The following is a 277,500-nucleotide window of genomic DNA, read 5'->3' on the forward strand; positions in this document are numbered from 1 at the left end:
TTATTATTATTATTATTATTATTATTATTATTATTATTATTATTATTATTATTATTATTATCAATAATAAGATATTATTATTATCATTATTGTTGTTATTATTATTATTATTATTATTATTATTATTATTATTATTATTATTATTATTATTATTATTATTAATATTAATATCAATAATCAAATATTATTATTATTATTATTATTATTATTATTATTATTATTATTATTATTATTATTATTATTTGCTAAGCTACAACCCTAATTGGAAAAGCGGGATGCAATAAGCCCAAGGGTTCCAACAGGGATTTGAATAGTCTATATTGTTCATTTCCAATCACATCTCAGTGAATGGATATATGTCACTTAGGCTATTTATATTTATAATGTGCACTCTTTGTGTGTCATTATAAAAGTTTTTTCTTTTACGAAAAGTCTCTGTGCTGATATCAGTGAGGCTTCATTGATGTCCTTTGTGAGAATGGGGACATTTCATACCAAGGTCAACAAGGCACGTCACTTACAGCCAACTATGCGCCATGCTGGTGCACCGATCGGTGACACCTCTTCATGATGTCAGTTAAGACTTTTATAACTACATTTACCATAATAAGAGCTACTTGTTTTCTCATAAATGGAAGTTGTTTTAGTTTTTGCATATATTTTTTTTTCTGATTTCCTGTCAACTTTCCTCTTGTTTTCAATATTTAAACTACGTTAAAATACGATCACATTAATGTTTGGATGCTCGTAAACAAATTTAGTCTTGGCAATCATCCTGTCCACTGTCAACATGCACTCGATTGCAGTAGAGATTGGAGTGGGTGATATTATTAATAATAATAAAATTATTATTATTATTATTATTATTATTATTATTATTATTATTATTATTATTATTACAAGCTTTGCTACAACCCTAGTTGAAAGCAGGATGGTATAAACCCATGGGCTCCAACAAGGAAAGTGCTCAGTGAGGAAAGGAAATAAGGAAATAAATAAATTACAAGAAAAATTATGAACAATTAAAAAATTATAAAAACAGTAAGATAAATATTTCATACATAAACTATAAAAAAAAAAACTTTTTAAAAATAAGAAGAGAAATAAGATAGAATAGTGTGCCTGAGTGTAACCTCAAGTAAGAGAACTCTACCCCAAGACAGTTAAAGACCATAGTACAGAGGCTATGGCACTACCCAAGACTAGAGAACAATGGTTTGATTTTGGAGTGTCCTCTCAGAAGAGCTACTTACCATAGCTAAAGAGTCACTTTTACCTTTACCAAGAGGAAAGTAGCCAATAGTTAACTCCCATGAGCGATGAAGAATTGTTTGGTAATCTGTGTTGTCTTGGTGTATGAGGACAGGAGAGTATGTAAAGAATATGCCAAACTATTGTGTATGTGTAGGCAAAGGGAAAATAAGCCGTAACGAGAGAGAAGGTTCCAATGTAGTGTATTACTGTCTGACCAGTCAAAGGACCCAGTAACTCACTAGCCATGGCCAACCTACTACCATTAGTGCTCAAACTACTACAACCCTAGTTGGAAAAGCAGGATACTATAAGCCCAAGGGCTCCAACAGGGAAAATAGCCCAGTGAGGAAAAGAAATAAAGGAAATAACAATACAAGAGAAGTAATGAAGTATTTTACAGTTAGTCGTTGTACAAATGGTTTTTAACAGTGTATTTAGTCTTCAAATGTGTTCATATAAAAGCATCATCGCTTTTCTCTAAGTTCTTAACAGTTAATTATAGGTTTCAGAATATTTTATTACCTGTTTGATTTAACTTCTAAATAGTGCGTCTTCATTGTTTTTCTTTTTTGCGAAATAGTAATGTAAAAGACAGGCATTTTTGCTTAGTGTGAAAAGGTAATTTATACTGTGTATACAAAACAGGTAAATCTTCTGATTCATTAAAAAAACTTTTACAAATTAGTTCCTTAACCGTTAAATGCCTTAATGTAGATACAAATTTAATATGAAAGTGGAGTAAACGATGAATAGTGAAGTATTGAATTAAAAGCTCATGATAGAGACGAGTGGCGAAATTTAACAGAGGCCCTTTGCTTTAATAGGCGTAGGAGGAGATAATGATGTTGAAATTTAGTATGAATTTATTACATTGAATTTATCCTGATTCACTGATAGCCTGTCCTATTTGATCCTGTGTGCATACAAGAACTCTTTTCTCAAATTCTAATTCAAAACAGCTTGATGTACTAAAGCAAATTCGTACAATTTAACTATCACAGACAGAAAATGGTTAAGTTTGACACTTTTGAAATAAGCTAAAAAAATAGATTTTTACAATATGTAAATATAATGACATGTATTCAACATCAATCGTTCCTCTGTAGTAGTGGCTGTTTGTTGATTTCAGTCCATATTTATATAAAGTAAACTAACGAGATTGTAAAAGAAATAGTTTATAAATAGTTCTACTGTAGGTTTACTTTTTTGTACTAGTTTTTATTCTTATTCTGCAACATGTATGCCCCCCAGCAAGGCAAATACCCTTGTTTGAGGGTACACTCGGGCACTCTATTCTATCTTACTTCTCTTCCTCTTGTTTTGCTAACGTTTTTCATAGTTTATATAGGAGATATTTATTTTAATGTTATTGTTCTTAAAATACTTTATTTTTCCTTTTTTCTTTCCTCACTGGGCTATTTTCCCTGTTGGAGCCCCTAGGCTTATAGCATCCTGCTTTTCGAACTATGGTTGTAGCTTAGTAAATAAGTAAGTAAGTAGTAGTAATAATAATAATAATAATAATAGTAATAATAATAATAATAATAATAATAATAATAATAATAATAATAATAATAAAATTTTGTTTTTCTTTAAAAAGATGGGTCTTGAATTACATTCACAGTATATTGTACTTAAGATTTTTTTCTAAAATTATTCAAAGTCATAAGAATAGAGGGTATAGTGTACATGAACCTATTACGTGGATATGCGAATCAAAAACTTCGATAGATTACTTTGATTCATGAAAAATGTAGGGCTATAGTTTTTGCAATTTCAAAAAAACTTTCTAAATATTCACACATTTGATTTCGTTATGGTTTTGAGTCACGTGGTCCAGGGCTGTGACCAGGGAGGAGTTTATTTATTGTATGCTAATCTATTTTGCTAATAAACAAGTTGTAAATTCTGATGTCACATCTTTCAAAATTACCAGTGTCGATGGTACAAGGTTTTAGGATAATTCAATCAATTAAATTTTGAACAAAATATATTATCAAATATTACAATGAACACTTTCGCATGAGTCCATATTACATATAGAGACTAACTTTGAACTATGTTCCTGTATCATTATAAGAGAGAGAGAGAGAGAGAGAGAGAGAGAGAGAGAGAGAGAGAGAGAGAGAGAGAGAGAGAGAGAGAGAGAGAGAGAGAGCGAGCGAGCTTACTGGAAACGATTAGAAGCCGAAATTCCACTATTACTCTCCGAAACCTTGAGTCAGTTCAGTAACTGACATCTAATTGCAAATTAACTAAATAAAAGGCTATTCTGAGTAGGCAGTCCATAGATTCACAGCATTCCTACGATCATGATACCCAACATTTGTAGGGCGGTATGTGTGTTGGATGCCTTATAGGGTGAGTAAAACTGAATATGATACCATGATAAAGACTATAATTGTTAAAGACCTATCGCCTTGGTTTGATGGAGAGACTTTTGGAGAAAAAGAACGAAAAAAAAAACTTAAAGAAAGTGGAACCGGTTAAAAACTAAAAGTACATGGGTAGAATACAAAACTGCTATGGGCCAGTATAATTGAAGGGAAAAAAGTGAATACTATAAAAGAAAGATAAGCAACAACAGACATAAATAAGTTATACAATCTCCTAAATGGTATAATTGGAAATGTAAATGAAAAAAAGGCTACCAGAGGGGTACAGTGACCAGGAACTAGTAAATAATTTTCTAGGATTCTTTAAAACCAAAATAAAAGATTTAACTAGGTCATTTGCAAATACTCAACATCAGAATAATGCTACACCAGATACACAAATAACATTAAAGAGATTTAATAATATAACGAGACTATATCACCAGGATTATCAAGAGAGCAAATAAAACAAGCTGTGCGATCAATCCAATGCCGATATCTGAAGTAACTGGAGAGAGAAACTAGCCTAGCTGATATAATTATGAGGATAGCATATACAAGGATCGACGAGTGTTTCCCAAATCTGAGGAAATGGTTATAATCACACCTGTTCTGAAAAAGGCTCTAGAATATCAAGAATTTTAAGCTCTTTTAGATATATTTCGAATTTTTCCTTTATTTCAAAAGTGCTAGAATACGTAGTTCTCGAACAACTAGTTAGTCATCTAGAAGAATATAAACTTGTCAGACAACCAATCTGCTTACAGAAAATTATACTCAACGGAGACTGCTATCTGTTCTGTTGTAAATGATATGCTGGAAATGATGGATGAAAATAAATGTGGTATTTCAATAATACTCGATCTTCATGCTGCTTTTGATACAGTTGTACATGAACTGCTACTAAATTATCTACGGTCCATCGGTATTGAAGATCAAGCTTTTGAATACCTAAAACAATACTTGGTTGGCAAAAATTACTATGTGTAAATTTGAAGCTCTTATTCATTATATGAACCTTTAAACAGAGGAGTATGGGACTGTACTGGGCTCAATCTTATTCTGTATCCATACTATTGGTCTATCAAAACTATTACACAGGCATGGCGTGAAGTTCAAACTATTTGATGATACACAATTTTACTTCTCCATAAATGATATAGACGATACTACTGAAACTCTAAACCGAATTCTTGCCAGTGTTAAGGAATGGATGACAATCGGACAAATAAAATTAAATGAAAATACAACTGAGGTAGTGGAAAAGAAAAACTGTAAGAAACTTGGGTGATATTCAAATAAAAATAAATAACGACTCTATCCCGATATCTAGCAAAGTTCGTGATATAGGCGCATCTTTACAATAATTTGACTTTAAATGTCCAAATAAATAATGTAATAAAAACTGCTAGATGATATCTTAGATACATTGCTTTTATAAAGAAGAACCCGAATGACCATTCTGTAAAGAAACTTGTGATAAACTGTGTTATTACCAGGATTGACTACTGTGACTCCATCTACTACAATTTACCAAAGTACAACTTAAGAAATTACATAACACAATAAACAGAGGAGCAAGACTGATAAAGATGTCCCACTTCGATAAAGAATCACTCCTATACTAAATGATATACACTGCCTGCCTATTAAAAGTGAGGATAGTTTAAAACATGTACAATAACCCATCAAGTTATCAGAACCGGGCGTCTAAAATATCTAAAAGAATTGCTACATATCATGCAGCCAACATTCATGTTGATAGGAAAATAGATGGTTTTAAATTATTAGAACCTAGATATATGTCTGTCTACTGTAGGCTCTAGAGGCTTTAGATATGCGGCCCCAAGATTATACAATAAGCTCCCACGAGACATCCGAAAGATTTAAGATGTTAAGGCTTGCAAGAGGAAACTGAAGACTTTCTTGATCTGTGAGTGCTTCGATAGAGATGATTTAACAATAAATGAGCAATATGCTGTGTGAAATGTTGAATGCTTTCGAACGAACATGATAAAATGAATGTGGAGGTCCTGTAGAGAGTAGGGTTTCCCTCCTGTATAGGACCAGAAAAAATAGCCCTTAATGTAAAATGCGTAAATTCTACACCTGTGTTGGCTAAGACCAGACTAATCTCTGGAGTAGACCAACCAAAACAAAACAAATAAAACACTTTTGAATGGAATACAATATAAGTAGATAAGTGCGGAATGTGTACAAATGAATTTGTCCGTAGTTTTGTTTCATCTCCTTTACTGTTACTAACAGAAGTTTTAAAATTAATATTAATAATGAATCTAACTCGATCTTAGTTATTACAGTAACGTGTTAAACATGATAAATTCTTAGACTTCTAAACTCAGCTAAGCAAATGCATTTATACGCGTAAGACAAAAAGATAAGTGATGCCAACACCGTGTTTTAAAACTGTTGAGTTTATGCCTTACAGATTTTACAAATGTTCAAATCCCCCGAAGAGGGAGCATTGGATACAGCATCAAACATTATTAAGAGAAACTTACATCCTAGCTCTCCTTCAAGAATTAAAGATGCTACAGACATTTTCAAGTATCGAAAATTTTCATTTTTCATATCTTTTGCTTGAGCCATCCTCTTTGATGCAAGATGTTTTTCCTTTAATTCGTCAACATTGTTGTGAGTATAGCCTACCTGAATACAGATCCTGCATTTCTTTCTAAGTCACTACTGCCAAGACAAAACTATTACATTGTCTTCATTATATTCTTTTAACCAACTTTATTCTGATTGTTAAAAATAACATCCAACTCATTTTCTATCAACATTCTAAGAGTCAAGATTGCTTCAACTCGAATTGATTAAAAAGCTGAATCTGCTTCTAAATCTAAGTTTCCCCTTGCAAGTCCTTTTCCTCAACTTGTGTTATTTAAGTTCCATTGGTTGCTTCTTCCTTTGCTTTCCTGTCTAATGTGGATAAATTTTAGATAATCAATTTCACTTACTTGCAATGGCCTCAGAGTTTACCAGGCCCCAATATCTTAGGGCCGTTATTTTCCCTTTACTGCCAAAGTTTGACATTCGTTTGTAATTTCTATTTTCAGATTCTTAATATCTGACAGGGTTCAAGTGACAGGTCTATTTTCTATAAGGAATGGTCTCCTTTGTTTCGTAAGCCTGAACTATGCAAGGTTACACATTTAATCATCCCCTTGACTTTTGTATGGAAAATATAAATTAAAGATTGTAAATCAATTATGCATACTTTCCCTATTACAGTAATTATATTCTGTGTTTCCTGTATCAATCATGACAATAATGGGGCTTTAATTGTACACCTTACACTGTGTTGCAAATGTATAGTACAAATCTTTAAAGCCGTTAAATGACAAGTCTATTGAATAACAACACTAAAGATAGAATTCACATCCAGACCTTATTGGTGGTAAATTTCCCGAATTGGCATCCACGCTCCCTCTTGAAGTTCTCTGGGAGATCTAATCATTGTTTGTATGATATACGAAAAAAATCTTTACTTCTCAAAGGCTTTGCTATATCCCAATTGTACTTGGTGGAATACTCAGAGATAATACCGATGTCCTTAAACCTTCTTTATTTCTTTAGCCGAAGTTACAGTTATCCTGTTAATCCAATATCTATATACAGACTCTTGAGATAAGTATTTACATATCCAGAGGTAAATGTTAACTGCTTTGGTAAATGATCAACAACCCAATATAACAACATATTTATAAAACTGATGTACTTTAAACTAGCACTTTGTTACATTACAAATAACAGCCAGTTATACTCTCTCGTTCTATTATAAATAAATATATATGTAAAGTATATCAGGCTTATTTTCTATTATCCAAGAATAACCCATCACTAATGGCTTCCAGTTATTTGGAAATAATAAAGGCTGGTTAAACGGTATGCCCGAGAGAGTGGAGTATTATATTTACTATCTCCTATAACTTGTATTTGTGAGGGTTTAAACAATATATTTTACTTATCAAAATCAGATTTTCTCACTACTTAAAGACAGAAGACTTCACATTTTTTCTTGCCTGTATCGTTACCATTACAATAGTACCTTGTTATATGTCTTACTCACTTGACTTGTTTAACACTTACCCTTGTGCAGCGAGCCCCTTTTTTCGTTTGAGAGCGTAAGTTTTTACTGTATATAAAAGTGGAAAAAGAGAGTAAATCATCGGCAAAAATTAAAGTGTAGATGTTTTATCATCTGAACATACACACATAAATGATAAGTAGGAAATTCAATGTAATTTCACAATTAAGCTGAATAAAGATAATTTCCATTTGTATATAGTTTTACACATTCACAAAACTTGTATGTGTAAGCAATTGAAAACTTAGACAACATTCCTCATTATTTAACAAGAAACTACATTAAAATTTTCATTAAAATTTTTGTGATGACTTTACGATTTTACTTTGGAGTCTTCATATAGGCTAGGTCTCATGTTAAAGCTGATTAACTGAATGCTATTCTACACTAATCATATAAACACTAAAACACAAAAATATGAAAACCGACTAATTAAATGGTTTCAATAATGAAAAGAAGTTTATGGTATATTACTGAAGCATATTCACAATGAATTAGCTTTATATATATATATATATATATATATATATATATATATATATATATATATATATGTATATATATATATATATATATATATGTATATATATATGTATATATATATATATATATGTATGTATATATATATATATATGTATGTATATATATATGTATATATATGTATGTATATATATGTATGTATATATATATATATGTATATATGTATATATATATATATGTATATATATATATGTATATATATATATATATATATATATATATATATATATATATATATATATATATATATATATATATATATATATATATACTGTATATATTACATGCGTAAATGATAACTGAGGATGTAAGGAAAATGACGGTGGCGACTTTAATTAAATTAGTTTTTATTTTTATCTCATTCTGCAACTAGATAAAATTGTAAAATTACACAGCTTAACTAAAGTTTCCCTAAAATATGTACAAATATTTGACGAAACAAAATGGCGTCAAATTGTTACGAGAATGTAAAAGTGTAGTTTCTTAAATGGTACAGTATTTGCAAGTATATCGTAATTCCAAAGACTATATATATATATATATATATATATATATATATATATATATATATATATATATATATATATATATATATATATATATATATATTTCCTTTAGCTGAGTAAGTTAGCTTTCAATTCTTTTATAGTTTTTATATACTTGATAAATATTATGAGTAAATAAAAAACTAACAGAAAATTAACTACTGTATTTTTGGCTGATAGAAAGGTGGTTGAAGGAAGAATGAGAGCAGTTAACAAGCTAACCATGGTAAAAATATAAAGGTAAAGTTTTCATTTGGTCTTGAAGTTAATTCAGTACAGTAATTGCTTATTTTTCTTTTACTTTTATTTTCTCTGGTATTCATAGCGACTGACGAAGTATTTTCTGTTACTGAAGCTGACCCATGTGAATTTTGATAAATAGTAAGATTTGGAGAAACCGGGGAGGCTTTGTAGTAAGGCTTGTATTTCTCCTGCTGATTGATGCTGTGTTCTTGCAAATTTCTCATGTCTCCTGGTAGAGGAATAGATGAGTTTGAGTCCGAATTAAGTTCATTTCCGGGTGTGAGGTCATCTGATGAGTTGCCTGTTGAACTTTATGCTATGCTCTCTTCATCTTGTGTGGAATCCTGCTGTATATTCTGAAATGCTTGAAATTCACCTGCTCTGCATTGACGGTTCTTTTGCCTTTTGTTCCTCTTCATGATGCTTTCTACCTTGTAGATTGTTACTTCAGAGAAATGCATTGTTGGGAAATTGCTATCTTCTTGTATGCTGTTTGTTATTGAAGGGTAGAATCTTCCTTGACGCAACCCTAGTTTGTTGCTATATTTGGTATTGTGGCAATTCCTGTCTCATTGCATGTTGTTTAGTGAGCTATTTGCATTAGTCTGACAATTCCCTGTATACTAGTTACTCTTACTTTGGCGTAACTTGTACCGATTATTATTAGATTGTGATTTGCTAAATTGACTGCTTGATTATGCATGCAAATACTTAAATTGAAATGATTCTGTCATCTTTAAATTTTACTTTGAACTTGAATATTTTTTTACGATATAAAATTTTAATAATTCCGTAAAAAATCCATAAAATCTAGACAAATATGGAAAATATGGAGTCAAATTGCAGAGACAATAAAAAAAGCGTAGAGAGTGTTACCTAAGTGGTATTTACAAGAATTTCGTAATTAAAAAAAAATATATTGCTTACTTTTTAGCTATATATATATATATATATATATATATATATATATATATATATATATATATATATATATATTATATATATATATATATATATATATATATATATATATATATATATATATATATATATATATATATATGTATATGTATATGTATATGTATATGTATATGTATATGTATATGTATATGTATATGTATATGTATATGTATATGTATATGTATATGTATATATATATATATATATATATATATATATATATATATATATATATATATATATATATATATATATTAATATTATCATTATCATCTCCCCCTACGCCTATCAACGCAAAGGGCCTCTGTTAGATTTCGCCAGTCACCTCTATTTTGAGCTTTTAATTCAATAATTCTCTGTTCATCATCTACTTCACGTTTCATAGTCCTCGGGCATCTAGGCCTGGGTCTTCGAACTCTTCTAGTGCCTTGGGGAGCCTAGTTAAGCGTTTGGTAAACTTATCTCTCTTGGGGAGTACGATGAGCGTGCCCAAACCATCTCCATCTACTTCTCATCATGATCTCATCCAAATATGGCACTCCAGTAATCTCTTATAGTTTCATTTCTAATCATGTCCTGCCATTTGAACTCCCAATATTCTTTTGAGGGATTTTTTCTCACATCTACTAAATCTGTTGGAGATTGTTTCATTGACATACCATGACTACTATCTATACTGTTAAACCGATCTCACTAAACTTATATTAACCCGATTTTATATGTAATTTCAGGAGATTTAGATTTCCAAATTTTACTTAACCTAATCACTGTCTGATTTTCTTTTTTTCAATCTTTCATTAAACTCCAATTCTAAGGACCCTGTATTAGAGAGCATAGTTCCTAAATACTTAAATGATTCCACCTCATTTATCCTTGCTCCTTCCAATGATATTTTATCTTCCATTTCATTTTCCGTTCTCATCATCTATGTCATTCTTCAGTTCATCTTGAGCCCAACCTCCTGTGATATTTCATGCATTCTGGTAAGCAAGCATTGCAAATCCTGTGGTATTCTGCTAATAAGGGCAGCGTCATCAGTATATTCTAGGTCAGCTAATTTCTTATTACCGTTCCAGTCCAATCCTTCTCCAATTGTTCTACGCATTGCAAAATCCGTGAGGAAGATAAACAACATAGGTGACAACACATTCCCTTGGAGTACTCCGCTGTTCACTGGAAATTCATTAGATAAGACTCCACTAACATTAACTTTGCACTTGTTATGCTCATGAACAGACTTAATCAAATTTACACATTTAAAAGGAATTCCATAACGCAGGACTATCCACAAAATTAGCCGGTGCACACTATCAAAGGATTTTTCAGTCCACAAATGCCATCAAACGTGGATTTCTATATTCTACGTATTGATGTACAACATGTCTTAAAATGAAAATTTGGTCAGTACAATGCTTGTTCATCTCGCAACATTTCATCACCTTCTCTCTAGTCTCTTTAGAATATGCATACTATATATTTTCATGATAAATGACGTAAGTGTGATACTTCTGTAATAATGGCAATGCGTCAGATCTCCTTTTTCTCTTGCCATTTTCACCAACACTCGAAATTCCCATTCATCAGGATTTGCTTCTTCAAGCCACATTCTACAAAATGATCTTGTAAGTATTCTGAGGTTACTTCATTTTCAGCCCGTATCATCTCAGCAGTTATTCCATCGTAACCAGGAGCTTTCCATCTCCTGAGTTTTTAAATGATAACTTCAACTTCAGACATACTGAATTCATTCATGGGCACATCTAGGTCTTCCTCAGGTCCAGGTATATCAGTCAAATTATTCCCTTCATATCTCCTGTTCATGACCTCACTAAAGTGTTCCATCCAACGTTGCCTTACTTCATCTTCCCTTGTTATAGCAGATCAATATCTTTTTGATGGGTATATGATGCTTCTTTGCCCCCATAGAGAATTCATTAATAATTCTATGAGCTATTCTTACACCATAGCCACTCCCTGAATTCATAGATTTGTCAACCTCATCTGCTTTCCTGTTTAAAAATTCTCTCCAGTCATTCTTAGTTTTTCTTTTGACCTCACTATCACTTCTGGAATACTTAGCACGCTCTTCCTTGAAATTTTTATTACTTCCTCGAAAACTCTCAACAATCACTTTCTAAATTTATCTTCTCCAAGTACCACACTAGTCTTGCATTGACCATCTTCTCCATGATCTTACATAGACACGATGTTTGATGCTTAAAACTTATATCCTTACCAGGTTTTAAAAATGCTAAAATAAAGGCTAGTTGCAAAATACTTGGATAACTGGGATCATGCCATATTCTGTTAATAATGCTGAAACTAAATAATTTGGTATTAACAGGTACATGTTTAATCATTGCATATAGAATTACATCGGGTCCAGGGGCTTTATCACTGCACATAGCAATTGCGGAATCAAAGTCTCAAATTCCCTTTCAGTAAAAAGAGCATTGTAAGATTCCTTTTTTTTCCATTCTTCAATGCTTCTATAGTGATACCTAAGAGCTGTTTAACACACTTGCATGATACGGTAGAGAAATGCTCAGCCAAAGCGTTGCTAACCTCAGTTGCTCCAGTCACATACTGACCATTTCCCCTAAACACAGACGGTGGGTTGGGGTTAAATTTCCCTACTATCTTTTTCACTTAACTCCATACAACAGATAGTGATATTCTACTATTGACAGAGAAAACAAATGATGTACAAGACTGGCGTCTAGCTTCTTTCATTGCACGGCAGAACTGTGCTCTACATATCTTGTACATAATTAAATTCTCATCAGTACAGCATCTACACAATAAAGTTAAGGATCTACTTGTGGCTCTGTGAAGAGCAGTTAGTTCTGAAGACCACTAGGGGACTGGTCATCATTTGAATAATCCTGTTATTTTGGGAATTAAATTGATTCCTCGTGCATGAAGAGCTCCATTTAGTAAGTCTATTGCATCATTAATACTTTCAAATTGTTCTGCACTCCCTTCAATTTCGCTGGGTTCCCGAAACTTATTCCAATCCACCTTGTCAAAGTTCCACCATGGCGATCTCTGTAAGGGTGGATGATTGTTGGAATTTATAATAATTGGTTCATGATCACTAGCATGCCAAGCATCTAATGTTCTCCAATCAAAATTGAGAAGGTACTTGGAGCTTGCAATTGAAAGGTAAAGGCACAACAAGGTACCTGTCTGAACATGAAAGTGTGGGGGGTCTCCTGTATTAAGTAGTCCCACATCTTCCATTTTCCACAATTGATGATATAATATTTCTCTTTGTTTGCTAAAACATGGCCTCATAAAGGATATATACTATTCAAGTCTCACAAGAGAAAAGGTTAACGGAGTTGTTGAATCACCTGTACTAAATCATCATACAAGAAGTTGTCATTAGGAGGGAAATAAAGAGCAAATTGTGTATTTTCTCCCTATATGAGTTTGTACAACCAATGTCTGCAAATGGGTACAATTGGGTAAAGAAATTTTGGGGGAACACATGGTTAAGGCTAACCAATTTAAAAAAAAAATGTCAAATTTAGGTATGTAGCACGAAAAGCCCAAATTTGGAGTTTTTTTGGCCTGAAAAGGGCCAACCTGGCAACTGTGTCCTATAGCTAACATGCTCTCAAGGATATGGAGAGCATCAAGCTTGCTCACCCGTAGATATGCAATTATAGGGAAGTGCTCGTGAATGAGGAGGCTTGGAGCACAAGTTCTTCATATTTGGCCCTTAAACCCTGACAATTCCATTGCAAAATGGAGAAAACTATGGATTATTTCTGGGCGATGGAGGAGAAAACTATGGATTTCTGGGCGATGGAGGAGAAAACTGGATTATTTCTGGGCGATGGAGGAGAAAACTATGGATTATTTCTGGGCGACGGAGGAGAAATCTATGGATTATTTCTGGACGACAACTTGGATGAGGTCTTCCGATTGGCAGTTTTTTTTTTTTTTTTTTTTTTTTTTTTTTTTTTTTTTATCTAACATTATCTCCTGTATGCTTCTTTAGAGAGGGTCATGATAAATTAGGTTTTACATTTGCCTTTTCAATGTTCTTTTTACCTAATTCTTGAGGGGGATGGTGAACCTCAATTTGAATTTTTGATTGATTAAAGTTTGTTGAAGGTTCATAATCTTTTTTCAGATAAAATATTGTACCCATTTGCAATAGGTATTTTTGCATTTCTCATTAGAGGGGAGAAGGATGGTGGTCTTGCTCTTTTTCGATTGAAAGATGAAGAGCTATTAGGATTATGAAGGTGCATCCAATAGGTCTCTAGTATGGGATTCCTCCCCTAAATCTGGCAACGATGCTACCCGAGATTAAACACCCTTGGGCCTTGGGGGTGTTTATCTGAGGTATGGCAGATTCAGAGGAAGGTGGTGAGTTTTGACAAGTGGCACCGAATTTAAAAGTGTGAGGCATGTTAATAGCCTTGGGGGAGGGGGGTTAATTTAGCAATAGGCAATAGGATTTTTAACATTACCTGGTCTAGGTGGCGTAATTTTTTCTGTATGTCCTGCACCCTTAGATTGTAAGGCCTTGCCATAACTTGGTTTTTTTAGAAGTCGCCTAGCATATCCTACCCTGATATGCTTTGCATCCGACTTCTGAACAGCAGTGTCTTCTATTCCATACTGAGGCCATTTCTTATTAATAGCTTTATAATTTTGACTACAATTAGTGCACTTTGTAATAGAAATGCAGGGCCCATGCTCAGGATCCAAACAAGTTTTGCAGATCTTTTCCTTTTTGCATACCCTTGATGGATGTCCAAATTTATAGCAATTAAAGCACTAAAGGTTTCTGTTTATAGACAATTTTAGACATGAACTGAAATCCTGTCATTTTCCATATAAACATAAGAGGGTACGTCATGGTCTTGAAATGTTATAATAATCATAGTGGTTCTTGGAATCTTATGAACCTTCCATATTTCTATAGGGCAAATAGCTAATATTTCTTCTTAATTAAATTCATAAAGGTATTTGTTAAAAATAACCCCTCTACCATAACTGAAAGTCAAATGCTGCTTGATATCTATCTACCATTAAGGTTTCTTTTATCTTTATATTATTTAGCTTAATAGACTGTTCAAGATTTGCTGTGAATTAAAATGGACATTTTGCCAAATCTAGACATGTCTCTATGTTCTATAATGCCTACTTTCTGATATATTAGTTTACTAAAGTTAAAATAGTTGTACAGTATTCTGGCTTTGATGCTGTTATAATCCACATTGGTGGTTTAGGCTTTCTTTCTCTTACCAAGTTTATTTTTTGGGTCCATAGACTAATTTCGATGCCAGTCATTAGGGTCATGTATGTCCAGGTTTCTAGGAGCAGTATTGCATAGTGCTCCAGTAATATCGCTATAATCTATTTTAACGGATTTTGAGCGAAGCGAAAAATCTATTTTTGGGTGAAAGAGCCATGTCGTCCTGATGGAAGTTCCTTCATTAGTAGCTTCCTAAGTTATATATGACTACAGTGATATATCCCAGAGAATTTACCGAAGGTACCCAGAATTCTAACTCCTGGAGCGAGTATCCCTTAAATTTCTCCAAGGGATATCGCGTAAGGATGTATCTTGACACATCTCATAGCTATTTAAACCCCGAATAGCCTTTCACTTCGAGAGGGAAAGTGGCAAGAAAAATATGAGAGTCGTTAAAGAGGTAAACAACTCAACTCTCCTAATGTACTGTAAATAGTTCGGCCAATCGCCACCGTACGGCGCCACCAAAACATTCTCCGTAGTTTTGTAAGTATTACAGATACAGTACCAAAAGGGAAGGATGAACATCCTTTTACCAAAGGAGGGTGGGTCCATCAGGACAACATGGCTTTTTCACCCAAAAATAGATTTTTCGCTTCGCTCAAAATCCGTTTTTTGTGCTTAGGCCATGTCGTGCTGATGGAAGTTTACCAGAGCATTAATGTATCTGTGGATTTAATAGTGCCGTTATCTCGAATTGACTATTTCCTAATCGGTCATAAAGACCAAAGACACTTGATGTTACCGTAATACATCAACCAACTGTGCATACCATATGCCAGCTCTTCCTGCCCCCTACAGGGAAAAGTCTGTATAGACTCTAAGAAAAAACCCGAGATTGTGAGTTCAAGGAACAATAAGCAAGCAGAAAGTATATTGTGTCGTATATACGTAAAGCGTAGCTTGTATTAAAGTTCTGAATAGAGTACTGTACTGTACCTCCCAGGTCTGGATCAGGCAGACGAGTTTATGTTCACGTAGGAAACAAAATACAGTAAACAAACATAGCACAACCAAACTTACCTGTTTGCATGGTAAGGGAGACTTTGTCCCACAAGGTCCATAAGAGGATCAAGGATACTCTGAATATAATCTAATAATCTTAAGGCGAGAGAGACGCAAAGATTCCTTCTATAGTTTATTTACAAGAAACACAGAAGTTATGAATAAATAAATAAAATATTTATGCTAGACATAGACATAACAAGCATAACAGTAATTACAAAATAATAGGTTTCATCTGAAAGAGAAACGTTGCCACTCCATGAAATTAGGAAATTTCAAAATATATGTTACAGTATTACTAAAAGACCTTATGCATAAACATGCTGGCACTCATGTCAAAATATTATGCTTAAGGTCACTTAACTATGGAAGACAGTTTATAATGTTCATATCAACACTAAAAAATATCATGATAAACCTAAGTCTATCATGTACACCCTTCACTAACAGTCCCAATTAGTGCACTGTCCTTCGCAGTAATCAAACTACAGGCTTCATTACACTGCCTGCATTTGATTTCTTGTAATTGCTTCGCATAGTACTTAAAAAATATTCTGGAAGACTTCCAACCAGTATAGGCTAAGCACGCAGGTTATCAAACGACATAGTCTGAAAAAAAGTTTAGAGACGAGGCAACCTTTCTCAGATCATGACCTGCGGGTGTACTGTCAGGATCCGCTCTGCGAATAAAGTAAGTGATTTTCGCCCTTATCTGTTTCAAGGATAATGTCGAACCAGAAGTTTCTCCCCTAAAAAGCTGACATCCCTTAAAGTCTGAAGTTCTACGAAGATAGACCTTTAGGCATTCCTCCACTGGGCAGAGGGATGCTTCTTCCTTCAGAGGGCAGATTCTCCAGGGACCCCATCTCTTAGTGGGTAGCTCATTCTTGGCGAGAAACGTCGGATCCGGAAAGAGATTTAGTTCTCCATTCGGTGTAAACTGAATGTGGCCATCATTCCTCGAGAGGGCCACTATTTCACTAACTCTGGCTCCTGAGGCTAGTGCAAATGAAAATATCACTTTCCGAGTCAAGTCTTTCAGCGAGCAATCATTGTTCAAGGTCGAGGCCAGATGAAGAACCTTATCCAAAGACCATGAAATAGGCTTTGGAGGGGCTGCAGGCCGAAGTTTTGCGCAGGCTTTCGGAACCTTGTTGAAGATTTTGCTTGAAAAATCCACTTGGAAGGCATATAGAATCGGTCTAGCTAAGGCAGATTTACACATCGTGATCGTATTAGCCGCTAGCCCTTGTCCGTGAAGATGGATGAATAAGGACAAGCAGAAATCTGTAGAAATCTCTTGAGGTTTCTTCGCCTTAACAAAGGCCACCCATTTCTTCCAGGAAGATTCGTATTGTCTTCTTGTTGACTTTGACTTATATTCTTCTAAGAAATTAATACTGTCTTCAAAAATCCCAAACCTTTTCTTGACCGCTAAGGCGAGATAATCATGAGATGAAGGTTCTGGGTTTTCTCTGATGAAGCGTAGACAGTCGTATTCTGTACTAGCCGAGTCAGAACTGGTTCCGGCAATGGGATCAGCTTCAGGCGTAGTTCTGTTATCAATGGAAACCAGACACTGCCTGGCCACTTGTGTGCCACTATCGCTGCCCTCCCCCGAAAGGATCTCAATTTGTCGAGGGCTTTCAACAGTAGGTTGGTTGGTAGGAACAGGTAAACCCTGGACCATCTGTTCCAATCTAGGGACATCGCGTCCGTCGCTTCTGCTAGAGGATCCTCGTACGGGGCTACGTACCGGGCCAACTTCTTGTTGTCGCTCGTTGCGAAGAGATCTACTTACAATCCTGGGACTTTGCTCAAAATGAAGGAGAATGACCCTGCGTCTAGGGACCATTCGGACTCTATCGGGTTGAACCTGGATAGAGCGTCTGCCGTCACATTGCAGAATCCTTGAAGGTAGACTGCTGATAAGTGCCATTTCATCTTCTTGGACAGATGAAAGATGGCTATTATCACCTGATTCAACTGAGGCGATTTCGAACCTTGTCGATTTATGCATCTCATAACCACTTCGCTGTCTAGGATCAGACGAACGTGGATTGAGCGGCGAAGTTTCAGTTTCTTCAGGGAAAGAAACACTGCCATGGCTTCCAGATAGTTGATGTGGAAGGTTTTGAAGAGGGGAGACCAAGTTCCTTGCACTTTCCGAAGATGAGAATGACCCCCCCATCCTTCCTTTGAAGCATCCGTGTGGACGGTGACTGCAGGAGGAGGTGGTTGCAAGGATACTCTCCTTCTTAAGTTCTTTGTTTCCGACCATGGCTTGAGAATCGATCGCAGATGATTTGGTAACGGTCTTAGTAGATCTCTTCGATCGTTGTAAGCGTATTTTCTCCAGATCCCTGATGCATTTTTTAATTGTGCTCTCAAAAGTGGGTCCGTCAAAGAGGCAAACTGGAGAGACCCCAACACACTCTCCTGTTGTCTTCTTGAAATCCTTCGTGATTGAAGCAGACTTTTGACGGCCTCTGCTATCTCCTTTCTCTTTGCTTTTGGCAAGGAGAGGCAATGTGACTGTAAGTCCCAGTGAATTCCCAACCACTGGAACTTTTGAGCTGGAGACAGCCGAGACTTCTTCAGGTTTATCTTGAATCCTAGGTACTCTAGGAATTGGATCACTTTTCTGGAGGCTTGCATGCATTCTTCTTTGGATGGTGCCCACACCAGCCAGTCGTCCAGGTAGGCCATCACCTGAACCCCTTTGAGGCGTAGTTGTCGAACAACTGCGTTCGCAAGCTTTGTGAATATTCTCGGTGCAATATTCAGACCGAAGGGCATGGCTCTGAAAACGTATTTTCTTTTCTGGAGCTTGAACCCTAGCTAGGGGGAAACCTGACGGTTGATTGGCACATGCCAGTACGCTTCCGTCATGTCTATGGAGACTGTATATGCCCTTTTGGGCAGAAGGGTCCTTATGTGCTGAAGCGTCAGCATTCTGAACTTGTAGTTCACAATGAACTTGTTGAGTGGTGATAAGTCCAGAATGACCCTGAGCTTTTCCGAATCCTTCTTCGGAACACAGAATAGCCTTCCTTGGAATTTGATGGACTTTGCTTTCCTTATGACACTCTTGTCCAGTAGTTCTTGAACGTATTCTTCCAGAACTGGGGTTGAAGGTTGGAAGAATTGAGGAAAGCATGGTGGAGTTGAGTTCCAACCCCACCCCAGTCCCATCTTGATCAGGCTGTGGGCCCAAGGATCGAAGGTCCACCGATCCTGAAAGTGTCGAAGTCTCCCTCCTACTGGCAGCATCTCACTTTGAGTGCTGGGTGGAGGACTTTCCTCCTTGGCCACGATTACCTTTGTTGCCTCTTCCTCTGAAGGGGCGTCTAGAGGAGCCCCGAAAGGAGCCTCTAGACTTCGGCTTAGAAGAAGCCGACTGTCTTTCGTAAGCTGGGGTGAAGACTGGTGACTGAGTCGCCAGTGTTTGGGGCACCAGTTGAAAGGTAGTGGTGGGTTGTGCCACTGTCTGGGACACCGTGGCCACGGGAAGCTGTTGCTGTCTTGGTCGAGAGGGCAAGCGAGGCCGCTTTGACTTATTCTTCGGCTGGGGACCCCCATCAGCGGAAGATTTTCTCTTGGAGGACAAGTCCCATTTAGAGAGGAGATTCCTATTCTCCGAAGCAGCCTTGTCTACGACCTCCTTGACCACATCACTAGGAAAGAGGTCTTTTCCCCAGATATTAGAAGCTATCAGCTTCCTAGGTTTGTGTTTTACGGAAGCGGAAGCAAACACGAACTCCCTACAAGCCGTCCTGGCTCTGATAAAGTTGTATAGGTCCTTAGTTACTGTAGCCAAGTGAGCCTTGGCAAAGACCATATACATATCTGGGGTATCAGGAATGCTAGCCATCGTTTCTAGCCCTGTTTGTAGAAACATGGATGCTGCCAAGCGTTCCTTCGTCTCATGTTCTCTCTTCAGGAGAAACTCTGACAGCTTTGGGAGGTCCTCGTTGAACTGACGTCCAGCGATATCGGCCTCCAGCTTCCCGACTGAGAAGGTAACATGAACGTCCTTCCAGTCTTTGTCATCTGAAGGGAAAGCAAGGGAGAAAGGCTTGCTCTCTTCTAGCGTGGGGCAGGGTTTTCCTGCCCTTACGGCCTTCAGGGCTGCTTTAAACCCTTTATCCATAAAGGGAAAAGCACGTTGAGGGTCAGCAATGAACGACGGATGTTTCTTGCTTAAAGCCGGCACCTTTGAGCTAGTGAATGCCCCCTCTTTTAGTTTCGCTGAAAGCATAGCTTGTGCTTTAGCGAGCTCAAGGACAATTACTTCCTTGGGCTCCGTCTCTTCTTTTGATGCCGGTTCAGTTCTGAGCCGGACATAACAATCCGGGTAGGACGCTCTGCTGGGCCAGAACTCGACTTCCTCTACTGGTACGGTACCCAGTTTCTCCGAGAGGAAAATCTTGCCTGCTGACATAGGCATGTGCTCCGCATACCTCCACGGGTTAACGTCGGAGAACACAGGAAGGTCCTTCACATTTAGTTTCTTCGGGGCTAAACGCGAGGAAACTAGCTGTTCAATTTCTGACCGGAAAGTAGTCTCTTTCTCGGTAGACCTCTTCTGCAAGTCATATACCATCGACATCAGAGATTGCAGAGTGGACGTAATTGCCTCCAAATGAGGCGGTTGCGAAGAGGTTGAGGGTGCTGGTTCAGCCGCAGCTGCTGAAGAGACCGACACTGCTTCAGCGTTCTCAACCTCGCTAGCAGGAGGGACAACTGCCTTCTGTTCTGACTCTTCCACGAGGAGATTCTTCTCGGTCTCCTCGAAAAACGACAGACATATTGTAGTCCAGGTGGATACTTTCCAAAGTATTCGCAATGTCAGGGTCTCCAGGCTTCTGAACCTGGATCTGCACCAAGGGGATTGAAGGTTTAGTCTGGGGAATGATGGAATCATCACGAGCTCCGGGGAAGAGACAGTCCCTCATCCTAACATTAGGAAGGTATGGGCCCAAGGTATTCTTCTGAAAACCTCTTACTCATTTACGCAGCATAATCCTAGCTGCATCCCTAGACTCAGCAGACTTTTGATCATCAAAAGCCTCCTTTACCAACTTGTCACACACAGTACATACCTCTGGGTCCCAGTACTTGAGGGCCCCTTTGGTGACAGAACAGCGGGCGTGAGACCTACACACGCCATGTCCGTAGAAGTCCTTGCTGCGGACCCTATAAAAGTTGTTCCCGCACTCGGGATGCTCCTCCTGTAAAGAAAAGAAAAGCAAATGAGTTTTCTGTGCAATCTTCAGATTTCAACATAACAAAATCTATTATATTTACCTCGGATAGGGTAAGCTATAGAGTAGGAAAGACACCCACATGTGTTTCCCGTCCAGCCATTTGCTATGAGCCCCCCCATATTGAACCATGAAATGCACAAAGAATTAAATAACAGAGGGAATATCCAAGATATATAGTGTCTTCTTGACACATCCTCTTATAGTGTTCAATATAGTGGATAAGTTTAATGGACATAACCATTAATATAAGAGAGAATCAACCCTCTATGTGATGGTCTCATAAATGGCTGCTCAAGAACCACTTGCAGGTTGGAAAATTTTTTCTGGATACAGCAGTTGCCGACGGCAGTATGCCGCCAGCATTGCCGGCCACGCCGACACTCCCGGCCCCGCCGACACTCCCGGCCCCGCCGACACTGTCAGCATGTAGGCCCAGTCGGCATATGTCGGCAGGCAGGCGTCTGCCGGGCCCGCCGGCAACTGCCGGCTAATAAAAGATGGGTATAGTGTCGAGCTTGCCGACACTGTCGGCATGTTGGGCTAGTCAGCATATGCCAGCAGGCCGGCATCTGCCGGGCCTGCCGACAACTGCTGGCTATTAAATATAAAATTATGGATGGAAGGCATAGTCCAGCTGCTGACAAGCTACTCAGTTGCCGGCAGACAGGCCTAAAAACTCGCCAACGGCCATTGATCAACGATGTCCAAGGTGAGGGATTACAGCGAACTGTTAGCCTAATCATCCAAAATTGTTGGCAGAATTAACTGCCCACTATAGCCCATGATAGACAGTAAAAGGGAAAGAGAAGGATAGAAGACGGTAAAGGATCATCTATGTCGTCCACATCCTGAAAGAGTGTGCCAGTGGAAGAGGGAAATAAATTCGGGCTTCCACTCAACCATATCCCATCTTAAGGCATATGGAAGGCATTCCAAGAGAGGACTCTAAGGAACACTCAAAGATATGAGGTTATCTGTCAGTGACCTAACTAGTCGCAGACAGAAAAACTCATGCCAGGTCTACAGACATCCACAGGAGCCTATGTAGGACCACGGCTATAAGGGTGTTAGATCACTCAACACGAAAGAGATAGCGGGGAAGGGGTGAATAGTCCATAAGTAAAGCAATACCCTAAGGCATTAATTAACCTGAATGATTCTGTCCTCATAGTAACCTCAACTAGGGGAAGTCAATTCCCCAGGTTGGGTTAGGCAATGAGAGAATGTCCGAAAACGAACTCATGAGAACAGAATCTCGTACCAGGGATCAAAACAAGGAAGAAACCTATCCTCCCGTTAAGAACCCCCAATACAGGACTGTCTGCTAGACCCATAAAGAGGAAATTGTAAAACAATAGCCTCTACAAGATCTAGGGAGGCTAGCCTCCTGAACAGCAACTAGCCCTACTGGAATACCGACAAGCTACTCAGTTGCCGGTATAAATCCAGGTAGCCAGATGCCTAACACAGACTTACTCTGATGTCCCGTCCCCAACTCCAAACTCAATGCTGACAAGCTACTCAGTTGCCAGCTCAGAGAAAAGGAGAGGGAAACGAAACGCCCCAGAAAATTTACCCAACCACAGGTTACGGTAAATTAACTGAGGATAGCCTAGGCTAATCAGAGGGACAGGGAATTACTCTTAATTCTCATAGAGAAAATATCGACTTAAAGGGGGAAAATGAGATATCTATCTCCCCCCAAAAAGACAATATAAGAGTAATGGGGGCATATAAAGTATACTAAAGCTATTAAGCTAGAGAGCTTAGAGAAACGTTCTACGTAACTCTAGTACAGTATACTAGTATGGAAGAGGAAAATAAACAGTAATATCTTAATTGTATAAAATATTGCCTGAGCTTGAATAAAACCTTACCAGGAAGGTTATATCATACATGAGCTGTGAAAGTGCCTAGGCTAGAAGCCTAGCACTTGTGAGGCTCGAAATAATAGCTAAATTCACGACAACAATGACATATAAAAATCCCTAGCTAAAATACTAAATAGCTAAAGTTATTAAAGCAAAGATTCCGGGAATATCGTTCTTGCTAACTAAATGAACAAAAGAACGATCGCGTCATGACGCCATCCGGCCGGCAGCAGCTCTTTTTACGTTAATTACGATCGCGTCATGACGCCATCCGGCCGGCAGCAGCTCTTGTTACGTTAATTACGATATCAATCGAAAAGCAAAACTGGCAAGAGCTTACATTTACACAATTAAAAGATATTACTTAACTTTCCAGAAGCTGATGAGGCTGGGGAATCCATAACAATGAAGAAAAGCTTCGAAAATAGCGAGATAACACAGGGAAAATACTGGTCAGCAAAGCTACTAACGAAAGAATGTTTTGGTGGTGCCGTACGGTGGCGATTGGCCGAACTATTTACAGTACATTAGGAGAGTCGAGTTGTTTACCTCTTTAACGACTCTCCTATTTTTCTTGCCACTTTCCCTCTCGAAGTGAAAGGCTATTCGGGGTGTAAATAGCTATGAGTTGTGTCAAGATATGTCCTTACGCGATATCCCTTGGAGAAATTTAAGGGATACTCGCTCCAGGAGTTAGAATTCTGGGTACCCTCGTTAAATTCTCTGGGATATATCACTGTAGTCACATATAACTTAGGAAGCTACTAATGAAGGAACTTCCATCAGCACGACATGGCCTAAGCCCAAAAAAATTTTTGGAGACTTCACAGACTGCTTTAAAAGCGGTCTCGTGATTATCAAAGCAGATCGATGTTTCCCATTTTTCATTTTCCCTAAAATTCATACTTATTTCAATGATCTTACCATAAGCTTTAGAAGTCATCCACAATACTTCATAATAACAGCTTATTGTCAGATTGCATATATGAATGATTTTTAATTTGTGAACATTAGAGTGGTCCTTTTTTGTTCGTAACTCAGCAACAGAATTTCCTTTAATAGAATTGCCAGAGATCATTAACAGTGCCTGGGGGGGGGGGGGGGGTAGTCAGCATATCCAGGGAGGTGGGGGGGGGGTTGTCGTTGTCAGCAGGATCGATAACAAAGGGCCGTGTTTAGTTTGTTTTTGTTTGGTTTACCTGCTTGAGAATATTAAGAAAGTATCATACGTTGGAAAGAAAATTTGCATTCTCCACTATCGGCACAATTAGACTATACTTCCCAGATGGTCCACTCCACACCCTACCCGAAGTATAACACCAAAACTGATGTAGAGGTACAGGTGTAAGCTAAACCCACCTATTAGTACTGGCACCAAGAGAATATGGAATCATCCTCCTAATATCTGTAATGATGGGCTCCCAGCCAGAAGCCAAGAGTCCCACCTCAAGGATTGGATCCCCCCGGATTTCGATGACCCAACCCTTAAGGATAGCTCTTCCAAAAAGGTGCAAACCATCTTCGGGATGGCTGAAACCATCTTAGGGATGGCCGAGATCATCCAATACACTAATATTTAGTTTTGAATGCAAATACCTCTCAACAGTGATCCCTTCTCCCATTTATCTAAGCAGGCAATAATAAAGAATGAGGAAATATCCACGCCATTAAATAACAAAATAAAAATAAATGAATAAATGAGCAAATATATATATATGAATTGGAGGTAAATCAGTTGTTGTTTGCGGATGATACTGTACTGGTAGCAGACACAGAAAAGAAGCTTGACCGACTAGTGACAGAATTTGGAAGGGTGTGTGAGAGAAGGAAGTTGAGAGTTAATGTGGGTAAGAGTAAGGTTATGAGATGTACGAGAAGGGAAGGTGGTGCAAGGTTGAATGTCATGTTGAATGGAGAGTTACTTGAGGAGGTGGATCAGTTTAAGTACTTGGGGTCTGTTGTTGCAGCAAATGGTGGAGTGGAAGCAGATGTACGTCAGAGAGTGAATGAAGGTTGCAAAGTGTTGGGGGCAGTTAAGGGAGTAGTAAAAAATAGAGGGTTGGGCATGAATGTAAAGAGAGTTCTATATGAGAAAGTGATTGTACCAACTGTGATGTATGGATCGGAGTTGTGGGGAATGAAAGTGATGGAGAGACAGAAATTGAATGTGTTTTAGATGAAGTGTCTGAGGAGTATGGCTGGTGTATCTCGAGTAGATAGGGTTAGGAACGAAGTGGTGAGGGTGAGAACGGGTGTAAGAAATGAGTTAGCGGCTAGAGTGGATATGAATGTGTTGAGGTGGTTTGGCCATGTTGAGAGAATGGAAAATGGCTGTCTGCTAAAGAAGGTGATGAATGCAAGAGTTGATGGGAGAAGTACAAGAGGAAGGCCAAGGTTTGGGTGGATGGATGGTGTGAAGAAAGCTCTGGGTGATAGGAGGATAGATGTGAGAGAGGCAAAAGAGCATGCAAAAAATAGGAATGAATGGCGAGCGATTGTTACGCAGTTCCGGTAGGCCCTGCTGCTTCCTCCGGTGCCTTAGATGACCGCGGAGGTAGCAGCAGTAGGGGACTCAGCAGTATGAAGCTTCATCTGTGGTGGAAATGTGGGAGGTTGGGCTGTGGCACCCTAGCAGTACCAGCTGAACTCGGCTGAGTCCCTGGTTAGGCTGGAGGAACGTAGAGAGTAGAGGTCCCCTTTTTTGTTTTGTTTCTTGTTGTTGTCGGCTACCCCCCAAAGTTGGGGGAAGTGCCTTTGGTATATGGATGGATGGATGGATATATATATATATATATATATATATATATATATATATATATATATATATATATATATATATATATATATATATATATATCTATATATATATATCTATATATATATATCTATATATATATATATATATATATATATAGATATATATATATAGATATATATATATATATATATATATATATATATATATATATATATATATATATATATATATATATATATATATATATATATATATATATATATATATATATATATATATATATATATATATATATATATATATATATATATATATATATATATATATATATATATATATATATATATATATATATATATATATGCATATTTAACGGATTTTGATCAAAGTGAAAAATCTATTTTTGGGTGCGAGGCCCATGTCATCCTGATGGAAGGGTTCCTTTAGGTAGCCTTCTAAGGGATATTTGCTACAGTGATACTCCCAGAGAATTAAACCAAAGGTCTCCAGGATTCTAACTCCTGGCGCGAGTATCCAATAAAGGATCTCGCATAATATCAGGGGACTTATTCTAGATACGACACATGGCAATCTTCACCACGAATAGATTTAACTCTTTGATGTAAAGGGGAAGTGACAAAAGAAGGGGGTGCCATTCTAGGTACCCGGTTGACCTCCTTCCTCACTACTACCGTGACGCCATTCCTTTTTTTGTCGTTAAGCAGAAATGGCCACAGATAAAGTAATTTTGGGAAGGGTCAGCAAAAAGGGTGGGTCCATCAGGACAACATGGCCCTCTTACCCAAAAATAGATTTTTCACTTTTATCAAAATCCATTTTTTGGGCTCAGGCCTTGTCGTCCTGATGGCAGCATACTAGAGAATTGTCTTGAAATTACTATTAGCTGTGGGTTTGTGTATGTGCTTTCCACCTTGAATAAATTTCCTTATCTGGTCTACTAGACCTGTATATGAAATTCCAGAGATCTATCATTTCCACTAAACCTGGAGCTGGTTTAGTGCTTCCTGGCCCCAGCAGGGAAAATGACGATATTGACGATAAGGATTCAAGGTTTGTATTTCCGTTGGAACAAAAAAGGAAAACTTCGAAGCCTACCTAATTTACTTACTTTAGGAAAGTAAGTTCCATTCCTTTACATGGTCGGCATTTGGTCCCGTCTGCCTCCCGAAGAGGTCACCCGGGTTGTGCAGCTGGAGCTCCTGGATGAGCAGGAACTGCTTCATCAGCTGTTCCGCCACTACGCGATCACCACCGCCTGGACCGACCACCGTTGGTCCGACATTCAGCTGTAATGTCTTGCAAAAGTATCCTTCACGAGCTTGGCATCTATTATACATAAAATATATATATATATATATATATATATATATATATATATATATATATATATATATATATATATATATATATATATAAACAACTGTGAAAAGGAATAAAATTATATGGACTTTCATTTGTTTTTGTCGTCAAGACGAATTATAGTCTCGAAAATCATTATTGTGATTTCAAGATATAAGCCCTATACAGGGATTAAATAAAACTCTAGTGTGTTTTATTAACTTATAACTGAGGGAGCAGTAATAAGACGCAAATATGTTTTAAATATTTTATTATGCAACTAATTTATCCAATGTAAATACAACAGTGTGAATCTGATCCAGAATTACAATACATCAAGGTCCATATTTTCTTGTGTAGAAAAAATATATAAATACATTATCGGAATAACGCCACTCAATGGAGATGTGAAACCAAATCTATCTGACATGTTCAGATGTTTGGAAATGCATAGACACTGTGATGCAAACGTTCACTCAGCACGGGTGTTTTGGTCAGATATGCACCTACATAGAACAGTATGTTTGAGCATAGCTGTGATCTGCACTAAGGGGTAGGTATACCCATGCACCCGATGCACTGTAAAGTCCCAAAACAGTCCACTGTTCATCGCAGCACTAGACGACGGGTTTAATGTCACTGCCCGCCGCCACCACAAAGTGTTTTATTTCATGTACTTGCTTCGCATAATGTTTGTAGAAGACCCTGGATGATCTCCACCCAGTGCATGAGCGGAGTCTTTCAAAGTCCATATGTTGAAAGAAGTTCAACGAAGAAGCAACTTTCCTCGGATCGTGACCTGCAGGTGTACTGTCAGGATCCGCTCTGCGAATAAAATAGGTGAGCTTCGCTCTCAGTTGTCTTAAAGATAGGTTTGATCCTGAAGTTTTGCCTCTGAAGAGCTGTCCTCCCTTGAAGTTTAAAGTTCTTCAAAGATACCTTAAGACACTCTACTGGGCACAGAGAGGCATCTTCCTTCAATGGGCAGATTCTCCAAGGATCCCACCTCTTGGTGGGTAGCTCGTTCTTGGCAAGAAAGGCAGGATCAGGAAAAAGGTTCAGCTCTCTTGAGTCTAGGAACTGAATATGGCCTTCGTTTCTGGATAAGGCTACTATTTCACTAACTCTAGCCCCTGAGGCTATTGCAAACAGAAAAATTACTTTCTGTGTTGAATCCTTTAGGGTACAATCCTCATTGTCTAGGTTCGAAGCATAGTACAAGACTTTGTCCAAAGACCATGTGATGGGCTTTGGTGGGGTTGCTGGCTTGAGCCTAGCGCATGCTTTCGGGATCTTATTAAAGATTTCACCTGAGAGGTCCACCTCAAAAGCATACAGAAGTGGTCTAGCCAGGGCCGATTTACAAGAAGTAATTGTAGCAGAGGTCAGGCCTTGTTCGTGGAGGTGTATGAAGAATGCAAGACAGAAATCTATGGATATCTGTTGGTTTCCTTATTTTCACAAAGGACACTCATTTCTTCCATGACAATTCATATTGTTTCCTAGTTGAACTTGACTTGTACTCCTCGATGAAGTCAACTTTATCCTCTGAGATTCCAAACTTTTTGTTCGCTGCTAGGGCGAGAAAATCATGAGATGTAGGTTGCTGGTTCTCGAGGATGAAACATAGACATTCGACTTCTGGACCAGTTGAGATAGCACTGTATTCGGCAGAGGAAACAGCTTCAGTTTCAACTCTAGGACTAGAGGGAACCAATTGCTTTTGGGCCACTTAGGGGATACTACTGCTGCTGTCCCTCTGAAGGATCTTAGCGTGTTGAGGACTCTTAGCAGGAGATTGGCTGGTGGAAACAGATAAATGGGATTCCATCTGTTCCAGTCGAGGGACATGGCATCAATTGCTTCTGCTTGAGGGTCCATGTAAGGGGCTATGTAACGAGATATTTTCTTGTTGTCGCTCGTTGCGAAGAGGTCGATCTGTAGTTCTGGGACTTTTTCCAAGATGAAGGAGAATGACTGCATCTAGGGACCATTCTGTCCCTATGGGCTTTTGCCTGGATACAGCGTCCGCCGTCACAATGCGGAACCCTTGTAGGTGAACTGCTGATAGGTGCCATCCCTTCTTCCTTGCCAGGTAGAAGATGGCTAACATCACATGGTTGATGTGGGGTGATCTCGAACCTTGTCGATTTAGACACTTTACTATCACCTCGTTGTCCAAGATCAATCTGATGTGGATTGACCTGAGAGGGGATAGTCTCTTCAACATCAGGAAAATTGCCATAGCTTCCAAAATGTTGGAATGAAATGTTTTGAACAGGTGTGACAAATTCCCTTGCACTTTATTGTCGTGAGAATGGCCTCCACATCATTCCAAGGGAGCATCCATGGGTAGCACCACTGATGGATGTGGTGGTTGCAGGGGAATTGTTCGTGCTAGGCTCTTGGCTGTTGACCACGGCCTTAACTGCGTGCGTAACAAGGTCGGGGTCAACCTTAGTTGATCTCTTCGAGCATTTGATGCATATTTCCTCTAGACTCCTGACCCATCTTTCAAACGTGCCTTTAGCACAGAGTCTGTCACTGCTGCAAACCTTAGCGAGCCCAATACTCTTTCCTGTTGGCGTCTTGAAATCCTTTTGTGATGGATTAGTGTCTTGACAGATCCCGCTATTTTTCTCCTCTTCCTGGATGGAATGGAGAGGTGGTGTGACTTAAGTTCCATTGGATTCCTAGCCACTGGAACTGTTGAGCTGGAGAGAGACGAGACTTCTTGCAGTTGATCTTGCAGCCCAGTGTTCCAAAAACTGGATCACCCTGTTAGCTGCTTGCAGACAAGTAGTCTTGGATGCTGCCCATACCAGTCAATCGTCTAGATATGCTACCACTTGAACTCCTTCGGTGCGTAGCTGTTGGACGATTGTGTCTGCTAGCTTCGTGAATATCGTTGGGGCTGTGTTCAGTCCGAAGGGTATTGCTCTGAAGACAAACTTCTTCTTCTGTAGTTTGAATCTAGGTTGGAGGAGGAAGGGTGACTCATCAGGATATGCCAGTAAGCATCTGCTAGGTCTATTGAGACTGTGAACGCCCCTTTTTGGCAGAAGGGTCCTTATGTGTTACAAAGTAAGTATCCGGAACTTGTTGTTCTCGATAAACTTGAGTGGAGACAAGTCTAGAATGACTCTGAGTTTGTCAGTCTTTCTTTGGAACACAAAACAGCCTTCTCTGGAACTTGATGGACATCGCTTTCTTGATTACCTTCTTGTTCAAGAGTTCTGAGGTATACAGTATTCTTCCAACAAGGAGGTGGGGTGTTGGAAGGATTCTGGAAAATGGGGTGGAGTTCTGTTCCATTTCCACCCGTGATCCAGTGATCCCGAAAGTGATGTAGTCTGCCCCCTACCTGGAACCCCTCATTGCTTGGGGGGGTCCTGCGGATTTGTTTCCGTGACCACGTCCTCCTCGGTCCCGAGAGAAGTTACATCCTGGGGAACTTCTCTTGGGACCTTTTCCTTTCTGACTGGGGCAAAAGGAAGTCGACTGCCTCTCAAAGGTAGGGCTAAAAACTGGTGACTGGGCTACCAGTTGTTGAGGGACCATCTGGAAGGTGGTCTGAGGCATCGTGGTCATAGTCATGGTGGGGAGTTGTGCAGGTGTACGTGGTCTCCTTGCCCTTTTGTTCTTGGGCTGGGGACCTCCTTCCGAGGAAGATTTCCTTTTCGAGGTCATGCCCCACTTTTGGAGAAGGTTCCTGTTCTCCGTCTTTGCTGTGGCAATGACCTCTTGGACCAGTTCCTGTGGGAAAAGGTCTTTACCCCAAATACTCGAGGTAATCAGCTTCCTTGGTTCGTGTCTGATGGTTGCTAAAGCCAAGATGAATTCTCAACTTTCTTTCTCTCCTCGCTCTGAGGAAAGCGTATAGGTCTTTCACAAGGGTACCCATGTGAGATTTAGCCAGGAAGATGAACATTTCTGGGGCATTATGTTGACCTGCACTCATTTCCAGACAGTTCTGATGAGAGAGGGAAGCCGCAAGTCTCTCTTTTGACTCTTGTTCCTTCCTCAAAAGATGGTCTGGCAACTTCAGAAGGTTCTCATTGAACTGTTGTTCTGCTATCTCTGGATCTAACTTAGAGACGAAGAAGGTTAGGTGGACATCCTTCCACTTCTCCTCGCAGGTAGGCAGTGCTAGAGAGAATGGCTTGCATTCCTCTAGGGTCAGACATGGTTTTCCCTCATCAACTGCCTTGATGGCAAAGTCTAGTGCTTTCTCCATAAAGGGGAAAGAGATGGAGGAAAGAGCAAGAAAGGTGGGGTGCTTCTTGTTCAGTGCTGAGACTTTGGAGTTGGTATATCCGGCTCCCTTCAAGGCCTTCAGGAGGATGGGTTGCGTCTTCACGTGTTCAAACACGATGACCTCTTTGGGGACCGTTTCTTCTTGGGTCGCATTCTCGTCTCACAGTCTCACATAGCAATTTGGATAGGCCGAAAAGTTAGGCCAGAACTCCAAGTTGTCAATTTGCTTGGCTCCCAACTTCTCGGAAACGAACAGTTTCCCATTCATCATTGGCATATGCTCCGCATACCTCCAGGGATTGGTTTTGGAGCAATGAGGGAGATCAGACACTAAGCGGCTTCTTAGAGGTGCCCTTGGTGGTTCCGAAGCAGTCCATCTTCTGCAACAACCTTTGCTGTTGCTTAATCGATTCCCGCATCGTCTCCTGTTCCCGTTGGAACGACTCCATCATTCGTTGAAGAGATGTCAGAATCTCTTCGTTTGCGTTAACCTGGTTAACAGGTTGTGGAGTTGGGGCCGAGGACGTTGACGGCAGAGGTTGGTATCCCGTCACGGCAAACTGAGGGTCGTCTGTTGCCGTTGACAATGATCCTTCTTCCTCCACTTGGGGAGGGTCCACGTTTTCTTCAGGGCCACCTTGCAGTAGGTCCTGTTCGGTGTCGGTGCACACTTCTGACATCCTCTCTAGGTGGATGTCCATGCTTTCTAGTGCCTTGTTGATGTCCGAGTCAATCTTCAGGTGTAAGAAGGGAGACTGGAGCTGTTCCTGGGACACCACCACACTCAGCAGAGCTTTGGGGAACAGTAGGCACCTCATGGAGTCATTGGGCAAGTATGGTCCTGGAGTTCTTTTGGAACCCTCTTACCCATTTGCGAAGGGTGTCCCTCGATGTATCCCTACTCTCTAGGGTAACTAGGGGGGCTTCACCGAAGCCGTTGGCCAGCAGGGTTGAGCAGGTGGGGCAACTCTTTGGGTCCCAATATTTTAGGACTCCTATGACGACGCCGCAGGGGTCGTGAGTCCTCCATATCATGTGACCACAGAAGTCTTTACCTTTGTGGTTGCAGAACATCGATCCACACTTCTCCATAGGGTCATCCTGTAAAGGAGAAATACCAATGAGTATTTGTTTTTTATATCGGTTGATATAAAAGCATACAGTTTTTAATAACAATAGTAATCACTATCGTTTATGGTAGCTTAGGATAGTAAACTTGAAAGGAAATAGAAAAGACACATATCTGTACTTCCTCTCCCAAGCCATTGCAGAGACCTCCGTCAGTATAATATTCAGTTTCCCTGATAGGGAGGATACAAGGTAGAGAAACTGTAGGAACTAGAGTTAGAGTTAGTAAATAGCTTATACTAACATTATCCACCTGTAGTATTATATTAATACCGTTCGGGTATTCTAAGTCCCTGATGATCAAGGAAAACTATCTGGGTGTTGAGGGAGTACTCAGCCTCTACAGAATATCATGGTCTCAACAATCGTCTGTGATAGGAAATACAGAGTGTGTTAGAAAACATATGTACTACTGTATAGTTGTACACAATAATTTGCTGGCAGACACTGCCGGTTTTAGGGAGAGCTGAGGACTTTCAAAAGTATACTAGGTTTCCCACCGGAAGCCGTCAGGATCCGTCTCAATCCTCCCACAATATCATTCTTTTCCTGTGAAGGAAGGGAGTTAGGGGGAAGGTGGCAGAGACGGCTGAACTAACTGCTACCGGCAGGGTACCATCCGGTAACGCAGTCACCCTAGCAAGCCGGGATGACTTGTCAGGATACCGGCGAAAGAATCTTGTGACGGCATGACGTCACTAAAGGATAGAGGGGGAAGGGTTGAGGGTCTTATAGTTCATTGATATGAGAGGTGGCGGCAGGTATGCCGCCTTCCTCAAACAATGAACTGAAGAAGCATAGCTTCCTGTGCTGACGACATCGTCGACGGCAAGACAAGGGCACCCTAAGTAAGCCATTATCTAAATCAAAGCTGGAGGTAGTAAGAACTACGTTCTATTTGACGGCGATGAAGATAGACAGTGGCTGACGCCTGTAACGGCGGTGACACTCGGGGAGGGAGGAAGGGTTTAGCCTCTTCTCTCTGAAAGAGAATGAATATCGTAACGTGTCTATAGATTCTAGAGAATGTAATATCTCATACGAATAGAGAAGGAACGATAGGGTGAGGTTAAACAGGGGGAATTACTTTACTATTGTATATATGAACAAGAGTAGCCTTGCTCTGGTAGGAGCCCGGCCAAAGTAATTGGTACCGGCGGGGTTCCGCCGCATACGAAAAGTAAAGTCACATATTAGAAAGAGGAATAATTTTCATATATGCAATATCACAGTTTGTATAATTTGCCTAACTAGCTAATAATATACCTTTAAAACTGGGGAGTGTCACCCTACTAGCTAAATAATATGCGAATGTAACGGGCGACAGCAGTTGTAAAATTACTGCCTCCGGTTTCGGCAACGCTCACCCAAACACACTTAAATTATTGGAATTTAACTGTGAAAATGGAGACTAAAATTATACACAGGAAAGAATTAATACTCAACTTTCCAGATAACAAAGATGCTGGAGATTGCATGATGAAATTCCAAAAACTAGTTAAAAACACCGGGCTAACGGGGAGCACAACACGCTTAGCAGGCTACTAGAAAAGGAATGGCGTCGCAGTAGTAGTAGGGAAGGAGGCCCACCGGGTACCTAGAACGGTACCCCATTCTTTTGCCACTCTTCCCCCTTACATCAAAGAGTTAAATCTATTCGGGATGAAGATTGCCATGTGTCATATCTAGAATACATCCCCTGATATTATGCGATATCCTTTATTGGATACTCGCGCCAGGAGTTAGAATCCTGGAGAACTTCGGTTTAATTCTCTGGGAGTATCACTGTAGAAAATATCCCTTAGAAGGCTACCTAAAGGAACCCTTCCATCAGGACGACATGCCCTGAGCCCAGAAAAACATATACTATATGTATATGTATATATATATATATATATATATATATATATATATATATATATATATATATATATATATATATATATATATATATGTATATATGTATATATATGTATATATGTATATATGTATATATATGTATATATGTATATATATGTATATATGTATATATGTATATATATGTATATATGTATATATGTATATATGTATATATATATATATATATATATATATATATATATATATATATATATATATATATATATATATATATATATATATATATATAAAATTTTTAAAAGAAATAATACTCATAGAGTTAGGACAGCAAGACAAAAAAGTTTATGAAATTAGGAGAAGGTCTTAGTAATATTGAGAAAAAGAAATAGATGAGAAAGAGAAATTTAGATTCGAACTGGGAGAGCAATTTCCCCAAGTTTGGGAGCCCTCTTGCCCGTCACAATTCTTCAACTTTATGAAGAAACCACATGACTCCATCAAGGCATTCTCTCGTAAGAGGGACTCCTATGAGACTGTTCCGTCCACCAGAAACCTTGGTAACGAGCGTGTCAATAGTTCTTTCGGGCAGGGAATTCTAGTATCTCGGACCAGAGCCTGCTCCAGGATCTATGACTAGATCTGAACCTTCATGAAAGCTATAGGAAGTATTTTCAAATTGTCAAACAGTCCTTAGCCAAGGTCTTGAATGCTCTCCATAATAGAATCAGTCTAGTAAAGGTTCTCTTTGACCTAGGCTGTCCTCATTTGTAGATTAACTCTTCCCAGGGAAGACAGTTAGGATTCAAGCAAGCTCACTTTATTCAGTTCAGAGGTCTCTTCAGGTTCATCACGAGATGTCCATCTAACTTCCTTGTATCTCCTGATCTTATATTCCGGAGGTGAGGTAGGAGATGTTGGACACTACCATAGTACTGCCTGAAAAAGGTGCTAACAAGCAATCTGGCAAAGTTGAATGATTCATAGCTCTCCTGATCATACCTATTTAGTACTCATATGTAGGCATGACCACTTCTACTCTGTGATGTCTGGACTCCACGGGGGGAATATCTGGTCTATGCCTCTTCGTAAACTTACTTGTCAAGCTTCCTGACAGGGGTAGAGGCGACTTACTGCTCTTAGGGTCCTTATCCATAAGGGATTTCTTATCTTTTCCAGAGAGACTTGCAGCTTTTCTAGACTGGGAAGGAAGTACCAAAATCCTGTTTAACCGATAGACGAAAAAAAAAAAGAAGGGCAACTTTCGACTTCTCAGTGGGTATATTCTCAGGGTGTCATGTCCTCCCAAGGGATATGGGAAACCAAGTTTCTTCTGACCCAGTAAGGGTTCTGTGTCCTCATAGTCTTCTGGTGCTAAACACTATTCGCACTATGGATACTTATGTATGTAGAGAAGTCATAGTTTCTTACAACAGGTAATATTTTCCCAGAGAGAGGGTCTGTCATCCAAATTCTGGTTTTGGAAATAATCATTTTGTCAGAAATAGAAGATGCCGGTTTAAAGCCATACATCTGGCCATCACCAGTTGGGGCTAGCTCCCTTCCAAGTTAGGGAAGAGGGCCCATATTTCATAGGATCATTTTCCAGTCACAATCTTGAGTCCTGATAGGGGTATAGGTTAGAAACTGTAGCTTCCTTCTCGAGAGGTAGAATCTTAAAGATCTTCCTTGAGGTTGACTTGGTAAGGATTGCGATTCGTACTTCATCTCGGGTAACCAACAATCTGCATAAAATACACCTAACAGTTATGCCAATTACAAAAACTAAAAAGAAAAAGAGGGGGGAAGATCCAAAAGAATCCCCTCAACTCAACTGTAAGCCTGGGTGAACTGGAGAGCTTGTACCAAGTTTTTCCCTTGCTTGCATCTGGTATTAGAATACTCTTGGGGAAGAGAATATCTAGTACTGGGGCTAAAAAGGCCATAGATGCCCATCTCGATACCTGCATCATGATCATCTCCTCCTACGTCTATTTACGCAAAGGGCCTCAGTTAGATTTCGCCAGTCTTCTCTATCTTGAGCTTTTAATTTCAATACTTTGCCATTCATCATCTCCTACTTCGCACTTCATAGTCCTCAGCCATGTAGGTCTGGGTCTTCCAATTCTTCTAGTGCCTTGTGGAGCCCAGCTGAACATTTGGTGAACTTATCTCTCTTGGGGAGTGCGAAGAGCATGCCCAAACCATCTCCATCTACCCCTCATGATCTCATCCACATATGGCACTCAAGTCATCCCTCTTAGTTTCATTGCTAATCCTGTCCTGCCATTCAACTTCCAATATCATTCTGAGGACATTGTTCTCAAATCTACTAAATCTATTGAAGATTGTTTCATTATCATACCATGACTCATGTCCATAGAGTAACACCAATCTCACTAAACTGATATACAGTATAGTCTGATAAAATATGTAATTTCAGGGGATTTTATTTCCAAACTTTACTTAACCTAGTCATTGTCTGATTTGCTTTTTTCAATCATTCACTAAACTCTAATTCTAAAGACCCTGAATTGGAGATCATAGTTCCTAAATACTTAAATGATTCTATCTCATTAATCCTTTCTCCTTCCAGTGATATTTCATCTTCTATCTTCTCATCATCTGTCTTTATTCTATTTATCTTCAGCCCAACCTCGTGTAATATTTCATGCATTCTGCTAAGCAAGCATTGCAAATACTGTGGTGTTCTGCTAACAAGGACGGCATCATCAGCATATGCTCCGTCTGCTATATTCCTATCAACAATCCAGTCCAATACTTCTCCACCATCTCTTGAATGTTCTATGCATTACAAAATCCATGAGGAGGATAAACAACATAGGTGACAACACACTCCCTTGGAGTACTCCACTGCTCACTAGAAATTCATTAGATAAGACTCCATTAACGTTAACTTTTCACTTACTATAATCATGAACAGACAATCAAATTTACATATTTAAGAGGAATTCCATAATAATGCAGGACTCTACAAAATTGGCCGATGCACACTATCAAAGGCTTTTTCAGTCCACAAAGACCATCAAATTGGGATTTCTATATTCTATGCAACTTCTACCTTTTCTAAATCCTGCTTCTTCATCTCTTAGCTTTTCATCAATCTTTCTCTCCAGTCTCTTTAGAATAAGCATAATATATATTGGAGGAATATCTATACTAACCAAAGTAAGGAAAAAGGGAAAAGAGGTGAGGCCTATATCCTAACATGTCTTCAATGTTCAGAGAGTGGACCTCAACCAATTTATTACTGGCTTCCGTAATATAACATTCATTCCTTACTGTGATAAGTCCAGGTTCACTCCTACACTAGTAGGAGCTATTGAATCTTTGGCTTTTGCTCTCAAGGGGAGAGAACTCTATCCCTTGGTTTGAGTAGTTTGAACTACTTGGTGACTGTATTTTATACAAGTCTTTCTGTGGATGCTGAACGGCAGTCCTACCAATCGTCGTTCTCTTTCCTACTGAAGTAGCTTGTTCCTGTTCCCATCTAGCTATCTTAGCTATCGCCAACTCTACTTCTGTCTGGGAGCTGGTCGGGGGAATTCAGCAAATCCAAATTTCCCAGACTTAGCGCCTCTCCAGGGAGCAGTTGTTCCGAACATCTGGCCAAGATTATGTCATGTCTTTTCAGGACACAGTAGAGGGGGAACGGTCTGAAGTAAAAGGAATTCTAGGGATTTTGACCCTGCTCATGACAAATCTTTGTAGGGCATTACAATCCTAAGATCTTCCATAGAGGCATAGTGGGATATTGCTCTAGAATCTAGACAAATGGCCGAGCTATGAACAGGTATGGATCCTGGACATAGTCGCTATTTCCATCTTCATTATTTCTGCACCTCAAAAAATAGAGGACAATGCTGTTACGTCCTCTGTTTGGGCGGACGGCACTTAAGTTAACCAAGTTCTCTGGGAATGGCAATGGGCTCTGAAAGGCTCTTGAGGAAGCAAATAAATTTCTCTGCTCAGACATGGCCAGAAGTGGTAACCCAGGGGACCTGTTGGCTCAAAGAGAATTCTCAGAGGCTGAAACCTGTACATTAAATAGGTGTAGCATCTCTTCAGTTTGTTTCATGAGTTTGGGCTGCAATTGGGTTGAGGATTCTGTGCTTGCGACTGAATCTTGTCTCCTGGGTTCTTCTCAGTGACAGGTTTCTCAAGGGGAGATTCTGTCATACTTTCTGGGTGAAGGATGAGGATCCTAATCTTTGTAGCTTGAGGCGTTTCTGACACCAACCTAGAAGTTACAGGAGGATTAACTTCTGTTGGGTCGGCGCTAGCACTCACAGCAGTGGCCACCATTGGTTTAGCATTAATCCAGCTGTCACGGTTATAAGAAAAACATAATTAGTCCTTGAACCTCCTCTCTTTCTTCAGCTGTAAGCAAGATAAGGGGCTGGAGGTAGGTCTGGGGAAGCTTCTTTTCAGTTCACCCTCTTAATGAGAGAATGCCTTGATGAAGTCATTGAGCTTCAGCACGGCATTTCATTCCCGTGCTGAAACTTGATGACGGGCAAGAGGGCTCTCGAACTTGGGGAAATTGCTCCCCCAGTTCGAATCTAAATTTCTCTCTTTCACCTTTTTCTTTTTCTCAATATTACTTCGACCTTATCCTAATTTCATAAACTTTCTTTCGTCTTGCTTTCCAAACTCAATGAGAAAAATTTCCCTCATTATATGTGTATATATTATGTACATATATATTTACTTATTTTTTTTTCTTCCTATGGCTTGGATGTTTCTTATCCATTGTAGCCCCGGTGGGGATGTTCATACATCTTTATTGCTGCCTGCTTTGATGAGTGGGAGGAGGTGTCACGGTTGGGAGGTGTTTGCATTCAAAGCTATATGTGAGAGTATTGGATGATTTCAGCCATCCCGAAGATGGTTTGGACCTTTTTGGCGGAACTATTCTCAAGTGTTGGGTCTTCGGAATTCAGGGGGATCCAATGCTTGGGGTAGGACTCTCGGCTTTTGGCCGGAAGCCCATCATTACAGATATAGGGAGGATGATTCCATAATTTCTTGGTCTCAGTCCTAACAGGCGGGTTCAGCTTACACCTGTGCCTCTATATCTGTTTTGATGCTATCCTTCCGGTAGGGTATGGAGTGGACCATTTGGGAAGTATACTCTCATTGTGCCGATAGTGGAGAGTGGAAATTTCCTTTCTGACGTGTGATGGCCTAACATTCTCGAGCAGGTACATCAAACTAACCCTTTTCTCTCTCTCTCTCGTCTAATGGATTCTTTAAGTAACGAACCCCCATCCCCTGGATACGCTGACTCTCCCCCGGCACTGTTGACGACCTCTGCTAATTCAATTAAGGAAAATTCTGTTGACGACCTAGGAACAAAAAAGGACCCCTCTACTAATGTTTTAACTAATTAAGTCGGGTAACAAAGGGAAACTAAGAATCCTTCATGTTACCCAAATTCCAATAAGTACTGATTATGATATGATATATAAAGCATTTAGATACTATGGAGTGATAAAAGAAATTAGAATGAAACTTGAAAATGAAAAATGGCATTCATGGATAACTTATAATAATCATGAAGAAGCATTCAGTGCAATATGTAACATCAATGATATCAAAATTAATAACCTAAATGTCATGGGTGCCCTATGTGATAAGATACCAAACAGTTTGGATGTATATAGACCTGCTGACTGGTTTGAGAAAGATACCGATTTAACTATGCTCCCCCAAAGAAAGCCAAAACCACCAATGTGGCTTGTTGCCGAGCCTAAAGGGAGTAATGGGAATTATTTTAAAATTAGCAAACTAATTCAGAAAAAGGTAGGAACCATTGCACCAGGTGATATATCGATATTGAAAATGAAAGGATAAAAGTTCGACCTTTTAAACAAAAGCCCTTACAATACTTCAAATGTTTTAAATTTGGACATCCTTCTAAAGTTTGTAAAAATGAAAAAATGTGTAGCATCTGTGCCAGTCCCTATCATGGAGAGTGTACACTTGAGCCCAGCTGTTTGAAATGCAATTCAAACCATAAATCCACTGACAGGAGCTGTGAGATTTATAAGTTTGAAGAAGCAGCCCTCAACAAATCCAGTGTAGAACACATAAGTGTAGGACATGCCAAAAGACTACTGAAAAAACCAAACAGCTATGCAAAGGCACTGAAATCAAGAGAAAATATACCACAGGAGACATCGAACTGCTGCCAGTAATTCCAAGAAAAGAAATACATCATCTAATGATAGTAGAGTTTTACGTGACAAGGTAAGCATATTGCCTTCCAAGGCTTTGCCACTGTGTATTAAAACTGCGACACTGCCCACTTCTATACAAACTTCATCCCCCATTACCAACAATAGTACTAACCTCTCTCAGGCCATGTCCTTGCCTGATTTGATGGAAGTTCCACCTGAAACAATGTTACCAGGTGCACCTGTGGTAGGGAAGGTGCAAAAACCTGGTAAATCCTCACCACCAATAAATAGGAAAAGAGAGAGACCTCCATCTCTCTCTCCACCCTCCATTAGAAACGTTAAGGTTATGACATCAAATAAATTTGATGTTTTGTCTGTTGATGTTTCTAATGAACCAAAAGATAAACTGAATAAATAAAAAATTCAAGTTGAGGTCCACCATCCACCTCAACAAATAGATCAAAAGGATACAAAGAAAAACACAAACATAAAACCCAACATAACAAGACCACCTCTGAAGAAACCTACAGGTAATAATGTTAGATTAAAAACTGCTAATGGGAAGACCTCATCCAAGATGTCTTCCAGAAATAATCCATAGTTTTCTCCTCCATTTTGCAATGGAACTGTCAGGGTTTGAGGGCCAAATATGAAGAACTTAAGCTCCTAATTCATGAGCATTCCCCCATAATTGTATGTCTACAGGAAAGTATGCTTGATTTTAACACTCCTAGTCCTCGAGAGTATGTTAGCTATAGAACACCATATAATCAACAAGCAGGGAGCCATGGCGGAAGTCTCGTATACATTCGTCGAGATGTTCCCCAAATACCTATGTCTATACGTACAACCCTGCAGGCTGTTGTTGTACAAATTGATATAGGGAGAAAATATACAATTTGCTCTCTGTACTTACCTCCAAATGATAATATTTTATATGATGATTTAGCAGAGGTCATTCAACAACTCCCTCAACCATTTCTCTTACTGGGAGATATGAATGGTAGATATCCATTATGGGGTGATATCTTAGCAAACACAAGGGGCAATATTATCTCATCGATTGTGGAGAATGAGGATGTGGGACTCCTTAATTCAGGAGAGCCCACTGACTTCCATGTTTAGACAGGTACCTTGTCATGCATTGACCTTTCAATTGCAAGCTCTAACTGCCTTCTTGATTTTGATTGGAGGACATTAGATGATTGGCATATTAGTGATCATGCACCAATCATTATAAACACCAACAATGGTCCACCTTTACGGAGATCGCAACGATGGAATCTTGACAAGGCGGACTGGGAAAAATTTTGTGACCTAAGCGAAATTGAGGGGGATGCTGAACAGGTTGAAAATATCGATGATGCCATAGACTTACTGAATGGAACTCTCAATACAGCAGGAGTCAATTCAATTCCCAAAACAACAGGGTTATTCAAACGACGACCAGTCCCGTGATGGTCTTCTGAACTAACTGCCCTCCACAGAGCCACAAGATCTCTAACACGATTGCGTAGACTCCGAACTGATGAGAAATGATATTTTAATCATAAAATAAATTTTTGAATATACTTACCCGGTGAATATATAATAGCTGCAACTCTGTTGCTCGACAGACACATACATAAAAAACTCGCGAGCGATCGCTATGCAGGTTGCGGGTGTGCCCACCAGCGCCAACTGTCGGCCAGATACCACTCTCGATGTAAACAAAACCTTCAATTTCTTCTCATCCCACTGCGTCTCTATTGGGGAGGAAGGGAGGGTCGTTTAATTTATATATTCACCGGGTAAGTATATTCAAAAATTTATTTTATAATTAAAATATCATTTTTCAATATTAAACTTAGCCGGTGATTATATAAGCTGCAGCTCTGCTGCCTGACAGAAAAACTCTACGCTCAAAATCCGCCAGCGATCGCTATGCAGGTAGGGGGTGTACTTCAACAGCGCCATCTGTCGGGCAGGTACTCAGTACTCAATGTAAACACAGAACTCAATTTTCTCTCTGTCGTGCCACCGGCAAGACCTACTAAATTCGCTGTTGCTTACTGGATTGGTTTTCACATATTTTGGTGAAGTACACATTTCTAGTTTTGAGCTTTCGCTTTGCAGATGTTATCTTCAATACATCCTTGCATTCTTTTGTTGATATCGGATTATTTGTTGACGACTTTGGATAGATTTTGAATTCCCCTTTGACTAATTCAAAATGGCTGACCCTTCTCAAGTCCCTAAGTTCAGGAAGTGTAATGCTAGGGACTGTTCAAGGTGTCTTCCGAAGGCCTCTATCGATCCTCACAGCGTTTGTTCCAATTGTCGGGATAAAACCTGTCAATTGGAAGATCGATGTGAGGAATGCGTTGGGCTTTCGGAATTCGATTTTATCAAATTCCAGAAATATACACGTAGGCTAGAGAGAGATAGAGTCAGGAGAAGTTCATCTCGCTCCGTTGAATTTTCCTCTCCTCATGCCCCACAACCTATTCCTTCCCTTGTAGTGGTTGCTCCTGATCCCCCTTCTAGCACTCAACAACCTTCGATGGCAGATATGATGCGTGCCATCCAGGCTCTGGGTGAGAGAGTCGAGTCCTTGGCTAGTGACCGTAACCAACTCATGGCAGACGTCAAGGAGTTGAACTGCAAGAGTGCAGTGGGTAGTGATAAAGTGAGTGGTAGTGTTGTGGAAAGTGTTGTGGATAGTGTTGCGCTTGAGGGTTCGTCTGTTCGTGCCTGTCGTCCTCCCAGTCCGGGACCTCTTGCAAGCTCCCAAGCCCAGGGGAGAAGCAATGTCGTACGACCAAAGGGTTCGAGAGGCTTTAATCAGCGAACAGACGTTCCCTCCGTGGTTTCGGGCGTATCTAACCAAGATCGCCCCACCCACACGAAGACGAGAGAGCCCATTTATTCCTCGTCTGCGGAAGAGGTTTCTCGTAAGAAACCATGGACCAAGGTCTCGCGGCCTCTTAAGCGCAAGTCGGTCCCTTCCGCGCAAGTCCAACGGCCCAGTTGTAGCCACTGGGTCAGTTCGGACTCGCTGCAGTCTTCCGACGACTGCTCACCTCCTAAGAGAGGCAAAGCGGTACCGCATCAGGCAGTAACACCGGCTGTTGCCGCACCTGCTCCTGTAGACCCTAAGTGGTCTTTGCTGCAGACCATGCAGTCACAGTTAACGTCATTGATGCAGGACTTTCGTGCGGAGAAGGTTGACGCTGCACCAACCTCTAGCCTACAACCACCCACGGTTGTGCGTCCAGTGGACGCTGAGGCTACCTTCTCCCGCACTCCAGCTGTGAGAGTCCCGCCACCCATGCGTTCCAGTGTACCCTGCCAGCTGCATGTTGACGTTCAGCGACGCACGGAACCTTCCGTTGACGTTCGCGAGTTACAACAACAGCCTAAGTTGTTTTGTTTTGACGCGGTGCGTCAACCTCCGCAACCCAGTGTGGTTACCTCTACTCGCCCACAACAGACTAGACAGTCTGGAGTAGACGCTTTGCGTCCCCGCGCTGCTATGGTTGTTGCCAGTTCACAGACTGGGCAACAGTTCCATGACGTTGCGTCCGGTTCAGTCACGCGTGCACCCGTGCTGCCGGACTCAGCTGACCAGCCGATTCCTACTCCTTTGCCGCTTCCTCCTCAGTTTTCAGATGATGGACTCTTTGATGATGACGACGCTGCACACATTGACGACCCACATACGGACATTGACGAACCCAAGACCACGCAACCCTCCTTGGACTTTAGAAAAGTTCTTGCGCTGTTCAAGGAGATGTATCCTGATCAGTTTGTATCTGCGGCTCCACGCTCTCCTCCGTCAGAGTTTGCTTTAGGCACGCAGTCATCCGCGCCTGCCTTTACGAAACTCGTCCTCGCCCGCTCGTCCTCGCCCGCTCGTCCAAGAGAGCTTTACGAGTGTTAGGAGATTGGATGCAGTCCAAAAAGAACCTTGGGAAGACAGCATTTACGTTTCCCCCTGCGAGACTCTCTTCCAGATCGAGCGTCTGGTATGCCACGGGAGAAGTTCTCGGCTTGGGAGTTCCTGCCTCTGCCCAGGGTGACTTCTCAAGTCTAGTAGACTCTCCCCGCAGGCTAGCCATGAGACGCTCTAAGATATGTTGGTCTCCTTCAGACTTAGACCATCTGTTGAAAGGAGTGTTTAGAGCCTTCGAGGTTTTTAACTTTTTGGACTGGTGTCTGGGAGCTTTGAGCAGGAAGATCTCCCCTTCTGACAAGGAAGCTTCCTTGCTCATTATGTCCTGCATGGACAAGGCCATACGTGACGGATCCAGTGAGCTTGCGGCTTCGTTCGTATCCGGGGTCCTCAAGAAACGGGAAAACCTTTGCTCTTTCCTGTCAGCTGGAGTAACACCGTGTCAGAGATCGGAACTTCTTTTTGCTCCTCTCTCAAAGTGTCTCTTCCCAGAGGACTTGATAAAGGAGATTGCTGCCTCCTTGATTCAGAAAGACACCCATGACCTGGTTGCGTCCTCTGCCCGCAAAGCCACCCCTTTGCCTACCGTGTCTAGACCCAGGATGGACACTCCAGCGTCCAGATTCATTCCGCCCTTTCGTGGCAGAGCCTCCAGCAGAGGAGGTGCTCGTGCCGAAGGGAGACGTGGGAAGAAGAAAGGTACCAAGTCCTTTAAAGGCAGAGTCTGACTGCCACCTTCTTCAGACAGCAGTGGGAGCCAGACTCAAGAACTTCTGGCAGACCTGGGAGAAAAGGGGCGCAGATGCACAATCTGTGAAGTTGCTCAGAGAAGGGTACAAGATCCCGTTTGTCCGCAAACCCCCTCTAGCAACGTCTCCCATCGATCTCTCTCCCAGGTACAGAGAGGAAGACAAGAGGCTAGCTTTGAAGCAGGAGGTGTCTCTCTTACTAGAAAAGGGAGCGGTAGTCAAAGTCCGGGACCAATCCCCGGGCTTCTACAACCGTCTCTTCTTAGTGGTGAAGAAGACAGGAGGGTGGAGGCCGGTGCTAGACGTCAGTGCGCTGAATGTCTTTGTCACAAAGCAGACGTTCGCCATGGAGACCACAAAGTCAGTTCTAGCAGCGGTCAGGAAGGAAGACTGGATGGTCTCTTTAGACCTAAGGGACGCATACTTTCACGTCCCCATCCACCCAGAATCCCAACCTTTTCTGAGATTCGTTTACGAAAAGGTTGTCTACCAATTTCAAGCCCTGTGCTTTGGCCTAAGCACGGCTCCTCTTGTGTTTACGAGGCTGATGAGGAATATTGCCAAATTCTTGCATTTAGCGGATATCAGAGCCTCCCTCTATTTGGACGACTGTCTTCCAAGAGCTTCTTCCAGTCGTCGCTGTCTGGAGAATCTAAAGTGGACTCTAGATTTGATCAAGGAATTGGGTCTCCTGGTCAATATGGAAAAGTCCCAACTGGTCCCATCCCAAACTATAGTGTATTTAGGGATGGAGATTCACAGTCAAGCTTTTCGGGCTTTTCCGTCGGCCCCCAGAACAAGTCAAGCCCAGGTATGCATCCAGAACATGCTAAAGAAGGAACGATGTTCAGTCAGACAGTGGATGAGTCTGATAGGGACGCTATCATCCCTGGAACAGTTCGTTTCGTTAGGGAGACTACACCTCCGTCCCCTTCAATTTCACCTAGCTGTTTACTGGAAAAAGGACAAGACGCTAGAAGCGGTCTCGATCCCCATTTCCGAGAAGATGAAGTCATCACTGACTTGGTGGAAGGACAGTATCAACCTCAGAGAGGGTCTGCCCCTGGCTGTTCAGACCCCCAACCACGTTCTCTTCTCGGACGCATCGGACACGGGCTGGGGTGCGACATTGGACAGTCGGGAATGCTCGGGAACGTGGAACTCGAATCAAAGAACGTTACATATCAACTGCAAGGAGCTACTGGCAGTTCATCTGGCCTTGAAAAGCTTCAAGTCCCTCCTTCAAGGCAAAGTGGTGGAGGTGAACTCGGACAACACCACGGCCTTGGCGTACATCTCCAAGCAAGGAGGGACCCATTCTATGACGTTGTACGAGATCGCAAGGGACCTCCTCACCTGGTCAAGAGATCTAAGCCTTTCTCTAGTAACGAGGTTCATCCAAGGCAATATGAATGTCATGGCGGATTGCCTCAGTCGGAGGGGCCAAATCATCCCAACAGAATGGACCCTACACAAGGATGTGTGCAAGAGACTATGGGCCACATGGGGCCAACCTACCATAGATCTCTTCGCAACCTCGATGACCAAGAGGCTCCCAATATATTGCTCACCAATCCCGGACCCAGCAGCAGTTCATATAGATGCCTTTCTACTGGATTGGTCCCATCTAGACCTTTATGCATTCCCCCCATTCAAGATTGTCAACAAGGTACTGCAGAAGTTCGCCTCTCACGAAGGGACAAGGTTGACGTTAGTTGCTCCCCTCTGGCCCGCGAGAGAATGGTTCACCGAGGTACTTCAATGGCTGGTGGACGTTCCCAGAACTCTTCCTCTAAGAGTGGACCTTCTACGTCAGCCACACGTAAAGAAGGTACACCCAGGCCTCCACGCTCTTCGTCTGACTGCCTTCAGACTATCGAAAGACTCTCTAGAGCTAGAGGCTTTTCGAAGGAGGCAGCCAGGGCGATTGCTAGAGCAAGGAGGACATCCACTCTTAGAGTCTACCAGTCGAAGTGGGAAGTCTTCCCAAACTGGTGCAAGTCGGTATCAGTATCCTCGACCAGTACCTCTGTAACCCAAATAGCTGACTTCCTATTATACCTGAGGAAAGAAAGATCTCTTTCAGCTCCCACTATCAAAGGTTACAGAAGCATGTTGGCAACAGTCTTCCGTCACAGAGGCTTAGATCTTTCCAACAACAAAGATCTACAGGACCTCCTTAAGTCTTTTGAGACCACGAAGGAGCGTCGTTTGGCTACACCTGGATGGAATTTAGACGTGGTACTAAGATTCCTGATGTCAGAAAGGTTCGAGCCACTACAATCAGCCTCCTTTAAAGATCTCACTTTAAAGACTCTTTTTCTGGTTTGCTTAGCCACAGCTAAAAGAGTCAGTGAGATTCACGCCTTCAGCAGGAACATCGGATTTTCATCTGAAACGGCTACATGTTCTTTACAGCTTGGTTTTCTAGCCAAAAACGAGCTACCTTCTCGCCCTTGGCCGAAATCGTTTGATATTCCAAGCCTTTCAAATATGGTTGGAAATGAACTAGAAAGAGTCTTATGCCCTGTTAGAGCTCTTAAGTTCTATTTAAGACGAACTAAACCTTTACGAGGACAGTCAGAAGCTTTATGGTGTTCTATTAAGAAACCTTCTTTGCCTATGTCAAAGAATGCAGTTTCCTATTATATCAGACTGTTGATACGAGAAGCTCATTTCCATCTGAATGAGGAAGACCATGCTTTGCTGAAGGTAAGGACACATGAAGTTAGAGCTGTCGCTACTTCAGTGGCCTTTAAACAAAATAGATCTCTGCAGAGTATAATGGACGCAACCTATTGGAGAAGCAAGTCAGTGTTCGCGTCTTTTTATCTTAAAGATGTCCAGTCTCTTTACGAGAACTGCTACACCCTGGGACCATTCGTAGCAGCGAGTGCAGTAGTGGGTGAGGGCTCAACCACTACATTCCCCTAATTCCATAACCTTTTTTTAATCTTTCTCTTGAAATGTTTTTTATTGTTGTTTTTGGGTTGTCCGGAAGGCTAAGAAGCCTTTCGCATCCTGGTTGATTTGGCGGGTGGTCAAATTCTTTTCTTGAGAAGCGCCTAGATTAGAGGTTTTGATGAGGTCCTGTAGTATGGGTTGCAACCCTTGATACTTCAGCTCCTAGGAGTCGCTCAGCATCCTAAGAGGATCGCGAGGCTCAGTAAGGAAGACGTACTTAAAAAAGGCAGAGTAATTGTTCAAGTCGACTTCCTTACCAGGTACTTATTTATTTTATGTTTGTTATTTTGAATAACTGCTAAAATGAAATACAAAATCCTTAGCTCATAATAATGTCAACATGTAATGCTGGTCTCTACCCACCCCCCTGGGTGTGAATCAGCTTATATAATCACCGGCTAAGTTTAATATTGAAAAATGTTATTTTTATAATAAAATAAATTTTTGAATATACTTACCCGGTAATTATATATTAAAGGACCCTCCCTTCCTCCCCAATAGAGACCCAGTGGACCGAGGAGAAAATTGAGTTCTGTGTTTACATTGAGTACTGAGTACCTGCACGACAGATGGCGCTGTTGAAGTACACCCCCTACCTGCATAGCGATCGCTGGCGGATTTTGAGCGTAGAGTTTTTCTGTCGGGCAGCAGAGCTGCAGCTTATATAATCACCGGGTAAGTATATTCAAAAATTTATTTTATTATAAAAATAACATTTTTAAATATTTAACTTAGCCGGTGAATATATAATAGCTGATTCACACCCAAGGAGGTGGGTAGAGACCAGAGTTAATTATGTTTACAGCGTATAAGCTAAGAGTTTTTTCATTTTAGCAGTTATCAATATAACAAAACCAAAATAAATAGGTACCTGGTGAGGAAGTTGACTTAGACGATTACTCTGCCTTGTAAGTCTGTCTTCCTCACGGAGCCCAGCGATCCTCTTAGGATGCTGACAGACTCCCAGGAGCTGAAGTATCAAGGGCTGCAACCCATACAACAGGACCTCATCAAACCCCTAATCTGGGCGCTCTCAAGAAATGACTTTGACCACCCGCCAAATCAATCAGGATGCGAAAGGCTTCTTAGCCTTCCGAACAACCCATAAAACAATATTAAAAACATTTCAAGAGACAGATTAAAAGGATATTGGAATTAGGGAAGTGTAGTGGTAGAACCCTCACCCACTACTGCACTCGCTGCAACGAATGGACCCAGTGTGTAGCAGTCCTCGTAAAGAGTCTGGACATCTTTTAAGTAAAATGACGCGAACACTGACTTGTTTCTCCAAGAAGTCGCGTCCATAATACTTTGCAGAGATTTATTTTGCTTGAAGGCCACGGAGGTTGCTATATCTCTAACTTCGTGCGTCTTAACCTTAAGCAACTATCGGTCTTTCTCATTCAAGTGAGAATGAGCTTCTCGTATTAAAAAAATCTGATAAAATATGACAAAGAATTCTTTGACATAGGCAATGAAGGTCTCTTAACTGAGCACCATAATGCCTCAGATTTCCCTCGTAATGACTTAGTACGAGTTAAATCGAACTTAAGAGCTCTAACAGGACATAATACTCTTTCCAGTTCGTTGTCTACGATCTCTGATAAGCAAGGAATATCAAAAGATTTAGGCCAAGGACGAGAAGGCAGTTCATTTTTGGCCAGGAAACCAAGTTGAAGTGAACAAGTGGCTTTTTTCTGTAGAAAAGCCGATGTTCTTACTGAAGGCATGAAGTTCACTGACCCTTTTAGCCGAAGCCAAGCACACTAGGAAAAGTGTCTTGAGGGTGAGATCCTTCAGGGAGGCTGAATGTAATGGCTCAAACCTGTCTGACATGAGGGACCTTAGGACCACGTCTAAGTTCCATCCAGGAGTTGCCAAATGACGTTCCTTAGAGGTCTCGACAGACTTAAGGAGATCTTGGAGATCTTTATTGTTGGAAAGATCTAAGCCTCTATGTCGAAAGACCGAAGCCAACATGCTCCTGTAGCCCTTAATCGTGGGAGCTGAAAGGGAGCGGACCTTTCTCAGATGTAAAAGAAAATCTGCGATTTGGGCTACAGAGGTACTGGACGAGGACACAGATGCTGACTTGTACCAGTCTCGAAAGACTTCCCACTTCGACTGGTATACTCTAATGGTAGAAGCTCTCCTAGCTCTTGCAATCGCACTGACTGCCTCCTTCGAAAAACCTCTAGCTCTTGAGAGTCTTTCGATAGTGTGAAGGAAGTCAGACGAAGAGCGGGGAGGCTTTGATGGACATTCTTTACGTGGGGCTGACGTAATAGATCTACCCTTAGAGGAAGACTTCTTGGAAAGTCTACCAGCCATTGAAGTACCTCGGTGAACCACTCTCTCGCGGGCCAGAGGGTAGCAACCAACGTCAACCTTGTCCCTCCGTGAGAGGCGAACTTCTGCAGTACCTTCTTGACTATCTTGAATGGTGGGAATGCATATAAGTCCATAAAAGACCAATCCAGTAGAAATGCGTCTATGTAAATTGCTTCTGTATCTAGGACTGGAGAGCAAAAGATTGGTAACCTTTTGGTCAACGAGGAGGCAAAGAGGTCTATGGTTGGTTGACCCCAAGAAGCCTAAAGACTCTTGCCCACGTCCTTGTGGAGGGTCCATTCCGTGGGTATCACCTGACCCCTCCGACTGAGAGTCTGCCAAGACGTTCAAGTCCCCCTGGATGAATCTCGTCAACAGGGAGATGCCTCGAATTCTAGACCATAAGAGAAGGTCCCTTGCGATCTCGAGCAGCGTGAAGGAGTGTGTGCCTCCTTGCTTGGAGATGTACGCCAAAGTTGTGGTGTTGTCTGAGTTGACCTCTACCACTTAGAGTCGAAGACGCTTCCTAATATCATCAAGGCCAAGTGGACTGCTAATAGCTCCTTGCCGTTGATGTGCATGCTCTTCTGACTTGAGGTCCACAGACCCGCGCATTCCCGACCGTCCAGGGTCGCACCCAACCCAAACCCGACGCGTCTGAGGACAACACGTGGTTTGGGTTCTTGACTGCTAGGGATAGTCCCTCTCTCAGACTGATATTGCTGTCCCACCATTTCAGGCATGCCTTTATTGGTTCGAAGACTGGGAATGATACCGTCTCTAATGTCTTGTCCTAGTTCCAGTGAGAGGCTAGATGGAACCGGAGAGGCAGAAGGGGTAGTCTCCCTAGTGAGACAAACTGCTCCAGGGATGAGAGTCCCTACGAGACTGTTCCAACTTCTGACTGAATAAACGTTTTCTTTTCAGCATTAGTTGGACTTTGAGCAGGGCTTGACTGCGAATCTCCATCCCCAAAAATAGAATAATCTGGGATGGGATCAGTTGGGACTTTTAGGTTGACCACAAGTCCCAACTCCCTGGCCAGACTCAACGTCCAATGTAGATCCTGCAGACAGCGAAGGCTGGACGATGCTCTGAGAAGCCAGTCGTCCAAGTACAGGGAGGTTCGGATCCCCGATAGCTCGAAACTGGTACCCCACATTCCTGTAAACAAACCTCAGAAATGGTTGGGAATCCGGGTGTATAGGAATGTGGAAGTATGCCTCCTGAAGGTCGAGAGAGACCATCCAGTCGCCTTCCATAAATGCTGTCAAGACAGCCTGGTAGACTTCATCGTGAAGTTTGTCTTGACAATGAACACATTGAGCGCACTTGCCTCTTACGTACTCCTGCAGTGAACATGGCTGCCAAATCATGGAGCCATCCCTGAGGGACTTGGTCCTGCAGAGAACGTGGCTGTCAGATCATTGGAGCCATCCCTGAAAGCCTTGTTTATGCATGACATAATTGTACAGCAAAACTTCAAAGGCTCGAAAACAGCTGTGAAGTTGACCTGTAAAATCTTGGAGCGTCTCATGGCCAGGCGCCAGGGAGAGTCTATGAGGTTTGAGAAGTCTATCTGGGCAGAGGCAGGAACTCCTAAGCCGAGAACTTCTCTCGTGTCATATCAGACTCTCGCTCTATAAGCCAGTTTAAAAGAAGGGAAAGCAAAGGCTGTATCCCCCAAACTCCTCCTGGTGATAAACCTGTCGCCTAGCAAACGTAAAGCTCTCTAGGAGAGCGAGAGAGCACTAGCTTATAAAACAACGGCTTCGAAGTAGCTAGGCCTAGTGTAAGCTCTGACGTTTAGGCGAATGAGGAGCAGCAGTTACAAAAAGATCCGGACAAAGATCCTTAAAAATCAGCATGATTTATTTAAAGTCCATAGAGGGCTAAGCAGCTTTAGGCTCCTCTCCGTCTGACAGAGTCCTCAAGGGAATATCAGTAGGAGGGGGAACAGCAACTTCCTCATCTGAAGGAACCTTGTCCGATAATAGCTGAGTCTCAAGCAAGGGAGAGACCTATCGTGGTGGCAATGCTTAACAAGCAGAGTCCACACGCACTGGTGCATTAGTAGCGGACCAGGACGCAACGTCATGTAACTGCGTAACAGTCTGTGAACTGTCAACAACAACAGGTGCGAGAGACCAGGACGCAACGTCATGTAACTGCTTGACAGTCTGTGAACTGTCAACAACAACAGGTGCGAGAGACCAGGAGGCAACGTCATGTAACTGCTTGACAGTCTGTGAACTGTCAACAACAACAGGTGCGTTAGGATGCACAGCGTCCACTCGAGACTGCTTTGACCGCCTAGACTGAGCAGTCAAAACAACTCTAGAATGCGGAGGTTGACGCTCAGCGTCAAAACAAGTCAACTCCGATTGTTAGCGAACGTCCTGAACGTCAACAGGAGCATCAGCAAGTGGCCTAACGTCCAAATGTGGCTGAAAATCCACACGAGACCGCATCGAGTGTGGTTCTAAACAACCTGACTGACGTGACTTAGCTACGCCAACGTCAACAGGACGCACAAAGGAACGTTAGGGTGGCTGAAAGCCAGGATCTCGATGAGATAAACGGCTAGGCTCAACGGACTTATCGGCAGAATAGTCTTCCATAAGGGAGGCAAGCTTATTCTGCATATCTTGCCGTACAACCCATTAAGGATCAACGGAAATGGTTGCGGTAAGAGACGAGGGTAACGTCTGTGACCGCAAAACCTTGCCAACAAAAAGACTCTCGGAGTCTGTGTTACGCTTTTTTTAGGCGGCGAGCAGTCTTCCGATGACTGCATAGGGTCAGAGCTGTCCTAATGGCTACAACCAGGACGCTGGACCTGTCCTGAAAGGACTGACTTTCGCTTAAGGGCCTCGAAACCTTGTTTCAGGTTTCTTATGCGAAAAGCCTTCGGATGACGAGGAGAAAATTGTCTCTCGCCTTATGGTAGGGGAGATCTTGGTAAGATACACCCGATACCATAGAGGGAACGTCTGTTCGCTGATCAAGGCCTCTCGAACCCATAAGTCGTATGACATTACTTCTCCCCTGGGCTTGGGAGCTTGCAAGAGGTCCCGGACTAGGTGAACGACAGGCACGAACAGACGAACCCTCGGTCGCAACACTGATAACACTTTGCGCAACATCACTTTATCACTACGATTTACTGTTTTGCACTTATTTCACTGAAATCGAAACTTTTACTGATTTCTACCTGAAGCACGCAATTCTACCCTCATCAAAAGGTAGTACAGTGATGCCTCAGGATACGAAATTAATCCGTTCAGGATGCGGTTTCGTATCCTGATATTTTCGTATCCTGAGTCGCGTTTTACATGTAAATAGCCTAATCCGTTCCAAGCCTTATAAAAAGTCACCTTTTCTTTCATAAACACGCTAAACTGTAGTAATAAACATGCATTGCAGCCATTTCTATCATTCAATAATTAACACAACCGTTAAAAACAGCCTAACCCATTCCAGAAACCACTATGAGATTATTCAATAATGTACAGTACGTAGTTATAGCCAAGTTATCCCCCACAAGCCCAAAGAAAACGGTCCGTTTTCTTTACTACGGTACGATACTGTATAAAAGTTACGGTACTGTATGTACGTAAAGCATTTAGATCAGTGAAGGTGTATTGTTACTGTACCTGTACGTACACCTAAATTAATGATTGATACTGTACCTGTACACTCTGAAAAAAAGGTTACAGTTAATTAGTGTAACAAAAAAGTTGAAACTTACCTTTTGATTGAGACGATGTCCGATAGCGAAGTCACGGCAGAGGAGGATGGCATAAGGCAGAAAACGTAACAAGTGACAGACTACGTACAGTAATTTACACACTTAACACATTAACACTTAAACTTTACAAAATAAAAAAAATGGCAGAAATAATTAACACTTAACATTACGTATGGAAAACTATAAAATGAAAGAAAAAATTACTTTAACACTTAACGGTAACATAAAACTTAAAATTGAATTTTTTTTTTTTGCCTTTTTATAACTTTACATTTTTCTTATTTTCTAAATCTCTTCTACTTCTTCATCACTTTCTTTTTTCTGTTTCTTTTCTTTACTTTCACCTTCTACTTCTTCATCTCTTTCTTTTTTCTGTTTCTTTTCTTTACTTTCACCTTCGTCTTGGCCTACCAATACCGCTGACCTCTTTAATAAGAAACTATCCATTGAAGCTTGTTTCTGCCTACTTTTCAACACATTTCTAAAATGCGTTAGGCAAACGTCATTGCAGTGTTGAAGCGCACGGTTGGTATAAACTTTTTCTGGATGTTCCTTTTCGACGTAGTCTGCCATTTTATGGAAACATGCAAGAATTTCCTTAATGTCTGCCGTTTTCAAAGGTGCAACATCCTCCTCATCACCGCTAGAGAACTGCTCTTGAACATCACTCACTTGCATCGTCTCCAACTCCTTCAAGTCGTCCGTCGTCAACTCCTCGTGGTGCTCCTCGATAAGTTCATCGATATCTGCCGCGCTAACTTCCAGCCCCATGGACGTACCAAGATGTACGATGTCAGCCACCTCAGACTGCTGAATTGGTTCAGGATCGTCAACGATCTCGGCTTCTCCTCCAGGCTTCCCGAACCCCTCGAAGTCTCGTGCAGAGACAGCATCGGGCCACAGCTTCCTCCAAGATGAGTTTAGGGTACGCCTCGAAACTTCCTGCCAAGCGAGATCGATGAGTTTGAGGCATATCACGATGTTGAAGTGATCTTTCCAAAATTCACGCAGAATGAGGTTTGTACTCTCTGTGACTTGGAAACATCTCTTGAAGAGATGCTTCGTGTACAATTTTTTTAAAATTAGAAATAACTTGCTGGTCCATGGGCTGGAGGAGAGGGGTGGTGTTAGGCGGTAGATACAGGACCTTTATGAAGGAATACTCGACCAGAAGATATTCCTCGAGGCCAGGAGGGTGAGCTGGAGCATTGTCCAACACCAGCAGACATTTCATAGGGAGGCGGTTTTCTTCCAAATATTTTCGGACAGTCGGACCGAAGCAGACATTCACCCAATCAATGAACAGTTGCCTCATTACCCAGGCTTTTGCATTCGCCTTCCACATCACGGGAAGGTTCTCCTTAATGACTTTGTGGGCTTTGAAGGCTCGGGGATTTTCTGAATGGTACACCAGCAGGGGCTTTATCTTGCAGTCCCCACTGGCGTTTGCACAAAAAGCAAGGGTAAGCCTGTCCTTCATAGGCTTATGTCCGGGTAGCCTCTTCTCCTCCGCCGTGATGAATGTCCGACGAGGCATTTTCTTCCAGAAAAGCCCAGTTTCGTCGCAATTGAAAACTTGCTGCGAAGTGTAGCCTTCCTGCAGAGTCAACTCCTTGAACGTTTTAACAAAGGCTTCGGCAGCCTTCGTGTCCGAGCTGGCTGCCTCCCCATGCCGTACCACTGAATGGATGCCAGTCCTTTTCTTGAACTTCTCAAACCACCCACGAGAAGCCTTAAACTCTGGGGGTTCCTGCTGGGATGTTCCTTCTCCTGCTCCTTCTTCTGCCTGAGCACGCACGAGATCACCGAAAATGGCGGAGGCCTTCTGGCAAATTGTAGTCTCAGTGATGGTGTCTCCTGAGATCTCTTTGTCCTTGATCCACACAAGAAGCAGCCTCTCCATCTCGTCATGCACGTGCGTTCTCTTGTTGGAGAAAATAGTGACGCCCTTAGAAGGTGTTGCTGCTTTGATGGCCGCCTTCTGCTTCAGGATGGTGCCTATCGTAGACGGATTCCGGCCATACTCCTTGGCGATCGCACTTAAACGCATGCCAGACTCATACTTTTTAACGATTTCAAGTTTCGTCTCCATCGAGAGCATCGTCTTCTTCTTCTTTCCTTCGGCAACATTCTTGGGACCCATGGCTTCAGTAATACGTAATATAATACACTACGTAACATTATATACAGTCTATGTATAGTAAACACTAATACAGTACAGTGCACAGTAACGAAAGTTTATTAACGATAACACGTGGCGTACGAATGTACTGTATATTAACACAAAGTCAAACAAGCGAAAGCACACAACACAATGTCTGTTAACGATACCGCGGTCGGAACGAAAAGAGAGAGAGAGAGATGAACGCCCGTGCGTAGGCAAGCTGGGATAGTTGCCGACCAATAGGAAAGCAGGATCTTATGGCGTCAGCTAGCGTCTGAGTAGGGAGATAACCAATGGGTGAGCAGGAGGCTGTAAGTGAGTCTACCCAAGTTCAAAGTCTGGCGGTGCGCGCTTTTTAAAATTACTCTCGGCGAAGAGTTGGGATCTCGTAAGGTTTTCGTATCCTGAAATTTTATCCGTATCCTGGGGCATAAAAATCTTCGAATCACTTTTCGCATCCTGAATTTTTCGTAAGCAGAAACTTTCGTATCCAGAGGTATCACTGTAATTGTGAAATCAGTCGTATAATGCAAGCACATTAATACCAGCAAAAAACAGTAAACATCTTTTAAGATAAAAAATTCAGTGGCTGGGGAAGAGACTAAACACTAGTTCATTCAAAACTACGTTTTCAATCTCTCACCGTACATTGCCTGGGGACGAGAATAAAAAACTAAAAACTTTTTATCCTTTCTCCCCGTACAGAGACTAGGGACGAGAGTAACTCGAGAACAACGTTACCCGCTTGAACGGAACGTTTTCTCTCCTCTCTCTCCCTCCGTCTCTATCTCTCTCTCTCTCTCTCTCTCTTGATTTCCTACCTAAGAGAAGAGCCCAATTACGTTTCGTCAAAAAAACATGTTATTTGACCAAAGGAAAAAACTGAAAGGTTTTTCAATTAAAAAGTTCCTTTAAAATAGAATTTAAAACATTTAAGCTTTGAAAGAAGAATGAACAAAACGTCAGAATCGATTTACTCTTTCGGCAAAGTGAAACCGTGATACTCTCTCTCTCTATCGTAACGATAGAGCGCAAACTGCGTAGCATAAATAAACTAAAAGTTAGTTCATCTTTGAAACAGTACGAAGACTATTCAAAGAAAATCTTTCATAAAATATCTATTAAAAAATATTCATTTAAAAAGTTTTAAATCATTAGCTCTTTAAAAGCTATTTACGATTGAAAGGGCTCAACGTTGTTTAACTTAGGTTTCCAAGTTAGGACCGCCTACTCTCAGGAAGGGTCGCATATAAACAAATCATTAAAATTTATTTTTATGTTTATTATAAATGGAAAGTTAATCGAAGAGGCCTAATAAAGGCGGTGAGATATAAAATATATAGAGGAAAATCTATAATTAATTTATAACGTGATAAGATAATTGCTAAAAGCCTAAACACACTTCCGTCTAAGGGAAGGGTCGGCCGTTTAAAAGTCAAAGAAAGTCCATACTCTCTTTGTCATCAAGAATTAAATCTATCCAAAAACGAGTTCAAGATTTAAGATGAAGATAAAACACCTGCACTGCGAAAGCTCAAACCAAAATGAAGTACTTCACCAAATATGTTGAGAAAACTCCAGGTTCTACAGCGAGTAAAAGTACGTCTTGTCGACACGTCGACAAAGAAGAAATTGAAGGTTTTGTTTACATCGAGAGTGGTATCTGGCCGACAGTTGGCGCTGGTGGGCACACCCGCAACCTGCATAGCGATCGCTCGCAAGTTTTTTATGTATGTGTCTGTCGAGCAACAGAGTTGCAGCTATTATATATTCACCGGCTAAGTTAAATATTTAAAATTTAATTATGTACAAGAAATGTAGACGCAGTTTCGTCGGGCCATGAAAGAAGCAAGGCGCCTGTCATGGATGTCTTTTGTTTCCTCCATTAACAGTAGAACACCACCATATGCTGTGTGGAGGAAAGTAAAAAAGATAGCTGGCAAATTCACCCCCAACCCACCACCAGTGTTGAAGGTGAATGGTCAGTATGTAACTGAAGCAAATGATGTTAGCAATGCCCTGGCTAATCATTTTTCAAATGTATCCAGCAAGTGTGTAGGAGCCCCTGGTCACCAGTATAGGAGCGTTGAAGAAAAGAAAATTTTAACTTTTGCAACAAGAAGGGAAGTGTCTTATAATTCTCCTTTCACTGAAAGAGAATTTGATTCCGCACTTTCTCATTGCAATGATACAGCCCATGGACCTGATGGAATTCCATATGCAATGATTTAAAAATGTACATTTTAATACAAAGATATTTATTTTAAGCATTATTAATAGAATATGGCATGATCATAGTTACCCAAGTGTTTGGGAACTAGCCATTTTTTTAGCCTTTTTAAACCCGGTAAAGACAAGTTTTTAGCAGCAAACTATCGTCCTATTGGATTGACATCTTGTTTATGTAAAATCATGGAGAAGATGGTCAATGCAAGGCTGATATGGTAGCTTGAAAAGAAAGGTATTTTATCACCGATTCAATGTGGATTCCGAAAAATGCACTCAACGACTGATGTGTTGATACGACTTGAGTCTTCTATTTGTGAAGCCTTTGCTTCCAAACAGCACCATGTTACAGTATTTTTTGACCTTGAAAAGGCATATGATACCACATGGAGATATGGTATACTTAAAACCATTCATGAAATCGGATTGAGAGGCGAGCTGCCACTATTTATTCAGGCATTTCTTTCACATGAGTTTTTCAAGTGAGAGTTGGGGAAGCTCTATCAGAGAGTAAGTGCCAGGAAGAAGGAGTTCCTCAGGGTAGTGTGCTGAGTGTAACCCTTTTTGCACTAGCAATTAATGGGATATCCTCAGCAATTCCCCAGGATGTTATCTCAACATTATTTGTGGATGATCTCTCCATATCATTTGCTGGAGCCAAAATGGCAATGGTTGAGAGAAAACTACAGCTCTCAATTAACAAAATTATCCAATGGGCCGATATGAATGGATTTAAGCTCTCGACTAGTAAAACTACTATTGTACATTTCTGTCGTATCCGGGGAGCACATCCAGACCCGGATATATACATTAAAGGTCAACGGATCCCATGTGTATCGGAAACCAAATTTTTAGGTTTGATATTTAATTGTAGACTTACATGGGTTTCTCACCTAAAAGCGCTAAAAGCTAAATGTGTTGAAGCTCTGAATATTTTAAAAGTATTGTCCCATACATCATGGGGGGGCAGACCGCAATACTATTTTAAAATTATACAAGGCCTTGATTTTTTCCAGAATTAGTTATGGTTGTGAAATATACTCCTCAGCCACCCCAAGCCGGTTGAAAATATTAGATTCAATACATCATGCAGGTATTAGATTGTCCACGGGAGCATTTAGAACATCACCTATCCCAAGTCTCCTTATTGATGCTGGCGAGTTACCTCTAGACCTTTACCGGATGTCTTCTATTCTTCAGTATTGTTTTAGATTGCGAAGACTCCTTAATTCTTTAGCCTTCCAGACTGGAAGCCTTGTAAGGCACCCAACATACTTTGAGATGCACCCAAAATCTCCTCAACCCTATGGCTTTCGGGTGAAACAATTATTAAACAGTCTGGATATAATGAGATGTAAGGTACCTCCATTCAAGGTATCATTAACACCTCCATGGAAATTACCAGAGATATCTTTTTGTAAATATTTTATAGGAGATAAGAAGAATATGTCAGACCTAGAAGCCAGGTCTCTTTTTAATGAACATGTTAAAGAACATAGAAGATCAACTTTTATCTATACTGATGGCTCCAAATCTGATGCTGGCGTTGGATTTGGGGTACATAGTAATGGTTTTAATTGTAGAGGTGCACTTCCTCTGACCGCTTCCATATTTACTGCCGAACTGTATGGCATATTAACCGCTATTGAGAAAATAGCGTTGGAGAATTAGAGTAATTTTACAATTTTTAGTGATGCAAGGAGTGTCTTCAAGCTATGGAAGTTTTTAATTCTAGTAACCCTCTAGTTTTAAAGATTTTAGAATGGCTTTTTATTATTGGACGGAGAGGTATAAAAGTTCAATTTTGTTGGGTTCCAGCACATGTAGGTGTGTGTGGGAATGAGAAGGCAGATTCACTGGCTAAGAATGCTGCATCCGAGTTACTGCCAAGAAGGTATCCCATTCCCTGTAATGATTTCTTACCTGACATCAAGAAATTGGTTTGCAATAAGTGGCAACAGCAATGGGATAGCCTAGATGGCAATAAAATGCGAGAGGTAACAAATGTCATATCTTCTTGGAGGTATATGATGCCCCGAAAATGGGAGACGTCTCCGTATTGGTCACACTCGGTTGACACATGAGTTTCTGCTGAAGGGCCAACACCAACCGTATTGTGATGACTGTTTAGTACCTCTAACAGTAAGGCATTTGTTGACCGAATGCCCCAATTATAACAACTTAAGGAATAGATATTTGTTTGAGGCTCGAGGTGAGGGTGGCAGGTTCATCCTAGACTGTTGGACATGATGTGTCTTTCTATGCAAGTAGCATTTTTAGATTTATTTCAGAAGCAGGTCTTCTGAAAACTATTTAACTTTTATGACATTCAACTTTTATGATTTTAATTGAATACTCTTATATTTTTTTTTTGTATACATAAACTAAATGATATCGGCGTCAATGACCTTAGATGTCAGGATGCCTGCAAACTTTAAATCAATCAGTCAATCTTTTCAGTTCAGCATATTCTATCGCAGGATATACTTTTCCCAGATTCGTTATATTCTAGGTGTGAAAAGACCCTTCTTCATCCTTGATGTGGACCTTGTATATGCCTCTTAGTCGGGTTGTCTCTTATGTCAGACGAATTCCATTGAAGGCATAAGGTAAAATGCTGCTTTCCTACCTTCACCTTTCAAGATATGTGAAGGGAAATCTTCTGAGCAAACAATCTTTCTATGCTCATCAATCATGTTCATGGGGGCATACTGTAATTTTGGCCACCACCCGTACTTTTGAGGGAAGATGCCACAACCTTGATGCGTTGCGAAGAAAGGTACTTCCGCATAAAATTAGCATATGATCTCTTTTTGCGGGGAATATCCTAGGATGAATTGTAGGCTTGTCTTGCACATGAAGAAAAATCTTCATGCGCAGCAAGGTTGGCGCGCGTGATGTCATCATGCGCCGAGATGGTGTCTGGTTGGACAATGATTCTGCTTGCATCCTGACAAGCACAGGGTTTGGTGATCTACTCAATTTCCCTACTCTAGGTAGGGAAGGACATGATGCGCTGAAAGGAATGTGTAGTTCTGGGAAGTCTTGGGGCATGGCCACAGCAGATGCGTTTTAGCCACCCCTTATCGTAAGCTTCTAAAGATCTCTTAGGACCCTGTAGAGGGAGACCTAAGCTTAGGGACCAAATAGTCATATTTCAAAATTGGTTTGTGAGACAGCGTTGGGAATTGCAGACTTTCCTCTTCTAACACTGTTGCCTCCCTATTTAGGAGAAAAGCTTCTCAACTCTAGGCTCCCTCCAACGGGAGCATCTTATAGAACACGACTGCTTATTATTCATCATCCTGTTTTATGTGCTGGGACCTGGCTCCTCAAGGTCTCTTTGCGTAATTGACACATCTGAATGTGTCTCGCTTGAAGATAAGGCTTCAGATAACTCTCGACATGTAAAATTGAAGGGAGGTTCTCGTCGCATAGAATGAGCTTTTTCCCCAACACGCCCTGGGAGGAGACTGCAATGTAGAATTTTTTTAAGCTTTCTAAAATGAAACTTAACTCTTCCATTGGGAGGCAGACCACTCCCTACAATAATTACATGGAGATTCTCTTGAACATCTCTTGTCTAGGCTCATTAGGACGCCACAATAGTCGCTATCCCATCTGGGGCAAAAATGTAAATTCCGAGATTTACTGGACATAAGCACTCGCTCTTAACTCTGTTAATGAATAGTCACTCAAATCCCTGTGAATTAAGAAAAATAACAAATTTGGAAATAATTTGTATTTTTCCTATCATACAAACCTGGAGCTATTTATAGGGCATTACTTTCGGCAACGCTGAAAACCAGCAGAGACAATTTTAATGAGGGATAATTACCACATCCGCTAGTTAGCGGGAGGGGGTTGGGGTAGACTGGCTACCCTGCTCACTCACACCTGTCGTTTGAGTAACCACTTTTGCTTTCTGGCAGGACTTCTAGGGGGACAGGGTGGATGACCAATTTGTATAAATAGCTCCAGGTTTGTATGTTAGGAAAAATACAAATTATTTCCAAATTTATTTGTTCCGACACAGATACAAACCTTCGCTATTTATAGGGTGACTTACTCTTAGGAGGGAGGAAGTTCTACCAACTGGCCTTGGTCATGACCCGGGGTTCCCTCTAATTGATCTTTGATCTAATTAGTAGAAACCCTACCCTCCTTAAAATCAAAGTAGTTACAAGGTAACTCAATGATAGCGGCCTGCAGAAGCTTGTGTGAGAGACTCGTGGCTTGTCTTTACGTAGGAACTCAAGGATAAGAATTTGTTCTAAGACATATCCAATACCCTCCCTCACGAGGTATTGGTGACGTAACAAAGTATTTATTCATACTCGGGATGCACAAGGGAAATGAATCTTACCTGCAGAGGGGTGAGGTCAGTTATGCTTCAGTCTTACAGAGCTGTTTCCCCAGGAGGGGAGAAGGTGGAAGAAAGAAGGGAGCCAGACATTCTTTTTATTCACCCCAGACTAACCTGGGTAACCTCAGCCCTAACCGTCTGCTACTTGTCCATCAAGGAGCCTGAGGCATTAGATCACTTTTTGTGCGGCCACCACAGGACCAATGGAAAAGGTTTCCATGCTCCTGTGGGTTACGTCTTTCAGGTAGTGGGCTGTGAAGGTCGTCTGACGCTTCCACACGCCCGCTTGCAATACCTGTGCCACAGAAAAATTCTTCTTGAACGCCAGAGACGTTGCAATGCCTCTGACGTCATGAGTTCTGGGTTGGTTGGACAGAGGAGGGTCTAGATATAGAGCTTATTCGATTACTTTCCTTATCCAGGCGGAAATAGTATTCCTCGTGACCCTCCTCTTGACCTTCCCCGTGCTGACAAAAAGTGCTTATACACGGGGGCTAGCTTTTGCTGTTCTTCTCAAGTTAAACCTCAGATTCCTTACTGGACATAGTAACAGTTGGTCTGGATCTTCGGTTACAGAACGAAGACTCTCTATCCGAAATGGGCCGAACCTGGAGTCTGGCACACCTGGATTTTGAGTCTTAGCTACAAACTCAGGGACGTAGTTTAGGATTACTTCCCCCATCTCCTAGAGTGGGAGACATCAGCAGATGGACCATGAAGTTCGCTGACTCTATGCCGAAGCCAGAATGAATGAATGAATAATTTAAAGTTTTCAGGCATCCTGACATCTAAGGTCATTGACGCCGGTAACATTTAATTTATGTATACAAAAATAAAAAATGAGATAAAATAAAAAAATTAAAGAGTATTCAATTAAAATCATAAAAATTGAATGTCATAAAAGTTAAATATTTTTCAGAAGACCTGCTTCTGAAAGAAATCTAAAAATGCCACTTGCATGGTAGGACACATCATTTCCAAGAATCTTGGCAAGGATGAACCTGCCACCCTCACCTCGATTGATTGATTGATTTAAAGTTTTCAGGCATCCTGACATCTGAGGTCATTGACGCCGGTAACATTTAACTTATGTATACAAAAATAAAAAATAAAATATGTATACAAAAATAAAAAATAAAATAAAATAAAAAATAGAAGAGTATTCAATTAAAATCATAAAAGTTGAATGTCATAAAAGTTAAATATTTTTCAGAAGACCTGCTTCTGAAATAAATCTAAAAATGCCACTTGCATGGTAGGACACATCATTTCCAAGAATCTTGGCAAGGATGAACCTGCCACCCTCACCTCGAGCCTCTAACAAATATCTATTCCTTAAGTTGTTATAATTGGGGCATTCGGTCAACAAATGCCTTACTGTTAAGAGGTACTAAACAGTCGTCACAATACGGTTGGTGTTGGCCCTTCAGCAGAAACTCGTGTGTCAATCGAGTGTGACCAATACGGAGACGACAAAGAGACGTCTCCCATTTTCGGGGCATCATATTATACCTCCAAGGAGATATGTCATTTGTTATCTCTCGCATTTTATTGCCATCTTGACTATCCCATTGCTGTTGCCATTTATTGCAAACCAATTTCTTGATGTCAGGTAAGAAATCATCACAGGGAATGGGATACCTTCTTGGCAGGAACTCGGATGCAGCCTCCTTAGCCAGTGAATCTGCCTTCTCATTCCCGGACACACCTACATGTGCTGGAACCCAACAAAATTGAACTTTTATACCTCTCCGTCCAATAATGAAAAGCCATTCTAAAATCTTTAAAACTAGAGGGTTATTAGAATTAAAAACTTCCATAGCTTGAAGGACACTCCTTGCATCACTAAAAATTGTAAAATTACCCTCCTTCTCCAACGCTATATTCTCAATAGCGGTTAATATGCCATACAGTTCGGCAGTAAATATGGAATCGGTCAGAGGAAGTGCACCTCTACAATTAAAACCATTACTATGTACTCCAAATCCAACGCCAGCATCAGATTTGGAGCCATCAGTATAGATAAAAGTTGATCCTCTATGTTCTTTAACATGTTCATTAAAAAGAGACCTGGCTTCTAGGTCTGACATATTCTTCTTATCTCCAATAAAATATTTACAAAAAGATATCTCCGGTAACTTCCATGGAGGCGTTGATGATACCTTGAATGGAAGTACCTTATTTCTAATTATATCCAGACTATTTAATGATCGTTTCACCCGAAAACCATAAGGTTGAGGAGATTTTGGGTGCAACTCAAAGTATGATGCATGTCTTACAAGGCTTGCAGTCTGAAATGCTAGAGAGTTAGGGAGTCTTTGCAATCTAAACCAATACCGAAGAATGGAAGACATTCGGTAAAAGTCTAAAGGCAACTCTCCAGCATCAACAAGGAGACTTGGGATAGGCGAGGTTTTAAAAGCCCCAGTAGACAATCTAATACCTGCATGATGTATCGAGTCTAATATTTTTAACCGGCTTGGGGTGGCTGAAGAATATACCTCACAACCATAACTAATTTTGGAAAAAATCAAGGCCTTGTATAATTTTAAAATAGTATTGCGGTCTGCCCCCCATGATGTATGGGACAATACTTTTAAAATATTCAGAGCTTCAACACATTTAGCTTTTAGCACTTTTAGGTGAGAAACCCATGTAAGTCTACAGTCAAATATCAAACCTAAAAATTTGGTTTCCGATACACATGGGATCCGTTGACCTTTAATGTATATATCCGGGTCTGGATGTGCTCCCCGGATACGACAGAAATGTACGATAGTAGTTTTACTTGTCGAGAACTTAAATCCATTCATATCGGCCCACTGGATAATTTTGTCAATCGAGAGCTGTAGTTTTCTCTCAACCGTTGCCATTCTGGCTCCAGCAAATGATATGGAGAGATCATCCACAAATAATGTTGAGAGAAAATCCTGGGGAATGGCTGAGGATATCCCATTAATTGCTAGTGCAAAAAGGGTTACACTCAGCACACTACCCTGAGGAACTCCTTCTTCCTGGCACTTATTCTCTGATAGAGCTTCCCCAACTCACTTGAAAAACTCTATGTGAAAGAAATGCCTGAATAAATAGTGGCAGCTCTCCTCTCAATCCGATTTCATGAATGGTTTTAAGTATACCATATCTCCATGTGGTATCATATGCCTTTTCAAGGTCAAAAAATACTGTAACATGGTGCTGTTTGGAAGCAAAGGCTTCACAAATAGAAGACTCGAGTCGTATCAACACATCAGTCGTTGAGTGCATTTTTCGGAATCCACATTGAATCGGTGATAAAATACCTTTCTTTTCAAGGTGCCATATCAGCCTTGCATTGACCATCTTCTCCATGATTTTACATAAACAAGATGTCAATCCAATAGGACGATAGTTTGCTGCTAAAAACTTGTCTTTACCGGGTTTTAAAAAGGCTAAAATAATGGCTAGTTCCCAAACACTTGGGTAACTATGATCATGCCATATTCTATTAATAATGCTTAAAATAAATAGCTTTGTATCAAAATGTACATGTTTAATCATTGCATATGGAATTCCATCGGGTCCAGGGGCTGTATCGTTGCAATGAGCTAGTGCGGAATCAAATTCTCTTTCAGTGAAAGGAGAATTATAAGACTCTTCCCTTCTTGTTCCAAAATCTAAAATTTTCTTTTCTTCAACGCTCCTATACTGGTGACCAGGGGCTCCTACACACTTGCTGGATACATTTGAAAAATGACTAGCCAGGGCATTGCTAACATCATTTGCTTCAGTTACATACTGACCATTCACCTTCAACACTGGTGGTGGGTTGGGGGTGAATTTGCCAGCTATCTTTTTTACTTTCCTCCACACAGCATATGGTGGTGTTCTACTGTTAATGGAGGAAACAAAAGACATCCATGACTGGCGCCTTGCTTCTTTCATGGCACGACGGAACTGTGCTCTACATTTCTTGTACATAATTAAATTCTCATCAGTTCGGAGTCTACGCAATCGTGTTAGAGATCTTCTTGTGGCTCTGTGGAGGGCAGTTAGTTCTGAAGACCACCACGGGACTGGTCGTCGTTTGAATAACCCTGTTGTTTTGGGAATTGAATTGACTCCTGCTGTATGGAGAGTTCCATTCAGTAAGTCTATGGCATCATCGATATTTTCAACCTGTACAGCATCCCCCTCAATTTCGCTTAGCTCACGAAACTTTTCCAAGTCCGCCTTGTCAAGATTCCATCGTGGCGATCTCTGTAAAGGTGGACCATTGTTGGTGTTTATAATGATTGGTGCATGATCACTAGTATGCCAATCATCTAATGTCCTCCAATCAAAATCAAGAAGACAGTTAGAGCTTGCAATTGAAAGGTCAATGCATGACAAGGTACCTGTCTGAACATGGAAGTGTGTGGGCTCTCCTGTATTAAGGAGTCCCACATCCTCATTCTCCACAATTGATGAGATAATATTGCCCCTTGTGTTTGCTAGGATATCACCCCATAAAGGATGTCTACCATTCATATCTCCCAGTAAGAGAAATGGTTGAGGGAGTTGTTGAATGACCTCTGCTAAGACATCATATAAAATAATATCATTTGGAGATAAGTACAGAGAGCAAATTGTATATTTTCTCCCTATATCAATTTGTACAACTGCCTGCAGGGATGTACGTATAGACATAGGTATTTGGGGAACATCTCGACGAATGTATACAAGACTTCCGCCATGGCTCCCTGCTTGTTGATTATATGGTGTTCTATAGCTAACATACTCTCGAGGACTAGGAGTGTTAGAATCAAGCATACTTTCCTGTAGACATACAATTATGGGGGAATGCTCATGAATTAGGAGCTTAAGTTCTTCATATTTGGCCCTCAAACCCTGACAGTTCCATTGCAAAATGGAGGAGAAAACTATGGATTATTTCTGGAAGACATCTTGGATGAGGTCTTCCCATTAGCAGTTTTTAATCTAACATTATTACCTGTAGGTTTCTTCAGAGGTGGTCTTGTTATAATGGGTTTTATGTTGTGTTTTTCTTTGTATCCTTTTGATCTATTTGTTGAGGTGGATGGTGGACCTCAACTTGAATTTCTGATTTATTCAGTTTATCTTCTGGTCCATTAGAAACATCAACAGACAAAACATCAAATTTATTTGATGTCATAACCTTGACGTTTCTAATGGAGGGTGGAGAGAGAGATGGAGGTCTCTCTCTTTTCCTATTTATTGGTGGTGAGGATTTACCAGGTTTTTGCACCTTCCCTACCACAGGTGCACCTGGTAACTTTGTTTCGGGTGGAACTTCCATCAAATCAGGCAAGGACATGGTCTGAGAGAGGTTAGTACTATTGTTGGTAATGGGGGATGAAGTTTGTATAAAAGTGGGCAGTGTTGCAGTTTTAATACACAGTGGTAAAGCCTTGGAAGGCAATATGCTTACCTTGTCACGTAAAACTCTACTATCATTAGATGATGTATTTCCTTTTTGGGAATTACTGGCAGCACTATGTGGGTTCGATGTCTCCTGTGGTATATTTTCTCTTGATTTCAGTGCATTTGCATAGCTGTTTGGTTTTTTCAGTAGTCTTTTGGCATGTCCTACACTTATGTGTTCTACACTGGATTTGTTGAGGGCTGCTTCTTCAAACTTATAAATCTCGCAGCTCCTGTCAGTGGATTTATGGTTTGAATTGCAATTCAAACAGCTGGGCTCAAGTGTACACTCTCCATGATAGGGACTGGCACAGATGCTACACATTTTTTCATTTTTACAAACTTTAGAAGGATGTCCAAATTTAAAACATTTGAAGCATTGTAAGGGCTTTTGTTTAAAAGGTCGAACTTTTATTCTTTCATTTTCAATATCGATGTGGAAAGGCACATCAGCATCCTGGAAAGTAAGGATAATCATTGACGTCCCAGGAATCTTATGGACTTTCCACACTGTTAATGGGCACATGGCTAGTATTTCCTCTTCTGTAAATTCGTAAAGATCTTTATTGAAGACTACTCCCCTTCTGTAACTAAAGTTTAGGTGGGGTTTGACATCTAACATATCCTCATCACTGTTTGTCGTAAGGTTAGACAGTATTACTGATTGCGTGAATGATTTAGCATGGATTAGGAAGCTATTTTTCCCAAAGCGAGATATATCACCTGGTGCAATGGTTCCTACCTTTTTCTGAATTAGTTTGCCAATTTTAAAATAATTCCCATTACTCCCTTTAGGCTCGGCAACAAGCCACATTGGTGGTTTTGGCTTTCTTTGGGGGAGCATAGTTAAATCGATATCTTTCTCAAACCAGTCAGCAGGTCTATATACATCCGAACTGTTTGGTATCTTATCACATAGGGCACCCATGACATTTAGGTTATTAATTTTGATATCATTGATGTTACATATTTCATTGAATGCTTCTTCATGATTATTATAAGTTATCCATGAATGCCATTTTTCATTTTCAAGTTTCATTCTAATTTCTTTTATCACTCCATAGCATCTAAATGCTTTATATATCATATCATAATCAGTATTTATTGGAATTTGGGTAACATGAAGGATTCTTAGTTTCCCTTTGTTATCCGACTTAATTGGTTTTGAAACATTAGTAGAGGGGTCCTTTTTTGTTCCTAAGTCGTCAACAGAATTTTCCTTAATTGAATTAGCAGAGGTCGTCAACAGTGCTGGGGGAGAGTCAGCGTATCCAGGGGATGGGGGTTCATTGCTTAAAGAATCCATTAGACGAGAGAGAGAGAGAAAAGGGTTACTTAGATGTACCTGCTCGAGAATGTTAGGCCATCACACGCCAGAAAGGAAATTTGCCCTTTCCACTATCGGCACAATGAGAGTATACTTCCCAGATGGTCCACTCCATACCCTACCCGAAGGATAGCATCCAAACAGATATAGAGGCACAGGTGTAAGCTGAACCCGCCTGTTAGGACTGAGACCAAGAAATTATGGAATCATCCTCCCCATATCTGTAATGACGGGCTTCCGGCCAAAAGCCGAGAGTCCTACCCCAAGCATTGGATCCCCCTGAATTCTGAAGACCCAACACTTGAGAATAGTTCCGCCAGAAAGGTCCAAACCATCTTCGGGATGGGTGAAATCATCCAATACTCTCACATATAGCTTTGAATGCAAACACCTCCCAACCGTGACACCTCCTCCCACTCATCAAAGCAGGCAGCAATATAGGATGTATGAACATCCACGCCGGGGCTACAATGGATGAGAAACATCCAAGCCAAAGGAAAGAAAAAAAAAAAAAATAATAAATATATACACATATATAATGAGGGAAATTTTTCTCATTGAGTTTGGAAAGCAAGACGAAAGAAAGTTTATGAAATTAGGATAAGGTCGAAGTAATATTGAGAAAAAGAAAAAGGTGAAAGAGAGAAATTTAGATTCAAACTGGGGGAGTAATTTCCCCAAGTTCGAGAGCCCTCTTGCCCGTCACCAAGTTTCAGCACGGGAGTGAATTGCCGTGCTGAAGCTCAATGACTTCATCAAGGCATTCTCTCATTAAGAGGGTGCCGAAGCCAGAGCGAGCAGGAACACCGTCTTCCACGTGAGGTGGCGATCAGAGGCCTGGCGTAGTGGTTCATAGGAGAAGCCCTTCAGAGACTTGAGGACCCGAACCACTTTCTAAGGGGGAGGTTTTCGCTCTGCCTGGGGACAAGTAAGCGCATAACTACGTATGAACAAAGAAAGTTCCGAGGAGGAAATAACAACTCCTTTCAGTCTAAAGGCGAGACTCAAGGCTGAGCGGTAGCCTTTTGACTGCCGAGACCGAGAGAAGCATTTCTTCCCGAAGGTATACAAGAAACTCCGCTATAGTTGGAACAGAGGCATCAAGGGGAGAGATACCCCTTCCACGACACCAACCACAGAAAACTGACCACTTTGCCTGGTAGACTACTCTGTCGATCTCCTGAGGTGTCCAGCCATTCTTTTTGCAATTGGTTGCGAAAAGCCTCTGTGTGAGGAGGTGCTGGATAGTCTCTAGGCGTGATGTCGAAGCGAAGCTACAGCTTTGTGGAAGATGTTGGCATGTGGTTGTTTGAGGAGGTCGTGCAGTGGAGGGAGCTCCCTTGGGATCTCCGTGAGGAGATGCATTAGGTCCGGGAACCATTCTGCATGATGCCGTGGCGGAGCTATGAGGGTCATTTGCAAGTTGTTGCTTGCTCGTACCTGGTTGAGGACTTTTCTCATCAGACAGAATGGGGAAAACGTGTAAGCGTCCAGGTTTATCCACCGTTGTTGAAAAGCATCTTGCCAAAGAGCTTGGGGATCCGGGACTGGGGAGCAGTACAACGGGAGCCTGAAATTCAGTGCCGTTGCGAGGAGATCCACAGTCGGGGAACTCCACAATGTCAGGACTTTGTTGGCTATCAGAGGATTCAAAGACCACTTGGTGCCAACTAACTGAGTTGCTCTGCTCAGCTTGTCTGCTAGCACATTCTGCTTGCCCGGAATAAAGCGAGCTGATAAGAGTCAACAAGTTGTCTTCTGCCCATCTGAGTATCTCTACTGCAAGATGACACAGTTGCTGCAAAAAGGTACCACCCTGTTTGTTTAGATAAGCTACTACCATGGTGTTGTCGCTCATCAGCACCACGGAGTGCCCCCCAGGAACTGGTTGAACTTTTTGAGGGCCAGAAAGGCTTCCCTCATCTCAGAGATTCATGTGCTGGTACCTTTCTGATTCGGACCATTAGCCGGAGATGTAATGGTGCAGCACGTGAGCCCCCCACCCTTCTTTTGATGCATCCGAAAAAAGCATTAATTCCGGGGGAGAGACGAGAAGATCGACCCCTTTGCAGAGGTTCGGCTCCGCCAGCCACCACCTGAGGTCCGACTGTTCCTCTAGCCCTATGAGGACTAGGTGATCCCGGAATGTTGGTCCACTGGGATTTTAGTCGCCACTGGAGGAATCTCATCCTGAGGCGACTGTTGGGGACCAGTCGGGTCAGGGAAGAGAGGAGACCAAGAAGGTGAAGTCAATACTGCGCCGGGAGCTCTTTCCGACTGAGGAAGACCTGTGCTATCTCGCTCAAGTCTCTGAATCCTTTCCTCTGATGAAAACGCTTTGTGCTTTAGGGTGTCTAATCACATGCCTAGATATACCAGTTCTTGAAAGGGGAGCAGTTGAGACTTCTTGAGGTTTACCACGATCCCCAGATCCTGGCAAAACCTTAGAAGCTCGTCTCGGTGGCGTAGAAGGGCCGCCTCCGAGTCTGCCAGAATCAGCCAGTCGTCCAAGTATCTTAGGAGACGGATTCCAACTCTGCAAGCCCAAGATGGTACTGGGGCGAATACTCTCGTGAATACCTGGGGTGCTGTGAAAAGACCGAAACACAGTACCCTGAACTGGTAATGCTTCCAATTGAACATGAATCTCAGATACTTCCTTGAAGACGGGTGAATTGGGACCGGAAGTATGCATCCTTTAGATCTAGAGTGCACATGAAGCCCTGGTTTCTCATCGCATGTCTGACTGTGTCAGCCATCTCCGTCCTGAAAGGTGTCTGTTCGACAAACCTGTTTAGGGCCGAGAGGTTGATGACTGGTCTCCAGTCTCCAGACGCCTTTTTCACAAGAAAGAGTTGACTGTAAAAGCCTGGGGACCCGTCGAGGACCTCCTGGAGAGCTTCCTTCTCCAACATGGAGTGGACTTCTGCCCTGAGGGCAAACGCCTGTGTGGATCCCTTCGCACAGGAGTTTGATGGAATCGGCACTAGAATCAGTGGAGGGAGAGAGAGCGTGAACGGGATACGATACCCTGAACGAATCACCTCGACCGTTCAGGGTTCAGCCCCGTGGTGAAGCCACCTCTGCCCACAGCTTTGCAGGCATTCCCCTACAGGTGGGCAAATGGGAGGATTGCTTGTCCTATTGGGACCGGCCTCGGCCAGATCCCTTCTTCCCCTCTCCTCCACGAAAGGAATTTTGCTGTGAAAGGCCTGCTTCGCACCCTTTTTACCCTGCTATTTTTTGGTCTCTAGCTCTTTTCGGTTGCGGGATTTGCTGTGCTTTCCGCTGTGGCTGAGAGTGGTAAGGTCTAGCTGTTAAGACCTTTTGGATGAGGGAGTCCTGACTGGACTTCCTCCACCTCTCTGCCACTCACTCGACATCCTCGGGATGGAACAAAGAATTGCCCTCGAAAGGAGCATTTCTGTCTCGCTACTTTGGCTTGAGGGAGATATCTATGGTACTTGCCTATGACGGCATCTCTCCTCTTCAGGATAGTGTTGGCCCAAAAGTTTACTACCTGATGGGAGAGGAACTCGATGGCCCGAGTGCCGGACAATACGAAAGTCTCCAAAGACTTCTTGGAGGACTCCTGAGACAGGTCCTTAGACCGCATCAGTTGTCTTAAAGATCCTAACCAGAAATCTAGCCACAAAGTAGCCTGCATAGCGTACTTCGCCGCCACCTCCTGGTTCAGGATTTCAAAGGCCGAAAAGGAGACTGGAAGTCCCGTAAGTTTCTTGAAGGGTGTGGCCTTCGAGAGAGCCTCTATAGAGTGGTCGAGAGGCAGCGTTGGAAGAAATTCCCAGAGGATCTCGTAGTACCTCCTCTGAAACACACACGGAGGAGGTAGGAGCTTGGAGGACGAGCTGGAGCGGAGAGAGGTGGACCCAGTTGCCTGGGACACTGCCTTCTGTTTGGCAGTCTTCAACCCCTTTGACCAGGGCATAGCTGCACTGGTCCTTTGAGGTTTCTGAGTGCCATAGAACTGGTCAAGGACCGTTTCTTTTACATATAGAGGGGCTGCTGATGGATCTGGTAGTCCATTAATGGAATGGATGCAGGCAAGGACCTGCCAGAAGGCATGTTCCGACTCCTTCCTCTCATCCTCCTTAAGCTTAGGGCTAGCGGCTGCTGGCAGAGCGTCGTCCTTGAGATCGCTATGCCCTTCCACGTCCGAGCTCTCATCCATAGGAGCCCGAAGTGGGTCGAAGTCAACAGGATAGAATGGGGATAGGGAGACTGCAGAGGAGGTGCTCGCTTCCGGCTGCCTGGGAGGCAATGAGGAAGGAAGCCTGGCCGAGGATTTGGGGATGGTGAACAAATCCTTCGCTTCCCTCCTACGAGGCCGGAGGTCCTCTGTCCCTAAGGGCCTAGAGGGCTCCGTCAGCTCACGGGTGGAATGTAAGTCCGTTGCAGTATGGGGTGAGTCCTGTCCGGTTGCAGGTCGTGCCTCCTTAGGCACTATCTCGACCGGTGAGGGACGGAAGGAGTCTCCATAGGAAGTAACCCCATCCTCCTTGGGGGGTGAAGAACAAATCCTTTTCCTTTTCCCCTTCGGTCTGGCCTGTGGCGTCTTGAACTGCGGGGGCTACACTGAGGTTCATGCCTAATCTCCTCTAGAGGTCTTTTACGACAGGATGATAGTCTCCCCTTCCCAGAGGAACCTGCCTGTGCGGAATCTTCCGAACTCCTAGGATCGGGGACCCTGGGAAGAGACGAGGCGCTAAAGGGATCCTAGGTGTATCACCAGAGGACTGGGAGCAGGGAACTTCTCCTTTCATGGCTTGGCACATTACATTAAATAAGGTGCTAAGCCAGGGGGGGGGGGGTTACGGGGGCCTGAGGATCTAGGGGGAGGTCCTTAGGAAGGCACTGCTCCCTGGGTTTAAGAACCTGGGCAGGTTTCCTAACCCTCTAGTCTGAGGGAGGCTTCCCTACAGGCAAGATCGGCACAGGACTACCCTTAGGGATAGGATCTGGGCTCCGTTGCGCAGGCGACTGTTGTCTCTGTTGAGGCCTAAGAGGCTTGAGAGAATGATTGTGAGCGCCAAGATGGTCGCGCGCTCGTGCACCGAACTATTGGTAGGCGCAAAGATGCTCGTGCGCGCGCCGTTCCCGATTGCGGGCATAGCGAGCAATAGGATGTTCGCGCATATGGCGCGCCATAGGATGAAACCGTGTGCTATGTTCGCTATTTTGTTTGCGTGCGACAAGTTGGTCGTGCGCGCGAGAGCTCTTAAGATGGTGAGAGAACTCACTGCTGCGCTCACCCGAAGGTTCACAATAGCTTGTGTTGTGTGAGTGCGAACGATCAACACAACGAGAGTTTGAAAACTCATAAAAAGAATGACTATGGTCACGAGAACCCGAAAGTTCAGCGTGAACTATGTTGCGCGAACCCGAAGGATCAACCTAACAAAAGCCGAAGTTTCTCTGTCACGAGACCCAGGAGGGTTAACGTGACTAAGGATACGAGAGACAGAGGGCTCAACGTAGCTTGTGTTGCGAGACCCCGAAGAGTCAGCGCAACGAGAAACCGAAGTTTCCCAGTCACGAAACACCGAAGTGTTAGGGTGACTAAAGTTACGAGAGCCCAAGGGTTCAGCGTAACTTAAGTTACGAGACCCCGAATGGTCAACGTAACGAGGAAGCGAGGTTCCTCTGTAACAAGACCCCTTAGGGTCAGCGTGACAAACGGTACGAGAATCTGGAGATTCAACGTTACCATTGTTACGAGAGCCCGAGGGTTCAGCGTAACAAAAACCCGAAGGTTTCAAGTCGCGAGAGCCCAAGGGTTCAGCACGACAGAGACCCGAAGGACTCCTGCTGTCATGAGAACCCGCAGGATCAACATGACGAGAGCCCGGAGGCTCACGATCACGCTAGCTCAAAGGCTCATAGTCACGCCAGCCCAAAGAGTGATCATCAGGAGACCCCGAAGGGTCAACGTGAGGAGAACCAGCAAGTTCAAAAAGACATTTCCTCACAGCCCAAGGAGAACGTCCAGGGTGGAGAGGAGTTACCCACCCCTCCACTCTACGAACCTCCGGAGAGGAAAGTTCAACAGACTCCACCCGAGGGGGAGACTGATCAAGGTCTACAGATAATTCCTCCGCAGGGGAGAAGAGTTCACCCGAAGGAGAACTACGCTTATAACAAGGTTCTCTTTCCACCCCTGGAGGAGAACCTAAAGCGTAAGGAGATTGCCGAAGTTTAGAGGCAACCTTCTCTCGCGAATGAGAGATATGTTCCCCCCGAAGGGGAAGCTTGCCTTGGAGAGAGCCCTGCCACCGCCCCTGGTGGGTTAGCTAACTCCTCGGCGTCGGAACCAGACTCTAGGCCTGACCAACGGGCAACAGTGCCTGCGCCCACAAGAGGAGGATCGACCTTCACAGAGGAAGGAGATGACTGCCTTCTCTCTCCTCCAATACGGGGAAGAACTTCATTTGAAGGGGGACCATCGACGCCCAGCGATGGCCACAAAGACACAAGGTCTGGAAAGGAACAGGCGCTCCCTGGGGGAAGAGAAGGAACCGACTCACTAGGGGAGCCACCACCTTCGCCTATCTCACAGGGTTGACCTGGAGTCACAAGCCCTGCGCTACTACTTGACTGTGCCCAGGAAGGGCCTGGTCGAGGATTAGCTTCGGGCAGAGATTTGGGCGTAGAGGAAGCAGAAGCCAACGATTTCTTCAATTTCGAGGAAGACCCCGAAAGCAAAGATTCGCGTTTAGACTTCTTCTTCTTCTTATGCGCAAACCTCTCCCACTGGGAGGCAGGCCACTCCCTACACTCGGAACAGGTGTTGTCGCGCGAGCATCAACTTCCCTGGCAAGCCGGGCATAAAGGGTGTGGGTCCATCTCCACGGATGACATGAAGGTACCGCAGCGGCGGCCTTCAATACCTGGACATGTCCACATAGCAGGACAGTAACCAAACACACAAAAGAAAAAGGAATAGTAATAAAGTCACGGAAGTTTGTTTAACAGGAGAGAGACAGTACGTCCGCACTCTACCGAGCCAAAAGTAAAAGTGGTTACTCAACCGACTGGTGTGAGTGAGCGGGGTAGCCAGTCTACCCTAAACACCTCCCGCTAACTAGCGGATGGGGCAATTATCCCTCACTAAAATTGTCTTGGCTTGTTTTCAGCGTTGCTGTAAGTAATATCCTATAAATAGCGAAGGTTTGTATGTATCGGAACAAACACAAAACAAGAGAGCTAAACACTAAAAGGGTAATGGAGATGAATGCAAAAGGCTTGATAGTAGAAAGTGAAAAAACCTCTTAACTTAGCGATCAGCAATGTTGTGAGGAGACGCTGTGAGCAAGCTCCTTGCGGATGCGTTGCGTTTACCCAGCACGAAGCATGACGCAATCAACCAAAAATTTGAATGGGTAGTCATAGAAAACATGATTAGTACTAATCCAATATAAATGACTCGGAAGTTTGTATCTGCGTAGGAATAAACTTTATTCTTTTCTGATCTGGAATGCATTTTAATTTCCTTGACTGCTGTCTATTTATGGGTGATACCCTCCATGTATACTACTCCATTAAAAGTTCCATTTCTTATTTTTTCCCCATTATAGACTTAATATACTCTATTTCTTTAGCATTACATTGTATATATTGTTTCAACTTGAAAAATTTAAACTTCATGTTTACCATACTTGAAAATGTTCAAACTTAAAGCTAGTTAAATTACATATAACAATAATAATAACAACAACAACATTCTGGTTCAACTTTAGTGATATCAATTAAAACATTTAAAATGATTGTAGAAATACCAGTTATATTTCATTCTTTAAATCTGAGTAAAGCACTTTGTTGCATTTATATGTATTGCATCTTCTCTTTGAAGTGACCATAATACATTAACAATAGGCCAATTGAACTTTTGTATGTCTTTTCATTTTATTTTCCATACAATAGTTTAACGTTTGACCTTTCACACTCAACGTAGCGTATCTAAGAGTAAAAAAATCATCCTTTTGTATGATGTAAATATGCAGATATGAAATTACAATACTGTGCTCCTATTTTTCCTTGATACAAAATATATAGAGTATGGCATATTTGGTGACTAGAATCAGACCAGTGAAAACTACAGTACATTAGATAACTTACTTGCAAGGCTTTTCCTCATTTCCAATTACTTGCCACATTATGAATAATTTTCAATTGGAGGAATGACTATAAAAATGCTTGCCAAAGAATTAAATTGATAAGACAGTAAAAATAAGTATTTTTTTCAGGTATCATGCCCTATAAACAAAATGATTGTATAATCAATTTAAAAAATTAGTTATAATGAATTTATGTCATACTGGGTAAGGGGATTATTTTATCTTTTACAATATGACCTGCACTAGTACTGTAAACCATTTAATTTTTATATCAATGTTAACACTTAGATCATACACTATTCTAAAATTACTGAATGTTTAAAATTGCAATAAATGTGGTAAATGCATTTCGGATATTTTCCATTCTTGGCCAAAAGTTTTACAATCAAATATTTTAATTATTCAAATATTTATTCTTATAATGAAATTAGAATACAAATGTCATCAAATGGCACTTGAACAAGTGATTATTCCCTACTCATACCAACATAGATGTGTTATTTTTCATTTAATTATTATCAAAAACCAATTAAATCCCATTCTCTTTAATCCACTGGGCTTTTTAGAAATACCCATGAGATTTTTACATACACTGATCATTAAACTTAGTTTCAGTTAATAAGGTATATTCAAAATCCTTACATTTACGAAATATATCACAAACAATATGAGCAATAGTGCACTATTCTTATTCTACCAGAAAACAAGTTTTCATTTTGTACTTCAATATTTAGGCTTAACAGCAGCAGCCTTACATTCTCCCCTCTCAACAAGACATATTTCCCATCAATATATATTTAGCCTCTTTAATAAAATGACATTTCAAGTCTGTTGCCCCAAGATAATAAGAAAACCTTCCATATAATTAGGAAACCTTCCATTAGCATACAATCCCGTTCTTACTTTCCAAAACTTAACTTTAAACACCATCACAAAACTGCCATTGTCACACAAAAGCTTTAACAAACAAAGAAACTTGGTGAGCTGCTTAATGTAATCCGGCCTAATATTCACATTTAATCAAATAATCAACGGTCAAACTCCATCTTCAAGATACAGTATGTCAATTATCATTCTGTGTATTATAAAAACCACCAATATGATCCCACATTGAACATTAGATCTGATCTCTCTACAGACTATGACAACCCTAAAGAAACAGAAGTGCCAAATATTGGCAAACTCTAATCTTCTAGTAATATTCTTTGGTTTCAATACCATAGTTCCCCTTGCTGCCTCAGCTAGACTAATATCAGTATCAAACATCTTAATTCACATGAAAATAAGTAGAAGGAAAACCAATAAAATCCTGAAGTATTCTAAATAAGGGTTACAGTTCTAGGAAACAAGAGTAAAACCAGAGGATATGTATGGTGAATAATGAAAGGAAAAAAATCATGAACTTTATCATTACTTTGACCGGGTAACACAATCCAACTTGTTCTAAACTGTATAAAGGGAAAATTAACTATTTTGTCATACTAATTCCATCCCATATGAATAAAACATAGTGATAAAATTGTTTTCTTATTTTTGTAATGATAAGGCCAACCCTCCAAAAATCTGCTCTGTGCAATACAGGCTGATGTAAATAATCCTTTTACCATTCTGTAAAAATTGTGGTAATACAGTAACTTCATATCTTGAAAAAAATCAATAAATTATTCTTTCAATTAGCATATAATTATTGGTCTTAGAAAAATAATCAGTTTTAAGGGGTCTAATTTTTTTTTTTTTTTACAGAATAGTCAGTGAAACATGCTACAGTACAGGTTTGTATAGAAAATAATAAATAAGGAAGAATTCAAAATAAACATGACCAAGTCTCACATTCTTAGTAAAAGAATACTAACTAGTTCACATCTGCCTGAGGCTCCAATAAATGCACTTTCAGAAAATATACAGAATGTTCTTTGAAATAGCTTTTTCTATTATCCACAAGTAAAATCACTTGGATAACATAATATGAACAAGTATCACAATTGTAAAATATTTCTTTGCCTATCAACAGAATTCAAAGAAATGCCTCACTTTGCCCTCAGAGTTTATATGATACAGTAATGTCGTTGCGAAAACATTCCATTAATAAAAACAAAGGAAATATCAAAAGTATAAGGTCTCTATGGAGTATCATATAAAGTGTAGGAAGAGCTTAATGTTACAAAAATCTAAGTTGTCTGAGCTACAATAATCTGTATTCTTGTATTTCACAAATTCTTGATTCTTATTCATTCTAAATATATCATTGTACAAATTTCATTCAATACTTTGCGTTATAATTGCATTGTACATACAAAATTATGTTAGTTAAGGTATATTAATATCTAATTTGATAACATTACTACATACATAATGTAATTCAAGTACAACAAAAATTTAGCATCATCTCCCCATTATCTACTGCAAACACACTACAAGGTAATAAAAGAATCACCGACAATGGTACTTGAGGTGGTGTTTTACACCAGTCGTATGGGCTAAGGCTATCATCTGTGTAGAGACGGAGGAGAATATAAGGATACACTCACTTGCCCATCACCCAACTCGCAGAGAAAACGGTTTTCAACATATACTTCTATGTAATTACTTTCTGGTAAAAAATATGATGATATTCATCAGTATGATGAAATAGGTCACTATTACATGATACCAAATTTTCCACCAACTAAATAAATCTTTTCTGGTTTAACAAGTACCATTAACTTCACTTTCTTGTGAATTCATTCCTTCTTTCAAAAAAAAAAAGCTATTTTGCAAGAAACTTCCTAATCACTATCTGAATCATCACTGTCCTTCATATCCTCTTCCTTTTCCCTTTTCCATATGCAAACCATGTTGTTTGATGTGACAGCTACAATATGTCTTCCTCCAGGAGAGACAGCACACTTGTCTACAACAATGTCATATGTGTCCAGTCTGAGTTTTCTAGCTTTCTCTACCTGTAATAAAAAGTAGAGATTACAAAAATACTAGCATTGATGTATCCCAATAATAGTAAAGAACTAAATATGACAAATTTGAAAGTAATTTGTTTTTCCCTCATGATATAAACCTGTTGCTATTTACAGTATAGGGATTATACTTTGGGAAAACTAGAAGACTAGCCATAAGATTTTTAAAGATGTAACTACCCTACTGCTAGTTAGTGGTGGGGGGGGGGGAGTGATGGTGTGCCAATTTATATAAATAGCAGCAGGTTTGTATTGTTAGGAAAAATACAAATTATTTTCAAATTCGTCATTTGTTCCGACACTAATACAAACCCTCGCTATTCAAAGGGATTGACTCACTCCTTACTTAGGAGGGTGGAAGTCCAAACCAACTGGCTGGTCTTTGCTCCGCTGGGGTTTTCCCGTATGCGCTCTGCACGTAACAGGGAGAAACCCCGACACCTTGCTAAACAATTCGTACAAAGCATGGTTAACGTACAAAGCATGGTTAACGGTCTGAGCAATCTGTGTAAACGTAGGAATCTTAGAATCAATCATAGACATTACCCAACCCCATCTTGCCAAGGGTATGGGGACGCAACAAATATACTGTATCTCTATACCAGGTTACACAAGTGAAATGGTTTTACCTGCAGACAGCGGAGCCCAGCTTTGCAAAGTAACATAGGTGCTGTTCCCCCACAGGGGAAAGATGAAAGAAAAAAAAGCCAGTCATTCTTCCTGATTCATCCCAGAATTAACTATGGTTAAACTCTGCCCTCTGCTACTTGTCTATCAAGGAGCCTGAGGTGTTTGAACCATTTATTGTGTAACCACCACAGGGTCAATGGAGAACGTTCCCTTGTTCCTGTCCTGTGGGTCACATCTAGCAGGGAGTGGGCGATGAAGGTCATTTTTCCACACGCGCTGACAAGGCCTGCATCACAGAGTAGTTTTCATAAATGCTAGAGGCATACTCCTGCCCTTAACATTTTGAGCCATGAGGAGAAAGATCACAATTCAATGCTCGGTCCATGACCTTAAGAATCGAAGCTGAGAACGTGTTCTTGGTGATCCTTTCTTGACCTTCCCCGAGCTGACAATCGAGGGCGAACTCGTTCTCTTGGGGTAGCACCTAAATTTCCTCTCCGGCATAGTAGCCATTGATCTGGACTCCCAATCCGAAGGGTTCGAATCTGAGATCCGAGCTGCCAGGAATGAAGTCTAGTATTACCTAACCCATCATTGTGAATGAGACATTGAAGGGGAAGCCCATGGGATTCGCCGACTCTCCTGGCCGAAGCCAACACAAGCTGGAGACCTGTCATCGAGGTCAGGTAAAGATCTGCTGCTTGGCATCCGGGGTTGTAGGGGGGGATGCTCAGTGGAAGAGGTCTCCCTCCCGACTGAGGGCAGGTAAGCTCATAACTCTGTATGAAGAGAGCCAACGCCGACGCAGAGGAAAGGTTTATTCCTTTTGAGTCTAAAGGCGAGGCTCAAGGATGAGCGATGGCCTTCCATCGCCGAGGCTGTGAGAAGCTTTTCCTTCCAAACGAGGAACTCTGCTACTGCTGGAGTAGTGGCATTGAGGGGAGAGATACCTTTTTCCACGACACCAATTACAGAAGCAATCCAGTTGGCCTGGTAGATTGAATCCGAAGATCTACGCAGGTATCCAGGCATCATCTTAGCAACTTGTTGCGGAAAGATCTCTCTAGTAGAGAAGGTGCTGGATAGTCTCCAGGCAAGAAATTGCAGTGAAGCTACAGCTTTGTAAAAGATGTTCAAATGTGGCTGTTAGAGTAGATCGTGTTAGTGAGGGAGTTTCCTCGGGACTTCCGTCAGCAGCTGAAAAAGGTACACGAACCATCCCTCAGATGTCAAGCAGAGCTAAGAGGGTCATTGCCAGGTTGCAGATGAGCTTGCTTGCCTTGTTAACCCCTTTGCCTCTAACGTCGGTGTACGTCAAAACATGCCTGATAATACATAATACACTAAAAAATCTCCTCTCTCTAATATTAGTCCCTCCTCCTCCTGTCTTCAGCCAACCAACAAAGGTTTTGGGATTCTAGCTTTTATTTCTGAATATGTAAGAGCTATTTTAGTCTTTGTTACCATGAAATAATCAAACCACTCTCTCTAGCTAATGGCAACATTCCCTACCTTAGGAATTACTCAACACCCCCTTGACACCCACAAATGGGAGAAGTGTCATCGTACCACCAACCAAAATACTTGCGATTCTACTCCCTATTCATGACCATGTAAGGTCTATTTTAGTATATTCATATCCAACCTCATCATCAACCAAAAATACTTGCGATTCCAGTCCTTATTTATGATTATGTAAGGTTTAGTTTATTATTTGCTATCTTGTCACAGTGTTCAAATCACAGAGACAGACTAATAAGTCAAACTCACAAGACGAAAACTTCCCAGTAATGAAAATTGTTGACAGAAGACAAGATTTATCTGTTTTTCTTATTCCTTTTTTATCATCTATGATTTCTACAAAATAATAGCATCTTCATGTTTTATATATTTCATATTAGTATTGTTCATTGTTTTCACTGGTAAAAGTTAGCCATTGTGATTATTTCCATTTATTGCCATTCTATGCAGTCTATTCCCAAGCTTGTGAAATGCCCAAGACAGGAATGATCCAGTTCATTATTATTATTATTATTACTAGCTAAGCTACAACCCTAGTTTGAAAAGCAAGATGCTATAAGCCCAAGAGCTCCAACAGGGAAAAATAGCCCAGTGAAGAAAGAAAACAAGGAAATAAATAAAACGATATACGAAGTAATGAACAACTAAAGTAAAATATTTGAAAAGCATTAACAGCATTAAAACAGATATTCGATAAATAAACTATAAAAGGACTTGTGTAAGCCTGTTCAACATATAAACATTTGCTGCGAGTTTGAACTTTTGAAGTTCTACTGATTCAACAACCCGATTAAGAAGATCATTCCACAACTTAATCACAGCTATATTAAAACTTCTAGAGTACTGTGTAGTGTTGAGCCACATGATAGAGAAGGCTTGACTATTAGAATTAACTGCATACCTAGTATTACTAACAGGATGGAACTGTCCGGAAAGATCTGAATGTAAAGGATGGTCAGAATTATAAAAACTCTTATGCAACATGCATAACGAACTAATTGAACAACAGTGCCAGGATTAATATCTAGATCAGGAATAAGAAATTTAATAGAAAACACACACACACACACACACACACTCTGTGTGTGTGTGTGTGTTTGCTTCAGCTAGTAAAGAAAACCCAAAAAAAGAATTTTTTGCATATGTTAACAGTTGAAAGCCAGGCAAAAACAACATTGGCTCATTAAGAGACTCAGAGGGTATTCTTATAACAAATGACTTTGAAAAAGCCAAACTGATGAATGAATATTTCACAACCGTATTCACTAGGGAAGAATCAATGGCCCTCAACAAACCAGCTATCAAATATTTAGGGTGACAACCATTAAATAAAATTACATTTACAATGGAAGATATCAAAAAGAAAATAAACAGAGTCGTTAAATCTAAGGCACCACGTCCAGATGATATACATCTAAGAGAGATTATAGAACTAGAAGAAGAGATAACCCCCCACTTTTACAAAATGTTCTGAAAGACAGCCAACAAAAGAAAGGCACCAAAAGGATGGAAATTAGGCAATGTCCCTCCAATCTACAAGAAGGGACCAAAAGAAGAACCTGGCAACTACAGACCTTTGTGTCTAACTTCAGTGCCTTGCAAAAAATTTTTAATTAATTATAGTACAGTAGATTCAATAGTAAAACTCCCAGAGAAAAACAATATTCTGATAGACAGCCAAATAGTGTTAGACAAAAGAGATCATGTGTGACAAATCTGTTGTAATTTTTCCACATGTTTAGCATTTATGACAAAAGCAGGGCAATAGACATCATATACCTAGACTTTCAAAAGGCTTTTGACAAAGTTCCTCATAAAAATTAATGGTAAAAATTAGAGCACTAGGTAACATTGACAAGCCAGCTGAATGGATCAAAGATTGACTAACAAACAGAAAACAGACGGTTGCAATCAATGGAGAAGCTTCAGAGTGGGCAGCTGTTACAAGCAGAGGACCTCAAGGATTCGTACTAGGCCCATTACTATTTCTGATTTACATTAACGACATAGATTTAGGATTAACTAGTAGAAAAGCCAAATTTGCCGACATGGGGTTACTACGGAATAACATAGTTACTTCAATATATATAATTTTTTTTACACATGAATCGCAGTGCTTTATTGTGCCTTATAATTAAATATCATAGAATACTTCTTGTGTCACAGGAAATAAATGGATGTTTCCATTACATTTCTGTACAACATAAAGTTCATTACTGTATTACTAAAGAGTGGTTTTATATCTTTTGACAGCTACTTATCGTGGAATTATAACAGAATAACATACTCACTTCAATGAATATGAAGTTTTATTGCACATAAAACCAGTGCTCTACCAATGCTGTATTTAGAGATTACAAAAAAATAAAAAATTTAATTAAATTACGGTAAATTATTCTATATTCATTTAACAACGAATGGAAAAACCTTTCAATTGTTTAGAGTGAAATACAATGGAAAGTAAAGCAAACTTTTGAAAAAATATTCTGTAATGAGCCGTAAACCAAATAACATGGAAACGTAGCTTTTTATTTTTTATAAGATAATTGAACAAGTAAATCTGATGATGACAAATCTTGTATAGAGTTACTGTAGCGAATCCTTGTGGCGAAAGGGTTAAGCACCCTTGTCCTCAAGCAGCGCAGGGGAAAAACAGCTAAAATGCTTATGTTGACCCGCTATTGCTGAATACATCCTGCCTTGGAGGCTGGGGATCCGGAGCTGGTGAACAGTAGAGCGGAAGCACATTGTTCAGCAGGGACATTGCGAAGAGGTCCACAGTTGGGAAATCCCTCAACGTCAGGACTTTAAGCTACTAGATGATACAAAGACCACTTGGGGACCAGTATCTGAGTAGCTCTGCTCAAAAGACAGTGAGCACATTCCTGCTAGTCTGGAAAGGATCAAGCTGATAGGAAAACTGAGTTCTGTTCTGCCCATTAGCCTATCATGCTAGAAGACAGAGGCATTGCAAACGAAAAATAGGCACAGCCATGTTTGTGCTACGTGAGCCACAACCGTGGTGTTGTCGTTCACCAATACCACTAGTAACGCACCAGACACTGATGTATCTGCTGTAGGGCTACAAAGGCTGCCCTCATCTCTAGGAGATTTAAATGATGGTACCATTCGGACTCTGACCAAAGCCTGGAGGTTGAGAGCATCAAATCCTAGGAAGGGATAAGGAGGTAGAATCCTCGATAGAGATTCTTGTTTGTCAACCATCCTCTTAGGTCCATCTCCAGCCCGGGTCCAGTAGAAACCGGAGAAAATGGAGATTCCTTGAGGTGCACAATCTGGGATCTGGCTGCCTCTAAAGGGGTTGGATTCGAAGAAGTCGGATGTGGGCTTGATGAACCAGAGTAAAACTGTGACCCATGAGATGTAACCACAGCTAACTGAAAGTGCGTCTCATAAAAGGAAGAGACTACCGCCTTAGACCCTGTCACTCTGCTGAAGACTTCTGCTGGCTGATGATGGGATATCTCGAGATTTACTTAAATCCTCAGATCGTGGTAAAATGATATTTTCATAATAAAATAAATTTTTGAACATACAGTACTTACCCGCTGGTTATATAAAAATAGCTTTAGTCCTCTGACGTCCGGCAGAAATTCAAAACTCGCGGCAATCGCAGATAGAGTAGCCAGGTGTACACTAGCACCCTCACGCGAGCTACACAGAAGCATTCCATGAATCCCCAGATTTTCCATGCCCATAGAATGTCTCTAGAGGGGAGGAGGGGGAGGGGAGAAATAAAGGTTATATAACCAGCAGGTAAGTATGTTAAAAAATTTATTTTTTTTATGAAAATATCATTTTTAAACATTAAACTTACACGCTGATTATATAAACACCTTTGGTGGAGGGTTAGACATAGACAGCTACATTGTTGGAATATTACATAAGAGTTAATTAAAATAAGCTTAAGGGTTCGTAATTGTTAAGGAAGCCGACTTCAATGATTCTCTGCCTCATTATGTCTGCTATCCTTATGAGATCCAGCGATCCACCCAGGGGGCTGAAGACTTCTAGGAGCTGTCAAACCGGTAAATAACCTCTATGCTGATAGGACCTCAACTAATACCCTTGTTCCGGGCACTCTCAAGGAACAAAATGACCACCTGACTAAATCAAAGATTGCGGAAGATTGTCGACCAATCTCCACATACAACCATAAAAATATATAAAAGTTCCAAGAGAAGAAAAAGGGTACTAGGGTTATGGGAACATAGTGGTGGATCCTTCCCCCACTACTGCACTCGCTGTTACGAATGGTCCCAGAGTGAAGCAGTCCGCCAAAAGTCTGGACACGTTTCAAATAATGTGAAGCAAACACAGATTTATTCCTCTAAAAGGTTGTGCTCTTAATGCTTTACAACGATCTATTCTGTTTGAAGGCCACCGAAGTTGTTACAGTTTAAGCTTCAAGCGTCTTGGCCTTTATAAAAACTTGCAGTCTGCCTTACTGCAAAGTGCATGAGCCTCTTAATTAAGAGCCTGATGAAGAATGAAAGAGCATTCTTCAACATCTGTAACGAGGACTTCTAGACTGAGCACCAAAGAGCTTCCGACTAGCCTCGCAACTCTTTCGTTCAGTTCAGATTTAACTTTAGGACTCTTACTGAGCACAGGACTCTCTCTAACTCCTCGCCAGCTACATCCGAAAGGTTTGGAATTCGGAATCTCTAAAGCCTTGGTTCAAGGTTGAGAAGGGCGTTCGTTCTTGGCGAGAAAGCCTAACTGCAATGAGCAGATAGCTTTGTGATCTTGAAAAAACCAATCATTTAAGCTAAAGGCATGAATCCCACTAACACTGTGAGCTGTCGCCAGACTGACCAAAAATAGTCTTCATCGTGAGGTCCTTAAATGAAGCTGAATGCAAGGGCTCAAACCTGTCACCCATAATGAACTTCAGGACAATATTCAGATTCCAAACTGGTGAATCCTGGAGCTGTTGTTTTGATGTTTCAAACGATTTGAGAAGTTTCTGTAGGTCTTTAACATTAGAAAGGTCCAAGTCTTAGTGCCATGAATACGGTTGCTACATACTCTTGTATCCTATGATGGTAGAGGATAACAATATTGCATTTCTTTCAAAGATGTAACAGAAAGTCAGCAATCTGAGTTACCGAAGTACTAGGCGAGGAAAGAGAGTTGATTCTGTACCCCTCTCTAACAAACCTCGTACCTAGATTGTTAAACCTTGATGGAAGAAGTACTCCTTGCTCCTGCAATAGCTCTAGTTACTTCCTTCGAAAAAAACTCTAGGTCTTGTGAGTTTTTCAATAATCTGAAGACAGTTAGATGAAGAGCTTGGAGATTTAGATGGTACCTTCCAAGTGGGGTTATTTGAGTAAATCCACTCTTAACAAAAGACTTCTTTGAGTGTCTACCATCCATTGTAGTAGCTCTGTGAACCACTCTCTGAGGGCCAAAAGAGGACCACTAGAGTCAATCCGTTCATTCCGTATGACACAAACTTTTGCATCACTTTGTAAAGAATTGAACAGTGGAAATTCGCACAAGTCCATGTTACGAGCTGTTTGACGCTCGGGGTCGCATCGTGCTTGATGGTTAATGTCGCGTCTCGATAGACGCTCGACGTCACGTCTTGCTGGACGCTCAACGTCACGTCCTGTTCCGCTGGAAGCTCAACGTCCTGTTAGGTGGACGGTCGACGTCACGTCTGTTTGCTTGACCCCTTGGGTTAAAAATGGCTAAAATACGTCATTTAACTATGGAGTTGTAAAGACGTTCGTCATCAATAACATCTCGACTAGTAGCCTCACTACGCTTGGTGTCCAGGTGTGAAGTTACCTGACACTCAGGGTTCAGGCCTGCTACTCTCTTATTGTTCGCAGGCCGATAAACTAGCATGAGCGAAGAGAGCTTCTGTTGCATATCTAGCAGCATAATAAAAGTAGGGTCAAACTATTGTGGTATCGGAGACGTCACGTCTACCACAAGCTCTCTTTCTACACCGTTTAAAAAACACGCAGAGCGTCCAGAAGACGATAACCAGTTTGACGGTGGAGAAGGAGCATGAACCGATGTCATGCTAGGCTCAGACAACTGTCCTGCAACTGGGTGAGTTGGACGTTATTTGACAGCTGCCGACATCCTAAAAGGATGTTTGGTAGGGGAGTTTTTTTCGATAGAAAGAAAAAACGCTCAGGACTGCTCCAAAGACTACAACCAGAAGTTTGCGGTGTCATGATAAGACGCTGATTGACCGTATCCACCTTCCTCTTCAGAGGTCTGGAAGTTGATGCCAGCCTCGTCTGGGCGGTGCGACATCCAAAGATGACGAAAAAACTTTCACCTCACCTTTCCTATGATGAAGGCGTCTGCTCGGGAGTTAAAGCCTCTCGTTTCCTTTATCGTTCGACATTCCTTCTCCCAGGGAATAGGGAGCTGGAAGAGGTTTTTAAAATCGACATTCCATGGAAGAGATCTAAGGATTAGAAGAACGACAGGTCCTAACAGACGCACCCTCTATTTGAGGGGTGGTGCTTAGACCGAAACAAAGAGCCAAAAACTGGACAACTTCCTCCTATACACGAACCTTCAGGTATTGCTTGAAGTTCGGATGGATGAGGATGTGGAAGTAAGCATCCTGGAGATCTAAAGACCTATGGACCTTTCCTACTGCTGTAAGGACTGATTTCGATGTTTCCATGGAGAACTTTGTCTTCTGAATGAAGGCGTTGAGAGCAGTGATATCCAGGACCGGGCAATAGCTTCCCTCTCCAAAAAGAGAAACATTTGATGTTGCATAGCCTGTCTCTTAGGCTCCTCTCTGTATTTGGCAGAGAGGTCTATCGGAGTAACTAATAAAGAATTCACTAGGAAAAAGATTTCGCATCCATCCTTTAGTGAAAGCACGGACTAAAGGTCTGCTCCTCTCCTCTCCCAGGCTCGCTAGAGGTAGTTAAGTTTGCCTCCTACTGTTGCCTGTGCGGTTCAGAGAAAAAGTAAGCGGAAACTTTCTTGCTAATTTAGACACCAAAACCTGTCTTTGACCAACTCTTTAGGGAGAAGAGAGGAAGAAAAAAGGGGGGGGGTGCAAAGTTATCCTGCTTCATTGATAAGGAAGCTGGCTTCATAGGTTTTAATGCCTAATTACATCCAGTCTCCCATCATCCTCAAGCTCTACTAGATGATTAAGAATTTTTCTATGTACAACGACTTCTCTCACAAAGCCGGTTGTACTGCAGCATTGTTGCTCATGGTTTTGACGGAGGATCAGACTCAAGACCCCAAAGACCTGTCCACAAGCACACAGCAAAAAAGGTACACTTCCTTCTCTTACAAAAGCACTAATGCACTTCCTGCTGCTCCAGCTGAACGTGCTGCTCCACCAACATCTGCAGTTAGGCTCTTTATGCTGCATTGAGGCCGCGCTATTGCACTGCCCTACCAGCACCATCTTAGTAAGGCGGGACGAGGAGCAGCAGGCACAAAATAAAATGGAAACTCTTCAAAAAAAACTCTCATGAGTTTCTTAAAGTCAACTGAAGGGAGAAGGATCTTAGGAACTTCTCCTAGAATTCCACTAAAAGATAAATAGGAGAAAAGAGATCGTCAATCCCTTCCTCCTACAAGTCTTTAACCGAGGTAGAGATGTCTTGTTTCCTAGGAGTCAACTCCTTAAGGTCCTGAATTCTGGCCTCAATGCTTTTAGAGGTTTAATTCTCGCTCTCCAACAGACACCAAGAGTTAGTTCAAGTGGGCCTTGGTCTGAGAAAATAATATCTTTCCAGTTAATATTTATTTCTGTATCTTTTAATATAGCGCCTGGCGTAACAATGTTCCAACGCTAGATGCTCATGGTCATTACCATCGGAACTAAGACGTTCGCGATCTTGACACTAGACGTCAAGTCCAACTGCTGGACTCTTGATGCCATGCAACTGTTTGACGCTCGGTGTCACCTCCAACTGCTAGAAGCTTGACGCCATGGAACTGCACGACACTCGGCGTCACATCTAACTGCCTAGCATTCGATGTCAAGTCCAACTGTTGGAAGCCAGACGCCATGCAACTGCTTGGCGTTCAGCGTCACGTGACTCTCGGAACAATGTCACGTAACTGCTTGACGTTCAGCATTATGTCTAACTACTTGACACTCGACGTCAAGTCCAACTGCTGGGAGCTTAACGCCATGCAACTGCTTGATGCTCAGCGCCACGTGACTTTCAGAACAATAACGCTAGCGATTAAAAACGCTCACGAATCAGACACTCGGAACTATGCCGATCGCGTCTAGAACAGTTGATCATCAAACTAAGTTACCAACATCATTTCAAACTCTTACAGCAGCGTTAGTAGCTAGCCTTGCTGGACGCTCGATGTCCAAAGCTCTGCGTTTAGTGTTAGAAAACACTTTTACCTCGCCTTACCTATGGCGAGGGCGAGCGTTCTGGGAATTGTCAACAGGAACGCTCGAGGGGACTTCTGCTAGAGTCTTACAAGACGCTCGGCGCCAGGCTAACGCCTCTCGCTTCCTTTAGCCGATCGACATTCCTTCTCCCATGGGTCAGGGAGCTTGGAAGAGGTCTAAGGCTAGGATAACAACAGGTCCGAACAGAAGCACCCTCCACTGTGTTGAATAAATTCACTGCACTAATTTAGCACTAAAATCTTGCACTTTTAAACTCTTTGGCATAAGACCAAAAGTAGACCTACCCATTGTGAGAGATCTTACTATTCTGCCAAGGGCTTGAATAAGAATGCAATAGGTATTGAATCCTATATAAAATGTAACAAAAAATTTTATATAAAATATTAAATGAATAGATATAGGAATAAAGAATATATATATATATATATATATATATATATATATATATATATATATATATATATATATATATATATATATATATATATATATATATATATATATGTAAATAACCCTTATTACTTAAGGGTTTTCAATAAAAGATGATTACTGTAGTCACATTTTACAATTGGAACATCTATATATATTATACGAAAAAATTTAGTATTCCCAAAAATGAACAAGTAAACAATGATACAAAGAATCGTGAGACTATATCGATTGTCATGAATACTACGTTGTGTAAAATTAACTGTACACTAATTTTCTTTAATCTCTGCAAAAAGATCAGCTAAAGAAAAAATACTAAAAGGACAAATATTATAAAATAACATATTCCTTTTTATCTTATACAACTTAAATACTTTGGTTTTAAGGAAGAATTTACTTTTCATAAATAACGATACAAAGAAAATTGTAATACTGTATCGATTGACTGAGAACTGCGTAGCGTAAATTAAACTGAATGCTAGTTTAGTTAATCTTTGAAAACAGATCGAAGATTATCTAAAGAAAGTACACTAAAAGGACAAAAGTTTTGTTAAAATAACATAATCCTTTTATCTTATATAACTTAATACTTTGTAAGATAGTATTCACTTATTCTTTGTAAAAAAAAAGAAAGAAATTGCTGGTCATACTCTAGCTTATGTCATATGACTGTGACGTCATAGAGTAGGCGAGGTGTTTACCTACCGCCATCATGCTTTCGCTAGTTTAAAGTAGGTTGAAAAAACTTCTAATCCTACCTTTTAAGCTAAAACATAAGAGATCAAATACCAAACAAAGCCAAAATAAGCGAATGCCAATAACCATATTTAGGAGTACATCACCAAGATAACAGCTAAAATCCAGGTTAATAACAAGTGAATTTAACGATGTTGCCGATGTGACCGGCAGGGAAAATCTGGGGATTCATGGAATGCTTCTGTGTAGCTCGCGTGAGGGCGCTAGTGTACACCTGGCTACTCTATCTGTGATTGCCGCAAGTTTTGAATTTCTGACGGACGTAAGAGGACTAAAGCTATTTTTATATAACCAGCGGGTAAGTTTAATATTTAAAACTCAAGTTGTCTTGGTGGTGACAAAGATAAGCCACCGAGTCTATTAGGATCAGCCAGTTGTCCCCAAATCTTGGAGAACGAAGCCAATCCTGTAGGCCCAGATTAACATTAGGGTAAAAACTCCCATGAAAACCTGAGGTGCAGTCGAAACCGAAGCACCGCACCTTGACATGGTATGCCTGTATTTAAAGATACTTCCTGGATGATGGGTGTCCTGGAATCCAGGAGTATGAGTCCTAGCGGTCGAACGTGCACAGGAAGTCCTGTGGACTAACTTTTTGTATTAGGAGAGGAAAACCTAAGGTGCAGTTGAAACTGAAGCACCACACCTAGACATGGTATGGCTATATTTAAAGATGCTTCCTAGATGATGGGTGTCCTGGAATCCAGGAGTATGAGTCCTAGTGGTCAAATGTGCACAGGAAGTCCTGTGGATTAACTTTTTCCATTAGGAGAGGACAAAATATTGGAAACTTCTATAGGAAAGAAATGACTGTAGAAGCTCGGAGATACCTTAATGAAACACGTCATTCTGCCAAAAAGACGTAACGCCAGATTTGCATTATCAAAGAGAACTGCCGTTACACCTCAACAGGGGGGTGGATGACATGTGCATGCTCTTGTAGCTGAGTTGTGGATTCTCTGACCTTGTCGAAAAGAGAAAAGTACTCTGAACTTGTAGAAAGGAATTACCCACTATGGGGCAAACTAGGTCGGGGACGAACTCGGACTGAAGGAGAGCGTCATAGTCAGAGGGTTGGCGAACAAGACCGAGGTCAAACTAACGATCTGTCGTATAGGCCTCTTCGGAGGAGGATCCCATAGCTGGAGGGCTGACGTTGCTCGTACAAGTCCTGAGGGAGCGTAGGCTGATGAAGACAGAGAGCAAGAGGAGAGGAATCCTTGCATCTAAGTTGCTATAGCTGTAGAAAAAGCATGAGCTGAATTTGCTCTCCTAGACCAAAGGAAAAGAAAAAAGGAATAACCCTATGGGGTTATGTCTCCCGATGCACGTATGAAGAGCTGAGGGGAAGACCCAAGGAATCTGCCCAAACACCGTGACAGAAATCCATCCAGTTCTCAAACTTGTGGAGAAGAGAGAAGCAAAATAATCCCAAAGAATTTTTTATGTTCACAAGATTCGTTACAAATCATAGGAGAAAGGTGGCAGAGGTGAGAGGTCGGAAGACTCCTGTTGCGGCAACCACTGTAGAACTATGTTCTACCTGTGTGGAGGTGGCGTATAGGAGGGGGAGGGACTCCTTCCTGAGTAATGCGGTGCTCTCAGAACGTACACTTGTCATGCCGGGCTACAAGGCTGTTTTGTTGTAGGCGGTCGAAAACGATGCGTAAGTGACGGAGGCATTTCTCTTTGGTGGAAGAGAGCAAAAGTATGTCGTCCACAGAACTAACGAAGGTGTTACTAATGAAGATATTGGCTTGTAAGGAAACATAACAAAGTGACGCAAAGAAAGAGGTAGTTAGCGGAAAGGGCGACTTCCTCCCTGAGGCACACAGTGCATCAGCCCACTAGTAGTAGAAGTACTGCAAAGAAAACGTCTGTAAGGGATGAATGTTTGTGAATGCTGACGAGAATTAGAGAGCCAATGAAGAAGACTGCGAGCTCTTCGAAGCTTGAAGAAGAAAGCATCTGGAACCGAAAACACTGTACATGTGTGAAACAACAAGTTCCAAGAGCAGGTGAGGTATTAGGCACCAGGGTTAACGGTCTCCATGGACAGTGGTGGGTTAGATCCCAAGAAGGGAGTGTGCACTAAACTCCCTCAACTGCATGTTGTGGGAAGCACTACAGAAGTAACGTAACTCGAAGAGACCAAATGATGACGATCTGTGTCGTCCAGATGAAGATACTAGTATCTCTGATGAACAGAGGAGGAGTCTCCTCTTACTGGGAAGAGCAGTGTGCCTCAAGTGAGGATCGCAGAACAGTAGATTACTGTGACTCCCCCTTGAGAAGTTCTCCATCGAATGAAGGCAAAAAAACACACCTGTGCCAATAACATCTGGTGTTCCTAGGCCAACACCCATCCAAGTGCTGACCAGACCAACCGTTGCTTAACTTCGCTGATCGGATGAGAAGCAGTGTTATTGGACGAGGCCTCGGATATTCTTCGGAGGCCATCGGCAAAGCTACCAGCAAGCCGGCAGAGCAGTTCATCAAAGGCGGATAGCAACTTTACCTCAGAAGGAAAAGTAGCGAGCTGCGTAGTGTGACACTGAATAGTGTTCATACCATAGGATGAGACGAGCTGCCTGCTGAGGCAGAAGATTGAAACCGAGCCAAAACTAGAAACGAGCTAGTTTGGGTTGCCTCTTTGTAGGTCCTGAAGTAGAGAAAATCATAAAAGGGAATGTCAGGTGCTGGTGAACGGTGATCACGAGCTGAGGAGTGAAGATCACGATCTGGCAAGTGACGATCACAGTCTGGCAAGTGACGATCACACACTGGTGAATGACAATCACGATCTGGCGAGTGGCGATCGCGATCTGGCGAGTGGCGATCGCAATCTGGCGAGTGGCGATCGCAATCTGGCGAGTGGCGATCGCGATCTGGCGAGTGGCGATCGCAATCTGGCGAGTGACAATTACAATCTGGCGAGTGATGATCACAATCTGGCGAGTGACAATCACGATATGGTGAGTGACAATCATGATCTGGCGAGCGACGATCACAAGTTGGTGAACGACGAGCACACAGTGGCAAGTGCCAATTGCAAGCCGGTGATCAGCGATCACAAGCTGACAGTGTAGCTGCAGCATTACTGGACGAGGCACATCTCTTAGACAAAATGAGTCTGCGGGGTGTGACGAGTATGCTGGGCGTGACCAGTCTGTTGGGCACGACGAGTTTGCTGGGCGAGATGAAAGACTGCTGGCGAGATGAATCCGCTAAGTGTGACATGTCTTACTGGGTGCGACGAATCTGCAAATAAGACGAGTCCACAGGGTAAGACAAGTCAACTTGGCTTAGCGAATTAAATAAGAGGAACGAGTCTTGTCAGGCGTGACGAGACTAGTCTTTCTGGGAGAGACAAGTCTGCTGGGCAAGACGAGATCTACTCGTCTGGAGTCTGCTGACTAATGAAGAAGAAGGGCGGGGAATGGATGAATCCAATTCCCACCAGAAAAATCCCCCTAAGGAGAGACCGAACGCATGAAGCAAGTCTCTCCCGTGGATGGAAAAGGCGACCAACATCTGCTGTCGCTGTCAGCAATTCTCCCTGCAAGCAGGTGCAAGCAGGAAGATTGTCGAACAATTGCTGGTGGAAGGACCCTCCCTCGGAATGGAAAGTTGCAATACCTGAAGGCGAACCTCCGGGCAGCACTCTCTGTTTTCCCTTAATGAGCTCTAGCTCAAATTGAAGATCGACATCATGTGTTGCCTGAGAAAGAAGTCAAAGCTTGGTTATGTGTTCTCCCTAAAGGGCTTACCTGAAGAACTTCCGAGGAATTCTAATCAGCAACTGCTCCAGAGAGGACTGATCCCGAGAACGGGAAAGGCTGTTGTCAGCGCGATGGTTAGGAACTGCTGCAGTCAAAGAAGACGGATACTGGGCAGGGACACGAAACTCCTCTAGGAACAGGAACATTCGACTTCACACTCCTTACGTCAGCTGACTTAGGCGAACGAAGTACAGCGTCGCTAGCGCTGAGGAAAAAACAAAAAAGAATGAAAAAGAAAAAACCCTCAGGAGGACAGACTAACCTGCAGACAGCAAAGGTGTCCCCTGAGAGGCAAAGGAACATGCTAAGACTAAGGCCCTCTCTGCCGAATGCCATCTCTGAACGAAGGACAGCAGCATTGTTAGTGCTGTGGAAAAATTAGATTAAAAAATTTATTAATTATCTGAAGAAAAACCACTCCGGAGAACCAACTAACCCGCAGATGGGAAAGGTACAGCAACATACTAATATGCACTTCCTCCGCCGGCTGCTACCACAGAAACGGAGTGAGGTGTTGTAAGTGCCATAGAAAAGTTAGAATAAAAACAATTTTATTCAGAAATTAATTAGCTGAAGGAAAACCACTCGGGAGAATAACCTAACCCACAGACGGGAAAGGAGTTCCCCGAGAGCACAGGAACTTGCTTCAGAGTATGCATTCCCTTTAATGGTCAATGTAGAACTAAGGAGTGCAGCGCCATCAGCAAAGAGGAGGAAGATCGAAGTCAAGCTCTAGGTAGCCTTCCCTCCAATGAACTCACAAGGAGCAAGCGACATCAACCTTCAAACGGAGAAGAAAAATTCACACGAGAACAACTCCCCTTCAGAGGAGGCCGGGTCGCTGCACTCGGAGCAGCGTCAAAGGGGAAGAGACCGTGAGAGAAGGTTTCTCCCCCTATCAACAGAACACCACAGGATTTGCAATGCTTGCTTACCAGAATGCATGAAATATCACAGGTGGTTGGGGTCAAGATATATAGAAGAAAGACAGAGAGGATGAGAACAGAATATGCAATTGAAGATGAAATATCATTGGAAGGAAAAATTTTTAATGAGGTAAAATCCTTTAAGTATTTAGAAACTATGATCTCTAATACAAGGTCTTTAGAATTGGAGATTAATTGAAAGATTTAATAGAGCAAATCTGGCAATGGCTAGGTTAAGTAAAATTTTTAAATCAAATTACATATAAAAACCAGGCTGTATATCAGTTTAGTCAGGTCTGTGTTACAGTATGGACATGAGTCATGGTATGACAATGAAATAATCTCTAATAGATTTAGTAGATTTGAGAACAAGCCCTCAAGAATATTGGGAGTTGAATGGCAGGACAGGATTAGAAATGAAATCAACAGAGATTACTCGAATGCCATTTGTGGACGAGATCATGGTGAGGGGTAGATGGAGATGGTTTGGGCATGCTCTTCGTACTCACCTAGGGAGATTAGTTCCCCAAACTTTTAAATGGAGTCCATAAGGCACTAAAAGAGTTAGAAGACCCAGGCCTACATACGTGCAGACTATGAAGCATGAAGTAGATGATGGATGAAGAAGTATTGATTTAAAAGGTCAAGATAGAGACAACTGGCATTAATCTAACCAAGGCTCTTTGCATCAATAGGCATAGGAGTAGATGATGACGATGAAGGGAAATGGGATTCCACCTCATCTAATCATTCACTCACCAGTTTTCCTACTGGCAAAGGTACAAAAAAAGTAGGGATGGTTTGAGGCTGTATTTATTACAAATGACTTTGTATATCAAACCAATTTAAGGATTTACAATTTATTCCAACAAGAATGCAAACCCTCATCATTTACATGGACAATCTCCTTGGGTGGGAAGTATTGTCCATAAATAGACGGGGATGTCTCTTAAAGTCAGTTTCCCAGAAACGTATGAGAGCAGGGGAAAGATGACCCTGTAACCTGTACTGCTTAATGTATGGAATGGTAAGCCAAAAGGTTTCTCTGACTCAGTATGGTATGTATTTGGTTATACTGTAGGATATTCTAAGAGAACCCAGTACCTTCATGAATCATGAGATGATGCCAGATAAGTAATAAGTATATCAAAAGCTTCTCGTACCTCTGTAACTCATTCCTTGAATTATGGCAGTCTCTGACGATGAAGCCAGTTCATGCCTCATTCTACAACTATATGGTTACACCAGCTCATCTCACCACAGGTTATGGTGGTGCGAGAGATGAAGGTGATTCATGCTGGAGTCCATCATTAGCTCAAATTAAAAAAGGGGTTATGGTGACCTGGGTAAGATGAAACCAGCTTATGACTGATTTAACACCATTTGCTTACACCAGCTCATCTTACCAAAGGGGTTATAACAGTTTCTTTAAGATGAAGCTGTTTCATACCTAGTTCCAATATCACATGCTTACACCAACTTACCTTAGCATGGGTTAAGACAGTCTAGGTGAAATCAAACCAACTTATGACTGATTCTATCACCATTTGCATACACCCAGCTCATATTACCACAAGGGTTATACCAAATTCTATTACCATATGCTTACACCAACTCGTATTACCATACACTTACATCAACTCATCTTACCCCAGAACTAAGGCCTATCGTACTGATTAAGGACAAAATTCTGGTGTATCTAGAGTAACTGTGGAATCCCTTCCTTCTTAGCACATGAATCACAGGTAAGATTTATGGAAATAATTAGATTTTACATTTGTGTAAGAAAATATCAAAATATCTTTGAGACATTAAAGATTACTGTACTGTATACAAAATATATTTCTTAATTAGTTTTAAAATTTGGCCTTACTCTCACATTGAATCAACAATTTATATGCAATACACAGATTTGTTAACTTGTACTGAGAAATCACATGAACTATACAAACTTTGTAAATACTTATAAATAAACCAAAATCATAATTTATAATAATAGATAAGAAATTACATGTAGGAAACTATGCATTCATAACTATACATCAAGCAAAGTTTTAATTTCTACATACCTCTGCATCCTCTAATTCTGGCCAATCAAGGATAGATACAGGTTCAACTGGACTGCACTGAGTGCTATTTGTTAATGGGCTCTTAATATTACCATTAACATAAGAGGCTAGATTATAAACCCACAAAGATCCCTTATCATCTCCACATACAAGAACACAGGATTCTGTAATAAAAACAAAGATGTTTATAATCAAATTTCATCAAACCTCTCACTACATAAGTATTGTTACCAAAATATTAGTCAAACTACTACAGAAAGTGACAAATTTGGATGCAATTTGTATTTTTTGTAATAATACAAACCTATAGCTATTTATATTGGATATTAATTTCGGCGAACCTGGACGACGAGCCTTAAGACTTTTATCAAGGGTTAACCCACCCACCCACTAGTTAGCGGAGGGGGCAGTCTGCTACCACACTCACTCACACACCTGGGCTAAGTAACCACTTTTGCTTGCAGGTAGGACTACTAGGGGAATAGGTGCTGGCAGGCTAATCTGTTTAAATAGCTATAGGTTTGTATCATTAGGAAAAAATTAAATTACTTCCAAATTTGTCATTTGTTTCGACACTAAAACCATATGCTATTTATAGGGGATGACTTACCCCTTAGGAGGGTGAAAATCCATGCCAACTGGTTTCGTGGCATTGACCTGGGGTTTCTCCATACATGCTCTGCCCATAGCTGGTAGAAACCCTACACCTAACAGCATACGCAAGCTGTGTGCTTGTGATACTAGCAATGTGACGGTCTAAGTAAAAGTAATCCAAGTTGTATGAATCTTCCGAGGGTACCATAAACATTACCCAATCCCCCCTCACTAGGGGTATGGAGATGCAAGAAGTATTATTTCTATACTAGATTACACAAGGAATATTATTTTACCTGCAGATAGGTGAGGCCCACTTTTCAGAGGACCCTGAGTGCTGATTCTCCAAGAAAAGGGGAAAATGAATGTCATTCATTCTTATGCATTCATATCAGACTAATCCCTGATAACCTTTGCCCTTAACCATCTGCTACTTGTTCATCAAGGTGCCTGAGGTGTTTAAACCACTTGTTGTGCAGCCACCACAGGACCACAGGAGAACGTCTCCAGGTTCCTGTGAGTCACAAGTCTTGCAGGTAGTGGGCGGTGAAAGTCGTCTGATGCTTCCACACTGGCGCTTGCAATACCTGCATCAAAGAATGGTTTCTCTTCAACGTTAGGGACGTTACAATACCCCTAACGTCGTGAGCTCTGGGTCATTGAGCTGGAGGAGGGTTGGGATTCAGTGCCTGGTCAATCACCCTGCAAATACAACCAGAGATGGTGTTCTTTGTGACCCTCCTCTTGACCTCCCCATGCTGATGATGAGTGCTGACACTCGGGGACGAGCTTCGGACGCTCTTTTGAGGTAACACCTCAAATTCTGGATCAAAGGTTCCTCTTCAAGTTTCATTCTTATTTATTTTACATATTCATAGCAATCAAATGCTTTATAAAGATTATCATAGTTTGTCTATTAGAATTTGGGTAACAAGAAGGATTCAAAGTTTCCGCATGTTACCCACATTACTCAATTTTGGAATATTGGTAGAATGGTCCTTTCCACTTCCAAGGTCATCAACAGAATTTTCCCTAATCAAATAAGCAGAGGTCGTTGCCAGTGCCAGGGGTGAGTCAGCATATCCAGGGGATGCTGAGTCAGTTTTTGAAGGGTCCATATTCACAGGTGGGATTTTCTTATTTTTTGTTGTTGTTGATGTTTTGGTTGGTATACCTGCTTGAGAATATTAAGAAAGTATCATAAGTTAGAAAGGAAATTTGCAATCTCCCCTATCTGTGTAAGGAGACTAAACAGGTAGTTGTTGACTTACGATCGAGATAGGGACCGAGAGACGCGTCGTCGATATGGACGCATGTCGAACTTAAAAAGTGAAGTTTCCATAATTTATTATGGTGCTTCATGATTCAATATTCATCTAGGTCATATTTTATCAATATTTTTTTACTATATATTGTATCATTATTTCCTTTTCTTGTTTCATACGACATTATATACTCTACTACAGATTTTTTATTCTATTTTTCAATTTCGGAAGCATTTTAACAATTAACAACTACCAAATTTTTGGGTTTACATTTGGTTGTGATCAGCTGACTCAAAGTCCCACTACCGTATTGAAAGATTGCGCACATAATAACAAGGCATATTGTTTATATAATTTCTCAATTTATTCAAAATATCCTCATGATGAATATTACATCAACACCAATATGTTACAGAATATTATAGTTTTCATACAATTTGTTTCTAGCCGTTATTATTAGTTACCATACGAATACATTCTTTCTAACTCTCTGCGCCTGCGGGTAGTTCATTTTTCAAGCTTCATACAGTATTTAATTTTTAGTTCATTATTAAACCTTCATATTTCATTTGACAGTTGTTTAATTGTGGTTAATAATTTAATTTTCAGTTCATTATTAAGCCTTCATTTTTCATTTGACAGTATTGTGTTTAATTGTGGTTTATTAAAGAATGATTTTATTATACGGTATTTTTCAATTTCGGGAGTGTTTCAATAATCGACAATTATTAAGGCTTAACTTAGGTAAGCATCGGCTGGTCTCAGGGTCACGCTATTGTATTGCAATTACACACGAACATGTTATACTATATACTTTACATACAGTTCATTTATAGCCATTATTACTTATCACATGAATACTCTGTCTGTCTGTTATTTCTTTATTATTATTATTATTATTTGCTAAGCTATAAACCTAGATAGGAAAGCTGGATGCTATGCTCATGGGCTCCAACAGGAAAAATAGCCCAGTGAGGAAAGGAAAAAGGAAAAATAGAATATTTTAAGAACAGGAACACCAAAATAAATATTTTCTATATAAACTATAAACACTTCTAAAAAAACAAGAGGAAGAGAAATAAGACAGAATAGTGTGCCCGACTGTACCCTCAAGCAAGAGAACTCTAACCCAAGACAGTGGAAGACCATGGTACAGAGGATATGGCACAACCCAAGACTAGAGATCAATGATTTGATTTTGGAGTGTCGTCCTCCTAGAAGAGTTGCTTACCACAACTAAAGTCTCTCTTATACCCTTACCAAGAGGAAAGAAGTCACAGAACAATTAGAGTGAAGCAATTAACCCCTTGGATGAAAAAGAATTGTTGGTTATCTCAAGAGTTGTCAGGTGTGAGGACAGAGGAGAATCTGTAAGGAATAGGCCAGACATTATTAGAAATTCTTTGCATCATTACTCGATGTTTCGATTATGGGGATACTAATATATATTCGGCAACACATCAAAAAGAAATCACTTGATTTGCCACTCGCCTTCCACCAGAAATATGATGCTATCAGACTTCTTTTCTTAAATTTGCAGTAAGTAGTACTATTCTCATAACAGGTAGTAGGTTGGCCAGGCCACCAGCCACCCATTGAGATACTACTGCTAGAGAGTTATGGGGTTCTTTGACTGGCCAGACAGAACTACGTTGGATCCTTCTCTCTGGTTATGGTTCATTTTCCCTTTGCCTACATACACCGAATAGTCTGGCTTATTCTTTATGTACTCTCCTCTGTCCTTGTACAATTGACAACACTAAGACTACCCAACAATTCTTCTTCACCCAAGGGGTTACTGCACTGTTATTGTTCAGAAGCCATTTTCCTCTAGGTAAGGGTAGAAGAGACTCTTTAGCTATGGTAAGCAGCTCTCAGACGGAGGGGAGGCTGTAGACGTGGGAGATGACCTCTCCAGAGGAATCCTCAGCATGCTGGTAATCGACAGCGCTGGAAGAATTACCACCATATCATCCTGACGCATTGCCTTGACCAGGATGTAAAACCAGGAGGGTTCCTTCCCGAATGCAGTACTGGCCGGAAGATCCCTCGGAAGGCTGGGAGCTGGAGGTCTGGGTTTAGAAGCCTGTAAAGATGTAAGATTAGGATCCTTACCTGGTACAACTGACACCGAGCGAGGGGCTCTAGACATGGAGGGTTGCTGGACCTTCGAAGGGAAAGGGACCGGGCATCCGCCTTGCTAGAGATCCTTTAGAGGTAGCTGGTCCACGCCAGCATGAAGAGACTCCTTCTCAGGTAGGGAGGCTCTGGGATCTGAAGGTGTAAGAACTGGCCTAGCCCTGGGGGAACGTATTTCCCAAGTTCGAGAAGGCCCAGGAAGCTCCTTCATGGAGTGGAGATTACTGAGTCAGGAGCTGAGAACTCTCAAGAGAAGGAAGATATGAGTTGCCTCTGCGGCAATCACGCGTTGGTTGAATGTCCTTTGCTGGCGAGCGGCAATCACAAGCTGACCTGTAACGTTTAAAAGAAGGAGAGTGACGATCCAGTACTAGCCGGAAGGCAACTAAATGAAGCAGAGGATTTATGCGAATAATGGGAAACTGGCGAACGACGACTTGGCAAACTACTAGTAGGTGAGAGCCGAGAGGTCTGCAAACAGCCTGAAGGTGAGCACCAGTGAACTGGCGAATGAGGAGAGACACGAACAGCGTGTCAACGGAGAGTCCAGAGAAGCAGGCTTGTGGCGAGCACGCTATTTCTGTCGCCAAGACTGCAGAGGACAATCTCGCAATGGCGAGAGATGAGGTGAGGAGTGAAAGTCACTAGGTGATGAGTGATAATCCTTAAATGACGAGTGGCGATCTCGAGGTGACGAGCAGTTGGCGAACGCTGAGATGGCGAAGGCAAACGTCTAGCAGACGAGGGAGAAGATCTTTTGTCCTTGGAGGAACTAAAGAGACCTCTCCTGACCAGAGGTGAAGGAGAACGTCTAGAGCGTCGAGAAGCACTACGCTCTCTGGGAGCTCATCGGCAGCGGTAAAGTTCCTCTGGAGAAAGAAGCCTCAGAGAAGAGACACGATGGCGTTTTGAAGTTTTTGGAATGGGGTCTCTAGGGAGGACCTCACTCTCGGACGAGAGATGCCCATCCGCAGGAGAGACCTGCCTCGGACTTCGCTCCACCCCCGACAGAAAACTCGGCACAGCCTGGGGAGTACGCAGTCTTCAGCAGCAGACGAGGGCAAGGGGCGGACCTTTGGCGATCAAGGTAGAAGACACTCCAGGATCACGCTGTACTATACTCAACAGTGAAAAGAGCTCCACCCCAGAAGCCAGTGTAAGTTTCCTATCAACACCAAGTCGGAGTTCCAGCAACGCCTCCTTTGACGGGTAACCAGGTATACCCAGCGATGGCCAAACCTGCAATACATCACAGAAAGAGAAGGCTCCGCTTGAGGGAACAATGGTTTGATTTTGGAGGGCCCTTCTAGAAGAGCTGCTAGCCATAGGTAAAGTCTCTTCTATCTTTACCAAGAGGAAAGAAGCCACTGAACAATTACAGAGCAGTAGTTAACCCCTTGAGTGAAGACAAATTGTTTGGTAATCTCTGTGTTGTCCAGTGTATGAAGACAAAAAAGAATGTGGAAAGAATATGCCAGACTATTCGGTGTATGTGTAGGCAAAGGAAAAATTAGCTATAACCATATAGAGGGATCCAATGTAGTACAGTCTGGCCAATCAAAGGACCCAATAAGAATCTAGCAGTAGTATCTCAATGGGTGGCTGGTGTCCTAGCCAAACTACTACCTACAATGCAGTACATGTTAAAAAGAAACATTCCATCCATTAGTATTAACATCTAGATTTATTTATGACAAAATAAGAATATTTTAAACAAATAATTAACTGAGAAAATAAAGTACTTACTTGGATCAACTCCCATGTTCATGTAGTAATTGTCTGTATCACTCCACCTCAATCGCAAAATCATTTTATCTGACACTGTAGTTTCATACTGATTTTGTCCTCTGGTAAAAAAAACAAAAATCAAGCAAGATATTATATAATGAAAAAAAATTGCCACATGCATACTACATAACTATCAAAACCTAAATAATTATGGTTTATATCTTGTCTCTCCACAATAACAACTACAGTATATTCCTGGAGGCTGCTTCAAAACAAAAATAGTAAAGCTAATGCTTAGTAGAGTGTATTTTCCTTGTTTCTGCAGTTACTAAAGCTTGTGTATCCCTAAAACTGAAACTATATAGTTAACAGCAATACATTTCACCTTTTACTGGACGAAAAATTGAAAAAAGTAACAAATACAATGGGGTCCCGAATTATGTGAGAATTTGGTCGATCCATGGCCTGCATAAATAGAAAATCGCATATTTCGAAACACATAACAGGAATAATTCCATTAGGGCCATGGCAAACAGCAACTTGCCTATTCAAACGTGTTTACTACCCATTTTCAATACTTTCTATGTACTATACTGTCTTTTTTCTAATACTAAGTTGTTCTTATAAATAAATAAAACATTAAAAATATTTTGTTCCAACACGGAGTACTTACCTCGAACTACTTTCTAAGGAGTATCTAGGATTTTAGTTTTAATTACTTGAAAAAGGTTAAAATTACAACCAAGATGGGTAAATATTTCCCCTTATAACAAAACCTAAAATGAGGACACATTTAAATAAGTTCAAGTCACATCTGGTGAATAGCAAAACCATCACTGTATAGACTAGCTAGTGTTGTATCATTGAAAATCCAAAATTAACGATATAAAGGCGATTTTATATCATGCATTCAGAGAAAAAGTATAAAAAATGGAAACCAATGTTTTGTTTACATTTATCTCTGATCATAACGAAGAAACGAAGGCATTTACACATCTGTGTTTAGGTTATTTAACAAGTATTGATTATATGATGATTGTGTTGTGTTACTTAATTTTCTTGGAAGTTCGAAAATACTTGACATGAATGCAATTTATATAATGTTTTTCCTAAACACTCCGCCTAAAAAGGAAACCTTCCATTTGTTTACTGTACGCTCCATCGTTGATCATAAGGAACAAACGAACTCATAAACCACAAATGATCATGGTGATAACTAATGATATTAAGAGCTTTTAGTAAAAATATTATTAAATATTTTACTTAACATAACCATATAAATTCCTACATACGTAGCAAAAACAGGAAAACCATTTGGTTTGCGTTTGATCAACAATAGCAAACTGCCACTAATGACAGTATGATAATTTACGATAATTCTAAACTGTTACAAAGGATGGTTGTCCAATACATTATCAAAATACTTTTCCAAACTTCAGTTATAAGTTAACTTGTACCCACCTAAATTATAGAACCATCTGCAAAAAAAAAGAGAAGAAAGTACTAGGCCGGTTTTTAAAGTTATTGAACAATTGGGTTACCTCTATAACGTTCGATGTGACGGAGATGGTGCGAGATTGGAAAAAGTAAGGACAATTTGAATCATGACTGATTTTTAATATAAAAAAAAATTCATTAGAGAGAGAGAGAGAGAGAGAGAGAGAGAGAGAGAGAGAGAGAGAGAGAGAGAGAGAGAGAGAGTTTCAAATGAATTAAACAAAAAATATGATAGGTTATAACACAGTGCTTATATAATATTAACTGTAAAGATGTTATAAATGAGTTAAGAATTAGTATAAACAATACTTTGTTACTGTACTCGTAGGTGCATATACTTGAGAGCAGCAGCTAGACATCAGCTGATCTGATCACAGTAGAAAGTAAAACAAAAAGTCAGTAATACTCGATTGTTAAAAAAAAAAAAAAAAAAAAAAAAAAAAAAAAAAAAAAAAAAAAAAAAAAAAAAAAAAAAAAAGTACACAAATGTTTTCGTAAAGCACAACTAACTATTTAATTAGCAGCAATTTTCAAAAAAAAAAAAAAAAAAAAGTTTTCTAAAAAATAGTAGTTTGCCGACGAAATCATATGCCATATTTTAAGCTACGACTGAAATGGATCTATACACGGTATACATTTTTTTGTCATATTTAATTGACACTCTTTAAGGAAACCAATTTTAGTTTCTTCATCTATATGTAAATATTGTATATGAGAGAGAGAGAGAGAGAGAGAGAGAGAGAGAGAGAGAGAGAGAGAGAGAGAGAGAGAGAGAGAGAGAGAGAGAAAATCGGCTGTTGTAATCGAATGCCGTGTTTGTGTTTCTTGTACCACCTGAAGCAAGGAATTGCCCAACACAATTAACAATAGTCATGTTAATTTCATTCTTAAACTCGGGTTGCCAAATGTGAATTAAGATTTTATTTGTTACACACACACACACAGAGGTTTTTATATACTATGTACTATATAAAACAAATCTTTGTAAAGAAAATCTATACAGTATAAAATATATGATAGAAAATATTGCCGGCTCGTTATCAAAAGTTGGGCTATTCATTGCCGATAAACAAACCAAGCCTACGTGTGAAAACCTTGAATAACCATAGGGAAAAATAAAGCTTTTAGCCTACATATACTGTACTAAACAAATATAATGCTTTAATATACCATCATTAACACTACCATCAAAATTATCAAAAGGTTAGAGAAAGATAAAGATAGCCGAGAACATAACCACAATTCTGTTTACAATTTGTCAGCTGGACTCGCATAGTTAAGTTGATGTCATTGTTGATATAGAATTTTCCCTTAAATAGACAATTCATTATAAAAATCCTGTTAATAAAATGTAAAGTCAATATTGTTTGGTTACATTTATTATCAGGCACTGTACGTTGGGATACCAATATACTTGAAGACTAATAGACTTGGTACATTGTGGTGCTTGACTCGCAGACTTTGAACAGCTTTGCAGATAAAGAAAATTTATTTTCGAAAACTAGTGACCGTTTAAATGAATTCGAACAACCATAATTCGGGAACGTACTGTATAACAAAATTCTAAAAGTAAATTACTGTATATTTTTCCCAGCTATACAAACTTAAGTCTTTAAAACAGGGAAAATGTCTTCTGCAAAGCTGAAACGATCATTAAATTTGTTAAGGAGGTAGTTGACAGGTGATGAATACGGGCAAGTAGCTCCGCCCCCCACCTCTCGGAAGCTCTTCACTTTTGACTTTCGGCTCAGGATTGAGAGGGGTTGTTGAGGTGGGAAGTTTTACAATAAAGGACTCTGGTTTGTATAGCTAGGAAAAATACAAATTACTTTAAAAACTTTGGTCCTGTATGGAAGTGAACGAGATTAGTCAATACTTTTAAAAGATTCAGAGCCTCAAGACATTTAGCTTTTAATGCTTTTAAGTGAGAAACCCATGTAAGCCTACAATCAAATATCAAACCTAAAAATTTAGCTTCACTTACACATGGGATACGTTGACCTTTAAGGTATATATCCGGGTCTGGATGTACTCCCCGGATAAAACAGAAATGGACAAAAGTAGTTTTATTTGTCGAGAACTTAAATCCATTCATATCGGGGGGCTGGATAATTTTGTCGATTGAGAGTTGTATTTTTCTCTCATCCATTGCCATTCTAGCTCCAGCAAATGATAGTAAGAGATCATCCACAAATAATGTTGAGAGAACATCCTGGGGAATGACTGAAGATAACCCATTAATTGCTAGTGCAAACAGGGTTACTCTCAGCTCACTACCCTGAGGAACTCCTCCTTCTTGATATTTACTCACTGATAAAGTTTCCCCAACTCTCACTTGAGAAACTCTTTGTGAAAGAAATGACTAAATAAAGTGGTAGTTCTCCTTTTAATCCTAATTCATGAATTGTTTCAAGTATACCGTATCTCCATGTGGTATCATATGCCTTTCCAAGGTCAAAAGAGACTGTCACATGGTGCTGTTTGGAAGCAAACGCTTCACAAATAGAGGAATCAAGTCGTATCAACACATCAGTCGTTGAGTGCATTTTTCTGAATCCACATTGAATCGGTGATAAAATATCCTTACTTTTAAGGTACCAAATCAGTCTTGCATTGATCATCTTCTCCATGATTTTACATAAACAAGATGTCAATGCAATAGGTTGGTAGTTAGCTGCTAAAAACTTGTACTTACCAGGTTTTAAAAAGGCTAAAATAATGGCTAGTTCCCAAACAGTTGGATAACTATGATCATGCCATATTCTATTAATATTGCATAAAATAAATAACTTTGTATTAAAATGTATATGTTTAATCATTGCATATGGAATTCCATCGGGTCCAGGGGCTGTATTGTTACAATTAGTAGAAGCGGAATCAAATTCTCTTTCAGTAAAACGAGAAATATATGACTCTTTCCTTCTTGTTACAAAATTTAACATTTTCTTTTCCTCGTTGCTCCTATACTGGTGACCAGGAGCTCCTTCACACTTGCACGATACGTTTGAAAAATATTCAGCCAGGCCATTGCTGACATCATTTGCTTCAGTCACATACTGATCGTTCACCTTCAACACTGGTGGTAGGTTTGGGGTAAATTTGCCGGCAATCTTTTTTATTTTCCTCTACACAGCAGATGGTGGTGCTGTACTGTTAATGGAGGAAACAAATGACACCCATGACTGGCGCCTAATTTCCTTCATGGCACAACGGAACTATGCTCTACTTTTCTTGTATATAATCATATTGCCCTCAGTTCAGTGTCTGCGCAGTAGAGTTAAAGACCTTCTTGTGGCTCTGTGTAGGGCAGTTAGTTCTGAAGACCACCAAGGGACTGGTCGTCATTTGAATAACCCTGTTATTTTGGGAATTGAATTGACTCCTGCTGTATGAATGGATCCATTCAGAAAGTCTATGGCATTATCAATATTTTCAAACTGTTCTGCTTTTCCTTCAATTTCACTTAGCTCACAAAATCTATACCAGTCCGCTTTATCAAGATTCCATCATGGACATCTTTCTAAGGCGGATCCTTGTTGGTGTTTATAATGATTGGTGCATGATCAATTGTATGCCAATCATCTAATGTCCTCCAATCAAAATCAAGGAGGCAGTTAGAGCTTGCAATTGAAAGGTCAATGCATGACAAGGTACCTGTCTGAACATGGAAGTGTGTGGGCTCTCCTGTATTAAGGAGTCCTAAATCCCCGTTTTCCACAATTGATGATATAATATTGCCCCTGGTGTTTGCTAAAACATCACCCCACAAAGGATGTCTACCATTCAAATCTCATAGTAAAAGAAAAGGTTGAGGGAGCTGTTGAATCACCTCTACTATATCATCATATGATATATTATCATTTGGAGACAAGTACAGCGAACAGATTGTATATTTTCTCCCTATATCAATCTGTACAACCACTGCCTGCAGAGGTGTACAGACAGATAAAGGTATTTGGGGAACATCTCGTATGTGAGACTTCCGCCATGGCTCCCTACTCAGTGATCATATATTCGCGAGGACAAGGGGTATTAGCATCAAGCTTGCTCTCCTGTAGACATACAATTATGGTGGAATTCTCCTGAATTAAGAGCTTAAGTTCTTCATATTTGGCCCTCAAACCCTGACAATTCCATTGCAAAATGGATGAAAAAACTATGTATTATTTTCTGGAAGACATCTTTGATGTCTTTGGGAATTGAATTGACTACTGCTGTATGAAGGGTTCCATTCACTAAGTCTATGGCATCATCAATATTTTCAAACTTTTCTGCATTCCCTTCAATTTCACTTAGCTCACAAAATCTATCCCAGTCTGCCTTGTCAAGATGCCACCGTGGCGATCTCTGTAAAGGTGAACCATTGTTGGTGTTTATAATGATTGGTGCATGATCACTAGTGTGCCAATCATTTAATGTCCTCCAATAGAAATTGAGAAGGTAATTAGAGCTTGCAATTGATAGGTCAATGCACGACAAGGTACTTGTCTGGACATGAAAGTGTGTGGCTCTCCTGTATTAAGGGGCTGGACATCCTCATTTCCACAATTGATGATATAATATTACCCCTTGTGTTTGCTAAAACATTGCCCTTAAAAGGATGTCTACCATTCAAATCTCCCAGTGACAGAAAAGGTCATACAAAATGTTATCATTTGGAGGTAAGTACAGAGCATATTGTATATTTTCTCCCTATATTAATCTGTACAACCTCTGCCTGCAGGGGTGTATGAATAAACAAAGGTATTTGGGGAACAGCTCGACGAACGGAACAGCTTGACGAACGGAACAGCTCGACTAACGTACATGAGACTTCCACCATGGCTCCCTGCTTGTTGATTATATGGTGCTCTATAGCTAACATACTCTTGAGGACAAGGAGTATTAGCATCAAGCTTGCTCTCCAGTATACATAATTATGGGTGAATGCTCATGAATTAGGAGCATAAGTTCTTCATATTTGGCCTTTAAACTTTGACAATTCCATTGCAAAATGGAGGAGAAAATTATCGATTATTTCTGGAAGACATCTTGGATGAGGTCTTCCCATTGGCAGGTTTTAATCTAACATTATTTCCTGTAGGTTTCTTTAGAGATGGTCTTCATACATTGGGTTTTACATTTGTCTTTTTCTGTGTCCTTTTGATCTATTTGTTGAGATGGTGGACCTCAACTTGAATTTCTGTTTTATTTAAGTTATCTTTCTGTTGATCAGAAACTTCAAGAGACAAAACATCAAATTTATTTGATGGCATAACTTTAATGTTTTTAATGGAAGGTGGTTAGAGGGATGGAGGTCTCTCTCTTTTATGACTAATAGATGGTGAGCTTCTACGTTATTGCACCTTCCCAATTCAGATGCATCAGGTAAGATGGTTTCAAGTGGGACCTCCATCGAAATCAGGAACGCTGGCAAAAACTTAAAAGAATAAATAACTTAATAACCCTAGGTATCCACTCCACAATCATCAAGAAACAAAGTGAAAACTGAAACCACACAAAAGCTTTGCAACTATGGATGGACTAGCACCAATCCTGGCAGCTGCTCACAGGTTAGAGGAGTGGCAGGCAAGTGCCCAGACCATCCAATGAGGCACTGCCCAACCCAAATGAAGGCCTGCTCAGTGGAAAAACCCTCACCAGGAAGGACTGGGGCACCCTAAACTCAGCAAGGGTAAAAAGTGGGCAAAACTGGAGATAACCGCCATGATTGGAAATTAGCCACCAACCCTGAATGCCAATGTTTAGAACACTTTCAGAAGGCTAAATTCAATACCTGATCTTTGGTCAGACAGCCTCTACAACATTAAATCATTTCCAGAAGGCTTAAATCACTGGCTATACGGTGGAAAATTCCAAAAATATTAATATGTCTAGAATATTTTAGGGAGTCATTCTAGTGGTATTTATTGCCACTGTGCACATTTGCTGCACCACAAACAACAAAACACATCCTACGAGGGCACCCACAGGGCCCTCATTGCTCAGATCAAGACCTCAGAGAGACAAACAACGCCCTCCTGTGGGTTCAACGTTGGCGTGATAAGATATGATGGTGACCATTGGTGTCACTAAAGGAGACACTGGTACTGGGGACACAGGGGAGAGTATAGCCTTAACTACTGGTTTGCTAAACAAGGTCATTTACAGTTCCAAGCCTTCATTAGCTCAAACTCTTAATAGGCAGTCTGCACATCAATGAGAGAAGCACTTCCAACGTCTGACGAGATGCAGCGAACATTGGGGAAACCCCATACGCCACCAGAACCAGATAAGTTCACTGACATAGATCCAAGGGCTCCCTGATCTTCTATGCATAGAAGCGGTAGCAGCCGACACACTCAATAAGAGAACGGTCAAGGTGAAGGACTTCTTTGGTGTCTTCTTGTGCATTGCCATTGACAAACTCCGGAGAAGTTTTATCTCTCTTTCTCACCTTCAAGGCATACGCTTGCTATTGCACAAGCCAGGATCTACACTTCGACACACGAGGATGATTGTGAACAATCATGCCCTCTACAAAAAGCACAGCAAGAATTCCCTTCTTGAAAGAGAAAGAGATTAAAAGGTTTGGTAAGGGCACAACAGTACATTCGTACTTGTGGCTGAAGACAGAAGTGAAGAGCTTCCAACAGGTGGAGGGGTGGGGCAACTCTTCCATGCCTGCTGCCTGTTGTTAACTACCTTGTTAACAAATTTAACGGCTGTTCCCAATAAAAACATGTTCCCTATTTTAAAGAATGCAAGGTTTGTATAGGAACAAATAATGAGCATTGCATATACTATAATTCCATTAATGACTGAGTTTAGAAAATGTATAAAATTTTGAACCATATAAAATACTCATTTTTGTGGACTTCTGTAAGATTCAGTGGTTAATTTTGCATGCAATTAAAAGCCTGTATACCTTTAGTAGGGAACCTCCCAATATTTATGGAGCCATTCTTTTATGCATAAAACAGTGGCTAAACCAGAGATTTATAACAAAGGTTCTCACATTACAATTGCTCAAAATAATAATGCTGTACATAAATAGCAATTATAAGTCACTCATACTGAGATAATAAGAAAAAAAAACTTTCAACACGTCACGAAAACAAAATCTACTCTTGGATATGATACACATATGTACTAGCAATAAAGTAATTTAAATTAGACAATTAATCATAAATACTTAGGAACTATCAATAAAAAACTTATCTTAAATTTATCAAAAATACTCTAAACAGTTCATAAATACTCCATTATCATGAAAACAACTGGATGATCCACAACATGTGTTTTATATAAAAAAATCTACTATTGAACATAACAATCAATTTATAGTTATGGCCGCTGAGTAGATCATTTGACCTATGATTCATAGGTTAAAAGTTCGAGACAGGTCGCAGCTCAAAAAGGTTTTCTCCAGTGTTCACAACCTCACTGTCCCTGTGAGCTAAGGATAAGTGGTTTGGGGGAGGCTATACATATACCCTCTTAGTAATTAGCAGCCTTAGCCTGGCCCTCCTTGGTCCTAGATTGGGTGGAGAGGGGTCTTGGGCACAGGTCATATGTATAGTAGGAGTTATACAGTCAGTCCTAGGGCTTTGTTCTTTCCCTTGGCTTCGGCACTCATGAGTGACTTTTAAAGTTTTTAAACCACTGATTTAAGTGAAAGGATGATTCACCCAAAATTATGCAGCCATTACAAATATCCCAAAAGTAATTACTCAAGCTTACATTAATGCACACTCTCATGGATTTGTTTAAGACCAAAATATTTAGTACGATTTCCTAAGACATTATCATCCCTAATGATACCGCCAAGCACTAAATTAAGACTGGCCATTTACACTTTACATAACTCTTAGAAGCATCTAAAATATTCAGGAATTAAAAAACCCCATTCTATATTTCAATTACTAAATATATGCACTTTTTCATACATGTATATCCTTATACCATTATAGATATAATAAATTACATCTGATGGAAAAGCAAAACATGCATTTCATCAAAAAGATTATATACCATTATCATCATCATCATTTTTACATCAGATCATCAATTCATGGAGCTAAATGTGATATGAGTTCTCTTTACTACCTTTTATCTTGGACGTACTTAGTCTTCCTGAATTACATAACATAGAAATATTATTCTAAATTGTTTATGAAACACATGACCAGGAACCACCAGAGAGTAGTGTCACTTACACGTCTTGCAAAAACACAACAGACAACAACAAAGGCTTTCTGTGATTTTTAATAGCCCCAGCTATATTATTTTCCACCATTTAATTCCTTTTTATTCCCATAAACTTCGCCCAACCTATCTTACACCTTCAACTCACCTCTCAATTAAAAATAAATCCTTTGCAAGAGCCATATGATAACCTACAAATGTGAGATAGTAATCTAGCCAAAAGCTAATCCACTATAAGATTAAATAAGTTCCATATCTTCACTTACTTGTTAAACTTCCTTTGATTTAGTGCCCTTTCCAGAGAAAATATGTATATCTGTCCATGTAAAGCACACTTGGCAGCCAATAAGTCATCCCGTAGCATACAGACGGAGTCAAGAACTGACCCATTCCCATCCACTTCTGGAAGATCAAACTGAGTACGCTCCAATCTGTAACATGTTGACAAGCTATCAATACAAAAGAAACAAGAAATAATAAAATAGCAAAAAAAAAATATTTTTATCCACAAGGAAAACATACTGGAAGCTCAATACGATAAATCTCTTAATTAGATACAATCCTTACTTAGGACCGAGGCTACAGTACGACATATGAATTATCTGCAAAGACCATTAAAAATGGCTAAGAAGAAAAAACCGAAATACATCTCATTCTTACAAGAGATGGGATCCAAACATTACAAAGGGGATTCCAAAATAAAAAAATAATAATTTCTATAGCAATGTTTCTTTCAAACATGTCTGATATAATCTTAAGGGAAAGTCTTTCTTTAACAAATAAAATTTCAAGACAGTGCAGTGTCCAAATTATTTTTTCCTATGGAGGATTCATATGATAGTAGGCCAGTGAACCTGTACTTGAACTTGTTATCTTCAGTATCTAAATGACATTCTAATTTTTCTTTCAATGTAAATGTTGTCTTATACAGGTATTGGTTTCCTTCATTGTAATTGATCATGATAACTGTAGATGTATATTTTCAACCTTGATTTTTATTTCATTTTTGTCAATGTTCCCCTAATATCCTAATACGGACTTAAGTTTTTTTATTATTTACTTAACAAAATGAATATTTTTTCTATAATTTGCTTATTTTATCTTTTATCCCTTTTGCTACGAAGTCATGGATTCGCTACTGGAGCAATATAAGAGATTTGTCATCATTTAATATACTCGCTCATTTATCCTATAATAAGATACATTCCATGTTTATTTGTTTTACTGCTGAATACAGAATAATTTTTTCCAAAGTCTTCTTTATTCTCCATTGTATTTCCCTCTAAACAACAAAATGTTTTTCCATTCACTGCTGTGTGGTTATAGAATAATTTTGATAAAAAAAGTTTTATGTAATTGTATCTAATGGTAAAGCACTGTGATTTTTTAAAAATAATTTACGGTGTACAGAAATGTAATAAAAATACTCTTTTATTTCCTTTGTCACCTAAATATTCTGTAATTTATAATCATAAGGAATGGTAAAGCACTGTGATTTATGAGTAAAAAAACGTTATACTGTACTGTATATTTATTCTTGTGACTATGTTAGTCTGCGATGATTCCACGATAAATAGCCATCGAAAGCTATAAAACTACTCTACAGTAATAATGGAATTTATGTTATACAGAAATATAATGAAAATATCCATTTGTTTCCTTTGACGAGAGAGAGAGAGAGAGAGAGAGAGAGAGAGAGAGAGAGAGAGAGAGATTTAGTTCATTAGACATAAGGTTTGTTCCTTCGTTTGCGATTCCACCTCGCGTGTGGCTGTGACTATGAACTGGATCAATCCAGTTTTGTGTATTTCACGAGCTTGGAAATACAGTAGACTGTGCATGTAAGAACATGACGAATACGGGGTAGAAACGGTAGAATGGCAATAAATGGAAATAATCACAATAGGCTAACTTTTACTCGTGAAAACAATGAACAATACTAATATGAAATATATAAAACATGAAGATGATATTATATTGTAGAAATGATAGTTGAAAAATAATAATGAAAAAAAAAAATTAAATCTTGTCTTCTGTCAACTATTTCCTTTACTGATGATAGTAAGCTTTCGTCTCGTGGGTGGGATTTTTAGTCGAGGGCATGGATACTTTCTCAGAGATTATGAACACTGTGGCAACATAGAAAAACAATAAAATGATATTTTCATAATAAAATAAATTTTTGAACATACAGTACTTACCCGGTAGTTATATAAATATAGCTTTAGTCTCTGACGTCCCGGCAGAAATTCAAAACTCGCGGCAATCGCAGATTGAGTAGCCAGGTGTACCACCAGCGCACCCTCTGGCGAAGGTACTTAGAACCATTCCATGATTCCTCAGATTTTCCATGCCCATAGGTCTCTAGAGGGGAGGAGGGAGGGAATTAAATTTATATAACCACCGGGTATATTCAAAAATTTATTTCATTATGAAAATACCATTTTTAAACACAAGACTTACCCGGTGGTTCTATAAATATAGCTGATTGATGCCCCTGGTGGAGGGTCAGAGACAGCCAACATTGTTGGAATTACACTTAAGAACTTTAATAAACCTTAATAAACCTGATAACGAAGCTGACTTCAATGAATACTTTCATTATGTCCGCTTTCCTTATGAGATCCAGCAATCCACCCAGGGGGCTGAAGACCTCTAGGAGCTGTCAAACCGGTGTAAATATCACTATGTTGATAGGACCTCCTCCAATACCCTTGTTCCGGCCGCTCTCAAGGAACAAATTGTCCACCTGACTAAAATCAGTGATTGTGGAAGACTGTCGCAATCTCCACGAACAACCATAAAAATACAAAAGTTCCACGAGAAGAAAAGGGTATTAGGATTATGGGAACGTAGTGGTGGATCCTTCCCCCACTACTGCACTCGCTGCTACGAATGGTCCCAGAGTGAAGCAGTCCTCATAAAGAGTCTGGACACATTTCAAAATAATGTGAAGCGAACAAAGATTTACTCCTCCAAAAGGTTGTGTCCTTAATGCTTTGCAACGATCAATTCTGCTTGAAGGCCACCGAAGTTGTTACAACTCTAACTTCATGCGTCTTGGCTTTTTAAAAAATTGAGGTCTGCCTCACTGCAATATGCATGAGCCTCTCTTATTAAGAGCCTGAAAGTGCATTCTTCAACATCTGTAACGAGGACTTCTAGACCGAGCACCAAAGAGCTTCCGACTTGCCTCGCAACTCTTTCGTACAGTCCAGATAGAACGTCAGGACTCTTACTGGGCACAGGACTCTCTCCAACTCCTCGCCAATCACATCCGAAAGGTTCGGAACCTCAAAAGCCTTGGGCCAAGGTTGAGAAGGGCATTTGTTCTTTGCGAGAAAGCCTAACTGCAATGAGCAGATAGCTTTGTTATCTCAAAAAAACCAACGTTTTAGCTAAAAGCACGAACCCCACTGACTCTTTGAGCTGACGCCAGACTGACCAAAAATAGAGTCTTCATCGTGAGGTCCTTAAATGAATCTGAATGCAAGGGCTCAAACCTGCCACTTATAATGAACTTCCGGACAATATTCAGATTTCAAGCTTGTGAATCCTGGAGCTGTTGCTTTGATGTTTCAAACGATTTGAGAAGTTTCTGTAGGTCTTTAACATTAGAAAGGTCCAAGTTTTTGTGCCATGAATACGGTTGCTAACATACTCTTGTATCCTTTGATGGTAGAGGATGACAAAATTGCGTTATCTTCGTAGATATAACAGGAAGTCAGCAATCTGAGTTATAAAAGTACTGGACGAGGAAAGAGAGTTGAGTCTGCACCACTCTCTAAAAACCTCGTACTTGGATTGGTAAACCTTGATGGTAGAAATCCTCCTTGCTCTTGTAATAGCTCTAGCTGCTTCCTTCGAAAAACCTTTAGTTCTTGTGAGTTTTTTGATAATCTGAAGACAGTTAGATGAGAGCTTGGAGATTTTGATGGTACCTTTCCTAGTGGGGTTGTTTGAGTAGATCAACTCTTAATGAATGACTTCTTGGAGTGTCTACCATCCATTCCAGTACCTCTGTGAACCACTCTCTTAGGGCCACTAGTGTCAATCCGTCCTTTCGTGTGACACAAACTTTCGCATCGCTTTGTAATAAATTTGAACGGTGGAAATGCGTAAATGTCCATGTCACGAGCCGTTTGACGCTCGACGTCGCATTCTGCTTGATACTTGACGTCGTGTCCCATTAGATGCTCGACGTCACATCTTGCTGGACGCTCGACGTCACGTCCTGCAGGACGCTCGACGTCACGTTAGCTGGACGCTCGACGTCACGGTCCGCTGGACGCTCGACATCACGTTAGGTGGACATTCGACGTCACGTCTGTCTGCTTGACTCCTTGGGTTAAAGTCGCTAAAACACGACATTTAACGGGGGAGTTGTAAAGATGTTCGTCATCAAAGACCTCTTGACTAGTAGCCTTACGACGCTTGGCGTCCAGGTTTGAAGTTACCTGACGCTCAGGGTCCAGGCATGCTACTCTCTTGTTGTTTGCCGGTTGATAAACTTGCATGAGCGAAGAGAGTTTCTGTTGCATATATTGCAGCATAATAAAAATAGGGTCAAACTGTTGTGGTATCGGAGACGTCACGTCTACCACAAGCTCTCTTTCTACACCGTTTAAAGAACACGCAGAGCGTCCAGAGGATGATAACCAGTCTGACGGTGGAGGTGGAGCATGAACCGAGGTCATGCTAGGCTCAGACAACTGTCCTACAACTGGGTGAGTTGCACGTTTCTTGACAGTTGCCGACATCCTAAAATTACGTTTGGTAGGAGAGCTTTCTTCGGTAGAATGAAACAACGTTCAGGACTGCTCCAAAGACTACCACCAGAAGCTTGCGGTGTCATGATAGGACGCTGATTGACCGTGTCCACCTTCCTCTTCAGAGGTCTGGAAGCTTGACGCCAGCCTCGTCTTGGCGTTGCGTCATCCGAAGATGACGAAAAAACTTTTACCTCACCTTTCCTATGATGAAGGCGAGCGTCCTGGGAAGCGTCAAAAGGTGAGCTCGAGGAGGCGTCTGCTCGGGAGCTAAAGCCTCTCGTTTCCTTTTGTCATTCGACATTCCTTCTCCCAGGGGTTGGGGAGCTTAGAAGAGGTCTATGGTCGACATTCCTTGGAATAGGTCTATGGTTAGAACGTTCGACATTCCTTCTTCCAGTGTTTAGGGAACTTGGAAGAGGTCTATGGTTAGAAGAACGACAGGTCCTAGCAGACGCACCACCTATTTGAGGGGTGGTGCTTAGGCCGAAACAAAGAGCCCAAAACTGGACAACTTCCTCCTATACACGAACCTTCAGGAATTGCTTAAAGTTCGGATGGATGAGGATGTGGAAGTAAGCATCCTGGAGATCTAGAGACCATCCAGTGGACCTTTCCTACTGCTGTAAGGACTGATTTCGATATCTCCATGGAGAACTTTGACTTCTGAACGAAGGCGTTGAGAGCAGTTACATCCAGGACTGGACAATAGCCTCCCTCTCCAAAAAGAGACATTTGATGTTGCATAGCCTGTCTCTTTGGCTCCTCTTTGTATTTGGCAGAGAGGTCTATCGGAGTAACTAATAAAGGTTTCACTAGGAAAAAGATCTCGCATCCATCCTTTAGTAATATCACAGACCAAAGGTTTGCTCCTCTCTTTTCCCAGGCTCGCCAGAAGTAAAGTCTGGCTTCTACTGTTGTCTGTGCGGTTTAGAGAAAAAGTATGCAGAAACTTTCTTGCTGATTTAGACATCAAAACCTGTGTCTTTGACCAACTCTTGAGGGAGAAAAGAGGAAGAAAAAAGGGTGGTGCGTACCTTAATTCTGACTTCTGATTCAAAGTTATCCTGCCTCATTGCCTGCATTCCTTTAGAGACTCAGCAATCCACCCAGGGGGCTGTAAAAGTCTCTGTGGGGCTGCCACAAGGTCCTCGACCCTAACGTGGCTAGACCTCCACCTTTGCTATCCTGGCATACCTGATAAGGAAGCTGGCTTCATAGGTTTTTATGCCTCATTTACCTGCATTTCTTGAGAGACTCAGCGATCCACCCAGGGGGCTGTAAAAGTCCCTGTGGGGCTGCCACAAGGTCCTCGACCTTAACGTGGCTAGACCTCCACCCTTGCTATCCTGGCATACCTGATAAGGAAGCTGGCTTCATAGGTTTTTATGCCTCATTTACCTGCATTCCTTGAGACACTCAGCGATCCACCCAGGGGACTGTAAAAGTCTCTGTGGGGCTGCCACAAGGTCCTCGACCTTAACGTGGCTAGACCTCCACCCTTGTTATCCTGGAATACTTGGATTGCATCCGGTCTCCCATCATCCTCAAAGCTCTATTAGATGATCGAGACAGCACCATCTTAGTAAACAGAGACTCCTTCGACGCCTTCCTTAGCGAAAACTCTGAAGGCGGGACGAGGAGCAGCAGGCACAAAATAAATCAGAAACTCTTCAGAAAAAACTCTGAGTTTCTTAAAGTCAACTGAAGGAAGAAGGATCTTAGGAACCTCTCCTCAGAGAATTCCTCTAAAAGATAAATAAGTTAAAAGAGATCGTCAATCCCTTCCTCCTACAAGTCTCTAACTGAGGAAGAGATGTCTTGTTTCCTAGGAGTGAACTCCTTAAGGTCCTGAATTCTGGCCTCAATGCTTTAAGGGGTTTAATTCTCACCCTCCAACAGAGACTAAGAGTTAGTTCAAGCGGGCGTAACAGTGTTCCAACGCTAGACGTTCATAGTCATTACGATCGGAACTAAGACGTCCGCGATCTCGACGTTTGGCCCAACTGGTGTAACCCCGACGTCCGAGTCTTGATGCTCGGCGTCATGCTTGATACTCGACGTCAAGTCCAATTGCTGGACTCTAGACGCCATGCAACTGTTTGACGCTCGGTGTCACGTCTACCTGCTAGACACTCGATGTCAAGTCCAACTGCTGGAAGCTTGACGCCATGGAACTGCTCGACGCTCGGCGTCACGTCTAACTGCCTGACACTCGACATCAAGTTCAACTGCTGGACGCTAGACGCCATGCAACTGCTTGACGCTCGGCGTTACGTGACTCTCGAAACAATGTCGTTCACGATTTAGACGGTCGCGATCTAGACCCTGGGAGCTATGCTTGACACGCGGCGTCACGTCCAACTGCTTGACGCTCGACATAACGTAACTGCTTGACGCTCGACGTCATGTCTAACTGCTTGACACTCGACATCAAGTCCAACTGCTGAATGCTTGACGCTCGGCACCACGTGACTATCGGAACGACGACGCTCGCGATTAAAAACGCTCGAGATTAAAAACGCTCGCGATTCAGACACTCGGAACTATGCCGTTCGTGTCTAGAACATTCGCTCATCGAACAAAAGAGACAAAGAAGTTGCACTCAGTTACAAACATCGTGTCAAACTCTTACAGCAGCGTTAGTAGCTTGCTGTCCAAAGCTCTGACGCTCGGCGTTAGATAACACTTTTACCTCACCTTACCCACGGCGAGGGCGAGCGTTCTGGGAAGCGACAACAGGAACACTTGAGGGGACGGCTGCTCGGGCGCTAACGCCTCTCGTTTCCTTTCACCGATCGACATTCCTTCTCCCAAGGGTTGGGGAGCTTGGAAGAGGTCTAAGGCTAAGATAACGACAGGTCCGAGCAGACGCACTCTCCACTGTACTGAATAAATTCACTGATGTAATTTAGCACTGAAAACTTGCACTTTTAAACTCATTTACATAAGACCATAAGTAAACCTGCCCATTGTGAGAGGTTTTACTATTCTGTCAAGGGCTTGATTGAGAATGCAATAGGATTTCTCTGAATCCTATAAAAATTGTAACAAAATATTTCATATAAAACATTAGATGAACAGATTAGGAATAATGTATATACATATACATATACATACACATATATATGTCTATGTCTATGTCTATGTCTATGTCTATGTCTATCTCTATCTCTATCTATATCTATATATATATATATATATATATATATATATATATATATATATATATATATATATATATATATATATATATATATATATATATATATATATATAGGTAAACAACCCTTATTACTTAAGGGTTTCCAATAAAAGATGATTTGCCACTCTTAACAATTGGAACATCTATATGTATTACTGTATACGATAAATATTAGTATTCCCAATATCGAAAAAGTAAGCAACAATACAAAGAATCGTGGGACTATATCGATTGTCATGAATACTACCTAGCGTAAAATTAACTGTACGCTAGTTTTATTTAATCTCTATAAATATAGCTGATTGACTGAAAATAGACTATTCAAAGAAAGTATACTAAAAGGACAAATATTTTCTCAAAATAACACACTGTATTCCTTCTATCTTATAAAAATGGAGTTTTTATGATAAAACAAAGTTTTATGAATACTTACCTGGCAGTTATATATATATAGCTGAGTCTCTGACTGCGGCAGAATTTAATCGAAAATCGCGGCAACCGCCTTGTGGTGGTTGTGTGGTTAGATGGATAACAACCCTTACAGGGTGGTACTTGGAATCATTCCCATTTTCTGTTCCTCAGATTATCTTTGCCCGACCTGTCTCCTGAGGGGAGGTGGGTGGGCTTTAAAATATATATATAACTGCCAGGTAAGTATTCATAAAACTTTGTTTTATCATAAAAACTCCATTTTTATGAATAGAACTTACCTGGCAGTTATATATATATATAGCTGATTCACACATTTGGAGGAGGGAAACAGACAGAAAAAACTTAGTTGGGGAAACAACAAAAGAGTTGTAGGAGAACAAACACCTTGATTCCCTACCTGCTAAGGTAGCTGACTTCAAAGGTAACTGCCTCTAGAGTCGCTTTCCCTTAGGAGTGTTCAGCCAGGAGTAGACCTGCTACGCTGCAAACAACTCAATCGAGTCTGTCAACTTGACTAGACTTCAGAAAACTACCTTCCCATATAAAAAAAACCTGCAACTTTACTAAAGCTAACCATCTAACCTTGCAGAAATAGATATACTGTAAACTATCTATCTGGACTGAGGGAACCGTACCACAGGACGAGGACCTCAGACAACCATAAAAAACACAAACCCATATACAAGTACATAAACTAAGGTTGAGTGGGGGTAGTAACTCCTTTGCCTAATACAGAAGCCGCAGCTACGTATGGGCCCAAGGTATAACACTTGTCATAGTCCACTCTTACCTCTCTGAGGTAATGAGAAGCGAAGACAGAGTTGCTCCTCCAGAACGTTGCGTCCATGATCTGCTTAACTGACATATTTTTCCGGTATGCCAGCAAAGCAGCAATGGCCCTTACTTCGTGAGCCCGTACTTTTAACAGGGTGAAGTATTCTTCCTCACTAAAGAGGTGGGCTTCCCTTATAGTTTCCCTCAGGAAAAAGGACAAAGTGTTCTTTGACAGGGGTTTTTGAGGATCCTTCACTGAACACCATAAGGAGTTGGAAGCACCCCTCACGCACTTAGTGTGGGCCAAATAAGCCTTGAGAGCCCTAACCGGGCAGAGGAGGCTTTCCTGTTCCTGACCTACTAGATTCGTGAGGTTAGGGACTTCAAAAGTCCTAGGCCAGGGTTTCGAAGGGTTCTCATTCTTGGCGAGAAAGTCGAACCTCAAGGAACAAACCGCTCCATTTAGGGTGAAGCCTACACGCTTCTCGATTGCCTGGACCTCGCTGATCCTCCTGGCAGTTGCTAGAGACAAAAGGAAGAGGGTTTTCTTAGTCACATCTCGCAGAGAAGCTTGCGAGATAGGCTCAAACTTCCTGGAGCACAAAACTTAAGCACCACATCCAGGTTCCAAGAAGGGGGTCTTAAGTGCACCTGCTTCGTTGTCTCGAAAGACCTAATGAGGTCCTGCAAGTCCTTATTCTGAGATAACTCTAAGCCTCTATGCCTAAAGACGGTTGAGAGCATGCTCCTGTATCCTTTAATGGTAGATACAGCCAGCTTAGCATCCTGCCTGAGGTACAAAAGAAAGTCTGCAATCTGGCTCAGAGAGGTAGTGGACGAGGAAACCTTGCGCCTCCTGCACCAAGCTCTAAAGGTCTCCCACTTTGACTGGTAGACTCTTTGTGAAGAGATCCTCCTTGCCCTGGCAATAGCTTTCGCCGCTTGTGCCGAAAAGCCTCGAGATCTAACGAGCTTCTCGACAGTCTGAAGGCAGTCAGATTGAGAGCGAGGGGGTTTTGGTGAAATCTCTCAAAGTGGGGTTGTCTGAGAAGATCTGGACTTGCCGGGAGTCTTCTTGGAAAGTCCATCAGTAACCCTACCACTTCGATGAACCATTCCCTCGCAGGCCAGAATGGAGCCACTAGGGTCATTCGTCCCGAATCGAGGAGAGCGAACTTCCTGATAACCAGATTGATGATCTTGAACGGGGGAAAGGCATACATGTCCAGCCCCGTCCAATCCATCAAGAAAGCGTCCACTGCAACAGCTTCCTCGTCCGGGACTAGGGAGCAGTAGTTGGGGATCCTCTTGTTTAGACCGGAGGCGAAAAGGTCTATTACTGGTCTGCCCCACAACTTCCAGAGGCTCCGACAGACATGCGGGTTGAGAGTCCACTCTGTAGGAAGGACCTGTCCCCTCCTGCTGAGCATGTCTGCCCTGATGTTTCTCTGCCCTTGAACAAACCTTGTCAACAGCTGGGTCTCGTTCTCGTTCGCCCAGAGGAGAAGCTCTCTCGCAGTTGAGAACAGGGATAGGGAGTGAGTTCCCCCTTGCTTCCTTATGTACGCGAGAGCTGTGGTGTTGTCGGAATTGATCTCCACAGTCTTTCCCGACACCGAAGTTTTGAAGGCCTTGAGCCCTAACAAAATGGCCATCAATTCCTTCCTGTTGATATGCCAACTTACCTGACTCCCTTCCCAAATACCTGAGACCTCTTTGTTCCCTAGTGTTGCTCCCCAGCCTGACGCGTCTGAGAATAACACTAGGTCGGGGTTCTTCTTGAACAAGGAGATCCCTTTTCCCAACAGAGCTGGGTCCAGCCACCACATTAAAAGATCCTTGATCTCTGTCGGAATGGGAAAAGAAAAAGTGTCCTCCTGGATCTTTCTGTTCCAAACCTTTGTGAGGAAGTGTTGCAGAGGCCTTAGGTGCAGTCTCCCCAAAGGGACAAACTGCTCCAGGGAGGATAGAGTTCCCAGCAGACTCATCCACTCCTTCGCTGAGCATTCCTGCTTCCTCAAAAAGTCTTTGACTTTGTCCAGGCACCTGGTCTGCCTCTCCTGGGAGGGAGAAGCCTGAAAAAGAACTGAATTCAGAACTATCCCCAAATAGAGAATAGTCTGATTCGGCTCGGTCTGAGACTTCCCCCGGTTGACGATGAGTCCCAGGTCCTGAGTGATCGTATAAGTTTTCATTAGGTCCTCCAGACATTTCTCTTTCGACTGTGACCGGATCAGCCAGTTGTCTTGATAGAAGGAGACCCTTATCCCCTCCTGGTGTAACCAGCCTGCAACATTCGCCATTAGTCTGGTGAAAACTTGGGGAGCTGTGCTGAGACCGTAGCAAAGTGCCCTGAACTGGAAGCACTTGCCCTGGAACACAAACCTCAGATATTTCCTTGAAGACGGATGAATGGAGACGTGAAAATAAGAGTCCTGCAGGTCAAGAGAAACCATCCAGTCTCCTGGACGAACTGCAGCCAGCACTGACTGAGTCGTCTCCATGGAGAACTTTGTTTTCTCCACGAAAGCGTTCAGAGAGCTGACATCTAGGACTGGTCTCCATCCACCTGAGTTCTTGGGAACCAGAAACAGGCGATTGTAAAAACCTGGGGAGGCGAGGTCTTGAACTGGCTCTATTGCTCCCTTGACCAACATCTGGTCGACTAGCTCCAGAAGAGCCTCTCGTTTCCCCGCGTCGGTGTACTGAGCCACTAAGGCCAGGGGAGAGTCTGAGAGAGGTGGTTTCTTTAAAAGGGGGATCTTGTAACCTTCCTTGACGACTGAGAGGGACCAGGTGTCCGCCCCTCTCCTTTCCCAAGACTGCCAAAAATGAGACAGTCTTGCCCCTACTGGTGTCTGGAGGACTTCCATCTCATTTTTTGGACCGGGGCCTAAACGCACCCCTGCTGGTCCTTGGCCCTGACACTTGCCTTCTCCCCCTAAAATCCGCTCTCGAGGAGATCCTGCCCCGAAAGGGCTGTTGAAACTACTTCTCCTTCTTCAGAGGAGCAGGAGCAACAGGTAAGGTCTTTCTAGCCGACCGAGACAAAAGGTTCTGAGTAGCCTTCTGAGCCAGAGAAAGGGAGATATCTCTGACCAGAGCTTCAGGAAAAAGATGACGTGAAAAAGGGGCGTAAAGTAGCTCCGACTTCTGGGCAACAGTCACAGATCCAGAGGTGAAGGAGCACAAAAGGGCCCTCTTCTTTAAGACCCCTGCTGAGAAAAGGGAAGCCAATTCATTAGCTCCCTCCCTTAGAGCTTTGTCCATGCAGGACATGATACTCGTCAGGTCCTTCGTGTCCTCCAGGAGTTCAGACTTCCTGGCCAGAGTCCCGAGAGACCAGTCCAGGAAGCTGAAAACCTCGAAAACCCTGAAAATTCCCTTGACGAGGTGATCAAGCTCCGACATGGACCACATCACCTTGGCAAAGTTTAAAGCATGCCTTCTTGCCGAGTCCACAAGAGCCGAGCAGTCACCTTGGGAGGAGGAAGGCACTCCTAACCCCAAAGGTTCCCCTGTCTCATACCACATACCGGCCTTGGAAGCGAGCCGGGACGGTGGAAAAGAAAAGGTGGTCTTGACAGCTTGTCTCCGTTCCTTCATCCAATCATCCACTTTAGCGAGAGCTTTCCTGGCCGAAATTGAAAGTTTCATTTTGATGAAGGCCGAAGACTTAGTAGCTTTCTTCCTGGTAAATTGAGAATGAGGAGAACGAGGGGCCGTAGGTTGAAATTCCTCCCCATAAAGTTCCAAAAGAGAGCGAGAAAGAACCTTGTAATCGCTAGAAGAGTCGGCAGGTTTTTCTTCCTCTTCCGAAATATCTTCGAGGTCCTGCTCAAGGATAACATCCCGAAGAGTTGGGCTGCCAGCAGTCTGGCAGCGAGAGCTGTTTGAATCCTGGCGCCGAGCGCCGCTAACATCCAGTCGGCGAGAGGCGGTATCGTCACGATGACAAGAAACGGTATTGTCACAATGACGAGAGGCAGTATCGTCACGATGACAAGAAACGGAAGCGTCCTGAAGATGCAGGCTGCCGTCACCTTGAAAATGCAGACTGCATTCATCCTGTTTCCTAAGAAACGAGGCAGTAACGTCCAGGCGTTTCGAAAGGGAAACGGAATCGTCACGGCGCCGAGAACGAGAGGCAGTATCGTCCTGGCGGCGGGAGGGGGGGGAAGGAAATTCCTGGCAGCGTGCCGATGAAGAGGGTGTACGTTGTCGTACGGCCGACGAAGTGCGCAGAGGTTTCTTTGGAGAGATACTAAAATCTCTCTTAGAAAAAGATCTCTTAACAGGCAAAGAGACGTCCTTACGTCTGACGGACTGAGAAGGGTGGCTGAAAGCTTTAACTAACGATGAAAGTTGTTCCTACATAACAACCATGAAAGCTTTAGCAACCTCCGCTGGCTCTCGCGGTGCCGAAGATGGCAGTTGTCGTACGGCTTGACTGGGAGCGCTGGCAGAAGAAGCAGGGAGTCTAGCAGGATTAACTGGGCTAAGGACTCTCTGTTTCGCCCTTTTAACAGGAACATCGAAATCGTCTTCCGAAGGATCAGGGTCTCTGCTACTCGAACCGGGAGAGGGAGAGCGAGACTGCACGTCCCGGTTCCACCCTCTCTTCATTGGTCTTGATTCGTAACGCCAATTACGTCTGGGAGAATGATCAGGCGAAGACACAAACGTATCCGACACGCCTTTCCTACGGCGGTCAAGAGCAGCCTGGGAGATCGCAACAGGACTGTCTGAGGCGACGACTGACCGAGGATAAGCACCTCTCACCCCCTTTCGGCTTTCGACGTACCTTCTCCCTTGGTCCTGGGAGCTTGGTAGAGGTCTAGACCTAGGGGTATGACAGATTCGATCAGTCGCTACCTCCACTGCACTTTCACAAGCACTAATTTCACCTACACCCTTACCTTTAAAGGCCTCCAACTGTGCTTTAATGGCCTCCAATTCAGCAGCTAATTTAGCATACCCAGGGTCATCCGTAGGCACAGGTCCTGTAGAAGGGGCAGGAGTCACTACATTTGGGGAAGGAATACCTTCCAAAGGGGTTACAAGCAAAGGGTCAATAGATAAATCTAAGCTAGGCTCACTAGCAGACTTTGACTTTGATTTAGCTCTTCTAACTCTATCAATCTCAAGTTTGCGCACATAGCGCTGCATAGCTAACCAATCATTATCACTTAAAACCTCGCATTCCTTGCACTTATTATCTAAAGCACATTCAAAGCCCCTGCAACCCATACAGATAGTGTGAGGGTCAACCGAAAGTTTCGGCAACCTCACCTTGCAAATATCATTCGCACAAACACGATAATGAATTTTCTCACTCATGATAATAAAGGAAAAAAGACAAAAAACAAAAACAACACGATTGCCAAATCCCAACACAGTGTACTTCACCAAAAACGAGGTCCAAAAAGGCGATGAAGGAAAAGCGGTCCGAAAAACTCTGAAAGGCGGACCAACGATGTTGTCGATCCGGCCGGCAGAGATAATCTGAGGAATAGAAAATGGGAATGATTCCAAGTACCACCCTGTAAGGGTTGTTAACCATCTAACCACACAACCACCACAAGGCGGTTGCCGCGATTTTCGATTAAATTCTGCCGCAGTCAGAGACTCAGCTATATATATATATATAACTGCCAGGTAAGTTCTATTCATAAAAACTTAAATATTATTGATGAGAGAGTATTCACTTATCATTCTTCGCATAGAAAAAGAAAGAAATTGCAAGCCATACTACCTAGTCTACATAGTTTACCTTATATGACTGTGACGTCATTGAGTTGGCGGAGTGTTTTCCTTCCGCTATTGTTTTCAAGAATAGGTTCGTTAGTTTTACAGTAGGTTGAAAAAACTTCTAATCTTACCTTTTTAGCTATGAACATCCATCCATATCCATATACCAAGGCACTTCCCCCAATTTTGGGGGGTAGCCGACACCAACAATGAAACAAAACAAAAAGGGGACCTCTACTCTCTATGTTCCTTCAGCCTAATCAGGGACTCAACCGAGTTCAGCTGGTACTGCTAGGGTGCCACAGCCAAACCTCCCACAATTCCACCACAGATGAAGCTTCATAATGCTGACTCCCCTACTGCTGCTACCTCCGCGGTCATCTAAGGCACCGGAGGAAGCAGCAGGGCCTACTGGAACTGCGTCACAATCGCTCGCCATTCATTCCTATTTCTAGCACGCTCTCTTGCCTCTCTCACATCTATCCTCCTATCACCCAGAGCTTTCTTCACACCAATCATCCACCCAAACCTTGGCCTTCCTCTTGTACTTCTCCCATCAACTCTTGCATTCATCACCTTCTTTAGCAGACAACCATTTTCCATTCTCTCAACATGGCCAAACCACCTCAACACATTCATATCCACTCTAGCCGCTAACTCATTTCTTACACCCGTTCTCTCCCTCACCACTTCGTTCCTAACCCTATCTACTCGAGATACACCAGCCATACTCCTTAGACACTTCATCTCAAACACATTCAATTTCTGTCTCTCCATCACTTTCATTCCCCACAACTCCGATCCATACATCACAGTTGGTACAATCACTTTCTCATATAGAACTCTCTTTACATTCATGCCCAACCCTCTATTTTTTACTACTCCCTTAACTGCCCCCAACACTTTGCAACCTTCATTCACTCTCTGACGTACATCTGCTTCCACTCCACCATTTGCTGCAACAATAGACCCCAAGTACTTAAACTGATCCACCTCCTCAAGTAACTCTCCATTCAACATGACATTCAACCTTGCACCACCTTCCCTTCTCATACATCTCATAACCTTACTCTTACCCACATTAACTCTCAACTTCCTTCTCTCACACACCCTTCCAAATTCTGTCACTAGTCGGTCAAGCTTCTCTTCTGTGTCTGCAACCAGTACAGTATCATCTGCAAACAACAACTGATTTACCTCCCATTCATGGTCATTCTCGTCTACCAGTTTTAATCCTCGTCCAAGCACTCGAGCATTCACCTCTCTCACCACTCCATCAACATACAAGTTAAACAACCACGGCGACATCACACATCCCTGTCTCAGCCCCACTCTCACTGGAAACCAATCACTCACTTCATTTCCTATTCTAACACATGCTTTACTACCTTTGTAGAAACTTTTCACTGCTTGCAACAACCTTCCACCAACTCCATATAACCTCATCACATTCCACATTGCTTCCCTATCAACTCTATCATATGCTTTCTCCAGATCCATAAACGCAACATACACCTCCTTACCTTTTGCTAAATATTTCTCGCATATCTGCCTAACTGTAAAAATCTGATTCATACAACCCCTACCTCTTCTAAAACCACCCTGTACTTCTAAGATTGCATTCTCTGTTTTATCCTTAATCCTATTAATCAATACTCTACCATACACTTTTCCAACTACACTCAACAAACTAATACCTCTTGAATTACAACACTCATGCACATCTCCCTTACCCTTATATAGTGGTACAATACATGCACAAACCCAATCTACTGGTACCATTGACAACACAAAACACATATTAAACAATCTCACCAACCATTCAAGTACAGTCACACCCCCTTCCTTCAACATCTCAGCTTTCACACCATCCATACCAGATGCTTTTCCTACTCTCGTTTCATCTAGTGCTCTCCTCACTTCCTCTATTGTAATCTCTCTCTCATTCTCATCTCCCATTACTGGCACCTCAACACCTGGAACAGCAATTATATCTGCCTCCCTATCATCCTCAACATTCAGCAAACTTTCAAAATATTCCGCCCACCTTTTCCTTGCCTCCTCTCCTTTTAACAACCTTCCATTTCCATCTTTCACTGTCTCTTCAATTCTTGCGCCAGCCTTCCTTACTCTCTTCACTTCTTTCCAAAACTTCTTCTTATTCTCTTCATATGACTGACCCAATCCCTGACCCCACCTCAGGTCAGCTGCCCTCTTTGCCTCACGTACCTTGCGCTTTACTTCCACCTTTTTCTCTCTATATTTTTCATACTTCTCTATGCTATTACTCTGCAGCCATTCTTCAAAAGCCCTCTTTTTCTCTTCCACTTTTACCTTCACTCCTTCATTCCACCATTCACTGCCCTTCCTCATGCTGCCTCCAACAACCTTCTTGCCACATACATCACTTGCAATCCCAACAAAATTTTCTTTTACTAACTTCCACTCCTCCTCTAAATTACCAGTTTCTCTTACTCTCACCTCGTCATATGCCATTTTCAACCTTTCCTGATATTTACTTTTTACCCCCGGTTTTATTAGCTCTTCAATCCTCACTACCTCCCTTTTACATCCACCTACTCTATTCCCCCACTCTTTTGCTACAACTAATTTTCCTTCCACCAAAAAATGATCAGACATACCGTTAGCCATACCCCTAAACACGTGCACGTCTTTCAATCTTCCACACATTCTTTTAGTTACCAACACATAATCCATTAATGCCCTTTCTACTACTCTTCCATTTGCCACTCTTACCCACGTATACTTATTCTTATCTTTCTTTTTAAAGAAGCTAGCACCTATTACCATCTCTTGTTCAACACACACGTTTACCAGTCTCTCACCACTCTCATTTTCACCTGGTACGCCATACTTCCCAATGACACCTTCTATCTCTCCAGCGCCCACTCTAGCATTTAAGTCACCCATAACAACTACATAATTCCTTCTACCCAGTACTTCTACACACCTAGTTAATTCATTCCAGAACTCATTCCGCTCTTCTTCCCTTTTCTCACTACCTGGCCCATACGCACTGACAAACGCCCAACATTCCCTACCCAACCTAACCCTTACCCACATTAACCTAGATGATATCTCCTTCCATTCCACTACTTTACCTGTCATCCATTCACTCAGCAATAACGCCACACCCTCTCTCGCTCTTCCCCTTTCAATCCCAGACACTCTACCAGACATTTCACCAAACATCACTTCACCTTTTCCTTTCATCTTTGTCTCACACAAGGCCAATACATCCATCCTTCTACTTCTAAACATACTTCCAATCTCACATCTTTTACTCTCTATCGTACTACATCCACGCACATTCAAACACCCCAAAACTAGAGTGCGGGGAGCAGTCACTCTCCCCCCAGCTCCATCTCCTTGTCGATGTCTCCTAAGAATTTTATACAGGAGAGGGGGTTCCCAGCCCCCTCGTCCCGTCCCTTTTAGTCGCCTCTTACGACACGCAGGGATAACGTTGGCGCTATTCTAATTTTGATATGCCCCCGCGGCCACAGGGGGCTATGAACATAGCTCTCAAATACCAAAGAAAATCAAAATAAGCGAATGCCAATAACCAATTTAGTAGTACATCACCAAGAAAACTGCCAAAATTCAGGTTAATAATGAGTGAATATCCAACGATGTTGCCGGCGTGAGCGGCAGAGAAAATCTGAGGAATCATGGAATGGTTCTAAGTACCTTCGCCAGAGGGCGCGCTGGTGGTACACCTGGCTACTCAATCTGCGATTGCTGCGAGTTTTGAATTTCTGCCGGGACGTCAGAAACTAAAGCTATATTTATATAACCACTGGGTAAGTCTTGTGTTTAAAAATAGATCTTACATTATCATGAATAAGGACTGGAATTGGAAGTATTTTTGGGTTGGTGATGAGGTTGGATGTGAATACACTAAAATAGACCTTATATAATCACTAAAATAGACCTTATATAATCATGAATAAGGATTAGAATTGCAAGTATTTTGGTATGTGGTAGGATGACAGTCTCCCATTTGGGGGTGTCAAGGAGGGTTGAATAATACTTAAGGTAGGGAATGTCACTATTGGCTATAGAGTGGTGTGATTATTTCATGGTAACATACAAAAACAAAAATAGCTCTTACATAATCAGAAAATAAAGGCTAGAATCCCAAAAACTTTGTTGGTTTGCTGAAGACAGGAGGGGGGTGGGCTAATATTATGGAGAGGAGATTCTTTAGTGAAATTGCCCCAAGTGTGAACTTTTGTGATATACAGGCATGTGCTATAATCTTTGGTAGCTTATAAAAATTATCATAATAATGATGATAATAATAATAATTATAAGGATAATAGTAATGAAGATGATGTTATCCCGAAGTCACCATGTGTATTACCAGGCATGTTTTGACGTGTATTGACGTCAACGGATGAAGGGGTTAATAACCTGCTCCAGATTCCTCAATAATTTTTCTAATTCAATGAGCTACACATTTTTAATTCAATGTTCAAAAGAAATCTTACCCCAAAACATAAGGGTGGTGCCCAGATATTTTGAAGCGTTCCTACGGGCCCATTTATTATCTATGCTTTAGTCAGGAACAGGGCTGTTAACCCGGCAGTAAGTCTGTATGCTATCCCCAGCCACAGTCTGTTAACCACTACAGTATTAGTGCTGGTACTGATAAATATTACAATACAATAGTTGATTTTAAAATGAAGAAGATGGATATCAAGTGACATGACAGCCTTAACCAGGATTTAATTAAGTCACTGTACATGGCCTACTGTTAGGGCCTGTGAGGCCTTTCAGTAACCAAGTGCGACCGGGGTAAAACCCTGCAGTTGTACTATGAATTAAAAGTTAGAAGAGTTGGACTGCAAGAAGAGAGAGAAGCAGCGGGAACAGAGGTCAAGTAGGATATAAAGCAAGTGCAGCTAGGGCTCATAGGAACATTGCAGAGACTTGAGTAATGCATGCAATGTACCACATGAGGTTCATTGATAACACTATGAACCTATAGCCTGCTCTACAATGGTTTTGATAATCAACCATTTAAATTTAAGGTGATGTCAACTAATAGTTTCCTCAACTACAGTACAGTATTGAAATTTTAATAACATCAAATAATGCCATCTACAGAAATGTTTTGGATAAAAAGTGGCATACAAATGTACAACTTCCAAATGACACTAAACAGCATTGTACCATAAAAAAAATAAATTTGAGGTAAGCAATTAAAGGAAAATATTGCTGAACACATAAGCAGCAATATGAATTTCCCATCTTAGTTTAGTGACTTTTCAGGAGCTAAATTTTGTATTCCTCAGACCAAGTACAGGTATACCTCGGTTTACATCACTTAGAGTTAAGTCAGTTTCAAATTTATGTTGGTTGTCAAAAATAATACAGTACAGTGGAACCTCTACATACGATCTTAATTCGTTCCAGAAACTGCTTCGTATGTTAAAACAATCGTATGTTGGAACAAATATTCCCATAAGAATACACTGTAATTTGTATAATTCGTTCCACACCCCAAAAACCTATAACAACTCCTTAATAAATTACTACAAATAATTACACACAATAATAACATAACTGCATAATATGAAAGAAGGATGTAAAAAAGATAATTATAAAGAAATAATAAAAAATGCTTTTATTGTCACTTTACCTTAGAGACAGGCCAACGCAGGTGTAGGATTTGCTATGCCAGGAAGAGATGGACGATCGGCGAGAAGGTAGACATGGTGTTAACATGTTCTTTAAATAAACACACACACTCTCTCTCTCTCTCTCTCTGTTAGTGTTAAGAGATGTCTATTAATTTTTCCTGAGAGAGAGAGAGAGAGAGAGAGAGAGAGAGAGAGAGAGAGAGATTAAACAAAAGTGTGTTGTGTACATATGTTTGTGCATACCCACACGAGTGTGTTTGTATCAATATTTGTTTTAGTTGATAAAGGTATTCAGATTCGCTGTTATTACTTTCTTAGTTACATTTAATTGTTTTTCAACTCGTTGATGCTGCTAAAAACCATGTGTACTCTAAACACATTTTTGTTTAATTCTCTCTCTCTCTCTCTCTCTCTCTCTCTCTCTCTCTCTCTCTCTCTCTCTCTCTCTCGGAAAAAAATAATAGACGTCTCTAACACTATAACAGCGAAGAAGAAAGAGAGAGAGAGAGAGAGAGACAGAGAGAGAGAGAGAGATTTTATTTAAAGAACATGTTAATGCTATGTTTAGAGAGAAACAGAAAAAGAGAGAGGACTTTTTTCTTTGCTTCACTTTTTTCTTTCTTTCTGTTCATCCCGCTGGCCTTTCTCACAAATGATCATTGCCAACAATCTCTTTGTCCTTTATCCCTATCAACAAAAGGAGTTCTATCTCTTCCAGGGTATTGCTACGATGTCTTGTAATAATGGTGATCCCCTTCGATGGTTTATCTGCTTTAATGGCTTTAATGTTTTTCTATAATTTCTTGCTTCAATTTTAATGAAAGAATTGCCTTCTTCCTTTTCTCACCACTACCTGTACTGAAACATAGCTTCTTAGGTACCATGATTATAGGTAAAATCAAAAAGGAAATGTGAGAAAAGGAAGAAAATAAGCACTGTTAATAACAGACCAAAGAGGAAAACCACACGATTCACACAAGAACAGAGAACAGAGCACTCGACGCTCAATGGCATCCCTCTTACGCACTGCCATCTACCGGCGTAAACAAGATCTACATCGGATGTTGGAGCATTACTTCGGGTGTCGAGACAAAAATTTGATGGAATTTTACTTCAGATGTTGGAACAATCGTATGTAAAGACAATCGTATGTAGAGACAATCGTATGTAGAGGTTCCACTGTACATAGGAAAATAAAAATGACAAATTTGGAGATAATTCATATTTTTCCCTAACTAATAAAACCCTTGAGTTATTCATTGGATTATCTTTCGCCGAGGCTGGAAGATAGCCATTACACCTAAAGTGCGAGGCGGCAAGCCCTGCCTCACCACTTGAGCGGGTAGGCTGGGGGTGGCTGGGGGGTACCCAGCCACCTCTATGTATACTCTCACAGCAGTGAGGTACGTAACTTTTGATTGCAGGCAGGACTTCTAAGGGACAGGTGATGGCAGGTCAATTTATATAAATAATTTTAGGTTTGTATTAGGGGAAAATATAAATTATCTCCGAATGTGTCATTTGTTTCCATGCTAACAAACCTTCCGTTATTTATTAGAAGACTCACTCTTAGGTGGGTGGAAGTCATAAATCTGGCATGGACATTGACCCAGTTTTACCTAGTACAGTATATGAGTGTGGTCTAGGGAAACTTTGACACCTCGCTTAAATATTCAAAGTGAGTATAATAGCGGCCTTTGTAATACAGTGTAGTAGTTTGTTGTCCTATATGAACATCTTCTGAGTTTATATAGGAAAACAAGGTGTATCCCACTGCTTACCTTGCAGAAATCAATGGGGATGTGGACAGTACATAAATTTATGACTTATACTAGGCTACACTAGGATAGTGATAATACCTGCAGAGGTTGAAGCCAGCTTGCAGAGGGACTCATGGTGCTGTACCCCAAGGGAGGGGAAGATGAAAGGAAAGCCAGACACACACTCATTCATCCCAGTCTTAACCTGGGTAACCAATGCCCTCAACCAACTGCTACTTGTCCACAAAGGAGCCTGAGGTTATCTTAAACCACTTGTTGAGCAGCCACCACTGGACTGATAGTAAATGTATCAAGTCTCTTGTGGGTAACATATTTTAAGTAATGGGCTGTGTAGGTGATCTGTCTCTTCCACACGTCCACTTAAAGTACTCGCAACACAAGAAGTTGTGTTTGAATGCCAGGGAAGTGCTGATTCCCCTGATGTTATGGACTCTAGGTCAGAGAATCCGAGGAGGATCGGGGGCCAAGGCTCTTTCAATTACTTGGCGGATCCAGGAAGAAACCGTGTTCTTAGCAATCCTCATCTTTACTCTTCCTGAGCTAACAAGCAGAGGTGTTAGTCTAGGTTGTGTTGTTGCAGTTAGTTTAAGATGGGATCTCAATCTCCTCACTGGGCACAGTAACAACTGATCTGGGTCATTGGTTACAGAATAAAGACTCGCAATCTGAAAGAGACCGAATCTACGGTCCAGTACCCCAGGATTTTGAGTCTTAGCAATAAACTCAGGGACAAAGCTCAGTGTCACTTCCCCCCATCCCCTTGAATGGGCGATATCATACGAGAGTCTATAAAGTTCACCGACTCTCTTTGCCGAGGCTAAAGCAAGCAAGAACGCCATCTTCAAAATCTTCAAAGTGAGGTTCGGTCAGTTGCATGGCGCAATATTTCGTAGGGAGGTCCCTTAAAGGATCTCAAGACACGAACCACGTTCCAAGGAAGAGGCCTAATCTCTGACTGAGGGCAACTGATCTCATAACTCCGTATGAGTAAAGAAAACTCCAACGAAGAGGAAATGTCAACTCCTTTCAGTATAAAGGCGAGGCTTAAGGCTGAGCGATAGCCTTTCACCGCCAAGACTGAAAGGAGCTCTTCCTCCCGAAGGTATACTGTACAAGGAACTACACTATTACTGGAATAGTGGCATCGAGCGGAGAGATATTTCTTACACGACACCAACCAAAGAATACTCTCAAATTTGCATGACAGACTGAGGCTGAGGACTTAGGCAAGCAGCCGGAAATTCTCAACTCAACTTGTCGTGAATAGCCCTTCTGAGAGAGGAGATGCTGGATAGTCTCTGGCCGTGAAGTTGAAGCGACTGCACATTCCTGTGAAAGATGTTTGAGTGTAGTTGTCCGAGTACATCTGGTCATGGAGGAAGCTCTCTCAGTATATCTACTAATTAGATACAGGAGGTCTGCAAACCACTGTGCTTGATGCCATAGCAAAGCTACAAGGGTCATCATTTGGATGCTTTGGTCCTGTTGAACAGTCTTCTCATCAGACAAAACGGGGAAAGGCGTACACGCCAATGTTGTCCCACCATTGTTGAAATGCATTTTGCCATAGAGCCTGAGGTATCGAGATTGAAGAACAGTACAGCGGAAGCTTGCTATTCAGAGATGTTGCGAACATATCTACAGTCGGGGAATGCCACAAAGTCAGGACTTAATTGGCTATCTGATGATTCAAAGACCATTCGGGGCCTACTATCCGAGTCGATTTGCTCAGATTGTCAGCGAAATTGTAAACATTTACATTTGCAAGTATGAATGTACATTTATTTGTAAAATCAGATTACAGTACTTCTATCAGTACTACACTGAAGTCTAAAATTTATATTTTGGTAAGCTTAAATAGATTATTATTAACCATATATTATTCAAATTACATTTATAAATACAATTCAGAACTGGGAATGGGTATTTGAGGTTAAGCTTAGTGACAAGTAAATTCAGACAGGTAAATTAGAAGAGTCGTTTTTCAACTTAGTCGCCTCTCCTGTAACCAATTACCAACGGAAGGTAAGGTATACCTGAACAGTAATCAATCATTATTCGACCACTTTTCTGAGGATAGTGGGGTAAAACTCTTGAATAGGCATAAAATGCAAGTTCAACATTCTTGGGAAATCTCAAAAGACTGAAGGAAACCAGTTGGCAATTAAATTATTAATTTCATAATGATAGATTGTTACTGTCTCAGGAACTGAAGGAAAATGTTTCAATTATCTTACCACTTGAGCAAAAACAAAACACAATAAAAGAAATGAAAATTAATTCAAGTTAAATAAAAATACATAAAGAATTTAAAAGAAAAACTTAAAACGCTAGAAGAGACTAACAAGAATACTCTGTACAGTGATACCTCGGTAGTCGAACGACTCTATACTCGAACAATTCGGAGTTCGACCAAAATTTTCGAGAAATTTTTGCTGCGGTGCTCGACCAAAAATTCGGTACTCGACCAGCCGAACACGTGACGACCGCATGGGCTTTGTGATGATCGCGCCATCTCGGCCACTCTCGCTTGTTCGGGAAGCATCAGTTCTCTCGAGAGCGTCACTCAGACAACGCGCGATCAGCATTCGTTGTGATTTAGTGATTTTCAGTGCTTTTAATTGCTTTTTTAGCTTTCATAATGAGTCCCAAGAAAGTAATGAGTGTTAAGGGGAAGGAGAAGAGGAAAACAGTGCGAACAACGATCGAGTTGAAGAAGGAAATTATAGCGAAATATGAGAATGGTGTACGAGTGTCCGATTTAGCGGTAGAATACGGAATGGCGAAGTCGACCATTTCTACGTTTTTAAAGCATAAAGAAATGATTAAGAAGGCGAATGTTGCAACGGGAGTTACGGCGGTAACTAAGCAAAGGCCACAAGTGATTGAGGAGATGGAAAAGTTGCTTTTAATATTTATTAAAGAAAAACAGTTGGCCGGGGAAAGTGTTAGTGAAGCGTTCATTTGTGAAAAAGCGTTGCATATCTATGAAGAATTAGTGAAGAAAAGTCCGAGTACCAGTGAAAGTGATTCATTTACATTTAAAGCGAGCAGGGGTTGGTTTGAAAAGTTTCGTAATAGAACAGGTATTCATCGTGTTACTAGGCATGGGGAGGCAGCTAGTTCGGATCAAATTGCAGCCGATAAATACGTGGGGGAATTCGATCGGTACATAAATGAACAAAATTTGATCGCACAACAAGTCTTTAATTGTGATGAGACTGGGTTATTTTGGAAGAAAATGCCAGCCAATACGTACATTACCAAGGACGAGACGAAGATGCCAGGTCACAAGCCAATGAAAGATAGGCTAACATTGTTGCTGTGTGCAAATGCAAGTGGCGATTGCAAGATCAAACCCTTGTTAGTGTACCACTCGGACAACCCCCGGGTGTTCAAACGAAATAATATTTGTAAAAGTGCACTACCAGTTATGTGGCGCTCGAACACTAAATCTTGGGTCACAAGACAATTCTTTACTGAGTGGATAAACGAAGTGTTTGCCCCCCAGGTTAAGGCTTACCTCATTGAAAAGAGCTTGCCAATGAAATGTCTTCTGGTTATGGACAATGCTCCTGCACATCCTCCAGGTCTCGAGGATGACTTGAAAGAAGAATACAGCTTTATCAAAATCAAATTCTTGCCCCCCAATACTACTCCCATACTCCAGCCCATGGACCAACAGGTCATTTCAAACTTCAAAAAACTCTATACCAAGGCCCTTTTCAGAAAGTGTTTTGAAGTGACCAGTGACACGAAGTTGACCCTAAAGGAATTCTGGAAGGAACACTTCAGCATCCTCAACTCTGTTAACATGATTGACCAAGCTTGGCGAGGTGTGACCTATAGGACATTGAACTCTGCCTGGCGTAAGCTGTGGCCATCATGTGTCACAGAGAGGGAGTTTGAAGGTTTCCAACCAGAGGCGGGTCCAAGCACTGCTACCCCTGTAATTTCTGATGACACTGATGTCGTTGAGGAAATTGTTGTCATGGGCAGGAGTTTGGGGCTTGAGGTCGACAAGGATGATATTGATGAGCTTGTAGAAAGCCATTCTACCGAGTTGACTGTGGAGGAATTGTTGCACCTGCAACAACAACAGCAGCAGGATCTGATTGTGGAGCAGGAATCTTCAGAAGAGGATGAGGTAAGGGAGGATGTTCCAAGTTCTCTCATCAATGAAATTTGTTCCAAGTGGGCAGATGTGCAGGCTTTTGCTGAAAAATACCACCCAGAAATTGCAGTAGCAAACCGGGCAGTGCATATGTTTAATGATAGTGTCATGTATCATTTTCGAAGAATACTGCAGAGGAGGAAGAAACAATTAACAATAGACCAGTTTTTCACAAAAGAAAAGAAAGCTGCTACATCAAAGCCTGTTTCTCCTCCAAAGAAGAGACAAAGAAGAGAAGAAACCCCTGAAATAGATCTGCCCACCCTTTCATTGGAGAGAGAAACAACTCCTGAAGGAGAACTACCCCGCCACATCATGGAAGGGGACTCTCCTTCCAAGCAGTAACCTCCCCCTTCCATCCTCTCCACATCCATCCCTGTATGCCATCGAACCGCTGCTCAAAGGTATGTTCACTACAGTACAGAAAATGGTTTAAAATTGTTTTATTTTAGTACAGTAAATGGTTTAAAATTGTTTTATAGGATTTTCTGACCAATTTCATACACATTTAGATAATTATTGTTGTTTAGGTACACGTTTTATTAATATTTTGGGCCTGTTCGAGTGCTTGGGAACGGAATAGAATATATACCATTATTTCTTATGGGGAAAAAAAATTCGGTACTCGAACAAATCGGAGGTCGAACACGGATCTCGAACGGATTATGGTCGAGTACCGAGGTATCACTGTATTTACTTTCGTGTGGGACCTGAGAATCTGTTTATGAATGTGAAGTACTATTGGCAACTGCCTTTTTCTTTATTCTATGAAGGACTAATGAATTTAAGATGCTTTGTGACTAAAAAAGGGTTAAGTACATGGAATGAATCTGTAAAACAGATTTGAATTTTGTGCTTCCTTATTTAATAAGAAGAGTAATTATAATTACCTATGAAAATCTAATAAGAGCTTCCAAAGAAAAGAAACTAATAATCACAGTATAAAAATATAATTATGCAAACCTCTCATTTGCCTCGATCTTTTCCATATCTATTTTCCATGCATATAAGCCTCCATCGCAGCCACCAATCAGTAAGTCATGGGTGCAAGAAAATGTAAAGTTATACACATCTCTAGCCACTTGAGGGATGGTCAATATATGCACGGGGGTAGTTTCATATTTCGGAGGAATTGGTACTCCAATATCCCAAAGTTGAATCTGTCCATCTTCATGACCACCTGAAAAAATAAAAATTCTTTAGACCAAGGTTATTCTTAACTATACATGACATTAATAAAGAAATATAGGACTCTCCAGTCCAAGAAAATTACAAAATCATAAAATTTCTATATCTAATGTATAAAACATTTAATAAATATAACTACACCCAGTAGTCAGTACTGGACAAGGGTTTCAGTCAAACAATGCACACACAAAAAAATCTTGGATCCTTTTAGGTGAGTCTCATCTTCATAGTATACCTCTTAAACTAATCTGAGGGGTTGAAATGAACCATTCCTCAAAAATATGAGATTTGTATTTTTAAAATACTACAGTATACTGAAATTTTGTGTAAATATATATACTTCTTTTGGGTTCTTACTTTCATGGGAGACAATGATGTCTCTCTCCAGTGTTCTTATTTAATGTGAAATTCATGACTAAGTGAAAAATCACCTGTAATCTTTATACAGTACAACTATTTGTGATATATCAAGGTCCTCTAGACCTAATGGATGCTGCTCGCACACACAAAAATTCAACTTATGAGCAAGATGATAAGCATTACTAGATAAGGTTGGCCATGCCACCAGCTGCCCATTGAAATACTACCACTAGAGTTATGGGGTCCTTTGACTGGCTAGACAGTACAACATTGGATCCTTCTCTCTGGTTACGGTTCACTTTCCCTTTGGCTACAAATACACTGAATAGTCTGACCTATTCTTAACAGATTCTCCTCTGTCCTCATACACCTGACAACACTGAGATTACCAAACAATTCTTCTTCACCCAAGGGGTTAACTACTGCACTGTAATTGTTCAGTGGCTACTTTCCTCTTGGTAAGGGTTGAGGAGACTCTTTAGCTATGGTAAGCAGCTCTTCTAGAAGGGCAATCCAAAATCAAACCATTATTCTCTTAGTCTTGGGTAGTGCCATAGCCTCTGTACCATGATCTTCCACTATCTTGGGTTAGAGTTCTCTTGCTTGAGGGTACACTCGGGCACACTATTCTATCTAATTTCTTTTCCTCTTGTTTTGTTAAATTATTTAAAGTTTATATATGAAATCTTTATTTTAATGTTGTTACTGTTCTTACAATATTTTGATTTTCCTTGTTTCTTTTCCTCACTGGGCTATTTTCCCTGTTGGGTCCCCTGGGATTGTAGCATCCTGCTTTTCCAATTAGGGTGTAGCTTAGCAATTATTAATAATAATAATAATAATAATAATAATAATAATAATAATAATAATAATAATAATAATAATACCCTTTATTATTATTATTATTATTATTATTATTATTATTATTGTCATTATTATTATTATTACTAGCTAAGCTACAACACTAGTTAGAAAAGCAAGATGCTATAAGCCCAAGGGCTCCAACAGGGAAAAATAGCTCAGTGAGGAAAGGAAGTGAGGATAGGAAATAAGGAAATAAATAAAAAATGTAAGAAATAATGAACAATTAAAAAAAAAATTTTAAAACAGTAAATACATCAAAACTAATTTCATAAATAAACTATAAAAAGGCTTATGTCAGCCTGTTCAACATAAAAACATTTGCTGCAACTTTAAACTTTTGAAGTTCTACCGATTCAATCACCCAATTACGATGGTCATCCCACGACTTGGTCATAGCTGGAATAAAATTTCTAGAATTATGTGTAGTATTGAGCCTTATGATAGAGAAGGCCTGACTATTAGAATTACTGCATACCTAGTATTACGAACAGGATGGAACTGTCCAGGAAGATCTGGATGCAAAGGATGATCAGAATTATGAAAAAATTTACACAATGCTTAAACTAATTGAACGACTGATTAATATGACAAATTCAGAGATAATTTGTATTTTTCCCTAACTTATACAAACCTGGAGTTATTTAAGTGGATTATCTTTTAGCAGCAGCTGGAGGTAGCCACTGGACTTTAATTGCGAGTTGGCAACCCTGCCTAACTGCTGAGCGGGAAGGCAGGGGGGTACCCAGCCGCCTAAATATATACTCTCAGAGCAGTGAGACACAACTTTTTATTGCAGGCAGGACTTCTCAGGGACAGGAGATGGCGGGCCAATTTATATAAATGACTCCAGGTTCGTATTAGTTCAAGACAAATACAAATTATCTCCCAATTTATAGTTTGTTCCTATACAAATAAACCTTCAGTTATTCACGTGGATGACTCACTCTTAGGTGGGTGGCAGTCCTAGATCTGGCATGGACTGTGATGTTAAAAACTCTGTAGTGAGAAGTTTCGCCAATGACACAAGAATAAGTAGAGAAATTACTTGTGATGAAGATAGGAACTCACTACAAAGAGATCTAAACAAAATATATGAATGGGCGGAGATAAATAGGATGGTATTTAACTCCAATAAATTTGAATAAAAAAATTATGGAAACAGAGAAGGAATGGTATATGCATACAAGAGACCTAATAACGAGACAATCACAAACAAGGAAGCAATTAAAGACCTTGGTGTAATGTTATTAGGAATATGTTATGCAACGACCAAATAGCAAAAATGGGAATGTTATTCAGACACTTTAAAACAAGAAAAGCTGAACACATGATTATGCTTTATAAAACTTATGTACGTAGTACGCTCGAGTACTGCAATGTGATATGGTACCCACACTACCAAAAGGATATTGCACAAATAGAGAGTGTACAAAGGTCCTATACTGCTAGAATAGAAGAAGTTAAGGACCTTGACTACTGGGAAAGACTGCAAATTTTAAAACTACTGTATACAGTCTAGAAAGGAGAAGAGAACGCTACATGATAATACAAGCATGGAAGCAAATAGAAGGAATTACTGAAAACATCATGGAGCTAAAAATATCAGAAAGAGCAAGCCGAGGTAGATTAATAGTGCCAAAAACTATACCAGGAAAACTAAAAAAGGCACACAGGACATTAATCCACTACGCACCAGCATCGATAATGCAGCGACTATTTAATGCGCTGCCAGCTCATCTAAGAAACATATCAGGAGTGAGCGTACATGTGTTTAAGAATAAGCTCGATAAATACCTAAGATGCATCTCAGACCATCCAAGACTAGAAGATGCATTAGCAACTCTCTGGTAGATATACGAGGTGCCTCACACTGAGGGACCTGGGGGAACCCAAACATAGAATAAGGCAATAAGGCATGACTGTGGTCTAGGGAAAACTTGACACCTCGCTGAAATATACAAAGTGAGTATACAACAATTAGAATAGATAGATAGAGAGTATACTAGTGTCTTGTGCAATGCAGTGTAATAAAGGTTGTTAATTTATATGAACGCAACCAGAGAACTTACTGAGGGTCGAGACCCAAGCTAACATGCGACCTGGCTCGGGACTAGCCTCACGGCACGTATCCTTCCGCCTGGGGTAGTCCTCAGTGAAAACGGAAATAGGGTAAACTACACAAAACTCTGGTCGGTTGAGAGGAGATTCCAGGTACCTCCTAAGAAAGTAGTTCGAGGTAAGTCTCTGTGTTGGAACAAACACCAATATAGTGAACAAAATTTCCCACAGTCAGTATTAACCATCTAAAACACTAATAAATTCTAGAAGCCTTTCCAATAAAAATCATACAAAATCATACATCATTGACCTTGGTTTGGCATAGCCATGATGAAAAAGCAAGTAGGTGTAATGAAACCTCATTCTACAGATTGTTCTCTACTAATATACAGGTGGGGTTTCAAGAAGACCCTTACGTGAAATATGCAATAACAATGTCTTGAGTAACTTGGCCTGTAATAGTTGTGTTCTCTATGCTTCATTCATAGATCTATTCAAACTACAAAACCCAACATTATCCGTAAGGTAAAGTAAGCTATCATGAAATGAAAGAGAAGTACACCCTTGTATTAATCACAAAGAGAGGGTATAACATCATTGCTTTTTTGTATTTATTCCTCATGTGTTGATAGTTTCTTAGATGGATGAATGTTTGGTAATGAAAACTGTAGTTAGTATGAAAAATAAAAAAAAGAGAGAGAGAGAGAGAGAGAGAGAGAGAGAGAGAGAGAGAGAGAGAGAGAGAGAGAGAGAGAGAGAGAGAGAGAGAGAGAGAGAGAGAGAGATCATAGCTAGGTTGTTTAATAAGACTACAAAGTTCAAGTACATAACCAAATAAGTCTGTTTCACAAAAACAGCTAAATAAAAAGACATTTGAAGGCTATACTGCCAGAAACTACTACTTTGTAGTTAAATATACCCTCCAAATTGCCTCTATATCAATCTTTTCATGGGTTTTCTTTATGACTGTTGCAATGCAACACAACAAATTTCCTCTAAATATAATTTTGAAGAAAAGGACACTGTTTAGTTTTCATATATCTGTTTGGTTATGTACAAAAACGTTTCAGGGTTTGGGTCCGTATTTTGTCGGGCAAGTTACCCAATAGACATTAATTTCTATTAATTGCCACAATCAGTGTATTTTGGGTACAGTGATGTGACCTAGTATTGTTTATATTGTCAATATGGTACAAAATATGCATTTCAAGACGGCAATATCTCCTTGACTAGTGAGCTATGTGTATCCCAAAATTCAAGAATTCGTTACTGCTGTGGAGACTTTTTAGCAGGATGGCAGGAATAATGCTGAAGAGCATCTGAGCAAGAGATTAGCAGAAAGAAAACCCAAGAAAGAAAACCCAAGAAAGACAACAAGTAAAACTTAATCTCCTCCGTTTTGGAAGTCGTATGGTGAGGTGTTGGGCTGTAATTAGTATCAACCTCTACCATAACCCCAAGTACCATCACCCGATTCAACTGACAAATTACCAAGCGCCAAAAAAACCCGCCAGAAGTGTGATGAATGAAGGCGTTAAGCTAGAACATGTGGATCATTTGTCCTAAAGACGGGTGAATCTGTTGGAAGGAAGACGCCAAGTGGACAAATCCTTTACCCTTAAGTTGAAGGTAAGAGTCGTATGGGAATTGTGCGGTTTTGTATGTTGGTAACGACAATGATAGAAGTATAGGCCTAATTCATTCTTCTCCCCAAAGAATTCTGTGGGGTCAATTGATGATGGTTGTGTTTATTGGTCAACATTTGGGGATTAAATTAGTGAATGGTGTTCATGCTCATTAGTTGACAATATTTGGTCCTTTCTGTCTACTTGCAGATAGGCGTATGGAGGTCATTGAGGAAGGAGACCACTAATTTTTTCTTGTATATAGACCACATTTGTGCATTGCTTTTTTGTTAATTTCTCATGAATAAATTAATTTTCTTTTTTATTCTACTTTTAATACAGTCCGCTTTGCCTCCTTTGTAATCATTGTTGTTGTTGTGGTGTGAGAAGGCACACCAAGACTTGTTTTTCTTTGATTATAATAGTCACAATAATGACTATGTTTGTTACATATAGATATATTCTTCTGCTTTCAAACTTTCCCCATAATAAGGAAAGAGTAGAAGATGAAGGACTGAAAGGGCTTCTTAGACACCTTAGATGTTCCTAGTTGAGAATTCAATGGACCCAAAGAGCAGAACTGATCTTTGGGAGGTTGGGAAGCCCTCCCATAAGGCTGTAAAGTCATGGCTCTGTAGAGGAGAGAATCCTTGGAGGATTTTCTCCTATCAGCTGCTATTTTAACTTCTTCATGTTTGAAGAGAGAGGTTCCCTCGAGGGTCGAATTCCAAAGGCGCGTGACCTCAACTTTTGGCACCTGTCTATCAAACCTTCCAATCATAGTACCCTTTCTCTTTAGAATCACATTCGCCCACAAGTTGACCGTGTGGTGCGAGAGGAATTCTAAGGTACAGGTACCTGAGAAGAGGAAGGACTCCATGGACTATCTTGTCGAATTCTTGAAAAGATTCTCAGATCGAACAATCTGGCCCAACAACCCCAACCATAGGTCAAGCCATGAAGCAGCTTGCATAGCATACTTCACGCCTCTTTCTATGTTGAGGAGCTCGGATACAGAAACAGAGGCCCTAAAGGAAGCTGGTCTCTGTACAGGGACACCCCTGGTAAGAGATTCTACCGAGGGGTCGATTCAAGGTAGGACGAGGCTCGTCCTGGATCTCACAATACTTCCTCTGCAAAATGAAAGGAAGTGGAAGAGATTGTGAGGAAAAACCTGCTCTGAGAGAACTATAAGTGCCTGCTATCTGAGAGATAGCTTTCCTTCTGGCTACAGTAAGCCCTTTTGACTAGGGGAGGACTGCACTGGTTTTAGGAGGTTTCTGGTTGCCCAAGACTTGGTCCAAAACCATATCTTTGCCTTCCTGTGGGGTAGTGCCAGGTTCCAACAGGTTATTGAAGGCCCTCATGAACGTAAGAACTTGCCAGAAGGCATGTTCCGACTCCTTGTGTTTAACCTTGGAGAGGAAACTTCGAACTCCGCGCTTTTGGGAGGTATTCTTCATCCGTGTCCTGGAAATTATCTACTTCCAAACTTTTGTCCGTAAAAGCCTGGGGTAGGTTAAGGTCATCAGCTGGAACCTGTGAAGGACCTGCCTCAGTAGACTCCCTTGCCAATTCCACCCTACATGCTTCCTTTGCCTTAGAGCTCTTGGGAACCGTCTTTGAATGTTTTGATTCCTTCCTCGAAGGAAAATGTTCCTTTAGGACAGATGTTTTAGAGGAAGCTTGTGGTTCCTTAGGCTTCTGAGTTTCGGAAACAGTCTTGTTCCTTCTAAGATGGAAGTGAGATAGGACGTTGGTCTAAAGGAATGATCTCAATAGGCTTAGGATTGGAGGGATGGATGACAATCTCCCGGGAAGAACCTAAGTCCCTATTTGTACAGAGTTGTATGATGTCAGCATGCGGTGGAGTGACACGCTTCCTCTTCCTCCTCTGCTTGGCTGTAATCCTTTTGCCTAATCAAATTGGCGTTATCGGAAGAGGCCCTGTAGGTGAAACAGCTGCAGTCTTGTTTGTCCTTGGCGTTTTGCCGAGATGGAGATGACCTAAACACCATAGGGACAGAACTGCCCTGAGCAGATCTCCTATGGTCAGAAGGAGCGTCAGAAGACAACAAGGACGACTTCTCCAAGGGAATAAAGGGAGAAGACCTTGGTGGACACAACTGGGGAGGGGCAATTAAAAGGCCCAACCCGAGCGTCTTCTGCAGAGATGACACCAAAGGGTCATACCAGGACGGAAGCTCTACAACTTAGACAAGTCAGGAGTTTCCTTAGGGAGTCATGGAGGAGAACACCATCGGGACTGGTGTTTAGAGAGGCCGGCACTGTTAGATAACAACCTCTGGGCATCATCAAATGCTCTTTTGTGATTCGCACTGGGCTATCAGGAAATATGGGGACACGCATACTTATTAGGGGGTTCCTTAAACCGCACCAGAAAGGGAACCGGCCTGCCGCTAGAGCTATCTGTAGAGGAGGACATTGTCGGAGGAGTTGGATCCTCGCTTGCTTTCGAAACTATGACCTCAGTACGTGAGATACTAGTCAAAACACCAAGTTTACTCGCTGTAGGAGGCAATTTCCGCGTGACTGTGCATGACTCGCACGTAACCGAGCGCGATTCACGCGTGAAAATGTGTGAATCAAGCACGGAATCATGAGATTCGTGCGTAACGGCGAGTGAATCACACGCAGTCACAACTTTGCAGGCAACAAAAAGCAAGCGAGGAGGAGGAGGAGGAGGCCTCTGAGGCTCCTGTGAGGCTGTAGCACCCTGTACACTTACCGGAGGAGGAGATGGGAGCCTCTGAGTGGGGGCAATGAGCTGTGTTGGCGAGTGGTGTGTACAGCGTAGCATGTGGGAGGGCATTGCGTGGGCAACCGCTTGCAAAAGACACACCAGGCTTTGAAAGGCACTGGAGGTAGTCTTGGAAGAGGTTTCTCAATGAGTTAGTCCTCAGAATGTCCTTGGCCAGTTAGAGGAAGAGTAGGAGATGGATCAGATGTAGTGAGCCACGCGGATGTAAAGCGCGCGCATCTACGTCATCATTGTGAAGAGGATTTTCTCAATTGTGAACTGCAGAGTTTAGTGCACGATCGTGAGCGCCTTGCTCGTAAATATGAATGCCCTTGATCGCGAGCACCTTGCTTGAGATCGTGATCGTCTCAATCGTGAGCACGATCGTCGTGCTCTTGATCGTGAGCGTGATCGTCGTGCTCTTGATCGAGAGCGTTTAGCTTGCGAATGTGAGCGTTTACCTTGCGAACGTGAGTGTTTGCCTCACAACCGTGATTGTTGTGATCGCGAGTGCTTAATTCGTGATCTTGAGCATGCAGCTCGTGATCGTGAACGTGAGCGCGCAGCTCGTGATCAGGAATGTGAGCGCACAGCTCGTGATCGTGAACATGAGCGCACAGCTCGTGATTGTGAACGTGAGCGCGCAGCTTGAAATCGAGAAGAATGTCTCCTAGAAGACAAACACCTTGACCGCAATGACCTACGGTCTGTTTGGCGTAAGCGCAAAGCGCTTGAATGATCCATTGAACACCGTACACGACATCCTGAAGGTGAGCGCGAATCTCGTGAGGGTGATCGTCCTGAACGACGAGAAGGTGTTGCCTTTCGTCCTCGCGATCAGCGAGCAGGGAGCAGGTGGAGAGCTGGCTGTAGCAAGATCATCTTGCCTAACCTCTGCAGCTGGCGAATGTAGCACACGCAAGCTGGAATCTTTCCTGTGGGAAGAAGAAGGTTTAAAGTTAGGTAACGATGTCATCACAAGATGGGGAGAGGGAACATCATCAGCAGGAGGCCATTGAAGAGCCGAACGCGAACTGTCACGTCGTCTGCACACAGAAGGGCCAGGATAGGGCGAGAGGTGAACTTCCCACACGTCCAGGGCAAAAGATGTTGAAGCCACAGGGGACGGATCTCTCCTCGCACCATGCTGAAAGAGTTGCAGGAGCATCTCCTTCAAAGGGGGAGCAGAAACCACCAAGGAAAGCCAAGCCTGAAGAACATCTGCAAAGGAGAAAGGCTCCCGGCAACTGGAGGTGAAGGTGCTTCATTAGGGGAAGTATCAATCACCCCAGTACCCCAAGGTTGCCAAGGAGTTAATCAGTCTGTGCTCCTACTCGATCGTTCCCCTGAGGAAGATGGACGAGAAGCTTCTAGAAGAGATCTGGGAGTGCGAGAGGAAGAAGCCCGAGCTCTTTTCCCGTCAGAGGAAGACCCCTGTGGAGAAAGGTCTCATTTGGCTTTCTTCTTCCCATGACATCCAAATTTCTCCCACTGGGGGGAAGGCCACTCCCAACACTCGTCACAGGGCGAATCCTGCTCACACTGACATCCCCAGCAGGTCAGACACAATAGATGGGGATCGGTGCTGACGGAAGACATGAAGGTACCCCAAGGGCCATCTTCGCAGCCAGGGCATGTTCGCATAAGAGCGTCCAGAAACACACACACCTGAAAAAGAGAAAGAAAGCGCATAAAGCAATGGTTGGTAAGTCTAATGGCTAAGCCCTGAGGGAGGGAGACCAAACACGTCCAATCTCTACCATCCAAAAGAGAAAAGTGAGGCAGCTCTGTGAGCTGTGAATAGATATAGGTGGCTGGGGTAACCCCAGGTACCGCCTACCTACCCACAACAATGGTTAGGTAGGGTTGTCACCTCGCACTTTTTAGTCTATTGGCTACCTTTCAGTTTCGCCAAAAGATAATCCATATAAATAACGTAAGGTTTATTAGTGAAGGAACAAATAAAACTGCTTATATCTAGTGATAGGTGGTCAAATGAGAGAAAGAGCACATTTACACTTACAAAATAGCCAAGTAGCCTTTTTAGGATGAAATAACAAGGAGCAGACCACAGCTGCGGCCTTTGTTGGTACAGTTCTAAACATCTGGTAACATACACCAGCATCTGGATGAATAAGCAACACAGTGGATTTAGTTCCTGCAGCAGCTAATATGTTAAGTTTCTTTAGGCCTACACTATCTAAGGGAACCGCACTCCATGCTAGAGCGTACAAATTTTCAACAGCAGCTACTGATTTCGTGTTGCGATTATACTTTAGAACCACTTCACCATCGGAAACCCTAATAAAACAGACAGAAGATCCTCCACATGTGGCAACTATACCAGTCGATTCATGTGGTTTTTTCAGGCTTGGTTCAAATAAACATTGCCAGATCTGGTGAAAATAAAAGAAAAAAAAAGTTAGAATAAAATGTCTGACATCTGAAAATTAATGAGCCAGTCAGTTTATACATCATATCTATGCATACTATAAAAAAAATTTCAAAAGACAATACAAACATAGGCACTAAATTATAACACACACTAACCTGAGTCTGCACATCAGCAGGATCATTATTCTTTGAATGAGTTCTCAAAAAGTACATGGGTTGGTAGGTGGTGGTTTCATCAGTACTTTCTACTGGAGGCTCACTAAACTTATAACAGTCATCAACTTTATAACTAATCTTGGGTAATGTTAGACCCTGAAAAAAGAAATAAGGATGAGCAAGCACAAAGAAATTTTTAATTCCAATTCCTAATCCAAAATTCTTTATAAATTTTACATATGAAAACATTTAGAAAAAAAACTAGTCAAACATTATTATGGAAAGACATTTAAAAAGTGTTTTCAAATATCCCTCAAGCAAAAAATAAAGAATTTTAACAAAATAAGACTACGAGCATTTTTCAAGATACAGTCGAAACTAAGCATTTACGTAAGATATCAAAGACACTAGAACAACTCATAAATCCGTGAATTATGGTTGCCCTCACCAGTAACAGGAATATAGTACAGCACTCACTGGCGTTTCCAAGTCATTGGTGTATACATGTGGTTGACTTACTGCTCCATTGGCAACTTCAAAAGAAGGTATATTAGTAAGGGAAGATTTAGCAGAGCTGTAAGCTTCACTGTGTTTTAGCAACTCACTGCTATTTTGAGGTCTATTATGGGGTGGTGAGTTGACAACACACTACAAAAAAAACCTTGCTAATGTTATGGTAAAGCAATACCCTGCCCTACGTCATTAACTGGTTTCAAGAGACCTGAGATTAGTCGATTTTCGCTGTACAAGGTAACTTACCGTGTACAAGTATGTTCAGTATACAGTACTGTACTATGTAGTACTGTACATGTATTGGACATAAAAAATACTTATAAAATATCATTTTATAAAAAAAAAAGACAAATTTGGGGATAATTTGTATTTTTCCCTAACAAATACAAACCTGTAGTTATTAATTGTAGATATATTTTAGGTGGAGCTGGAAAACAGCCATTAGACTTAAAAGTACGATGTGGCAACCCTACCTAACTACTTCTAATGGGTAGGTAGGGGGTGGCTGGGGGGAACTCACCCATCTATATTTACTCACGGTTCAATGAACCACGTCACTTTTTTATAGCAGGCAGGACGTATCGGGGGACAGGTGATGGCAGGACAATTTATATCAATAACTACATGTTTGTATTAATTAGGGAAAAATACACAATATCTCAGAATTTGTCATTCGTTACCATACTAACAAACATTACGTTATTTATTGTGGATGACTCACCCTTAGGTGAGTGGTAAGTTCGACTACTGGCTTAGTCATTGACCAAGGTTGAGACTGTTAGCGGCCTGAGCAACACAAGTAGTTGTGAGAAATATCATATGTGTGTCTAAGTAAGGATGTTCCTAGTTTAAATAGGAACCCTATATATAAATAGACATTTCCCAAGGCTTACCTAACGAGAGGCATTGGGGAGGTGACAAGTATGATAATAATAAACTATAGAGGTTACACAAGGGAAGTGGTTATTACTGACAGAGGTTGAAGCCAGCTTGCAAAAGGTCACATGGCGCTGTTCCCAAAAAGATGAAGAACGTAAAAGAGCTAGACATACTTTCATTTATCACAGCCTTACCCTGGGTAACCAATGACCTCAACCTTCTGCTACTTGTTCAACAAGCACCCCGAGGTATTCTTAAACCAATTGTTGTGTCACCACCACAGAAGCGATAGAGAAACCGCATCGAGTCTTCTGTGGGTCACGTCTTGCACGTAGGGTGAGGTGAAGATCAAACACGCTTCAACCCTACCAATGGCATGGCATGAGTCACAAATGAGTTGCTTTACATGCTATGGACGGATTCTGCCCTAAAACGTTATAAGCTCTGGGTCACCTCTATGAGAAGGAGAGGGATTCCGTGACTGGTATTTGACCTGTGTGTCCCAGTCACGAAAGATATCCTTATAAGCCTCCTTCGACCTTCCTAGGGTTAGCGAAGCATGCTGAACCTATGGAGCGAGCTCTTATAGTTATAGTTTTCCTGATAAATGGCCTCGATATAATCACTGGCGTGAAAAAGGAGGACTCAATAAAGGTTGCATTCGACTGGGACTGATGCGGTCTTGTTGTACCCGACAAAGTTTCTACAGGCTGATGACCCAGTCAACAGATACCCATGATGGATATGAAATTCGTGTCTTTCCTTTGATTACTCCAATTTTCAGATCAGGGTAAACTGAAGGAGATGTCTCTCAGGAGTCCAAGACTTTTAGGATTAGTCAGTAGTCCGAGGTCTTCGAGACGTGGGCCAATCCTGTACAAGAAATTATGGGCCAATTGATTGATCGTAAAACTTTCTCATATGACAAGATTTAAAGAGTAAGCTCGTCTCACAAGGAGACATTAAGGGGGAGACTTCTCACCAACAAAGCTCAGGGGTATCCAGGCGTACCGCGTCTTCCCATGAGATCGGATGTTCCAATAACGAGAAAGAAGAGACACCCCGTTTCCCATTTCCTGAAGGAAGATGGAAGATACAAGAGTATCTTTTGTAGCTAAAATGTGGACTCTATTTCCTTGGTGAAAAAACACGAGCCAATTATTTCGAGCTTGTGGGAGGGGTTTTCCCATGAGGAAGGAAGATGACAAATTCGGAGATAATTTGTATTTTTCCTAACGATACAAACCTTCAGCTATTCATTAGGGTTATTATTTTGCCAAAGCTGAAAGGATGAGCCATTAAAACTTAACAAGGGTTAACTACCCATACTGCTAGTTAGCGGGGGGTAGGGGGTTAGCTAGCAACCCCTTTCACTCACACACCTGTGACTGTGCTTCACTTTGCTTGGAGGTAGGACTTCAAGGGGGACAGGGTTGGTGGAAGTTTGTATAAATAGCTAAAGGTTTGTATCGTTAGGAAAAATACAAAATATTTCTGAATTTTTTCATTTGTTCCGTAACTGGAATACAAACCTACACTATGTATTAGGGGTGACTTACCCATTAGGAGGGTGGACATCCCTGACAATCTGGCCTTTTGGCTTTACCCGAGGGCTCCTTTTTTTTTTTTTAAGTAGGTCAGTACTTAAAATAAGGAGACACTAACACCTTGCTAAACCTTGCTGCGCAAGGTCTGCAGCCTACGCAAACTGTGTGTTGAAATAAGCGATGTGACTGTTCAGCGGTTGAACTTGCTGAGGAGTCACTTTACTTGCAACAATGCGTGAATCGCGCGTCTAGGAGATTTGCCCTCAATGAGGCGCGAATCGCGAGCAGAAGTTACTGTTTCGCGAGCAACTGAGGGCAAATGAGAAGTAAAGGGCCTCTGGAGCTCTTGTGTTAAAGTAGCACTCTGCACACTTGAAGATGGGGGGTTGGGACCCTCCAAGTGAAGGCAACGTGCAGGGTGGGAGAGCATTTGGGAGCAGCAGAGCTGATAGAGGGGCGTTGCATAGCGAACACTTTGTAAAAACACCCAAGGCTTAAAAAAGTGCTAGAGGTAGACTTGACAGAGGATTTTTTAAGGGTTGTTCTATCTCATTTCCATGTCCAGTCCGAGGTCGATTAGAATGAGGGTCAAATGTAGCGCTATGCGCGGATGGAATGCGTGTGCATCTATAATGTCCTCTAGAAGAGGGTCTCCTCAATCTAGAGCATTTAGAACGCTTAATACTTACCTCGAACTACTTTCTTAGGAGTATCTGGGATCTCCTCCCAACTGACCAGAATTTTGTGTAGTTTCCCCCATCTCCGTTTTCTATAGTGGGTCTCTCTGTAGTGGATGAATACGCGCCTTGAGGCGACCCGGGCCAGCAAGCTTGCGTGGCTAGGTCTCAGTCACCAGTAAGTTTATGATCGATATGATATCAAAAGTCCTGTAAGGCACTCGGGGCAGAATGGGTGGGCCATAACCCGAAAGTAGTTCGAGGTAAGCACTGTTAGGAAAAATACAAATTACTTAAAATTTGTGATTTATTCCAACACGGAGTACTTAACTCGAACTACTTTCTTAGGAGGCTTATACTTTAGGAGGTGGGAGTGGCCTTTCGGACCGAGAGACCGGCTTGAAACGTGATCAAACCTAGAAAGGAGGCTAAGTTCTTATGACCCACACAGAAATGAGACTTAGGAAAAACTACACTAAAAAACTAACTTAGTGTCTAAGTAACTCGCCTCTGCAAGAATCTTCTGGCCTGGATGTCTTCAACTGAACGTGTTCCACATGGCATGGGAAGGGATCAAGGGAAATGGAGGGGAAGTGGTAATACTGTAAAGGGAAAGGTAAGGACGGAACCTGTGTCTCTTGGACTTACTGTCCACGTCTTCCCCGGGGCTACAACCTTTAAATCTTCCGGAACGCAGAAATGACAGGCCCAATGGAGAAGCCGTCCAAAGATTTCCTAGAACAGTCCTTCAGGTAGTGCACCGTAAAGGTGGACTGCCTGGACCAAGTACCTGCCTTTAGGATCTGGCCCACAGCCATGTTTATCTGGAAGGCTAACGAAGTACTCAGGCCCCTAATATCATGGGGTCTCGGTTTTCCAGGAAGAGAGACTCCTGTCTCGTCGTAAGCCCTCATAATTACTTGTCGTAACCAGAAAGAGATCGTATTCTTGGAGACTGCCTTCTTCACTAGTCCTGAGGAGACGAACAGACTCTTAATCCCAGGCCAAAGCTTGGACGTTCTTTCCAGGTACTTTCGTACAGCTCTGACTGGACACAGCAACAAGTCCTTCGGGTTGTCTGAACAAGGAATCGCTGGCACTGAAAACTCCTCGAACCTAGGGTCCCAGTAAGCTGGGTTCTGAGTTTTGGCTACAAAATTGGATAAGAACCTTTAACTTACTTCTCGCCAACCTTTAGTGTGTGAGACCTCGTACGACAACCCATGGAGCTCGCTCACTCTCTTCACCGAAGCTAGGGATAAGAGGAAGACAGTCTTGAGGGTGAGCTCTTTGTCCAGAATATCCTTGAGGGGTTCGAAGGGAGGCTCCGACAGGGCCTTCAGAACTCTGGCCACATCCCACTGGGGCACTCTAGAGGCACGGGGGGAACACGATTGCTCGAAGCTCTTAATGAGCATCGAGATTTGCCTGGAAGTCCCTAGATCAATGCCTTTCAGGAGGAAGACTTGGCCCAGAGCCGCTCGGACACCCTTGATGGCTGGAATCGACATACCCGCGTCGTCTCTTAGACAGACTAGGAAATCGGCTATCTTATGAATGGAGGCCTCCAACAGCCTGATGTTCTGTGAGGCGCACCATTTGGTAAAGGTAGTCCACTTCACTTGGTACACCGTGATAGAGGACCGTCTAAGGTACCCGGACATCCTTGCTGGGGTCTTCAACGAGTAGCCCTCCCTCTTCAGGAGCCGCTTGATAACCTCCACGTGTGTAGGCGGAGGGACTGAGGGTTTTCGTGAAACCTTTGGAACTGTGGCTACCGGAGGAGGTCCTGCCTGTCTGGAAGGGGCCATGGTGGGAGGCGCGCCAGTTCCTTTAGGTCCGCGAACCATTCTCTCTCCGGTCACCAGGGCGCTACCAAAGTCATCCACAGGCTGCTTGCCCACCTCACTCTGTTGAGGACTTGTCTGAGCATCCCGAAGGGCGGGAAGGTATACACGTCGAGGTTGTCCCAAGGATGTTGAAAGGCATCTTCGAACGCTGCTGCTGGATCTGGCACAGGAGAACAAAACACGGGGAGCTGTGCGTAAGTCTCGTGGTGAAGAGGTCCATCACCAGCGAGCCCCATTTAAGGATGACCGTCTGGGCCACTTCTGGGTGTAAGGACCACTCCAACCCTACTACTTGGCCCATCCTGGTGAGGCCATCGGCTAGAACATTCCTCTTTACTGGAATGAACCTGGCTGTGACCTCGACCTGTTCCTTTGAGGCCAATTCCAAGAACTGCGTCATGAGACTGCACAGCTCCTTCGACTTCAGTCTCCTTGCTTTTTCATGTAGGCCACCACCGTGGCATTGTCGCACATCAGAGCCACGGTGTTTCCCCCGGAGTAGATGGACGAATTCTGGGCACGCCCATTGCACGGCCATCAGCTCTAGCATGTTTATGTGAAGGGTCTTTTCCACAAGGGACCACTTCCCCTTCACTGACTCGTCGAGCAGGTGGGCTCCCCACCCCTCCTTTGATGCATCCGTGAATAACAGCATCTCCGGAGGGTCGGTCGCGAAGGGCATTCCCTTGAGGGTGTTTGCTCTATCGTGCCACCACTTCAGGACTTCGATTGTCTCCGGGGACACCGGGACTATTTTGTGCGGGAACTCCCCCGGGGTCCAGAGCTCCTTTAGGTTCCATTGGATTCCCCTCAGTTTGAGCTTCCCCCGGGGGACTAACTTCTCCAACGACACAAGGTGACCTATCAATATCTGCCAGTCTTTGGCTCTCCTCGGCTGGTCTGCTAGGAAGGGTCGAAGTATTTGATCCAGATTGTCGAGCCTTTCCGAGGAGTGGAAGGCCCTCACCAATTGAGTGTCAAAAACCATCCCCAGGTATGTCATCCTGGTGGAGGGCGTCAGCTGCAACTTTTCCAGGTTGATGGTGATGCCCAAGTCCCTGCAGAACCGTAGAAGCTTCGCGCCTTGCTCTTTCAGTACTCCCTCTGAGGCTGAAAGTAACAACCAGTCGTCCAGGTAACGAATCAGGCGGATACCCTGTTCATGTGCCCAGACAAACTTGTGAAGACTCGCATGAAGACCTGAGGGGCTGTCGACAGCCCGAAGCAAAGAGTTCTGAACTGCAGAGCTTGGGTACCCCACTTCATTCTTAGGAACTTCCTGCTGGAGGGGTGGACAGGGATTTGAAAGTAGGCGTCCTTGAGGTCTAAGGACATCATGAAATCCCCTTCCCTCAAGGCTGCCATCACTGACTTCGGGGTGTCCATCTTGAAGTCGGTCTTGCACACAAACTTGTTGAGGGCTGACAGGTCTATGACCGGCCTCCAACCCCCTGTCGCTTTCTCCACCAGGAAGAGTCTGCTGTAGAATTCCGGGGTTGGGTTCACTACCGGTTCCAACGATCCTTTGGCGAGCATGGCCGACACTTTCTCCTGTAATGCCGCTCTTCTTAAGGGGTCCTTGGGCGCCAACCACTCTGCCTATTGGTCCGGAATTAGAGGGGGCGGTTCCGCCAGGAAGGGCAGCCTGTACCCATCCTTCAGTACTGCTACGGTCCACGGATCCGCTCCGTAGTCCCGCCAAGCTTGCCAAGAGTGTTTGAGGCATCCCCCTACCTGAGGCTTCGGCAGGAGCAGGGGGCCTCTCTGACTATCTTCTAGAGACGTGGCTGGAACGTCCCCTCCTGGAGTTGGAATAGGAGGGCCTAAAGGATGCTTGCAGGGCTTAGTGCCAAGGCACCGACAGGGAGTCTCTCCTCAGTTGTACTGGCGAAGAACTGGCGAAGAATGGGACGGGTGAGGGGCGTTTGAAGAGGGTCTCCTGTAAGCTGGGCGTCTAGCTGGCGGGGGTCTGGGCTCTCCCGCTTCTTTGAGTTTCCTGACCCTCTCCATCACCTCCTCGACTGTCTTCAGGGGGAAAACGGACTCGCCCCACACCGGCGAGTTCCTCAATGTCCTTGCCTCCCGCTCGGGTAACCTATGTAACAACTTACTCAACACTATGTCCGGTTTCCGCAGGACCCAGTTGGCTGCCTGTGAGATGGATTGAAAAGAGAGAAACTTCAGGGCTCTTCCCCCCGGGAACTGATCAACTCCCGTAACAAGGACTGGTTTTCAGGGACAGAGAAGTCCAACCAAGAAGAAAAACGTTGACCAGATCTTGGGCCATATCCTCCATCATGGAGGCTTCCGCAGGCAAAAACCAAACTGTAGCAGAAGATGCCCTGTCTTCTGCCGCTCCGTGATTCAAGATGGCGATAGCTGGCTCGATCGTACGGGGACCTCCTTGACGACCATCCGGGATGTAAAAGTGTTTCTGCGTTTTAAGTCCCGGTAGAAGTTTGGAGGCACCCTGACTCCTGGGAGTGTCTGCTTGGCTGGATATGAACTTATCAATGTGTTCCATACCCAACCTCATGTCCGGTGCCAGAGGGAGGATTAGGGAAGGCTTTTGCTCGACTGGGTTGTCCACCAACCTGCTCAGTCCGGAGAGCCAGGCCTGTTCCTCGGAGGGCTTAGGCTCGTTCAGCCTGTGGTGGCGCCTAATGAGGGCCAAGACTTTCCGGTAGGAGGAGACGTCGTCTGAAAAGCACTCTCTCCTTCTATGAGGCCCTCCGTTACCTGGTCATCTGCATGGGGAGCCTCGTCAATAACGGAGGGAGCCGCGTGGGAAGGTATAACCTTCCTCTCATGCCGAGCCACTGGTGCGGCGACTTGCAGAGCGGGCGGATCCGCTGGGACGGGAGTGGCTGTCATGGGTTTACTCCCTCCCGCGGAGCTCCACGGAGCTGCTGGCTGGTCCTGCTGCAAGGGAAGAGCCGTCGAGGAACTGGGAGTTGGGACCATGCTGCCAGACCTAAGAAGCGGCTCTTTCCGCTGGGCGGATGGAGCCGGTGCCTTCGCGGACTTATGTTTGGAGAAAGTAACCTAGTGGGACGACTTCTGACGATGGTCGGGCCTATAGGAGGAACCGTGCCGAGAGGGTGACGAAGAGGCTTTAGAGAGCCACCCGGAGGTGCCCGGAGCGGAGGTAGCCTTGAGAAATTCACTCCGGGGGATTGTGACTCCCACCCACTTGTCCCTTGACGAACGGCTCCTCTTGGACTTCTTCCTGGAGGTTCTCGCTCGTTTCCTGGAGTGGCGAGAGCGAGAGTGGGACCTCTTCCTGCAGGACCTCTCCCGTTTCCTCCTAAAGTCCCTTGGGCCTTCATCTCCCGAGGAGAATGAGTCCGACGAGAAGGAGGAGAATGATGACAGGGAGGAAGACGAGCCTGCTAAGTCCACTGATACATCTAATGCTACTGGGGGATCCTCGTGTCGTTCCACTGACGAAAGAGGCTGCAAAAAGACGTGGGGGAGCGTTGACGACGGCGCCGGAGGAGACTGAGGAGCTTTCTTGGGAGCGAACCAGTTGTCGAACTCTTCCTCTAGTCTCAAGGGCGACCTGAAGGGCGTCCTGGGGGCCGTCCAGGCGATGGAACCGGAATTCAACGATTCTGCTTCTTTTTCCGCTTCTCTCCCAGTCGCTGAAGCACCTGAAACACATACCCATAATGCGGGCGAAGGGGCCATAGCGGCCTTCCCCCACATCGGATCTTCGGCCGAGACGGGTCCTGTGGGCACCAGGATCTCGTCTCCCGAACACACTCCCGCCCCTCCCTCAGGCCCCCCACATGCCTGAACCGACACAACATCCCTAACATCAGGAATATCAGACTCTTGGGAAAGGACAATGGGCCGCTTCCCCGCAACGGACTTACCTCGTCCCCTACTCTGGGTAGGGGAAGGCGGAAGGGAACTCCTCTCCAACTGAGCATCGGGCGACGCTAATGGCGAGGAGATGCTAGCCTTCTTGGGCGATCTCTTGGCTGCCTTCTTTTTCTTGGTTCCGTAGAGAACCCACTGAACCTCGGACCAAGACTCGCACTCCAGACACGTGGCTGTAGGGGAACAAACACTGCCTCTATACGAAGAACACAAGGTGTGAGGGTCGACCTCCGGCTTGGACAGAAACGCACCACAAGATTTACCGGCCATAAGCCCGGAGCAACGACGAGGATGCTCCATAATAGAACACTAAAGCACCAAACGACACAGGCACACAGAGGAAAGAGGTGGATAAGGATAGGGTTGAACACGTGGGTACCGCGTGGGGACACAAAGGGTCGCACTGGGTGAAGAGAGCACGGCGAGATGTTAATCACGACGCGACCAGAAACTTACTGGTGACCGAGACCTGGCCACGCACACTTGCTGACCCGGGTCGCCTCAGGGCGCGTATTCATCCGCTACAGAGAGACCCACTATAGAAAACGGAGATGGGGGAAACTACACAAAATTCTGGTTGGTTGGGAGGAGATCCCAGATACTCCTAAGAAAGTAGTTCGAGGTAAATGCTCTGTGTTGGAACAAACAAGGTTTATGTTAGGGTTAGGCAGCAATGTCGTACTAGGTTGGGGAGCGGAGTCATTGTCAGCAGCAGGCCATTGAAAGGGCGAACGAGAGCGATTACATATGCGCATGGAAGAGCCAGGAAAGGGTGAAAGGTGGGTTCCACAAAGGTCCAGGGCAGAAGATGTTGCCACGGGACGGTTCTCTCCTCGCGCCATGCTGAAGGAGTTGCATTTGAGTCTCCTTCAATGGGGGAGCAGGAACCCCGAAGGACAGCCAGGCCTGCAGCACATCTGCAAGAGAAAAAAACTCCCCAGCGGCTGGAGATGAAGAGCATTTACTAGGAGAAGCATTAGCCACCACAGTACCACTAGGTTGCCAAGGAGTAGGTCGCTCAGTGCTCCTACACGACCCACTTCCAGAGGAAGGTGGGTGAGGAGGAGCTTTGGGAAGCGATGCAGGGTTGCGAGGAGAAAAGCCTGGGCTATTTTCCCTGCGGAGGCAGACTCCAGGGGAGAAAGATCTCTCTTAGCATTCTTCTTCCTGCGCCATGCGAACTTCTCCCACTGGGAGGCTGACAACTCCTAACACTCGTCGCAGGATGAAGCCTGCTCGCAGCGATGCCTCCGGCAGGAAGGACACAGTAGATGGGGGTCTGTGTCCACGGAGGACATGAAGGTTCCACAAGGGCGAACTTCACAACCAGGGTAGGTACACATGGGAGCGTCAGAAGGAAGAGCACACTCATACCTGGAGAGAACCGAAGCGAGTAAAGCAATGAGAAAAGTGAGGCAACTCTGTGAGCTGTGAGTAGAGAGGTGGCTGAGGTACCCCCTGACACCCCCTACTGACACACAACAGTGGGAAGGTAGGGTTGCCTACTCCATTTTCTTTCAGTCTATCAGCTGCCTTTCAGCTTCGCCGAAAGAGATATCCTATATGAACAATGGAAGATTTGTTAGTGCGGGAACAAATTTGGTATATAACTTAGAGAGGCATTATAAAATAATCAAGTAGAGCCCTTTTTCCAATTTTTGTTTCATATTTCTTTTCTCAATATTTTTCCCTGATTTATAGGATTTATTTTTTTACCATAATGAAAAAATTTATATCTAGCAAAAAAATGACTTTCAGAAAAAACTTCATTTCACTTGACGTCTACGTCAGGTCTATATAGGGTAGTAATCCCAGGTCTTACTATTAAGTATCATGGGAGGAGGTAGAATTTGAAAAACATGACAAATTCAGAGATAAATTTAATTTTTTCCTAACGATACAAACCTTTAGCTATTTATTAGGGGTTATTACTTTTAGCCAAGCTGAAACAACAAGCCATTAAAATTTTAGCGAGGGTTAACAACCCATTCCGCTAGTTAGCTGTAGCAAGCTACATCCCATAGTTTGCTACAGCTACCGCTCACACCGCTGATTCAGCTCACTTTGCTTGGAGGTAGGACTTTAACGGGGATAAGGCTGGTGGGTAAGTTTATTTAAATAGCCAAAGGTTTGTATTATTAAGAAAATTACAAATTATCTACGAATTTGTCATTTGTTCCGCAAGTGGAATACAAACCTACGCTATTTATTAGGGGTGACTCACCCATTAGGAAGATGAACGTCCCTGCCAAACTGGCTTTTGGTTTTACCCAGGGGTTCCTTATTTTGAATAGGTTTGTACCAAAATTGAGTGGCTGCACCTCACTAAACCTTGCCACGCATGGTCCACTACCTACGCAAGCTGTGTGTTGAGATGTTTAGTGTGTGACTGTCCAGGTAAAAGTTATTCCGAGTCTTTGTAGGAAAACTGTTTTAACCAGAAATTTCCCAACACCACGTCGCCAGGGTATGGGGACGCAAGAGTAATAGTTTAATACTAGGAACACAAGGAAGCATGGTTTATCTGCAGTGGTTTGAGGTCAGCTTATGCAGAGAACCAAGGATGCTACTTTCCCTAGGAGAGGAGGGGATGAAGAAAAGAAAAAGACCCAGTCAGACCTTTTCATTCACGCAGACTAAAACTGGGTAACAGTGCCCTCAACCTTCTGCTACTTGTCCAACAAGAAGCTTGAGGTATTACCAGCTGTTGTGCAGAGTACATATCGAGCCTCCTGTGGGTCACGTCTTGCAGGTAGTGGGGCTGTGAACGTATTTTGAAGTTTCCACACCCCAACTTGTAGAACCTGCATCACAGAGAAATTTATTTTGAATGCCACAGCGACATAGCTACGTCCTTGACGCCGTGGGCTCTGAGGCGATGTGAAGGAGGGTGGTCCGGATTCAGGGCATGGTCTATGACCTTACGAATCCAGGCAGAGATGTTATTCTTAGTGACCATCCTCTTGTTCCTCCATGGGCTGACAAAAAGTGCAGACACACGGGACTGGCTGCGGCTGTTCTCTTGAGGTACAGCCTAAAACTCCTCACCGGGCAAAGTAAGAGATGATCAGGATCATCAGTTACAGAGCAGAGACTCGAAATCCGGAAGGAGTCGAATCGGGGATCCGCTACTCCCGGATTCTGACTCTTGCCTACAAACTCAGGGACGAAGCTGAAACTTACCTCTCCCAATCCTCTTGAATGGGCGATGTTGTATGAGAGACCATGAAGTTCACTTACTCGCTTGGCCTTAGCCAAAGCTAGTAGGAACACCGTCTTCCAAGTCAGGTGGCGATCTGTTGCTTGGCGTAATGGTTCATAGGGATGTCTCTTTAGAGACCTGAGAACTCGAATCATGTTCCATGGGGGAGATCTCACTTCAGACTGAGGACAGGTAAGTTCGTAACTCCGTATGAGTAAGGAAAGTTCTAGCGATGAGGAAATATCCATTACGCTAGGCCTAAGAGCTAGGCTTTTGGGCTGAGCGATAGCCTTCAACCGCCGAGACTGAAAGGCGTATTACCTTACGCAAATACACGAGGAACTCTACTAATGTTGGAATAGTGGCATTGACAGGAGAGATACCCCTTCCACGACACAAACCACAGAAGACCTTCCACTTTGCCTGGTAGACTGCTGCTGATGATTTAGGCAAGTATCCAGACATCCTGCTCGCAACTTGTTGTGAAAATCCTCTCTGATAGAGGAGATACTGGATAGTCTGAAGGGGTCAACTCATAGTGAAGCTACAGCTTTGTGGAAGATGTTGGCATGTGGTCATTTGAGTAGATCGTGTCATGGAGGAAGTTCTCTTGGAGGCTCCATTAGGAGTTGCAGACGGTCCTGAAACCATTCCGCATGATGCCATACCGGAGCTGTGAGAGTCATTGAGAGGTTGACCGATGTTCTGGCCTTGTTGAGTACCCTCCGCATCAGACAGCATAAACGTCAATGTTGTCACACTGTTTTTGGAATGCATCTTGACAGAGAGCTTGGGGTCTGGGACTGGGAAGCAGTACAAATAGACTGATGTTCAGGTCTATTGCGAAGAGACCAACAGTCGGAGAAACCCTACAAAATCAGGACTGTGTTGGCTACTAAATGATCCGAAAACCACTCGGTACTCACTATCTGAGGTGCTCTGCTCAGGTAGTCGGCAAGCACATTTCTCTAGCCTGAAATGAAGTATGCCGATAGTGATATCGAGTGAATCTCAGCCAATCTTAGTATCTCCACTGCTAGATGGGATAGGGGCTGCGAAAGGTACCTCCTTGTTTGTTGATGCAAGCCACTACAGTAATGTGATGTTGTAGCTCATCACCACCACCGAGTAGCCCGCCAGGAACTGGTGGAACTGTTAAAGGGCTGGAAAGACAGCCTTCATCTCTTAAGAGATTTATGTGGAGGTACTCTTCTGACTGATTAGAGGCCTGAGGTTGTGTGGTGCATCGCGTGGGACCTCCAACCATTTTTTTTTTAAGCGTCTGAGAACAGCATCAAATCTGGGGGAGGACAAGAAAATCCACTCCCTTTCGTAGATTCTTGTCTTACACCAACCATATAAGGTCCATCTGTTCCACTGATCTCATGGAGATCTAGATGTCCGGGAAGTCGATGGCCTGATTCTCCGGGACTTGATTCACCACTGGAGAGATCAAATCCTGAGGCGACCGTTGGGAACTAGATGGGCCAGAGATAAAAAGTGTTGGAGGAGATGTAACCAAGTCTGGGCTGGAAGTTCTTCCCATCTGAGAAAGGGTCTTGCGACTTTTCTCAGCCTTTTTATCCTGTCATCTGATGGAAAGGCATTACTGTATGAAGATTAGTGTCTACTATCATGCCTAGGTATATCAGTCTCTGCGTAGGAAGCAGGGCAGACTTCTCAAGGTTTTACCATGATCCCAGATCTTGGCAAAGCCTCAGAAGTTTGTCTTGGTGTTGAAGAAGGGTTGCCACTGAGTCCGCTAGAATTAGCCAGTCGTCCAGATAAAGGAGGAAACGGATGCCAATCCTGTGAGCCCGAGATGATACTAGGGTGAACACACTGGTGAAGACTTGAGGTGCTGTGGAAAGACCGAAGCACAGCACCTTGAACTGGTATTTCTTCTTGTCTAGGCTGAATCTTAAGTACTTCCTTGAAGACGGATGGATTGGGATCTGGAAGTATGATATTTTCATATTAAAATCACAAATTTTAAGTAATTTGTATTTTTCCTAACAGTACTTACCTCAAACTACTTTCTTAGGAGGATCTGGGATCTCCTCCCATCCGACCAGAATTTTGTGTAGTTTACCCTATTCCCGTTCTCTATGCAGGATAATCTCTGGCGGAGTGATACGCGCCCAGAGATGACCCGGGGTCAGAGAGCATGCTTTCTCAGGTCTCGCTCCTCAGTAAGTTTTGGTGGAAAGAGGTTCTCCTCTCTCTATTAAGTCCTGTAAGTCACTCGGGGCAGGATGGGTGGGCCATAACCCGAAAGTAGTTTGAGGTAAGTACTGTTAGGAAAAATACAAAATACTTAAAATTTGTGATATGTTCCAACACGGAGTACTTACCTCGAACTAATTTCTTAGGAGACTTATACCTTAGGAGGTGGGAGTGTACTGCAGGGCTCAGAGACCAGGAAGATGGAAGCAAAAACAGAGGAAACCTAGATAGGGGGCTAGGTTCCGCTGACCCATCGAAAGAGAACACTCGAAATAGGGAAAACTACCCAAAAAACTAACTTAGTGTCTAAGTGGCTTACCTCTGTAAAAAATGCCTTGGGGTGTAATTCTTCAGTGACGATGAATTTTATGGTAGTTAAAGACCTTCCGAGTCCCTTTAAGGGAAGGTAATTAGGTAACAGGGGGGTGGGGGGGAGTAAGGAAAAGGAACCTGTCTCTCTTGGACTTACTGCCCGTGGGTTACCTGGGGCTATACCTTTAAATCTTCTGAAGCGCTGAAATGACGGGACCGAGGGAGAACCCGTACAAGGACCTCCTCGAGCATTCCTTCAAGTAGTGACCTGTGAAGGTCGACTGGTTGGTCCAAGTACCAGCCCTCAGGATTTGGCCAACTGCCATGTTCTTCTCAAAGGCCAGAGAGGTACCCAGTCCTCTGATGTCGTGGGGCCTGGAATAGGGATTCTGCACTACTCTAGGCCCTCCTGATCACTTGCCGTAACCAGAAGGAGATCGTGTTTTTGGATACCGGTTTCTTCACCAAACCTGAAGAAATGAACAGATTCTTGACTTCGGGCCTCAGCCTGGCCGTCCTCTCCAAGTACTTCCGTACTGCTCTGACAGGGCACAGCCGCAAGTCCTTGGGGTTGTCTGAACGTGGGATTGCCAGCACCGAGAATCCTTCAAACTTGGGGTCCCAGACTGCTGGGTTCTGGGTCTTGGCCACGAAAGATGGAACGAACTTGAAGGTAACTTCACGCCATCCCTTCAAATGTGACACCTCATATGAAAGTCCATGAAGTTCACCTACTCGTTTTGCCGACGCTAGTGCCAACAGGAAAACTGTCTTGAGGGTGAGCTCTTTGTCTAGGATGTCCTTTAGGGGTTCGAAGGGAGGCTCTGATAGCATCTTCAGGACCCTAGCCACGTCCCACTGGGGCACTCTAACCGCTTGCGGAGGGCATGATTGCTCAAAGCTCTTGATGAGCATCGAGATGTGTCTGGAGGAACCTAGGTCGATACCTTTCAGGAGGAAGACTTGACCTAGGGCTGCTATAACTCCTTTAATGGCTGGGATGGACATGCTTTCCTCGTCCCTGAGATAGACTAAGAAGTCGGCTATCTCCAGGACCGAGGCTCTCAACGGCTTGATATTCTTAGGGGCGCACCATTTCGTGAAGGTAGCCCATTTTGCCTGGTACAAAGCGGCTGAAGATCGTCTCAGGTAACCCGACATCCTCATTGCTGTCTTCGCCGAATAGCCTTCCTTCCTCAGGAGACGCTCGATAACTTCCACGCGTGAAGGCAGAGGGACCGAGGGTTCTCGTGGAACCTTTGAAAGTGTGGTTGTCGGAGCAGGTCTGACCTGTCCGGAAGGGGCCACAGCAGAAAGCACGCCAGTTCCTTTAGGTCTGCGATCCACTCTCTCTCCGGCCACCAGGGCGCTACCAAAGTAATCCACAGGTTGTTCGCTCTCCTCACCCTGTCGAGAACCTGTCTGAGCATTCCGAAGGGAGGGAAGGCGTATACGTCGAGGTTGTCCCAGGGATGCTGGAAGACGTCCTCGAATGCTGCTCTCGGGTCTAGCACAGGAGAACAAAACAAAACACGTGGAGCTGTGCGTTTAGTCTCGTGGCGAAGAGGTCTATTACTGGCGAACCCCACTTCTGGATCAGAGTCTTGGCCACTTCTGGGTGGAGGGACCACTCGGACCCCACCACCTGACCCACTCTGCTGAGGCCGTCAGCTAGGACGTTCCTTTTCCCCGGAATGAACCTAGCCGAGATCTTGATCTGCTCCCTTTCGACCCATTCCAGAAATTCCAACGTGAGGCCGCACAACTCCTTTGATTTTAGTCCTCCTTGCTTCTTTACGTATGCTACTACGGTGTCGTTGTCGCACATCAACGCCACGGTGTTCCCCCGGAGCTCACGCCCTCTGCACGGCCATCATTTCCAGTACACTGATATGCAGGTTTTTCTCCTCGGGTCCCCACCTTCCTCTCGCTGTACTGTCGAGGAGGTGAGCACCCCAACCCTCCTTGGAGGTGTCCGTGAAGAGGAGCATCTCCGGAGGGTCGTCCGCGAAGGGCATCCCCTTGAGGGTGTTCGAAGTGTCGATCCACCACTCTAGGACCTCCTTCGTTTCCGTGGTCACTGGAACTACTTTGTGAGGGGAGTCTGTCTGGTTCGAGGCTTTTTTCAGGTTCCACTGAACTCCTCTGAGCTTGAGTCTCCCCTGAGGGACTAGCTTCTCCAATGACACGAGGTGACCTATCAGTCTCTGCCAGTCCTTGGCCCTCCTGGGCTGACCCGACAGAAAGGGCCATAGGATCTGGTTCAGGTTGTCTAGCCTCTCCGCGGAAGGGAATGCTTTCGCCAACCGGGAGTCCAGGACCATCCCGAGGTGGGTCATCCTGGTGGACGGTATCATTTGGGATTTTTCCAGGTTGATGGTGATACCCAGGACGTTGCAGAACTGCAGGAGTTTCGCGCCTTGCCCCCTCAGTACTTCCCTTGAGTCTGAAAGCAACAACCAGTCGTCCAGGTACCGAATCAGGCAGATGCCCTGTTCATGTGCCCAGGCTGAGACTGTCGCGAAGATCCTCGTAAAGACCTGGGGGGATGTGGATAAACCGAAGCAGAGGGTCTTGAACTGCATCGTTTGGGTACCCCACTTCACTCTTAGATACTTCCTGCTGGAGGGGTGGACAGGGATCTGGAAGTATGCATCCTTGAGGTATATCGACATCATGAAGTCTCCTTCCCTCAAGGCCGCTAGGACCGACTTCGGAGTGTCCATCTTGAAGTCGGTTTTGCACACGAACTTGTTGAGGGCTGAGAGGTCTATGACTGGTCTCCATCCCCCTGTCGCTTTCTCCACCAGAAAAAGTCTGCTGTAGAACCCTGGCCCTGGGTTCTTGACTGGCTCTTCTTGCAGGGCTGTCCTTTTCAGGGGGTCTTTCGGTACCAACCATTCCGCCAGTAGATCTGGAATCAGAGGTGGGGGTTCCGCCCGGAAGGGCAACCTGTATCCTTCCTTCAGTACCATCACGGTCCACGGATCCGACCCGTGGTCCCGCCATGCTTGCCAAGAATTTTTGAGGCATCCCCCCACCTGAGGCTTCGGCAGGAGTAGGGGGCCTCCCTTCCTATCTCCTTCGGGAGGCACGGCCCGAACGCCCTCTTCTGGAGGCCGAGTAGGAGGGCCTAAATTCTGACTGCGTGGTTGCAGATCCCTTACGGGAGGGCTGAGAAGACTGCTGCCAGGACGTAGTAGGAGCATCTCTCCTGGGCTGGTTAGGTGAGGCGCGAGGAGGAAGAGGGACGTCTGAAGGAGGTCTCCTATGGTTGGGTCTTCTTGCTGGAGGAGGTCTCGGTTCTATAACATCCTTTAGCTTCCTCACCTTCTCCATCACTTCTTCTACTTCCTTGAGGGGGAAGATAGTCTTGCCCCACAGTGGAAGACTCCTCTGGGACCTGGACTCTCTGTCGGGAAGCTGCCTTACCAGTTTGCTGAGTACAGTGTCCCTTTTTCTCAGGATCCAGTTAGCGGTTTGTGTAATTGATTGATAGGACAGGAACTTCAGGGCCTTACCTCCCGAGCTAATCAGCTCTTTCAGCAGGGCCTGATTTTCCGGAACCGCTAGGTCGTATGAGGATTGGAACGCTACCAGCGTGGCGGCCCACCAATCCAGCCAGGATGACACATGCACCAGGTCCCTGGACAGCTCCTACATCATGGCGGTCTCCGCTGGCGAGAAACAAACTGGGGCTGTGGTCGCCCTCTCTTCTGCTGCGCCTTGTTCCAAGATGGCGACTGCTGGTTCTACTGCGCAGGGTGCCGCGCAGTGGCCTTCCGGGAGGTAGAACCGCGACTGAGTCTTTAGGCCCTGGAGAAGCCTAGAGGCGCTCTGGCTCTTGGGGGCCTCCGCATGGTTAGCCACTACCTTGCTGACATGTGCCAACCCCAGCTTCACGTCTCTAGCCACCGGGAGCGCTAGTGAGGGCTTCTGTTGAACGGGGGCATCCACCATTCTGTTGAGGCTCCAACGCCAGAAGTCGTCAGACAAGGGCTCCGGTTCATCCAGCCTATGGTGTCGTCGGATGAGGCCTATGACTCTCCGGTAATCGGAAACCTCCGCTGGAGAGCCTTCTTCCCCGTCCTCTCTCTTGTCCACGGGGGGTCCTAGTTCTCGTGACGGAGGACCTCCGACGGACGGAGCCATACCAGGAGGTGGCATATTCTTGGAGTGGTCCGATTCCCTCGCTACAGGCCGTAGGACGAGCATCGCCGCTGGGACGGAGGTCTCTGTCCTTGATTTCTCCCTTCTTCTGGAAGACCAGGGGTCCGCGGGCTTGCCCATTGAGGAAACGAACCTCTCCCGTTCTGGACGTCTCCTTGGAGATCTTGAAGGAGGGACGCGACTGCCAGACCGAAGGGGCGACTCTCCCCGTTGGGCGGGTGGAGTCGGAACCTTCGCCGACCTATGCCTGTCCCTCGACATCTGATGCGAGGAGCTCCTCCGCCGGTCAAAACTACTCCCGTCGATGAATCCTACCAGTGATCGGGGTCTGGGGAGCCATCCCGAAGTGCCCACGACGGCTGCCACCCCTAGGAGTTGGCTATGCGGGATGGAAACACGCACCCATTCTTCCTCCAGCGAAAGACTTTTCCTGAACTTCCTCCTGAGGGACCTAGAACGTCTATCCACGTGGCGGGGTCTTGAAGACGAGCGCGAACGTGATCGTCTCCTGCGAGACCTATCCTGCCGCCTACTATGGTCTCTCAGGGCTCCTTCATCTGAAGAGTAAGGGTAGGCCTCAAACGAGGAAGCTAAGGATCTGTAGGGTCTTGTTGGAGGGTCGGAAAATCGATGTGTCGTCGTCGGTTCTGCATGGGGCCCGGCCGACGACGCAGGCTCCATTAACACCGCTGGGAACAACGCTGACTGTGCTGGAGGGGAGCGGGGGAGATCTTCGTTGGGAAGCCAGGCCTCGAACTCCTATTCCATTCTGTGGGGTGATCTGAAGGGCGTCTTGGGAGGCGCCCACACGAGGGCGTCTGATGGCGGCAAGTCGTCCTTCTCGGCGGCGCCCTCGGCTGCTGACGCACCTGAAAAGCCCACCCAAGAGGCGGGAGAAGAAGCTGCTGCCGACTTTCCCCACATAGGATCTTCCGAAGATACAGGGCCACCTTTATCCAGGGCCTCGACCACCGAAAACACACCCGTCCCTCCCTCAGGCCCCCCACTTGCCTGGACAGACGACACAATACCACTGTCTGGTAAGGGCCACCGGCCGCTTCCCCGCAACAGACTTACCTTGACCCCTACTCTGGGTAGGGGGAGAAGGTAGAGAAGCTCTATCAGACGGGACACCGGGCGAAGCGAGAGGCGAAGAGACGTTGGACTTCCTCGGGGACCGACGAGAGTCTTTCTTCTTTTTAGTGCCGTAACGCACCCACTGCACTTCATTCCAGGACTCGCACTCCGGACACGTGGCTGTAGGGAAACACACACTACCCCTACACTACGAACACAAGGAGTGCGGATCAACTTCGGGTTTTGAGAGAAGCGCCACACGATTTGCCGGCTATAGGCCCAGGGCAACGACGGGGCTGCTCCATAATGAACAAGTAATATACCGCGAGACACAGGAACACAGAGGGAAAGGAAGGGAAGCACACAAGGGACCACGTGGGAACCGCGTGGGACACAAAGGGTAGCACTGGGTTAGAGAGAGAGCGTCGGTGTGGTAACGCCGACGCGACCAGGTACTTACTGAGGAGCGAGACCTGAGAAAGCATGCTCTCTGACCCTAGGTCATCTCTGGGTGCGTATCACTCTGCCAGAGATTACCCCGCATAGGGAACGGGAATAGGATAAACTACACAAAATTCTGGTCGGATGGGAGGAGATCCCAGATCCTCCTAAGAAAGTAGTTCGAGATAAGTACTCCGTGTTGGAAAAAATAAATTTTTGAATATACTTACCCGGTGGATATATATATGGCTAACGTCTCCGACGGTCCGGCAGCCGATTCAAAACTCGCGGGCGATCAAGACGTTGGGTTGCTGGGTGTACACTAGCGCCACCATTCGGCAGGATACCATCACTATTACAAAGTTCTCCAGGTCTTCTCTGCCCATAGGGTCTCTAGAGGGGTGGAAGGGAGGGCGTTAAATTATACATATCCACCGGGTAAGTAATATGAAAATATAATTTTTAAATATTTAATTTAGCCGGTGGATATATATATAGCTGATTCACACCCTTGGTGAGGGTAAGAGACCAGCATTAAACATTGCAGGAATATAGCTCAAGAGTTTTGATATAACATGGATAGTACCTGATAAGGAAGCCGACTTTTATGATACTTTGCCTCATTAGTCCGCTATCCTTATGAAGCCCAGCGATCCCCTCAGGGGGCTGAAAGACCTCTAGGAGCTGTCATATCTGGGGTGAACACCCCTATGACAGGACCTCCACCAATACCCTTGATCTGGGCGCTCTCAAGAAACAAGCTTGACCACCCGCTAAAATTAAATGATTGCGGAAGACTGTCCCAGTCTCCACATACAACCAAAAAGATAATAGTTTCAAGAGAAGAAAAAAGGTATTAGGATAAGGGGAATGTAGTGGTTGAACCTTCACCCCCTACTGCACTCGCTGCTACGAATGGTCCCAAAGTGTAGCAGTCCTCGTAAAGAGTCTGGACATTCTTTAAATAATGTGAAGCGAACACAGATTTACTCTTCCAGTAGGTTGCATCTATAATGCTTCGTAAGGAACGATTTTGCTTAAAAGCCATTGACGTTGCCACAGCTCTAACTTCATGAGTCTTTACTTTCAATAATCAAAGGTCAGTCTCACTGCAGTGAGCGTGAGCCTCTTTAATTAAGACCCTGAAAAAAAATACGATAAGGCATTCTTAGACATAGGTAAGGAGGGCTTCTTGACCGAACACCATAAAGACTCAGATTTACCACGTAAATTTTTGGTTCTGTCAATGTAAAATTTAAGTGTTCTCACAGGTCATAGGACTCTCTCTATCTTGTAACCAACCACATCTGACAGGTTGGGGATATCAAAAGATTTAGGCCATGGATGGGAAGGACGCTCATTCTTGGCTAAGAAACCAAGCTGCGAAGAGCATACTGCCTTACCAGTACAGATGCTGACGTTCTTACTGAAGGCATGAACCTCACTAACTCTTTTTGCAGCAGTAAGACTGACTAAGAAAAGTGTCTTCAGAGTAAGACCTTTAAAAGAAGTTAAGTGCAAAGGTTCAAAATTTCTCAGACATCAGAATTTTAAGGACACATCCAGTTTCCAAGCTGGCGTCATTACCCCATGCTTCTTGGAAGTCTCGAAAGACTTGAGAAGGTCTTGAAGGACTTTATTGCTCGAGAGGTCTAGGTTCCTGTGTCTGAACACTGCAGCTAACATGCACCTGTAACCTTTAATGGTAGAGGCAGAAAAGTTACGTACATTCTTAAAGTGTAGCAGGAATTCAGCGATTTGAGCTATTGAGGTATAGGACGAGGAAAAAGGAGGTGGCCTTGCACCAATCTCGAAATACCTCTCATATAGACTGGTAGAACCTGATGGTAGAGGATCTCCTTGCTCTGGTAATTGCTCTAGCTGTCTTCTTTGAAAAACCCTCGAGCTCTAGAGTCTTTAATAGTCTGAAGGCAGTTAGATGAAGTGTGTGGAGGCTTTGATGGAACCTCTTCATTGAGAAGATCCAACCGCCTTGGCAGGCTTCTTGTAAAGTCCACCATTCACTGATGTACCTCGGTGAACCATTCTCTTGATGGTCAGAGGGGAGCAACCAACATCAACTTGGTCCCTACGTGAGAGGCGAACTTCTGTAGGACTTTGTAAATGATCTAGAAATGGGGAAACGAACACACCTTCAGGTGAGACCAGTCCAGTAAGAACGAATCGACGTGGACTGCCTCTGGATCTGGAACTGGAGAGCAGTAAGAAGGAAGCCCCTTCGTTATTGAGGTTGCGAATAGTTCTATGGACGGACGTTCTCATATCCGCCATAGTTTCTCGTACACCTCCTGATGAAGAGTCCATTCCATGGGAATGACTTGGCTTCTTCTGCTTAAGCAGTTTGCCATCACGTTCCTTTCTCCCTGAATAAACCTTGTAAGTAAGGTGATGTTTCTTTCCTTCGTCCAAACTAGGAGATCCTTTGCAGTTAAGTAAGGGGACTGCGAGTGGGTCCCGCCTTGCTTAGCGATGCAGTCTAACGCTGTGGTGTTGTTTGCATTCACCTGCACCACTTTGTTTCGAATCAGTCTTTCAAAACTTTGCAGGGCCAAAAGAACTGCTAGAATCTCCTGGTTGATATGAAGCTTTAAGTGGTCTTTGGTCCAAAGGCCCGAGTACTCTAGAGTGTCTAGTGTTGCTCCCCACCCCGCGTCCGAAGCGTCTGAGAACAACACATAGTCTGTGTTCTTGTGGGCAAGAGAGAGGCCTTCCTGAAGTCTGAGATTGACATCCCACCATTTCAGGCAAGTCATGATCGTTTCTGGAAGTGGAATGGACACTTCTTCTAAGCCCTTCTCCCTGTCCCAATGGTGGTTGAGGTGAAAATGGAGAGGGCGAAAATTGTCTTCCTAGGGAGACAAACTGCTCCAGAGACGAGAGTGTTCCCAGTGGACTCATCCACATCCTTACAGAGCAACTGCTCCTTTTTCGATAAAGATGAATCTTTAAGAAAGCTTGCTCGAGTGTTGATGGTGATGGAAAAGCCTGAATAACTTGACTCCGTATCTCCATCCTCAAATAGAGAATAATTTGAGATGGGGTCAGTTGAGACTTCTCCTTGTTACTAGGAGACCTAAGTCCTTCGCTAGGGTCAAGGTCCATCTGAGGTCCTTCAGACAGCTAATGCTTCAGACAGCTAATGAAGGATGACGCCCTGAGTAGCCAGTCACCTAAGTAAAAGGAGGCTCTGACACCTGTCGAGTACAGGAAGCTCGCCACGTTCCGCATGAGCTTCGTGAACACAAGAGGAGCAGTACTGAGACCGAAGCACAGAGCTCGAAATTGGAACACTTCCTTCCCATACACGATTCTTAGATATAGTTGGAAGGTCAGATGGATAGGGATATGGAAATAAGCGTCCTGGAGATCGAGTGAGGCCATCCAATCGCTTTCCATTACTGCTGCAAGCACAGACTTGGAAGTTTCCAAAGTGAACTTTGTTTTCACATTGATCGCGCTCACGTCCAGCACTGGTCTCCAACCTCATGAGTTCTTTGGAACTAGCAGAGGAGGTTGTAAAAGCATAGAGACTGAAGGTTTAGAAAACTTCACCACAATTCCCTTCTCTAACAAGAGAGACACCTGTAGGTGCAAAGCTTGTCTTCTTGCTTCCTCTCAGTATCTGGGAGAGAGATCTATTGGCTTTTGGACAAGAGGAGGTTTCTTTACATAAGGTATAATGTACCCTTCCTTCAACAAGAGGACAGACCATTGGTCTGCTCCTGTTCCTTCCTAAGCCTGCCAGAAGTTCTTCAATCCAGCTGGAGGGAAGGCAAAACTTGACTTGCTAGGACTTCTTATAGTCTTCAACCATTCTCTCAGCAACGTAAAACTCTCTTAGAATACCGAGAGAGCACGAATTTAAAAAAAGAGGGAGCTGTAGCAGCCAACCCTAAAGTGAATTCTGAAGGAGGCGTGCGTGGAGCAGCAGGAACAAAATGCGAAGGAAAAACTTCCTTAAAAACAGTCATGATCTTCTTAAGATATAAAGATTGTTAGGCAGATCTAGTTCCGCTACTTCAGACAAGATACCCAAAGTACAGCTGGAAAGGAGAAATATCCTCTTCCTCCTTAGAATAAATTTCATCTGGAAGTCTATGTCTCTACTTGGTTGAGAGCCATTAAGAAGTCGCGATGGAAAAGCTTGACAACTAGCATCAACCTGTCGATGAAGAACAGGTAGAGGTTGAAGGACGACGTCACGTCGGGACTGCATCGACTGACATCGACGTCACGTCGTGACTGCGGTGTCTTAAGTTCGACGTCACGTTGTGACTGCGGTGTCTCAAGTTCGACGTCACGTCGTGACTGCGGTGTCTGACGTTCAACGTCACGTCGTGACTGCGGTGTCTGACGTTCAACGTCACGTCGTGACTGCAGTGACTGCAGCTCGACGTCACGGTTGGACTATAAAGACTGACGTTCGACGTCACGTTGAGATTTATGATCAGTATCTCACTTGATAGCAAGGCTAATACTAGGGCTCACGTCAGCGTGACTTAAAGCCTCACGCTTAGATTATTGATGAACTGAGTCACGCTTAGCGGAACGGTGACGCTCCGCAAGTAAGGGTTCCTGTCGAATAGGAGCAAGACCGTAGGACTGCATTAAGGTGGACAGCTTAGACTGCATTAAGGTGGACAGCTTAGACTGCATGTCCTGCAAAACACTAAAGTTAGGATCTTGAACACAAGGATCAGACCGTGACGTCGGGAACGTCAGCACTAATAACGGGAGTAGCAGCACTCGTCATGTCTGGAACGACCAGATAAAACAACGGCACCGTGACTCTTTGCAGGGGCCTCCGGAGCCACAAAATCTGACGTTAAAAAAGAACGTCTAGCAGGCGAACCTTCCTCTGATGAAGGTATACGTTCCGGGCTGCTCCAGTGACTGCAGCCAGGACGTTGACTTTGTTCTGAAGGAACCAATTTCCTCCTAAGAGGTCGTGAAACCTGACGTCAGGATTTCTTACTAACATGAACGTCATCGGAGGATGAGGAGAACTTAGTCTCGTCTCTCTTATAATAAGGACGATCATGAGGAGCAACGTCTGCAACTCGTGAGGGAACGTCTGTTCGTGGTTTAATACCTATCGCTCCCTTTGGTCTTGTGACATTCCTTCTCCCAGGGGTAGAGGAGCTTGAAAGAGGTCTCGGACTGGGTGAGCGGCAAGTACGAACAGACGAACCCTCCGCAACACTGAACATGTTTTTCGCACTTTTTTCATTGACACTCGTATTTTTTAATAATTTCACATCGGACATGAATAAAGCTGATTTCTATCTGTAGCAAGCAATTCTCCCGTAAGCCAAAAGGTTAGAATTGCTAAATATGTCCTTTAGTGTAAGCTCATTAGTACATAGTAAAAATTAATAAACATATACATGTATATAAATAAAAGTGAAATATATAAAGTAAAAGTTAAAAAGGATCAGTGACTTGGGACGAGACTAAAAAACTAGATCGCTAAGGACTACGTTTTCTCTCTTTCTCTCCCTGTACAGTGACTTGGGACGTGAACAACAAACTAGAATGCGAAGGACTACGTTTTATCTCTCTCTCTCTCTCTCTCTCTCTCTCTCTCTCTCCCTGTACAGTGACTTGGGATGAGAATAAAAAACTAGATCGTGAAGAACTACGTTTTCTCTCCCTCTCTCCCTATACAGTGACTTGGGACGAGAATAAATATCTGAATCGAGAAGAACAACGTTTCTCACTCTTTATCTCCCTGTATAGTGACTTGGGACGAAAATAAAGATTTGGATCGTTCTCTCTCTCTCTCTTGTTACGAGAGTACTGGCTCACTCACTACATGTCAATAAAAGGTTATTTGACTAAAGAAAAAATACTAAAAGGACTAAGAAATTACAAAATAACATGTTCCTTTTATTTAGTATTTAAAAAACTTCAGTTTGTAAGAAGAATGAACTAAACGTCAAACTCTTATGCAAAGTAAAATCGTGATACTCTCTATCGTAACGATAGAGTGCAAACTACGTAGCATAAAAGAACTTAACGCTAGTCCATCTTTGAAAACAGATCGAAGACTATTCAAAGAAAAAATTTTTTAAAAAGACAAAAAATCGCTTAAAATATTTTCTAAAAATATTCATCCCATCGATCCATAAAAATACAAAATTTCTCTCGGTATTTAGTACAAATGGAGTGAGGATCGATGAGGCCTAAGTAAGGCGGATGAGATATAAAAATATAGAAGTAAATCTATAAATATAAACAAGAATTTATAAAGTGATAAAATGAATACTAAAAATTTGAAGCCTTTCACACACTTCCTATACACTAGGGGAAAGGGTCGGCCATTATTCTCTCTCTCTAACGTGGAAAATCCAGAGAGATAAAAAAAAGCAAGGGTAAAATTTTTCTCTCTCTTCAAACAGTTTCTCTTGAAGATCTTTATTGTTTTAGAAAAAGTTGAAAGAATAACCAACCAATCGAAAGCCAAAAACCAAAACAAGTACTTCACCAAATTGTAGAAAACTTGAGGTTAGCGTGAGCAAGGAATCAATGTTTACACTAGACTCGGCAGAGAAGAACTGGAGAACTTTGGAATAGTGATGGTATCCTGCCGAGTGGTGACGCTAGTGTACACCCAGCAACCCAACGCCTTGATCGCCCGCGAGTTTTGAATCGGCTGCCAGACCATCGGAGACATTAGCTATACAGTGGAACCTCTACACACGAATGTATCTACATCCGAATTTTCCAATAACCGAAGTAAAATTCGAGCAATTTTTCGACTACACCCGAATTTTATTTCGACACACGAAGTAAGCAATTTTCGTTGTACCGGTTGTATCCGAATTTTTTGACACGCGAAGTACAATTCGAACACGTTCCTATTCTACACTCGAAGTAAACAATACCCGTACACGTAGATGGTACTCATAGCGCCGGATATATTCTTATTTCCGCCGATAGAAGGCAGCATTTCTACCTCGGAGGGACCCTCAATTAGCGTGGCTTGGGACATTCCTCTGTTCTTGTCGGCTTCGTGTGGTTGTGCCCTGTGCGTTCTGCTATTAACTGTTTGAATCGTGATTTTTTACTTTCATCCTTTTACGGAATTTTAAGTAAATCATGGGTCCTAAAAGGCTTAGTTTCGCAAGTGGTAATGGTAGTGGTGAGAAAAGGAATAAGGAAATCCTTTCTTTAGAAGTAAAGCAAGGAATTATTAAAAAGCATGAGTGAACTTGCAAAAGAACATCACATCGAACTTACTACAGAGGAGCTCAAGGAACTCTATCCTATGTCTGAGCACATGAGTGATCACAAGGAAGGGATTGAGGAGGTAGAACATGTGTTAGGTTCGGCGCAAATAAAAGACAAATACCATCCAAAAAAATTGCAGGTTTGTCGTGTAGTTGCGCAGTTCGATGATGTTTCCCTAACTTATTTTCGAAACATTCTGAAAAGCTGTACCAAGCAACTTTCTATTGATAGCTTCTTTAGAAAAACTACGAAGCGAACTCGTGATGAAGAGGAAGGAAGTGGTTCAACGAAAACGGCAAAGAGTGAAGCAAAGGAAAATGAAACAAAGAAAATGGCAAAGATTGAAGAGAAAAAAATTCAATCAATTTTAAGTGTACAGTAGAGTGAAAGTGATTAAAATTAATCATCAAAAAGAAAAAAAGAAAATGTAAAAAAAAATTTAAAAATAAAAAAAATAATTAAGCTAAGTTAGGTTAAAGTTCACTTGGTGTAAGTTAGAATAAGTTACGGTATTGTACGTTTATCATAGTCACCCTCTCTACCTCCTCGCCGCCCGTCCGTCTCCTCTCTGCATAGCAAGACCGACACCTGCGCTGGACTTTCTAAGGTAAAGTGACGCCAAAAACCCGTTTCTTATCTATTATTTCTTTATAATTATTCTTTTTTACATTCTTTATAATTATTCTTTTTTACATGTCTATTATCTAATTTAGTGTGCATTATTGTCATGTGTAATTATGTGTAGTAATTTATTAAGGAGTTGTCATAGGTTTTTGGGCTCAACCACGGATTAATCCTATTTCAATATATTCTTATGGGAAAATTCGTTTCTACAACCAAAAATTTTCTACACCCGAAGTCGGTTGTGGAATGGATTAAATTCGTATGTAGAGGTACCACTGTATATATATCCACCGGCTAAGTTAAATATTTAAAAATGCTACCTTTAGGTCCATTGTGCACATGAAGTCCTGTGGTCTTACCGCTTGTCTGACTATGTTTGCCATCTCCATGCTGAACAGAGTTTGCTTGACAAACTTGTTCAGAGCTGAGAGGTCGATGACAGGTCACCAGACGCCTTTTTCACAAGAAAGTCGACTGAAGAAGCCTAAGGACTCGTCAAGGACCTCTTGAAGAGTGTCCCTTCTTCAACAGGGTCTCGACATCTGCCGGAGGGCTAGCCCCTTTGCTGATCCCATCACACTTGGGGTCTATCGACACTGAATTCCTGATCGGGGGAGGGAGAGATGCTGTAATCGGGACACGATATCCTGAACAAATCATGGATATTGTCCAGGGCTCGTCCCCGAGTTGCTTCCACCTGTCCTAGCAACTTTGTAAGCATCCCCACACTGGTGGACAAGCGGGGGGAATGCCTTTCCTAGCACTTGCGGCCTTGGCCGCTCTCTCTAGGAAATTTTCCTCCCCTGGAGGACTCAGTGCCTTTCCCGTCTTTGCAGAAAGGGCTTTTTAGACACCGTTGTCTTTGCTGCCGTGTTGTTCGTCATGATCTTCGTTGGACGGGACTGCTGAGGAGCTGGTGGTTTATAGGGCTTGTATGTCAAAAGCCTTATGGAGGAGGGAGTCCTAGTGGGGCTTCCTCCATCTCTCAGCAGCTTGTTCCACATCCTTTTGCTCAAACAGAGGAACCCTCTAAAGACGAGTTCCTGAGCCTAGCGATATGACAAATTCGGAGATAATTTGTATCTTTCCTAACCATACAAATCTTTGCTATTTACATTGGGCATTACTTTCGGCGTAGCTGCAAATGACGAGCCAATAGATTTTTAACGAGGGTTAACTACCCCCGCGCTAGTTAGCAAGGGGTAGGAGATGGGGTAGCTTGCTACCCCTCCCCCCCACACACCGGTGAATTGTCTCACTTCACTTAGAGGTAGGACTTGTCTTGGGGGACAGGGCTGGCGGGCAAATATGTGTAAATAGCTAAGGTTTGTATGGTTAGGAAAAATACAAATTATCTCCGAATTTGTCATTTGTTCCGTAACCGAAATACAAACCACGCTATTTACATAAGGTGACTCGCCCCTTAGGAAGGGTGGAAAGTCCCCAGCCTTACTGAGCAGCACTCGAGAAAAAGAGTCCCTGCACCACACAAGTTCCTTGCTCTGCAAGGAACGTGCGACTTACATAAGCTTGTGTGTGGAGGTATAGAGTGTGACTCGTCCTAGGAAGTTGACCTGGAGTCCTTTAGATGGAATTCTAGGCTAGGACGTTCCCAATACCACCTCGTCAGGGTATGGGGGACGCGACAGTATTAACTTAATACTAGGAACACAAGGGAGCATGGTTTACCTGCAGAGGTTGAGGTCAGCTATGCAAAGACCAGGATGCTGCTTTCCCCAAGAGACGGGAGGATGAAGAAAGAAGTAAGGGCCAGACATACTCTTTCATTCACGCAGACTGAGACCGGGTAACAATGCCCTCAACCTTCTGCTACCTGTCCAATAAGGAGCCTGAGGTTAGACCAGCTGTTGTGCAGCCACCACGAGGCCGATAGAAAAAGTATCGAGGCTCCTGTGGGTCACGTCCTGCAGGTAGTGGGCTGTGAAGGTCGTTTGACGCTTCCAGATCCCAGCTTGTAGCACCTGCATCACAGAGAAGTTTCTCTTAAAGGCCAGGGACGTAGCGATGCCCCTGACGTCATGTGCTCTAGGGCGACGTGACGGAGGAGGGTCAGGATTCAAGGCGTGATGGATAACCCTTCGAATCCACGCCAAGATGGTGTTCTTGGTGACCCTCCTCTTAGTCCTTCCCGTGCTTACGAACAACGCCTGCATGCGGGGACGAACTGCAGCTGTTCTCTTCAAGTAACACCTCAGACTCCTCACTGGGCATAATAGCAGATGATCTGGGTCACTTGTTACAGAACGGAGACTCGTGACCTTGAAGGAGTCGAACCGTGGGTCCGGCACTCCAGGGTTCTGAGTCTTGGCAACAAACTCAGGGACGAACCTGAACGTTACCTCCTCCCATCCCCTTGAATGGGCAATGTCGTATGAGAGACCATGAAGTTCACTAACACGTTTGGCCGAGGCCAACGTGAGTAGGAAAGCCGTCTTCCAAGTCAGGTGGCGATCAGAGGCCTGGCGTAATGGTTCGAAGGGGGGTCTCTTCAGAGCCCTGAGGACCCGAACCACGTTCCATGGAGGAGGTCTCACTTCCGACTGAGGGCAGGTAAGCTCATAGCTACGTATGAGTAAAGACAGTTCTAGCGAGGAAGAAATGTCCACTCCTTTCAGTCTAAAGGCCAGGCTTAAGGCTGAGTGATAGCCTTTCACCGCCGAGACCGAAAGGCGCATTTCCTCCCGCAAATACACGAGGAACTCCACTATTGCTGGAATAGTGGCATCGAGTGGAGAGATACCCCTCCCACGACACCAACCACAAAAGACTCTCCACTTCGCCTGTTAGACTTCCGCAGGTGTCGAGACATTCTTTCCGCAACCTGCTGCGAAAAGTCTCTCTCCGTGAAGAGACGCTGGATAGTCTCCAGGCGTGAAGCCGAAGCGAGGCTACGGCTTTGTGGTAGATGTTGCAATGTGGTTGCCTGAGTAGCTCGTGTCCTGGGGGAAGTTCTCTCGGAGGTTCCGTTAGGAGTTGCAGAAGGTCTGGGAACCATTCTGCGTGATGCCATAGCGGAGCTAGGCATAGCGGAGCTATTAAGGTCATTGACAAGTTGATCGATAGTCTGGTCTTGTTGAGCACCCTTCTCATCAGAAAAAACGGTGGGAAGGCGTACACGTCGATGTTGTCCCATCGTTGTTGGAAGGCATCTTGCCAGAGAGCCTTGGGGTCCGGGACTGGGGAGCAGTACAGAGACAGCTTGAAATTCAAGGCAGTCGCGAACAGGTCCACTGTCGGGGAACCCCACAAAGTCATGAATTTGTTGGCTATCTGAGGATCGAAAGACCACTTGGTACTCACTATCTGCGAAGCTCTGCTCAGACTGTCGTCGAGCACATTCCTCTTGCCAGGAATGAAGCGAGCCGATAGTGGAAACGAGTGGACTTCGGTCCATCTCAGTATCTTTACTGCAAGATGGGATAGCTGTTGTGAAAAGGTACCTCCCTGCTTGTTGATGTAAGCCACTACCGTGGTGTTGTCGCTCCTCACCACCACGGAGTGGCCCGCCAGGGTCCGTTGGAACTGTTGAAGGGCCAGATACACGGCCTTCATCTCTAGCAGGTTGATGTGTAGGTACTTTTCTGATTCTGACCAAAGGCCTGAGACCCTCTGGTTCAGAATGTGGGCCCCCCACCCTTCATTTGACGTGTCCGAGAACAGTGTCAAATCCGGGGGAAGGACGAGAAGATCCACTCCCTTTCGTAGGTTTTCGTCGATCAGCTACCACCGCAGATCCGCCTGTTCCGTGGGTCCCATAGGGACCAGAGAGTCCGGGGAATCGGTGCCCTGATTCCACCGGGACTTGAGCCGCCATTGTAGGGATCTCATTCTGAGACGGCCGTTCGGGACCAGACAGGCCAGGGAGGCTAGGTGATCTAAAAGACGTAACCATGATTGGGGTGGAGGCTCTTCCTGCCTGAGGAAGGGCTCTGCAACCCTCCTCAGCCTTGCTATCCTGTCGTCTGATGGAAAGGCTTTGTGAAGATTGGTGTCTAATAACATGCCTAGATATACCAGTCGTTGGGTCAGCTGCAGAGAGGACTTCTCGAGATTTACCATGATCCCCAGATCTTGGCAAAGTCCCAGAAGCCTGTCTCGGTGTCGAAGAAGGGTCGACTTCGAGTCTGCCAGGATCAGCCAGTCGTCCAGATATCGGAGGAGACGGATGGCGTTCCTGTGCGCCCACGACAAAATCAGGGTGAACACTCTGGTGAACACCTGAGGTGCTGTGGAGAGACCAAAGCACAGTACCTTGAACTGGTAGGTCTTGCTGTCTAGACTAAATCTCAAGTACTTCCTGGAAGACGGATGGATTGGGATCTGGAAGAACGCATCCTTCAGATCCAGTGTGCACATGGTCTTGTGGTCTCACTGCAAGTCTGACCTATCCGCTGTCTCCAAGCTGAACGAAGTTTGTTTGACAAACTTGTTCAGAGCTGAGAGATAGATGACGGGTCTCCAGCCTCCAGACGCCTTCTTTACAAGAAAGAGTCGACTGAAGAAGCCTTGGGAGCCATCGACAACCTCTTGGAGAGCATCCTGCTTGAGCATGGTCTCGACTTCTGCCCGAAGGGCTAGCCCCTTTGCTGATCCCATGGCATAGGAGCTCCACGACACTGGATTCGCTGTCAAAGGAGGTTGAGATGTTGTGAATGGGATGCGATATCCTTGGCCAATCACAGAGACCGTCCAAGAATCGGCCCCATGTTTCTGCCACCTGTGCACGCAACTTTGTACATCCCCCCACAGGTGGACATGCAGGAGGACTGCCAATCCTAGCGTTTACGGCCACGGCCGCTCCCTCTAGGATTTCTGCCTTCCCTGGAGGACTTTCCATCCCTCTTGTCCTTGACAGGAGAGGGCTGTGGCTTAGACACCTTCATCTTAGCTGCTGGAGCCTGCTTCGGTGTCCTGCGAGGCTGCTGTTGGTGATGTTGTGGAGCTGGAGGCTTGTAGGGCCGAGATGTCAGGGCCCTTTGGAGGAGCGAATCATGATTCGACTTCCTCCACCTCTCAGCTGTGCGTTCTATATCCTTGGGCTCAAACAAGCTTCCTCCAAAGATGGAGGAGTGTCTGAGCCTGCAGACATCCACGGCGGGGACCTTCGGATGGAACTTCTATGTCACCGCATCACGTCGCTTTAAGATCGAGTTGGCCCACAGGTTGGTAACCTGGTGAGCCAGGAACTCGATGGAGCGAGTGCCCGAGAGGAGGAAGGTCTTCAGGGCCTTCCTATTGCTCTCCTTAGACAAGTCCTCGGAGTGCAATAGGATACCCAGAGAGCCCAGCCAGACGTCCAGCCACGAAGTGGCCTGCATGGCACACTTCGCGACCTTCTCCTGGCTAAGGATCTCTGATGCCGAGAATGTCACCTGCCGGGAGGAGAGCTTCTCAAGAGGAGTACCCCTGGTGAGCTCTTCCACCGAGTGGTGGAGGGGAAGAGCTATACTGGACTCCCCCATGATCTCAAAATACCTCCTCTGCTGTAAACGAGGAGGTGGGAGGAGTTTGTTCCCGGCAGAAGAACGGCTGGAGGAGGCGAGTTCCGAGAGCTGGGCTTCGACCTTATCTCTGGCACTCTTCACCTCCTGGGAACAAGGCAAAGCTGCACTGGCCCTTGGGGGTTTCTGGGTACCATAGACTTGGTCTAGGACCGTATCGTTGCCTTAGCGAGGGCAATCTCCGGGTCCTTGAACCTGTTGAGTTGCCTCATCAGATTCAAGACCTGCCAGAAGGCATGCTCAGACTCATGCTACTCTCCTCCCTGTGGACTAGCACCTAAGTCTTCTGTCCCCAAAGGCTCTTCTTGGGGAGACACATGGACGTTCTCCCGGGGTCTGGTTGGCTCTGGTCGGATCCGTGAAGACGACTTAGGAATCGTCTTTGAGTCCTTGGGTTCCCTACTGGGCGGGATACAGGACTCCAGCAAAGAGGTCTGGAAGGTACCTTCCACGCGAGACGTTTCTCTTCCTCGAGGTGGGGTTCCTCCCATTGGTGGCGTGGGAGAGGCCCTCACCTCGCTGGACTCTCCTGAGGACGGAAAAGCTTCGTCCACAGGAGAAGGAGAAAACGACTGCGAAGGGGATGAAGCCTTCCTGCCGAACCTCTTAGGAGCCGACTTCTCCCTGGGAGAAGTCACCACAAAGTCCACTCCTCTCCTTCTCTTCAGCAGGGGCGAGTCTGTCTTTGATTTGAGTCCCAGATCAGCGAGGGCCGGCTTCACAGCCTGCACCACCGCTTTCATCAGGTGACCAAACCAAGACTGACGGGTGACTGACGCAGTGTCAGTAATCCCCGCTGGAGGGAAGGGGATCTCCTGATCCTCCGGAGTGGACGCAACGGGGCCTGCCTGAAATGAAGAAAGGGAAGAATGTTGCCTGGACCTCTCCGGTGACTCTTCCTGGTCCTGGATGAGAGCCCTGCACTTGCGCAATGGTGATCCTGATGGCGATCTGGAATTACGCATCCCTGTCGGAAGCACACGCTGCGGATCCCGGCGAGAATGGGGGGTCGCGCTGGCGCTGGCGCGATGGAGCATTCGGAGGGTTGCGTGTGGGCGACTGCTGGAGCGCGGGCGCGCAGTTGCGCGGATATACGCACGCAGGCGAGTGGGCGCGCTGGTCAAGGGGCATGTTGGCACGCAGGTGAAGGTGCGTGCGGGCGCGCAGGTGAATGAGCGCGCGAGGGTAGAGGAGATCGCTGTCGGTCAGGAGAACGATGGTGCGCAGGAGATCAACGGCACACTGGAGATCAATGGCGCGTGGGCGAGCGACGGCGAGTGGGCGAGCGACGGCGAGTGGGCGAGCGATGGCGAGTTGTCGAACGCTGGCGCGTTGGAGAGCGATGGCACATTGGCACGGGTGATTTAGCGCGTGTGCGCGTCGGAGACCTGTGACGATCCGAGGCATGGGCACGCTGGCGCATTGGCGAGCGCTTGTGCACAGGCGAAGGATCGCACGGGCGCGCAGGAGATCGTTGGCGTGCAGGAGGGTGTCGATGCGCAGTCAGCTGGGGCGCAGGATCAGATGGCGAAGAAGTGCACAAGGGCGAATGCTCGCGGTCGGGCTCAGAAGAAGACTCGTGGGCACGCGAGCGCGCAAGAACTCTTGAAGTGCGCACCGGAGTGCGCGCGCGCTGTTGCGCAGGTGAAGATGGGCGCACAGGTGAGCGAGGGCGAGGCAAAGGAGTAAGGTTCTTGCCTGCATCCAGATCCGAAGATCTAGGGCGCGTGGGTGTGCGTTGGCGCGCAGGGCGCAACAGGAACAAGGTGCGCGCTGACGAGCAGGAGATCGTGGGCGCTCAGGAGACTGATGGCGTGCAGCAGGAACAGAAGGGCGCTGACGGCTAGTAGGAGAGCACTGACGAGCAGGAGAGCGCTGGCGAGGCGAGTCTGAAGGCTGCAGCTCTGGAGAGCGCATGTGCGCTACTGCGCACGGACGTGCAGTTGAGCACGGAGGGGAACCCTGACGCACAAGGGATTTACCCACACCGTAGGATACGTCCCTTTGCCCCGAAGGGATCGGTGCCCGTCGGATGACGGGATGAGAAGGCGCCTGCTGCGCATCTGCATCCAGGGGCAATGGCAGGAGGGAAGGAAAGGAAGGTCTGGCAGGCGTAGGAGATCGTGAGCGATCTGGGGAGAGGTCCAAGGACGTGGCTGCGACGGTCTGCTCCCGACGAGAAGCATCCTCTGCAGGGGAAGGCGGCGGTGAAGAAGACCCGAAGAGGTGCCTCCTAACTCCCTTATAGGGAGAAGGAAGGCCCCTACGGCGAAGAGGAGGACGAGCCTTACGGCGAAGGCGACCTCGAGGCAGGGCGTCCACATCGACGGTCCTCCGAAGAGGAGTCTCTGTCAGTGCACTCCCCCGAGGAGGAGACGCACCCGCAGGAGAGACCGTGGGACTCAACTTTCCCCTCGAAGGATGTTCAGAGGGGGAGGCTGAGCCTTCAGCAACGTCCGCAACAGCAGCAGCAGCAGAGGTTTGACCAGACCCGTCGGAAGCCTCTACCACAACAACATCGACAATAGACAGAGGGTCTACCTCTGCTATTACCAGCGATTGCTTGACAGCTGCCCCCAACTGGATCAGGTCAAACAGGGCTTCCTTGGAGGGCAAGCCCTCAAGCCCCAAGGAGGCCCAAAGCTGAAAGAGATCATCATTAGACACAGCATGGTCATCATCGTAATGAGAATCAATATTCTCCCCGGGAGGAGGAGGGGGAGCTGCCTCGCTATGGGAGGCAACGCCCTCTCCCGCACCCCGAGGTCGGGAAACAGAACAATGGCCTACGCTACCACTCGACGGCCTCTCATGAAACCGACCGAGTGGGAGCTTCGGAGGAGGTTCGGGCGGCGGAAGAAGAGTCCTTGGAGCCTTCCTTCTTCAAGGCAGCCCTTGAAGGAGAAAGGTCTCTCTTGGACTTCTTCTTACGCCGCTGGGCAAACTTCTCCCACTGGGAGGTAGACCACTCCCTACACTCACTACAAGTTAAGTCTCTATCACACCGTTGACCTCAACACTGCGGGCAAAGGGTGTGAGGATCCGTCTCGACTGCTGACATGAATGTTCCACAGGGGCGCCCGGGAAGTCCAGGGCACTTGCGCATAATTTCGATGAAGGTAGAGGGCAACTTCCAAACACACAAAGCTGAAGAAAAAGAAAAACAGATTAAGGCTGTCAAAAGCGAGAACGAAAGACAGACACGTCTGCTCATCGTACGAGCCAAATGTGAAGTGAGACAATTCACCGGTGTGTGGGGGGGAGAGGGGTAGCAAGCTACCCCTTCCCCTACCCCCTTGCTAACTAGCGCGGGGGTAGTTGACCCTCGTTAAAAATCTAATGGCTTGTCATTTTCAGCTACGCCGAAAGTAATACCCTATGTAAATAGCTAAGGTTTGTATTTCGGTTATGGAACAACTTGGCATTTGGGACCTACTGATGGAATCTCTCAGACACTGCATCTCGACGTTTCAGAATGGTGTTTGCCCATAAGTTCGAGACTTGATGGGTGAGAAACTTGATGGTGCGAGTGCCTGAGAGAAGGAAAGAATCCATCGCTTTCCTAGTGCGTTCCTTGGTGAAATCCTCAGTTCGAACCAGAATTCCCTGGGTCCCCAACCACAGATCAAGCCATGAAGTAGCCTGCATGGCATACTTCGAGACCTTCTCCTGGTTGAGGATCTCCGATGCAAAGATGCTCTAGAGAGACTCCCTAGTGAGCTCATCCAGAGAGTGATAGAGAGGAAGAGCTGGACGAGGCTCACCCAAGATTTCAAAATACCTCCTCTGCTGGACGTGAGGAGGTGGGAGAAGCTTGGCGGTAGAGCCGGAACATTGGGAGGAGAGCTCAGAGAGTTGTTGTGTTGGGCGATCTTAGCCCGGGCACCTTTTAGCTCTTAAGACCAGGGCAAGGCTGCACTGGTCTTAGAGGGCTTCTGAGTGCCAAAGACACGGTCTAAGACTGTGTCTTTGCCCTCTCATGGGGATATCTCCGGGTCAGTAAACCCATTGAGTACCCTAATAAGAGTCAGAACTTGCCAGAATGCATGTTCTGACTCTTTTTGCTCCCCCCTCCGAAGTGGGTCTAGCAGCGAAGTCTCCTCCTTCCACTCCCAGAGAGCTCCTCTCAGGGTAGGTCACAGGCATCCCTAGAGCGACTAGTGGTTCCTGTAGGCCTGGACTCCTTGAAGAGAACTTTGGAGGAGTTTGAGTCCTTAGATTCCTTCCGAAGAAGGAGTAGGACTCAAGCATCTAAGGCCAGATAGGATTGTCCCTCCTGACCTCCGTCGATGGTAGAGAACTCTTCGTGCGAGGAGAAACTTTCTCTGAAGGAAGTTCGAGCTTCGCGCGACTCCCTCGGCAGAGGTGAGGTAAGAGAGTGTCCAGTGGGAGAGACAGGAAGGACAGGCCTTGAAGGCCTAACAGGAGTTAGTTTCACCCAAGGGGATTTGATCACGACTGAGACTCCTCTCTTCCTCTTCAGGGGAGAACCCAAGGTTCCCTGCGGTAGGTCTACTGGTGCCGTTGGATGGGAGGTCAGTGACGAGCGAAATGACATGGCAGACCCGAAGGCTTGCACTACTGCTCTGACCATGGCACTGAACCTAGGCTGCTTGCTGACTGATGGACTGTCGGAAATATCCCCAGACGGGAAAGGGATCATAGGTCCCTAGTGAGGATCCTCTACCGATGTTTGCAGTGGTGAGTCCGTCTTTGAAGATCGAACCTTCCGGATCCTGAACCCTTCTTTGGAGCCTCGTTTCCCTTTCCCCGGTGGTGGTGGTGTAATGCGTTTGCTAGCGCACAGAGAAGTGCTGGCGCGTAGGAGAGTGCTGGTGCGCAGGAGAGCGCTTGCAAGTTGGAGAGCGCGGACACGCAGGAGAACGCTGCTACCGTGAGCGCTGCCGTGTAGGAGAGCGCAGCTGTGCAGGGGAGCGCTGATGAGTTGGGGAGCGCTGATGAGTTGGGGAGCGCTGTTGCGCTAGCAAGCTGGCAAACGTTGGTCCTTCGGCCGGCGAGAATGCGCTGGAGAGCGCCGGCAATCAGGGCACTGGAAGGCGCTGATGAGCAGGCGAGTGCTGATATAGCGAAGGGCGCTGGAGAGCCCTGACGCGCTGGCGAGCAATGACGCTCTGGAAAGCGTTGAAGTGCTGGAGGGTGCTGACGTGATGCTAGTGAGCACTGGTGCACTGAAGGACGCTTGCACGCTGGGGATCATTGGTGCGCAGCTAAACGCTCAAAAGGTGCAGCACAGACAGGCAGATGATGAATAGGAGACGGGAACAGTGAAGGCAGGTCAGCAGATTGGCATGAAGGTTGAACTGGAAAAGGGATGTGCCCTTTGGAAGGACGAACATCCACCGACGGGGATAGCGAATGAACCAAAGAGGAGTCCAGGACCGAAGTCCAAGGACTAGCGGTAACGTCGTCAGGAGAAGGTCCAGAAACAGGCGAAAGTCGAGGGCTGGAGGACGATTGAAGCAGAGGCTCCTCTGCGGGAGACGGCTGCGAGGATGAGGCTGAAGAGCCGAAAAGGTGCCTTTTCGTTGATGGTGAAGGCCCACCTCTAAGGGGAAGCGGATGGCGAGCTCTGCGTCGAAGATGCCCTCTAGGGGCCGGGGGATCAGCAAGCTGATGTTTAGAACCAGCAGCCCTCCGCAGAGGAGACTTTATGAGTGAACTCCCCCGAGGAGGAGAAACACACGCGGAAGAGACAGATGAAAGTTCCCCCCTCGAAGGATGAACAGGAACGGGGGGAACAGAGTTGGCAGCAACAGCTGAAAAGTCTGGAGGTGCAGGGGTGTCGGTAACACCCACAGAAGATGACTCAGATACTACAACGTCGACGACAGCTGCGCACTAGCACCACTAATGATGAAGCGCAGCAATAAGTCCTTGAAGGGCAAACCCTGAAGCCCCAAGGACAACCACACCTGTATAAAAGGAGACAGAGACAAGGCCTCACCCAGGGGGAGAGGTGGACCCTCTTCACTAGGGGAAGCAACACCATCTCTCGAGGACCGGGGTTGGCCGTAATTAAAGGGTCTACGCTACTACTTGACGGTCTCCCGGAAGAGACCGAACGAGCAGGAGCTTCAGAGGAAGAGTTCTTGGGTTTTACCCCTTTCGAAGAAACCTTCGAAGGAGAAATATCCCGCTTTGACTTCTTCTTCCGGCGTAGCCCAAACCTTTCCCACTAGGAGACAGACCACTCGCAACACTCACTACATCTGTTAACACTATCACACCGCTGACCTCTGCAGGCGGGACAAAGGGTGTGGCGATCGATGTCCACGGCTGCCATGAAGGTTCCGCAGGGTTGACCTTCGAATCCAGGGCAAGTAAGCATGGTCGCAGAAGTCAACACACACACACACACTAATAAAAGAGAAAGCACAAACAAAAGCAATTAATGGCAGTCCTAAAATAGGCGAAGGATGAAGACCGGCAACGACTGTACACCATCCGAGCCAAAGGCAAAGTTGAGCTAAATCACCAATGTGTGAGCGGGAGCGGTAGCAAGCTATACCCCTAACCCCACTAACTAGTGAAATGGGTAGTTAACCCTCACTAAAATTCTAATGGCTCATCCTTTCAGCTTTGCTAAAAGTAATAACCCCTAATAAATAGTGCAGGTTTGTATTCCAGTTACAGAACAAACTCCTTTTCAGGATAAATCACCTTGGCGTCACAGAACCCATGGTCAGAGGCAAAAATTATATGCAGTTTAGAGATGACCTAGGTTACCTTATTGAGTGATATTAATGTCAAAGTCCTGTACTAAAAAAAACGCATTAGCCGGCCAGCCCCCTTGATATGATGTCAGTTAACTTTATATGTCTATCCTGTATTGAAGCAGGAAACCAATTGCTTTTTTAATTTATGAGCCCAATCTTTGTTTATTAATATCAAATGATGACAAATTAACTAACCTTGTTGTTCTGTTTCATTCGTTTATTTGCAGCACCACCACCCTTCGCTCCTCGCTTCTCCTCTGTCATGATGTTTAGATCCTGTAAGAAAATAGGTAAATGTGCTATAACCATGTAGAATAACATATTAAATTGCAATTTATAAAAAAAAAAATTATAACAGCAGGAGCATTTAACACTAATATTGCCTACATTTACACTTGAAAACTTAAGTGACTGTATACAGTATCATATTGCATATAGCATTGCATAAAAGTACAGGGCTTTTCTTTTGGCAGTAAATAATTTCTTTTGTCGGGGTGGCTCCCGAGACAAACAAGACTTCCTACAATCACTAATTGAGCTTAACTACTTTAGTTTCATGTACCAAAATACTACTGCATACAGTAGTAGTCTGATCTTCTAATATCACCTTAGGGAAGATACTCAAACCATAGCATGGGAATTTTTCTCATTAATGATACTTCTCTTATTTCTCCATGCAACTCATCCTCCCAATCACTAACAGCTATAAGCCCACTCTCCTATAATGAAAACAGATGGTTAAGTGTTGGGTGGTCTCTAAATCCTGGAAGTTGCCTACTTCATTTTAGGGGATGATCAACTGAATATCGTATACAAATTTTGTTAGCCTTCATGACACTTCTGATATTTTATATGGAAAAATTATATCAATAAGAATCACTGTTTCTGAATGAAAGTTCAGTTAACTCTAAATAAAAAAAAAGGCAATGAAATTGATCAGAAGGATAAAGTACATTGATTAAAAAACTTAATCCAATGAAATGTGTGAGGCATGTCACCAAAAAGCATTTCATTGGATAAAGCTGGCATTCTCGGGTATTACAGAGTGCAGAGGATCTTCTCGTGGAAGGGGTCAAAATCAAAACTGACATTACTGATGGTAGGCCCAAGAAGGGAATTTTTCAATAAAACCAGTAACTATGTTAACAGTGCCCTTTGATAATAGGATATGGGGTTCAAAATACTGTACGTAAAGAGATCTAGAAGCCTTTGTATAACAAGGGACAGGACCTCCCACATGCATTGAACATCTAAAATTTCCCCCCACCTAAATTAACCTACAAGTCACGTGCTTACCTACTTAACTTACAAGGGGCTAACGGCCCCCTCTCACCCCCTCCCTTTTAAAGTGCCGTATATATAGTGATTAAATAAAAAATCAGCAAAGGGGTGTATGTATGATAGCGGCCACTTGTATGTTTGATTACGGCTAACTTAGAATACGGCAGTGTAAGGGGGGTTGCAGAGGGCATTAGCCCTCCGATAGGTAAGTAGGTAAGGACACAGCTTGGAGGTTAAGTTAGGGGGGGGGGGAAAGTTTAGCTTAGTTCATGTCCATTTTTAATCCACATAGGAGGAAGTGGCCACTGATATACAAAGGCCCCTAAGCGAGTTATAGGGCATGACCATCATCATAAATACAGGTGGTCGCTATCATACATACATCTAAACATAGACGGCAATTTAGGTTAGGTGGGCGGATACCTTACTTTCGTACAATGTCCTCATACAACTCATCACACCAGACTTAAATACGGAAATAGGATTGTAAGACAAACGATATTGTGTATATTTACAAACTATATAAGAACAGATAGGCTTGGCTGCAACAAGCACATGAACAATAAGGGAATAGACTGGCACGGACATGGAGGCTTACAAGCGCAGACAGTACATACAGAAAAAAATTCAAAATTAATTCGAAACTAATTTGACCAACTCCCACAGCCTAACTGGAACGAGCAAATAAAATGAGTTTGCTATAGGCCTTAGATACACTTAAAAAAAATTATCTGAATACTGTTAATAATAGAATAGACCTAACACAGCCAAGTCCCAGTTACTTGCAGACAGTAAATTGTTTGTTACCCTAGTAATATTTAAGTCATACGCTTTGGTATTTGTAATTAAGAAGGAGACGCGAAACTCGTGGTTTACTTGCTGTGGTGATCAACATACACTTTCCCAAATTACTCTAATCCTTTACGTAACATCCTTTGCCGCCAAATCCAAACTTGGTGGTTAATAGCTTTGTGATCTTGATAAAATGTTTAACACCTTTAGCATGTTGTCAGTTAACAGTACTTAAAATGTAACTGTATCTCTGCAGCCTACGGTACGTGAAGAGCCGTAATATCAGAGGGTCTTATAAATTTAAGTATTTACATTTACCGTCTTACCTTTACTTGTTGGGCGAGGGATCAGTCACAACAATCAAATTGTCAATCTTAACCTAGTATTCGTGAAGAAAAATTCGGTGACGTTTTTACAAAATTAATAAGGTGGAGACTAAACTTCTTTAGCAAAATGTGTAATAAATTACAACAGATTCTTTCAATTTGCAATTAATATCCTCAAGTCACTCTAATAATAAAACTCATGCCGTTCATCTGTCAGGGGTGAAGTGACGGTCGGACGAGGATGACCTTTTAATAATAATATTGTTTTACCAGTTTACCTTGGTTTAAGAAATTCCGTCCTTCAGTTATATACTATATTTTCAATATATGTTGATCATTTTATAACAAATATAATTTCTATTTAACTATTTTAATACTTATTCATATGACCTGTGCGCTAGATTTAGGTTTAAAGTTTAGGCATGGTCTTTGCAACGGCGCCTCTAATTATCCAGTGATTTGAGTTTATCTATCTTCTATATTGTTTTGTCTTTTTTCTCCACACCAGGTTTAAAACTTCTTTCTTCTTTTTAATATTTCTTTCACTAAATATAAACGACCCTGTTGTTTCCTTGGAGTTTGCCTCGTAATGTTGTTAAAGCTCAATCGATTTATTTCTATTCCTTCTATTTTCCTGGCAAAACGTAAAAAAAATGGTAAAATCTGCTTCCTCATTAAAAAAAAAAAAAAGTTTACACTTCCCCTTTGTGTCTATTTATTATATTCAGGTTTAACATATTATTTCGTGCTCTAAATTATAATACTGCCGCAAATGTATGGTCTTATATTTCTCCTTTAATTTCTGTCTTCAACTTTCTGTATACAGTATTTCTAAGCTCAATTTACTTTCTAATTCTTCTTTCTATTTTTCAGTATCTCAATTTTTGGTTTCTGGTTTTACTTCTGTCCTAGCCATTCTTCTTATTTCTCTTATATCTAGATTCAATTCTTGCATGTACCTTGCTGGCTGTTTCCACCATCTTCATCTTTTTCTTGAATGTCCAGCATTAATTTCCAATATATCTTTTCCCATTCATAGTACAGTTTATGTATTGTAGCTTCAACCTTGTGGATCCCCATATATATCCCCTTAATGTAGTATTGGCTGTACTTTTAGTGGCACATAATATTTTCATATATACCCCATTCTCTATCTTTTGTAATTTCCCTATTTCAGTTTGCGTAAGATTATAAAGGTTGACCATAAGGAATAGATGATAATACAATACTTTTCCAAAACGTTTTGCCTATTAGTACTTTATTACAACTTTTCTCTATGACTGAGTGCGTTAAGTTAGCTAGGATTTTCTCTTTCTATTAGTACTCTTTTCTAAGTTTTAGATATGTTCATATTACTGTCTAATTTGATTCCTAAGTATGTTAGATTTTAATAATACTTTGATTTCCTCTCTGTGATAAGGCCTTTCTTTTGTGTTATATTTCATAAAATTACTCTTTTATCCATTTATATCTAACCCATATGTTTGTCAGCTTATCCTAAAAGTTGAATGCTGGGCTTTACTTTCATTATATCTTCCGCAAACATCAAGGCATTATCTGCAAAACAGAATTATTGTCCCATCTCTAATAAATGATTTCTTAAACCGTTTCCTTCCTCATCTATTTTTTCCATGACTATATATATATATATATATATATATATATATATATATATATATATATATATATATATATATATATATATATATATATATATGTGTGTGTGTGTGTGTGTGTGTGTGTGTGTGTGTGTGTGTGTGTGTGTGTGTGTGTGTGTGTGTGTGTGTATACATATATATAATGTGTGTAAGTAGCTTAAAAGGTGAAGTCGATCCGGTGCAACCCTGTTTTATTCCACTCCTAACCTTCATTTTTTTATACTGTATACCGTCCCCTTAGTCAATGTTTGCAACTGCAATAATAATTTTTGTGTGGATTCTGTATTCATTTAAAATGTCCATCGATGCCGCCCATTTTACATAGTAGAAGGCTTTCCTGAAATCCATAAGGGGGTTCTTATTTCTATAACTCTTTGTTACACAGTACTGCAATACAAAGGTGTTGTCTTATATTTTACCTCCTGTAAATCCTGCTTGGCACTCATTATCTTCCCCATTCATTCTTAGGTTATTTTTTATTTCCTCTTTCATCATCATCATGAATATCTTATGTGATATATTAAATAGAGTTGTAGGTCCCAGGTTTTTTTATCTCTTCCAAGTATTTTATTTTCTTCTTCACCTAACTTTTTTAGTAACATTTCTGTAGGGTTTCAAGACATTTTCCCCCTTTCTTAGCTCCTTGTAGAGCTCGGGTTTAAGGCCATACAGGCATGCCACCTTTTTTTACATTTGGTTTTCCAGGTATTTTTTTCTATTCTGATTGTTGGGATTTCCATTGGTTTTAGTATGCCTTTTGTTTCCATTAAAAGATCATAGTGTTCTTTTAGTATTTCTGTGATATCATATAATTTGTATGTAGTGGGTTGGCCAGGGCACCAGCCACCCGTTGAGATACTACCGCTAGAGAGATATTGGGTCCTTTGACTAGCCAGACAGTAATACATTGGATCACTCTCTCTGGTTACGGATATTTTTTTCTTTGCTTACACATATACCGAATGGTCTGGACTATTCTTTACACATTCTCATCTTTCCTCATACACCCAACAACACACACTTCTTCGATCAAGGGGCCAATTACTATGCTGTAATTGTTCAGTGCACTTTCCTCTTGGTAAGGGTAGAAGAGACTCTTTAGCTATGGTAAGCAGCTCTTGTTCTCTAGCCTTGAATAGTGGCATAACCTCTGCACCATGGTCTTCCACAGGCTTGGGTTAGAGTTCTATTGCCTAAGGGTACACTCAGGCCCACTATTCTATCTTATATTTTTTTTTTCTTTTTTTTTAAATAGTGAGTTGGGCATGCTTAATAGAAGTGCCATGGATGCCTGGTGGTTTATCAAGAGGTTGTCTTTTCCTTATCTGATTCTTTTACTTTTCAAAACCATCCTTACTGACCCCCTTCAGTTGAAGTGGCTATCCTGGAGGGTATTTAGCCTTGCATGGTGTATCGGCTCCTCTATGTTGACAGTTTTTCAGACTTTTTTCAATAATCTGAGTTTGATCAATCACTTTATTTATATTTCTGTACATATTGTTCTTATTCTCATTCTTGTTAATTTGGTTATTAAGTATGGTGCATATTTTTTATCACCATTAATTCTTATGCTTTCTGGAGACACTGAGCAAAATTTGGGGCCAGTTCGTCCTAGATTTCGTCAATGTCGTTTACTATATTGCAATATTCGTGGACTTCATGCAAATATTCAAGACCTTACAGTTGCGCCCAGACAGTATGATATCATTTTGAGCTCAGAAACTTTGGTTTCTAATATGAGGCACTTATCTGAGCTCCTTATAACTGGTTTTAAGAAGCCAATAATGTTGAAACGCAATGCGATCCCTAGGGCCAAGGGAATGGCGGTGCATATTTGGACTGAGTACCCTGCTTCTCATAAGTCCTGCTATGAATGTGGATGTAATGAGATTCAGGTAATAAAAGTTTATGGTAGGCATAACAACTTCTATTTGTGTTCGATCTACCGGAATCCTGACATGTATGATTCTATCTTCGATTGTCTTGTTACAATTATGGCCAAGATACAAGAAGATAATAGAAAGGCCTCTTTTGTATTTGTTGATGATCTCAATGCTCACCATAGGGAGTGGTTAAATTGTTTCTCCTACTGATCGTCATGGCTTAAGAGCTTTAGACTTTGCCTCTAAATCAGGCTATGAGCAAATCAAAAGAAAAGCAACTCACAGGTCTGGTAACTGCTTGGACCTCGTATACACCGACTCCCCTGGTGTTAAAACAAGTAAGGTTTGTTCTCCAGTTGGGACATCTGGTCGTGCCTTGATTTCATTAGTGGTGAAGACTGAGAAACCTGTCCCTGATATATCTTACTCATGTGAGATTTATATGAAATTTCAAGCAGACTGGAATGGGATTTTGCATGATCTTTTAGGCTTGAATTGGTCACAATTGTATAGTAGTGTTGATCCTGTAGTCCTTTTGAATGAGAATATAGTTAACATAATTGATAGGCGTATCCCTTCTCGTGTACTAAGGTACCGAATAAAGGACAAACCGTGGTTCTATGATGATTGTAGACGTATTTATTTGGAGAAGCAGGAGGCCTATCATCTTTGGTAGGGTAATAGATCAGATTTGACCTGGAATAACTATACTCACGTTCGAGCTTTTGTTCAGAGAGTTTATGCTTCAACGGAAAAAAAATACAATATAACCATAAAAGAAACGCTTTCTGATACAACCCAGGAGCATAAGTGGTGGCCTACCCTTAAATCTGCACTATTTGGTGTAGATGCAACAGTCCCTCCTTTACTTAAACCAGATGGCTCAGTCACTCACTGTCTAAAGGAAAAGGCAACCCTTTTGGCAGATGTGTTTGACAGCAAGCAGAGTAATAAGAAACTCGAACTTCCTCATTCATGTTTTTCTGAGGCTAAAACTAACAAGTTTAGCTTCTCGATCTAGTGAAATTAAAGTTCTGTTGATGGACCTTGATGCTTATGAAGGTGTAGATCCAAATATTTTTATAAAGACTGCGGATTTCTTAGTTCAAAAGTTATCTGTTATTTTGCGCAAGCTAGTCAGAAGAAGAGCCTTCAGTATTTGTTGAAGAATTGGTAATGTTACTCCACTATGTAAATGTGTTTATGGCAGTTCATGTCCAATTAATTACCGCCCAATTTCCATAACTCCCATATTATCTAAAGTTTTTGAACGTCTTTTTGGCAAAACGTCTTAATAGATTTGCTGAAGGTAATAATCTGTTCCCTAATTTGCAATTTGGTTTTCGTAAAGGTCTTGGAGCATGTGAAAACCTTCTTACAATCTCCAATGCTGTACAGAAATCCTTTGATTGTGGTCAGGAAGTTCGTATGATTGGCCTTAGTTTTAGTGTTGCCTTTGATCCTGTTAATCATGAGGACCTTATTTTCAAACTGAAACAGTTGGAAGTGGGTGGGTCGTTTCTTAGCATCATTATTGAATTTTTGAGTAATAAATTGCAAAAAGCTGTTGTTGATGGGCACCATAATGAGTATAGGAATGTGATATCTGGTGTTACTCGGGGTATTGTTCTTGGCCCATTACTTTTCTTACTACATACGCATGACATGTGGTTTGGTCTAGAAAACAAGTTTGCTGCATATGCAGATGATGCTACTCTCTTTACATCATTTCCATCTCGTGAATGAAGATCTAGGGTTGCTGAATCCCTTAATAGAGATCTAGCTAAATTTAGTGTATGGTGCAAATTATGGGGTATGAAACTGAATCCTAACAAAACTCAAAGTATGGTTGTAATTAGGTCGAGGACCGTGGCTCCTCAACATCCTGATCTCAGCCTTGGTAATGTTTCTTTAACTTTGTATGACTCTTTTGAAATATTAGGTGTGGTTCGCGACAGCATATTCAATTTTGAGATACACATTAGGTCTGTGTCTTCTTCAATTGCACAAAAACAAAAATGGCTTATTGAGAAAGTCTTTCAAGATTTTTGGTGATCAATCTATTCTGAAGAAGTGTTTTAATTCTTTCATTCTACCTTGTTTCGAGTATTGTTGTCCTGTCTGGTCTTCAGCTGCTGATTCTCCTCTTAATTTGTTGGGCAGGAACTTACGGTCTATTAAATTTCTTATTCCTGATCTAGGTATTAATCTCTGTCACCGTCGTTCAATTAGTTCATTATGCATGTTGCATAAGATTTTTCATAATTCTGACCATCCTTTACATTTAGATCTTCCTGGACAGTTTCATCCTGTTTGTAATACTAGGTATGCAGTTAATTCTAATAGTCAGGCCTTCTCCATCATGAGGCTCAATACTACGCAGTACTCTAGAAGTTTTAATCCAGCTGTGACTAAGTTGTGGAATGATCTTCCTAATTGGGTAGTTGAATCTGTAGAACTTCAAAAGTTCAAACTTGCAGCAAATATTTTTATGTTGAACAGGCTTACATAGGTCCTTTTATAGTTTATATAACAAATATGTTTTAATATTGTTAATGTTTTTAAAATATTTCATTTCAATTTTCATCTCTTCTTATATTGTTTATTTATTTCCTTATTTCTTTTACTCACTGGGCTATTTTTCCCTGTTGGAGCCCTTGGGGATATAGCATCTTGCTTTTCCAACAAGGGTTGTAGCTTAACTAGTGATATTAACTATAATCTATTCATATGCTATCTTCATTGTGCGCTATTTCATTTTCATATTTTATCCGTTTTCTACATTCCAACTAAGTTTATTTTTATTTTCATGCTTACAATATATGGTTTTCCAGTATCGGACTCATTCCTCGCTTGTTTCTTCATTATTTGGCTTATTTACTTGCCCTCCATAAAGATGTATTACGTTACTATTGGTTTTCTTCATGCAACCATTAGTTCATTCTGTGGATTTATATTCATAATTCATTCAATTTTGGCACGTATAGATTTTCTATGTGCGTTCCTGATGTTCGAGGTTACAGAGACATTAATATACCAGATTAAGCAATCAAATTGTCGGGAATATAAGGACGTATTTATCAAGAGGCAAACGATTTATAGCATAGTTTGATATATGGCGATGAATATAATCTAAAATTGGAAGATTGAAGAGCCTTTGGATCACGTATTTCGGTTAACCGAGTAACACTTGAACAGAGAAAGCTTACAAACTGGCGACGTTTGTTTAGTAGAGAATCAAGGTTGAACAATTTAAACAGTTGGGCAGTATATAATTGGATAAAACAGTAGGTAGTAAGGTGGGTTGGCCAAGGCACCAGCCACCTGTTGAGATTCTAGCGCTAGAGTTATTGGATCTTTTGACTTTGACTGGCCAAAAGTACTGTATTGGATCCCTTTATAGTTGTATCATTTTTCCTTTGCCTATATATACACCGAATAGTCTGGCCTATTCTTTACACATTCTCATCTTTTCTTATACGCCTAACAACACCAGGCTAACCAAACAATTCCTCACTCAAGGGGTTAACTATGCACTGTAATTGTTCAGAAGCTACTTTCCACTTGACAAGAGTAGAAAAGGCTCTTTAGCCATGGTAAGCAGCTCATCCAGGAGAAGGACACTTCAAAATCAAACCATCGTTCTCTAGTCTTGGGTAATGGCATAGCCTCTGCACCATGGTCTTCCATAGTCTTGTGTTAGAGTTCTCTTGCTTGAGGGTACACTCAGACACACTATTCCATTTGTTTCCTCATTCCCTCTCCTCAATGAACTATTTTCCCGGTTGGAGCCCTTGGGCTACACCCTGCTTTTCCAACCAGGGTTGTAGTTTAGCAAGTAATAATACCAAGCTACTACTAATGATAATAATCAATGCTGTAGCCAACTAACTCGTGGACTGTTCTCCAGACGGATAGCAAGAGTGTAATTTAGGCGAGTTCAGAGTTAAAAGTTACTTGAAATAAGGGTAACGCCAAAGACCTGAAAATTAACCTGAAAATTTCCAGAAAAAGACCTGAAAATATATACATGTGCATATATTTATTAATACTTGATGGACTTAGAAGAAATTTGTCAGGGTTTGAGATATAAGTATATATTTTAAGAAAAAATCAATTTTAAGATGCTGTGTTTTATGTTTAAACTTTAACCTGAATGATTATTAAACGATATCGCGGTGAATTGTCCTAAAAATAATACAGCATACTAAAAAATTTTCATACTTGGCGGATCTAAATGAAATTTGGTAAGCTTTAGCTTATTAATATATATTTTAAGAAAACGAAAACTAATTTTGAAAAAATTAGGTGTAGCCAAAACTTTGGCAGGCTTTGAGATATAAATATATATATTTTATGAAAATGAAGAAATAATTGTGATAAAAAGTTGTTTTAGATGTGTAAACCTTAACCTAGACGACTACGCAACACGACGTAATGAGTGTTAAATATCCTGAAAATAATTGAACACTTTGCACAGTGTGATATATTAACATGCGTTTAAAGAAAATGATAATACTTGCCAGAAGACGATTCCAAGTTGTAATCAACATGTAAGTACACTTCAATCATTTTTTATAGATTTACACTGTAATTATAACCAAGGGTAATTAAACATAATTATGTTTATCAAGTCAGTCAATCAAATCAATTTATCATTTAAAGTTTCCTTTACATAGTATATACATACTTAGTGCTCAAAAACCTTTTGTAAGCAACTACAACACCGTAGTAAATACACTTCGGACGACCTATCCCGTGTTCTGACAGTAAAATCAATTCTCACTAAGTGTCAAGTTACTACCAACAGCTAGTCACTGACATCTTGAACATCAACCCAAGAAACGGTAAATATTCTACTCCGCTCGCCAACTCAATAATTGCCAATCAGACCCAAGGCCAATATATAGGCTTTGATCAGACCTATCTGCAAGCCAACTTCTTTATTATAAAATGTCTTATTTTTCATTATTTGCTAATTTTTCCTTAATTTATCAATATGTCAAAATGTACCAAATTTTACAAAAAAAAAAAAAAAAAAAAAAAAAAAAACTATTACTAAATAAAAATATAAATCTATTTCAACTTATTTTAGGACAATTCATTGAAGCCGACATCGCTTAACATAGTCGTTCAGGTCAAAGTTTACACGTCAAAAACACTTTTTTAATTATAATCTAATTTTGTTAAAATGTGTACTTACAATTCAAAGCAAGCCAAATTTTATTAAAATCCAAAACGTACTACTAAAGATGTATACACATATTTTCAGTTTTTTTTAATGACATTTTTAGGTCACTGGTGTTGACCCTGTTTGGAGGATTAGCCCACACATGAAAAGTGATGCGATTAGAGATGGAAAATTGAGCATGAAGAGAGTATAACGTAAAATTTACTTCGAGTAATTATCATTTTTTTCTCTTTATGTATAAGAAATTTTTACAGAATATATAACATATATCGATGAAAAGGAAATTTATTTAGCTATAGGATAATAAATATTGAAAATCATAACTTTTATAGTTTTTGTGCTAAGATGAGTTAGGAAAATTTTTTAAAAAACCTGAGGTTTGAGTGCCAAATCATTTCGGAGGGGCTATTTTAATCGCAGAAGGATCTCGTACCAATCATTTACTTAACGTATTAATTTTTATCTTGCTTCTTCCTGGTAATTAAGTTTGTTAGTTACATTACGATTTATGAAGGTAGAAATAAAAGTAATTTGTATAGTGAGAGATTAGGTAATTAACATAAATCCTTATTACCATATTTTGTTTAATATTCAAATATATTTGCTTACATATGTTTGGAGTCTATTGTTCATTAGGAAAAATCATTAATTATTTAATATTTTTATATTAATATTCATAAATGTAACAATTCATAGTTCACTTACACTCGTGAATAAAAGTAGAAGCTTCATCGTTGAATAAGCTATTTCACATTCTTCATCATTAATATCGATGTTGTATGTTTAATCCACATCAAATATTTTCTTTATATATATATATATATATATATATATATATATATATATATATATATATATATATATATATATATATATATGTATGTATATATATAGATATATATACATACATATATATATACATATATATATATATATATATATATATATATATGTAATGCTTATCAACACCTCTATGATCCTGGACATGGCATCGTGACCATAGGTTTTATTTGTCAAAAGTTGGATCCACCCAGTTCGGGAACTTACTGTCAGATATCCCCACCTATCTCCCCACTCCCAATCCCCTTTCCATGGGAAATATCTCTTGTTCCCTTTGTAACGGAATGTAATGCCCGGAAGTGAGTTTTCGACGATCATGCTGTTGTTCAGTTCGAGTTCGAGAAGAAGCGAGACATACTGAACATAGTTCCGTCAGTTTTATAAGAGAGTTTGATTACGTTCTTGTGAATTGCTACTAATACTTGCGATGGATCTTCGATTATGAAAGATTTTGTGCGAGATAGAATATACTGTAGTTTTATTGAAAAATGGTTTTGAATATATCTTTTTTTTGGAATAACACACTCTCAGTGACAATAGTAAAGCAGCAAAATTATGTGAAGCTGAAATAGAAGAAAATTATTCAAATGTGGTTTATAGAGAGTTATATTTAGAACCATACTTTAGCCAACTGGAGGTTATATTTTTTCACGAATAGCCCATGATATCGATGGATATATTAATGTCATATAGAAGAAGATTTTAGCAATGTCTTGTTCGAGTGGTTTGATTATAAACAAGCAGGTACTTATATTTAAACAGTGATAAGATTTAACAGGAGACAAGTTGATCCAATAGATGAGCAAACTCAAAATTCTTCATTTCTAACAACTTATCATTTTGTCTAACCACCAGAAAAATCTGTAAAATAAAAAAAATAAAAAATAAAATCCCAAAATGGGTTTTGCTTTTACGTGGTTGAGAGTTTATTGGCGAACCGTTCTGCTCATCACAGTTCCCATCATTTGCGCAATCATACCGTTGGCTGTGAATAATGAGGTGAGTTATGACATTGTTGTTCGCTGCCATTGGCGGATTCAGAAAAATTTCATGGGCAGCCACCAATTTTTATATCATAAACACAAATATATCATATATGTACAGTATATATATATATATATATATATATATATATATATATATATATATATATATATATATATATATATAGTTGTATATATATAAATATATATACAGTTTATATACATACATACACACACACACACACGCACACACACACACACACACACACACATATATATATATATATATATATATATATATATATATATATATATATATATATATGCATATATATGTGTATATATATATATATATATATATATATATATATATATATATATATATATATATATATATATATATATATATATAGTATAAAGAAGATGAAAATGGCGATAGGGAGAGAATGATAATGCATGCACTTTATTCGAAATTCAATAATTGATCTCTGAAATATTTACTCACTTTAGAATATATATTAGATTTTTGAATGTAGATTGCGGTAACATTAACAAATAGAAGAATGTCGATGATGAATATATCAATGGGACAAACACAGTCGTTGTACGTTACTTTAAAATTGTTAGTAAATATTCACTAGTTTCTGTCAATCAAATTATCCATTGGAACTAGCAGCATAAGGATATTATTATTATTATTATTATTATTATTATTATTATTATTATTATTATTATTATTATTATTATTATTATTATTGTTATTATTATTATTAGCTAGGCTACAACCCTAGTTGGAAAAGCAAGATGCTACAATCCCAAGGGCTCCAACAGGGTAAAATAGAACAGTGAGTAAAAGGAATAATGATATAAGAAGTGATGAACATTTAAAATAAAATATTTCAGAAACATTAGCAACATTAAAACAGATATTTCATTTATAAACTATAAAATGACTTGTGTTAGCCTGTTCAACGTAAAAACATATGCTGCAAGTTTGAAATTTTGAAGTTCTACTGATTCAACTACCCGATTAGGAAGATCATTCCACAACTTAGTCACAACTGCAATGAAGCTTCTACATACATACACACACACACACGCACACACACACACACACACACATATATATATATATATATATATATATATATATATATATATATATATATATATATATATGCATATATATGTGTGTATATATATGCATATATATGCATATATATGCATATATATATATATATATATATATATATATATATATAAAGATGAAAATGGCGATAGGGAGAGAATGATAATGCATGCACTTTATTCGAAATTCAATAATTGATCTCTGAAATATTTACTCACTGTGTAGTATTGAGCTCCATGATGGAGAAGGCCTGGCTATTAGAATTAACTGCATACCTAGTATTACAAACAGGATGGAAATGTCCGGAAATATCAAAATGTAAAGGATGGTCAGAATTATAAAAAAATCTTATGCAACATGCATAATGAACTAATTGAGCGACGGTGACAGATTATTATCTAGATCAGGAATAAGAAATTTGATAGACCGTAAGGTCCTGTCCAACAAATTAAGATGAGAATTAGCAGCTGAAGACCAGACAGGAGAAAAATACTCGAAACAAGGTAGAATGAAAGAATTAAAACACTTCTTCAGAATAGATTGATCACCGAAAATCTTGAAAGACTGTTTCAGTAATATGTTGCCATATTCCTTCTTGTTAGTTTGTTAGTTGTAAATTTCTGATATAATATTTTCAAGCGGGTGTTTTTTTACTCATAGAATGTTTGTGGCCCTGTTTGTTAGGATACTTCTGTTTCATCAATAATTTCAGAAGAATGGAGTAATTTTCAAATAGGCGAACTTATGAAATCTGAAATTTCTTTTATTACAAATTAGAAGGAAATAAAGGGTATAAAATAATAATTAGAATTTTTTCTTTTTCATAGTATCAGATAATGTTACAAAATAAAATCTATTTTACGCCAGACCCTCTTCGAAATTAAATCAATGACACTCTTAATAACCGGTTCATATGTTATCTGTCATTAAAATTATTTGCATTTATTCATCATTTAAAAGCACTGGTGATTAATTAGGTGATATCGTCACATTCATGAAATATTTTTTAAGAATAAACTCTGTTCAAAAACTGCAAAGGCGTAAGACACAAGATGCTGTGACACTACATTGGTAAATGAACTTATTTCGTATAACACAAATAGTGTTTGGTATGTGACATGGACCACATACGTTTTACGGTTATAAATAAGCAGATAGTGCAAATACGGTAAGCAAATAAATTGTGTAGGATTCATTCACAAGAATGATGAGAAAAATATATGGCTGAGTGAACATATCCCACGCTTGAAATTGCTTCCTGTTTGTTATTATTATTATTATTATTATTATTATTATTATTATTATTATTATTATTATTATTATTATTATTATTATTATTATTATTATTATTATTATTATTATTCTTTTTTTCGTAAATGTCTATCTGTCTTGAGAATTTGTCTTATTTGAGAAAATTTTCTTTCCACTTTAGCTATCACTAGTCGCGACGATAGTAGTAGATGTAGTAGTACTATACAGTATAGTAGTAGAGGATAAGTTATGCTTTTTTTCTACTTCTTCGTAGCTATGGACCATTCTCCGGACTTTTTATATTAAAGAAAGAGACAGGAAGACGTTACAAACAAAAGAAATCATGCAGTCTAAAAGTCATTAATTTAATTAAATGGAGTTATATTGTTGTATAAAAAGAATTTACACTAATTCTAAATCAACATTTTATTTGTTTCACTAAATCTATATAATGATTCACGGACCTAGCTTAACAGTATATTCTAAACGCTAGTCCTTCTATCAAAATCCCATTTTCTTTCATTATAAACCTTTGTCGCTCCATATTAACTTTAATCCTTCCATTCTGAACCATAACCCCATTCTACACGCTAATCCTTCCACAACCATTTTCCCATAGGCTGCAAGATGTGGCTATGTCATCCTCGTCATGGCCATCTTCTGGATGACGGAGGTCATCCCATTAGCTGTCACGGCTGTCATCCCAGTCTTCGCATTTCCTCTACTCGGCATCCTGTCCACGGATGACGTCTGCCTCGTCTACATGAAGGAGACTAACATGATGTTTCTTGGTGGCTTGGCGGTTGCCATTGCAATTGAGCATTGTAATCTTCATCAGAGAATTGCTCTTTTCGTTATTTTACATGTCGGTAAGTTAATGAGCATCTATTTATCTACCTGTCTGCCTATCAGTCAATCTATCTATCAATTTGTTATTGAGGATCCAAGCATTTCCTTATTGTATGATACATTAATTTATAGACCTTGGTAAGATGTAGCTGGCATACTCTGAAAATGTTCTGTAATTATTAGAATCTTAAGGACAAGCTAAAGAAAGGGTAGTTTACGGTTTCAGATGTATTCCTCTAAACTGGAAGCTAAGTAACTCTCACTATGGAAGATAAGTATCTTTCATACTGCAAATTACATAGTTTATCTACCGTTTACCTTGGAAGTTCTTTAATATCAAATAATTTCTAGCAAAATATATTTCAAAATTATTATGGATGCGGTGTATGACATAGGCTATCAAGCCTGAGATTGATTATATCTGTATGGTTTTTCCATCTAATTGCCATGTTTTTTTTTTTTTTTTTTTTAAATCAAAACTCATTGAACGATGTAATGTCCTCCATGCCTTAGTTTAGTTCTCCTTTCACATTTCTATCGTTTTAAAAATATTTTTCTCTGAAGTACTAAAATACGCTGTGAGGTTATAACGTTAGTTCTTAAGTATACGTAAGAGAGAACTATTCTTGAATTGAAGTATTTTCTTTTTATTTCGCACAGAACATATTCATAGTCTTTGAATATGTTGTGTACAAAATATGGTAGAAACTTATCTAAAAGCATTATCATTAGGTTTTTTATATCTAATTTTCGTTGTAAGACAATATGTTTAGCTAAAACGTGTCTGTGACTCTTGCATCAGAAAATTCTTTAATTTTATTCTCTCTCTCTCTCTCTCTCTCTCTCTCTCTCTCTCTCTCTCTCTCTCTCTCTCTCTCTCTCTCTCTCTCTCTCTCTCTCTCTCTCTCTCTCTCTCTCTCTCTATGTATGTGTACATATACATATATAAATTTATACATATATACTGTATATCTATCTATCTACCTATCTATCTATCTATCTATCTATCTATATATATATATATATATATATATATATATATATATATATATATATATATATATATATATATATATATATATATATATAGTATATATGAACAAAGCATCTGACTAATTGGTAATTATCTGATGTTACAACTACAGCATGATTGAGATTGTGATTTGTCTAGGGCCAACTATTTACTATAAGGTTGGATATGCTCTACTCTTCAAAGAATTAGTTTTGAATATTTTGTTAGAAAACACACACAAAAATAAAACGTTCTTGCTGCTCTAATGAGTTTAATCAATGAACAGGTCAAAGCCCTCGACGACTGATGACTGGATTCATGGTGACCACTATGACACTCTCCATGTGGATCTCCAACACCGCTTCAACTGCAATGATGGTTCCAGTAGTAGAGGTCATAATATTGGAACTCCAGTTAGTGAGTTTTTTCTTTTAATTTCTGGAGTTCCTATACGCTGCAAATTACTTTTTATCTAGATAGAAGTATTTCCTTTTTCTTATCCATGTTTCTTGCATACAGAATTCTGTAGACACTCGTCTGCAAAAATATGTAGGGTATATATTTTATAGTCCATATATGGCACTTTTATAATTATAAAAGCGGAATTTTCTAATAAGACTAGAAGGCAAACCCAGTAGGTAAATTCATGTTTCTAAAGAAACGAAAGAAATATAACCCGATGCACCTAATGCAAAGATCAAAGTCAAACTAAATATTCATCATCCATGGATCAATGCTGCCATGAAATCTCTAGTAATTATTAGTTGCGCAAGTTAGAATAATGCAAAGAGAAATGTTTGAAGCAGCGAAACAATAAAACAACTCATGCAAAGTTTTAGAAACATACAGAACTTGGGCTAACTTTAATGATCTATCCAATTGTGGTCCAGATTTATTTTTGCGCTACTGATCACCGAGATAATAAGATAATGTGAATTCTGGTGTCCCGATTGGTTACATTAGCCTTTTTATAGTTTATGTATGAACTATCTTTTTGATGTTGTTACTGTTTTTTAAATATTTTATTTTAATTGGTTATTTTTTTCCAACTATAGACAATTTTTTTTAGTGCGGCAGATTTGCACGGACTCGCAGGGGTGCTCTTTTAGCTCTGAAAAGTTACCTGATCGCTGATTGGTTGGACAAGATAATTCTAACCAATCAGATAGCAGGAAACTTTTCAGAGCTAAAAGGGCACAGCTGCGGAAAAAAATGTGCTTCATTAAAAAAAATTGAGTATAGTGTTATAGCTTAGCTAATAATAATAATAATAATAATAATAATAATAATAATAATAATAATAATAATAATAATAATAATAATAATAATAATATACAAAATAAGAAATAACAAGAAGCTATTACTTTTGAACAAAGATTTGTAGTTAAGATTTAATACAAACCTGTGCTATTATTTTATCATTTTTCAAATTTGTTTCCAAATCACATTTTAGAAAATTTAGACTATTGTAGATAACTATGATTATGTTTATCAGTCACATAAAGGAGAGGACTGCAACTTACCTTCAACAGTCGGCTCTCCAAGTCACGTCCAGCCAGAACAAATGGAGATGACTCCGAATCGTACTTTCAGTATTTCCACGTAAGTAAAACTTCTAAGTATGTGATTACTTAGGTAACTAGAGGGACACTCAGTAGAGCGCAGATCTCGGCCGCGACAGCTTATTTATCGACCTTTTGCTCGACCATGACCTTTAACCTTAACATGTATTATTTGGCGTGGATTTTCATACACTCAAATATTAACCAAGATTGAAGTCTCTGTGACAACGATGTCCAAATTTATGGCTGATCACGGGAATTGGACATTTTTCTTGACCGTGACTTTGACCTTTGCCCTTGACCTTCTAAAATTTAATAATTTCCAGCTTTTAACATAACAGTTAATATCTGCATGTTTCATTACTCTACGATTAAAATTGTGACCAGGAAGCTGTTCACAAACAAGCAAAAACAAACGGCGGGTAAAACATAATCTCCTTCCAACTGCGTTGACGGAGGTAATACAGATCAACACACGATCTACACGCTCCGATGTTAAAAAAAAAAAAAAAAAAAAAAAAAAAAAAAAAAAAAAAAAAAAAAAAAAAAAAAAAAAAGCTTGACACAGTATGTTGTAGTGTGCTAGTAAGTTAGCCAAACTGCGAATAACCTTGATCACTTATGAAATTATTCGATTGTTATTACCAGCCTATTTTATTATTTACCTTATTTGTCTTCATTCGTATTCTTGAAATAATTTATGAATAAGCGTCTTTCAAATAGAGTAAAGCACATATTAAACTTTATGTTCTCACCATGATTTTTAGGGAAAAGTTCACTGGTGGACTCACGAACGAGGCTTTTGTTAAAGAGGAAACTAACGACAGTGAAGGAGCATCTACATCGCTTAACAGAGACCAGAATACCAAAGAGGGTCGTAGTGGCACTACGCTCCTTGATGCAGAGCATCGCGCCCTAAGGGACATGTGTTTCTTGGCAACGGCATATTCTGCTAATATTGGGGGTACAGGATCTTTGACTGGAACTGGTCCCAATATGGTACTGAAGTCGGTTCTGGAGAGGTTAGTCATAGGTAGTAGGTTGGCCAGGGCACCAGCCACCCGTTGTGATACTACCACTAGAGAGTTGTGGGTTTCTTTGAATGGCCAGACAGTACTACATTGGATCTTTCTCTCTGGTTGCAGTTCATTTTCCCTTTGCCTACACATTCACATATAGTCTGGCCTATTCTTTATATATTCTTCTCTGTACTCATACACCTGACAACACCGAGATTGCCAAACAATTCTTCGTCACCCATTGTTCAGTGGCCACTTTTCTCTTGGTAAGGGTGAAGAGACTTTTTAGCTATGGTAAGCAGCTCTTCTAGGAGAAGGACACTCCAAAATCAAACCATTGTTCTCTATTCTAGGGTAGTGCCATAGCCTCTCTACCATGGTCTTCCACTGTCTTGGGTTGGAGTTCTCTTGCTTGAGGGTACACTCTGGCCCACTATTTTATCTTATTTATTTACCTCTTGTTTTGTTAAAGTTCTTATAGATTATAAAGGAGATACTTATTTCAATATTGTTACTGTTCTTAGAATATTTTATTTTTCCTTGCTTCCTTTCCTCACTGTGCTATTTTCCCTAGGGTTGTAGCAAGTAATGATAATAATAATAATATCATCAGAATCAGACATGTCGGGTTTAACAATATTTACAAAACTAAAACTCTGAATTCTATCAGACTAAAGCATAATCTAGTTTTTTACTATTACAATTTGTATTTTCGCAATGTATGATTTATCAATAGGCTGAGTTTTGTGTACTTTAACAATTATTATTATTATTATTATTATTATTATTATTATTATTATTATTATTATTATTATTATTATTATTATTATTATTATTATTATTATTATTATTACTTGCTAAACAGAAGTTCCTTCATCGATTGAATGAAACGCTTGTGAAAATTTGAACACAGATTTTACTATATCCTTATCTTTATTTTTGTATAGAAATAAATACTGTGGGATACATTACAGTTCTTTTAGCGAGCCGACTGGTTTAAATTTTGCTACCTGGATGGCATTCAACGTACCCGGTATGATTCTCTGCGTCATTCTGGCCTGGGTTTGGTTACAGTTCCTCTACATGGGCATTGGATGGTAAGTTTACTTCAATCACATTCACATGATAGAATTTAGTTGATGTTCACCTGAACACAAATGCAATGCCACACACACCTGGTAATTATTACTATGTACAGGCTTGAGGCATTGAATCTATTCCAGTCTAAGTTTTTATCCATCACTCTTTATTCAAAACAAATCTTCAAATTAAATGCTTTTCTTTGATGATGAACATTTACATACTTCATTGCAACATACACTAGCTAGTATCAGTCTGTTTTATTATAAAACAAAATTGGCATTATGATAAAGCAAGCAGGAAATTGCAAATAAATTCTTTTAGGTAAAAATGAATCACATTCAAACTAGGCAAGTTAATCTCAGTTTATTATTATTATTATTATTATTATTATTATTATTATTATTATTATTATTATTATTATTATTATCATTATTATTATTATTATTATTATTATTATTATTAATAATTTTGTTTTTATAAGCGTTTCTTTATCATAAATTTATTTTTAAAGATTATTGCTTTTTCCCTCACTCCTGAAGTTGCTCCACTTTTCCCTACAGCAAATCCAGTTCTATCCAGAAGACGAAAACTGAGAGCGAGGCAGCTGTGAAGCTCCTTATCTCTAAAAAGTTAAAAGCCTTGGGCCCAATGACCCATCAAGAGAAAACGGTGACCTTGCTCTTCATTACGCTAGTGATGCTGTGGTTCTTCGAGGAGCCAGAATTCATCCCCGGATGGGCCTCTGGGATCTCCAGTTTCTTTGAGAAAAAAGTGTAAGTTTTATTACCCTTTTTTTACATATAAGCTTACGCTGTTAGTTTTAGAGTCTCGCAATCAACCAACTGTTGGTTACAATGAATTGCTTATATTTGTTACAAATATTTCACAAGGACGGGCCAGTCTTCCTGCTCTCAAACCCTTATCTTTTGTCCTGATCTCAGACAGCAGAGTTTGCATTAATTCTAACTCAAGTGGCAGTCTTCCCTCCCAATTATTTTAATATTTTCTGGCGTCATATCATATTAAGAATGGGACCTTCCTGATTGCATGTTTGAAAAGTAAGGCACGAGGTACAAACCTTCACACCACCACTTTTCGACTTTTACCCCAAGTGGCCTTATTTTTTTGCAGGGACTAGTGAAGTTGATATTATCATATTACATTCAACATATAGAAATTGTACTAATTACTATTATGCATTAGATTAATGAATGCTTTTACAAATACTTTGCTACAAAGTAACCCCACATGACTGTCAAAAGAGCGTGATGAAGTGGACCAGAATATTGTTATTTCAGGAAGATCGGTGGTGCAACTCCCGCTCTGGCTGTCACCTTCCTTCTTTTTGTTCTGCCAGCTAAACCCGCCTTCTGGTGTTCTGGTGGATTAAAGTGTAAGTTAAAAAAAAAAAAAAAAACATGTTGCAGCTTCATCACTTTTAATTGAAAAATTGTATGTTTACTAAAAGCACGTTCTTTGTAAATCTTTCCGACAACATTTACTTCATAGAACCTCTAATACACACTCACACACATACACACACATATGTGTGTGTGCGTGCGTGCGTGTGTATGTCTGTGTGCCTGTGTACATCAATTAAATCATTGTGAGCTTAGGAGACAAAAAACTTCTTTTATCAATTTTTTATTATACTCTTCCTAGTTGTAATTAATAAAATCATAATATAAAAGATATGCAGTATATGATATGAATTAAGACATTACTAGAAAAGTGGTTTCAATTTCAAAACGTACTTTTTATGACCAGTATAAAACTACAACTTTCATTACATTTCCTTAAATTCGTTAATGATATATATGAGGCTGTATCATGATAATAAGACTTTCCCATTATGTTGTTATTCAAATCAGTTCACGAAGTAAGCAATAAATCATAAACTAAAACTTTAGTAATTGTAAATTTGTCAAATGAAAAAGTATAGCATATGTTCATAAAAGAGAAATTGTAGATTGATTCATCAAGACGTGTTCTGCAAATACTAAAAAACTGGGTACTCGTTAAACCATAAGTATTGTTAATAACAGTGTGCTCAGTCCATAGAATATTTCTTAATCCAGGATTCGGGAGCTAAAGTTCGAGTAAGGTAAGAAAAAATGTTTCCACCGGGACCAACCCATGTTTGGGGAAATGCTTAATGATTAACCTTCAATTTTTGAAGACAAATACTTTCTGATTACTCCTTTATTAACTATAAATATCGTGATACATATTTTTTTAGATTAAGTTTGTTGATCGTTAATAAGCTACTACGCTAATATTATTGGATGGTTACTGGTAAAAATATGGAATTGTTATGTTATCTGACATTTATCAATCTATGTGAATTTTAATGCTGGTCGTCATCAATGTTATAGCAGAGAACTACTTTAGTTATCAATTAAAGATGATCTTACTCCCAAAAGATATTCAAAAAGCTGCTCCGGATTGAATTAAGGTCATTAACAGCTAAGGCAATTAAGACAAAACGAAAACAAATACATACTAAATTAGGACAAGATTTTTCTGCAGTAAGATCACAACATTTATGAGAAATTTTATGATTAGATACTTAACCTATCTCACAATTCTCTTCCGTTTTAAACCAAAAGGTAATAGGTCTCTACATATGAAAGCCTCTCCAGCCTGCATTTCATGGGACGTGATCCATCAGAAGATGCCCTGGAATCTCATGTTCCTGCTGGGTGGAGGCTTCGCTCTGGCAAAGGGCGCCTCCGCATCGGGGTTGTCCTCCTGGCTAGGAGCTCAGCTCGTAGCCTTCCAAGTCATGCCTAAGGAGGCTATAGTTTTTGTTGTCAGCCTCATGACAGCGATGGTCACTGAAGTTGCCTCTAACTCCGCAACGGCTTCCATCGTGTTGCCTGTGCTTAAAGAGTTGGTAAGTTTACGCGGTCTCCTAAGTTTGAAGATAGTATTTTGAAAGGTACGTAAATCTCCCGGCCTATACCCCCACAGTTTCGCTAATTACCTCCCACTACAAGATTTACTTAGAAAGCAAGGCTATGCTCCAGATCTTACACCTCTAAAGAAAAAAAAGGTGTTTGATGTAATATATATATATATATATATATAGATAGATATATATGTATATATACATACATATATGTATATATATATATATATATACATACATACATATATGTATGTATATATACACACACACATATATATAAATATATATATATATATATATACACGTTATATGTATATATATATATATATATATATTTATATATATACACACATATATGTATATATACACACACACACACACACATATATATATATATATATATATAATCTATGAATTACTTCTTGTTATATGTGTATATAAACACATCCGCACAGACATACGAGTATATATATATATATATATACTTATTAAAGATAATTCTTATTATACCTGCCTGATATGATATAATGAAACATTTCCTTATCTCCATAAAATATTTGAGTGTCAAACTCGCATAATGCACGAATTAGGAATTTACATAAATGGCTTTTGCAAGCTCAAAAATTCATTCTGTAATTACGACGTTATTTCTCCAGGCGCTGAACATGAGGGTGAATCCTCTTTACCTGATGTTGCCAGCATCCGTATGCTGCTCTTATGCCTTCATGCTACCTGTGGCGACTCCTCCGAACGCCATTGTTTTCGACGCTGCCCAGATGCGCACCTTTGATATGGTGAGTTCTTTCTTTTCGTTTATTAAAAAAAAGGGCGGGAACTGATTTTGCTTGCAAATAAATCAAGATGAGGCAAATCTAATCATGTGATATACCTTCCAAATCATTCTGATAGATTTAAGATTTCAGGGTTTTCCTCAACTCATGCCTTAAATATGTGGGTTTTATGTTTTAGATTTTCTATAAGTTGTAAATAAAGTCTTAAGTTTTATCCTCACTATTCCTAAGCTAGGGTTTCAAACGCTTCCATTGGCTATAAAGAATTGAAATTCCTTGATGTGTTTTCTTAAAAACTACAGTTAATTATTTTCCAGGTAAATTTGAGTTAAATTCAAAACTTACCTTATCATTACGATACTATTTTGCTTTGGAGTATTTCTCTTTACCTGATCTTTTGAATTTGCTCTTGGACATTTTCGTAAACTTTTCCAAAATTCCAAATACCCCCGATTGTGTTTGTGAAATGCCGTATCATGGCTGTATATTAATATGCAGTTGTGTATTAAAATCCATCACCAGTAACCCAGTTTTTAAACTTTAGACAATTTCTATGCCATTTATGTTCCACCTATACGTGATTTTTTTTTTCCGTTTCTTCTCAAAGATAAACATATTAGTCATTATTTTTGGTTCTTAAACTTTTGATCTTGGACAAGTTGGTACAACATTTCTTAAACTTTGATCTTGGACAAATTGGTACAACGTTTCTTAAACTTTTGATCTTGGACAAATTGGTACAACGTTTCTTAAACTTTTGATCTTGGACAAATTGGTACAACGTTTCTTAAACTTTTGATCTTGGACAAATTGGTACAACGTTTCTTAAACTTTTGATCTTGGACAAATTGGTACAACGTTTCTTAAACTTTTGATCTTGGACAAATTGGTACAACGTTTCTTAAACTTTTGTTCTTGGACAAATTGGTACAACGTTTCCTAACTAACTGTTGGATATCTACAATGAAAAATCGTATAATAGATTTATAATCTTCCCCGAGATTTTACAATATCTCTTAAATATATTCTGTCCTTGGACTGAAGGTTTACAATATTATGGATATCATTTGGATAGATAAGAGTGGTTTTTGGTGGTCATCGAATTATCTAAAAGATTGAAAATTTATGAAGTTCTTATTCCTCAACATCATATCTGCTTAACCTATGGAGATTTTGCGTGTATTTGGTAACAGATCTTACATTTCAAAGACTTTTAGAGTCAGTTTTACCAGTAATCACACCTATTTATAGCTTGGAAATTTTGAAAAACTTACATATTTAAACAAATAAGCTAATTATTTTATTGATGTCTCTTCCAGATGAAGGCTGGTGTTGTTATGAACATCATTTGCGTAATAGTCATTACGATCATGATCAACGTCATCGGGATCCCAATGTTCGACCTCCACAATATGCCTTCCTGGACTAATTCTACAATAGTGTAATTTTATATGAAGATATATGGATTTTTTTTTAACTGTAAATCAGATAGGACTTTTTAACGTGTAATTGCAAAACAAACTATTGTGAACGTTTGTTGTAGCAAATTATTATTATTTAAAGAGAGAGATTATTCAGCCCAATGAGTTGAACTCGACTAGTACAGAGTTGGCCCAAATAAATTTGGAAAGGAATGATTAAATCTAACTGATAATAAATGCCATAGTAAATGATGTACTGTATTGTAACTACAAATTAGAGTAGTGGAACATTGAAGAATGGCTCATTGTAAAAATATAAAATTGAATCGATGCATAATGAAATAAGAATCCTTCCAGGATTTCCTGTAAGTTTTGATGTGTTTTTTTTTACAACAAATCTACTTAATTTTAAATGACGTTCCTACCCCATTTTCGACAGATAGGAGACCATTTAAAGTCTATCAAATACCTTATCATTTTGTGTTATCCAATATACTTATATATTTTGAAGACTAGTTTATTAATTGATTAATAGATCGATCGATTGAATGACTGACTGATTATACATTTGATTTCCGGTACTGCAAACTCCAAGAATGATTTTGTCAAAATATATAAAAGGTGTCGGAGAATTTCGTTGGAAATTAACTGGAACGTCAGCTGTATTACTTGTGCATTTTAGTTTGATATAGAATCCCTAGAGAAATTATATTTTGGTGCCTGTGGAAACGGGAAATCCCGGAGAGGCTGGTTAGAGTGATTGAGATGATGCATAAAAGCACAAGGACAAAAATAATAACAGCAAATAATAATAAGCAAAATCATTCATTAGCTGTTCTTAACCAAAGGACTTAACCATATACTTTTCTGTGGCCATCAACAACAGAGAAGATAGCCTGTCATCTCCAGTTGTAATTTGCAAATAGTTCTTCACGTGTTTTTACAAAATAAGAAAAAAACAAAACAAAGGATAGCTAGCAACTCAGAAAAGGCATCTGGTAAGGTATTTAGAGCAGAATATACATCGTATAGGTCCTTTTGCTTCTCTTGTTATAAGAGTGCCTTTGTAGAATGAATCTGTGAAACAAAGAGGACTGAATAGATGTGTGCACTGTAGCCTAGTAGTTTGCAGACAGTTAACTTTTCCTCATCAAAGAACTGTTTTGATTGACAGTCAAATGTAGAGAGAGATTGAAATAAATCAATGTTACTGCCGAACCTGCGGTAAGATTTAGTAGTGCACTTATTTATTTCTGGTAAGAGTGTCAAGACCAAGATCTTAGTCAAGACTGAGATGGTGTGAGCACGTGTTGTGGAGGGACTGAGGAGGGCTTGGGAGATATTTATTAGGAAAGGAGAGGGGGAGATCGAGAGGGAAGCAGATAATTAGATTGCGAGATAGGGTGAAGGCTGATATGGAGCGAAGAGGTTACTCACATACTTTAAGGGCTGCTTCTCTGGTCCTGTACAGCAAGGGAACCCTACTCTCTTCAGGACTCTACGGTTGTTTTATGTTCATTTAACATTTCACAATGCGTATTGTTCGCTTACTGTTTGATCATCACTGTCAAAACACTCACAAAATAAACTGTCTTCAGTTTCCTCTTGAAAGCCTTAATATCTTCAATTATTCGGAAGTCTCGCGGGAGCCTATTTATATCCTCGGGGCCACATATTTAAAGGCTCCAGAGCCTGCAGTAGACATGTATCTAGGTTCTGGTAGTTTGAAACCATCTGTAACTATTCTCGTGTCAGGACGATTCGTTGGTTGCACAATACGTAGCAATTCTCTTAGATATTTTGGACGACCGGTTCTGATAACTTGGTGAGTTATTGTACATATTTTAAATTCAATTCTCGCTTTAATCGGCAGCCAATGTAGATCAATTAACATAGGAGTTATCATTCCTCTAGGTGGGATACCTTTCATCAGTCTTGCTCCTCTGTTTATTATGTTTTGTAATTTCTTAAGTTGTACTTTTGGTAGAGTGTAGTATATAGAGTTACACGCAGTTTATCATTCTTTACGGAACATTCATCCAGGTAATGCATTATTTATTTGGGCATTGAGAGATAACTTGCAGTTAGGTGGAAGAGGATGTCTTTGATAAAAAAAAAAAAAAAAAAAAAAAAAAAAAAAAAAAAAAAAAAAAAAAAAAAAAAAAAAAAACATTGGGAGGGCGCGTCAGGCAACCGACTCCTAATGTAGGGATAACGATGGGAAAGAAGATAATGCGAGCTAAAAACAATTCTGAAAGGAACTCTTCTCATATTTTATGTACCAAATTGTTGATATACGGGAGAGTTATTTGTGGCTGCCGATGATTCTCTCTCTCTCTCTCTCTCTCTCTCTCTCTCTCTCTCTCTCTCTCTCTCTCTCTCTCTCTCTCTCTCTCTCTAAGAAGATTGGTAAAACTGTAAGACCCCTTTTCAGGCATAGAATGTAAATAACAATAGATAAATGTAACATAGGAATTAATGTATCATATGTGTTACTGGACAGAATGTCATGAATTAATGCTCCTGTTGTGTTATTTAACTTAACACAGGAATATGCAAAATTCTTAATATAAAGGAATCAGTCAATCTATATATAAAGCTGAGCTATAAGTTACATTATCCAAGCTCATGGAAGTTAACTGAAAGAAAATAACATTGCTGCTTGGCAGAAGAAATTAAAAGTAAGCTATTCTGAGTTCAAAACGGCGACAACGACACAGAAATACAAACAAGGTCGAGCTACCTATAGTCTAGTTCCCGTACAAAAACTTTCAGTCCCAATGGAAAATGTAAATAAACTTATAGCAACCACTTTACTACTAAAATAAGTTGTTATGAGACAAATACGAAGTATATAACCTAAGAATTATTATGAATTTATTTCAAGCATTGGTTGAATGATTCAAAATATGACGTCACTTAGGAACCCTCTCAGACTTTCCTTCGAAACTGAGTTTTAAACCCAATAATATTTAGTCTTATGATTGCGTATCTTTGCTCAAGACATCTTCTAATTAGACACACCTGCCATACACAATTCTAGTTCGAATGTTGAATGTTATGCAGGCTTTACTTTCTACTGTATTATATGACTTTTTTAATCTTCACCAAGTTTAAGTTCCGGACACCGGACACAAATTTTAATTTCCTTCGCAGCCGCAAGAGGGAGAGAGATCGAAGTGTTACCAATTCTAAAGTCATAATTATTTCCAAAACTATGAACACTACCGCGTATGAATAATAATTATACTTTACTTTGATGTTTTAAATACGTAGTATAATTAATTTAATATAAATATTAGAATTTATATGCAATTTCTTTGAAAGTATCGTGATATTCATTACCATAGTAAATGTCTATCATGTGTCCGTTGTTCATTGCTTGGTAATGGTGTTCTGGTAGATCACTCCTCTTGTTTTCCTCGCGTCGCGAGAGAGGTAGGTAAAGGAATTTTGGTTATCGTTTTATCCAAATATCTTGTTTTCTCATATGAACTAATTGTAAATGGGTTACACAAGAGTTAGAGTAAGCTATGTTGTCAAGACCTGTACTGTTGTAAAACCAGTGTATACCATTTTGAGTTTATAATACGCATTTTGCTCTGGTTTGTGTATGGTATCAAATAGACCACGAGGGCATGTAACCTATTTCACAGTAAAAAGGAATTTACACAGTTGGCGTCATGATTCTTGATTTTTGCTTATGTCTGCGCGTACGGCTTCTTTAGTCTAGTCTGTTGCTTAACGTAACATTTAGCACTACATACGGCATTGTAAGGTTTTATCAACCGACACGGTTAATATCTTGCCTTGAGGTGTGCTAGCATCCTAGCATGTACCCAGGTGGTTAGATAAAGTAGACTAATGTAGGTCGGTACTATTTAACGTAGGTCTAAGGGTAGTGTATGCGTAACTTTGTTCCTTCATTGCAGCTTTCGGATTTGCTTTACCGTTTTGTTTTCATTGTGTTGTCCACGCCTGCAGAGAAGGCCGTTTCTATGTTCGGCTCGGTGAATTGTCAAGGGGAAATTTTTCAAATAAATCAGATTTGTATGTATGCTATTCCAGTACTGAAAGAGGTTAACCCTAGAACAAATGGACCAAAGTGAAAAGGATTTGCTTAGGTTGTCGGTTGCCTGGACATGACTGCTTTTGATTTTGTAATGAGGTAGATTTCCAGACTCGCAGGGGTGCCCATTTAACTCGGAAAAGATTTCTATTGGCCGATTATTGGAAGTAATTAAGCCAAATACCATAATCGCTTTCAAATAAATCCCAAGTAATGTAATTGGTAATTTGGTATTTGTTTACAAGATCACGCTCTCCATATACTGCCAAATAATGCTAAGCTATTGTTTTCCTGCAGTACTTTTTCATAATAAAAATTTTGCCACTTGGAAACCAGTTAAAATTATGCAATTCGTCACTGGGGAAACAAGTTAAGATTGTTAAAAAAGTACTTGGAAGTATAAAAACTAGCCTGGGTTCCTCACTAAACAACCTAGAACTGACAACATAGTCTGCCAAAAAGAAGGTAGATATTTTAAATATTAAATGAATGCTGGCATTGCAACCTTTTAGGCCGACTGTAAAGATGTCATTTCTAGGTAGTTTAGTGAGGAAACCAGGCTAGTTTTTATGCTTCAAGTTTTTTAAGAATTTTAACTTGTTTCCCAAGTGACGAATTGTATAATTTTAACATGTTTCCCAAGTGGTTAACTGTTGATGATGTCAGTTCCAGGTCGTTTAGTAACGAAACCAGGCTAGGTTTTTTCAAAAATTTTCCTCATGTGGCAAATTGTTTTAAATTAAGATAAAGTAATAGAAGTAAACAATAGCTTAACATGAATTGGGCAACATATGGATGGCATGGTTATGTAAACAAATACCCAAAACTTTACTAGGGTTTTACGTATGATGACGGCCGACTAAGAATACGACAGTGTAAGGGGGTTGCCAGAGGCAAGTAGGTAAGGACACTGCTTGTAGGTTAGGTTAGGGTGGGAAGTTTACATTTTTAAATACACGCCGAAGGACCAGTCAAATTATTTGTCTTAATGTTAACAAATAGATTATAGAAGATTTTGTTGGCAAGTATACATAAGATAACACTTGCCAAGTCAATGACAGGAGCTTGATTTTGGATGCACTCCATAATTTTTAAAATTTTTCATATTGATAATAATTTAATAAATTACAATTATCATAAGATAAACATGTTATTAATTATCTGGTTTTACCAGAATCTACTAAAAACATGGAATTGATAAAATGCACAATTGTTTCACATTGCTGAAAGATGAAAGGAAAAGCCTATTGTCAAATACCAAGGCTGAGCTGGAGGGGTATTGCAATTGTAACTTTGCTTGGAAATTATAATTTTTTATTTTTGTGCAGTTCTTGTTCTTGTTGGGCGGAGGGATTCGCCTTTCCAATGGCACCTCCTTGGGTTTCTTCTTTATTCTAATTCCTTTATTTTCTTCTTTTTTTCCACATTTGATAGATATATTCTTTTATTTTCTCTATTCCTTCTTTCTTGAACACTACGTTTCCTATTATCTTCTTCTTTTCTTCTTCATACGGCTGTTGCAATTCCACTATTTTTCTTCTTTTGTTGCTGCAGTTTATGGAACAATTATCCTCAGTATGTTAATACTGCCATTATGAATAAAATGGAAAACTCTTGGCAAGTATAATACTTTAATTGCCATCAACACTGAAATTCATTATTAGAAATAAACGAGTGTGGGTAGTTTGGTATTTTTCTCTGTTTAATAGGGGTTGTGGCAAAATATTGGCCACTGGTTGATTAAAATGCGAAGTCCCTCTCACTCCCGGGTCCATTGTTTACATATGGGAGACTGATGGCGAGTCAATTGCGCATGCATGGCTTTTTTTTTTTCCAACAAATTATGAGCTAGGACGCTGATTATATAATATATGGTCAGTCTAGGGCATTGTCCTGATTGCTAGGGGAATGTCATTGTCCCTTGTCTCTGCCATTCATAAGAAACCTTTAAACCTATAAATATTCATGCGCAAGTTCCTGAATGTTTTTCTACAACAGCCATTTTATTTCACGCTCTCCTTCAGTTTCAACTTCACCACCATCACATAGATGTCTCCAAGAGGAAACTTAAAGGAAGTACAATCTATATGGAATTGTGTTAATTTAATTTATGTTGGCAATGTTTATGGTGTAAGTGCTCTCCGTTCAGTGTATAGCTATTGTTACTCATGTGGAATTAATAATAGCTGCGGAATAATGCATTTTTAATAGCTGATTGTGTTATCCCTCAGTCCCAAATTCAATTCTGACTGTTATGCGTAGTGACCTGGGAAGGGCCTCCCAAGGGTTGTAACCGGGAAACAACTAGGTTAGGTTGATGGGTTTGTTAGGCTCTTACATGAACTATATATTTTTCTGACCATTAATATTGCTGCAAATCACTCTATTTTGACATTTCCCCATCAAAAAAAAAAAAAACTTTCCTATTTGGGGTCCCCCATAATGGTCTATAATAAGCAGCTTAAATCAAAGCTCAAGTCGTTGACTTCGGCAGGTGTTGGAATAAAACTTCTGAGTACTGTGTAGTATTGAGCCTCGTGATGGGAAAGGCCTGGCTATTAGAATTAACTGCATACCTAGTATTACGAACAGGATGGAACTGTCCGAGAAGATCTGAATGGAAAGGATGGTCAGAATTTTAAGTTATGGGGTACGCTTGAGTGATTAAGATGAAATTAGCTATGGTCACTGAAATTTCATTAGTTGAAACTTGTTGCAAATGCTTTTCTGTTGAACAAGAAGCTGTGTGTGTCTGTAGTTTATATGGCAGGTCTATTTTAATGTTAATGATCTCAAGATTTTTAATATTACTTGTCGGATTGTAATTTGACTGGTTATGTTTACAATAGAATTAACTTCTGTTCAGTGCTGGTATGTAGGTCTGACCGAGTGTATGTGCTCTTAAATATGTAATTTTTTAATCACATTTAAAGTAAATTGTACTTAGGATTTGAGTCATTTTCAATTGAATTTTGCTGCCCTTATGCTGTATGTATTGCTTTACCAAGAATATAAAAGATCTGTGTAGGTGGTTGGGTCACAATTTTTTGTTTGCCAAAATACTTATTCTCTCGGCTATTACTGAGTGCAACATGTACCACATGCCAGAACAGAGGGCCAGTGAAAGTTTAATTTGTATACTTATGGTTCCATTGCTTTAAGTAAAATAAAGTAATTCAAAGTCCCCAATATGGGTTTCTAAATGGCCTTTTAAACTAAATACTGCAGTGTTCAATAATAGGAGACTTTGTTGATAAATTTATGGCTATGTCCCTTAATTATAGGAACCTTAATTTTTTGTTATTAATAATCTATACTGGTATTTTGTCATACCTAGTTCATTTGTTCCATCTCTATTTCCTTTCTGTGTTGGAGCTTTTGGGTTTAATTAGTGTTGCATCTTGGCTAGGAATACATAACAGTATCTACACATATTCAAATGCGAGTATCAAGATTCCTTGAGTTGCCTTTGTCCCAGCTGGGTGTATTAGATGGCAACGATGCAGATTTGTTATATAAGAAATATAATGACTAGTTTGAATAAGAATTAGATAATATAAACAACTCGCTGTTCAACACTACAGGCTTATTTAAGAAGTTGAAAAACCTAAATATGAAAAGTTATCTGTAGTTAATGACGTGGTTCATAAGTTTCAGTATTCTTAGAAACCCTAGTTGCTTGTTGAATGCGGACCACATTACTTCTAGTAAGCTTCCTGGAGGGGCTAATTATTAGGCAGAATCTTAGGCTTAGGCTGCAGTTAGCATGGCTAGCTTATAAACTTGAGGGATTGGTCCAGAAAAAATGACTGGCAGGAAGAGTAGCCATGTTATGTTTCAACCTGCTTCGTGTACTTGATTGTGCTGACCTGTTGATATTGCAAAGATTGCCTATGCAGTTGGAAATTGCAGTCCCATTTTTTCTTATTGCTTAATTTCTATAGAATGTTGAGGCAAAGAAACGGTGCAGTAACGGAAAAAATTAATTGAAGCCTATACAGTATACACCTTATATTGAAGACTCAGTGGTAAGAAAGCAAAAACTCAATCGTCTTGTTTTGAAAGTAATATTTCAGTAACTTTGAGCAATTATCCTTAGTAACTGCTCTTTAGTTGTTAAAAAATTGTTTGCCTTAAAGTATTTTGTAAAAGAGAGAGAGAGAGAGAGAGAGAGACTTTTAAGGTTTGCACTGGCTTTCATGCTCATTTTTTATTGGAATTTATCCCAAGGTAACATATATGGTAGATAAATATATTTAAAATTAAATGTATTCTACAGTTTCATACATTTGGTATCCGAAGATTCAAGTTTATGAAACTAGTAATTGCTTCTTACTGTCCTATTATGGGTAGTCCGTTAACCTTACATAAACAGAAATTATTTCGAATATCCTCCTAAGCCAAATAAATTGAAGTCTTCTGGACTCTAAGATGAAGTGAGACAATTCCTTGTTTAGGTGGTGGGACATATTTTTCTCTGTACTTTTTCCCTGTACTTTTTCCATTTATTGTAGGTATGCACATGAACTTATCACTAAAGAAAGTGTATTAATGTCCTTATTGCCATTATTTGAAAAACTTTTGTAGAGATGAAATTCAAAATCTTTTGGTTTAGTTAGTGCCATCACGTCACTCCCATGCTGTGCTTAGGTTTCACTTAAGGTCGTCGTATTGTTCCATCTGCCACTACAGATTTTTCAAGCACTTAGTCTATTTTACCCCCAATTGTACTTACCATGGTGCTTCCCCCCTAGTGCACCTCGTGCAGTTTGCTGAAGTATTTAATGTACTGTACCTTAGGTCTACAGCATACCCTCAATCCTCGGCTGCGCCTACATATCGTCCTCCTTCACCTCTTTCCCTTTTTAACATGCTGTCCAATCTCTTAGCTTTTACTTCCGTGTCACTGACTGGCTTTATCAGTAGTACCCCAAAATCTATTAAATGCAAACTAGGGATTTTTGTAATTGGCTATTTGTTATTATAGTCGCGTATTTTTCATTGTTGAAAAATTACTTAATCTAAATATTTAATTGCAGGATTCAACAAAATGGCGATTGTACCATTAAAGAAGCCTAGGATTATAAAGAAGAGGGTTAAAAAGTTTAAACGTCATCAAAGCGATCGCTATGTTAAGATAAGGGTAAGTTGCATTTCAGTGTTGTAATTATTTTAGATGTGTTTTTTAAATTGGTCTTCATGATGTCATAAATTGTACACGTATGCAATATAAAATCCGAATTAATCTGTCAGTGTACACAGTTTTGTAATGAAGGATTATTGTTTGAATATTTGTTTCCTATTAAAAGCTTGTTTTTGTCTTTCAGCCCAATTGGAGAAAGCCGAAAGGTATTGACAACAGGGTCAGAAGGCGTTTCTCCGGTCAGAATTTGATGCCAAGCATTGGTTATGGCTCAGACAAAAGAACGAAACACATGCTGCCCACTGGCTTCAAGAAAGTCCTTGTCCACAATGTTCGCGTAAGTTTTGCACTTTATTACATTACCTGTTGCTGTAAATTTTTTTCCTTTTGCATTGAAGCAGAATTTTCAATTTGCTTGAGCTGTCCTATGCAGTCATCAATGTGTGATTGACAACTTTTCATCTTTATGGGCAATTTTTCCATATAATTAAGCCCTAATTTTCTCTACTCATCCAATGCCATTGATGAAAATTGTTACCTGTGGTACATTTCAGTATGAAAGGTTTAGGTTTCTCTATTATGCTATTATGGTAAGAGCATCTTTAACTGGTGTTTCCAAGTAAAATAATTGTAAATCTTGTTGGTGACATGTTTTTAAGTTACTCTCCTCTACTTACTGTAGTGTAAAATGGCCTGTGTTTTTGAAAATGAAGGAATTTTTAGTACCTACAGTATGGCCTTGTCCCTTTTTGACTGCTAAGTGTTGTCCAAGCAAATATATCTCGCTGCCCAGTAAGTTCGTCTGTCTGCCAAGAAACTTATCAAATTATACGGTTACGCAAATTCTTAAAACTCGCAGAAAGTTTTTGCTTTAAAAAAAATCCTTATCCTTGCTCTAGTTCATAACCACAGATTTTAGAACACAACAATTTTTATTATGTTACTGGATGTGAGGGTTGGAAATGGGGGAGTATGGAGGATTTGTCAATCTGTGAAGTCCCCGGAGAAGCTTCCTCCACAAGAACTCAAAGTAAATTATATAGTTTTCTTTTGATCTTTCTGTACATTTGCTTAACATAGTACATTTGATTTTAACTAGGAACCTATCTAGAGGCTAATATGTTTGCCATTTTTTTTTAAAAAGGCAGTATGCATCGTGGAAATGAGCCATTTACATTGTTAATTATTAGATTTGCCAATTGCCCTGCCAAAGCCTTATCTTATCTGGATGATCAGTGTGAGTAACATAAGGGCACTGCTAGACTGTTTCTGCTCATTGTGCAATAGTCTCGTTTGTTATAAAGCCCTCAAAAAAGATTTCGTGGGGCAGGATTTTCCTTGGATACATTCTTAACCCAATTCAAAATTGTGTGCTTGTAACCAGTTGCTCATTATTAGTTACAATTGTACAGTAGATAGTTTGAACAAATTTGTTCCTTACATTGTAGCCGATATGAATCGACATATAAAGGATTTAAAAAAATAATTAAATTTATTATGTGGTCCATCTTCTACATGGCCACCTAGCTATATTGCTTCACTAGCAGCAATAGTTTTGATAAACCTTGGAACCCTGTTGCTTCACATCTGGGCAGTTCCTCAAACTTGGTTCTTATTCTATGAAGACTGTTTAAAGAAACCCAAACTTTTTGTTTTATAAATTTGATATCTTGGAGGTAGACTCGTACGATATTTATGTATTATGAAATGTAGTATGTACGTTATACAGTGCAATACAATACAGTATACAGAACCATATTTGACAAGTGATCATATGGTACTGTAATCAGTCAAGTGTCATTCACCAGATAACCTACAATAATTACAATGGCTTTTTTGTGCTGTGTTGACTTCCAGTGTTCCTTGTTTATCCCATCTTTTGTTCTATATTTTTCCAAGGCACTTCCCCCAATTTTTGGGGATAGCTGACAAAAAAAAAAAAAGAGGAGGATCTAAAGGGGACTTTTCCTCTCTTCGCTCCTCCCAATGTGACGAGGAGTTCAGGAGAGTGTGGCTGGCACTGCTGGGGTGCCACAGTTCACCCTCCCCTGTTATCCACCAGAAATGAAGTTTCGTATACTGAATTCCCTACTGCTGCTACCTCAGCGGCCACCAAGGTGACTTGAGGAAGCAGCAAGGCAGTTTAGAACTACGTCACAATTGCTTGCCATTCATTCCTATTTCTAGCATGCTCCCTTGCCTCTCACATCTATCCTCATGTCACCCAGAGCTTTCTTCACATCATCCATCCACCCAAACCTTGGGATTAGTTATGTACTTTTCCCATCAACTCTTGCATTCATCACCACCTTCAGCAGGCCACTTTACATTCTCTCTGTGGCCGTTCTTTTGTTACTTGAGCCATATCAGTGCTTTTAATGTATTTTTTCATTCAACCAAGTCAATTTTGGTGTTTTTTTTTGTTGTTTTTCCTCTGGTTGTTATAAAGATAATCTTCATAGCCACGTCAACTCCAGTAACGTTATGCTTCTAGTAGGCATTGCCACATTTTGTAAACAAAGTTTTTATCTCGGATTTACAAAAGTAGTTATAGGGGTCTAGGATCCTCTTTTATTCTTGAATGCAATTCCTGATCTTTTTGGGTGAATTATACTCCCATGTTTTTGAGCCTGCACTTGGCAGATGGACGATTTGATAAGAGTTGATGTCGTAGGAGATAAAACATGGTGGGGAAGTTTCTGTATCTGATATGACCAAGTAGTACTTTGTAAATTAAGTTATTTCCAAGATATGAATTTTAATGTAAATTTTTATTTTGTCTTACAGGATTTGGAAGTCCTCATGATGCAGAACCGCACATTCTGTGCTGAAGTTGCACATGGTGTGTCGTCTCGTAAACGAAAGGAGATTGTCGAAAGAGCCAACCAACTTTCAATTCGCCTGACCAACGGTGCTGCAAGATTGCGCACTGAGGAATCCACCTAATGTAATAAATTGTGGTTGTAATCTTGCATTTCTTTTATCCTGTTTAATATTTAAGTATTCAAGTGAAAATTTTCAAGGTTAGTTGGTATATTTTAGTATGTGCACCTAACTAGTAGTTTGTGTAATTTTTCTCACTGTTCAATTCTTGGCAAGTAGCAGTAGCAATGTCTTGGGGCATTGGAAAGTTTTATCTTTGGTGTAGCTATGCCATCAAAATTTGTTTTCTCAGATTGTTTTAATGTTTTGTTGATATTTCTTTTGCCATTGTATGGAGAAATTGGTTTTCCATAGTAGTATTATACTGTATTGATGAAAGTTTCATGTTGACACTAAATTTACAATTTTAACCACCTGTATGCAGAATCAATTTTATTAGGGTTACAAAGGAAAGTATGTAGTATAGTACTCATATATAACATATTCATATATAACAGCTTTACAAGTCTATTTCTGTCACTTTCCGCAATATCTACTATCATCAGTTTCTCCATTACCAGGGCTGGTGTCTCGAAATAACACTGTAATGGAAAGGAAGTTGTATTGGCCACAGTCTTCCTCCATATTTTCTTAAAAGATGATTATGGGAATGGGGTGTCATAATAAAAAAAAAATATATAGTACCACTGCATGTTTTTCTGTGATTAAAGGTGCAGACCATTTTTGAGTAAGGTTTAGCAGTGTAGTCTTGTGTCTGTAGTTTATATTATACAATTGTTATCCCATTGGTAGTTCACAAGGGTTTTCACCCATATAAATACAAACCATTGTCCTTTAATAGGAGTATAAACCAAGCGAAGCTGTAATGAACGTTCAAGCTTTTAATGCAGTAATTATAGGTTTAAGTTCAGGGTATACCTCGTCCACTTGCCAGGTAAATCAACCTTCACTTTGACTTTGTCCACAGTTATTTACAGTTGTTCAGGTTGTTAATTATTATTTGTTCCAACACGGAGTACTTACCTCGAACTACTTTCTTAGGAGTATCTGGGATTCTCCTCCCAACCGACCAGAATTTTGTGTAGTGTCCCCTATCTCCGTTTTCTATAGTGGGTCCCTCTGTAGTGAATGAATACGCGCCGAGGCGACCCGGGTCAGTGAGCGCGCGTGGCCAGGTCTCGGTCACCAGTAAGTTTCTGGTCGCAAGGTGATTAACATTTTGCCGCGCTCTCTCATCCCGTGCAACCCTTAGTGTCCCCGTGCGGTTCCCATGTGTTCAACATTCACCTTATATTCCTCCCACTTCTTTCCCCTGTGTTGCTTGGTGCTTTAGTATTCGGTTATGGAGCATCCTCGTCATTGGCCCGGGCCTATGGCCGGTGTGATGGTCTGAACGATCCCCCGGTCTCAGAATTCTCCTTGATAATCTGCGCACAGGCGAACATTACCGTTTGCCAGTGCATACGAGGTTGATGTTTTATTTTCCTGTAATATTAGCGTGCGCAGCTCAACATTACTGCTTGCCAGTACATACGAGCTTGATGTTTTATTTTCATGCGAGCGAAGCGAGCTAATGGCGGAAAAGAACCATTATACAATGTCAAGGAGAATTCTGAGACCGGGGGATCGTTCAGACAGTCACACCGGTAAATCTTGTGATGCGTTCCTCTCTAAGCCGGAGGTTGACCCCAACACCTTCTGTTCTTCGTGTAGGGGCAATGTGTGTACCCCCTCAGCCACGTGTCAGGAGTGCGAGTCTTGGCCCGAGATCCAGTGGGCTCTCTACGGGACCAAGAAGAAGGCGTCTAAGAGATCACCCAAGAAGGCAAACATCTCCTTGCCCTTAGCGTCGCCCTATGACCCGTCGGAGAAGAGTTCCCTGCCCCCTTCCCCTAGGGAGGGGTTGTGTTTGGGAGAAGAGGTTCTGGTGCCTACAGAACCCGTCTCGTCCGAAGACCCGATGGGGGGGAGTCTGCTCCGGCCCCTTCCCCTGCATCGTGGCTGTGCGTTTCAGGTACTTCAGCGACCGGGGGAGAAACGGACAATGATATCCTGCCAGCAGGCTTGTCTAATTCAGACTCCGCTTGGACGGCCCCCAGGACGCCCTTCAGGTCTCCGATGAGGTTAGAAGAGGAGTTCAACAGCTAAATCGGCCCCAAGAGGGCTGTGCGATCTCCCCCGGCGCCGTCGCTCCCGCCCTCGCCAGTGGAACGACACAAGGATCCCCCTGCAGCATCGGACGTATCCGAAGACTCGGTGGGCTCGTCGTCCTCCCCGTCATCGTATACATCGGATTCATCCTCCTCGGAAGTTGCAGGCCCAAGGGACTGCTCACGCTCTGCCCATTCCAGGAAGCGTGCAAGGACCTCCAGTAAGAAGCATAAGAAAGGCCGTTCATCAAGAGATAAGTGGGTACGGGTTACAATCCCGCACAGCGAACTACTCAAGGTAGCTTCCACTCCGGGCTCTTCCGGGTGGCTCCCTAGAGCCGCATCATCACCCTCACACCACGGGTCCTGTAGGTCCGCCCGTCGCCCGAAGGTGGCTCACCAAGTAGCCTTCCCCAAGCCTAAGTCTGCAAAGGTACCGGCTCCATCCGCTCCTTCGTCCCGGCTCCCGGTCCCTCGGCGGCTCTTCCCAAGCGACAGGGCCAGACGGAAGAGCTTGGAAGGTCTACGGCTCCGCAGAGCTCTGCGGGAGGGAGTAGACCCATGATGGCTACTCCCATCCCAGCTGATCCGCCCGTCTGCAAGTGTCCGCTCCAGTGGTTTGGCGTGAGAGGAAGGATCTGGCTTCCCACGCGGCTCCATACATGACCGACGATGCGCCCCATGCTGATGACCAGGTAACAGAAGGCCTCATAGGTGGAGGAGAGTGCTCTTCTGACGACGTCTCCTCTTACCGGAAAGTGTTAGCGCTCATCAGGCAACACCGTAGGCTGGACGATCCTAAACCATCAGCGGAGCAGGCCTAACTCTCCGGGCTGAGCAGGTTGTGAACAACCCGGTCTAGCAGAAACCGTCCCTAACGCTCCCTCTGCCGCCGGACGTGAACCTAGGGATGGACCATATCGATAAATACAAAGCAAGCCAAACGGACCACCTAGGAGCCATGGGTCCTCCAAACTGCTTCCGGGCCTTAGAACGCAGAAACGCTTTTAAGTCCCGGACGGTCGCCGGTGAGGCCCCCGTGCAATCGAGGCAGCAATTGCCACACTAAATCAAGGGGCTGCAGAAGACAGGGCATCCTCTGCCCCAGTGTGTTTCTCGCCAGCGGAAGCCTCCATAATGGAAGATATGGCCCAAGACTTGGTAAACGTGACGTCACTTCTTGGTTGGACTGGTTGGCCTGCACCCTGGTGGGGTTCCAGTCCTCTCATGACTTCTCCGTACCATAGAACCAAACCTTGTTGCGGGAACTGATCAGCTCAGGGGGAAAGGCCTTGAAATTCCTCATGTTTCAATCCGTCTTGCAAACAGCTAACTGGGTCCTACGGAAAAGGGGGACAGTCCTGAATAAGTTGCTCCGTAGGTTACCCCAGCGAGAGGCGAGATCTCTGAGGAGCTCTCCGGTGTGGGGTGATTCAGTCTTCCCCCTGAAGGCAGTCGAAGAGGTGATGGGTTCAGGAAGCTCAAAGCGGCAGGGGAGGCTAGGGCCCCAGCTGCAAGACGTCCGGCTCATAGGTGGTCCGCACCAGACGGCCCCCACTCATCGCCAGTCCAGCCTAGGAGAGATTCCCCATTGATGTCTTGGCATCAAGCCTCACAGCCCTCCCGTAGGGGAAGTTAGACTCCAATCCTCCTTTAGGTCCTCCTATCCCAACTCGAGGAGAGGTCGCTCCAGCCGCGCCTCTAGGAGAAGATAGGCAGAGAGGCCCCCTACTCCTGCCGAAGCCTCAGGTTGGGGGATGCCTCAAACACACTGTCAAGCTTGGCGGGAGTACGGAGCAGATCCTTGGACCGTAGCAGTTCTGAAGGACGGGTACAGGCTACCCTTCCTAGCGGACCCGGCCCCTCTAATTCCGGACCAACAGACAGAGTGGTTGGCGCCCAAGGACCCCTTAAGAAGAGCGGCGTTGTAGGAGGAAGTGTCGGCCATGCTCGCCAAATGGGCGTTAGATCCAGTCAAGAACCCCACCTCGGGGTTCTACACCAGACTTCCTGGTGGAGAAGGCGACGGGTTTGGAGGCCGGTGATAGACCTGTCAGCCCTCAACAAGTTTGTGTGCAAGATGGACACCCCGAAGTCAGTAATGGCAGCCTTGAGGGAAGCGGGACTTCATGATGTCCCTAGATCTTAAGGATGCCTACTTTCAGATCCCTGTCCACCCCTCCAGCAGGAAGTTCCTAAGGGTGAAATGGGGTACCCAAGCATTGCAGTTCAGGACCCTTTGCTTCGGGCTGTTGAGGACGACTGGTTGTTACTTTCCGCCTCAAGAGGGAGTACTGAGGGAGCAAGGCGCGAAGCTTATACGGTTCTGCAGGGACTAGGGTATTACCATCAACCTGGAAAAGTTGCAGCTGACACCCTCCACCAGGATGACCTACCTGGGGATGGTTCTAGACACCCAGTTTGTGAAGGCCTTCCCCCCTCAGAGAGGTTGGACAATCTAGATCGCCCCTTCCTAGCAGACCTGCCGAGGAGAGCCAAAGACTGGCAGTGGTTGGTGGGCTACCTAGTGTCGTTGGAAAAGTTAGTCCCCCGGGGGAGACTCAAACTAAGAGCGGTTCAGTGAAACCTAAAGGAATTCTGAACCCGGGGGAGTCCCCGCATGAGATAGTCCCGGTGTCCTTGGAGACAAAAGGAGATCCTGAAGTGGTAGCACGACAGGACGAACACCCTCAAGGGAATGCCCTTCGCGATCGATCCCACGGAGATGCTGTTATTCACGGACTCATTGAAGGAGGGATGGGGAGCCCATCTTCTCGACAAATCGGCGAAGGGGAAGTGGTCCCTCGAGGAAAAGGGCAGTCACATAAGCGTCCTAGAACTGATGGCCGTTCAAAGGGCATGCTTAGAATTCGTCCACCTACTCCAGGGAAAAACAGTGGCTCTGATGTGCGACAACGCCACGAAGGAGCTGTTCAGTCTCACGACAGTTCCTGGAATGGGCCTCAAAGGAACAGATCGAAGTCACAGCCAGGTTCATTCCAGGAAAGCGGAATGTTCTAGCTGACGGCCTCAGCAGGATGGGTCAAGTGTTAGGGTCGGAGTGGTCCTTACACCCAGAAGTGGCTCAGACATTCATCCTGAAGTGGGGTTCGCCAGTGATGGACCTCTTCGCCACAAGACTCGACGCACAGCTCCCAGTGTTTTGTTCTCCTGTGCCAGATCCAACAGCAGCGTTCGAAGACGCCTTTCAACATCCTTGGGACAACCTCGACGTGTATGCCTTCCTTCCCTTTGTGATGCTCAGATAAGTCCTCAACAGAGTAAGACGAGCAAGTAAGTTAGTAAACCTGTGGATGACTTTGGTAGCGCCCTGGTGGCCGAAGAGAGTGTGGTTCGCGGACCTAAAGGAGCTGGCACGCCTCCCACCATGGCCCCTTCCAGACAGGGAAGGCTTACTCAGTCAGCCCCACATCCAAAGGTTTCATGAAAACCCTCGGTCCCTCCGCCTACACGCGTGGAGGTTATCGAGCAGCTCCTGAAGAAGGAAGGATACTTGTCGAAGACTGCAGCAAGGATGTTGGACTACCCGAGATGGTCCTCTGTCGCAGTGTATCAAGCAAAATGGACCACTTTTACTAAATGGTGCGCATTACAGAACATCAGGCCGTTGGGGGCCTTCATTCATAGAATAGCGGACTTCCTAGTCTATCTGAGAGACGAGGTAGGCATGTCTATTCCGGCTATCAAGGGTGTCCGAGCTGCCTTGGGACAAGTCTTCCTCCTCAAAGGGTTGATCTAGGAGCTTCCCGACAAGTCTCGATGCTTATATTAAGAGCTTCGAGCAATCGTGTTCTCCCTCTGCCTCTAGAGTGCCCCAGTGGGACGTAGCCAGATTTCTGAAGGTGCTGTCGGAGCCGCCCTTCGAACCCCTTAAGGACATCCTATACAAGGAGCTCGCCCTCAAGACTTGTTTTCCTTCTAGTCCTGGCATCAGCTAAGAGAGTAAGCGAACTCCATGGGTTGTCGCACAAGGTCTCGCACACGAAAGGCTGGCGAGAATTAAGTTTAAAGTTCCTGCCCGACATTAGCCAAGACGCAGAACCCAGCTTACTGGGACCCTAGGTTCGAGGGCTTTTCGGTGCCGGCGATCCCGCGATCGGACAACCCGAGCGATTTGTTGCTGTGCCCAGTCAGGGCAGTTAGGAAGTACCAAGAAAGGACGGCCTGACATCGCCTTGGGATCAAGAGTCTGTTCATCTCATCGTTATTGGTGAAGCAGGCAGTCTCCAGGAATACTGGTTCCTGGTTACGACAGATGATTATGAGGGCCTACGACAGCACCGGAGTCTCCCTTCTGGGTAAGCCGAGACCCCATGATATTAGGGGCCTGAGCACTTCGTTGGCCTTCGAGAAGAACATGGCTGTGGGACAGAGCCTGAAGGCGGGCACATGGTCCAGGCAGTCCACTTTTCCGTCCCACTCCCTGAAGGACTGTTCTAGAAAGTCTTTGGATGGCCTCTCTATTGGTCCGGTCATTTCTGCTCTCCAAAAGATTTAAGGTTGTAGCCCCTTACCTTTCCCCCCTTATTACCGCTTCCCTTCCATTCCCCCTTATCCCTTATCCTTGCCATGTGGGAAACGTTTAGGTGGAAGCACCCATGTCCGGAGATCCTTACAGAGGTGAGTTACTTTGACACTAAATAGTTTTTTGCGTAGTTTTCCCAAAGTCTCATATTCCGGTTTGGGTCAGAAGAACCTAGTCTCTTATCTAGATTCAATCTTATTATCCAGCTGGTGTCTCTGCCCGTAAGACCACCCCCGCCTCCTAAAGTATGTCTTCTAAGAAAGTAGTTCGAGGTAAGTACTCCGTGTTGGAACAAATCACAAATGTTAAGTAATTTGTATTTTTCCTAACAGTACTTGCCTCGAACTACTTTCGGGTTATGGCCCGCCCATCCTTCCCCGAGTGTCTTACTTTGATACTATATCTATCATAAATTTATTGGTGACTGAGACCTGGCCAAGCGCGCTCACTGACCCGGGTCGCCTCAGGGCGCGTTTTCATCTGCTACAGAGGGACCCACTATAGAAAACGGAGGTAGGGGAAACTACACAAAGTCTAGTCGGTTGGGAGTAGAACCCCAGATACTTCTAAGAAAGTAGTTCGTGGTAAGAACTGTTAGGAAAAATACAAATTAAATGTTTTTTTTTTTTTTTTTTTTTTTTTTTTTTTTTTTTTTTTTTTTTTTTTTTTTTAATAAACTAAAAATGAGACCATATTCTCCATGTATGTGTTCCTGTTGGGTGGCATGTCTATTGCTATGCATTCTCTTACTAGTGTGGCCTGGTGACTCACCTGTCCCTGAAGATGAGAGTAGGGACTTACCTGTACAAAGAACCTCCCATTTACGTTTGAGAGCTGAGAGCTACGCTTATTACTAGTACTGGGAGTAAGAGCTGAAAAGTGGGTGAATTATATTCCCCTTTTTTTTGAGCCTGCATTTGTCAGAGGAATGATTTGATGAGTTAGTCTCCTTGAATGGTACATACTCATCTCGGAATTGACTAGTACACGGTATAGGTTTTAACATGTCTTTATTAGTGCTCTTCTGTCCAAGACTGAACATAAACCGTCAGTCAGAGTAAGCTCAACTCTTCTGCACATTCAAGGAACACTACAGTTATCTCCCTTGAAAAAAAACAATCCTGAGTGACTGTCCCATGTGCTTAGACTACCCAATTGATTATAACAAACCAGATCAAGTTATGTCAGCGTGTGATCGGTGTTCTATGTAATTTGGCACGTTCCTACTAGTTTCTTTTGTCAGAAAATATGTCTTCCAACTTTCTAGTCAATGTACTGGTAGAGAGGAACCTACAATTGTTGACGACTAGATTTTCCCACTGCAACTGTTAGCTTGATGCAATCTCTTCCCTGTGTATTTCGTTATGGTACTCTATCATAAATGTCCCTGCTTGTCAATCTGTTTGATTGGTCTTCAAGACCTACCAAAGCTCTCTAGTTTTTTATAGACTGCTACTTTCATTAATGTGAGGTAGGGAGGTAGTTTTGGGAAGCCTATAGGTGTACTTGCTACTTTGCTACACTGCACTTAATTTTTTCATAATTGAAATACTGTTGAAAGGCTGCCAATTCTGGTTCACATTTGGTTTTTATGCCTTCTATATCTCAAACATGTTTTGACATAATTTTCAATTTTACAATTTTTGCCTTGAGTCCATCATAACTGCTAATAAAAAACTTAAACTGCAATATTTGTAAGATACTTTACTGAAGTGCTGTAATGCTTTAGTTATTAATAAAATTGGAAATGTTTGCGGACCTCCAGGTTTTGATACTTAAATTTTGATCGTTACCTGCTTTGATGAAACTGTTTAGGAGGACTTCTGAGGTTTGTCTATTTTATGATAGGTGGCGGGGCTGTTCATGACCCTCTTCTTGCTCAAGTAACTAGTAGCCGTACAAAGATTGGCTTGGTTTTTCCAGTCTCAAAATACTCGACACAGGTGTGATGAGTTTGAGGCATAAAAGAGACATTGATTTCTTCTATTTCAAGGCTTGTATTGAATGCATAAAATAAATTTGTGAAGTAGCTCCTTGGGTAATAGTTGTTGCCTTGATGTCTTTCTTCTCCAAGATAGGTTATCACGGACAAAGGGCTCATTTCATGAAGATAATAAACCATAGTTATTAGGTGGCGGGGCTGTTCATGACCCTCTTCTTGCTCAAGTAACTAGTAGCTGTACAAAGATTGGCTGGGTTTTTCCAGTCTCAAAATACTCGACACAGGTTTGATGAGTGTCCGTTTACTCAAGCAAGAGGCATGGGTGATCTTTTTGACAGACCAGTATCTGAGCTGAGAATTCCTTGATCTAGTAGGTGTTCTAAACACACTCCTCTGTCAAGACGCAAAAAATTCTATGTTGATTCGAGGTTTATCCCAGTCCACTGCCGTTAGATCTAGATGTGACGAACTCCCAAACTTCCCCTCCACTGTCTTGCATCAGCGATGCATAAAATGGGTGTGGCTGCTATGTCTCCTCCTGGCCAGATCTCTGGTCTGGAGTAGAATCATGGCATTAAGAAACAATTCATGGAATTGTGGTTGTGAGCCAAAGCTTAGGAGTTTTTACTTCCCCAAACGGTCTTGATTTAGAGAAACTGTTATCAAAAGAAGGAATGCAGTTCTGGCCTAATGCACTAAGCACTTGACCCCAAGAGAACCTTTTCCTCAGAAATTCCAATATAATTGGCCACCCATCAGTTTTTTTACTCCCACCAACCACACATCCTTTTTAAGGAGCTGCAGCTTCCAGGGTTGTAACACCTCAGTCCCTACGGAATCCCTCTCCTTTCAAACAGGTGCACAGCATCACCTTTTACCAGAATCCACTAGCGCTGTCTGTCTGGAAGCAGGATCAGGACACTTCGCTGCAGGGTTTATTTCTCCAGCTGTAAGAACAAAGGCTCTCATGGCTCCCATTAGGGAGGGCAAACCTCCCTTCCCCTGGGTCACCAATTGTAGGGGGATGCATTGAAAGATGTTGGACAAGGTGGCAGTTCTTAAACGCTGATCCCTATACAGTGGATCTTCTCCATTCAGGGTATCGCGTCCCATTCACTGAGTTGACCTGACAATGACTCCGATGATCCCCTCATTTAATAGAGAGGGTTACAGAAAGATTTCTTATTAGAGGAGGAAGGGTCTCAGGTGCTTGCAAAGAATGCATTACAGTAGAGGAGTTTTTAGACAGGTCTTCTGAACATTTCGGCAACCTTTTTTTGTGGTAGAGAAGCTGATGGGGCTGGAGAACTGTCAAAGCCTTTTCCTACTTGAGTCCGTTTATACTCCGAACTGGGTTCAAGATGGAAAACCCGAGCACAGGTTTTCAGACCACCATGAAGAACGACTTGTTGACCATTGACGGAAAAGATACCTACTTTCAAGTTGTTATCCATCACTGATCCTGAAAGTTCCTGTGATTCTCTTTCAAGATATGAGATCTGCCAGTTCAAGGTTGTCGGACTGTCCACAGCACCTCTGGTCTTTATTCGGGTGTCAGACTTTTGAGGTATCTGGATGACTGGCTTCTTGAGTAATCAAGGTCAAAACTTTTACTCCATGAAGATATCTGTTTTTGTCAAAACTTAGTGATCTAACTGAATCATAGAAGTTCGGCCTCTAGGGGATCTTACTTTATCTCAAGAAGTCCAGTTTCAAACCTTTGCGTATGTATTTAGTCTTGGGCCGAGCCGGAGCGTATAACATCTTTAGACTGAGTATTAATACTTGGACAAGTGGCAGCTCCCTTTCTTGAAAAGGAAGCTCTTCAAGCTCACTCTTGGCAGACTCAATGGCCATTTCACCTTAGTTAGTTAATTTCAGGAGAATGTACTATAGCTCACTACAGTGATCACAATTTTCAGACCCTCTTGTACCTCTAGTCAAGTTGCCTCGAGAAGTGAGAACATATCTCTAGGGGTGGTTGATAAAGAACTTGTTAGCTGGAACTGCACTTCAAGTTCCGCAGGCAGAGTTTCTTCTCTCTTCACAAAGGCCTCTCACATACCTAGTGCTACTCAACCTTTTATACTTTCAAGTGCCACTCCGTTGTGTCGATGAGCGACAAGTCAACTATAGTGACCTACGTCAACAAAGTTCAGTATCCCACCTGTTATGCCAGCTTGTAGTGGAGATTTATCACTGGGCACAATTAAACTCGGTTCTCCTTTCTGCTTGCTTTATTCTGAGAAAAAGGAAAGTGATAGCAGGCAATCTGAGCCAACTGGGGATCCAAGGTCTAGTTGGGTACTGAACAAAATAAGGGAGATAGAAAATGTAAGAGTAACGCTGGTAGTGTCAAGGTCGCCCGATGTGGAGTGGTGACCAAATCTTGGGATCTTTGTGTGGAAGCTCCAAGAGAACTTTCAGCGTGGTCAAACCTTCTGCGACAGCTTCCAGTGAAAAGGTTTCACAATGCAGTCCACTGCCTGTCTTCACGGATGGAGGTTATCCAGCAGCACCTCTGAAAGAGAGGTTTCTTGAGACCAACTGTGAAGTAACTTCCAGGATACTTCCTTGAGTCCTCCACAGCAGTTTGTCTAGTAGAGCGGTCCCTTTTCTGCGATTGCTGTTGGAGGAGGAGTGGTCCACTTGACGCCCCTATTCCCCTAATTGCAGAATGCTTTGTGTTCCTATGAAAGGAGAAGTCGCACTCGGTCTTAGTGGTTAAAGGATATTGCTCAATCTTAAGGCAGGTTTTCAAATTGAAGGGAATCCATCTCCTTGACGTGGGAACTTTCAGCTGATTAAAAGCTACATTCAGGCGACCCCCCCCCCCCCCAGGAACTAGAACCCAAATCTTAGAATGTGGTTAAGGTTCTAAGGTCCCTGAAGATGGCACATTATGAACCTCTTCATCAAATAGTTCTTACTTTGAAGATGACAATTTTTCCCAGCTGTAGCCTCCTATAAGGGAGTTAGTGAACTAGCTTCCTCTAAAGGAGTGAGTGAATTATATGGCTTATCTTGGTTAACGGTACACTCAGGCACATTAGTTTATTTTCTCTCCTCGGTGGGCTATTTTCCCTGTTGAAGCACTGATATAGGTCGTAGCATTGTGATTATCCAAATGGGATTGTAGCTTAGCTTGTAATAGCAATATCACTTTGGGGGATGGAAAGGTCTGTTATTTACTTTTTTTCCCAAGTTCGTAGTGAAGACCCAGAATCCTTCCTTCACTTACATATAACACATTTGACTCATTTTACATATCTGATATCAAATAGGTAACGGATGTCCGGACAATCTCTTACTCACTCTAAGGGCAGTCCGACTATATCCTAGGAGAACTGCTCCATTTTGTCCTAAAATTTCTTAACTTCGCAACAAGAAGAGAGTGACGAACACTTTCTCTTTTTGGTTGCGGGAAGTTATTCCTTCTTAGAGCTCATGGCTCATGATATACGTGGTGTAGCTGCAACCCTATTGCTATGCAAAAACCACTCGGTAGCCCAAGTCTTGAAAAGACTGACCATCTTTACGACTTATTGTCTTAAGGACTACCCATAGATCGCTCGACACTTTCTGCCAAGAAGGTATACCATTCCCTGTAATGATTTCTTACCTGACATCAAGAAATTGGTTTGCAATAAATGGCAACAGCAATGGGATAGCATTGATGGGAAAAAAATGCGAGTGGTAACAAATGTCATATCTCCTTGGAGGTATAATATGATGCCCCCGAAAATGGGAGACGTCTCTTTGTCCTCTCCGTATTGGTCACACTCGGTTGACACGCGAGTTTCTCCTGAAGGGCCAACACCAACTGTGTTGTGAAGACTGTTTAGTACCTCTAACAGTGAGGCATTTGTTGACCGAATGCCCCAATTATAACAACTTAAGGAATAGGTATTTGTTTGAGGCTCGAGGTAAGGGTGGCAGGTTCATCCTTTCCAAGATTCTTGGAAATGATGTGTCCCACTATGCAAGTGGCATTTTTAGATTTATTTCAGAAGCAGGTCTTCTGAAAACTATTTAACTTTTATGACATTCAACTTTTATGATTTTAATTAAATACTTTTATTTTTTCATTTTTTTTTTTTTATACACAAATTAAATGTTACCGGCGTCAATGACCTTAGATGTCAGGATGCCTGAAAACTCTAAATCAATCAATCAATCAGAAGCAGGTCTTCTGAAAACTATTCAACTTTTATGACATTCAACTTTTATGATTTTAATTGAATACTCTTTTATTTTTTAGTTTATTTTGTTTTTTATTTTTGTATTCATAAATTAAATGTTACCGGCGTCAATGACCTTAGATGTTAGGATGCCTGAAAACTTTAAATGAATGAATCAATCGACACTTTCTCTTTTGGTCCTAAGGGTTGCTCAACAGATAGTCGAGGACTTGCCTTCACAGAACAGTCAATAGCTGGGAAAAATCTAAATTGATGTCCCTTTTTATGAAAATATTTAAATTTTGGCTCTCGTGGGATATACGCACATTAATGCTTATTTCTGTATTCTAGCATCTGTTTAGATTAGTTGTTCAGGTATAGTGCCTGTATACTGTATAGGGTTGTTAGTATTGAAAGAGCTCCCTCCAGTAGTTTGGTATAAAGCTTGGTATGTAGGTGTGGTTTTACAATATTTAAAAAGGTTCCACTTATGGATTTCCGTATAAAATATTTCTGATTGGTACTGGCTTCATCAAAATGGGTAAGAGACTACAAACGAAGTCTATTAGGCCCTACCTTTTGGGGTCGTAAGATTTTATCTTGCCTCCCGTCAGAACAATAAGTTATTTGTTCCAACACGGAGTACTTACCTCGAACTACTTTCTTAGTAGTATCTGGGATCTGCTCCCTAACCGACCAAGAATTTTGCATAGTTTCCCCTATCTCTGTTTTCCCTTGTCGGGTCCCTCTGTGGTGGATGGATACTCGCCCTGAGGTGACCTGGGGTCAGCGTGCGAGAGCGCGCTGCTAGGTCTTGAGTCGCCAGTAAGCATCTGGTCGCAGCGTAGATAACATCTCGCCGCTCTCTCTCACATCCCACCCAACCCGCCATTGTGTTCCCTTTGTGCTTTCCCATCGTTACTTGTGTTGCTTGTGTGTTCGTGTATTCCCTTATGGAATCTCAACGTTGTTGTCCCGGGCCCAAGGCCGGTAAGTCTTTTGGGCTTGGCTGTCTAAGCCCGATGTCGACCCGCGCATGTTTTGCTCCTCGTGTAGAGGCAGTGTGTGCTCGTCTGCCTTCACGTGTCCGGAGTGTGCGTCCTGGCCAGAGTTACAGTGGACCTTATACGCAACTAAGAAAAAGAAGGCGCCCAAACGGTCTCCTAGGAAGGCGGTTATCAGCTCGCCCTTGACGTCGCCTTCAGCGTCTTCAGAGAGAGGTTCTCCTTCTTCCCCTTCCCCTTCCCCTTCCCCTACCCCTTCCCCTTCCCCTACCCAGAGTAGGGGATGAGGTAAGTCCGTTGCGGGGAAACGCCCCATTGCCGTTCCCCATGAGTCTGATATCGGGGATGCTAATTGTATTGTGGCTACGCAGACGAGAGGGGGGTCTGCTAGTGTGGCAGAAGTGTGTTCCGTGGATGAGGTTCTGGTGCCCGCAGGACCCGTCTCCAGTTAAGACCCGGTGTGGGGGAGGTCAGAAACAGCTCCCCCCCACCCCCATCGTGGCAGTGTTTTGCAGGAACAGCGGTTTTGCGGGGAGGGCTAGACAAAGAAAGGCAGGTCACGTCCTCTTCAAACCCCGACTCAATTGTGGGGATGGCGCCAAGGATGCCCTTCAGGTCACCCATGCGGCAAGAGGAGGAGTTTGCGGGCTGGTTCGCCTCTCGAGGGGCACTACACACGCCCTCGGCTTCTCAACCGCCGGACTTCATGCAGCCCGTCACCCCGGTAGCACAATCACGAGACCCTAGGTTAGTGGCAGAAGACACCGAGGACTCGGACAGCTCCTCTTCATCAACCTCGGGTGATTCCTCGTCCTACAGTTCGTCATCGTAGGAGGATTCCAGAGGCCGGGAGGTGAGAAGGAAGAGGAAAAAGGCGAGCCCATACGTAGGCCCTTCCACGAAGAGGGCCAAGGTTATGAGAAGGAAGAATAAGTAGAGGAATTCTTCCAAGAGGGAGTATATTAAAGTAGCTTTTCCCCCTTGCGTGTCGAGCAGGGCTTTTGCCGCTCCAGTGCCTGCCTCGGCAGCCGCTAGAGCCGCTTCCATGCCCTTGCCCAGTCTCTCTTCGGCTCCGTCTGCCCGTCGGATGCAGCCGTTGGCACACTTCAACTTTCCCTTGCCTTTGCCCGGCAAGTCACCGGCTCCATTGGTCCAGCAGAGGCAGCCACGGGCACGACCCAGCAGCATGGCGCCCAAGCCCTTTGTCTCACCGGCTCCATCCAAGCTACAGATGCAGCTGCTGGCACAACAAGACAGTTACTCTCTGCGGATTTTCCCGTGAGGGGGTAGACCCATGACGGCTACCTCCACCCCGGCGGCTCCATCCGTGACGGAGGCAGCCACTCCATCGAGCCGGCCAGAAGTAAGGGATACGTCTGCCCCCGCGGATCCATCCGTGATCGAGGATGCAGCCGACACGGAGGATCAAGTGGTAGAGGGTTTGTTGGACACCGGCGAGTGTTCTCCAGATGAAGTGTCCTCCCACAGGAAGGTCCTGTCTCTGATCCTGCACCATCACAGATTAGACGAGCCTAAACCATCATCAGAGTAGGCTTGGCTTTCGGGTTTGGGAAGGATGGTAGACAATCCAGTGCAGCAGAAGCCATCCTTGACCCTACCCCTAGCGCCGGAAGTGTCCCTGGGCTTGGACCATGTCGACCGGTTTGTAGCAGGGCACAAGAACTCCCCAAGAGCCCAAGGGTCCTTCAAGCTCCTGCCTGGACTGAGGACCCAGAAAAAGTTTTATGTGCAGGACGGCCGTCATTTGGGACCCCGCACCTTAGAAGAAGCCGTCGCGACGTTAAACCAGGGCAGTACAGATGATAGGAGCCTTACTGCCCCAGTGGTCTTCTCTCAAGCGGAGGCCGCCATGATGGAGGTCACCTCACAGGATATCGTAAATGTGACCTTCTGGCTGGACTGGTGGGCGTGCACCCTGGCAGGGTTCCAGCTATCCCACGATCTATCATTGGCGGAAAATATGGCCCTACTGCAGGAACTCATACGTACGGGAGGGAAAGCTAGGAAATTCCTTACTTTCCAATCACTGACCCAGACTGCAAACTGGGTATTAAGGAGGAGGGATACAGTCTTTAACAGGCTCCCCAGTAGACTTCCCGAACGTGAGGCCAAATTTCTAAGAACTGCTCCGGTGTGGGGTGAGACAGTGTTCCCCCTTCAGGCAGTAGCAGAAATGATGGAGAGAGTGGACAATCTTAAGGACTCGGTGGAGCCCAGACAGTTAGCGGCAAGACGTCCTCCCCATAGGAGACCGTCGGTGGACAGGGCCTACCCACCTACTCCACCAGCTAGACATGGAGCCCCTTCCCCTTCCTGGCATCAATCCCTGCGGCACTCCTGCAGGAGTGGTGCCCCAGCCCAGGCCTCCTTTAGGCAGAAGTACGCCGGCTCAAGGAGAGGTCGCTCAAACCGTCTCCCCAGAGGGAGGTAGGAAGAGAGGCCCCCTACACCTTCCCACACCTCAGGTGGGGGGATGCCTCAAACGTTATTGGCAAGCATGGCGGTACAACGGTGCAGACCCGTGGTCTGTGACAGTCCTCAGGGAGGGATACAGGATTCCCCTCCTATCAGAACCGCCCCCTCTGATCCCTGAACATCAGGCAGAATGGCTGGCACCCAAGGATCAGAAGACGACAGCAGCCTTGCAGGAAGAGGTGTCAGCCATGTTGAACAAGGGAGCACTGCAACCCGTCCAGGAACCGTCCCCAGGGTACTACACCAGGCTCTTCCTGGTAAAGAAAGCTACGGGAGGTTGGAGGCCAGTCATCGACCTCTCGTCCCTGAACAAGTTTATCAAGAAGACGTCCTTCAAAATGGACACGCGGAAGTCGGTGCTGGCAGCCTTGAGAAAAGGGCATTTCATGATGTCCCTGGATCTCAAGGATGCCTACTTTCAGATCCCCGTACACCCCTCCAGCAGGAAGTTCCTCAGAGTGAAGTGGGGATCCCAGTCTCTACAGTTCAGGACCCTCTGCTTCGGCCTGTCAACGGCTCCTCGGGTGTTCACGAGGGTGTTCACCGTAGTATCAGCCTGTGCACACAAGCAGGGCACCAGGCTGATCAGATATCTAGACGACTGGTTGCTACTTTCAGCCTCAGAGGCAGCCTTAAAGGAGCAGGGGGCGAAGCTATTACAGTTCTGTAGAGATCTAGGGATCACCATCAACTTGGAGAAGTCCCAGTAAGTCCCCACCACCAGTATGACGTTCCGGGGATGGTCTTGGACTCCCATTTAGTGAGGGTATTCCCCTCTCAGGAGAAGCTAAACAACCTGGATCAAGTTATACGACCATTCCTGACAAATGCACTATTGAGAGCCAAGGATTGGCAGAGACTCGTGGAACACCTTGTCTCGGAGAAGTTGGTTCCTCAGGGGAGGCTCAAGCTGAGGCCAGTCCAATGGAACCTGAAGGACCTCTGGTCACCGGGAGACCCTCCTCAGAACTTAGTCAGGATGACTCCGGCCTCCAGGAACATGCTCCTCTGGTGGTCCGACAGGGAGAACACCCAAAGGGGGTTACTGTTCGTGTCCGCTCCTCCAGAGATGTTGCTCTTCACAGACGTGTCAAAGGATGGCGGGGAGCCCATCTACTCGAAGAGATGGCAGAGGGAAAGTGGTCCCCGGAGGAGAAGCCCCTCCACATAAACCTGCTCAAGCTCCTGGCAGTTCAAAAGGCCCTCGCAACGTTTGCCCATCAACTTCCGGGAAACTCAGTTGGCCTCGTGTGCGACATCGCCACCGTGGTGGCATACATAAAGCAGCAGGGAGGCTTGAGATCAAGGGAACTGTACGACCTCACGTCTCAGATCCTGGAATGGCCCGAGAAGAACCACATCATTCTAACAGCCAGGTTCATCCCGGGGAAGAGAAACGTACTGGGCGTCGGCCTCAGCAGGGCAGGATAAGAAGTAGGGTCGGAATGGTCTCTACATCCGCAAGTGGCACAGGTCCTCCAGTTGTGGGGCTTACCAGTAATAGACCTGTTCGCCACAAGGCTCAATGCTCAGCTACCCGCGTTCTGTTCTCCTGTGCCAGACCCGACAGCAGCGTTCGAGGACGCCTTCCAGCACTCGTGGGATGGTCTCGACGTGTATGCCTTTCCCCCTTCGGGATTCTCAGACAGGTACTCAACAGGCTCAGACAGTCAAGGGCTACAAGGATAACTTTGGTAGCTCCATGGTGGCCAGACAGGGAGTGGTTCGCGGATCTACAGGACCTGGCCACCCTTCCTCCATGGCCCCTACCAGTAAGATCTACTGCACCGGCCTCACTTTCGAAGGCTGCACAAAAACCCTCAGTGCTTTCAGCTACATGCGTGGAGGTTATCGAGCGCCTATTAAGGAAGGAAGTATTCTTGGAGAAGACAGCTTCAAGGATGTCAGAGTATCTTTGTAAGTCCTCGTCCGTGGTGTACCAGGCCAAGTGGGCCACGTATGTGAAGTGGTGTGCCACACAGAACCTGAGACCCTTAGATGCATCAGTCCACAGGATTGCAGACTTAATGGTCCACTTGAGGGATGACCTGGGGGTCTCCATTCCAGCTATCAAGGAGGTCCGTGCGGCCCTGGGGCAACTCTGAGGCATCGACCTGGCGGCCTCGCGCCAGATTTCCATGCTCATCAGGAGTTTCGAGCAATCTTGTTCCCCACTTGCCTCTAGGGTTCCCGCAGTGGGACGTGGCCAAGGTTCTCGAGGCTTTAATAAGGCCTCCCTTCAAACCCCTTGAGGACATCCTGGATAAAGACCTCACTCTCAAGACCGTGTTCTTACTAGCTCTAGCCTCAGCCAAGCGCGTGAGTGAGGTCCACGGCTTGTCCTTTGAGGTCTCGCATTTGAAAGGGTGGAAGGAGCCGTCCTTTAAGTTTCTGCCTGAATTTGTGGCCAAAACTCAGAACCCAGCAGTTTGCGGACCCAAGGTTCGAGGAGTTCTCAGTTGTGGACCCAAGGTTCAAGGAGTTCTCAGTTCTGGCAATCCCTCACTCAGGCAACCTGGAAGACTTGCTCCTGTGCCCAGTGAGAACAGTCAGAAAATACCTTAGTAGGACAGCCAAACTCAGGCCAGCCATCAAAAGTCTGTCTCTTCAGGCTTCGACAAGTCGTCAAGAGAGCTTACGAAGGTGAGAGGTCTGCGGTTCCTGGTACCCCGCGACCCCATGATATTAGGGGCCTTAGCACTTCTTTGGCGTTTGATAGCAACATGGCTGTGGGCCAAATCATGCGAGCAGGTACTTGGTCCAGGCAGTTCACCTTTACGGCCCACTACCTGAAAGACTGTACGAGGAAGTCCCTGGACTCCTCCTCCATTGGGCCAGTAATTTCTGCCATGCAACAAGTTTAAAGCTAAAGGCCCCGGGTAGCCCGAGGGAAGTAATCGCAAGCGACACAAGTTTTCTCCTTACTCCCCCTTTTCCTGGCTACCCTTTTCCCCCTTTCTTTTCCTCCTCCCATGTGAGAGATGGATGCTGTGGAAACCCATGTCCGGATTATGTATAAAGGTGTTATACAAAAAGTAGACTTTTGCGTGCTTCCCCCGACTCTCCTACCCTGTCCACTGTGTCATCTAGATCTAGCCTCTTATTTAGGTCCTGTGTCCTGGGATGGTAATGGGGTCTTCCGGCCTGTAAGTCCACCCCCTCCTCTTAAAGTGTAAGTCTCCTAAGAAAGTAGTTCGAGGTAAGTACTCCGTGTTGGAACAAATCACAAATTTTAAGTAATTTGTATCCTCGAACTACTCTCGGGTTATTGCCCACCCATCCTACCCTGAGTGTCTTACAGGAGTTCGAGTAGTACTTAAACATATGCTTGCTGGCGACTCAGACCTAGCAGCGCGCTCTCGCACGCTGACCCCGGGGCGCCTCAGGGCGAGTATCCATCCGCCACGGAGGGACCCGACAAGGGAAAACAGAGATAGGGGAAACTACCCAAAATTCTTGGTCGGTTAGGGAGCAGATCCCAGATACTCCTAAGAAAGTAGTTTGAGGTAAGTAATGTTAGGAAAAATACAAATTACTTAAAATTTGTGATATTAAGACTTGGTAGTCTACCCCAATTTTTTACATCCTTCTTTGGAGATGGATGTAAGCATTTCATCAGATTTAAAAAAAAAAATCTGGTAAAAGCCATTCAGTATTATTTGGACAAAACTGTGTACAGTTGGACTCTTGAATTCCTGGTAAACCTCACTCTGAAGATGTGCATCCTGTAGTACCCATACCTAGCTGAATAACCAAACAGATATTGTAGGAGGTGGTGGTGGGCGGGGCAAAATACAGGAACTCTTTGCGCATTAGGAGTGGTGAAGTGCAATATTTCACAGCAGTCTTTCTTCTTCTTTGTCTGCATCTTTTCCCACTTTTATTTTGAGTCGATGTTTCTGGCCAGCGTTCTCCATCTACCTCTGTCCCACACTTCATCACCGGGTAATCCCTTTGATCGAATGTCATCCTTGATTCAGTCCATCCACCTTCGCTTTGGTCTCTCTCTCCTTCTCGTTCCTTGTACCTCCATTTCCATCACTCTCCTCCCAGTATACTGTTCATCTCTTCTCATGACATGACCATACCACCTCAGTCTACTTTCTTGGATCTTATATGATAGTTCTCTAACTCCTGTGGTACCCCTAATTACCTCATTCCATATCTTATATCTTCTTGTCACCCCACACATCCATGTCAACATTCTCATCTCTGCTACATCCAGCTTCTGCTCTTCTGTCTTCTTTATTGCCCACGTCTCCACTCCATACATCATTGCCGGTCTCACAACTGTCCTGTGTACTTTACCTTTCGACTTAACCCCTATTTTCCTGTTGCATAGTACTCCACACACTTTTTTCCAATTCTTCTATCCTGCTTGTATTCTTCACAGCAGTGTTTACCCAAAATTCATGTTTTAGAGTTTCCTTAATTTGTTTTCTGATTAGAATTCTCAATAATTGTCCTCAATCCAAAAATGCAATCCCATCTCTAGTTAAAAGTTTGTTCACCGAAACTTCCAATGAATTGCATCCAAATCTAATTAAAGCTTTGCCTTTATAAGGATCAAGATGCTGTATTAAAAGTACAGTACAATACATGTTTATCTCTTAATTTTTGTCCTTCCTAATGAGAGAATGCCTTGATGAAGTCATTGAACTTCAGCACGGCATTTCATTCCCGTGCTGAAACTTGGTGACGAGCAAGAGAGCTCTCGAACTTGGGTAAATTGCTCTCCCAGTTCGAATCTAAATTTCTCTCTTGTCTTTTTCTTCCTCTTAATATCACTTCAACCTTCTCCTAATTTTATAAACTTACTTTCATGTAGCTGTCCCAACTCTGAGTACGATTTCCCATATGTATATTGTATGTGTATATTTTTACATATATATGAATATTTTTTTTTTTAATGGGGTGGATGTTTTTACATCTATTATTGCCACTGGCGTGGATGTTTCTACATCTGTTATTGCTGCCTGCTTTGATGAATGGGAGGAGGTGTCATGGTTAGGAGGTATTTGTGTTCAAAGTGATATGTGAGAGTATTGGATGATCTTAGCCATCCCGAAGATGGTTTGGACCTTATTGGCGGAACTATTCTCAAGTGTTGGGTCTTCAGAATCCAGGGGTATCCAATGCTTGGGGTAGGACTCTCAGCTTTTGCCCAGAAGCCCATCATTACAGATATGGCGAGGAGGATTCCATAGTTTCTTGGTCTCAGTCCTAACAGGCGGATTCAGCTTACACCTGTGCCTCTATATCTGTTTTGGTGCTATCTTTCGTGTAGGGTATGGAGTGGAACATCTGGGAAGTATACTCTCATTGTGCCGGTAGTGGAGAGTGCAAATTTCCTTCCGAACATGTGATCCCTTAATGTTCTCAAGCAGGTAAATCAAACAATTTCAAATACTGTATCACATTTCTCTTTTCTCTTGTGGATTCTTGTGACAACGACCCCCCCCCCCTTCCCCTGGATATGCTGACTCGGCCCCGTCACTGATGACGACCTCTGGCAATTCATTTAAAGAAATTTCATTTCCGTTGACGACAACGAACTAAGAACAACTATTCCTTTGAACATTCAAAAAAAGGGTAATTTGGACAACACTGGAAAATTGAAAATCCTGCATGTGACCCAAATCCCATTGGAAGCTAATTATGATGTGCTACATAAAATATTTGAGTGCTACGGATTAATAAAAGAAATTAGAATGAAACAAAAAGATGATAAATGCGATTCTTGGTTATAATTTAATTGTCATGAGGAAGCATTCAATGCAAGCTGTAACATTGTTAATATGAAAATAGGTAATTTGAGTATTAAGGGTGCTCTGTGTAATGGGTCACCTAAAGATCTGGATGTCTACAGACCAGCAGACTGGATTGATAAAGACATAGAAATAGATATGCCATCCCAAAGAACGCCCAAACCACCAGTGTGGCTTCTTGCTCAATTTACAAGAGGTACAGAAAATTATTTTAGGATCTGCAAATTTCTTCAGAGGAAGGTAGGAATAATCGCACCTGGAGATATATCTCGATTCGGTAAGAGAAGTTTCTTGATGAAGGCCAAGTCATACAGAGTCTTATATTGTCCAATTTAAAGACATTAAATTATATAAAATTGGACATCAAACCCCCATGTAAACTTTAGCTATGGAAGGGGAGTGGTTTTTAATAGGGATCTATATGAATTTTCTGAAACGTGCTACCAGAGACGCAATGTGGCTTTCGTAAAGAACGCAGTACTTGTGACATGATATTCGTGGCCCGACAACTACAAGAGAAATGCCATGAACAAAACCGTGATCTTCACATAGCCTTTATCGATCTAACAAAGGCCTTCGACATGGTGAACAGAGACCTTTTATGGACTGCTCTCTCTAAATTTGGAGTACAGTATCTCCGAAATTCCTTAAAATTCTAAGGAACTTACACGATGATATGCAAGCCTGTGTAAGTATGTGTGGTAGAAAATCACAACTTTTCAGGGTAGAAACTGGAGTAAAACAAGGATGTGTCCTGGCTCCAGTGATATTCAACATCTACCTCATTGCAGTCACCCTCCTGAGCCACCAACAAGTCAACGAAGAAGATCAATTGAAAGTGCAGTTTCGACTAGACGGAAACTTATTCAACCTTAGGCGCCTCCAGTTTGTGACAAAAACAACAATGACACACCTAATGGAACTCCAATATGCAGATGATTGCGCTCTAGTGGCTCACTCACCAGATGCCCTCCAACGCAGCCTTACCATTGTCTCATCAATTTACCGAGCCATGGGGCTCAAAGTTAACATCAACAAAACTGAAATCCTATCCCAGCAAATAATTGCAGGAGATCCGCCAGTATTTCATCTGAATGGGGAAGCCATCAAACAAGCTGATAGCTTCATCTACCTTAGAAGCATCTTCACTGAAAAACACAATATTGATGAGGAAATAGTTGCCCGGATAAATCATGCCTCCGCATCTTTCGGCCGACTCAGGTCCAGTGTCTTCCTAAATCACCACCTCAAGACAGAAACTAAAGTAGCTGTGTACAGAGCTGTCTGCATGTCCACTTTGCTATATGGAGCAGAATCCTGGACGGCTTACCGTCGACATGTAAAACAACTTGAGGCATTCCATATTCGCTGTCTTCAGCTTATATTAGGGCTCACATGGCAAGACAAAGTACCTCATTCTGAAATTCTCCACTGTTCAAACCTGCTGAGTATAGAATCCACATTGGCAGAAAAACAACTCAGGTGGATCGGCCACGTCATCCGTATGCCAGAACATCGCCTTCCTCACCAGGTCCTCTACAGTCAGCTCCCTGAAGCTCGGCATAATCCAGGGGGTCAGAAAAAGAGGTACAAGGACAACATCAAAGCTACGCTCAAGAAGTGCAACATACAACCTGAGCAACTAGAAATGAACGCCTCTGACAGACCAATCAACTTGAAGACACCCGGAACCAGGCAAGACAACAGCGCACGGAGAGAAGACAAAACCGTCGAGATCGGATACCCCCGGTCAACCCAGACCTGACTTGCCAGTTGTGTGGCAGATTGTGTGGATCCAGAATTGGTCTTCACAGCCATGCAAGATGGCACCAACGACAACAGATCTTAACTTCATCCCCATCACAGCGAAGCAGAAGTCGTCTTCGATTCGAAGGACAGCAATAACGTAAAAAATATGAATTTATGGAAGTGTAAATATTGGCTATGTGTCCACTATCAGTGTGGAAAGTACATAAAATACCTGGAACATCATTGATTATCCTTACTTTCCAGGATGCTGATGTACCTTTCCACATAGACATAAAAAATGAAAGGATTAGAGTTTGACCTTTTAAGCAGAAGCCGCTGCAATGTTTGAATTGCTTTAAATTTGGGCATCCTTCCGGATTTTGCAAGAATGATAAAATTTGTAATACTTGCTCCAATCTTTACCATGGAGAATGTACACTTGAGGCAAGGTGCTTCAACTGCAACTCAAATCATAAATCTAATCATAGGAGCTGTCAGTTTTATGAGTCAGAAGAAGCTACCCTCAATATATCAATTATTGAGCATGTACTGTAAGCTCAGGGCATGCCAAGAGATTATTAAATAATCTACTACCTATTCAAAGACATTAAAAACAGAAGAAAAAGTTCCTTGGGAATCATCTAACCCACCTACTGTTGTAGGTACTTCTCAAAAAAGAAATTCACCACCTACTGATAAAGTGCTGCATAATAAAGACAAGAATATCTCCTCCTAAAAATTTATCATTGAGTATCAACAAAAAGACATTGCCCACCACTATCCAGCCTTTATCCCCCATTACAAAGGATAGTACCAACCTCTCCCAGGCCATGTCCTTGCCTGATTTAATGGAGATTCCACTTGAAACCAAGGTATCAGGTGCACCTGTAGTGGGGAAGGTACAAAAACCTGGTAGCTCACAACCTATTAATCGAAAAAGAGAGACACCTCCATCTCTCTCACCCCCTTCCATAAGAAATATTAAGAGTTATGACATCAAATAAAAATGATGTTTTGTCTGTTGATGTTTCTGATGAACCAGAACACAATTTAAATAAATCAGAAATTCAAGTTGAGGTCCACCATCCCCTCGACAATTAGATCAAAAGGTCAAAAAGAAAAATACAAACACAAACCCCAATTGTTCCGTAACTGAAATTCAAACCTCGCTATTTAATATGGGTTATTATTTTCGGCGTAGCTGAAATGACGAGCCATTAGAATTTTAACGAGGGTTTACTATCTCGCCGCTAGTTAGTGGGGGGTAGGGAGGGTATCTTGCTTCCCCCCCTCACACGCCTGTGCTTGAGCTCACTTTGCTCTCGGCTTGGGTGGTAGTTGGACGTGTCCGCTTTCACCCTCGCCTTCTTGACAGCCATTTAAGGGATTTTGACGTAGGAAAAATCTATTTCTGGGCGAAGGACCTGTGCCGCCCAGTGAATAAGCTCCATTTAGCACATATTCTTAGGTAATTTACTGCTAAATATACCAGAGAAAAAATGTAAAGGAGTGCTAGGTTAACTAGCTCGCTCACCTATTGGTGTCGGTATAAAATTGGGCGTATAATCCAGAGGTCCCGCACTATTTAGATTCATCCACGACAGAAACCCCAATAGAGGAGAGCCGTTCAACCTCACTCGGTACTACTAACAATGCATCCGCTCAGAACCCAACTCCTTAGCGCCCAAAGTTTGGGGACTCCAAGGGAGAGGAGCTGGGAGGGTTCACTGGGCGGCACAGGTCCTTCGCCCAGAAATAGATTTTTCCTACGTCAAAATCCCTTTTCTGGGCTCGAACCTGTGCCGCCCAGTGAATCTATACAAGAGAAAATGTCACCAAACTTGCAAAATAAAGGAAAAAACATAAGCGTAAGGGAAATACAGGATGCTTTTAATCAGAGATGAGTACCAAAAAACAATTATAAGGGTATCTTAAATATGAACATAAATCCAATAAGGTAGGTATAATAATGCCGTGAGTGATAATATATACAGATACTCAGGAGTATAAAAATTTACAAATATAATAACAGTATTCAGGTGCGAGACCAACGAATACAATAGGGTATAAATGAGGCAGGTAAGAGGGAGAGATAAAGAGACAAGGCATTAACCTGTGAGTTACCTGGGAGTAACTACACTCCCTGCGGCTACTGTAGAAAATTTTAGGGCTTCCAAATGTTTAAGGTAGTGTTTCTTGAACACTGACGGTGATTTCCACCCTGTATACCTGGAAAGGTCTGTAAAATTCATGTGGTGAAAGAAGTTCACCGAGGTAGCAACCGCCCTGATATGTGCAAGAGGAAAAGAGTCAGGGTTAGCTTGTTTAATAAAATACAAAATTTGTTGTCTGATCCCTTTAATAGTAATGGTACCGCCTTGTTCTCTAACGAATAGAGGCCCCGAAGAGTTAGAGGAGGTCCGGGATAAATAAGACCTAAGAGTAGTAACAGGGCACAGAGACGGATCTTGCGTGAGGGGAACAATTTTCCAGGAGGACCATCTGTTTTGAGGGTCTTCGTTCTTAGCCAAAAAGAATTTGTTAGGAGAAAGAAGGACCTCTCCCGAAGGCAGGAAGTCAATATGACCCGGGTCTCTCGACAAGGCTGCCAATTCAGAAATTCTTGCCCCGGAAGCCAAGCTCACCAGGAAAAGTGTTTTCCTGAGAAGGGGAATGTAATCACAAGAACTGTTAATGGTATCAGAAGCCAATTTGAGTACGTCATTAAGGAACCAGGTCACCGGGGTAGGACGAGTAACCAGTTTCAGTCTGGCACAAGCTTTCGGAATTGAAGCTAACAAAGAGTCGGTTAAGTCTATGTTAAAACCCACTAGGAAGATCTTTTTCAGAGCCGATTTAATAGTGGTGATAGTATTGGCTGCCAGACCTGATTCTAATAACGATCTAAAGAAAGTGACTGTAAGGTTCAAGTTCATACAGTTCACGTCTGAGTCTATTAAAAATTTTGCCAACTTTTTAACTGCAGAGTCATACTGGCGGATGGTGGAATCCCGTTTATCCGATTCTAGGAACAAGGTGTTTTGAGGATCAATATTGGCACCATGCATAGCCGCAAACTTCATAAAGTCCATAAAGTTAGGGCGCTCTGAATGTTTGAGAAAGCGTACACAACGCGTGTTTGTACTATCTGAGACAGAACCGGATTGGGTATCGGGTGAGGGTATAGTCTCAACTCTCGCAGGAGAGGATACCAGTTGCTCTTGGGCCAGTTGGGTGCGACCAAGGCTACTTGTCCCTTGAAGGATCTCAGTTTGTCTAGAACTTTCAGCAAAAGATTCACCGGGGGAAAGAGATAAATCTTTTCCCAGGTGTCCCAATTCTGTGACATGGCGTCTGTGGCGTAAGCTTGAGGGTCTAGATTGGGAGCCACATATACTCTCAATTTGTGGTTGGATTCCGTGGCGAAGAGGTCCACTTGGAGACCGGGAACCTGAGAGAGAATCCACCGAAATGACTTTAGATCGAGTGACCATTCCGATTCTAGAGGGGAGGTCCGGGACAGGGCGTCTGCCACTACATTCCGGACTCCCGCCAGGTGGACAGCTGAAAGATGCCAACGGTTCAAGGCTGCTAGGGAGAATATGGCTACTAGAACATGGTTCAGAGGCCCTGACTTTGACCCGCCTCTGTTGAGGCAGCGGACCACCACTTCGCTGTCGAGGACCAGACGAAGGTGTTGTTTTTTGGGAAGAGCGAGACGTTTCAGGGTTAGAAGAACTGCCATGGCCTCTAGCACATTGATGTGAAATTGGCGGAACAAGGGAGTCCAAAGACCTTGAACTTTCTTGAGCTGAGAATAGCCGCCCCAACCTGATAAGGATGCGTCCGTGTGAATGATTAATTTCGGAGGCGGAAATCGAAGGGGAACTGACTTTGACAGACTGTTTGCTCTTGTCCAAGGAAGAAGTCTTTCCCGTAGAATGGGAGGAAGGCGGACTTTCCTGTCCCGGAGCTTCCGGTTCGCCCTCGAACGCCAGACACGATTGATATCTTTCAATTTTGCCTTCAGAAGAAGATCCGTCACTGAGGCAAACTGAAGGGACCTCAGAATCCTCTCTTGGAGTCGTCTGGAACTTACTTTGTCTTTGAGAAAGCGTTTGGTGTTCCTTGCAATCTCTAACCTCTTGGGTCTGGGAAGACACAGAGTATGAGATATAAGATCCCATTGCAGGCCGAGCCATTGGAACTTCGATTTTGGAAGAAGACGGGACTTCTTGAAGTTGATCTGGAAGCCTAGAGATTGAAGATAATGGATGACTTTGTGAGTGGCTTTTAGGCAATTTTGGGAGGTGTCTGACCAAATGAGCCAGTCGTCCAGATAGGCTACTACTTGAATCCCTTGATTCCTGAGTTCCTGAACAGCGACTTCTGCTAACTTTGTGAAGATCCTTGGGGCGATGTTGAGCCCGAAGGGCATCACCTTGAAGGAGTAACTTTTGTCCCCTAAGCGAAAGCCTAGGTACGGACGGAAGTGTCTCGCTATCGGGACGTGATAATAGGCGTCTGTAAGATCGATAGAGGTGGTGACGGCCCCACGGGGAAGTAAGGTCCGCACCTGCGAGACGGTAAGCATTCGAAACTTGTCGCATTGAATGGACAAGTTGAGAAGGGATAGGTCTAGAATCACTCTTCTCTTGTCCGAATCCTTCTTCGGGACACTGAACAGCCGACCTTGAAACTTCAGGTGTTTCGTTTCTTGTATGGCGTTCTTTTGTAAAAGATCCTGGACAAATTCGACCAGGTCCGGAGTGGAATGTTGACGAAATTTGTTCGGAGGAGGTCCTTGAATCCAACTCCACCCCAGTCCCTTGGAGATGATACTGAACGCCCAGGGACTGAACCTCCATTTGTTGCGGAAGGCATAGAGCCTCCCCCCTACCTGCTGCACCTCAGTATTGGTTTGAGGAGTTGCCTCCACGTCCGCCTCGGAAATTCTTTCCTCTGCGAAAGGCTCTTCCCCTGCCTTTGTTCTGGTTAGAACCACGGTGGTAGCCTCTACCTCTACCATAACTCTGGGAAGAGCTACAAGCCTCAGAAGACTGGTTAAAGGCAGGAAAAGTGGAGGAGGCACCAGAAAGCTGGCTCTTAGGGAGCAGAACGGTGACATAGTCATCCGAAGGAGCCTGAGAGGTGGAAGGCTGTGCAGGGACAACAGGAGATGGGGGAAGAGGCCGCCGGAAGTTGGACGAACCACTCTGCTGTTGCCTGAACTGGGTGGAGGTATATGGACGAAGCTTCTTCCTACCCCGGGCTTGATAATTTGCGGGGTCATATTTGCGTTTCGGGGTCAAACCCCAACGGGCTTTAAGGCTCTGATTAACTCTAGTGGCCTCCGCCAAGACTTCCTCTACGAGATCCTCGGGGAAGAGATTTGAACCCCAACAGGAGGACCGGATGAGCTTATTAGGTTCATGCCTAATCGTCGCCTCAGCTAGGACATGCTTGCGACATCTGCGTTTAGCAGTAGCGAAGTCATACAGGTCATAATATAAAGACTGTAATGTAGCCTTGTTGAGAGACTTAAAAATACTCTCCGTATCGTAAGTCAAGGCTATCGACTCCGTGGATGTGGCCAAGTTTAGAGTACGGCCCACACGTAGGCGGGAATCATATTCCTGTTTAATGAGGGATTCCGGGAGACGGGGAAGCCTCTCACTAAACAAAACTGAGGCACAGTCTGCTGCTAGCTTGCCAGAGGTAAAGGTGGTATGGACGTTGTCCCAACACTCAATGCCTGAAGGAAGAAGGAGGGAGATTGGATCCACCTCTTGGATGGGAGGCAAGGGCTTCTCCTCCAGAGCATATTGGAAGGCAAGCTCTGCCACCTTATTGACGCATGGAGTCAAGGTGTTCTTGTCCATTAAGAACATCGTAAAAGAGCTTTTATAAGGCGTCAGCATGGTGTTAGTGCAGTCGATGTCGTTCAAAAATCTGGCCCAAACAGATTGGGCTTGCTCTTTAGGGAAGATGACCGTCTCTTTGGGGACCTTGTCTAACCGAACTAAAGCTTCCTCGGTAAGCCTGGCATAACCATGAAATGGAAATGCCAGACCAGGAGGAAAGAATTCAAAGTCCTCTAGAGGACGAGTGCCAAGGCCCTCCAAAGTCAACATTCCGTCTGAGAACGGGGAATGAAGAGCCATACGCCAAGGGTTGTTCTTGGCAAACGGCGGGAGCTTAGAGGCATCCGAGATGAGAGAGCTTTGGACTCTCTCCGGAGCTCCTTGCTCTAAAGCCCCAAGTCTCTGACCGATGTTAGAGAACATCGTGTCCATCTTAGAATGCATCTCCGAAACCAACTTTGCTTGCATCTCCGACACGATGCGAAGCATGGCTGATTCGGAAAGGCCCGGGCTAGCAGCAGGAGGGGCGGAATGAACTCCCGGGTCGTGAGACTTAGAGGAGGAACCAGAGGCTTTTGATGACAGGTCTGTACCTTGTTTAGAGCTATGGGAAGTCTTGTGGGGGTTGCGAGCCATAATCCAATTGAAAATAATCCAAAACGAGAGCACAACAAAAATGCGGGTTACTGCACAAGGCGTGCTAAAAGGAGTTGGGTTCTGAGCGGATGCATTGTTAGTAGTACCGAGTGAGGTTGAACGGCTCTCCTCTATTGGGGTTTCTGTCGTGGATGAATCTAAATAGTGCGGGACCTCTGGATTATACGCCCAATTTTATACCGACACCAATAGGTGAGCGAGCTAGTTAACCTAGCACTCCTTTACATTTTTTCTCTGGTATATTTAGCAGTAAATTACCTAAGAATAAGTGCTAAATGGAGCTTATTCACTGGGCGGCACAGGTTCGAGCCCAGAAAATGCTTTTTGCTTTTCCTTTTACAGGTGTGCGTGAAGTTGGCCTCTGCTATGCAAAAGTGTCCTGGATTACATGACCGCCCTTGTGGCACGTTTATGTCGGCGGTCGGTACGGACCCTCACACCCTTTGTCCTTATTGTAGGGGCCAGCGGTGTGATAGAAATAAAGTGTGTGGTGAGTGTAGGGAGTGGTCTATCTCCCAGTGGGAGAGGTTTTCTCGGCGCCAAAAGAAGAAGTCCAAGCGGGATATTTCTCCTTCGAAGGTTTCTTTGAAAGGAGAAAATCCCAAGGGCTATTCTTCTGTGGCCCAAACCTCCTCCGAAGCTCCCAGTCGATCGGTTTCGCCCTAGAAACTGTCGAGTGGTAGCGTAGGCCATAATTCTGTTGCCCGATCTCTGGGTTTGGGAGAGGGAGTTGCCTCCTATAGCGAGGCAGATCCTCCTCCTCCTCCTCCCCCGGGGGAGGATTTAAATATTCATGTATCTAATGATGATTTGTTACAGCTTTGGGCTTCCTTGGGGCTTGAGGGTTCGCACTCCAAGGAAGCCTTGTTTGACATGATACGGTTGGGGGCCGCTGTCAAACTATCGCCGACTTTGGCAGAGGTTGATCCTCTGTCTATCATCGACGTTGTCGTGGCAGAGGCATCCGATGCGTTATCTCAAACCTCTGCTCGTGATGATCCTGCTGTAGCTGAAGGCTTAGTTCCTCCCTCTGCACATCCTTCAAGGGAGGAACTAAGTCCAACGGTCTCTCCTGCCGATGATTCTCCCCCTCGGGGAGTTCACTCACAGAGACTCCTCTTCGGAGGACTGCTGATGGTCAGCCCGCTGACCCCATGGCCCCCAGAGGGCACATACGGCGTAAAGCCCGCCTTCCTCTTCGTCGTAGAGGCCTTCCTTCACCTCACAAAGGTGTTAGGAGGCGCCTCTTCAGTTCATCGTCTCTGCAGTCCGCCGCAGAGGAACCTCGCCATCGTTCTCCGACTCTCCCAGCTACAATTCTGGACCTCTCTGCAGATCGTTCGCGATCTCCTTCTGTGGAAGGTCGTCCTTACAAAGGACACGCCGACCTTCCACCCGTCAGACCTGCTGACCTGCTGTCGCCGTTCCTGGCTGCTGACGCGCTGTGGGCGCCAACGCATCCTGATGTAAAACAGGCAACGGTCCCTTTGGGGCATCAAGGGCGTATGCGCAAGATAGTGCATATGTCCCTTACGCGCCAACGCTCACCTGCGTGCAAGCGCTCATCGGCAGAAGACGTTCCTGTTAAAGCGCGAGAGCGCTCACCTGCGCGCCAGCGCGCTCCAGATCGCCAGCGCGCTCCAGATCGCCAGCCCACTGCTGCGCGCCCTCAACCTGCTGCGTGCCATGCGCGCCTGTGCTCGCCTACGCGCCAGCGCTCTCCTGCGCGCCCACGATCTTCTGATCTGGGTGCAGTGGGGAAGCTAACTTCTTCCCCTGCTCGCCAGCGCTCACCAATGCGCCAGCGATCGCCAACGCGCCATCGTTCCCCGCCTGCGCACCATCCCTCGCCAGCGCGCCTTCGCGTGCAGTCTCCAACGCGCGCCCACGAGGTTGCGCACACGTGCCCATGCCCATCGCCACAGCCTGATGTGCGCTCTCATGCGCGCCCGCGCGCAAGAGATGTGTCTCCTGCGCGCGCGCCCAACGGTATCGCCTGCACGGGCTCTTCGGCTGGACCCTGCGCGCGCGCCTAACGGTATCGCCCGCACGGGCTCTTTGGCCGGACCCTGCACGCCCGCGCGAGTGCTTATCCATCCTTCTGCGCACCCTCTGCCTTCTCCAGCTCGCGCCCCTGCACGCCATCGCTTGCCCGCACGCACCCTCGCCATCGCCCTCGCTCGCGCGCCAACAATCTCCTGGGTGCGACCCGGGTCATTTCCCATCGCACAAGCGCCAGCACGCTCCCCAGTGCGATCCTCAACCCCCCCCTCCCCCCTGCAAGCGCAGATCAGCGCGCTCGCCAGCAGGAGGAAAGATTCCGGAATGGTCCAGGGACTTTTCTTCTTCTTCAACTTTTCAGGCGAACCCCCCTTTGGTAACTCCTCCTAGGGATCGGTCGATCCCCTTCCCTCCGGAGGGAGTTTCTGACAGCGCATCTGTCAGTGAGCAGCCTTGGTTTGGGTCTCTGGTCAGAGCGGTCATGTAGGCTTTTAAGCCTGTTCTCTCTGAGCTGGGCCACAAATCATTGGCATCTTCTACTCCCCTGAAGAGGAAGAGAGGAGTGTCGAACGTGGTAACTTCTCCGGGGGCTAAGATGACTCCTCGTAAGTCCTTGAGGAAGGCCTCCTCCCCAACCCCCCAGACTTTCACTTCCTCCCCTTCAGACGAAGATTTCCCGTCCTCAGGGGAGTCACGTGAGGTGAGGCGTTCCCCCATCGCACCAATGAGGGAAACCCCACCTCGCGCTGGAAAGTCTTTTCGGGTAGGGGTGGAGAAGAGCCTCCACCATCGTTGTTGGAGTCCTGCATCCCTCCCAGGAGGGAGTCGAAGGACTCCAAGACTGTGCCGAAGTCATCTTCAAGGCTTAGACCGGAGCCAGCCAAGCACTCGGAAAACGTCCACGAGCCCCCCAAGAAGAGCCTTTGGGGACAGGAGACTTCTCTGCTAGCCCTTCAGGAGGAGAGCTGCAGGAGTTAGAGCATGCGTTCTGGCAGGTTCTGACCCTTATGAGGAATCTCAAAAGGTTTGCGGATCCAGAGATTCCCCCTTGTGAGGGCAAGGACATGGTCTTGGACTGAGTCTTTGGGACTCAAAAACCCTCGAAGGCCAGTGTGGCTTTGCCCTGGTCTCAAGGGGTTAAGAGTGCCAGAGACAAGGTTGAAGCCCAGCTCTCCGAGTTTGCCTCCTCCAGCCGATCCAGCGGCGGCAACAAACTCCTCCCACCTCCTCGTGTCCAACAGAGGAGGTACTTTGACATCGTTGAGGAGATTTGTTTAGCTCTTCCCCTACACCACTCTTTGGAAGAGCTTACCAGGGGAGTCCCTCTAGAGAGACTTTCCAACCGGCAGGTCTCGTTCTTGGCGACGGAGATCCTTTGCCAGGAGAAGGTAGCGAAGTGTGCCATGCAGGCAACTTCGTGGCTGGACATCTGGCTAGGGTCCCTAGGCATCCTGTTACGTTCAGAGGACTTGTCCAAACAAAGTACCAGGAAGGCCATGGAGACCTTTTTACTCCTAGGCAATGGCACGATCGAGTTTCTAGCCCACCAAGTCTCAAACTTGTGGGCTAATACCATCTTGAAACGTCGAGATGCGGTGTCCGAGAGGTTCCATCAAAAGGTGCCCAATACCGAGATCAGCAGGCTCAGACGTTCTTCCGTATGGGGAAAAACTTGTTCGAGCCTAAGGACGTGGAGCAGGCGGCTGAGAGGTGGAGGAAGTCCAACCAGGACTCTATCCTACATAGGGCTCTAACATCAAAGCCCTAAAAACCTCCAGCACCCCAGCAACCACGTCCTACCAAGACCACGAAACCGGCAGCTGCAGCGAAGACGACGGTGTCTAAGCCCTTTCCTGTCAAGGACAAGAAAGGCAAAAAGTCCTCCAGGGGAGGAAAGAATCCTAGAGGGAGCGGCCGAGGCTGCAAACACTAGGATTGGTAGTCCCCCTGAATGTCCACCAGTGGGGGGATGCCTACAAAGTTGCGCGAACAGGTGGCCGCAACTCGGGGTCGATTCCTGGACAATTTCCGTAATCAGTTAAGGATATCGTGTCCCGTTCACAACATCTCTACCTCCCCTGACAGCGGATCCAGTGTCGTTGAGCTCCCTTGCCATGGAATCGGCAAGGGGCAAGCCCTTCGGGCAGAAGTCCAGACCATGTTGAAGAAGGGCGCTCTCCAAGAGGTCCTCGACAGGTCCCCAGGCTTCTTCAGTCGACTCTTTCTTGTAAAGAAGGCGTCTGGAGGCTGAAGACCAGTCATCGACCTCTCAGCTCTGAACAGGTTTGTCAAGCAAACTCCGTTCAGCATGGAGACCGCAGACACGGTCAGACTTGCAGTGAGACCACAAGACTTCATGTGTACACTGTACCTGAAGGACGCGTACTTCCAGATCCCAGTCCATCCGTCTTCAAGGAAGTGCATAAGTCTCAGCCTAGACAACAAGGTGTACCAGTTCAAGGTGCTGTGTTTCGGTCTCTCCACAGCACCACAGGTTTTCACCTGAGTGTTCACCCTAATATCTTCGTGGGCACACAGGATCGGCATCCATCTCCTCCGTAATCTGGATGACTGGCTGATCCTAGCAGACTCGGAGTCGGCCCTTCTTTGACACCGAGACAAATTTATGGGACCTTGCCAAAATCTGGGGATCATGGTAAATCTCGAGAAGTCCTCTCTGCTTCCCACTCAAAGACTGGTATATCTAGGCATGATCATAGACATCATTCTTCACAAAGCCTTCCCATCAGACGACAGGTTAGCAAGGCTGAGGAGGGTCGCAAGCCCTTTCCTCAGACGAGAAGAACTTCCAGCCCAATCATGGTTACGTCTCCTCGGTCACCTCTCATCCTTGGCTCGTCTAGTTCCCAACGGTCGCCTCAGGATGAGATCCCTCCAATGGCGACTCAAGTCTCAGTGGAATCAGTGTTACGATTCCCCGGACGTCATGATCCCTATGGGTCCTGCGGAACGGACGGACCTTCAGTGGTGGGTGACAGACGAGAACCTACAAAGAGGAGAGGATCATTTCGTCCTCCCCCCGGATTTGATGCTGTTTTCGGACGCCTCAAAGGAAAGGTGGGGGCCCCACGTTTTGCAACACGGGACCTCAGGCCTGTGGTCAGAATCAGAAAAGTGCCTCCATATAAATCTGCTGGAAATGAAGGCAGTATTCCTGGCCCTTCAACAGTTCCAACAATACCTGGTGGGTCACTCTGTGGTGGTGGTGATGAGCGACAACACTACAGTAGTGGCTTACATCAACAAGCAAGGAGGTACCTTTTCAAAGCAGCTATCCCATCTCTCAGTAGAGATACTGAGATGGACCGAAGCCCACTCGATTCCACTATCAGCTCGCTTTATTCCAGGCAAGAGGAATGTTCTCACCGAAAGTCTGAGCAGAGCGTCTCAGATAGTGAGTACCAAGTGGTCTTTGGATCATCTAGTAGCCAACAAAGTCCTGACTTTGTGGGGTTCCCCGACTGTGGATCTGTTCGCTACAGCGCTGAACTTCAAGCTTCTGCTGTACTGCTCCCCAGTCCTGGATCCTAAGGCGCTCTAGCAAGATGCATTCCAACAACGGTGGGACAACATCGACGTATACGCCTTTCCCCCGTTCTGTCTGATGAGTAGGGTGCTCAACAAGACCAGAATATTGGTCAATCTTTCAATGACCCTTATAGCTCCGCTATGGCATCACGCGGAATGGTTTCCGGACCTTCTGCAACTCCTAACGGAACTCCCGAGAGAACTCCCTCCGCGACACGAGCTACTCAAACAACCACACACCAACATCTTTCACAAAGCCGTAGCCTCGCTACGACTTCACGCCTGGAGACTATCCAGCATCTCCTCGCTGAGAGAGGATTTTCGCAACAAGTTGCGGTCAGGATGTCTGGAAACCTGCGAAGGTCATCCGCATCTGCCTACCAAGCAAAGTTGGGAGTCTTCTGTGGTTGGTGTCTTGGAAGGGGTATCTCTCCACTCGATGCCACTATTCCAGTAATAGCGGAGTTCTTCGTGTATTTGCGGGAAGAAATGCGCCTTTCAGTCTTGGCGGTGGAAGGCTATCGCTCAGCCTTAAGTCTAGCCTTCAGGCTCAAAGGAGTGGACATTTCTTCCTCGGTAGAACTTTCCCTACTCATACGAAGTTATGAACTTACCTGCCCTCAGTCGGAAGTGAGACCTCCTCCATGGAACGTGGTTCGAGTTCTCAGGTCTCTTAAGAGACCTTCCTATGAACCATTACGCCAGGCTTCAGATCGCCACCTAACTTTGAAGATGGTGTTCCTACTAGCTTCGGCCTCAGCCAAGCGAGTCGGTGAACTTCATGGTCTCTCTTATGACATTGCCCATTTAAGGGGATGGGGGGAGGTAACGTTCAAATTCGTCCCTGAGTTTATTGCTAAGACTCAGAATCCGCGAGTGCCGGACCCTCAGTTCGACTCCTTCCAGATTTCGAGTCTTCGTTCTGTAACAGATGACCCAGACCATCTACTGTGTCCAGTAAGGAGTCTGAGGCCATATCTCAAAAGAACGGCTGCAGTACGTCCCCAGGTGCAGGCAGTGTTTGTGAACACTGGGAGGACTAAGAGGAGGATTATCAAGAATACCATCTCGGCATGGATTCATAGGGTGATCCAACTGTCCCTGAATCCAGACCCTCCTCCGTCACATCGCCCTAGAGCACATGAGATCAGGGGCGTAGCTACGTCCCTGGCCTTTAAGAAAAACTTTTCAGTCACGCAGGTGCTCCAAGCTGGGGTGTGGAAGCGTCAGATGACCTTCACAGCCCACTACCTGCAAGACGTGACCCATTGGAGGCTCGATACGTTTTCTATTGGCCCTGTGGTGTCTGCACAACAGGTGGTTTAAAACCTCAGTCCCCTTAATGGACAAGTAGCAGAAGGATGAGGGCATTGTTACCCGGTCTTAGTCTGCATGAATGGAAAGGTATGTTTGGCCCTTATTCTTTTCTTCATCCTCCCCTCTCTTGGGGAAAGCAGCATCCTGGGTTCTCTGCACAGCTGACCTCAAACTACTGCAGGTAAACCATGTTTCCTTGTGTTCCTAGTATTAAGCTAATACTGTCACGTCCCCATACCCTGACGAGTCACACTTCATACCTTCACACACAGCTTATGTAGGCCGCAGCCCTTGCGTAGTAAGGTTCTAGCGAGGTGCAGGGACTCCTTATTGTCGAGTGTGATACTGAGTCCCCGGGCAAAGCCAAAAGCAGTACTGGCTGGGACTTTCCACCCTTTCTAACGGGTGAGTCACCCGTATTAAATAGCGTGGTTTGTATTTCAGTTACGGAACAAATGACAAATTCGTAGGCAATTTGTATTTTTCCTAACTACGAACCTTAGCTATTTAATCAAACTTGGCCGCCACCCCTATCCCCCTTGAAGTCCTACCTGTAAGCAAAGTGAGCTCAAGCACAGGTGTGTGTGAGGGGGGAGGGGGGATAGCAAGCTACCCTCCCTACCCCCCACTAACTAGCGGTTGGGTAGTAAACCCTCATTAAAATTCTAATGGCTCGTCATTTCAGCTACGCCGAAAGTAATTACCCATATTAAATAGCTAAGGTTTTTATAGTTAGGAAAAATACAAATTACCTACGAATTTGTCATTTTATCAAGACCCTCTAATAAAACCATCGGGAAATAGTGTTAAATGAAAAATTGCTAATGGGAAGACTTCATCCAAAAGTTCTTCCAAAAAATAAAGCATAGTTTTTCCTCCATTTTGCAATGGAATTGTCAGGGTTTAAGGGCCAAATATGAAGAACTTAAGCTCTTAATTCACGAGCATTACCCCCATAATTGTGTACAGGAGAGCATGCTTCATGCTAATACCCCTTGTCCTTGCGAATATATTATCGATAGGACACCATATGATCACCGAGTAGGGAGCCATGGCAGGAGTCTCATATACGTTCGTCAAGATGTTCCCAAAATACCCTTATCTATTCTTACACCTGTGCAAGCAGTTGTTGTACAGATTGATATAGGGAGAAAATATACAATTTGCTCTCTGTACGTACTTGCCTCCAAATGATAACATATCGTATGATAATTTAGTAGAGGTGATTGAACATCTCCCTCAACCTTTTCTTTTACTTGGAGATTTGAATAGTAGACATCCGTTGTGGGGTGATGGTTTAGCAAACACCAGGGTCAATATTATATCAATTGTGGAAAACGAGGATGGCGGACTCCTTAATACAGGAAAGCACACACACTTTCACGTTCAGACAGGTACCTTGTCATGCATTGACTTTTCAATTTCAAGCTCTAACTGCCTTCTTGATTTTGATTGGAGGACATTAGATAATTGGTATAATCTAGTGATCATGCACCAATCATTATAAACACCGACAATGGTCCACCTTTACAAAGATCGCCACGATGGAATAATGACAAGGCAGACTGGGTTAAATTTCCCAAGCTAAGTGAAATCAAGGGGAGTGCAGAGCAGTTTGAAAGTATTGATGATGCCATAGACCTATTGAATGGAACTCTCCATACAGCAGGAGACAATTCTGATTCCCAAAACCACAGGATTATTCAAACGACGACCAGAATTAACTGCCTTGCACAGAGCCACCAGAAAATCTCTTGACTAAATTGTGTAGACACCGTACTGAGGAAAATTTAATAGCATACAAAAAGTGTAGAGCACAGTTCCGTCATGCCATGAAAGAAGCTAGACGCCAGTCTTAGGTGTCCTTTGTTTCCTCCATTAACAGTTGAACACCACCATCTTCTGTATGGAGGAAAATAAAAAAGATTGCTGGAAAATTTACCCCAAACCCACCACCAGTGTTGAAGGTGAACGGTCTATATGTGACAGAAGCAAATGATGTTAGCAATGCTCTGGCTGATCATTTTTCAAATGTATCATGCAAGTGTGAAGCAGCTCCTGGTCACCAGTATAGGAGCATTAAAAAAAGAAAATTTTAAATTTTGCAACAGGAAGGGAAGAGTCGTATAATTCCCCTTTTACTGAAAGAGAATTTGATCCACACTTGCTAACTGTAACGATATAGCCCCTGGATCTGATGAAATTCCATATGCAATGATTAAACATGTACATTTTAATACAAAGTTATTTATTTTAAGTATTATTAATAGAATATGGCAGGATCATAGTTATCCAAGTGTTTGTGAATTAGCCATTATTTTAGCATTTTTAAAACCCAGTAAGGACAAGTTTTTAGCAGCAAATTATAGGCCAATTGCATTGACATCTTATTTACATAAAATCATGGAGAGGATGGTCAATTTAAGACTGGTGTGGTATCTTGAAAAGAAGGGTATTTTATCACCCATTTAATATGGATTCAGAAAAATCCACTCAACGTCTGATGTATTGATACGACTTGGAGTCCTCTATTTGTGAAGCCTTTGCATCCAAACGGCACCATGAAACAGTTTTTTGGCCTTGAAAAGTCATATGATACCACATGGAGATATGGTATACTTAAAACAATTCTTGAATTTGGATTAAAAGGAGATCCATCACTATTTATTCAGTCATTTTTTTTCACAGTTTTTGAGTGTGAGTGGGGGAAACTATCAGAGAGTAAACGCCAGGAAGGAGGAGGTCCTCAGGGTAGTGTGCTGAGTGTAACCCTGTTTGCACTAGCAATTAATGGGATATCCTCAGTCATTCCCCGGGATGTTCTTGCTACATTAATTGTGGATGATCTCTCCATATCATTTGCTGGAGCTAGAATGGCAATGAGTGAGAGAAAAATACAACTCTCAATTGACAAAATTATCCATTGGGCCGATATGACTGGATTTAAGTTCTCTACAAGTAAAACTACTATTGTCCATTTCTGTCGTATCCGGGGAGGTATCCGGGGAGTACATGCAGACCCGGATATATTCATAAAAGGTCAACGGATCCCATGTGTAAGTGAAGCTAGATTTTTAGGTTTAATATTTGATTGTAGGCTTACATGGGTTTCTCACTTAGAAGCATTAAAACCTAAATGTCTTGAGGCTCTGAATCTTTTAAAAGTATTGTCCCATACATCGGTGGCAGACCACAATACAGTACTATTTTAAGATTATACAAGGCCTTGATTTTTTCCAAAATTAGTTTTGGATGGGAAATTACTCCTCGGCCACCCCAAGCCGGTTAAAAATATTAGGTTCAATACATCATGCTGGTATTAGATTGTCCACAGGAGCGTTTAGAACCTCACCTATCCCCAGTCTCCTTGTTAATGCTGGAGAGTTACCTATAGACCTTTACCGAATGTCTTTTATTATTTGGTATCAGTTTAGATTGCAAAGACTCCCGAATTCTTTAGCCTTTCAGACTGAAAGCCTTGTAAGGCACTCGACATACTTTGGAGTTGCACCCAAAATCTCCTCAACCTTATGGCTTTCGGGTGAAACAATTATTAAACAGTCTTGATATAATTAGAATTAAGGTGCTTCTATTTAAGGTATCATCAATGGCTCCATGGAAATTACCTGAGGTATCTTTTTGTAAATATTTTATTGGAGTTAAGTAGATTATGACCAACTTAGAATCCAGGTCTCTTTTTATGGAACATGTTGCAGAACATAGGGGATCAACTTTTATATATACTGATGGCTCCAAATCTGATGCTAGCATTGGATTTTGAGTACATAGTAATGGTTTTAATTGTAGAGGTGCACTTCCTGTAAGGGGTTCCATATTTACTGCCGAACTGTATGGCATACTAACCGCTATTGAGAAAATCGTGTTGGAAAAGGAGGGTAATTTTACAATTTTTAGTGATGCAAGGAGTGTCCTTCAAGCTTTAGAACTTTTTAATTCTAGTAACCTAGTCTTAAAGATATTAGAATGGCTTTTTATTATTGGACGGAGAGGTATAATGGTTCGATTTTGTTGGGTTCCAGCGCATGTAGGTGGCAATAAAATGAGAGAAGTAACGAATGTCATATCTCCTTTGAGGTATAACATGATACCCTGAAAATGGGAGAAAAATCTTTGTTGTCTTAGTATTGGTCACACTTGGTTGACAGTCGAGTTTCTTCTGAAGGGCCAACACCAAGCGTATTGCGACGACTGTTTAGTACCTTTAACAGTGAGGCGTTTGTTGACCGAATGCCCCAATTATGATAACTTAGGAAATAGATATCTGTTTGAGGCTTGAGGTGAGGATGGCAGGTTCATCCTTGCCAAGATTATTGGACATGATGTATCCTACTAGGCTATGCGAGCAGCATTTTCAGAAATATGAACATCAAGACGGTTTATAGAAATAAAAGGAATTTTCCCAATGAAATTTACTTCTATACCCACCAGATGTTCATATACATGCCAACTCTTCCCCACAGACTTTTGATGTCACGATGATACTGAATAGTTTTGACTTGAAGAAGTAATTTAGAGCCTTTAGTGCATCACTGCCTCGTTTCATGCCGTTAACTTTAATAATACCATGTGTATTGAAAGGAAGGAAAATTGAATTTTTGTTTCAAGAGGAGAAGCAATACAGTTTAGCATAGAAATATATTTTATCAAAATTCTATTGACTTTTACCTTTATTTCTTCCAATATGGGTGGAAGGATTTTCCCATCAGCATTGAATTTGGCAGAAAGGGATTTAGGTAAATTTGTAGCGGTGGACTCCTATCCAAGTAGTAGAATTTGGGTCTGGATGATCTAGATCCTGAAGAGTAGGTGCTCTTCGAATCAGGTTACTATTAATCTTGGACTTGGTTACCATATCCCCTTTGAATGCCTCGGTTATTGCTGAAATATTTAGACACCAGTATGCTCCCTTTATGATGACCCTATCCAAGAACCTGCTCCCTCCTCATCTTAGGGACCTCATGGTGCCTGGAACGTCTGGTTTTCAGGTTCAGAAGAAAAGCGAAGTCATTTAGGTTCGATGATAGGGTAGGAGTTGCTTTTAATGATGTTGAGACGGGGACCTAGTAGAAACCCTTTTTCTCCTGAATCGAACATGGTTTGGTTAAGCATCTTTGATCTTCCTTTCAACATTATGGAATTCAAAGATTTTGTAAAGTTTTCTCAGTTCTGTTGGCAGGTTGAGGAACTATCCCTAAAGACATACCCAAGATTACCCCGAAGGAAGTTCTTCTGATGACACAAGTCTCCCCTTTGACAGAGGCAGCCTCAGATACTTAGGCTTGTTGTTCATCATTTACAGTTAGCTTGATGCTTCTTTGGTTGGAATGAGTGCCAGGACAGAAAACACCTTTCTTTGTTCAACAGGCCAAGATGGGATTAGAATCTGAGAGACATGTTGCGGGAAGGGAACTTCACCCTGCCCAAAGAATGTACAGCAATTCTCTTTCAAGGGTTTATCTTAAGGAGCTCAAAAGATTTGCTGAACCTGTTTTCGTGAAGTCTTTAACACAAGGAAGGTAATATGGGTATCAGTCAATTGGGTAACGCCATTCTTCTTTTGCAGAATCTCTTACGGTAATATGGGTAGCGGTCAATTGGGTAATGGCTTTCTTCTTTTGCAGAATCTCTTGCAATCTCGTTTAGGTATGGTGTATGACTCACACGAGATATAAACACGAGGGATTATGTCATGAAAATTTTCGAATTATTTTTTTTTCTATTTGTTACAAGAGGTAGGTGGTTGGAGTTAGCTGAGAGAGAGTTGCCTTGCAAGCAAGGTTATTACCCCCCTTCATTAAATTACTATGCTGGCAACCTTACGCAGCTAGAGCCTTGCCCCCCATGCCACGAGAATGATCTATCATAATTTTCTAGACGAATTAAGTTCACATATAAAGCCCCAGGAATGCATAAGCAGCAGAAGAGACCCAGCCTATCCCTTTGAAAGAGGCAAAGTTCGCACGCTCTCTCCTCTCAAGTGTGTGTCCTCTGAAACGTGGATAAGTCTTTTGCCCAACGTATATCGTGTAGGGTGTTGTTCAAACGTTGGTAAATTTTTTTTCTATGGTAATTCAGGTGGTGTGTGTTTATGTAAGTACATTGATATAGATTTTGTAACTTCCCCTGTAAAATTTTGCTTAACTGTTCTGAACGTTGTTGTGAACCAAAAGACGCAAATTTAACAGTTACACGTATGTAAATATCATCTTTGTTTAATCATTAGTGTTAAAGTGTTAATTCTTTTCAGTAATAATCAAAATGAATTTTTTTTTTAAAATTAGTTCTAGAGAAACAAGTGATTGTATAATTTTCATAGTGTAACATTTTCTTGTCTTAGTCTAAGGTTTTGTTCAGATTTAATATTTCGAGTGATTTAGTTTTGGTGATTATTTCTCTGTATTAGTGTTAACTTTTTAAAGAATATATTTATTTTTGTAAAGTGTCTATTATTTCGATCACCAATATTTTTCTCAGTATTTCTCTCGATTCCCTAACCAAGAACCAAAGTAAGAGGTTGGTTTTTGAATAGTTCACGTAGATAATCACCCAGTTTTGTTTTGAGAGTAACATACGAGACCTTTGGATATTCAGCGTTCGTATATATTGCCGCCTGGGAGTTGCGTATTATTCTCAGAGCTCTGGTGTAATTTTCAAGTGTAACAGGTGAGTTTGGAGCTCTGGACTTTATGTAATTTCCCAGCCATAATGATAAATATGTAGAAAATCCAACGGACATTCACAATTATTTGCTTTCGATCCTGTAAAAACAATTGGTTTTTTTTCTCGTCAATCCCAGAAATTTTCATTTGGATATGTGAATTATTCTAGGAACAATTTACTCCACCGCCAAAAATAGCCATTCAACCCATATTGAAATAAACCTTTGCCGAAAATAGCTGGTTCCCCCCTCCACCGACTCCACTCCAAAATCTATGGTTAGGGAATGACTAGGCTACGGGTTGACTGGCTATGGGTTAGGTGAGATTCGTTCGCGAAAATTTGGCCATTTCATATAATGTCACTCAATTTGTACGCGTCAATTATTATTGTTATTATTATTATTATTATTATTATTATTATTATTATTATTATTATTGCTACTTGCTAAGCTACAACCATAGTTGGAAAAGCAGGATGCTATAAGCCAAGGGGCCCCAACAGAGAAAATAGCCCAGTGAGGAAAGGAAACAAAAAAAGTAAAATATTTTAAGAATAATAACAAATAAATATTTCCTATATAAACTATAAAAACTTAACAAAACAAGAGGAAGAGAAATTGGATAGATTAGTGTGCCCGAGTGTACCCTCAAGCAAGAGAACTCTAACCCAAGACAGTGGAAGACCTTGGTACAGAGGCTATGGCACTACGCAAGGATAGAGAACAATGGTTTGATTTTGGAGTGTCCTTCTAGAAGAGCTGCTTACCATAGCTCAAAAAGCTACCCTTACCAAGAGGTAAGTAGCCACTGAACAGTCACAGTGCAGTAGGTTACCCCTTGGGTGAAGAAGAATAGTTTGGTAATCTCAGTGTTGTCAGGTGTATGATGACAGAGGAGAATTTAAAGAGTAGGCCAGACTATTCAGTGTATGTGTAGGCGAAGGGAAAGTGAACTGTAACCAGAGAGAAGGATCCCATGACTCACTAGCGGTAGTATCTCAAAGGGTGTTTAGCAAAATGAAAACGGTTTTGCCACGCTTGACCCCTGATCAAAAGCATTTTGGATTTTTTAATCGAAGACTCAGCAGAGGGAAGAAGTCTCTACAAGATAGACTCAGCCGATTGAAGAAGTCTACTTGTTCTTGTATGCAGTGTTTCTATAGAAATATTCACTTTTACTGTGTCAGGTGGGCAAATGCAGAACAAACAGATGTGACTCTTAGTATGCTATGTCCATTCAAGAAGATTCCACTGTACTGGAACAGTGGAACAAAAGTGATTGGTTAGTATTATAAACATAGAAAATCCTATAAGATTAAACTTCTTCCGTCTTTGAATCTATCTTGTAGAGACTTCTTCCCTTTGCAGAATCCATTTTGT

The 277,500-nt window shown here is 42.5% G+C and overlaps 4 protein-coding genes across 8 annotated transcripts; 3 read left to right on the plus strand and 1 right to left on the minus strand.

Moving 5' to 3' along the window:
* Positions 1-78,774: 78,774 nt before the first annotated feature.
* Positions 78,775-196,758, minus strand: LOC137620710 (leucine-rich repeat and WD repeat-containing protein 1-like). 4 transcript variants are annotated; one of them, XM_068351067.1, is made up of 9 exons: positions 196,542-196,758; positions 194,336-194,417; positions 153,225-153,380; positions 152,698-153,070; positions 142,782-142,998; positions 115,530-115,694; positions 105,598-105,698; positions 99,854-100,017; positions 78,775-81,321 (listed from the first exon to the last, which is right to left on the minus strand). In XM_068351067.1, the coding sequence occupies exons 2-9, from the start codon at positions 194,402-194,404 to the stop codon at positions 81,148-81,150; spliced, it is 1,419 nt and encodes a 472-aa protein (XP_068207168.1). In that variant the 5' UTR covers positions 194,405-194,417; positions 196,542-196,758; the 3' UTR covers positions 78,775-81,147. The 4 variants fall into 4 exon arrangements, with proteins under 4 accessions (XP_068207168.1, XP_068207167.1, XP_068207169.1 ...); XM_068351066.1 differs by lacking the exon at positions 196,542-196,758 and adding an exon at positions 196,229-196,374 and having other exon boundaries at positions 194,336-194,416; XM_068351068.1 differs by lacking the exon at positions 196,542-196,758 and adding an exon at positions 196,319-196,342 and having other exon boundaries at positions 194,336-194,416.
* Positions 196,759-207,008: 10,250 nt separating this feature from the next.
* On the plus strand, positions 207,009-212,941 carry LOC137620885 (protein I'm not dead yet-like). The gene is made up of 4 exons (XM_068351330.1): positions 207,009-207,110; positions 210,094-210,343; positions 211,622-211,752; positions 212,831-212,941. The coding sequence occupies exons 1-4, from the start codon at positions 207,009-207,011 to the stop codon at positions 212,939-212,941; spliced, it is 594 nt and encodes a 197-aa protein (XP_068207431.1).
* Positions 212,942-213,653: 712 nt separating this feature from the next.
* Positions 213,654-220,146, plus strand: LOC137620886 (solute carrier family 13 member 2-like). Its single transcript, XM_068351331.1, has 7 exons — positions 213,654-213,919; positions 214,891-215,013; positions 215,560-215,772; positions 216,298-216,392; positions 217,609-217,895; positions 218,567-218,704; positions 220,021-220,146. The coding sequence occupies exons 1-7, from the start codon at positions 213,654-213,656 to the stop codon at positions 220,144-220,146; spliced, it is 1,248 nt and encodes a 415-aa protein (XP_068207432.1).
* Positions 220,147-223,433: 3,287 nt separating this feature from the next.
* RpL32 (Ribosomal protein L32) lies at positions 223,434-232,301 on the plus strand. Of its 2 annotated transcripts, none has more exons than XM_068351069.1 (4): positions 223,434-223,560; positions 229,231-229,334; positions 229,519-229,671; positions 232,122-232,301. In XM_068351069.1, exons 2-4 carry the CDS (start codon positions 229,242-229,244, stop codon positions 232,278-232,280), a joined length of 405 nt encoding a protein of 134 aa, XP_068207170.1. In that variant the 5' UTR covers positions 223,434-223,560; positions 229,231-229,241; the 3' UTR covers positions 232,281-232,301. The 2 variants fall into 2 exon arrangements, with proteins under 2 accessions (XP_068207170.1, XP_068207171.1); XM_068351070.1 differs by having other exon boundaries at positions 223,540-223,564.
* The last annotated feature ends 45,199 nt before the right edge of the window (positions 232,302-277,500 follow it).

Source organism: Palaemon carinicauda, chromosome 27 (genome assembly GCF_036898095.1).
Source record: "Palaemon carinicauda isolate YSFRI2023 chromosome 27, ASM3689809v2, whole genome shotgun sequence".
NCBI classification, from domain to species: Eukaryota; Metazoa; Arthropoda; class Malacostraca; order Decapoda; family Palaemonidae; genus Palaemon; species Palaemon carinicauda.

What these genes read in the sequence shown, in the direction of transcription:
- LOC137620710 (XM_068351065.1), bottom strand. Translation starts at nt 196,316, where the DNA reads ATGTTGATCACCACAGCAAGTAAACCACGAGTTTCGCGTCTCCTTCTT. An exon ending in TTAATTACAAATACCAAAGC is followed by an intron (nt 194,417 to 196,250) that starts GTATGACTTAAA and finishes ATTTTCTTACAG; the next exon opens with GATCTAAACATCATGACAGA. An exon ending in AAAGGCTACTTGGCTATTTT is followed by an intron (nt 142,999 to 152,697) that starts GTAAGTGTAAAT and finishes TTATTTTTTCAG; the next exon opens with GTGGTCATGAAGATGGACAG.
- RpL32 (XM_068351069.1), top strand. Translation starts at nt 229,242, where the DNA reads ATGGCGATTGTACCATTAAAGAAGCCTAGGATTATAAAGAAGAGGGTT. An exon ending in ATCGCTATGTTAAGATAAGG is followed by an intron (nt 229,335 to 229,518) that starts GTAAGTTGCATT and finishes TTTGTCTTTCAG; the next exon opens with CCCAATTGGAGAAAGCCGAA. An exon ending in TCCTTGTCCACAATGTTCGC is followed by an intron (nt 229,672 to 232,121) that starts GTAAGTTTTGCA and finishes TTTGTCTTACAG; the next exon opens with GATTTGGAAGTCCTCATGAT.
- LOC137620885 (XM_068351330.1), top strand. Translation starts at nt 207,009, where the DNA reads ATGGGTTTTGCTTTTACGTGGTTGAGAGTTTATTGGCGAACCGTTCTG. An exon ending in TTTCGTTATTTTACATGTCG is followed by an intron (nt 210,344 to 211,621) that starts GTAAGTTAATGA and finishes ATCAATGAACAG; the next exon opens with GTCAAAGCCCTCGACGACTG. An exon ending in TAATATTGGAACTCCAGTTA is followed by an intron (nt 211,753 to 212,830) that starts GTGAGTTTTTTC and finishes TATGTTTATCAG; the next exon opens with TCACATAAAGGAGAGGACTG.
- LOC137620886 (XM_068351331.1), top strand. Translation starts at nt 213,654, where the DNA reads ATGATTTTTAGGGAAAAGTTCACTGGTGGACTCACGAACGAGGCTTTT. An exon ending in AGTTTCTTTGAGAAAAAAGT is followed by an intron (nt 215,773 to 216,297) that starts GTAAGTTTTATT and finishes TTGTTATTTCAG; the next exon opens with GAAGATCGGTGGTGCAACTC. An exon ending in TGCCTGTGCTTAAAGAGTTG is followed by an intron (nt 217,896 to 218,566) that starts GTAAGTTTACGC and finishes TTATTTCTCCAG; the next exon opens with GCGCTGAACATGAGGGTGAA.